The sequence below is a fragment of the Hakea prostrata genome, chromosome 4 (genome assembly GCF_041222555.1).
Source record: "Hakea prostrata isolate BN-2017 chromosome 4, UWA_Hpros_2, whole genome shotgun sequence".
Classification (NCBI taxonomy): Eukaryota; Viridiplantae; Streptophyta; class Magnoliopsida; order Proteales; family Proteaceae; genus Hakea; species Hakea prostrata.
The window spans coordinates 11,685,296-11,964,843 of record NC_142603.1 but is presented as its reverse complement, the minus strand read 5'-3'; the positions used below and the strand labels follow the sequence as shown (position 1 = coordinate 11,964,843).

Below are 279,548 nucleotides of genomic sequence, written 5' to 3'. Positions count from 1 at the left end.
ATTATTATCAAATTTTAATTTATTTTATTTATTTATTTTGGTATACTAAGCTTGTTTTCATTCTATAATTTAATTCTGTTCAAAATTATTTCTCATTTTTTACTAAAAATAGATTCGTATCTCCATTTCTGTAGGTGAATAAAGGATGAAATTTGATGCGAAAATGCCCTAAAAAAACAAATAATAAGGAGAAAAAAAGTATTTTTAATTACTTGTATTCCAAACGTGACCTTAATTTTCATCTTCCCTTTGAAAAATAGAAACCCAATAGTCCGCATAGCGGGTATTATGGTAATTTCAGATCAAATTGATAGTCAATAAGTCAATGTCATAATTCTCACAGTATAAATAATCTTCCTAAAACGTTTCCCTCCGTCGGTTTTGGGTTTCCGATTCGCTTCTTCTGTAGCCAGTGGCTTCTCTCTTTCTGTAGTTACTATCGTCTCTACTCACCGTCTCTACTTACCGTCTCTTTGAGCTCAAATGGGAGAAGAAGAAGAAGCTTATTTACGCCCCGAAATGGGTTCGGATACGAATAAGAGGAAGTTAGACGAAATCCAGGTCGCGAAGCAGAAAGCTCAGGAGATCTTGGCTCGACTGGTTAATGATGCCGGAGCCAAGAAGACTCGCTTCGACGAATCCTCAGATTCTTGTTCTGGTGACTTTCAATCCAACTCTACATTTCCGGGTAAAGCTTCCTTTTCTAGGGTTCTTTCCCCCTTCTTTTTGGTTCGCTTTATATATGTATACGTATTCCCCCCTGTTGAAATGTTTTGTTCAGTCTCTCAAACCTAGCCCTAACTGTTCATAGAAGGATATATAAGGAGGTTTATCCGCATGTTGTCCACCTACTTTGTCTGGGTTGATTACTCTGTTAACTTGTATTCACCTACAAAAGAAAGATGCATTCTCTGGTTGGATGCTTATTGTCGCGTTTACTTTCTTGAGTTGATGGGTACAGTCCATTAAAGTAGAAATTTTTGCTTCTATAGAAAAAAAGTTGCTTTGGGGCAAGATGAAATTGAAAAACAAAACATTACAAGCACACTGACGAGGTGGAGAAGATGGTTACTTGACTCCTAGAAATCCTCTCTCAGAATTTTTATTTTATTTTTCTAGATATTTTTTTGCAGAAAATAAATAATAAGAAAAAGTTTTGATGCACATGAACACACACATGCATTGAAATTAGAAACAAATGAACATAATCATTCAGTCAAACCAGAAAAAGTCAATCAATACAAAGCCACTCTGGAACAATTATATTTTTTCTCTGAAGCTGCTCACTGCCTATGTAAGTCGTTAATGAAAGAATATAGATCATCTATTTTTGCTCTGTTTCCTTCCATCTCAAATACTTCACGTAATGGACAGAAAGGGCAAAGAGAAAACAACATTCTGCATCCCTTGGGATTATTCTTCTTCCATCCTCACCCTATAAATGTAATTACATCTTGGTAAGTTGAGTGCAATGGTTGGCTCGTTGGATTTATTCCAGGTAAGACCTTTTCAAAGTTAAATCCTTATAATAGTTTTCCTCCACAATGAAAAGGCAAGTTTTTGATCAGGTCCTTGTTTCCCATATTCTTGTTAGAAAGCTGCAACCTTTTGAACTTGGATCAATGGATTCATATATAGAATGAACTAATTGTTGTGAAAGTGGTTTGATTCTCAATGCTTTATCACCATTAGGGATACTTGGATTATATCTGCGAAACTTGGAAAACAATTGATTCTCTTACTTGTCCATAGCCTTATTATTATTTTTCTTGGGGGTGGAAATTTAAGGTTCAATTATATGTGTGGGCTAATCCTGTTACCATGATGAAAGGAGTTTGGTTTGGTTGATATGGTCGTGGGTCCTCACCTTATAAACCACCTAATAGGAACAAGTTCTTTTAACGTTTATTTGGTGTCAGGTGAAGTCATAGTTGTACCAACTACTCGGCATAAAATGGGATCATTACTAGAGTGAAGCCACCCTGAAAGGTTACATTCTGTCAAGTAGAGCCATTGGAGCAAAGTGTAGTTACTTTGAAATGGTACCTGAGCTGAAGTGGGCTACCATAGATGTTGGTGTGTAAGCATGGGTATGGTACCACCACATACTAGTTATATGGGGTTGATCCCCTTTCTATTATCAAAGGATTTTGGTTTGGGTCGATGGGGTCTTGGGTTCCCTCACCTCAAAAGTTTCTTTATTGGAGCAAGGCATCTTAGGTTTTGTATCAACTCAATGATCCTGTATGGTCATATGGGGTTTCAATACCATTCTCTTGCATTTGAAAGAGTACGGATAATTTCTAATTTGATTGTATACCAGCTGATTTGTATTTTATCCCATTCTATAAGTTGAAAAACTTTGAAATGGTACCTGAGCTAAAGTGGGCTACCATAGATGTTGGTGTGTAAGCATGGGTATGGTACCACCACATACTAGTAATATGGGGTTGATCCCCTTTCTATTATCAAAGGAATTTGGTTTGGGTTGATGGGGTCTTGGGTTCCCTCACCTCAAAAGTTTCTTTATTGGAGCAAGGCATCTTAGGTTTTGTATCAACCCAATGATCCTGTATGGTCATATGGGGTTTCAATACCATTCTCTTGCATTTGAAAGAGTACGGATAATTTCTAATTTGATTGTATACTAGCTGATTTGTATTTTATCCCATTCAAATTCTTTTCCAACAACTCGAAGTCTTCTGACATGGTGACTAGGGCAGTGAATTACTACTGATACCATGTACCAACTTGAGTCCCCAAATGTGTGCTGATAAATTTGACTCACCATAGTGAACTAGGTAGAATAAAAGTCCAAACAAAATACATACTATTCTTAGATACTTTATAGCCTGTTTGACTGCTGCTAGCCATTTGAAGGCCTCCCATATTTGAGCTTAAGCTTACATGGTGTATCGTGACAATTTATGGTCGACAAGGATTTCATCGCTCTGGTAAACCATAGAAGCTGAAGTGATGTGATGTTAACATGTTTCATGAACTCCTCTCATCTTGATGTCTCCGTTTAATGTTTCAGTGGATAAAGAAAGCCATAGATAGGTCCGGACTTTGGGAAAGGCTTCTTTTAGGCTTTATAATTATATTTGAATCTTCAAATTATTAAAAAAAATGCAATTTAGTGTTTTTGGATTTGCCGCATTAGTTATCAGTAAAGTCAAACCCAATACTGTGTATCCCATACACTGTTAAGCGTTATCTGACATGGTTGGCAACTAAATCGACTAAACTAGTAATTGATGTAGACACATAATGTTGAATAATTATTTAAATTTTGTTTAAGCCTTTAAGTAGAAACTACAACGTACAATGAACAATGGGCATTACATTCACACCCAGCTCAAGTATAGCGGCCAATCAAGTTTTCTATATGCCAAAGTTAGGTTTACATAGGCTGGATCAAAATCTCAGAAAACTCAAGCTAAACAATGCAGGTTTGGAATCTTGTGTGCAATCTCATTTTGATTAGGTTGAGATTTTTGACATCTTGCTGAGATCTTAACAAGCTTTTGCACTATACACGTCAATCCATTGGTTGAAGCCTCACAATAATAGAACACTAAGATGGTGGTCCCTCCAACATAACAACCATGATAACTATAAACTTATCTCAACTAAATGGCATCAGCTACATGGACCCAAAAGAGTCTATGACAATAATAGATATAAAAGAGCTAAAATGAAGGAAAAGAAAGTTAAAAAAAAAAAAAAAAAAAGAAAAAGAAAAGAAAAGAAAAAGAGAAAATACGCATCCTGAGCACCCTTTGGGTATTTGACGTAACTTTACTTAGTTATAGTCGGATAGTTCTCAAAGTTCTTGTTCGATGTGCCCTTACTTACAAGAAGAACAAAGCAGCAGTCATATCCGCTTCCTAGGAACCCTCCCTAAATTGGTTATTTACATGGTCTCTGTTCTCCAAGTAACTCTTTTCCTTGCTTACCACAGTACCACTTAAATAATAGTCAAAGCCTGCCCCTACCTCTTTTAGCTTTGTCAACTGAAGGTTTGAATTTGGTCACTCTACCTTATTGGTCTGTCCATGGTTGTTGGACATGACCATTTCACCACCAGCAGTTCTCACAAAGATTGCCCTGAATTTGTTCAACTTCCCAACTCAGTTCCCTTACTCTATCCCTCTTGGTATTACCTCACATGTTCCTTAACATCCTCATCTCTGTTATAGCATGCATTTGTCACATGACACTTATGAGGCACTTCTTCACTTCATGGAACCTACATTAATTTTGTCTAAAACATCATTGTGGTTAAGTGATGCAACCAGGGTTGGCCCCTCCCCCCTAAAATTGGGCCCAAAACCAGGCCCAACAAAGCATTCAACACTGGTTGAATACCCCAGGGGCATGGTGGGAGATCTCAGCGAGATCTCATGAGATATCTCGTTTTTTCACATAGGCGAGACGAGATTGAGGTCGAGAGCAGAGAGTTGGGATATCTTGCTCGAGATCTCGCCATATCTTGCCCTGGATCTCGCTTGAACTCTCAATTTTTGCCTTTTTATGTGGATTTCGGCTGGATTTTCACTTGCAACTACTCTTAGCACATCTACAACATCGAAGGAAGATCAATCATTCTCTGCTTGTCTTATGAACTTATGCTTTAATGACTTATATATAAATTGGTCGTATAATTTTATTATTGGGATAATTACTGTTACCCCCCATTTAGTTTGATTTTATTACTAATAAAACCCTGTTCTTTGTGAAATTACTGTTGCCCCCCTTCCTTATAACGGTGTTAAGTAGCCGTTAAATTTGAATATGTAATGTCTAATTTGTCCTTCATTAAAATTAAGAAATCAAAAAACGATGCTACCCCATTTATAAAAACTAGATTAAATGTCAATTTTACCCTAAACTTCACTTATTTTGAATTAAAGAAATGGGCAAAATCCAAATCCAATTTGGTTTCTCACCTTCACTAAACTTCATTTATTTTAATGGGCAAACTCCAAATCCGGTTTGGTTTCCCGCCTTCACTAAGCTTCATTTATTTTGAATTATAAAGAAATGGGCAAAATCCAAATCCGATTTGGTTTCCCACCTTCACTAAACTTCATTTATTTTGAATTAAAGAAATGAGCAAAATCCAAATCCAATTTGGTTTCCCACCTTCACTAAACTTCATTTATTTTGAAAATATTTTAGGTGATATTCAGTTTCCAATTTGAGTTGAATTCGATTTTTCTTCTTTTTCGGTTTCTATTTGAGTTTTATTCAATCATTCTTTTTTTATTTGGTGTTTTTTTTTTTTTGGTAAATTTTCTCCACAGTTAATTAAGAGTACTACTATAACGTGACAAAAGGGTAAATAAGTAAAGAGATAAGTATAAGGGTATTTTGGGGGTTTTTGAGAAAATATAAAGGTGCCACGTCATCAGTATACTAACGGAACTTAACGGTAAGGGGGCATTAATAATTGTAGACGAAGTTAAAGGTTGGATTAGTAATTTTGAGAAGTACAGGGGATACAATAGTAATAAAATCAAAGTACAGGGGGACAATAGTAATTATCCCTTTATTATTCTATTCTTGAAAATTGAGATTGTGATACTTATATGGATGGAATTTGATAACATTTCGGTTACTTGATGCATTTGATACACTTGCTTTTCATTTATATGCCTTAAATGTTCTATATTACATGTTGTATAACATTGCATTCCCTAATCCTACAACATTTCGGTTTCACACTATGGGTAAACTTAGAAATCATAGATAGGGTTGTGTTTTTGACAAATCCAAGGCCATCAATGTGTTCCAAAGACCTTAAATAGGCTAAATACCTAGTTTCCAATAGGGACCCTAAAACCCACCGAGATGGACCACCAAGTTGATGCTAAAAAATTGTATATCTCGACCGAGATCTTGCCGAGATGGTCAAGATCTCGGTTTTTCAAGGTGGCGAGATCTCGCTCTCGAGCGAGATCTTCTGTCATTTTACAAATAGGTGTCGTGATAGAATCCCTTCGATCCAAGGGTCAGGGATCTATCTTTATTTTTCTATTTGAGTCAATAGTTTAAGAGTTATAGTCCATTTAAGTTATGCTGAGTTGATAGGATAAGGTTTCTTAATTTGGGAACCTTATCTTAAAGTATTGCTATTTTAAGTTAAGTCCTAATTTAGTAAGTAATTGGATCCCAATTTGGTAGGGATTCATTAGTTGAATTTAGGAGGTTTGTGGAGGCTATAAATAGTCTATTCTTTCATGTAATTTTGGCAAGCTTGAGTTTATGAATGAAATTATGAATTGAAGAAAGACTTGTGAGAAGTTGTGGGATCCCTGGGAGGGTGACCTGCGGCAGGCTTTGTTTTCTGCACTTTCAAGTTCTTCATCCTCTTTCCCAAGCATTCAAGTGATTGTTCGAGCAGGCTGCTCAGTTTCCAAGTAAGTTTTGCCCCTTCCCCATCAAAGCCCTGCAGTTTCAGCCCCTTTCCCTGTTACCTGAGAGCCTCCCCCTTCTTCTTCTTCGTATGTTTTGAGATCCGACCTCATCTAGGACTCCTTCATTCCCTGCCCAAAACCCTTCATTATACCTTTCTAGAGTCGCCCAAACCTATAGAGCCTAGTCCTAATCTTAAAATCCTCAAAGCAGTCCTATTCCTGGAATTTGAAAATTTCCTGCACTTCATCTTCTTCAAGAGGAATTGCAGAAATTCTGAAATTTCAAAAAAAGCCTAAACCTTCATAACTCAGGCTTACTTGCCATTAAACAGCCTCAAAAGTTAGGACTGTTGGGCGTGTAATGAGCTGTAATCCTCATTCTATCCAAGTTACAGGTCATTACCTGCCCCCTCTAGAACCTTTGACCTAAGAGTCCTGATTCCTTCAACTACTCCCTAAAATTTAGAAACTGTTGGAATTACTTGAAAACTAACATCAGTGTAAAGGGAACAGTTGGATGATATATGGGGCCTAATATGCTTAGTCCAAACCCTTTACAATGGATGTTACAGTGCTTGGTCGTAATATGGGCTGTTTCGCCAACTGGGCCAGCAGAGAATCTCTCAAACTGGTAAAGAAACGCTGGTGATGCTAAATTTGTGTATGGTTGAGCCAGAGTTTTCCATATTGTATTGCATAGCCTTTTAAAGAAATGCTTCCATTGAATCAGGCAAGCAGTTCCCTTTGACAGAAGTGTCTTCCTGTTTCACTAACTGGTGCTTGGTTGCCTTTTGGTTCTGTACTTCTGTGTGCTGCTTTTCACAACTTACAGCTATTGACATGCATCAGTATTATGGATGCTTGAGACCACATGCTTATGTAGTTCAAAGATGCTATGAAACAATTGTTGGTAATATTTTTGGATTACTGGTGTTATTCTACAATGTACTGCTATTTGTAATACCTTGAGTGATGAAAGAAAAGGTTTACACTTTTTAGTACCAAGTAATCTCTCTGTACCTCCTCTTTAAGAACACTGCCTTTAGCTTGGTAAAACCCAGCTCGCAGGAAGGCTGCATCACTAACATCAAATTCTTCTCCGAATCCTAATATTTTATAATTGCTTTCTTGTGGTAGTTTGATTGTGATCTTTTATATCCTTGTAATGACTTTTCTAACTGGTGTATCTATATTTCTCATACTATTTATTTTGGGTGTCATCCAGACCTTTCCCAAAAGCCTGCTGTTCAGCTTATGATGAACTCACAGTCAGGAGCCTTTCCATTTGCTGCACAATCAGGTTCATATTCTGCTAGCCAAGGCACCATTAAGAAAATAGAGATACCGAATGGCAAGGTATTAGCTGATTGCTTTGCTGTCTTTATTTTGTTGCCTTGTAATGAATGTTTTATGGGTGTTGTTTCTCCTAACCTTGGAGTTTCATTTGACAGGTTGGAGTTATCATTGGGAAAGGAGGGGAGACAATTAAGTATCTTCAGCTTCAGTCAGGAGCTAAGATCCAAATAACCAAGGACACAGAAGCTGATCCATATGCTCAGACGAGAGATGTAGAATTGTCTGGTACACCAGAACAAATTAGTAGGGCAGAACTACTTATAAAGGATGTACTTGCAGAGGTGCATATTGTCATCTCCTTCTTTGTTGATTATTTATATTATGAGTAATGACTATTGCCAAAGTGTTGCTAGCTAAATATAAATTTTAGTCTCTTTCCATTCCGTTTATGAGTAAAGTTCTGTTTAAAAAACATTCTTGCTTTTTTGGTGGGGCAGACAGATGCTGGGGGTTCTGGTCCATCCACAAATCGTGGACCATATCCTACACAACAAGGAGGCGAGCAATTTACGATGAAAGTTCCAAATGACAGGGTAATTCTGCCAGAATTGCCATCAATTCAATTGGAGGAAGTATCTTTGTAATTGCTCAATTGTGAAACGTGCATGCATTGTTGCTTTTCTTAGGTTGCTCTGATCATTGGTAAAGGTGGTGAAACCATAAAGAACATGCAAAGCAGGTCTGGGGCTCGTATTCAGGTTCGTAAATTTGCGATACGGGAAGAAATGGATATTGATTGTGTATACTTCTTTCCTGCATTTTGCATTTGTTTGTACTTGGAAAATTCTCTGGTGTGATCATGATAATTTGAAGCATACATGCAAGGTATCAATATTTTTTCTGGGCAAAAACATCGAACTTGCATTATAAGAAAAACCTTCAAACCCCAGAGCCACAGCATTGTTTGAGGCCTTAATACCACTGACCTATTGAGTAGTCAATGGATCAGGATGTAGAGGATGGATCAGCAGCCAAATAGCACAACGTGTTTCAGTTCTCTGTTGACTTTTTGGTTGCAGGTCAACAAAGTAGAATTAATGTGATGAATGGTGTCACTAGGGTTGGCCCCCCCAGTAATTGGGTCAAAAAACCAGACCCAAAAGGCCCAAACAAAATCTGTCCAAATATCCAGGGGTATTTTGATAATTTTCCTAGCCGTATTAGGGCTCAAGAGGGGTCTATTTGTAATTTTCCTGATCTAAGGGTGGGATCTATCTTTATTTCTCTATTTGGGTTTTGCTTTTCCGAAGTTATTAAAGAGTTCATGTCTGAGTAAGAAACCCAGTTAGAGTTCAATTTTCAAGTAGGAATCCTCCTGGTAATTAGGTTTTTTATTTCCAAAGTTATTTTTTTAAACTCTTATTTAAAGAGTTCTTTTCTAGTTTTTATTTAGGGATCAAGTTGGGAATCCTATCTTAAATAGGAACCCCTAGTTGAGTCTATTAGGAATTAGTTAGTAGAGTCCAAATGTTGGGAAAAGGCTTATTATTGTTGTTGTTGTTGTTGTAGTAGTAGTAGTAGTAGTTAGTAGAGTCCAAATAGGGTTATTTTCAAGTTGGAAGGCCTACAAATAGCCCCTCTTATTTTGAATGCTGTCTTGAGTTATTTGAAAAAAAAAAAGGAAAAAAGAAAAAGAAACAGAATCTGAAGGAACTGGAGTCGTGGGTTCCTAGGAGGAATTGCATGGCTGTGTCTGAATAATTCCTGCAAATCTTCATCTCCTTCATCACCCTCAAGCCTATGTCAGCAGCTATACTCAGCATCACAGCAGCCTAGGTATAAACCAGCCCTTCCCCTACCACCTAACCTTGCCCAACACTTCCCCAGCCCATTCCCTCCTCTTTCCCACTTTCTTTCCCCTTTATTCAACTTGCGCTAGCATAGGAAACCAAGAAGCCATTGCAGTTCTTTCTTGAATTGCAAAATTTTCTGCGATTCAATTCTTTCTTGGTTCTTGCGGTAGATCTGAAAAACAGAAAGAAAAGAAAGAAAAGAAAAGAGAAAGAAAGTGTAGTAATGTAGTACTGTATTTGAATGATCAAAACAGTAGCCAAATAGGACCTTTACAGGGAATCAATCTTCAGATTTGATAGACTTAAGATAGATAAAATTCAGATATAATGGAAGGCTGAAAACTGAAGTGGTAGAACAAGGATATTGGTTTAAGAACAAGGACTAACTAGGTCTTCATAACAGCAGTATGCTATAAAGAAGAATGGATGGAACAATATAAGAGAATTAAGAGAACAATAAGGACAACAAAGTAACACCCAGGCTTCACACCGCAAGGTGGATCGATTGGATCGAACACCAACCTACCTTGATCAAACACAAGGGTTCTCCAAAGAGGAGGAATGCTAGCAAACAATTTGATTTCAATTCATCAGTTGTGTTTTCACCACTTACATAAGTCTCTTTATATAGCATTCTAAAGAGACATAAACATTAATAGCAACATCCAACCACTAGCTAACACCACCTACCTATTAATGACTCAACTACTACCTAACTCTTGACAAAGGAGAACTCCTTTGACAATGAGTTCTCTTATTTTCAAACTAAAGCCCCTTTTATTGACTTTCTAAAAACTAGACTTAGGCTTAGGTCTAGACTATGAAGTTCAACATATGTGGGCTAACTTTAACCCACTAAAACAGCCCTACCCCATGAAAGTCATGGGCTGATTCAGGTGACAACTTTAGGCCTTTGATGGGCTTAACCCAATGGGCTTCTTCTTTCGTAAATATGTCTTCAATTCTGCATCATGTAGGCAAGAAGAAATAAAAAAGAAAGACAGAAAGAAGAAGAAAGAAAGATCAAGGAGGAGGTTCGAGAATGCATCATTTCCAAGACCCAACCGCAGGCTTTCCTACCCCCATTTCTCCTAATCGCAATTTTCCCTATCCCCTTTTCTTTACTTACAAGTTCCCGCACTTTCTTTTCTTTCCCACATCCATTACCCTAATGCTTCCCATCTATCTGATTCAATCCTTAGTGTCTCTAGATATTCCAAAATCATATCTACCGCAATCCACCATGCCACTTAGAGTTTGTTAAAACCCTGGCCTTCCCTAATTCTTTACTTACCCAAAACATTAACTCATCCCTTCTCCAGCTACCATATCAAAGTCCCCAGCCATCCCTCTCCTAATCCCAAGGTGTTGTTGGGAATCTTCAAACCCTAAATTCTCCCAAAATCTGTCCCATCCTTCTGATTGTTAAAACCCTAAACCTTCACAAACCCATCCCATAGGCGATCCTTTCCCAAATAAACCTTCACAAACCCATTCTATAGCCAATCCTTTCCCAAATCCCTTCCCCGTGGGCTACCCAAATTTGAAATGGATATCTTGGGGAGTGTTTACTTGTTAGCTGGTTCAGTTTGAGAGGATCCGGTAAACTGGCCCAGAATCCTGGGTTACATCAATGAATTGAGGTTATAAGACAAGGGGAAAGGAGAAATAGTCAGATACAACCAATGCTTCTTACTTGTGTCCTTGGTTTCTCAACATAGTTTACCTTGTAGAAATGGGGATCCCTCTATCCACCACCCAAAAAAGGGCGAAACTGGTGCCAAAGGCTTCTGCACTAGCAGAGCCCCCCGGGGGGGGGGGGCAATTTTCCTGCGCAATCTTTCCCCAGCATTTTTGGCTTGGAGGCTGTCTTGATGAATTGACGTTGAGGTTACCACTGTGGTCCACCTACTGTTGCGCTAAGGCCCCCCACCTCCCCCCCCTCCCCCAAAAAAAAAAAAAAATCTTAATCTAAACTTGCATCTTCAATAGAATTTGCATACAAAACAAATTCCAGCTTATAGCTTACTAATAAGAATATAAATAAGCTTCAATACTCAATAGTACTTATCGTTACCTAACGAATTGGCAAAAGATCAAATAAAAATGAGCAAATAGAAAATAAGATGGACCTCCACAGATTTCTTCTTTAAATGACTGATAATGGGTTTAAGCCTTGGCCATTAGGTGGATTAAAACCCCAAGGGCTTTGACTTGAGATGCTTGATGGCCTGGCTGGTATGATTCATCTACTATCTTTTATTGGGGCAAAGCAATGGGCTATATGAATGGTGTTCCTCTCAGAAATGCAAACATGTTGTAACCTGCAGGCATAGGCACCACAATTCTGCCTAGAAAGGGAATATTGAAAGGAAAGTATTCATGTTATAATTTATTAAAGCAATCTTTGGTTTTAGTGCATAAGGGAGATATTGCTCAATAAGTTTGTACATTTCTCAGTAAGTATAACCTGTGTAGGTAAACTTACATTCAGGATACTCATTTTATATTTTAGTGGGGCTAATCTTGGTGCAACGTAAAGTGGTGGTTCGCAACTTGTGGATTGTAGTTTCGATACTTGGAGACAGCCTCTCCTGCAAAGCTGCACTTTTGCCCATTTCCAGGCTGTGCGGTGGTGGGAGCCTTGTATGCACTGCAATGCCCTTTGTCTTATTTATTTATTTATTATTATTTTTTTAATTATATTTAAAGAAAGTTTGCAAGTGTATGGTTGCCATAATAGTAAAACCACCGGAAGACTTTATGGTGGGATGGAGTGTTAGACAACCCTGAAGTAACAGATTGATATATTTACTGACAGGGATTTCGATCATAAGTTGACTGATTGGTGAGACTATGGAGTACACGAATTTGAATGAATGGGCTCATTTTCCCTATATTTGGCCTAGGATTGGGTTTTATATCTCATGGCCATTGCTTAAGGTGTAATGGGCTTCTTTATGGGCCTAGAATCATGTTATAGAGGTTGCATATGATAATAGGTTTAACTTCTTAATTTATTTTAATGTTGTAGAATTTTAACTGGTCCAAAAGTTGGTTCAAATTAAGTTCTATTAGTTGGGTCGATTTTGGTGATGGTATAAGAGTCTTTTTAGATTGCAATGGGCCATTCCACACTCCCACGCAATTGTTTCTTATGTTTTGAATAGGCTTTGCTTTCCTTTTCGGATTAGGACTTTGTAATTGGATGATAAAACCAATTATTAATACCTCCATCTTGGATGAGTGAAATTCGACTGGTTTTTTCGAAATTGGCTTGAGCGAGGTTGCTGCTGTTTATCTTTCTCTGTGTGAGAGGGAGGTCTAGTGTTTAAAGTCTAGATTGAGGAATGTTGTTGGTTCAAATTCAAGTTGCTGGAGATACTTGGTGGTTAAGTATAAGTGAAGACCGGAGTTTGGTGTTTAAATCTAAATCGTTGCTTAACTGTGGATTCAGTTGGTTACTTGAATATTCTTCTTCCCTACCGTACCGTACAGATGTTACTGGTCCATTGAGGCTTTGGTTTCAGAGCATGGATGAGACAACATCACAGAAGGCTGAAGGGATGTTCAAGTAGTTCCTCACTTAGCATAAACTGTCATTGCAGAGTTGAAAACTGATTGAGCTGCAACTAAAGCCAAAATTAGAGGTTTGGCTACCAGGTACAAGTCCTTGAGGATCCTATTCTGACTAGGGGCAGCAACATCAATATTGATCAGGATTGGTATGAACTCCAAACCCAAATACAAATTCTTCACCTAAGTGGGAAAGGAGGTCACATGAATGATCACAATGGAGAGCACAGAGAGGCACTAGTGTCAATTACCTTGAAAGGGAGACTAGATATGATAATCCAATTATGATAAAGATGGTGACCATAGACATGACAGAAAATACTATGTTGAAATTAAGAAAAGGAATTCATTACTCTTGTTTGACATCTCCCCTAAATGCCTGATTTTTCCTGAATGGAAAGCCATTGAACTTGTCTTCTTGGAACTTGATGCACTCCATACCGTGGTACTAAATCACAGCAAAATTACACAAAATTTCAGTCACCTCGAGCCTCCCGAGGTGAGATATGGTCCAAAACGAAAATTGTGTGAAATTTTGAGGTCGTGATTGTAAGTTCTAATTTGTGGTTTCTAAATTGTGTTTGACTACTTCTCAATATTTGTTCCTGCATTTAATGGAAGTTCTAATTTCCTCTTGTATATCCATGTTTACATTTGTTAAAATATATGATCTAGTTTCGTCCGCATATATCAAGCATGAGGAAATGAAGAACACCACTTCATGTTAGGCTTTAGTTAAAAATAACATTGCCATTGTGTTTATTGGCCTCAAATTAGGTTGTACACTATAATTTGACCTGAAAAGCACCTAAAACTAATAACGTTGCCATTGTGTTTATTGGCTTCAGATTAGGTTGTACACTATAATTGGACCTGAGAACCACCTAAAACTCACCGAAATGGTCAACCGTAAGCCAAAATTTTGGTGAAATCTCGGTTGTCTCAACCTGGTTGAGATACCGAGATGACATGAGATTTTGGACTTTGCTTTGTACACAACGAAGGTTTATAGAAAGAAGCCTGTGGGAGTCTTGGGTGGAGCCCCTTTTTTGATCCCAGATGTTGGTATGTTAGATGAGCAAATTAGCTTTTTAGTAGGTCATAATATTTCATGTTGGATGTATTATATGCATGTATCATTTTCATCTCAAAGATTGTGCTGAAGTGCTATAACATAAATTAGTTGTGATAGGAACCTTGAATTGAGCCCTAAATGGATTCACTCAAAAACACATGCACACAACATTTAAATGGCATGAACAACATCTGAAAAGAAGTGTAAATTGCCAGTACCATAAACTCAATAATAGTACACCATCACAGATTTCTCCCAGATCTGAAAACACAACTCAACATGCCCCAACCAAGTCTTCCCCTCCTCTCATGCAAGCTTACCCTATATAAACACTAATTCAATCTTTCCCTTTTCACTCTGCTCCCTCTCCCCTAATATAGTCCAAAGCAAATCCTAGCAAACTAATAAACCCCCCCCCCCCCCATGTAGGACAAAATGATAGTGGTTGCTCCCAAATAGGATCTTGCCCCGTGGCCCTAGAGCTTATCCTATCCCTCACATGTTTGGATGGTCGTATTCCCCTACAACCTCTCTATTGCACCCTTACGGTGTACACCCCTTCACATTAGTGTTTGGGCAACTCTTCCCCCCTTTAGTTTCACCTTGTCCTCAAGGTGAAATTGGACATTTGTCCTCAAGGTGAGGTATGACCGGAAGCTTAATCTTCATATGCTTGTTGTATAGCCATGTCAATTTTGGTGTCCTCTAAAAGAAACTTCCTAGGAATCATCCCTTCCGCACACTTTTCCATGTAAACATAAACAAGAATATTAGTTGAAATTAGTGGCACCGCGGGTAGTTGAAGGCCCTCGAGTCAAGAATGCCTCTAGTTTGTTGGCACCCCATCCACTAGGAGGAAATTGCATCCCAACCCTTATTGCATGAGCTTATATGGGAAGAAACTGACCTTCAATAATTGCTATTGTCTCTAACGGAGCATGAAATCCCCTCACTTCAAGCCCTTTCAACCCACCCATGCGGTAACCCACACTATATTCAAGACTCCAACGAGTGAAAAAGACTGGGAGAGGAGGAATAATGTCATGCTCCTTATAATAGAACCCTAGCTTCCCTCTAGTTACAACAGGATTTTCTTCCAACAATTTGCCAAAAACACCATCCAAATTAATCAGTATGTTGTTCGCATACATCTTCTTGAGTGAAGGACCCGTTTTGATAGCAAAGCATCACTAAAAAGCCGTTTGCCCTACAAGACTTGCAAGTCAGTTTTGGTTGTACCTAGGCCCCTAATGAACAATATAGTTCTCATTGGAATGGAACCTCGTGAGATGGGCTTTGAATTTTTTGGCGCGGAGAGTCCCTTTGAGCTATCGGACCACCTCCAACGCTCATTGGGTCCTCTGTCATGAGTGTAAGCCCAGAAGAGAGGAAGATTTCAATGACTGAAGTCGCTAAAATTCCGGTGTTGAGAAGGCTTTCAAAAACTTCTTGGTGAATGGATTCCTTGGACATTCGTTGTAGCTATCTGATCCTTTGAAAGTTTCTTTGACTGCAAGCTAATTCTAGTTTACAAACCTGGTGGATTTACTTGTTGCGGTGGTTGTGCTAGCTCGAGATTCGGAGGTTGAAGATGACTGTCCATTCAACCTCAGCTCGATTGAATCATTGTAGAATTGGTTCCCTGGCTCGCATCGGTTCTTGAGTTAACCTTGCTCCAATTGCACTAGCCTGGCCCAAGTTTATAAGGCATTGGGTTGGGCTTCGAGTTAATGGGCCGGGGTGGGCCATTTTAATTCTATGGGATTTTTAATGGCCTAGTATTATGCTCCCTAGAATGGGCTGAATTCCTCCTTTAGCCCACTGGAGTCTGCGTAAATAACCAAACTGCTGCCCTACGGTCTTCATACGATTGAGCTCTAACCTTTCCTCTAGGTCTTCCTTCATTCCCAGCTCTTGCAGCCGCCGTGAGATTTCCACCCCTTTCCTTGTAGTTTGCGGTGGTGCCTTGTGAGTGCTCTCTATTGCGATGGACCCCATGCTCTCTTCTCTTCTTGGTTCAATGTGGGTTTAGCTTTATTTACTTTTGTGAACTCTAGGGATTTAGAAGCTGCCTCACTATTCTTCCCCTTTGATAGGTAAGCTCTCAATTCCTGCTTGAACTCTTGGTGGGCCTTTTCCTTTTTCACTATATGCCGTGCAAGGAACCCTATTTAGAGCCCATGGTTGACACCTGGCCTTGCAAACCCTTCATGATAGTTTCCGAGTTCCTACCATAGTCTTTGTTCGATGTTTTACCTTAACTTGAAGTCGGCACTCCTTTGATACCAGTTGATCGTACCTTTGAGTCGAGCCCTACATGAATTCACTCAGAACACACGTGCATGCAAAAAAAAAAGTAAAAATAAAAATAATAATAATAATCAAATGGCATAAACAAGAGGTGAAAAGAAAATGTAAATGGCCAATACTATAAACTCAAGAATAGAACTCTCCTAGATTTGAAAACACCACTTGACATGCCCCGGCAGAGGATCTTCCCTTCTCCATGAGAAAGCTTGCCCTATGCAATCACTAATTCTGTCCTTCTGAAATATAGTCCAATGCAAATCCTAACAAACTATTAAAGCCCCCTTTCCACATAGTACAACATGGGAGTGGCTGCTTCCAACGCCACCTGTCCTTATAGCTGATCCTGACCCCTCATGTTTGGATGGGCATAATCCCCTGTAACCCCTCTGTTCCACCCATATGGTGCACGCCCCTCACATTAGTGTCCTAATAAATTACTTGCTCAAATTCGAGATTCCAGTGAATGAGTGCTGGTTATAATTAGTATCATCAGTCATTGGTCTGGGTGGAAATATAAGAGTAATTGTGTCAAATTTTGGTTGTCTACCATTTTCTTTTTTGAGTTTCCAAGCCAGTGTTATTTTTCAGATACATTTGGAGGTAAACAAATGCAAACTATTGTTGGAGCTTGGATATTTAAGTTTGAGAGTTAAATTTTCTGCTGTCATTAATTTATACCTAATTGTTTGTCGTTTTCTATTATCCTCTCAAGGTACTTTCAGAATAGCATATCCAGACAGCAGTAAATTCATTCCATGAATTTTTGACTGTTTGTCCTTTGCCACACAGAATTTTTGAAAGTTACATCACTTAGTTTTACTGTATTTACCTTTCACGTTTTAATTACGATGAATAAGATGATATATGTTTGAGTTATGATGGGAGTCCCCAGTTCTTGATCCCATTGATGTGTTTTTCTTCTTAGTGATATTTGCATTATTTACTTGTGTTAATCTATGTTTGCCTTTATCCCCTCAGCCTCTGAAAATGCCTTTAGCCTTTTCATCTTTTCTTGCTACATTTTGTTCCCTATGATGAGCTTTACACATCAATCACCTGTTAGGTGCTATCGAGTATCAACATATTATATCAGTGTCCTAAGCTTTATTAATTTTTTTTCTTCCTGTTCTTTCATTTAGGTTATACCACTACATCTTCCTCCAGGAGATACTTCAACAGAAAGAAATGTATATATAAATGGAACTAATGAACAAATTGAGGCGGCCAAGGGATTGATCAATGAAGTAATTAATGGGGTGAGTAAAGATTTCTATTTGTAAAGTATAATGTTTACTGATAATCATGTTTGATGTTACTTGGTATTATTGTCACTTTTTTTTCTCTTCCCTTTCCTGATATTTCCCTGTTGATGTTGATTGGTTATCTGCAGTGTCTTCTTATAAATATTTCCATGTTTATACTCTTTCCTTTTCATCTTTAGATTGCTTAAGTTTGATTTATATTGAAGGAGTTATGTTCTGGATGTATCGTATTTGATACCTTACCCAAGAACAATAGACTATCAAACTTGGGTCAAAACGACAATTTTTATTTTGAGTGCTCTTTGTGTGAAATAAAAGCATGAATTGGTTTGCAATGTTAAAAATCGACAGCACAATGAGGTTCATAGGAGAAAACCTATTCCTGGGTCTCAAATTGTGGCTTTGAGTTTGCTCGGAGAAAGTATATGGTTGAAAACACAGGAAATCTTGGTTTGTGGCTGGTTGAAAATAGTGTCTGCTCTGAGTTTTTGATATTTGCATATGGTGTAAATTGGACCACATATTAAATTAATGTTCACCAGCCTTGTGCAGCAAAGCATGAGTTGAAGCTCCTTGTGGTCCTTGACAATCTTCAAGAAGGTAGCACTGTCACATGCTACCATATTATAGTCAGTTTTCTTGATGTCCACAACAGCATACAGTGTGGGATGGGAGTTGAAAGCAGAAGTCTGGGACTGGGCTAAAGCTTCAACTGTCGTAGGCCCAAAACCTCAAATGCATTCAGTATCCTTCCACCAGGAGAATTCAACTGCAGACTGTGTCCTAGGTAGACAGGATCCAATTAGAGGCTAATTAATAATTACATGGTATCTTGTATGAATGAGCCAAATTGGGTGGGTTGAAACAGGATTGGTGTCCACTAGAATATTTTAGGGTTTTGAATGTCTGGTTATGATCAGTAAGTGATAATGAATCAAACAGTGAAGGTTTGAGGACTCGTGGAAGTGATTTGAGTGTACAACAGAATTAGGACCTGTTTGATAATCCACTGAAAAACAGTTTCTGACGTTTCTTGCTTCGAGAAGCAGAAAAATTTGCCGAAAACCGTTTTGTTTCACATGATTTTTGCAACATAAATTAAAATTTATGAAAACTTTTACTTCAAGAAACACTTTTAATGCAACAACTTCTGTTGCGTCTGTTTGTCGAAGCAAAAATTGAGTGGGAGTTAGGTTTAAATTAAATACTTTTAACAGGGGTTATTTATGGAATTTGGCACTCTAAACATAATACCCTGCTAAAATCCTCTCAATACTCTGATAGAGCTCTACCATCCGTGGCAGGGCGAGGAGAGTTGGAGTTGGAGGAGCACGAGAGTTGGCCTATTTTGACGATTTTCCATGAATTAGGGTCTCTCAAGTATGTTTGTAAATCATATGTAGCTAATTTTTAAGGCATATTTGATGCTTTCCCTCATTTCACTGGGGAGCTGGTTGCAGCTTAGATTCAGAGACATCTGCAGCGTTGGTATCCAACCCAATTCCTTAGGACTCTGGCCTGAGAAGCCGTGCTTATATCTAAGAAATTCAAATTCTTCAAGTTCCAATCTCAGCCGGATTCGTACCCGAGAGTTTATTGTCATTGATTCCAAACTAGTACAAGTTGGTGCGGTACTTTCCAATGTCTGGTGGTATGAAACACAATAAATCGTTAGATAGGAGCAGAAACTTCATGAGACTCCTGATTCCGAATTTATGTTTTGGTAGCAGTTCCGTTGGTGATCTCTGGTGAAGTAAAAAGTTGAGCCAGGACTGTGAGGGAAAGGGTAGTAATAAGAGACAAGATGAGAGAGGTGGAAGGGAGGGAGTGATGTAGTAGAAGTAAGTAGTTGACGATGGATTACCATTAAAAAAAAAAGACGATGGATGGATGGATCTGGATTTTAGCGTTTAGGGAGTTGGGGTTTTTCAAAATGGACTTGAAGTTGTTCAGAACTACAAATGAAGCCATTGATATTCTTTTTCTCTACTTTCTCTTTTCACCTTACGTGTGGCCGTGTGGGCTGTTTCGTTGATGTCCTGAGATTTTATCAAATGCCTAAGTATTGTTTCTACTTTCAGAAGCAAGTTTTATCAAATGCCTAAAAAGGTGTTTATGCTTCATGAAACACCCACACACTAAGTGGGTTATCAAATGGATCCTCAGTGTTGGGATTTTGAGATTTTGAAAAGTGGAAGTGATTCTTAGGGGTTTGACTGGCTGAATTGGACCTGTTTGGGTTTGAGTGCAAAGGTGCAGTAATTTGGGTTCTATGGTGGGGTTCAAGGTTGATGGAATTAGGGTTTTGATGGAAGGAATGGTTAGCAAGTGGATTGACTGTAGGCTGTGATGTGGGGGGGGGGGGGGTTAAACTAGGGTTTTCATAAATGAAAATAGAAAGAGTGGGAATCATGGTTTGGGATTTAGAGGGTTTAGAAGTACAGTTTAGGGATGGGATTCAATACTGACTTGCAGGTTAGTCTGTTTAAGGCTAGATAACTGGTGAACACTGGATCGGATTGTTTGATCTGATAGTAGTTGTTCTTCAACAAGCCAATTAATAGGATACTTAACTATAGGATACTTAACTTAGAATCTCCCAGGCTTCACATAAACACTAAACCAAACTCTCATAAAAGAAGAAAGGCAGCAGCAGCTTCACAGCCAAAATATTAAAAAATAAAATAATAAAAAAGGTATGAGTTGTATCTTCAGCGTCCATGATGGAATACATTAATAAAGAAGCTTTTGCCTAAATCCTATTCCTAGTTACAATTTGAAAGCTATTCAGAAAGGACTTAAACTACTGCTCCCCTAGCCAAATTGTAGGCAAGGTATGAACTACTACCCTAGAATTAAAAAGAATCATTTAAAAACTGCTATATAGTTAATAACCTCCTTAACATAGAAACTACCATGTTCAAATAAGCATGAAATATACCGAAAGAATAAAAGGCTAGTATTGCATTTTCTTCTTGCAAATGTCACCTGTCGGTCTTTGGATCTGCATCAGCTTACCTAGCATTGCATCAGGAATTGTTGCATGTCGCAGAGGGATGCTGCATCTTACAGAATGCAGCAAAGTGCTGCTTTCTTACTGTAGAAACCTTCTAGTAGATTTACAGCAAGGGCGGAGATAGGATTCAATAAATAAATTTAAAAAAATATATATATATATATATATATATATATATTTGGGGTTTTGGGGGGGGGTGGGGGAATAATGAGTCCGGTTCACCTCCCCATCGGGGGGGCACTGAGGCTTTTTCACTATGCATATTGTGTGGGGCCCAGTGGGGTCCCGCTTAATTATTTTATCATATCTAGATGTGGGTCCACACATTAAAAATATAAGTAAATTATTGAGAATGACATTTTTACCCTTGCAAAATATAAGTACATTAAAGCATGAGGATCACTAATAGGAAAATTATCTTACAATACCAACATTACAGGAAAAAAAGGCATGATTTGAACTGTAAAAGGCTAGATGCAAACCAAACAAATCATGGTAGTTAGTTAACCAACAAATTACATATATTTCATTCACAATATGAAATCAAATAAAAACTATAACAAAAAAATCAAGAAAGAGAGTATATAAAATCAAATAAAAAGTATAACAAAAATATTGAGAAAGGGGGAGAGAGAAAAAAATCTAGAGAGATTTAGGAATAAACTTTTAATGTTTAGCTTTTTCAAGTTTTCCCTAAGCCACGTGTGGAGAAAGACCAGAGAAGAAAGAAGAAATAGGGAAGGAAGGTAGAGAATGAAATATAGATCTTTTTGGAATAAAAATAGGGAGAAATTTTAGGGATTCATGTTTGTTTCCAGTTAGGGTTTAAATTTTTCTTCCTTAAAAATCGGGTTTTAATTGTAACCCTTGGATAATTATTGAGAATGACATTTTTACTTTTTATCTTTAACTTAAAAATTATTTCTAATATTTGTAGGGGGTGGGTTGGGGGGGTTGGTGGGAGGGGCACTATGTAGCTCCGTCCCTGATCAACAATTAAGAACCTATATAAGGCTCTTAATTAGTTACTAGCCGGTAAACTTAGAATCAATTGTAGTAGCAAATCCTGGCTTTGCCTCTCGTAACATTTTACTCCAATTCAGATTTGGTTTGCATGGCCAACAATTTAGTTTGGTCTGATCTCCAGTTTTTCTTTCTATAATGGTATATCTATAGGTCACCTCTAACAATCCACTTTGTGTCTTTGGTTTGCCACAAGCATAATCAATGGAGTAGGTAAGAGTTCATTCTTTGTGAACAGTTTGCAACTTTGACTTGTGGGCGATGTTACAGAACTGAACAGGATGTTGGTTCCTTGGTAAATCTTGACAGTGGTAATCAAAGGGGTGTGAATATATAAGGACAAACAAATCAGGCGGCAATAATAATTTTAATATCCGACCCAATAAAACATGCATGACAATGACACACTACTCATTTGATATGGCTGATTTACAAGAAAAAAATATGGGCCTACATAACAGAAACTCATCAGAATAGCAATTTAATAGCATATACCCAGTGTTTTCATCAAGAGGCATCCTTTCCACTAAAAGAACACAGTATAATATGATGTAGCCCTAGATTGAATTGGATCAACTAGGGGGCATATATAGGACCTTGTTTGATCCAGGTCATACCAACTTTGTTTTGCATGTCAGTTTGGTTTAGCTCAAAGATTTGCCATCAAAGGTAAATGTCAACTCAAGTCTGCTTGTTATATAGTTTGTGGTCACTTGAGCATTTGCATTTATATTTTCCCAAGTCTAATGTAGCCTTAGATTGATAGTATCAACTAAAGTCCAATGTTGCCAGGAACTTTTAGAGAACCAACTTCAAGAATTGGTAACTAGGATTAGGGTTTGTGAAATCTGTAGCTCTGGGTTTATAGGGTCCAATTGTGGAATTTAGGGATATAGTTTGAATTGAATTTCCATTAGAGTATAACAGACTGTACTGTCCAAAAATAGGACATCACTGATTGTTAGGTTTAGGGCTTCCTAGATTTTAGGGTTTCAAAGGTGGGAAGTATGGGATCTGTTGAGGGGATGAGTGAGTCTAAGTTTGAACTAAAACAGATGGTGAGAATCAAAAGGAATAATGAGTTGCATGCTTTAGGGGTTTTGGATGGGCCGAGTAGGCTGCAAATAGGGTAGAGTGTTGGAACTTCTGTGGGGTGTTGAAATCAGTGATAATGGAAGAATACTGATGGGTGGGAAAGCTAGAATTGGAAGATTGAATGATTTATATGATAAGATCTTCTCTGTAGTTTCTATATGAACTCTGTAAACAAAAGAATGAAAAATAGAAAAGGACAGGGAGAATAAGATGATGGCAAGGAGGATATCTGGATATTGCTTGGGCTTCAGCGACTAGACTATGACTCATGTAGGATCATTCTTGGATACCGCACACAAAGACAACTGGATATCACTCACCAGCCAAGGTTCTCTTGATGGATAATATATAGCAGCAGCAAAAAGCTATGCAATCAGCAATTAATTATCAAAATCAATTCTTATTCTATTGTTCCATGTTGAATCATGATAGGACCGTGATATTATCCCTGCAACCTACGACAACCTCTTACTGCTTCCCTACTAATTCCAGCACTAATTCCCTCCTCACCAATGCAATCTCACTCACTCGATCCACTGAAATTGATAAACAGAAATGGAATATGTAACAAACAATCAAATGCATATTAATCCCCTTATCAATCTGTAAATTCCATTACAAATATCAAGACCCTTACACAACACTGCGACTGCTATACTGCTACCAAACCAGTGTACTCACATCTGTTTACTCTCCACAAGCAAGCTTGCCCCAAAAGTGAATTCATTCCCCTCCTTTCCCATACGTCGTACAAAGTAATATAGCCTCAGAAACCTAACAAACATACTTCCCACGTGCCCCTCCCACATGGTTATTTTGATAACCTTCGACTAGTCCACCCCAACGCACCCAACATGGTGTCCTATTACAATTACTCTCCTAAAGTTTCACCTTGCCCTCAAGGTGAACTCGTTCCTCCATTTGTGGCCACTGTTTCCACATTGCACCCGTCTCCTATAACTGCTGCCAAGTCATCATCCTCCTCATGTTACATTAGCACCTTAAGTTGCTTGTAGGGACACTGATGGGCCTTAGAATAGTGAAAGTGCATGCCCTTACAGAATAGGGTGCGTCACAGTGAAAGTGCATGCCCTTATAGAATAGGGTGCGTCACAGTGAAAGCACATGCCCTTATCCATCTTCTATTTTATTTCTTCCGGCATCAACCTTGGGGAGCGTTGATTATTTGCAATAGGAGTCGCCGCCTGAGAAGATGTTGGTGAGGACGTAGGGCTAATTGACACCGAACTCGATTGTGTTTTATTTGGCCCAGTTGACCCAACAAGGATAATTCCAGCTCCATTTAAGTTTCCTGTCGCTAGGCTGGATTTTGGCCCATTCACAGTTACTTTGTTGACATTCACGACCTGCTGGGCTAAAGCATAGCCCGTTGGATTTGGCTGCACCATACTGGGCCAGTGTAACCCTTTAAGGGCTCAGTTCCTTGCCTCTACGGACTGGACCAGTTCCATAGCTTGGGCCAAACTTTTGGGTTTGAATAGGCGCACGTTGGCCCGTATCTCATCCGCAAGACCTGAGAGGAAAGCTCCATGAAGCCAAGCTTCATCTAGACTGCTGGCTGCTGCAGTGAGGGGTTCAAATTGCTTCTGGAACTCACTGACTCTGCTGTTCTGAGGCTGATCAGAGCTTCTTGGGGGCTCTTCGATTGAGGCGAGCCAAACCTTTGCACTACAGCCTCCTTCAGATCCTCCCATGAATTCATTGAAACCTGAAATTCCTGAAATTGCAACCACCCCTGGGTAGCATCGAAGCACAGAGTTGAAGCCCTAAGAATTTAATCACTATTGAGTCCGTAGGGATGAAAATAACTTTTGGCCTCCGTGATCCAGCCCCACGGTCGTCACCCACAAATATTGGCGTCTCCAGTTGCTGAGGAACAAAATCTCTGTGATGGACGACTTCCTTAACATACACCGGATCGTTGCAGCTTCCCTTCTGCACGTTAACACCTATCGACGGCTGTGGGGTATTCGGCATTCTCTCCTTCATCACTTCTGGTGCCGGTGAATCGATCTCAAGACCCTTTCTACCATCAGGTAAGTCCTCAGTTCTGATCTGCTGATCTCTCTCCAACTGCTGGCCTAGGGATCCAATCTTAGAATCCGTTGCACCTACCTGAATCTAAAGTTCCATTGCCTTTTTGTCAAGTTCTTCCACTCTGGATTCCATCCTACTTCTAACCATTCCCTGGGATCAGATCTGCTTTGATACCAAGTCAATAGAACCCTGATATTATCCCCGCAACCTCCGACAACCTCATTATGCTTCCCTGCTAATTCCGGCACTACTTCCCTCCTCATGATGCAATCTCACTCACTTGATCCACTGAAATTGATAAACAGAAATGGAATAGGTAATGAACAATCAAATGCATACGAATTCCCTTATCAATCTGTAAGTTCCATTTCAAATATCAAGACCCTTACACAACACTATGACTGCTACTAAACCGGTGAACTCACCCCAATTCACTCATTGCAAGCAAGCTTGCCCCCCAAAACTGAATTAATTCACATACCCCCCCCCCTTCTTTTTTTTTCTCTCTTTCCCCTTCCGTCCTACAGAGAAATATAGCCCCAAAGACCTAACAAACTTACTTTCCACGTGTCTCTTCCACATGGGTTACTTTGATGTCCTACGACTACCCCACCCTTACACACCCAACTATTGTCCTATCAAAGCATTATGATTTTAGTTTTCCCCATTGGGGCTTTAAAGAAAGCTTACCAGCCTTAAAACCTGTTTCTTTAAAGCATAAATGATAAAACATCACACAGCCTCTTTGCCATTCACGTGGAGGCTGTGAAACCCCAGTTATAGCTTAGTAAAAGGCATAAAATGGCCTATATCTGTTACCTAATTGAGAGAATTCAAACTGAAATTTGAACCAATGTTTCTTCAAGTGAATGAGGGCCAGACATCCAAGATCTTTAGATGAATAGTAGTAAGACAAATAAGGGTTTCAAGGGTTTTCGACTAGGGCTGGTTAAGGCCTTTGTTAAGGTTAACAAAATTTAGATTCAGGTCTGAATTTCTGGATTAGGATCTCTGTTTCTGAATATTTCAAATAGTTGAATGCTGGATTGTTTCCTGTTTGATTGCTGTAGTCAGGGTCAGGCCTTAAGGCCGTTGGATTAGGGTTTGTTAGGGGTTTTTGAGCTCTCTGGTAGGCTTCAGGGGGTCTGATTTAGGGTTACTGACTTGGGGTTTTTTAAAGGGTCTAGGATGGAGGTTTGGTAGTTGTGGAGTTAGGGTTCTGGAAATCTAGGGTTTGTGTTTGTAATTTCAAAATTGGGGTTTTAGGGATAGGGTTTTGGGGATCTGGGACTAAGTTTTATAGTTTTAGAGTGAGAGTTCTAAGGATCTAGGGTAAGAGTTTGGGAATTTAGGGCCAGCACGAATTAGGGTTGGAAAAGGACTGCAATTGGGGTTGAGTTGTAGTGAAGGTAGAGGGATAATAAATCTGCAGTGGGATAGAATTATGATGGAGGGATTAGGTGATATGGATTTTAGGGGTTATGAAGAAGAAGAATAAGTGGTTGAATGGGTAGAGTTTTCAAAACAGAAAAATAAAAGAAAGGAAGGGGAATGGAATAATCTGCTGACTTATTCCTTGTAACACGATTCTGATAATGGATTGAAGTGGAGGCAGGCTGTAAGCAGTGCTGAAGGAGAATCCAGTCAAATGAAAAACCCTAGGTCGCTTAGTCAGTCACATGGAGGTCCCTTACCACTGATGAGAAGCTCTACTAACACCTTGCTCTTAGGCAGCAACACACTATTAATTTGTCATCTGAAATTTGAATTCGTATTAATCTGAAATCTGAATCTGTTGCATTCACAAGCCTTGTATTTATAGCCATCAAACTGACTTTCCCAGTTTTACTCAAAAGTAGAAACTAATTTGAATTTAAATAGGACTCTTATTACTAACCTACGAATGTAATAGGGACTGTTTACTCATGAGTATTGTGCCCCTGATAGGGATTATTTAATGAAGGTGTATTGGTGCCTGATAAATTAAGGTACATTACTCTTGATAGATGTGGATTTAAACAAAATAAAAACCTATTTTGGCCTAAACACTGGTCATTACAGGTTTAACCTGTGGAATCAAAGGCCCAGTGCTTACATGATCCAACTCCAGGTTTATTCCTAGGAAAACAAGCATAAACTATTGGTGGATCTGCAAGAAAATTTTAACTTAAAATGTGCCTCAGACACCCCCCCCCCCCCTGATTTTTTTTCTCTCCTCAGAAAAAAGAAAACAGAACAAGATGGGTAGTTTTTCTCCATCTTCCCTCTGCCCCAACTTCTGCCTTGCAACACCTTTTTTGAAGGACTATGAAATGGTCATTAACTTTCTTAGACCTTCAATTAAACGGGCCTATACCCGAAAGAGAAGGATGGGCCCCATGCCTGAGATGTGAAAGACACTTAGGAAGCAGTTAGGGAAAGTGGAAAGGAGGCAAACGGTTACAGAAGAGAATCCTGTAGAAGGGGAGGAACAGGGAGAGAGGAGGATAGTTCTGAAGTATTGAGTGAAGAGTTGGGCCGCCAGGTTCCTGTCAGAGAGGGAGGACTTGCACCTGCTGTTGTGAGTTCTAGACTTTCTTCTTTCTATTTCCTGTTTTTCTTAATTAACTCCTTTCTAGTCTGCAATATTTAACATCCAAGTCTGAGTAAAACACTGCCTTTCTGTATCAACCTTCCTTTCTCTGATTTGCATGTTTGTGTACCTGTGGACTCATGCATTTTTGTTACTTGGAGCCCATCTCCATATGAGACGGTTTTAACCTCTCTTTTGGTGACTCTATCTAACTTTAATTTTTGAGTGTGTCTACTGGAAAGTTGTTTGCTAGTGGTTAATAATAACCTCCTTTTATACTTGCTGCCTCTAAATCTAATTTGATGATGAAAAGAAAAGCAGAGGAAGAGTGCAATCATAAGACCTGGTCTTCGTCTTTATCTTCCATCCCATCTATAAATCTAATTGGAGAGGGAAGAATCAAAAGAGCTAGGAAAAATGTTTGGTCTTTCTAGGTGATGCAAGCTATTAATATACCGTGCTTATAGTTGGAACTGGTAGGTTACACAAGTTTTTTTTTTTGGCTAGTCTCCTGAAGGATCAAATGGTTTGTCTACTTGAGAAGAACCCTACTTCCCATTCGATGTTCTTATTGCTTGTCTCTATGGTTTGTCTATCAGTTTTAGAACATTGCTTGCGAATGTGCAATGCGTTTTAGATTTTCTTTTCTTTAATGTTCTTGATGCATGATTTGCTAGTTCAATTTCTAATTGTTTCTTTTTGGGCAGAGTCGTGTTAGAAGCGCATCACAGCCAGGATATCGACCTGCTGGAAATTGGGTTCCACCGGTGCCACCTCCAATGCAACAGCCTGGGTATGGGTATGCACAGCCTGGAACATACACTTCACCGCCTCCACCCTACTATGGCAGCTATCCTCCACCAGCTATGTGGGATCAGTCAAGCTCATCAGCTGTGCCACTTCAACCTCAGCAAGCCGCTGGGTACAATTACTATGGACAGCCCACCCAGACAGGATCTGCACCAGGTGATGCAAGTTATGGGTATGCTCAAAACCCTTCGACTGCCAGCCATGGCTATGATCAAGGTTATGCTCAGCAAACTCAAACTTATGGACATGATGGTACAACCCAAGCCCCTCAACAAGATCAGCAGAAACCTTACGTGGCTCCAGGATATGGGCCACCCCCTATACCGCCTCAATTGGATGGGACAACTTCGGCCCCACCTTATGGAACCCCGTCTTCAAACCCAACTCCGTCTGCTGCATATCCAGCCCCTTACAGTCAGCCACCGGCAGCCTCAGTTGCTGGATATGGGACTCATAGCTACCCTGGGCCCGCAACACATCAACCTGGGTATGATCAGAAAGGATTTACCCAATCTGTGTACGGACAGCAACCAGTCCCTACTGGGGTGCAGCAACCAGCTCCACTCCCGCAACCTGCTTATGGTCAAGCTCCACTCTCTACTTCACAACCTGTTTATGGTCAAGCTCCATATCCTCCACAGCCAGTCCCAGTCCAGTCCACTTATGGTCAGGGTACAAATACCCCTGCTTATGGGCAGTCACAGCCTCCACAGGGGATCCATGGTTATCCGCAGCCAGCAGCTTATGGAGTGGAAAGAAATGCAGAGGGAAGTGCTGCTGCTCCAAGTTATGGTTCTGCACCTGTGGCACAGGAACTCACTCGTCCTCAAAGCTGAAGATATGATGTGCCAGACTTGGTTGCTTTCCCTTTTAAGGCTGGTGCTTGAACTTCTAAAAGAGAATTTTTCCCAAATGCTTTTGTATCTTCAGGTAGAACTTGTTTTACTTAAAGCAATCAATGGATGAAAACTGATGTTCTAGAATAGGAAAGTCCTTAACAAATCCTGCTCCGGGTTACAGCTCTGCGCTATTGAGATAGGGTAGTGTTGGCATTAAGTTGGAGTGGGAGTAATTTAGTTGATCACAAAAGCAGGATGATATGGGTTGAGAAGATTATTGAAGTTAGTTTCTGGATAGGTATAGATTGTCAGTGCCTTAAATTTTCTAATGGTGGAATAGCTGGTTACTTGTGTTCTTAATTCTGTGAGCTATCATGCAATGGACGAAAATTTAGTTGTGTTTCCGTCTATTTTCAGGCATGGTTTACCTTGTTTACCAATGTTCATAGCCTATATTATAGATGTTTCTGTATGTGCTTATCCTGTGAAAGGGGAAGGGGTCTAATTGCTCATATCCTGCCAAGATTTTGGACTCTGTTTTGTAAGTTGTGATGCATGATTTGCGTCTTAGACCCTGTATGATGCCATGGGAATCTCCTTGACGAAAGGAAAGGACACTTGCAGAATATAATACAACAGAAAGCTAATAACAAGTTCTGAACAAACTGGTGATACATATTTTAGGGGGGGGGTGTTTATATAGATGATTTTGTGCTTTCGTGGGTATCAATGAGTAGAAATTTCTATTAAAATATAAGATAAAATTTGACTTGCAGAGTCAAGAGGGCAACCCAATTGGATCACTTGCATGTTAGATTCTGCTTCTCCCAATTATTTGACCTTGGAGAGAACTGTTTTATGCAAAAGGAGGCAGATGCAAGGGAAGCTTTTGGTGGTTCAGGCCTATGTGGGGGACGATTTCACATAGGGTTAACCAATTGAACATTAAAAAACACTTATATCGTTATTTTTTATATAGTAATTAGTTAGAGTAATCTATTAAGTTGGTATTAGCCTTATATGCACCTACCAAGCACATGGAAGGAAATAGACTAAGTTGGTGAGGCCTTATTTTACATCATGCACCCTTCTAGAGAGGAAGTGTTCTGATGATGTGTGCATGGAGGAAATAAATTATATTGGGGTTTGTATGATAATGTTTTTATTTCGATTCTCCATACGAAATAGTTTTAGTTGTTTCTATGCATTTTTACTCTTTTTAGCTGTTTTTGATGTTAAAATCATGTATCACCATACAAAAAAGGAAAATATTTCTATAATAAAAAAATGAATACTACCACGAAGGTTTTGGAAATTGCTTAGGTGTTGTCCAACCTACAGCAAACGGTCAAGATCATTCATCTCTGAAAAGTGTATTTTTACACTTTTGAAAAATAGACAGTCGAGATTTTTGTAGGTCTTTGATTTTTTAGTCAGAGACTAAATAAATATTATATTTTGATGTTAAAAAATAAGAATATTCTCCCACTTTTAAGAGGCATTGATCTATTTATTATTTTTTTTGAAGTGTGTTCAAATTTATACCAGAGTATAGGTTTATTTTAAAAAAAAAACCCAAGCAATATATTGGATTATATTATACATATTTAGGTTGTTTTTCCTCAAAAATACAAAAGAAGATAAAAAACTAAGAAATAAGAATATTACCAGACAAACTCCTGTGAGTCCATTGATTACTGGTCCGCTAGTGGTGGCCCAGTTGCTACCCACCGATCCAGCCACCGACACCATATGCTCCGTTCCTTCACATGTTCTGTTCCATTGTCAAATATATAATCAATCATTACATTTCTATCAAAAAAATAAAAAATAAATCAGTCATTGCATCATCTGATCCTTGTCAAATTTCAAAATACATCACCAAAATCGATTCAAAACACAGTAAATTTCATCGTCAACCCTCTAACACTGTAAATTAAGTAAGAGCAATTTAGCCTTTTTGCCTTTCCACCCTCAAAAGCCATAATCACAGCTATTGTGAGTTACAGCTGTGGCATATGATCTTATGGAGTGGAGCTGGTCTTAATTTTCTCCATTTGTCTCGCTTTTATTCGAAGATTAATTAACAGAAACACGGACTAAACAATGAATGATTTCCCTAATAATGATTGGATTGATCCCAGCAAAAGCGACAGAGCGCGGGAACTAGATGAAGGAGATAAAACGAAACCACACAAATCTATCCACTGATGCAGCAGAGCTCCATGTTCTGAGTCCAATCGTCCCATACCTAACTGATCACTACCCACCACACGCTTTTCACACAAAACCCTAGATGACGGAAAAAAGAAGTATTTTTACAACTTAAAAGATTGAATTGAAAAAGAAAAACACAACTCAGAGTTGAATTTGCAGAGACTGGTTTCTTATCCTGATTCCTGAATTTCGGATGATTTTGTTGGGGACCGGGGAGTTCAAATTTGTGATGCATGTGAAAACCCAGATAAAATTCAATTCAAGCGGTTGATGCAACAACCCACACCACCCAATTCTATCTCCCATAAATAAATGAAACCGAATAGATTAATTAAAGTTCCAAGATAGAGAGAGAAGACATAAATCCTTTTCTCTTTCTTTAATTTTTGGTGACCGTGATTAGTGGAAATTGAATTCATGATAGGCTATAGCATTACTTTTACGTCCATAATTCTTCTTCCTTACGTTTGGTACCAAGATATCATACACATTCCATAATTATGCGAAACCGCGTGAACTGTTGTGCTGGCCCTCCCTCGCTGTCCTGTGCTTCCTTCTCTCTCTTTTCATGCTTTCAATGAGTCAAAGTTGTGGACCCCTGCCCTAGTGCAGTTTACTTACTTAAGCACAAGTGTGCTGCTACTCGTTTCAAAGATTCATCAGAGTCTATGAGGAGTTCAGTAGATCACTAGAATCCTGGTCCTTTAGCTGAATCTGTCGAGGAGGAAAACCAGAACATTCTCATCTGGGTAAGTCAGAATCACTTGGTTTTCTTCTGTACAGGTTTTACTTACTTTAGCATTCCATTCGACTTTTCATGGCTTAGTAACAAGTTTGTTTACTTTTATTGAAATGGGTTTTCAACTTCTTCTCTTTCCGGTGAATGTAGTTGTTCCTGATTCTGATTTGTTAGGCTTTGATGGGTTTGCCGAGCTGTTTTTAACTTCTAGAGCTTTCGGCTTTGAAATTTGAAAAAAAAAAAACATTTTTGCAGATCTTCACTTATTAACTAGTGTGTTTGCTTTGATTGAAATGCGTTTTCGGCTTCTTCTCTTTCTGGTGAATGTAGCTTTTTGCTGACTTTGATTTGTAAGCTTCGATGGGTTCACTGAGCTGTTTTTAACTTCTTAGAGCTTTCGTCTTTGAAAGAGAAAATAATAAAAAAACTACATTGTTCAGACCTTCACTTTTTCATGTTATTCTACATTCTTTTGTGGAAAAGTGATTGTTTGAATTTTAAATCTGTAATGTACCTTCCTTTATGCAATGGCCATCTTATTTGGGGTTATTTATGCAGAAGTTTGAAACTTAGGATACATTTCTGGTGACAAAATGGGGAAAACACTCGTGCTACGCATGATTTTTGGGCTTCTGGCATGCTTTAGTATTTCTTTGGTGAAAGCAGAGGACGCTTACAGATTCTATACTTGGACTGTAACCTACGGAACTATTAATCCTCTTGGTGTTCCTCAACAGGTTGGTCTTTTGGTGACTGAGAATTATGTATTGTTTTTACACATTTAGGCAAAAGGCTTTCTTTCATTTCTGTTAGTTCAATTGAGCTCACATCAGCTTTAAGCTTTTCTCCATTCTGATATAGTTTTGGCTATTTGCTTTTAAAGGGTATTCTCATCAATGGCCAATTTCCTGGTCCTAGACTCGATGTTGTCACCAACGACAACATAATCCTCAACCTCATTAATAAGCTCGACCAACCTTTCCTATTAACCTGGTGAGTCTCACTCTCATTTCAGTAACTAGTTCTCTTTCCATATCATTTTCATTAGTGGGGAAATATATACTTCTGCAGTTGAAGGCATAATTGGCAATGAAGCATTTTCTGTGTTTCCCAATTTTGAATTCTTTATCTTTGAAGTTTAGACTTTCTGAGCTTCCTTCTTTTTTTGAGATTTAACTACTGATGAGATTTTGGTTGCTCTGAAATCATGGACTCTGATAACTAGGAACGGCATTAAGCAGAGGAAGAATTCATGGCAAGATGGAGTGCTTGGGACTAATTGTGCTATTCCTCCAAACTCAAACTTCACATACAAGTTCCAAACCAAGGATCAAATTGGTACCTACACATATTTCCCCTCAACTCTAATGCACAGAGCAGCTGGTGGGTTTGGAGGGCTGAATGTCTATGCAAGGTCTGTGATTCCAGTCCCATATCCTCGACCTGCCGAGGATTTCACTTTGCTTATTGGAGATTGGTACAAGAAAAGCCACACGGTGATTTAGCTTACCCTCTCCTTCTGCATTTTTAGCATAACCATTCTCATGATTGCCCATTTGAAATTAGTTAATTAATGGGTTATTGATAATGTCAGCCATCTGCCCGGCTGACATTCTTGTGTTGTAAAACTACTTCTCAGTGTTAAGTTCTTGCAAAGCACTGGATTTGTTTCTTCCTGCATTACTTGAACTTTCTCAAAATCTGAGAGGTTTGGTTAAGCAAAATTGCACTTGACTTTTGAGCCACACTGAAATCACGTTGTCCTATTTCAGCGGAATGTCAGAATGTCAAAATGTTCAGAATAGTTTCTAGGAGTCTGGCCTGGTTGCATCGACCAATCAAAATGATTTTGAGAAGTGTTTAGTTAACCTGCCTGTTTGGTTTCTATTGAAGTTGCTTCTGGTTTTTGCAGAACTTACAACAGTTACTGGATTCAGGGAGAACTCTTCCCTTTCCTGATGCCCTTCTTATGAATGGTCAAGCTCACTCTACTTTCACTGGTGATCAAGGTACATTACTTAATTGCTTATTACTTTGATTGACTATTGACTCTCCAGACTGATTTAGATGATGGTTAAATGTTGAATAATCCTTTATCCAGATATATCTGACCTAGGTATATTGATGCCATATTCAGGTAAAACATACATGTTCAGGATCTCCAATGTGGGCCATGCAACCTCCTTCAATTTCCGGATTCAGGGACACATGATGAAACTGGTTGAGGTCGAAGGATCTCACGTCATACAGGGCATGTATGATTCTCTTGATGTACATGTTGGCCAATCAATATCTGTCTTGGTCACCTTGAATCAGGCTCCTAAGGATTACTATATTGTTGCATCTACACGCTTCACAAAGCAAGTTCTCACAGCAACTTCAGTGTTACATTACTCAAACTCTCAATCCTCAGTTTCTGGCCCATTGCCTGCTGGCCCAACTTACGAAATATATTGGTCTATGAAGCAGGCCAGAACCTTCAGGTAATATTTTTTGAGCACTAGAACATTGAAGGTACTTCATTTGTTCATTTGGCAATATGTCTCAACATAATTCGTAAACATGCTTTTGGGGGTTAACAAAACTCAGAAATCAACATCAATGCCTTCAATTTTGAATCTAATGAATTCTCCTTCCATTTCTGTTTCCTTTTTGAAAAGATGGAATTTGACAGCAAATGCAGCTAGGCCAAATCCTCAAGGTTCATTTCATTATGGGAAAATTTCACCATCAAAGACGATTGTCTTGGCCAGCTCAGCAGCTCTGATAAACGGAAAACAGCGTTATGCTGTAAATAGGGTTTCTTTCATCTACCCTGACACTCCTCTTAAGCTTGCTGACTACTTCAACATCCCTGGTGTCTTCAGTTTGAACATTATCCAGGCAAATCCCACAGAGGGTCCTGCATTCTATGGCACCTCAGTCATGCCTCTTTCTCTCCATGATTTTGTTGAGGTTGTCTTCCAAAACAGTGAGAACACAATCCAGTCTTGGCATCTTGATGGTTATGACTTCTGGGTTGTCGGGTAAGCCTATATTTGTTTGGTCTTTTTTTGTTCAGAATTCTATCTGGTTACTATTTCTGAAATTCTGATAATGCAAATTGGAATTCAAACCAGTTACGGACAAGGACAATGGTCACAAGCCAGTAGGAAATCATACAATCTAGTTGATGCACTCACCAGACATACTGCTCAGGTACTGAAGCTGTATATGAAAATGCATTTGGTGTTTATGGTTTTCTTGTGATTGATTCCAACAGGCTATAGTCTTAGGGTTGGTTCTTAATATATGTACTTCCCCTGTAGGTTTATCCAAATTCTTGGACAGCTATATTGGTGTCACTGGACAACCAAGGTATGTGGAACTTGAGGTCTGCAATGTGGGAAAGGCAGTACTTGGGTCAGCAACTCTATCTCAGGGTTTGGACCGCAACTAGTAGCCTTGCTAATGAATACAACATCCCTTCAAATGCCATCCTTTGTGGGAAAGCTGCAGGAAAGCATACTTAGATTGTCTTAACTTTTAATGTTTTTGGTTCTTTCAGTCATAAAGGTATGACTGTAAGAAAGAGAGGGAAGAATGAAGAAGGAAATGTCTTGATTTAATTTATTTATGTTGCTGTATTGTTATAGTAAGAGCTGTAAAAATTTCTTCAGTTATTCACATTAACCTTGCTTTCTCTAAGTATTTTCCATTTCCTTCATGTGCCCATTAGTTAAAGAAGAAAGATTTATCAATGCAAAGTATATGTTTATATGCCTTTTGCCCCCTTGCTAACATCTATTGATCTGAAGCAGCTGGTTTAGATTATCTATAAAACATCTGCTTTGCTGTATGGTTCATTAAGCACAAATACTCTTCATTTAATTATTATCAGTTGTGCAAAGTGGATTCTCCCTCAGTTCTTAAAAGAGACTGTTTATTACTATCTGTGCCAAAAAAATTTGTAGCATGTTGGGGGATTGTTAATGACAATCCGTACCAGATATCAATATCTTCATCTACAAGGGCTTTCCAGGGTCAATGTAGGCAACATAGCAGGGCTTCCAAGCCATTCCCTGCTGTTTGTGCGGTTGATGTGTGCCTAAACAAAGAGGGGCGAAATGATCACTCCTGCTGTTGCCCCAAGTGTTCCTTGGTCTGCCCCAAGATCAGAAATTTTGGACTTGGGGGATGGGTCAAAGAAGTTCAGGTTAAGTCGGATTTTTATTTGCAGCAGCCCTGCTGCCCGCAGCTAACGATGGTGATTATTTCACCCATATAGAAACCAATCCAACAGTGCTGAATAAATTAATAATGATACACAAGTCCTTGATATTTTATAAATTTACAAAATAAAATCCCTGCTTTACCCGATCCTAAACCACCGAGATTTGTAAAATAAATTCACAAAACAAACCACCTGTTTTTAGTAAAAAAAGCTATGGAAGGAAAGAATCTGAAGAAACGTGACTTGCTACCAGTTGGGTGGATCTAGGTTTTTGGATCTAGATAGGCCGGAACTGAAGGAAAAATTGTGGGTTTTAAGGATCTCTCAAAGGGCGAAGAATATATCGTTCATGAACGAGGGTAGAGTCACTGTTGTGGTTAGTTTTGAAAATCCAAACATGATTTTATCCACTTTTGTAAAGTGAAAGATTAGGTAGCTAGTTTTGTAAAAGAAAACTTAAATGTATCCAATCTTGTAATTTTCCCAAGGAAGAAAGGCCTTAAATCTGAAGTTTTCTATTTTTTAGTTAAAACTTTGAAAAAATCAGAGGCTATAAAGGTTTTCTGTTCATATTACAAAGGAGGATAATCACTCACTTTAATCCCTTGTTTTCATTTTTCGATCAAGAACTTACAGTTGCCTTCCATAAATAGAATCGGGATTTAAAAATAAAAATTTAGATAAATAAAAGGTGTTTATTGTAATTTAATTCTTTATTATTTACACATATATCACCACATTTTAATTTGCAACCATTAAATATAGAGTTTTACACCTGGCATCATCTTAGCCACTGCAGGCAGCAGCAGGCAGCAAATAAAAATCCAGGTAATGCCTGGCCATAGTTGGATTTTTCAAGCCCTAAGTTGTTATAGGATTTAAGCCCAGCTAAAAACTTAAAAGCTAGCCCAGCCCAGCCCAGCCCATGAAATTTTGAATGGGTCTTACGTAACTACTAGTTTTGGTCTTAAAATTTTTTTTACCTTGTTTACAATTATTTTTTTTACTATTAAAAGAATTTTTATTGAAGTTTTTTTTTTGTCAAAAATTCAACATTTCATAAACTTGAAAGAAAATACTGACAAAAACACCAAACAAAAAAAGAAAAAAACCCAAATTAGGGGATGGATCAAGCCCAATAAAGACAAGCATACTGGATATGATATACATATCTACCACCATTGCCTAGGTAGACACACCAAAAAGGCGGACACCGGAGATTTTACGCAGACAAGGACACGCCACAAGGGCTTACATAGCACTCGCCTCAAGGGCGAAACACGCCACAAGGGTGTGTGACACATATTCACAGGTCACATCAAAAGATTGTGATTAAATAAAAATATTTTTTTCTCTTGTAAATCTAATCCGCAACCTTTTTATGTGATATACATGTTACACATGTGAAAAGTTTATTTTTCCTTAAAAATATCTAGTTACTAACTTACCAATAACCAATGAGACAGCTTGTATTCAGTTCTTAAGGGCAAAAGCTTTGACGATTAGCAAGCGTTGACTAACATTATTAGCTTACATGTCATATTCGATATTATACTAATGAAGTAGAGACGAGAGTACGAGGAACTAGACAATTTCACTATAAAATTTTTCAAAGTTGACTTATTGTTGACAAAAGATTTAGGTTTTTTGAATATCTGATACGATGTGATATTGGTCGATCTACCTAATGGAGTACAATCGATACGAGACATATTAATATATTTCTCTATTGATCAGTACGATACAATATTCGATTTCAATACAAGACGATACACTCTTAAAGCCACTTAACTTATGTGATATTCAATATTATAGACCTTGCATAGGATAATAAAACTTAGGGATAATTATGATGATGCCATGTACTTCATGAAATCATTAGTGTTTGATCTTATAATTTAAATGGTGTTAAGTGACACTTAGGTGTTAGTGTACAAAAACTATTTTCCTCTTCTTTACCCTACATTAAAATGAAACATGAAACATGTAAATTATCACTTTACCCTCATTATTGAGGGACTTTGCATAAAGACGAACAGATCAGTAGCATGGCTAAAATTATTATTTGCCCACCTGGTGGATCCTTTTTTTGTGGAGGTAGAGGCTGTTAGTGATGGTATCTCACTAGTAAGGCTCTTAGATCCATTTTGCTTGGGTCATACCGTCAGGCCGAGATTTCGTATCATTGGATCCAAAATCTCGACTGTAAGTCTGATCCGATAGATGGTTTGACGGTAAATGCGTAGGACCCAAGCAAAGTCCTTTTTTTTTTCAGGTACAAAGGAGCTCTATTAAGCCGGGGGATATGGATATTAATATGCCTTAACAAGAGTTGAACATACGACCTCTTCACTGAGAGGAGTTGGTTTCGTCACTATAACAGCTCCGTGTTGGCAGCAAAGTCCTCCTTAGATTGCTTAAATATTGTAGATTCCTTAGATTGCTTAAATATTGTATATGGAGGAATTGACAACGCAGATGCAGTGGAGGCAATTTTTAGTAGCAATCTAGGCAGGATTGGATAAAGCTTAAGTGATGAAGATTGCAATTAAGGAAATATGGAGCAACAATTTTAAACTGTTAACTTTCTTGCCTAAACCCACTAGACCTTGGCCAATTAGTAGTTGTGACTGAAGCAACAAAACAAAATTAAGTATTCTATGTTTAACTGCCCCATGCTCTAGGAAACTTAAGTTAGTCTAGCTAAGAAAATAGCTAATAGTTCTAATGTAGGTTGGAACCACAAACTCTATTATGTAACTGTTTCTAAGTAAGATTTTTATTTTCTTTCTCATCAAAAAAATTTGAACAAATTGCATTGGCACCTCAAAATGAAGGCTTTAAAGCACTGACACCCCACTTTTTATTTGTAATTAAAAAATACCACTTGACATCATTTAACGATCAAGCAGACTAGATGCAACACACCCTTGGATGCAGTGATCCCTTGGAAGGGAGAGAGATAGGTAACAAGAGGGGTGGCTGAAGAGGGTTATCTGGGTGATGGATTTGAGCTATAAGAAGTCAATTTTTTATTCAAACAGCACACAGAAAATCTCTAAACAAAAAAATTGAGAATTCTTAATGTCCAATTGACTCTCCTTGGGATACATTACAGCTTACAGGTACAGCTATGGATCTTCAATATAGTTTTCCAATGGTAATACAGCTATAGATCCTAGAAGCCACCAACTCTCTTCTCTCATGTGAAACCCCCAGGTGGGGCCATTAAATGTTCAATGGAGAAGTAAAGCAACTTGGTTGTTTACAATCAAAGCAAACTAACCATAGGTTAACTCCCTCACCCATGGATCACCATATCTAATGAGATTCCCTTTATTTATTTATTTATTATGTTTAAACACTTTTGACATAGTCAAACTGCATTGGTTGGCACACCCTGTTGCCCTTTAATTGAATTGGAGTCAACCATGTGATCCAGTGGCAAGCATCCCAGGTATTCTACTTGATCTAAGATTTGTGGTTGATTTCTTGAAACAAGTCAAGGGTTTAGGGTTTAGGGCCATGGTAAAATTCCTAGCTATTCATGTGGCATATGGTGTATTAACATCAAATGGATTTCTATATTTCAAATTCAATTTCAACCCTTAGATTCAATTTTAGACATGTGTTGCTCGTCTATAAAGAAATAGGTGGTCCATTTTTATGTCAGAAATCAACAGGATAAAAATCTTTCGTCAAGACATTATTTGTAATAGTAGAATTATATTCCGTATTTCTCCACTACTCCACACACACACTCTCCATCAAGACATTGTTTTCAATGTTGCCATTTCTTTAAAATTCATCACATGTAATTTTAGGCACACATCACTCTAGAGAACGGTTTTATCGGTCACCCTCCTGGAGGGCATTGTTGAGCTCCTGGAGGGTTTCTTGATTATCGTGACCAAGGCTCTAGTGCCTTTTTGTGGGTTATCTCAGTAAATTTTGAGTTAAAAAAAAATTATGGTAAACAAAGATCGAGAGATGTTTTTTTTGTTTTTGGATAGAAGAGAGATGATAGAGAAGAGTTCAACTTCAGTATTGCGCATTAAATGTACATCAGTGTGTTGCCAATGGTTAAGATCGAAATCTCGACCATCCGTCTCCTTTTCAACCATTTACGAGACCGACGGTCAAGATCAAAATCTCAATCGAGATTTTGATCTCGACCATTGGCAGCATCAATGCATTTAATGTGCGACATTCAAGTCTGCTCTCATACAGAGAGATGATAAATGAGTCAGCATTTGGCGTTTGTTGGACCCGAAAAGAGGAGATACCCGATCCATGGAAACCTCCCAATGTCTTCGCTATCACATGTGATATTCAATCCATCTTTGCTGTCGTTGAATCACCTAAAATCTACCCTTAAATTCTCTTCAGTTCCCATTGGTGAGTTGCTTTATTTTTCTAATGTTTCACCTGCAACTTGCAATCCTACTTTATTCTGATTATTATCATTATTAATGTTAATCGCATTTCTTAATTACATAGGTATTAATGGCCGATCCGTTCTCTGCTGCGCCCTTCTCGGCAATTCTCTTAGATAGCTCACCAGTCACAACTCTACCCAGTTCATCATTCCCTCACCGACAAATACACAAATCTTTAGTTTAACAGTTCACACACCCTTGAATAAAAAACAGAAAGAAATTTTAGACTTTTCTCGCTCTATGATCACCTGGGAACTTCCAGAAATTCAATTTTCTCAGTTATTTTGCATGGAGCGCGTAACATATCATAAGCATGGAGTGCGCCGCAAATGAGTTCTACTCTCTCTCTCTCTCTGCTCTTTCCTCTCTCCTCTCTGATTGAGTTTATTTAAGATTTCTAAACGCGTACAGTTCCAACCTCACCTTCTTCTCCTCTCTCACTTCATTCATCTGGGTACAGTTTTTGTATAAGTATCTGCCTCTGCTTTCCCGCCTTTCTTATTCTCTCTGTTTCCTTCTTAATTGTTCTTCTCCGTGTACTGAACTGAATCAAGCTCGGTGATCTTCCGAGGAAATTGAGACAAGCAATGGCGGCCCTGCATTTTATTCTGGGAGCCTTGGCTTGTTTCAGTGTTATGCTTGTAGGAGCTGAAGACCCTTACAGATTTTACACCTTTGTAGTTACCTATGGAACCATTGCTCCTCTTGGTGTCTCTCAACAGGTTAGTTGGTTAATACCCATGATTCCTACTCCATCAAATTCTCAACACCCATTTGATTTTTGAACCCAACAAGCTCTATCTGTCTGTAATGCTAACTAGAATTCCTTTTGAATTGTTGCAGGGGATCCTCATCAATGGCCAGTTTCCAGGTCCCCAGATTGACTCTGTTACTAATGATAATGTAATCATCAATGTTTTTAACAAACTCAACGAGCCTCTCCTCTTTACATGGTTGGACTCTTACCATCTTTCTGGGATATCTTGTTTCTGTTGCTCTCCCAATTTGTTTTGTACTCACTGAGAATGATGTCTTAATGTCAAACTAGGCATGGAATCAAGCAAAGGAAGAACTCATGGCAAGATGGAGTGCTTGGAACCAATTGCCCCATCTCGCCGAATTCGAACTTCACCTACCATCTCCAGATGAAAGATCAGATTGGAACCTTCTCGTATTACCCATCAACAGGCTTGCAAAAAGCAGCCGGTGGCTTTGGGGCACTAAATGTCTACAATAGGTCTGTCATAACAGTACCATACCCCTACCCTGATGGAGAGTATTCTGTGCTTATAGGTGACTGGTACACAAAAAGTCATAAGGTCAGTAATGCATATGAATCAAGCTTTGATTTCTAGTTCTTTTGAATTCAAATGGGCTTGGGTTGTTCAGATAGATTCAAATGAGTTGGATTTTTTTATGTTCTGCAGGAGCTGCAACAAACACTAGACTCAGGGAAGAAGACTCTTTCTTCACCTGATGGCATTCTTATAAATGGCAAGAAAGACTCTGCTACCTTCACTGGTGTTCAAGGTAAATAACAAAGTGTTTTCTGTTTTGTACATAAAAATATTTATGGGTTCACAATAAATTGATGTTTTATTGATCTTGTTCAGGAAAGACATACATGTTCAGGGTCTCAAATGTGGGTCTCTCAACCTCAATAAACTTCAGGATCCAGGGCCATAAAATGAAGTTAGTTGAATGTGAAGGATCTCATACTATGCAAGAACTATATGATTCTCTTGATGTGCATGTGGGTCAATCTGTGGGTGTCCTGGTAACCTTGAATCAAGCAGCGAAAGACTATTTCATCGTCGCTTCTTCACGATTCACGAAGCCTACTTATCTTACTACAACTGCAGTACTTCACTACTCTAACTCTCACACTAAAGCCACAGGACCCTTGCCTTGGGGTCCTACTTACCAAATTCACTGGTCTATGCAGCAAGCAAGGAGTATTAGGTATGTTATGTTGTTAGGACTATTGGAGAAGTACTCAGAATTGCTTCTGTATTGGTAAGGTGGTCTAATGACACTCTTTTTTCTCTTTTCTTCTTCACCTTTTAAAGGTGGAATTTGACAGCAAATGCAGCCAGGCCAAACCCTCAAGGGTCATACCATTATGGAACAATCAATGTAACAAGGACACTCATATTGGCCAACTCTGGTAGTGTGATGAATGGAAAGCTAAGATATGCTGTAAACAGGGTGTCCTATGTTAACCCAGATACTCCTCTGAAGCTTGCTGACTATTACAACATTCCGGGTGTCTTTGACTTGAATACCATCCAAGACAAGCCAACCTCCGGATCTCCATACTTCGGCGCCTCCGTCGTAGGCACAACACTCCATGATTTCGTGGAAATCGTCTTCCAAAACTATGAGAAGAGCATCCAATCTTGGCATCTTGATGGTTATGACTTCTGGACTGTTGGGTGAGTCTTTCTTGGTTTTCTCTTTACTTCTTGTTTTGCTGGTACATTTGGGATGTGGGTCTCACTGAGAACTGAGAAGGGAGAACATTAAAATCCAACCCTTCAGGAATTCTGAATTTGAAGTCCCAATCAAGTTAATGAGTTTTTCTCATCTCTTCAAAATCTTAAAATCTTTTCCTGAAATATACAGCTTTGGATCAAAGGAATGGACGCCGGCAATGAGGAAACGCTACAATCTGAATGATGCTACAACCAGAAACACTGTTCAGGTAGCTGAAGGGACTTCTTGCATTGATCTTGTGAAGTTATTCTTACTAGCTCTAATACTCCAGCCTTGCACAAAGTCTTTTTTTCACTGATCAGACATTTTCTTTACTACCCTGTAGGTGTATCCGAAATCTTGGAGTGCAATTCTGGTATCTTTGGACAACAAGGGTATGTGGCACTTAAGATCCCAGGTTTGGGCTAGACAGTATCTTGGGCAACAATTGTATGTCAGAGTCTGGAACAATCAGAAAAGCTATTACACAGAGTATGATATCCCTGAAAATGCAATCCTTTGCGGCAGAGCTGTTGGTCATAAAGTATAGAAAACCCATCATCATATGTAATTTGTGGGATTCTTTTCCTGTGACAGAAATTGAAATCTTTGTAGTAAACCAGTCACGAGGGTGTGACTGAAAATGAACATGGAAATGGAGAGTAGATCAGGAGAAAGCAGTCGAAAATGTCTTCAGTTGTCCATTGTGTTGAGATTTCTTCTTAGAATTAAATCACAATAAATATTTTTCATGATTGTTCTTCTGTAATCTACTTCTAGCCTGAAATGACTTGACTTCCTATTAGCACAGTCAGGTGTATTGAATGTCTCAGATCTTAATCATCAAGAAGAATGAAAGTTGCAACTCTGCAACCCAGAACAGAGGAGTGAAGACAATGTAAAAAATTCCCATGTTCTATGTTTTCTTCTGTTTGATTCTAGGCATAATAATAATTTTTCAAAGACTATATTTTCACCCATTTGTATTCCAATTTTTTCTTTTTTTGTTTGGGCAAAGAAAAAACTGAAGATTTTATTAATTACACCAAGAGATAAGTCTTCCATTTGATACACAGAACAGAAAGCAGATGAACCCCACTAGGATCAAAGCTTCCTTTAGGCCTGTAGCCTTCCATATGGTTGAAAGTGAAACTTCAGTGGAAGTGACTTGAAGCTCAAGTTAGGTTCATTTTTGGCCAATCATGTGGTGGTTCAACCTTTGAACATCACATCCTAATGTTCCTAATACCAAACATCACTTCTACTGTTTTCTAATCATTGAACCTAAAAAGAAAGCTCAGTTGCATTATTGAGATTTTTATAGCAAGAGCATTATTGAGCCAGACCAATATCTCTAAAGCACAAAGCCCATCACCCAACTAACATGCTTTTTCAAGCAAAAATATTTCAAAATAAAGGTGGTAGTGGATATGGTCATCTATAGTGATGGTAATGTTGTATCTTAATTCTATGTAGGATAAACTTTTTTGGCCAAAAGAAGAAACTGAAAAATTCATTAAACAAGGCATCTAGAAAGTTATTCTTGGAGAGAAAGACAGATTTATAGAAAAATTGGGTAGTTAACCCATCAGACCTTAGAGAACTTGTGTTTTAAACAACCTCAAACCGTACTTCATCTGGCTCTGATTATTAAATGTACATGGCCTTTTTGGGGCGATGGCCTTTTTGGGGCGAGGGCCAAATTTTGGGTTAGGGTTAAACTTTAGGGTTTTTTCCTTCTTTTAATTTACTGAAATTTCTAAGTTCCATGCTTTGTGCATGAACTATATAGATATTAAAGGTTTGGTTTTGATTCAATGATAGTCTCACTATTGTTGAATTATCTCTTCAATCGAACAAAAAAAAATCTTAACCATATAAAGTGACTAAAAAAGAGAACATACCAGCCCCATTTCTTAAAAAAATACACATTTTTTATATATTTTTCATGAACCCAAATAATGCATCATATTAAGTGGAGAAAAAATGTGTCATCTAAGAAAAAAAAGTTTCACCTTACATTTTTTTTTTGGGGTAAACACAGAATAAGGATCAGCCGATTCAAATTTCAAATAATCAAGATAAGGCTCAACGAGTTGTATGGATTAGCAAATTCAAAATTTCAAAAACAAAATTTAAAGTTAGAATTGTGAGAAATTTTAGGGAATAAAGACCTTGTATTAAAAGAGTAGCTAAATAAGAGGATTACAATCTATAGTATGGTTTTTCAACAACATCATTACTGACAATAGTATCCAAACCAGGAAGTATCCCTCCCGGGTCAAATTGTATCTCATCAGGAGCTTGGAGAAACCTTGCCAATAAGTTTGCTCTATGGTACAACTCACGGACATGGTGTAAAATGAGGCAATCCCTACACCTCCGTTGAAGTGTGCGAATGTTATCAACCAAATAATCAACATACCAGAAAACTCTATGGGAACCCAAGATCATAAGAGTGGCCTCATGAGAATCAGAGCGGATTTGAAGTCTTTGAGTACCACTCTGTAAAGCACGCTCTAAACCTGCCTTTATGCAATCAACTCCATAACCTAATATTCAGTCTTAATGGATAACATCGACAATAGCAAAGATGACAGCACCATTGTAATTCCGCCCCAAACAACCATAACCGCCCAATCCTTCTCTCACAGAGCTATCACAGTTCACGCATTACCAGCCAACGTCCAGCGGCAATTCAGTTTAAAATTTTAGGGATTTATTACATTCAGTTTCTAATTGGATTCTAATTCTAACCATTGACTAATTAATTGTTCAATCCTAGATATAAATTATAGGAAATTGCTTGAAGTGAGAATTGTAAAGGATGTGAATCCGTCAAACTCTATCTCATGTAACCGTATAGACTGGTTTTCTAAAAAGTTATACATTCTATAAAACACAATTTACACATTTTATAAAATAGCTCACAACTAACAAAATTCAGTTTTAACTCCACGTGTTAATTGGAACTCAAAGATATCTAACTTTCAAAAATAAAAAATAAAAAAAAAATGGAAGACACATCTTACCTTATAAAGTGACCAAAAGAAAGGCAACATGGACCCCACTTGTTAACAAGATGCACAGCTTTTTAGTAGGCCAAAAAAGTGATTCATTTATTGAAAATTCATGCAAAATTTCTTATTCTACAAGTTTATATGAAATAAAGTACCTAATTCCCGAAAAAGTTAAAAAGTATAAAACACTAAAGCAACTCACAAACAAATGAACTAATAATTAAAATAGTACAAAATAACCATCAAATGGTGTGGCTTTAACAAGCTCAAGTGCCAGAAAATATATTTAGGTATCAATATAGATGAATTTATTTTTTTGTTTTAAGAGATAGCATCATTTTGCGTGGCCACTAAGGATCTTTTATGTAAACAATAAAAAGGTCATAAAATGATCAATAAAAGATAAAAAGAATGTGATTTTGCTTTCAATTATTGTTTTCGATTGGTTTGAAATTTTCTTTATTTATGAGACCCTGAAAATTTTCTGAGTGCAAATTCAACACAGTGATGGGCTAGTCGAAGTAGGTCAAAATCATCATCGAGTCTGATTTTATTAAAAGCTTTATTAAATATAAAATTTTGAAATGAATATTTGTGTAACTGGGAAATGTTAGAAATTGTAAGACTCAATGAGTTTGGATCTTCCTCTTCCTCCCTCATAAAGTGGAAATTTTCTATGACACATTCAATTCAAAAAGTAAATCCAATTTGGAATGAGAAAAGTGAAACAAGAAAATATAGATTCCTATATTTTTGGAATTTTTCTATTCAACCAAGATCTATCTATTTACTGGGTAAACAAAGCTAATTTAGCCCCTTCCTTTCTCTGTTTGTATTTAGGTGATTTATAGGTATTGCTGAAAATGACGGCCGCAATTAAATTTTAATTTCATTCAGATTTAATCTTTAGTAGAAGTGAGAAATTTGGCAATATTTATTATACTTTTAATGGTAGTTAGAGATTTTAATCCATTTGGCAAATGATGAGAGTGAGAGGATAACTCAAGGAGATACTCATTTACGTAACAGAGGTTACCATATCTTCGTCTACCTCTTAATCATCATCGTTCTTTCTTTTCCCATGATCTCATTCTCTCTGTTCTGCGAGAATTAATGGGTTTTTTTTTTCTTTTCTTTTTCCTACAGAGAGATTTGGGTTAGTCACGCTGGTGTTTGGTTGCATTTGTAATGAATGTGGTGAGTGTAGAGGCATAGAAGCTTGCTTGGAATCGGCAGCCTGATCAGTGATGTGGGTAGTATTGAAAGGTTATTGATTGAAAATTTATCAGTCGAAGATGATTAGCGTCGAGAATGAAGAAAAAGGGGTTTCATCTACTTTAGAGTGGAAGTTCTCTCAGGTTTTTGGAGAAAGAGCGGCAGGGGAGGAAGTTCAGGAAGGTGGGTATAGGCATTTATCTTGTTCCTATGTGATTTGGCTTGTTGGTGCTGTATATTAGCTGAACTCTGATGTTCAAAAGATGGGTTTTCGCTGTTTGGAAATTTAAGTATTGCATCTTTTTTCATTTGGTTAATCTCTACTCTTGGGTTCTTTTGTTTTCCCTCTGTGCTTGAGTTATCTCTGGATTGGGAGTTTCATTTAGTTTCAAATTTCCGATATCCCTTCTCGTATTGGCCTTGCATGGCTTGCTAATTAGTAAATTTCTCATTCAATCGTTCCTTGTTTCTTTCACTAACAAATTTCAAACTGGTTTGTGATCATCTGGGATTGCTAGGTTTCGTTGCAATTGTTATTTTAAATTTCAGGCGAGCTTATTAGCAACTCTACTTTTATAATCCGTATCATTTGCTTGAATCTCTAGATGCTCCAGTCATTTCTGAATTTTAGCCATATGCATTAGCTCTGGAATACAAAAATCTGGGAAGCTGCTCTGATCATGGAAGCTACTTTGGATTTTCCTCTCTGTCTAAGCTTTGTTAAATTTTGACACTATGAAGGATAGGGTTAGCTAACTTTCAGCCTCAGCTGCTGTTAGGGGATCATGCCATGTGGAGAAGAGAGAGAGAGAGGGTTAGTGTGGTTAGGGATTATAAATGGGCGGAATTGAGAGGAGAGGGTATCAAATGTATATGAGTGGTTTTTGGTCAGCCGGCTGAGGGACAGCAATATGCTGTGGGGGTGACTGACACCATTAAAACCAGTTTATCTTTGTTAATAACTGGGTTTTTTGTATAATTTTGTACTGGATTAGCGGTTTCTTATCAACTACCAAGTGTAACAGAAATCCTATTCTGCCATCCTCTATTGGAGCTCATCTGTTTTTAGTTCACTGGCACACAATCAAAACATTTTTTTGGGGTGAGAAGTTTTCTTTTTGAAATGTCCAATTTCGGTGCATGGTACTTCTCGTCACCAGCTCTTTTTTACTAGTTTTTGTTACACCCGGTGACCATAAAATATGTGTATGGGAAGTGGAGGTTTCACTACAGCATAGTATTTTCTCTCCTGCTGAAAATAGGAAGTATTTTACATTCTATTTAGGTCGTCTATTAACTTACGGTAAAGTACAAAGTCACCAGGAACTGTTTACATAACATGTTGTGTTATTCAAATTTTCATCAACCGAATGACAGCCTACTTTGGTTTAAACTTCAAGTTAGGAAAATGTTAAATTCAGATTAGTTATGCCTCACTGCTTTCTTGTCTCTGGGGTTACTAATGCTGTATGAGACTTCAGGCCACATTGATCACTACAGTTATTTCTTTGACTTTCTATTCAATTTGCAGTTGACATTATCTCTGCCATTGAATTTGACAAAAGTGGTGAGCATCTTGCAACTGGTGACCGTGGAGGAAGGGTTGTGCTATTTGAAAGGATAGATGGGAAAGATGTAAGCATGTCCTTTTCTCTGACATTTTAATCCCCATTGTTACCGTAGTTAATGGAAAGGCTAATTGCTAAAAGTTTGCTATATGCAGCATAGCTTGCGAAAGGATCGGGAGAAAATAGATTACCCTGCTTCTACGCATCCTGAATTTCGCTACCAGACAGAATTCATGAGTCATGAAGCAGAGGTATTGCCATTGAAAGCGGTGAGAGCAACATTGTTGCATGTAGCCATGTACTGAAATAAAAATCACATTTTTGTAGTTTGACTACCTCAAGAGCTTGGAAATAGAGGAGAAAATTAATAAAGTTCGATGGTGTCACACAGCCAATGGTGCACTTTTCCTTCTATCAACCAATGATAAAACAGTAAAGTATTGGAAGGTGAGTGTGCTCTCCATATGTATATTCTCAAAGTAGTCAGTTGTAATGGGATTATGGAATTTCACTAAAGAGCATCTCTTTTTATTTTCTTTCTTTTGGGGTGAGGGCATTCTGGGGTATCTAAATTTGAATTATTATGTTTCTGTAAATAACACGTTTCAACTCTTAACTTGTATAAAATCCTGATATCATTGAAATTAACTCTTCAAGGCTAGACCTAGCTTCTTTTTTTTTCATCCCTGACAATCAGACAACAGTATCTAATAAGACCAGAAATATTTTATTACATACATGGATTTAGTAAGTTTGTCCTGAGTTACCATGTTGATCCTGGGGCTTGGTCTTCTACATGTAGTCGTCTATTGGATGTTTGGGTTTGAAATATCCTCATTTTGCTGCCTGATTTAGGCACATTTTAATGAACTAAGAATGGGACTGAAAGAAGAAAAAAATGTGCGCATGTGAATCTGGGTTAGTACAAATAGGTGGCAGGATGAGGGGAAGTTGACTGTGATGGCTTGGGTATGTGAAACAAAAAGCAATAACTGCACTGTTGATTACTCAAAGAAGACCAACAAGGCACGGGTTGTCATGGTAAGAAAATACCCATAACTGAAAAAGATACATAAGATGCTGCAATTGTGATAGTTGATGATGTTTTGGTGGTTTTTATTTGAAATAAATTTGTGTGCTTGGTCAGTTTGTTACTCTCACATAATGAATGACAGTTTTCTGGATAGCTATTTTAAGTATTAGAATCTATAGAATACCTCCCATACATAACTATGTGAATACTGTGGATATGTTACCTACCGCTGTGTGAATTGTTTGACAGGTCCAAGAAAAGAAAGTAAAGAAGATATGTGACATGAATTTAGATTCTTCAGCATCAGCAAGAAATGGAAAGCTTTCTGGCCCGATTGGAGCAGAAGCTGACTTTGTATTCCCTCCTGGAGGATTCCCGTCTCTTCATTTACCAGTGGTAGTTGTGTTCAACTCTGGCCTACTGATTTGGGAATTTCCCCCATTTCTATTGTTTTGACCAGATTACAAGTTTCATGTAAAGACTAAAATACTCCAACTTGAAAGAGGAACATGGTGGATAACACCACCCTACGAGTATAGCATCAATACAATCAAGAAATGGATTTAATTCAAAGTTACATAACTGATGTATCCTGAAAACAAATATAAGTCATTGCATACTTCAGTGGTTTGCTAGATTCTTGCAGACTTAGAGTTCATCAAAGACTTTTTTTATATAAGTTGTCAGATGAGATGAGAAACATACATTAGAGACAAACCATATTTTCTGGTAGTACTTATTTTTAATGATATTCCCATGACCTATTGGATTCTGTATTCTTCTACCTTTCAGAGTTTAGTCATCAGTGTCCTTCCTGGTAAACCTTTGCCTTTCTTTTTCTCTAAATTTGGTATGAACATTGAATTCTTTTTCTTCCAGAATGGAGCATAAATTTTGTTTCAGGTTCTGAATGATTTGCATCTATAAAGTTCCTTTCTTGCCCTTTTTTTTTTTTTTTGGGGGGGGGGGGGGGGGGGGGCTATAAGAAGTTAGAGAATTTTTTTCCTTTTATACAACATCCTCCTGATTTTGAGAGGAGAACCTAGAAGGAAAAAACAAATGGAACACAAAAATAGTTTCATAACTTTGTGTCTTCCCCTCCAAAACCAGAGAATAATAGTGCAAAGCCAAACATGGCCGTTTCAGGATGCCCTAGTACAGCACTCCCAACACCTCGTCACTTCCAGCAACAGGCTGAAAGAGCAGAGTACCCACAGTCCCACTCATAGATCATATAATTGGCCCTGAACGTAGAACATGGCCACTTATATGGATCACATCCCCCAAACAATTTGTAAATTGATCTGCTCCTTCAAAAGGGAAAAAAAAAGTTTATAAAAATGAAACATGTTAGCATTTCGAGGGCTGCAAACTGTGCAGTTCACTTCTCAGCGTCTAACCCTTGTCATGTAACTCTTTTGCCTATGACATTTGTAAATGAACTGATTCCTCTAAACCAGCACTTGATTCTTCATAGGGATCAAACACCAGAAAACTTGATAGGTGATGGAGAGACGAGTCTGCAGAAGTTAATGTGGTTCAGAGGTCATAAGTTAATCGGATAGTTTTTCTTTTTGTTATTCTGAATCATTTGTAATATCATCTATTGCATGATTATGCTCTCTATTGTGTCTACCTTGTTAATGTACTTGATTTTCACTAGAAAAATTGTTGGTACCTGAAGTCTGTCAAGTAGATCTAGATTTCTGCAAGATATATTCGCATTTTGGGCAATCTTTCCTTTAGCCTAAACATTTTGAATTTGTATGACTCAGTGTGAGAAGTAAATTTTCCATATGATGTATATTCCTGGACTATTGTAGGTTTTATATTTTGTCATTTGTCTAGGGCATCATAAACAGTTATAGTTCTTGTGGCTTCAACATGTTTTTTTGTGTTATTTCCCCATGAATTTATTTGAATCTTGAACTGTTTGTTGGTCTTCATTTCCTGCATCTGATCCATGTTCTGCCTTCGGTTGTTTAACTTAGTTTGAAGACTGAACTTCTGCAAAATGACCTGTCTATCACCTTGTTTTTCTTTCCTTTTTTTTCTTCGGGGGTGGTGGGAGGAATGAGAACATTAATTGTGCAGTTCCTTGGATATGCCCAATGATGTAAGAGGAGCTCAAAACTTGAATGGAATTTTGAATTGCTTTTCTCTATGCAGATTCATGGCCATAAGACAAACCTTGTTCCTAGATGTCGAAGAATATATGCTCATGCTCATGACTACCACATTAATTCCATTTCAAATAACAGGTGCGATTAAGACTCATGAAATATATGTTCCATGTAAAATTTCAGTGATGAATCCCCCTCCTTCCACTCTTTTTATCTTAGTGGTTTGACACAATATTGATGCCTTTTTTTTGGGGAAGAATATTAATAACTTTTTTAATATGCAAATCAATGGCTGAATGCTGTTGATATTAATGCCTTCTGTTGGAAACAATATTATTTGGTATTCTTTTATGCAAATCAGTGCCATCGTATAGATGTGCCTGGAATTTGTTATGGATTGGTGCTGTTGTATATATTTTAGTAGTAGGTTATTATATTCAGGTATTTATTGTTCTGGTTGAGGAACTATGCAGCCACCTGGGCCCACCCCTCCTCTTGACCCTCCCCTCACTCCCCTCTCCAGCCTTCCTCACCAGGCCAGTTCGCAGCTCTCCCTCCTCCCCTATGGCTCCACTTCTCCTCCCTCCTTCTATACCAACCCTTCTGGCCACCCCTCTCCCTCTATCCCGAGATCCTTCCCCCCCCCCCTCCTCTGTTCCTCTATCCCCCCTCCTCACACACCCAATTGAGGACCCCATCCCATGTCCTTGTTGGTCCCCGATCGTGAAGCTTGTAGAAGGAGCAATTGTGCCAATAACGGACAGGACCAAATCGGTGAAGACTTTATTGTAAATTTTACGTTGCAAAGAAACAAGACGAAGAAAAAGAAATCCAAAATAGTGCGGTCTAGCATGTCTAGTTTGTTTTCTGTTGTGCTCGTAGGTGGTTGCTAGGCTTGTTGCCCCTTTTGTTGTGTTTTGAAGAGCCTTGTGGCTCCATCTGCTTTGCCCTTTGTGCTATTGCCTCTTTCTCTTTGACTGCTCCATTTTGACCCAGTTGATTATAGGTAGTAGGAACCCGTTCAAATTTAGAAAGCGGTACTTCATCATTTGTAATCCTCAGAGGGGATTGTAATGCGATGGTTCACATCTGTTATCATGCTTAAGCATATTTGTTTTAGTTTGTGTATGCAGTTCCCTTTGCATTTTCTTAACTTGAAATAAACTATTTACAGTGATTGAGTCATTTATATCTGCAGATTATATGCGAACCTTTGGTTTGGTTATTCACTCGCCTTTTCTTTTTCCTTCTCTTGAAATATACTATTCTCAGTGATGGGGAGACATTTATATCAGCAGATGATTTGCGGATAAATTTGTGGAACCTAGAGATAACTAACCAAAGTTTCAATATCGTTGATGTGAAGCCTGCGAACATGGAGGATCTCACTGGTATGTGCTGCTTAATATTGCTCTAGTTTCACTATGATCTTGAGCTGCTATTTTCCCTTTCAGCTTGGACAGTTTGTGTGTATAGGGAAGTGGTCACTGCTTGGTCATTTAATCTTTGCACCAACAAGGGTCAATGAAAGCACATGTTGGGTTTTCAAAATGGATGGGATTTTTTATTCCAGAAGGGGGTGGTTGGTAATTTTGCACAATCCTCTGGGTTTAGAAGCCATGAATATGTATGAATAGAGCATTGGGCATGCTGCACCATTTCTGCAAGGTAGTGGCATGCATCAATAGGAGCATGATCGGCTGGACGGGGACCGGGGGGTGTCGGAGATGGACATATGGACATGCAAAATATAGTAAAATATTTCAAAATTATACAGACATTTAAATACACCTGAGCAACATTTGAGGAAATTAGGTTTTAAAAGTTAAATGTTTTGAAAACTATGTTTTGGCTTTAGGGTACCCATGCAAAAACATTTTTAAGGAGTTATCATATGATTAGGACCTGACCAAAATACTCCAAAGTTGCAAAAAGATTCCAATTCGAAAGAAGTAGTTCAACATCACTCTTTCACATTTATTATTTTAAACCTTTGTCTTGGATCATGGCCTTTCATATAACATTTTATGATGCAATTATGGTACAATCAAATTTAAGATCACACCAAAGGATAGTATTTGATATTTGGAAAATATGTGATGTAATATTTTTAAATGTTTGATTTAGATTGTGATTGTTCAATTAGATTTCTAAATCATGACACACACAATGTTATAACCAGATCCAAGACACTGCTATAAATGTGTAAAAGACAATGCTATGGGATATCACTCAACCATTATATTTTGGTAACTTTAGACATCAGATTTGCATTGTGACCATTCACTTTAGGATTTTAAAATCGGGACAAATACAGCAATAAAATTTGGTTACAGTGGAAAATGTTTCAAACATAATGATACAACTCAAGCATTATATTTTGATGTTTTTAGACCTTGAATTTGTGTGATGACTGTTTGTAGGATTTTAAATCATGAATAATACAATAGAAAAACTTTGATCCTTAAAATACAAATTTTTTATTTTATGATTGCCTGTTTTATTTCAAGTTGTAAAAATGATTTTGATAAGGGAAAAATATATCAAGCAAACCAGCTCGGTACAAACCAAACCAGCTCGGCGTAAACCGAACCAGTTCGGTACGAACCTGACCAGGTCAGACCAAGATGCCGACCAGGGTATAACCGACCTTAAGGAGGTTGGCAGAATGACTAAGATTCAAACTGTAAGGTCAGCAGAATAAGGAGTCATATTCCAAGAAGAATCGTATTCCAGTAGAATTCAACTATTCGTATTCGAGTGATACTTAATCACTAGGATTCGCATAACCGACTTACTAAGGTTGAGTTCCAGTAAAACTCTGACCTAAAAAAGCTATAAAAAGGTATGACATCACAAGAGAAAGGTACTCTGAATAGAACTATCACTATTCGAATTCTTATTGTTCATTACTTTCTTGTCTTCCTTAGTCGGATCCCTAACTAGATCGTCGGAGGTGAAAACTCGACCTCCACGGTTGAGCTCATTCTCGCATGTTCAACCGGCTAAAGGGACGAACAGGATTGTGCAGCAATAGATTTAAAATACTAATTGGACAACCACCATCCAAATCAAATATCTAATATTTCAAGCATAATGTTTGAATCCTATCATCCAATTAGAAATGTCCAAGCAGTGTTAAGTCTAGCTGACAACATCTGTACTCAGATCAACCTAACTCCTCCCAACTAAGGATAGTTAGCTACATGAATCCTGTTTTGCCATTCAACCTTATTTAAACCCATTATTGTGTTAATCAGAGTATCCATATCTTCTTTCATAACTCCTCTTCAGGTAGCTGAATGTACAAGAAACTGAACAAGTTAATATTTTGACCTTGTACAATTTGAATGATGATTTTATTTGATCTGCTCACTTATCTGCAATAAATTTTGAAATTGCTTTTGAAATTGTTTATAATATAAACTATATTATCTATTTGTTTGTAGAGGTTATAACATGTGCTGAGTTCCATCCTTCCCAATGCAATACATTAGCTTACAGCAGCTCAAAGGGCACAATACGGCTTCTTGACATGAGACAATCAGCTTTATGTGACACACATGCCAAACTGTAAGGCTATGTCAGAACATTAATTGTTCAGACCTAATTGTGGTATCTTTTTTTCAGTTAGCTGGTCTTGTAAGATGTTTACTTTGAAGGGAAGTTCATAATTCCTAATTACCTTTTCAGATTTGAGGAGCGGGACTCAACTGGTTCACCCTCCACTTTTATGGACATTGTTGCCTCAATATCAGACATTAAGTTTGGAAAAAATGGAAGACACTTATTGAGCCGTGATTACATGACCCTGAAGGTTTTACTCTCTCATTATATTTGTAATGGAAAATAATCTGAAGTTTTTCTTTTCTTTCTTTCTATATCTGAGAATTCTTTTGAAGAATGAATTACCATGTTCTGGTGTCCTAAGGTCCAAGGCTTATGATGTACTTTTGGGTGAGCATCAGAAAACTCTGTTTAGTGGTGTTAGACTATATTATTTTAGATTGGTCTAAAACAGGGGGAATGTGCTTGTTGTTGAGGGGTTGATTTAATCACTGTCAGCATGCTGACTCATTAGCACAATATCAGGTTTATACGAAACAAGTTAAAAGCTTAGCAGGGTTCGAAATTGCACACTGATTAAATAAGGTTAATTTGGACTGATCCCTGCCTAGGCAATTGTGACAGACAATTTGCAGTCCATGAGTCGTTGTACTCGGCCAACTTAGTGGGCCTAAAACAGGGGTACATGAATTGATTACAAAATATGCCATACTTTTTCCCCTCCTGCTTTTAAGCCTAGTTCAGCTGTAAGTCTGTTTGGTCAATTAATTATCTAATGTAACTTTTGGTCCAATTTTATTTATTTATTTTCTGATAAGTAAGCTTTTTATTAGTGAAGTAACCCCCCAAATAGACGGAGGAAGGGTGCTCCACACAAGGGAGGGCATTCCTTCCTGACCAGTATTCCATTGAGGTAAAAAACACCCAGTAACACCCTGTAAAGTACTTGTAAGTCAGCATCCTTTGGGGATTCAGGTCTAGAACTCTCCGGGCATCTCCTCAGGTTTTCCACATTAGCTGCCCATTATTCACTTCTACATCAGCATAATATCTGCTGATTGGTTCTGCTCACCACACGGGCCTGAATTCCATTTCATGTAGCTGAGTTGCCATATAATTTATTTCCCATTTTATTCCTTGCACTCTCGACAGGCCCTTTTAATGATAGGACTTGCAAGATTTGTAATGCTGACAACTGGACCCTACGAGTATCCTAATCGATAGGAGGAATAAATACAGCCATATTATATACTATTTCTCTGTGGCAGCTTATGTGTTTTCTTCTTTTTAAGTTATCAGATCTGGTGATTCAAGACCAGGTTGGATGGAGACTCTTGGGTTTAAGGTCCAAATACAAGGATCCTTGGTGTTTCAAGTCCAAGTCGGTTGAAGATATTGGTGTTTAAAGTTGAAGGTTCTTATTGTGGCTGATTCAGCCTTCACCTACAGCAATCAAAGTTCTCCATTGAACCATTTACAGCAGGTTAGTTGCACCTTCAGCTCTTCCCCTATCCCTTCTTTCCTTTTTCCTGAACCCTAATAGCCCCATCAAGTACCCAAATTCCCTGTTTCTCCCAATCCCTCCATCAGAATTGCACAAAACTTCCAACACACAACCCCAACCCCTCCCCCCGCCACTGACCTTTGATCCAACCCCCCGCCCTTCGGTCCATTCCCCTCAGCCTAAACCCTAAAACCTAAAACCTAAAACCAGAGAGTTCTTGAGACCCTAAAGTTTCAAGTACTAAATATTTCCAACCCCCCTCCCCCCGAAAACAAAAAGTCCACATTCTATTCTTGCTTTCCCATAAATAATGGAGTAAAAATCCATCTCTTTCAGGTTTATGCTAAACCGTAGCCTTTGTAGTTGACTTTTGGTCTTCTTACTTCTATGCGATAAGGACAGTAGTAATTGGCGAAAGAGCATCCATGGCAGTCTCAGTCGCAGGAGCAGCGAGAAGAGCATCACCTGGGGCTTGCTATTCTCAATCGCCCAATCCTACAAACTCCTATGACCGCATGTACACCTGCCTAGCTAGAGTCAACTGGAGTTATGGTGCCACTAATAGTAAATGTCACCTTCCACATCTCAAGAATTTCACCCCAGTTAGCCCCTCTCAACTTCTTAAATAACGGAAACCTGTTTTTATCTCCTCTTTGTGATCTTGTAGTAAATTCATTGGAATTCAAACTGGATTCCCCAAACCCTGAACCCCACCCCCTCCTGTCACAACCCCAATAGCTTCAACCAGGACCAAAACCACAGAACCCCATTGAGGTCATTCCATTGCATCCTGTATCCCTAATCAAAAATCTCAAAAAACTCCAATTTTCACCCTAATTTGAACTGATTCTGTTGCAGATCTTGGTTAGTAGCCCTCGCCTCTAGTGAGGTCAAATCACAATTGGATCCAGGTCCATTCGTTGTAGTTGGTCCTCCAACCTTATTTAGGATTTGATTATGCATGTTAAAATCATCATCTTTAACTTATGAAAATAAATTTTCTCATCGGCCTCTAAGATTGCACTCACTATATCCTGATGCATTCCCTCATGGTTTGAGACAAGCAGGTTTGTTTTCACTCACTGGGCTAAGCCTCATCGTCTTGTATATTCGTTCCACAGTCCCCCCCCCCCCTTCCTTTTCTTATCTTTCATTAGTCATTCCAGTTGTAATTTCCCATTTTTCCTTTCCCCATCTCTTCATTCCCCCCTTTGTAGTTAGACCTCAGTTTTCCTACTATTTTTTATTCTTATTTTGAGAAGTCATTTTCCTATTCTATTTTGGATCTTTGAGGCCAATCTTTGTAAGGGGGTAGACAAGGCTAAGTTTGTTGTTGCTGGGGGTAAAATGCATAATAAATGTCTAACAGAAATGGAATAACCCATCAGCTGGTATTCTTTAGCAGGAGAAAGATATAAATGACCAAGGAGTCTTTCATGTGGCAAGTTGGATGGTGACTGGTTAGTTTGCCTAAATGTGATTAGTTTTAGCCCAACAGAAAGAGGAAGATGAGATTTTTTTTTTTTTTATTATTTTTTATTTTTTTTTGTGTGGGGGGCGTGGGGGTGGGGGATGCAAAAGGGTTTCATTTTGGGGGTTTTTTCTCCTGTATTTTTGTGGAAGACTAGGATTTTCTATTATTAAAAATGAATTTTGATCCATGTTGAACATTTGCTAGGTTGGTAATGGTTTGGAATTACCTCATTTATCTAGTGAGTACAGTTTTCCAAATTAAGAGTACTCCAAAAAATAAGTAAAGGTTTTAGCTGGTAAATACTTGTAAAGAACCGGTAAATAACATATTGATGGCCTTGGTAACAAATATTATTCTTAATAGATGTGAATGTCATAATAGGATTGATGTAGGCAGCACATTTGGTTGGGGGAGGCTTTGTTGTGGTAAATTGTACAATCTAATGAAAATATTCTCTGTATTGTGATATGACTGAACTCCCTTAAGGGTTAGATGAGTGCACTTTAATTTCCTTCATATTTTGCACTATCATAGCTTTTGGTTGTCATGGCAGCTGTGGGATTTAAACATGGAATCTGGCCCTCTTGCAACCTTCAACGTCCATGAGTATCTAAGACCCAAGGTATGTCCTGTCTGCTTTTGGTATTTTGAACCTGATTGGACTTTGACTAATCATAGTTGAAAGGGCCCTCTTGTGCAGCTTTATGACCTATATGAAAATGACTCCATCTTTGATAAATTTGAGTGCTGTTTAAGCGGAGACGGGCTCCATGTTGCCACTGGTTCCTATAGGTTTGGTTTCTATCAGAATTCTATTTGGAATTGTAGTTTATCATCTGATTGTCAACTTTCATAAAGAAAATTATTCATCTCTGCAGCAACCTTTTCCGCATTTTTGGCTGTGGACCTGGCAGTAATGGGCCAACTACACTGGAAGCAAGCAAAAATCCCATGAGGTACTTGCAAAATCTTATGTAATAGTTCTGCTATTTGCTCAAAATGTGCTGCAAACCTCTTTCGGGCTCATCCTGTGAGGAAGATGCTGAAGTGATCAGCAGAAGCATTACTGCATTAGTTGAGCTCAACTCCTTTGCTGACTAATTCAACCTTCAAAACTGTATGCTTTTTAGCATTTCAAAAAGTAATTGACAATTGTTTTACAAGTGAACTTTGATGCGTATGAGCCTATAATTGGTTAGGCAAGTATTCATCTAGAAGTGCCCATTGGTCTGCTACCCATGGCCTTCTGCCCCCTAATATTTAGAAGCATGAGCATTCCTTTCTGCAATATAGTTACATGTCTGTTTTGATCTTATAGATGTCCGACTCAAACACCTTCAAAGCCCGCAAGATCATTTGCCAACCTAGCACGCTCTCGTAGACGAGGTTTGTATGTTTTTGCTTCCAGACAGTTTTTTCTTTGGATTCATGTCTCTTTAAATGGCATAAGCAACATGCACACGACATTGATTGGTGTTGTTCTGTGAACCCACTTCAACAGAATACTAAAAAGTAGTAAACAGTAGTTTCTCTGGATCTTTGTCAGATGTTCTCTAACTCTGGTTAGGAAGATATTTATCTGATGATTATTATCATTTTGTCCTTTGATGGATAAATACTATATTTTGGAATGCATCAAACAAAGCCTTGTGAAGAAACTTCTTCCCTAGGGAGATCCCATATAATCGAGAGCATAGTTTTTCCCTGTTGATATCTTATGTGTAACCATGTACCGAACTTCACTACATTATAGAACAAGGATCCAGTATCTGCTAGCAGTATGTATTTATATCAAGGGGATGGGTTATTGACGACGAGGAACTCACAACAAAGTAGTTCATCCCTAGGTGATTACATGTGCAGAATTTCATCAATTGCAAATGCGAGTTGCCTTTCAGTTATCAGACAGATATGCCAGTCTTTTAAGTGAAACATCTATTAGATATTCCCACATGGGATAAATTAGATGCCTATTTTCACTTCTTTTGTTGTATAAGTGGGTAACCACATATATGCTGTAATTCCCATCTGTCACATGGGGAACCTTCTAAAATTAAATGGATGGCTTTGTCCCCCCCCCAAAAAAAAAAAATAATAAATAAATATAAAAAATTTAAAATGGTGGCGCTATAAATTGTTTGGTGCTATTTTGGCTTGCTTGTTATATTGTTAGTTCTTAAATTTTACTGCACTGGTCATGTGAAATGTTGGAAAGAACAAGAACCAAAACTAGCCCTTGAATGTCTCTGAACAATGGCTGGAACCGAGGGTATTTTACTAATCCTTTTATGCCCCTTTTTTTCCTCCCTGAATTGTGTTCTATTTGTCAGTTCTAAATTGTATCTTCCTTATTCTTGACATACTCTATTTTCTTTCCGTCTGCTTATCTCCCGCAGGAGCTGAGAATCCTAATATGGATTCAAATGGACTAGCATACGAATTTTCAAGCAAGTTGCTCCACCTAGCGTGGCATCCAACATCGAATACTATTGCCTGTGCGGCTGCAAATAGCCTATATATGTATCATGCAGAAGATACTCCTCAAATTGAAGCTGCATCAAATCAGCAATGAAATGCCATGTTTGTTGTCAGCTGCACAAGGTCTATTAGCACATGCCAGCAGCAGTATTGTAGGAAACTGCCTGCATTGTTCAATTCTTTTGTAGAAAGGATGAAAATTCTTTTCCTCTCACTATCCCTCCCCACAGGGGGTGCGAAATTGGATGGTGCGAAAGAGAAAAAAGAGCACAAGCCATTGCTTCTTCCATGGAAAGACAGTGGGGGTAAAAAACCTTTTTCAGGCAACCACAACCTCAGATAACTTGAGATCTGTATTTATGCTACAGGACCAACACAATTGATTGTCAGTGAAAGCCTTGGAACATGAGTTCATCAATTCTTTGTAGCTTTAATCTCATACATTTCATATAGATTTATCATTTCATTTCCTTGAAGAGATTCAAAGCTGGTAGCGCCCCATCCTTTACTAGTTTATTTTAATTGAACCCGGCTTCTTTTCTTTGATGCCCAAAAGGTAAAATCTCAGTGACTCGTTCATGGGTTCACCAAAACAGTTCATGAGGTTAAAGAACAACAGTGATGGGGGAAATCTGCATTTATATAAATGGAAAAACAACAGTGAGGAGCATGGCCTCTCTGCCGAATCATTGATGGTACCAGATGACCACTCCATTCCACGAAAGATGGAAATGCTTGTCCTCTTGGGGCTTCTTTCTGATTGATGTTTGGCCTTTTTTTTCTCTGCTTCCTGCCAACTGGGTTTTCAGTAGATCATGCTAAATCGATTAAATTAGAGGGAAATAATTTTACATATAATCATATATAGATTTGAGGCATAAAGTGTGTAATCTATTTCTTATTTACGTGAAATTCGGAATGATTCTTTCTGCTCTTACAGTCAGCTTCTGTAAAACAAATACAAGCTAGCTAGGAATATGGGAGTGGTAAAGAAATTTTCCCATTTCTGGTATCTCCTCCATCAAGAACATGTATTACTCCACATATTTTTAGTAAGGCACACTTGTTTTAATTTATCTACAGAGTCTTATAGATGCCATAGTCCCTTTATCTTCTACTCAGGAGCATGATGACATAAAATGATTGTCTTCTGCTCTTTCCAATGTAGGAATCTTACGTTGATGTTCTCTCACTGGTTCAGCTGGTGCATGGGCCATGTTCCCAAGCAAAAAATTCTTACAAAAAACTAAAAGAAAAAAGATTTCATTCTAGGGTTTAGAGTTGCTAGTCTGATACCAAGTACCCCATGCAGCCCGAAAGCCCTTTGATCTAAAGCTGTGGTTTAGACCCTGACTTAATAATTCCCTTACAACCATGCCTCATCTGGGTGGTCGATGATATTCAGAAAAAGAGGATTTTTGTGACTTTCTGATATGATTTCCCACTTTCACCTTCAGCAGTGATGGACATGGAGCACTGCAAGCTAGTAGTTCTACAAGAATCCATTTGGGTTTCTTTTAGGTTAAAACAATTAAAGCGTATAGTTGGTTGTTTTAACTCTACAAGTTTCACTTGAATAACTAAAATGAACTTTGCCATTCAAACACTAATAGAAAGCTAACCAACAGATCTCATTGCAGTTTTTAGTGATAGTTTCAAAGATTGGGTGTAGCTAAAACAAACTTTTCAAGTTTCAATTGAATAGCTAAAATAATCTTTTCCAGCCAGTTGTGAGATAATCAATTGTCATGTAGAGGTTTTGTGAAGATCAACAAAAATATTTCTAACTATATATGGATAAATTGCCATGCATGTCATACTGTTGCTGCCGAAGGTGTCCAACTGGTTGGATCACCTGTTAGATCACTGGTTGAATGGAATGCTTGGATTGAATGCAGGCCAGTAGACTGAATTGGTTCTGGGTCTGGTAAGAAACCAAAGGGAAGTCAGAGCTGGCTGATCTTCTTGGTAAGCAAGCCACCTTTGATGCTTGAGTCAGATTGTGAATAACACCAGTGAACTAGGGTTTTTAGGAAACTAAGGAATGTTAAGACAAGTAGGGATTGAGAGTTAGAGGTGTGTTCTCGTCTGGTTTTCATTGATTGAGGGTATTTATACTCGCCACATTAAGGGTTTAGGGTTTAAGATGTCCTAGGTTAGCGTATAGATGAAGAAAAGGACATGATAGGGTTGCATTCAGGCACCAAACATGACCCAGGGTTCATTAGGTCAACCATTATAAAGGCAGCATAATTGATGCGCTGAACATACTCTTGGCAGGTTAGCACCAAATCAAATCAAACCTCTGCCTCATTGAATTCATACTCAAATCGGCTACCTGATCTGTGGTAGGCATATATTATCCTAACACTTACTATACAGTACAATGGATGATTCTTTAGCCTGTTTTGCTAGGGACCAAGAAGATGCCTTGGCAAGTTTTCCATCACTTGCATAAGTGTGCCTATTGTAAAAGAATGTTCAAAAGCCATATGGCTAATCACAGTAAAATTCTCGTATAAAGCTTTATGTCATAATTTTGTAGTCAAAATTTTTTTTCTTGCATTTCAATATGAGAGAGCTGCAAAGATGAGAGGGTGCAACTCATTCTAAATTGATAGTAGCAACATTCCCATTTTAAGGGTCATTTAAAAGGAAAAGGAGAAACAAAAAGGCAAAAAGTTAGCCCTAAAAAAAATTATTCAAGAAAACTTTGAACATCAGCCACATATTATAAAGTCCAGGAGAATCTCCCTGCCAATGGAAATAAATGATGCACAAGGTAGTGACATTATTGGTGTATGACCTTTCATTACCAGCCATACCTGAAGGGTCGATCATGCTAATATCTAGAGCAAGATCCACCTTGAAATAAGAGGAATAATTACTGAAAAATTAAATTAGATGTAATGCAAATGTTTTTTTTTTTTTGGGCTGGAGGAGACAACAAATGGACAGATTAGCACCTAAAATGAAATACTTTTCTTCTATCCCTTTTTAAGGAATCCTAGTTTAAAATGTCAAAAATTTCTCATAGCAGAAAACTAGATCGATATGGACAAGAATTGGGACTAACTAGGTCGATATGTTCTGGGGGAGACTAATAGTGAAGTCAACTGTTCATCTTGTTACATGTTCACCCTACAGTGAAATCAGAGAAAGAATGATGTAATCTAAATTTTAGTAAACAAACAGAGAAATAGAGAGATCCTCTAGATATTCGAACTTATGAAACCCAAAAATAATCTAAATAATAGCTTGTGTGTGTTTCAGAACTGAAAGGAATATATAAATCTGCAAGTTTCAATGAAAGTAGCAGGTAACATCAGATATAAACCCTATAAAATGAGGACATAAGGCTGCAAAGAAACCCTTCCTGACTAAAAATCGAATCAAGTTGATGTTTTTGGCAGAACTTTCTAAAGGCTGCTTTTATTACTTATTCACCATTTTATTCTTTGTAACATGATGAAGGAATCTCTGTGTAGTGTGTACTACTCCCCACCATTACTACCATTACTTCTTCTGTGTTTAACAAAACCCTAGAAGCTCCAGATGAACTAAAACACAAACCCACCATTATTACGTCTTCTTCTTCATATATATCTAATCAAAAGCTCAAATGAGTACAGAAGAACGTATTCCAAGCTTATGTTCCCAAAACCTGACGTAGCACTTGCCACCGAAAGGTATTTGAAAAAGGAAAAGAAAACAACTTTAAAGACTGTATAAGAGTTTCAAATTAGGACATGGGTTTTTTGTATTTAAATCAGTAAACACTCATCAAACCCTACTTTTCTTTTCTACTTCCTTTTCTTTTGATACACACTAACAAGCTAAGCACACATACACAAAGATACCAAGAGAACATTAAAGACCATAACCCCAAACAAGCTAAAAACAACACAATTTTTCTTTCCAAAAAGATAAAGAGAGTAACACAGTAGCAAGATTAGTTTGTTAAGGAAGAGATGAGATAATTAGATTCTTAAGGGAATGCACCGTTGGTGGTAGGTAGATCAGACCATGATGAGAATGAAGGAGTAGCCCAGTAACCCAATTCAGCACCAGCAACAGGATTTGGTTCCAATATTGCTGAAGAAGATGACGTGGAAGCCACATTGGTGAAACCCATCTGGGAATGATGATCACTGTAGTAATTTGCAGATGATCTTAGCCTCTGGTAGAGCTCCTGAACCCCAGAATTTTGAACCTCACCAACTAAGTAGCCCTGCTGCTGCTGCTGTTGTTGTTGCTGCTGCTGCTGCTGATGTTGATGCTGCTGCTGCTGCTGTTGGTGATGATGATGTTGCTGTGGTTGATGATACTGACTGTTTCTCCAGAAAGAGCTGCAGAGACCAATAGGAATCTGATTCAAAGGATCTAAGCTCAGGTTTCTCACATTCAATGCACCTGAGGGCACTGCTGTCTGATGATGATCGGACGTCATGTGTGCCCCCTCATCCTTGATGCTACTCATCAGACTAGGGTTCTGGGAGGCTTTCAGTAAGGCCATCAGTTGAGAATTCTGTGGAGAAGCCCATAGAATAGGGTTGGAGTGAGGCTCATGATCAAAACTACATCCAATATTCCCCTTGATTATATCTGAAGCTGTCTTCACTTTGACGCCGTTAGATTTTCCGGCCGTGCTGGACATGCTAGCGTTCTTGTTCTTCCGGCAGCCACCGCCGATCGGTACATTACGGAGTGCACCGCCTTTAGTCCAGTACCGGCGGCAAGTCTTGCAGAAGTGGCGAGGCTGGGTGAGGTTGTAGTTGTTGTAGTAACAGAATTTAGTATTGGAAGAATCACATCTTGGACACCTCAAGTTTTGGTGATCTGAAGATTGTGAGGTTGATAATGATGATGATGTAGCAGTAGTACAAGCAGTCCCAGTTGCTGCTGTAATTGTAGCAGTGACTGTTGTGTTTGCAGAAGAAGAAGGAAGAGGAGATGGAGAAGGTGTTGAACCTTCTAAAATTCCATTTATGGAGATATTCCTTTCTCTTACAAGTGTTGCACCTCCTAACAGCTCTTGAATCATCCTTCAATTCTCTTCTTTGAAAGATCTACAACAAAACAAAACATGAAAAGCAAAGATGGTGAGCATCCCTTTTTCTGTGGGAGGGGCTAAAAAAAGGTATCAAGAAATAAAGTTTTGATGTTTATGAAGTGGTGGAAAGAGAGAACTCACTCCTCCTTGCCTTTGTAAGTTCAGGTTGCTGTTTAGAACTTTGGATTTCTTGAGTGCAAACTGCAAAAGAATAGAAGAATTGGAGTTTTTCAGCTTTAATATAGATAAGATATATGGGATGATGAGAAGAAAGAAACCACTTAGCTGTCCCTAAAAGTAGTCTTGAAGTTTTTGGCTGTAAGTGGTTTTGGATGCAAGACTAAATTCCCTTTTTCCCAATCTACCCTTTTCTGATCATACATTTTTCTATTATGGAAAAACTCACTAGTTGGTAAGAGGAAGACCACATTATTATCCTCATGATTTCAAATGACAACAACCAGAGATATTAACGAATTAATCATTAAAACACTTTCCACCCCTTTTCTATTCTTGGGTCAAAAACTCTGGAACAAAACAAGAGTTTTCTTTTCAGTTGTTTTAACTGAAGGGCATTTCTTTTATTTCACCATAATTTTAGGACTTTGGCAGTGACTCCTTGGGCATTTCGACAAAGGGCGAAGGGCTTTCTTGTCTATACATTCATGCATGTATTTCTAATTTAAATACTTAATTTGTTGTTTTTATGAGATGGTAATCTAAGTGCTGCTGCATTTTTTTTCCAAAGATGATGTGGTTAAGAATTTGGTTTGGATTATGAGTTGGAAATAAATTTCGGGGATAGAGCTTCAGTATTGCATAGCACTGAACTATGTACAGTGAGGATGGAACGAGTGATCGGTTCTATCCTCACTGTACGCAACATTGAACTTGAACCCATGTAGGAGAGTCATTCCTTGAAACTTGAATGTGAAAGATTACATTCTTTCACGATCCATTTAAGAGAAATTCACCTTATCAATAGTGGCGAAATTTCACTAGGATTTTTTCTCTCTATTTTCTTTTTAACTTTTTTTCAAGAAAGATAATCATTTTTGTGTGTGAGATAGCAGTAATTAACCTTAAATGTTAAATTCCCTCTGCCCCTATTTCTTAGTGTTCAAACTTAATATAGTGTTCTTAAATATGATGATTTGCATTCAAAGGCAATGATTACGAATCGAAGGAGAAGAACTTACAAGATGTAACTACGTGTAAAAGAAGTGCCCGGAATCTAAGGCTTGAATTTAGCCCTTTCTTGTCAATCAACATATGTATCACTTCAAGTATACTCAATGGCAAATTTTGCAAAATGATTGTTCCCTACGTGTGATGCCATGGTGGTTTATGGTACACAAAATCACTTATGGTGTCCTTGAACCTCCAAGGTTACTTAATCACACGTGTAGTCTTGTTGTTTTTGTACTAGTGCCTTTATGATGATATTTTACACGTGTGGATATTCAACTTAGCTTGTTAAATAACTTTTCCAAATCTCATTTCAATTTTCAAAATTCTTAGCTTATATGGCACAACACACTGGCAAAATGGTGTGTAGGGTCACAAGGTGTTTTGGGTAAGAAGAATGGTTAAGTGATGGTCCCCAATGATCATCATCTATCACTTGATGCCCATATCAGAGCAAGAGAGAGATATGATAGGCAAAATGGCTATTCTATCCTTTTTCAAAAGAGGGTCCACTTGTTTGGCATCTTTTCGATACGTATGAATGGATTTCACTAGACTCGTGCCTTTGACATGGTGGTACATGTGAGATCGACTTCAACGCAGCACTGTGTTGCGAACGGTCGAGATTTCGATCTCGACTGTCAGTTTTTCAAAAGTGTGAAAACAAACTTTGTGGATTCGCTGCAATTACTCAGCACCCAAGTAATTTCTAGTACATGTAGTGTCCACCATTTGATAGATACCACCTAGATTCTATTCAATCTCAGCCACACAAAAGAATATATGATTTAGTTCGAATCAAAGAAAATTGATTTATTTCACATAAGTTGGTATATATAATCTATACATCCACTTTTATGCATCTGAGATTTAATGGAGTCCACGTGACATCCATCTATAAGGCGCCACAAACAATGTCCGGCATAGCAAGTACTACACATTCTTCCATTGGTCATCCCCTATGCATGTTAACAAGTGAGGAGAGGAGAGAAGAGGAGAGGATGATGGGCTTGGCTTTCTTCTGTTTGGTTTGGAAGATTGCTCAGGCTTTACTATAGAGAGAGAGAGAGAGAGAGGATGATGGGCTTGGCTTTGTTCTGTTTGGAGAGAGAGAGAGAGTAATGGGTGAAGGGGAAAAGAAAGAAAAAGAAGGGATGAGAAAAGGAGAACCATGTTTGATCAAAAACAGAGATGGAACCGTGGACAGGGTAGGCCGGGGTGGGGAGTGGATCTGCAAGAAAAATATAATTTAGAGTATGTGATGGATGGTTCGATCTAATTGCTTTCTTAGTTACGAGGTCCCTAGCAGCTACAGTAGAACTCTGACGAAACCTGAGACCTCGCGTGCCGTCCGGAATTGAGATATATGAACAGCAACAATAACAACTCAACGACCCCGACAAGATTTTTGTATGAATTGCAAATATGGCCGACTTTTTCCAGAATTGGGCGGGCACCAGATAACGACGGGAGAGTTTCTGGAGGTCTCTCTCTGCACGGCATGACCAGCAGCAGCAGCAGCAGCAGCAGCAGAAGAAGAAGTAGTCTCTGTACTGTACTCTCTTCAGCTTCAGCTTCATATCCCCACATTCACATGCATGATTCAAATGCATGCTTTGCTTGCTCAGGTGGAATGCATATGGTGGTTACGTTCAAGGTACCCGTCAGACCCAGAAACCCTACAATTTTTCTTCCTGTCCACTCTTTCTCCCACTCATTAAGCAACCACTGAATCTTGCATGATGAAGGAATCTTCTTATCTCTCACTTAGAGATCTTGTTTGGTTAGAGTCACAACTGATGTGGTGGTGCGTATGCTTGCTACCCCAGTGTTGATCGTTACCGCATGAATTTCGTTAAATCTCAGCTATTTGATCAAAACGGATTTTGCTTGGGAGCAGCACCTACGTGGCACTGCTCCCAGCAGCTAACGCTCAATATTGAAAGTTGAGTGGTAGATTAAATAATAACCATAGATTTAAGGTACATGCAGAAAATCGAATTTTAAGTGGGAGCAATGCCCCTTTTTTTGCTTCAATTCGAACCGTGATTGGTTCGTTTAGAATCATGCGAACCAAACTGGTTTGAAATCCTCTTTCATACCCTCTTCTTTGGATATCCTTTGGGGCAGGAAGGGCTCGTGTTCCTCGATCTAGATACAACTACATACATATCTTGCTTAGGGGAAGTATTTTCTTCACCAAAAGCGTCATTTTTAGAAAACATGGATATGATTGCTAATCTGAAACCAGATCTCTTGGCCTGCCACACAAATGATTGCTAATCTGAAACCAGAGCAATCAGATCAATGTTTTCTAAAAATGACGCTTTTGGTGAAGAAAATACTTCTCCTAAGCAAGATATGTATGTAGTTGTATCTGGATCGAGGAACACGAGCCCTTCCGGCGGCGAAGGATATCCAAAGAAGAGGGTATGAAAAAGGATTTCAAACCAACTTGGTTCGCATGATTCTAAACGAACCGATCGTGGTTCGAGTTGAAGCCAAAAAACCGGCATTGCTCCCACTTAAAATTCGATTTTCTGCATGTGTCTTAAATCTAGGGCTATTATATAATCTACCAATCAACTTTCAATCCTGAGCGTTAACTGCTGGGAGCAGTGCCACATAGGTACTGCTCCCAAGCAAAATTTGATCGAAACATGATGTGCACCTATAACCAAAAAAATATATTTTTTCTTCAAAACATACTGAGCCATGTTTTGAGCAGTTGAGATTTAATGAAATCTACGAGACAGTCATCCAAAATTATGCAACCACAAGCACGTCCATGTCAGTGGCAATACCTAGCAAAATCCCAAAAGAGGTGTCACGCACCCCTTGAGGCCCATGCCATGAGGATTTTGCTAGGCTAGTGCCACTAATGCAATGGTGTCTGTGGTATCCAACATTAGATGTCTTCACTAAATCTTAATCGCTCGAAACATTGTGTGTACATATAACCAACTTAAGTTTAGAAAAATTTTCTTAAAATTTTGGCATCTGCATTTGACCCATGGTTCAAAAGAACACATTTTTCTCCCCTGATAGAAACTGATCCAGACTCACCCATGCCATACACCATATGGTGGCAGCAGCGCCATTGGTCTAATGGTGAGGCATGGACCCACAAAGGAGACTACACGAGGGAGAGAGAGAGGGAGAACGGTCTAAATGAACCGAACCAGACCAGACCAGACCAGCAAACCACCAGGCCTTGGGTCAGTCGCTGTCAGCCGCTTTCTCTTTCACGCCTATCATGCTTAATTACTGCCTACCTTCTCACCTCATTCACAGTCAACAGTCAAGATTCGTTTCCCGCGGATTCGATTTCTTTCTTTTCTTTCTCTTTATTTCACTTTCTCTGTCTCTGTCTTTTAAAGTACACAGAGATGAGAATGAATGAATGAATGAATGAAAGAGAAACGGAAGAAACACTTAATCTCAGTTGATGATCCCATGCAACGAAATGCAAGATTATTTATAATATTACCCATAGCATTCATTCATATGTTGTACCTTGTACGTATGTATGCCTGTAAGTCTGTAACACATATATATATATATTCTGGTGCATTTACCATGCCCATGCTATGACACCTCCATGACATGACATGACATGACAATATGACATGACATGATATGATACGACAACCACATGTTTTGTTTGGTGTGGCATGGGATGTGATATCTAATACCCACATCTTACTTACTCTCCCCACATTCCCCATGGGTGGGTCCACCTCTCTCTCTGTCTCCTCTTTAACCAGCATTTCAGCTTTTATCGGGTTTCGCACCTTCCCCAGAATCTAGACTGGCTCTTTGGTTTATTGCTACCATCACCTTTAACCGCCCAAAATATTTTTAAGCCACCCATCAAACTACAAACCAACTCCACATTATTTGCTCTAGTCATCCTGCTCTCTTTCCACACCACACCACACCACAGTTACTCACACCAACGCACACTCATGGGCCATGTCTAAGGTGGTGGTGGTGCATGCTGAGTAGCTTCTTTTCTGGAGATTGGAACATTAATAAAGAGATGTACAGCTAGCTTAGAGGAACAAGAAGAATTTACCCATGCTTCTCTAATGGAGCCCACCTTCAAGACCCAAAGCTGAATAGGTTAATCCATTATGAGGACTCCCATGAAGGGTTATCTGACAAAAGCTAAAGGATATGGACAAGTTTCTGTTGGAGAAATACCATAGACCATGTTCTCTATGGCCCTTAAATTTCTATTTAGGTGCTATGTAATTAATGCGCAATACTTAGAGTATACTGTCGAAGTTGAGATCGAAATCTCGACAGTTCATTTTCAAAAGATGTATTTTCACACTTTTAAGAAACGGGCCATTCCCAGCACAGTGCTACGCAATTATTGCACAGCTCAGAAATCGAGCTTCCCTTAAAGTCATTCTTTGGGTAAGTTTGTATTGGAGAGTCCCCTAATTGTAATTGTCTGCTACAAAAAAGAACGTAAACTGTGTAGAGAGAGAAGACATATTATCAACACTAAGTACATCACTTTCCTTAAACCCTAAAAGCAAACTGGTGCAAATTTTCCTCATATCAAATTACAAAGCATTGATTTTATATTCCAAAGCATGCAATATGCAGTGTCTATAAGCAAAGCTAGCTTAAGAAGTACTTTTACAGTGTGTAAAAGATCACAATTGAAGAAGCCTAATGCCTATAGGGGTGTGATTCAAGTCTTTTTACAGGCCCCAGATGATCTGGAAAGTTCCTTCCAGCCTGGTAGTTGGTTTGCTCTGGGCCATGTATGTATTCTAGAAGGTTCTAGCCAGGCCACACCATTGATGAGCGTCTATCCAGCTTCTCTGGTTCAGGTGTCAATTTCAATTCTCAAATTACCCAAAATAACGTGACAAACTTTCACCTAAGCCAAAATCCTCAGATCTAGTACTTGCTTTACAATGGAACATTGAAATTTAAAGCAAATGTTTCAATCAAGTATACTAGTTAATCAATCAATTGAAGAAAAAATAAAATCAAAATAGAACTTAAAACTGATAAAACCCGGCAAGAAACTTAAATCAACCCATGATCAAAGAAAGCATTGATTTCATGGATTGAACCAGCAAACCCTCGTGGGGGATGAAAACAAGAAATGATAAAGGACAGAAGCATGGAACCTAGAAGGACTTTATAATTAAGTTTGTACTCAAAAGTTCATGTATGTCAATCTGCTTTCTTGTCCATATTATGTGACATAAGCTTTCTCCCACAGACAAGAACAGGAGGAGAAGAGATTGATGAGAAACAAAGGCATGCAACACGTGTCAGAACTCTACAGGGAAAGGACGAACTCCCTTCATGTAATATAAAATCTCATTTATGAAAGGTGGTAGCAGGTCACATTCCAAAGGGAATATTAAAAGGTGGACCCAATCAGTGTTGACAAGAAAACGACAAGATGACCAAACCCCATGAGGGACAAGGAAGGCTAGCTACACTTCTTCTCTTCTCCATTTGAATCCATAAAATCTGATTAACTTAAACTTTTGAACTTAGAATATTGAGACTTGTGGCACAAACTTGAGAGTCATGAAAGACCCACCATGCCCTCATCTAATCAATCAATTTAGCTTGGAATAATCATGCATAGATAACAAATTAGGTTAAAGTTATAGTGGGAGGAGAGAAAACAGGAGTGGCTAATTATGATCCACTGATAAACCTAGTTCTTGTGTTAAATCTTTAAGAGATTGAGATGAGGACCCATTCACCACAAACTTAGAAGCCTTTATAAAGATTGAGATGAAGAGGACCCATACCCACTGAGATGGTTTAGCAGGCCATCATTAGAGTGGAAAATAATTTGAGACAGATAGAGATAATAGAAATTGTTTTGTAGTACTGATAAAGAAAGAAAAGATGGGGATTTAGATAAGGGTAGCTGTGAGGGATTAGGTTTTGGTGGGATGTTGGTTGAGTGTTATTGTCCTAATTAAGTTGAATGATGTTGAATTATGATTTAGATATTTTTTTTTTTCTTTTTTTCTTGTTTTGGGTAGGAGAATTATGATTTAGATTGATAGACATATATGAAAGGATGGTTTTTTGTCGCTTTTATGTTTTTCTTTTTTTGACCCTTATTTGAAGACAAACATAGATGTCATTAGGGGTGAAGGATGACCCTTCTGTATGTGTCTGAGCATCAGAGCCACACACCCAAGAAGAGAAATGACAGCCCAGCACAATGGAAAAAGAATGGTGACTTGTCATTTTTTCCTTGCCTCACATACAAGCAAAGAAAAAATTCCCATCTCATCCTTGTAGTTGGATTCTCATTTGTGTGTTTCATCAAATTGTCTATGTTGTGATCATATCAGAATCCATAGAATCTGCTGATGATACAAATTCATGAAAATTTTCCATTAATCTTATGATGGCTTGAGTAGTTAATGTGCCGTGTGTACTTGTTTGAGAAGATCTAGAGGAACTGACTTTCTATTTTTTACTCGTCAAGTCAGCTTGAAGTGGTGGGAAAGTCTATGTAGAATAACGTCTTTCCGTCTGTCACCATCGTTTTATATCGTGCGAAGAATACTTAATATTCGATGGAGAGCGATAAATATCGATGCCTTTCAGACTTCTTTTGCCATCATTGATACTAAGTATCATCAAGAATTCGTCCCTACTCTAGTGTGAAGAGTCATGTACAGAAAAACCTTTCCCATCTATGTCTCTACTCTTCGAAGCATGAATAATGTTATCTCAATCCAAAGCTGTCATGACAACAAAGAGTGGAAGTGTTCAATTTCTTATTTTCATTCTCTGTGGAGTGGGGGACCCTGGATCACCACAAGCCCTTGCTGTCTCAAGTTGCATAATTATGTCAAGGACCGCTTGGTGGGCCTCTGAATGGTCATTTTCAGACTTTATATTCATCTGGCCATGGCCATGGCCCAGGCCCAGGCCCAGGCCCAGGCCCAGCAGATTGTCTAGGATATTCACTGGCCTCTTCGTCATCAACAGGCAACAAATCTCTTCTCTCCAGATATTCTTTCTTTTTTTGTTTCCTCCAGATTTGATTCCTTGTAGATATACAAAAACTAGACCATTTAGCACATCGGCACTTGTGAATTGCAATCTGGTAAGACTGGCCCAACCTTGGGCTTTTCATTAGTGGGCTGGGCTGAGTTAAAGTGAAGGTTAGACTTGGGTTTTTTTGGGCTAAAATAATAAGCCCAACAAAACCCAATTGCGTCCACATCCGTGTGGGGAATATGGGATCTTACTTCAGTCCTGCGCATTAACTGTCAAGAGAAACACTCTGATCAGTCGGATCAAAATCTCAACCGAGATTTCGGATATAACGGACCGAAATCTTGCTTGACCGTAATGCACGACTGAAGCAATTTCGGGGAATACGGATGCTGTGAAAACCAATGTTGCGAAAACAAAAACTGAGAAATTCAAAAAGGGAAAAACCCTACATGGCTAATGAGTATTCTCTACATTGGTATCGTGCATATTGCTCCAGTTAGTTATTAGAAATTTAGAATACTATACCAATCGGACAAGAGAGAGAGATGTATGGAAATGAATCGAACAGTTAGACTTGCATTAATCTGTACATTTCGTTATCTTACAAAATTATAATACAGAGGATTGATTAAAAATACTGAAGAACCATCTAGGATGTTTGGTGGCATGAACCACCCCTTTTTATTGTACACAATTCTTTTCTCACCTTTAGCATCCTTTAGGAGAGAAAAAAATAATAACTTTGAAAACTAAAGCATATGTCAATCTAAAGCTTCTAACTGCCGGCAAAAAAGGTAGCCCTCTTACCAGTGGAAAACTCATTTAACATTGCATGGATTAACGACTAAAGGAAGAAAGAAACGAACTCTGTGATCCCCTTCTTGAATTAGGAGATGATTGTGACTTGAGCTCAGGCAATCTGATCTTTTCGCCTTTTACTCTCTTCTGCATTAAGAATCAAATCCTTTAGTTGACAATCATTTCAAGCTTTGAATGCCTATGTAGTTATGTGTTAGGAAACAGTCAAGAAGCAGATAGATCAATATCTCCATCTCTCTATACCTTGAACTTCAAATTGTCCAATTCTGTCTCCAACATAGTAATTCGATCTTTCAGCTGAGATAGTGCCTCTTCTGCTGCAGGAAGACTTACATCAGATACGGGTCTTGTTATTCCAGCAGCCTGCAATTGCAATTTAAAAAGAAACCATCTTAAGTATTTGATGTTGTAATGTTGCATTGATGAGTAGAAGATAATCAAGCAGCATCAAGATTTGCTCTTACCTTTAAAATACTGGTGCACAAACCCACTAGCTTCTCTGCTAATTGGAGCCTATCTTCTTCATTTTCCTGCATTGTGTCTGAAACGTTAGTTCAGCTTTGAGTAACAGATTGTACCAACAATCCTCTTTAGTACTACCATCAATTAGTTGTTCAGGCCAACCATCACAAAGTTACTGTCTCTTCAGTGAATACTAACCTTTAGTTTGTCATTTAGTCGTTGCTCCTCATCAAAACCAGTAAGATGGCTCCTCCCATTAGAAGCACGGTAACGGGCAAAGTCTTCCTTAAGATGTGATACAATATTCTCTGTTCGCCTCAACTTAGCACTTAAATCATCATTTTGAGTTTTCAATAAATTATTATCTTCCTGCATTGGTGAATCAGTTTCACATTAATTTGGAAAAAAAAAAAGGCTTACAAGTCTCAAAGCATGATGACAAATGTCACAGGTCAAATTTGACGGTATTGTCAGTTAATATTCGTCATATTCAGCCGTGCATCCATCTGGTTTGCAACTCATAGCAATCTAACTAAAATATAAGAGAGAAGCCCATTGCATTCCAGGCCAGCCAACTCAGTCTCTGAATAGATTTTAACTCTTAAGTCAACTGGAGATAAAAAATAAAAATTCATGCCTTGATCTTGGCATGGTGATGAATACGTTGCTTAAGATTTTGCTGTCCAGAAAGCTTTTTCACTTCCTCTTCAAGGTCCATCACATTTTTTTTATGATTTGCATTCTCCACCTACATGGTTTTGTAAGAGCGAGATTAGAGGAAGACAAATCTCCAACAGTGCAAGGCAAACAATAGGGCAATAAGTTGACTATTGAACCTTCAACATTTCATTTTCAGTTGTTAAAAATTGATCCCGCTGTCGAAGCTTTTCCAATTCAATGCGAACAGACACCAAATCAGCTTGTTTTTTGTTTATTTCTTCCAGCCATCTACAAAGAAATGATGGAACAGATTGGACAAGTTTAAAACGAATGAAAAGGCTGAGACTGACGCAAAAGTTACCTACCCTTGTCTCTCTTCAACAAACTCATTAAGCTGATGCTTTAGTTTGAGCACATCTTGCTCCTGCAAGAAGAATGAGTTTTCAGAAGAAAAAAAAATAATGACAACCAGGAAACAACCTTCCTAGTTTCACTGTTGAAGGAAGAAATTCAACCTTTACTTGAGATTCTTTGCCATGAAGCTGAACCTTCTCCGTTATCTTCAACACTTGCTGATTATCCATTATTGACTACCATTAACAAAAAGAAATGTGGTAAGCATAAATTTGAACATTAGGCAGGATGCAATTTGGTACAGGCCTCCATCTTTAAGTTGGATTAGTCCAATGCAAAATGTAGGCAGGAATAAACTTAGCTTAATCGTTTCAATGCAGTTTTATCAGACACAGACCAAGCACCCTGCCTGATCAGTATCTCAGATTGGTCGTTGTCTTGTTGGAGTTGCACCCCCCCCCGGCGGGGGTGAAACCATGAAATAGCAAACTATGAACTAAAAACTTGCTCATATCTGAGGATTCAGTGTCTTACAGCATAGTTTGTCATATCCAGCTTTACTCCCAGTAGATCTCGTATCACATCATGGGTCATGCTCTCTGCAGCAGCTAGCCTTGCATTCAACATGAATATCTGGACAGAGAGGGCGAGGGAATCCAATGCGAAACATGAAGCAGATACAGGCAAGATCAAAGAACAAACTATATTTAGTGCCAAATATAGTGTGTACCTCCTTTTGTCGGCTTACAGCTAATGCCTCAAGCTCTCCAATCCGATGTCTTCCTGCCGTCAGCTCCTCATCCTTCTCAGAGTTTATTTGCTGGGCCAAGCCCAAACCAATGCATTTAAAAGGGGAGCCAGAACCCCTAGATTTTGCTGCAGGTTTATCTGGTTTGTTTGATGATGAGTTTGTAACATAAGATGATGCGTTTTCAGGCCTGACTTGTTCAACCATGGCTTCCAATGCTTTGAACTAGTTTCCAGGGTCAAAGTCAGTTAAGATGCAGAAATAGAAGGAAAAAAGTTAAGAAAAATGTGACCTATGATCTGATGAAATGTAAGACAACAAACAAAAGACATCCCAAACATGGAAAAGCTGCTAATTTATTGATCTGTGACCTACTTTTTGCTTGTATTCTTGTGCCTGTGCCTCTGCATGCAAATTTAGCTCAGATAGATGTGCTCTGCACTGAGTAATCTGTTGGAGAAGATAAAAATGTGTACTTCAATATATTAGAACGTGGAGGCAAATTACAGATGCAATAATTAAAGGAAAGAGCAATAGGACATTTCACAACCATTTAATGCTCATGCCGCTAGCATTGTCATAACAGAACAAGAAAGGGAAAGAGGAGTACATTGCATACAGAAATAAGAAGCCACTAAAAGAAATATGCACAAAAATATCAGACCTCTGCTTCCCTCTCAGCCATATCCTTCTCAAGAATCTGTATCTGCTTTTGGGCTTCTAGCAAGTCAGTCTCTTTCTCTTCCAGTTGCCTGTGGGAAAAGAATGGATGTTAGTAACTCAATGCAAATAAAAAGTAATACAGTTTATTTATAAAAGACAAGACAGACAACTGCAGATGGTCACCAGACCTTCGGAGGTCAGCATCACCCCTTTCAAGGCCTTGGGTTTCTGAATCCATGACAACATCAGAAGTATGCATTAAAAACATCTGATGCTTTACAGACTGAAGCTCCATTTCAAGCTCCTCTCTCTGCAAACGCTGTCTTTCAGCCTCCCCTTTGACAATTTCCACCTAGAAAAGCAGAAGTCCAAGGTATAAAAGAACAATGCATAAACACACACACACACACACACACACACACACAGATATATATATATATGTATGTATATCTGACTTGATTTTTAAAAAAAAGGTGGGGGGAGCTTCAAAGTTCACCTTGTTTTCCAATGCATTTACTGTACGTTCTAGTTCTTCTACAGACATCTCAAGGAGCTTAACTTCCTGCTCCTTATTTTCTGCATAAACCTTTCTTGACTCTGCCATCTGCAATTTGGAAGAATAATCAGGAATCAAAGAAAAGCAAAAATGACAGAGGTAAACAAAGCACTGGGATATAAATCAGCACAAACCTGTTGAGCTTCTATTGCAATAGCTTGATTTTCTTCAGCTAGGACCTCTGTATTTTCCAGATTTTCTTTCAATACAAGTAACTCATACTGGAGGTTATCCTTCTCATTCATAACCGTATTCAAATCATTCTTCAAGCTATCAATGAAATAGTTCATCTGGCAAAGGGCATTACTCAATCCAAGGATTTCCTCCTCAAACCTTTCATTCACCCTCCTTCTTTCCATTAATTCCTCTTCAATGGAAGTTTTTGCAGCTAAAATATCTTCCATGTTAACTCTCAGGTCATGGTATTGTTGTGAAAGCAGTTTTAGCGACTCTTGCTCCTCTGAAATACTCGATTCGAGAGCAGAAATAGAGTTTATTTTTTCTTGTAATTGAGCTTCAAGTAATTGGCCATTAGCTACCGCTTCATCAAGCTCATGTGATTTTACTGCAAGCTCATCCTCTAAGGAATCCAGGGCAACCATCATTTCCTCAACTTCATCTTTATGGTCCTTGGCTTTAGATGCTGACTCCTGCAACAAGCTCAGATCAAATGACAAACCTTTCACAACCTCATCTTTACGCAACAACTCAGCCTTGAGGGATGCATTTTCAGAAATCAGCTCTTCAGCTAAGTGCTCCAAGCACACAGATTCTGCTATAAATGTGGATGCGCATTCTTCATCTCCACAAATTTCCCGTAAAATATTATCCAACATTGCAATACCTTTTTCCTCTAATACCTGAAATACTCTCTCCCTTGACTTATCTAAAGCTTCAATTGAATCAATACAGATTTTAGCATTCAACTGTAGCAAAGACTGCAAGTCATCCCTGTTTTTTCCAACAGACATAAGTTCAGCTCTCAAAGAACAGTTTTCTTCTTTCAAGTCATTTGTTCTTCTAATCTGAGTCTCTAAATCCTGGCTTCCCAAATTAAGCTTCTCCGCTGTGATAGATTGCAAATGTTGGACCTCTGCCAGGTCTACATGTCTCGCTTCTAGATCAAGTTGAAGTCTGGAAATGGAAGTCTCTAGGGAGTGGATCTTCTCATGCAGACAACATTCTTCCTGATCTTTGAGGAACAAAGATGATTGAAATGCAGTTTCTTTCTCCTCTAGATCTTTGAGGACTCTGCAATGATCTGCCTTCCGCTTGATTACCTCCATTTCCAGCAACCCTTTTTCCTCTTCCATGGATCTCATTTTGCTAAGTTCTGCATCTTTCAAATCCAAGTCAGTTTGAAGTCTGGAAATCACTGCTTCGAGCAAGCATGCATCATTCTGCAACTTCTGGTTTGTTAGATCAAGGAGAGCAACACTATCAGAGGAAGATCTCACAGTCATTTCCTTCATTCCTAAATCATGAAGAAGTCTGTCTCTTTCAGCCTCGAGTTCTTGAACCCGTACTGCTAATCTTTCCTTCATTTCGCCGATTCCACCAAGTTCGTCTTTGAGTTTGTCATTTAAGCTTGTAGCTTCCTTCAATGATTGAATATCTAGCTCAAGAGACTTGTTGATTGTATCCATCTCTGTGATTTTTAAGCAACTTTGGCTCAACTTCATTGATAAGTCCAATCTATCAGAATTAGCTTCTTTAATTTCTTCCTTTGCAAGGCTAATCTCAACCTCCATTTCTGACAATACTTGCATTTCCATTTCTGCATCTACCATATAAAATATCATTTCTTTCTTTATATTCTCAAGTAGTGCAGTGAGTGCATATTTATCTCTATCAAGTTCAGCTTTCCTCATACCCATAAGCTTCAACTCTGATGCCAAGACTAGTGATTGAATGTCTTTGGCAGTTGAACCAAGCATAAAAAAGTCAACCTGAGAATTCATTTCATCCTCTTTATCTTTGATCACTTTCTCCTGATCTAAAATTGCTGTAAAAGCATTTGCATTGCTAAGGTCCAATTCTTTAATTAACTTGTTTAGTTCCGACCCTATTGAATTTGACCTAGCCAACATTGACTCTTCTTGGAGCTGTAAATCCAAGATCTTTTTCTCAAAAGAGTGCATCTTGGCACTTAGCTTTCCAGTTTCATCTTCTTTCCTTGTGATGCGATCAAAACTGTTTTTAATGTCAACCAGTAGTTTCCCCTTGAGGACTCTGCATATCTGAAGTTCTCTTTCTGATTTCAAATTGTGGTCCCTCAAATTAGCTATGACGAATGTTGACTCACACAGCCCATGATTAAGCAAACGGTTTTCGGCATTCAGTCCAGTCACTGTCTCCAGTAGAATCCCCATGTGACAAAGGTGTAGCACTGACACTGCACAATCTTTCACAATAATCTCAGACCAGACATCCTCCAACCATGACCTCATTAATTTTATCAAACATAGAAGCTGAGCCTTGAAATACTGAAAATCACAAAAAACTGACCCAAATTCTTCCCTGAAAGAACTCAAAATTTGTCTGATGATATCTTCCAGTGCCAAAACTTCACTCTTTGTTTCACTCAAACTTGAACTGAATTGCTTTTCTAGGTTATCATACTGCAAATCCTTCAAGTTATTAGAATGCTGCAAGTTCCAAACCTCAGTGGCTAGGAATTCCTTTTCATTAGCTAATACTTCTCTCTTTCTTTTGAGCCTTTCTATTTCAAGCTTTGTGTTGTCATTTGCCGCCACCAGTGCATTCACCATTACATCTGCTTCTCTCATTGTTTCTTGAGCTTCTTCAAACTTGGCAAGCAGACAAGAAGCCTCAGCTGTTTTTTGCTCTGCAACCACCATTGCATTGCAGAGTTCAAGCTCGAGCACCTGTAGAGAACCATTAGAAAAAGGTCAAGTGCAATTAAGGAGAAGTCCAGTGTAAATTTTCAGGTGACTTATCCTACTTGAGAGATCTATCTGTCTCACAGAAAATCAGCTTATCAAAGTTGCCCAATCATTATATTCTCTTGGAGAAGTAAGACATAATATCCAGGAGAAGTCCATGGATCAAGGCAACCATGGCATCAAGGGTCTTCCTAAGCTTCTTGGCAATGGGACAGACGTAAGACATCACCATGGCTTGCATTCTGCAGTTCTCTCTTTAACATAATCCTTGTATTTGGTACAAACATCATATTAACATTTTTACAATTCTACCTATATGTTAAAAAAAAATATTAATGAATCAGTCCAATGCAATATATCTTCATTAAAAGGAAACAAATAAACAAACTATGTTTGTCATACTATCATAGCAATATATATAGCATACGAATATGTTGATCTCCAAAAAGTTATGACTGGTCAACATTTTTTTTATTTTGCCATGATTTTTTTGTATTAGATAGAGCACAAAACAAGCTATCCAACAATCCAAGATTTCTTATTTCTGATTTATGTTGAATAAGTTGTGTTCTAGTCAAACCTTGTATGGTTTGTGCAAATGATGTTAATATCGCTCTAAACAAACAAATAAAAGTTTTAAGGAATAATTACTATTGTCCCCCTGTATTGTTGCTTAATTACTACTTTATCCCCTATACTTTCTGAGATTACTGATCCAACCTTACACTTTTCCAGTAATTACTGATGCCCCCTTACCATTAAGTTCCATTAGTTAAGTGATGATGTGGCATCTTTGATTTATCTAAAAATTCAAAAATAACCCTAAGATTTTACTTACTTACATTTTATATTAAATTATATTACTATTCTTAGTAATTAGGAAAAAAATTACCATAATTAAACAATCTTATTCTCTAATCAAAATAAAGAGAGCAAAGAAAGAAAAAAAGATCTCGTTTTCAAAATATAAGGAAATTAAAAAAAATGATAATTCCTTATATTTTACCTTATTTATTTACTTTTTAATTTGACATTATCAAATTTTAGAAAGTTCTTCCTTCCAATCGGTTTTTATTTATTTACTTTCTAATTTGACATTATCAAATTTAGGAAGTTCTTATTATTGATAGTTTTTTTTTTTTTTTTTTTTTTTGGTGTGTGTGTGAATCCAAAATGATAAGAATACAAGTGTAAAATTGGAACTTCATAGTTCATATTAGTTTTTTTTTCTTTTTCCTAAATGAGGAAAATAGGGTCCTTTTGGCTTCTTAATTCTAGAAGGGCAAAATAGATATTAAACATTCAACCATAATTGTCTCTTAACACCATTAGAACTAAGGGGACAACAGTAATTTCATAGAGAATAGGGTCCTTTTAGTAATTAAGTAATGGTACAGGGAGGCAAAAGTAATTATCAAAAGTTTTAAATATGAAAACAAATAATTTTTTTACCACTAGTGGCTTTTGAAATATTTTCCTTATATTATGGAATTCTTAGATTTGAGAAAACCCCACCATTAGAAAGTTGAAATTTCGCCTTCTTGTGCAAATCTAGTTTTTTAACTTGAATTAGGGAGTTGACATTTTCTTACTTATGGAATTTTGTTTTCAACTCTTTGTATTGAATTTGAATAAGGGTACTATTTGCTTATTCACAAGTAAATCTTAAGGGGGGGAAATTAATTAAATGATATTAGGCATAAACAAGGGCCAACATAGGTTTCAATAAAGCAACTAACTGCCCTGCCCTCAGAAAAATGTCTTGCAATAAAGCGACCAACTGCCCAGCCACCATGGAATGAGATCAAGTGGAATTTTGTGGTTGGCATATGATACTGGTAGCTACATGACCACACAATGTCCACCGTAGACAAACATGGACTTGACAATAGCTAGATACATCAACATAATGTGTGTGTGTGTGTGTACATACATACATACATACATACATATATATATATATATATATATATATATATATATATATATATATATATATATATATATATATATATATATTAGATACATCAACATAATGTGTGTGTGTATTTATATATATATATTAGATACATCAACATAATATGTATATATATACTAGATACATCAACATAATGTGTGTGTGTGTGTTTGTGTGTATATATATATATATATGGGAAAAGTATTATATGAAGGTCCACACCTGTTTTGTTCCATGCCAACAATTGCCAGCTTCTTGTGCAATTTCTTCAACTCTCTGCAATTTATTGTTCAATGCTCTGAGTTTGAAATCATATTCTTTTTCCATGTTACTTATCCCTGTTCGCAGTGCAAACACCTGAGCTTTAAGAGATTCAATGCTTTTTTGACCCTCTCTTTCAGACTTCCTAATCTCCTCCTTCTCATTAGTTAGTTTGGCCATCTGAGCCTGAACATCCTTTAAGCTGATCAGTGCAGACTCTAGTTCTTTTCGCAGAAGAACTATGGTCAACTCTCTGCCACAGACATCTACAGAAGTCCTTTCAGACATTGAATATTCCAGTTCACGTGAGCACCCATTGACATTGCTGCATAGTTTGAAAGAACTCCCTGGAATATCTTTTTCCACAGCATCAACTTGTGACCCTTGGATGCTGTTACTTTGAAGTGTTTCGGTTTCAGTCTGCAATGTCAACATAAAATGGTCTCAGTTAGATCAGAAAATTAAATGGATCAGGTGGCTTCAATGTCTATCAAAAGCAAAGAGTTATTAGCTTACCCATCCCTCATGACTTCCTTCTGCAGATTTATTTTCATTCTTTCCTGGAATATGTATTTTCTCAGGCCCTCTCAACTGCTCTGTGTATTCATCCATGCATGAATTGAGTGTCGAAATACCCATTTTGAACTCTTTTAGATCCTCCTTAATTTTCAAAATATCATCTTTCTCAAATTCTTCCATCTTCTGCACCAAACTACGAAAATGCTCCTTCTCCTCAAAAAGTTGGGTTCTGAGTGTATTACAGTTTTGCTTGGATGATTCTACCTCCATTCTCAGGTATTGAATCTGTTTTTCTGCTTCTGCAATCACAGCAGCCTGATCACCCAAACGAGAATCCTTCTCCAAATTCAAATCCATGGAATCAATAAGCTGGATATCTTTGCATTTCATTGCACTGAGGTAATCAGAGTTTATCTCAGAGAACCTCTTTACAATCACAAAAGCAACCATAGCACAAAGCTCAGCCTTTATAATCCGATCTCGTCCCAGCTTATTCCTTTTCTTTAGCTCCAGTAAAGCAGCATTTTTCTCATTCAGCTCTGACATCAGCAGGCCAATCTCGTTATCCTTGTCATTTCTTTCCTGCTGTTGTCCTTCAGTTATAGCCAATGCAGCCCCTCTGAGGGACCTCAGCTTCCATTCCACATCACTTTTAATATTGTTTGCTTCCTCCAGACACCTTTGAAGTTGTTCAATCAAAGAATCTTTCTCAGCAATGCTCCTTATCATCCACCCTACCTGCTCACCAGTCCAAGTTCTCTGAGGTAGAGAACTTGATATTAAGCCAAGCTGATCAGAGGCTTCATCAAGTGCCTCATGCCCATCACCAAGAGATTCTTCAATCTCACAGCCCAATCTTTCCCAGTCTTCACTTAATGCTTTTATTTCAATATCTTTCTGCTTAAGTACTTTGCCTAGCCTTTCATTTTCCTGGGTCATCAAATGTAGACTTTCCTGCAGCACCGTCAATTCAGTCTCCAAATGCATTAAACTTTGTTTGCTCTGCATCTCTTTGGCATTAGCATCCTCTACTTGCTGCTGAAGATTTGTAAGCTCTTCCTGCAGACAAACAATAACCTCAGCAGTTTCAGCTTCTACCTGGCGACGAACTTCATCCATTTCCTGTTCATTGGATGTCTGAAATGCCTGATCACTTTGGTACCACATATTTAATCTCTTGGCCTTTTCAAGAGAATCTTGCATCCTCTTAAAATTTTCCTGTAAGTGGGAACTCTCATTTTTGCGGTCCATAGTTGAATGATCTCTTGTTTCTTGACCACGAAATCGTTCGTTTAAAATGGTGATTTCCTGCTCTCGTTTACTTAGAAGCTCAAAATTGTTTCTGTCCCTAAGATCCTCCAATTCATTTATTGATAAAATATTCTGAGATTCAAGAGCTTCAATTAAATTCTTTGCATCTTCCAATTCAACCTTTGCATCTTCAAATTGTTTGCTGATCTGCAAACAGCTCTCTTTTGCCAACTCAAGATCTCTACCCAAGCACAAGGCCCTTTCCTCAACCTCACAACGAGATGATCTTTCTTCCTGGAGTATAATCTTTAGTATATCCAACTCGAGCTGCAAATTCATGGTTTCCTCTGTGTGCTTTAATAGTATTTCATGCTTCCATTTCTCTTTTTCAACTTCAAGCAAGTGACTCTGATTTGGTTGAGATTCCACGAAGGACTCCTGAAACATTGGTAACAAACTGTTTAACAACTTGTATGTTTCATGGAATATATCTAACACCACAAACACTCCAAGGTACTAGCAGGTCTATGCATTAACCTTCAACCAAACTAAAACATTGTAAAATTGGTACTTTTCAGTCAGAGAACTTGACACAGTCATCCTTCAGTGAAATTGAAATGGAAAGCATACATTACTATCACTCACCTTCTGCAGATTAACATTGGCATCTGTATCAGGGGGTGCAGGTTTGAGGGTCTTAAACTGAGAACGCAGATCATCTACCTCTCTGCGGAGAACAATGAGGAAAAAATAACGACACATAATTAAATACTGCTGCAAATTTTAATTTTCCTATGTGAAGTACACAGTTACACATATATCAGTTACATAAAAAGACATTTATGACCAAGTATGTTCTGCCAAACTAAAAGCACTGCAGTGACTCAAAAGGGAAATAATGCATGAAGCCGTACAAGGTCAAACTTTAGAAAATGAAACATTCATGTAAACCAGTTTTAAAAGACCAAAACCTAAAGATCAGAGGACCCAGATTAGAATTACCTCATGAGTTTTGAATTGATTTCCATGCAAGATTTTAGGTTTTTCCTGCAGTCTTCTAACTCCTTTTGAGTTGTTTCCAACTGTAACAAAGAAAAATAATTCAGGCTTCTAAGGCACTTATCAAAAAATAAGATGATAAATCACATTGCCAATATGTTGGAAATTTGCAACCTCCAAATGGAATGAGTCATCTTCTCTTCTAACAATTCCATCTTCCTGTGCCCACAGAACATTTGTCAAGACAAGGGATAAGAAAAGAGTGAGATGAGTAAAACTCAATGATCTGATGCAGCATAAGTATAGGAACATGAAACAACCAACCTGAATTAACATACTCGAATCTTGGTCTTGCCTCACAATTTTCCCGTCTAGGAACTGAATTGTCTGTAAAATAGAACCTCATTAACCATACATGTTACAAACTAAGTTACATAACTAAATAATCATAATTTTCTCTTATATAACAAAGACCTGATCCCTTAGCTCAGATATTTCTGCCAGAAGGAGTTCTCTCTCTCCTTCTTCATAGAAGTCCTGATACCTATAGGTAGAAAATGGAAAGAATATAAGCACAGTAATTCAGCCGTGCATTGTGGTGCTAATAACATTGAGTGGTATAACCTTCTAAGTTGATCTAAAAGCCTGATATTCTCCCTTGCGAAGCGAGTTACTTCTGGGTTCCTATCAATTGCAGCTTGAAGCAACTCAATCTCCTTTGCTAATGCTAGATTTTCTTCCAGTAGATATGTATCACAAGGCGTTAAACCTCCAATCAGTGATTCCATTCCGCGGATTTTATCCTCTCGGAATTTTAGCATCATTTTAGTGCGAAGGGTGTCATCTTCCCTTTGGCGAACCTGAGAATCAATGGTGATCCACAATAAGCCACAAATTACTGAGAGAATAAAGGCAATGAGGTCTAGTAACACTCTGAAAGAAGATTTACCAAACGGTTCAGCTGTTCAATTTCAGCTTCAAGTTGCTTAATTGAAGTGTCTGCCATCTTTTCTCTTCTTAAGGCACCAGCAAGAATTCTTTCCAAAGATTTCAACTGATGTATAAACAAACAACCACTAATGTTTAGAGCATCACAAAACTAAAATAATGCATGGAAATTTTGTGCCCTTAAACTGAGGGGTGCCAACCCCATTTAGTTGGGAAAAGGCTTTGTGCAGTTGTCGTAAGAAAACTAAGGGGTTCAGGAACATCTTAGTTATGTCAACTGAGATCTACAAGGCAAATCCTGGAAAACGAGACTCAAAGAGCATGCAGTTACAGAATATCTTATTGATAGAAGAATGAATAAACTTTGTGATGCACTATGCACCAAATAAAGTGGTAGAGGGTTTGAAATGGCTATAAACTAGATGTTAGAATGGGTTTCAAACAAGATGCAATACAAAAGGCACATAGTAGGTTGACCAACAGCTACTTTCATGTGATCTGCAGAAAAAACATACTCTAGTTGAAATCCTTACTGTAAGTTATAATGAAAGAAAGAAGAAGAAAAAGAAGAATGATAATCGATGTATATGTGTAACCTTGGGAGACACTAAGAGAATAAATCATAATACCTAATTGATTGCACAACACTAAACAATCCATTTTAACGCTAAGAATCTTCTACAAACTGCAAAAGTCTATCTAAACTGAATCCAGTAAAAGAATAACCACCTGTTTTGTGGACACTCTCACAGTACCCAACGGTGTAGATCCATGAAAATCTCCGGCTTTCTGATGAACTAATTCAGATATCCTTTCCACAGATGTGTTGTCATGTCCTTCCCCATCAGTATCCACAAGCATTGTTGAACCAAATGAAAGAACTCGAGAGACATTCTGACGCTTAAGAAGAAAAAGTTCATCCTGTTCCATAAATCTCTAATTAGATTCCAACTTGAAATGCCATAGGGGGTCTTTTCTACTGATGGAGATATGAAGCTAAAATACCATACAACCTTTAAAACCTGTATCTGGTGTTGCAATGCAAGCACATCTCCTGAAGAATCTTCATTCACAAAGGCCTTGAATTTAAATAAAAGGAAATATATCAGCGATGACTGGTTGTTTCCTAAAGAAATCTAACACGGTATGGAGTATCACTTAGAAGTAAATAGTGTATACGTTGTTTTGCATAAGTTTTGCCCGCTGAGCAAACTTTAAAGTGCTTAGTGTTTCAGCTGCACAACTACGAAACACAGGTCAAACAGAATTAGTGCAGAGCACAAATTGAAATGAGAACAATTCAACCTTAAGAGCTGACCCTACCACATAGAAGGGCTGACATTAGCAATGATCATTGTTTTGGAGTTTCCACCAAGCGAGTCCTAGAAACATTTGATATGAAACTTAACATCAAAACTAGGCAAGCTAACATGAGAGCTGAGACTTTTAAACTGTTAACCTCACCTGAAGAAGAAAGGTTAGTCTTGAATCTCTGTAGGGAATATGCCGTTGTTTCCCTTGTGCGACATCCACTAAAACCATTATCACATGACTGTTGCAAAAAGATCAAGTTAATGAATAAGGGTTCTACACAATCATCTCTGTTAATAATTCCATCCATATTGAAATATAATTGATGCAAGTCGATATCAAATAAAATACCCAAGTGCAGATAATGATCTATTGATACTTGCAGCTTCCTTTAATCGTTCACCTTCAGCACCGGATGTTTTCTGCCTGTTATTGATTGTGACATGTTAGTGGGATTATCATCCAAGATGCAAATCATTATGTATTTCAAAGTTATAGGAGCCCAAAGTTACCTCTCTGAACCAGCAAGATCTACAAGGTTTAGCCTTGCAAATCGTAGATTAGTTGTGGAGTCATTTTCCCACATACTTTCAATCACGCACGTAAAGACACAATGTGATCGGCTGCTTTCTCTGTTCATGTTTGTGGCTGCAACTCTCCTATTTGCAGCACCCTATTTAAGAAAGTCACCAATCTAATTAATGAGGCAAAGGGCAAGAGGGAAGAGAGGAAAAGGTCCTTAGCCCTCTGGGATGATAACAAGTTGAAATCAATAGAGACAAGGAGTAAAGTTAGTTACCAGGCTAAGAAGCTTAAGAATATCAGCCACAGTCTGGACTTCAACTTCAGTAAGATTTTCAACATACACACCCTTTTTAATATCCTCTCGCAACTACAAAATTTTAAAGGACTGAATTACTAAATAATGATCCAACTCCCTAAAGTGACAAAATTACGATGAAAGAATGAGTTGCCAACTTACAAGCAAATTTGTGGATGATGGATCAAGAAGATCTGTAATTTGTTCATTGTAAATCTCTAAGAATGAGCACTTACAATGGTACTTTAACTTTTCATCCCTTCGGCTTTCCTCTTCCTGCAATTAGGATAATCAGTTGAAAATTGCAACTGGTTACTTTCTACAAATATTCTAAAGATGTAGAAACATGAAGTGTATAGAAGGAGAAAGTTACAGCTCTTATTCGTGCAAACAAGAACTCAAATATGCGTGGTGTCATTCCACGGTTTTCACTTGGCTTGACTTCCAAATCATCAATCTCACCGAGCATGGTATATGTCTTCCCACTTCCCGTCTACATGAGCACAGCATTGGAAAGCAACTAAATCAATGCCTTATATCACCAAGTATTTTATAAAGAAATCTGTGAATGCAATTCTGATACTTCAAGATTTAGCTCGATTTGATAAAATTAAACAATTACTTTTTAGTATCAAAAAACAAGGCAAATATTCCAGAAAAGATAACAACTTTCTCAATATTAGAGAGCCAATAAGTCAGTAATGAGAACCCCCTGCATTAGTTCCAAAGTTGCAGCAAAACTTAAATCCCAGAAAGATTACAACTTTGTATTGCCTTCCTCTAGACAATTTTATAAACCATGCAAAATGGACACAGCTTCACCCCATCTACCATGAATCTCCTAGTTGAAGCATAGAATATGACATTATTATATTCAAGACATTGTCCATCTTCTGAAGCTGGAAAAATTGTAAGAAGATGGGAGTCCAACCATTTTATCTGGTTCTGTTGAATCAGCACAATAAGTTTGTAGAACACTGTAGAAAATTACCAATAAACTGACTGTCATTGGAGTGATTTTTATATCATCACCCATGAGTCATGGTTCTTTTCACTAAAAACAGAGAGAATAATTCAAAGAAAAAAGTATAGATATTGAAAATCTAATGCAGCCTTCAATTATACTTAACTGGTTATCCTAGTACTAGCCACAAAGATGCAAGAAAGGTTCTTATCCTTGTATAGCTGTATATTTTTTGTGTAGCATATCTTTACTTGTGCAGATTTACCTAGTATAGGTCCATCTTGTGTATTAATAGTCCCTTTTGAAATAAATTAATACAGAATTTTACCAGTTTTCAAGGAAAGTTGGAAACAAAGCCAATCTCCAGGATATCTGGGCATCCCCCTCATTCTACAGATATACAACAATAATAAGCCTTGTCCCAACTAAATGGGGTCGGCTACATGGATTCTTGCCCTCCAATCAGTTCTGTTAGAGGCCATGCTAGATACAAGGCCTAAGCTATACATATCATTTCTCACCACTTCTCCTAAGGTTATCTTAGGTCTACCCCTAGCTCTTCTAGTTCCTTCAATATGGATTATATCACTTCTCCGTACAGGAGCATTTATAGGTCTCCGTTGAATCACCAATAAATTTCCCCTATTCCTAGTGAAATTTTGCCAACACATTGCATTTTTTTACCTATCAATTTTACTAGACAGTATTTGGGCTTTCTGTTGTTCAAAAGTTAAGTATGAATGCTGACTCTAAGGTTTCTCAAACTAACAGATGTGACAGGGAGTTGCTTTGGGAAGAGTCTCGGCTTATTACTCAGACCACTCTGGACCAAAAAAGAGGATGATGCTATGTTCTTAGTCAGTTAGCCACTAATATCAGATACAAATCCTCTTGCAAATTTTCTCATGGTCAATGATGTGAAGCAAGGCTGCTGTTCGTATGGTTTCTCACTGCAAGAAGCACAATCTTTGATTCTTTGTGTTTGCCATATGAAAGATGGTTATATCATGATTATCATCTTTGAGTGCCACTGAGAAATTTTAACTCTGGATGGTATCATTAAAGTAAAAAACTTATCAGGCTTCAGATACACCATCTCCTGGGAACCACCTAGCTGTGAGGGAACTACTATTTCTACTTCTGATGGCATGTCACTGTGTCAGATGAGGTCAGGCAATTAATCCAGATTATAGTAACCTCTGCTATTGCTTCTACAGATAGCAGAATTGGTTTGTCTGTTAAGATTTCCTTTTTTACCCCTTTTACTTTCTTGTGAAGAGGAGCAATGTTGGTGCTTGTGTTAGGATTTCTGCTTCTGCTGGTATGTTGAATGATGTCAGGCAATTAGTCTAGAGCATAGTGATCTCTGCATTTTCTTCAATTGGCTTGTCTAGTATGGTTTTATTTTTTGTATCCCTTCTACTCCTTGCAGATTTTTGATTTAGGTGCTTCTAATCATAGAACTGGTGTAATTTTATTCCACTTCTGTCTTTAAAACATACACTAATGGTTGACAGCCTACCAACTGTGATTGGTTAAACATTATTGGTGCCAACAATTTGTCCCTAACTATTTTCTCTTCTCATCCCTTCAGTTGACAAGCACCTTCTAATTCCAAAGCTTAATACTATAGATCAGAACCTGCATACTGGGAAAGTAATGGTGAAGAGGCACAAGACTGACCACTTTTTTTCTTTGACTTCTAACCACAAAAAAGTATGTCTTCACATTCCTCTTCCAGTTAATTTAGATACTCTTTTCTTGCTTCAACGTCTTCGGTTTTCTCTTCTAATATTTATGAACTCTTACAGCATCACCAGTAGGCAAATTAGGCAATTTATACCCTAACAAATTGACCAATTTATTTTGCAATGGTCACTTACAAAATTGAATTTCTTCTTTGAGATCCATGAAAAAATTGTAACTATGAAAGCACCCATTTGCCATTTTCTTCTCTCTTTATTGATACTACTTGCTTTGATATTGTTTACATTTTTTTTTTTTTTGGGGGCGGGGGGGTCAGTTTGCTGATTTTGTCTCAAATGGTACATCAATTACTTATTATTATTTCTTGATAATGCTACCTGAGATAAATCTAGTTCATGAGTAAAGGGTCTATAGTATTTTTGCAATTCTGAACAAGGTTCAAATAAAAGGTGTTGTACTGGCTTTAGTGCTGAATACACTACTAGCTTTTTCAGTATTTGGGAAAGGGTAACTTACCTCATAAATCATCTCTTTGGGTTCCTAAGAAGGATCTCAAAGTCCAAGACCAACCGCATGTAAACAAAGGATCGACAAGAGCAAGGCCAAATGAAGTAAAGGGCTTTCCCCCAGAGGGAGCAGGAAATAGCGCAAGTGAAATAGAGATGGTTGAGGTCTTCTATACCATGCCGGCAAAGAATGTTAAAGGGGCTAGTGGGGATATGGCAATGAATGAGAAAAGATAGGGTGGAAAAGCAAAGGTTGACAGATCTCAAAAAACAATCATGGAATGGTAGGGGATATAACCTTTGAACCAAATCAAACAGGACCAAGGGACAGGTTGGCCGAGGGTGTGGGCTAGGTTCCAACCAAAGAAGGTGGAGAAGTTTTAGAGGAGAAAGGGATCCAAATTGTGTAGTCATAGGGGAGGGAATGTTAGGGGGGAGGGAGGACCAAACCTGTGTGAGACTCTTGTGTGAAAAGCAGGGGTAGATGAGGAGCAATTAGAAATGAAAGCAGAGAGGATGGTAGATGTAGGAATACGGGGTTCATAGACCATGCAGGGCCCAAAGTGGTTGTAAAGAATGTCCATCGAATCCCAAGAGTCAAGCCAAAAGGAGACAACAAAGCCATTGGAGACTAGTGTAAAGATAGTAGAGAGGGCCAAGGATCTCAACTGGAGAAGCTTCCTCCAAGCCTAAGAAGGGCTGAAGGGAAGAGAAACCGTCCGAATAGATCTAGATTTGAGAAGATGGGAGTAAACCCAAATGGAGCCGTGCCTAGAGGAAACTTTATAAATGAGTTCTAATGAACTAGTAGTGTTGTAGTCCTAAATACGCCAAATATCCATCCGTCTTTCAGATTTCTATCAATAGACAGCCTTCTGATTAAGGGGGGTGAAGGAAGTGGGAAGTTTCCAAAGCTTTCCAAGGGAAGCTACAAAACAAGGCCTCCATGGCTCTCGTGGTGGTTGGGGTCTGAGAAGATGCCACACCAATAGAGGAGGAGGATTAGAGGGCCAAGCGAATGAGGACAGCTCTGCCAACAAAGGAAAAGAGCTTTCCTTTCCAGAGTCAGAGTTTTTACAAATGTGACCCAACATCGAGGGTGTAGTGGTGGTTGATAAGCCTACCAAGGATGCAAGGGAGTAGTCCCAAGTAGGTAACAAGGAAGGAACCCAAAGGGAAACAAGTGAGATGGAGGAGGGAGGCTTGGTGGAATCCAAAAAACCAACCAAGAAAAGGGAAGATTTCTCTAGGTTGATATAATGACTAGAGATGGACTCAGAGAGAGAGAGGGACAACAGAATGGTCAAGATGGAGGAGTGGAGGCCTTAGAAAAGATCATGACATCATCTAAAAAGGCAAGATGGGTGAGGTTGAGGGCTCTGCATTTAGGAATAAGGGAGATGAGGAACTAGTCTATATTGGATTGGATGATCCAAGAGAGACTTCTAAGGCGACAAGGAAGAGGAAGGGGAGAGAGGTCACCCTTGGTGATGCCAATGCAGGATCAAAAGAACTCAAAAGGGGAAGCATTGGTAGTGATGGAGGAGGGGGTCGAATGCAATTAATAAGGAAAGAGGAGGGAACCCCATGATAAAAAAAAACATCACTGATGAAGTCTTGACAGAGGAATTAAAGGCCTTGTGGAGGATGACCTTTAGAAGGTCCACAGGAGAGTGCGAAGAGCGCTCAAATCCACAGAAGATCTCCTGTACAGAAGAATGCTATTGGCAATGCTTTTACCAAAGATGAAGATAGTTTGGTTCTCACGGAGGTGAATAAAGAGAACATCATTGATGAAGTCCCACCAGAGGTGAATAGATCTCACCAATTTCCTAGACTTGTGTGTAACTAGGAGGAATTTGTGAATCGTCATTGTGAATAGTACATGTTAAGAGTAGCCATGTATAGTACTATGTGGGACCCACGTGTTGAACAAAATGGTAAAAGCATGCTAACACAAGAATCTATGTGGTTTGACTATGCCTACATCTACGAGGCAATTTGGACTTTTCACTATGAGAAAATAAAGAGAATAATTGAACAAAGCACAACAATTTGGATTCATACCTAAACCCCATCCCTATATCCTGAACCGATTACCTCTTGTACACCCTCTCCCACTTGCACTCATACCTCTAAAGAGAATACACCACAAAACTTTCACCTTGATTCACCTTCAAACTTGGATTTTTGGATCGCAACTTCTCAAGTAAATGGTGTGACAACGTATCCTATTTATAGGGAACGAGGGAGGGGATGCCTTGTAACATCCGCCCTCTAATACATGGACTTTCTTCATTTGTAGGTGGGTTCATGAGTTGGTGTTGTGCACTTGATAAGGAGAGCCACCCTTTATTTCTTATTTTCTCATTTGTCAACATTCATCTCTTTCTCTCACTTTTCTCTTCACATCTCATTCTTCTCTTTCTCATTCTTTAATTTATTTTCTCTCTCTTCTAGTTTCTTCATCTCATTTATTCAATTTGCTACTTCCCAACTAATACTCACCATTTTTATTTTTATTTTTATAGGTAGAGTCTACAAGTGAGAATTGTAAGACTTCTATACATAAGAGAAGATATGTTAGGTGTGGACCCTCCATGTGAGGAGAACCAACCCAACATGTAGTAACTATTGCGCCACTAGACTTTTCCCAAATTTTAAGAGGATATTATGTCTCAAGCCTATGGTAGTGACTGTCATGCAGTAGCCCAAAAAGTCAGCTCACAGGCTCAAACTCAAAGTTGGAGGGGGGGGGAGAAATAACCAGCCATTAAAAAAATAATAATAATGAACATATGGCTAAAGTATCATAATCTTTATGGAATAAAGTGACCTAACTGTTTTGACATTCAGCACGTCAAAAGAATTGGATTCCTAACTAATGCTCGAGGGAAGTATACAGCTTCTTAAAGAAATACCTGGCCATAAGCAAACATACAGCTATTGTAACCCGAAAGACAATTCTCAACCATTGGCAGGCCCGCAACTCTAAATAGCATTTCCTGCATTAAGTCCAATTTTCAAGTGGATGTTGACAAAACTAAATTTCTGTTGGATCCTATAATTTCTTTTTCTTGGAAACTGGAGAGTGGGGGTGGGTGCTTAAGTTGTAAAAATACCTGACTGACTGATTCACAAGCTACGTGATCAAATTTGAATCGAATTTCTGGCTGTCCAATCCAAGTGATGCTCTGAGTGCTCTCTTGCTTCAAGCACCGGAGGCAACTATGTGAACTCAGCTCGGTATTATTGAGAGGGCGAATGCGTATTAAAACCTAGAAAAAATGCAAGAATAGTAAAAGTAGTATATGAGTGAAGCTTCAAGATGAATCAATCCATAGAGTATTAAACCCCAGAAATGTGCAGCAATAAATCAGTTTGAAGGAGGACCCTTGAACAACTTATCTAAATATATCTTACTTGTACATTGTGATCCATCCAGAATGATGGATCCTCTTTAAGCTCGAAGTGAGGTACTTCACGTGTATTAACAACTGTAGATGGAATAGAAGGGACTGGAAACCCTTTAGACAGTGCAGAGAAGTTCCCCGCACGAACTCCCATGGCCGCATGAGGGCGAGAACCACTTAAGGGAGCAAATGCTGGATGTGACGGTTTGCTGACACTCCTGGTTGGTGTGGTCTGGGTCGAATTGCACTCAGAATTTGTTGATGTAGTTCTCCCTGTAGTTCGAATTGAACGTGGGGTCATGTTAATGCCACCCACACGGTACGACGGTGGCACGTGATTCTGAGCATTGCCCACATCAATCCTCCCCTCCTCACGAGTTTCATGGTCAATCGAATTAGCATCGGTCTTCTGTGCCCAGCCAAACCTATACTTTGAGGAATGCCCTACCCCCTGTTTTTCTGGAGTTCGAAGAAGCGATGCTGAATCATATCCTTTCCCTTTGACCTTCGAAGGGGTTCTATCAAGCTTACTTACACTTGCTTCTTGTTCTGTTGCAGTTCTGGGTTTCTGAATAAGCTCCTGGATCGAATTTAGTGGAGCCCTTGTGGAATTGATGCCCGTACGATTCAAGGATGAATCTTCCGGGTTTACAGGCACATTTTCAATCTCCTCCGTGGCAAGATTCTTTCCCGAATTTTGGCGAAATAGTTTCAAATCCCTCATTATTCTGACAAACAATTTCAGAAACTAAACTATCATAGAGAAGAAGCAAAATGCAGGTGAAAGTACTGTACATGCTCAATACAAAAGAAAATTTCCTTTTTTTCCCCAATATGAGAACAAAAATAAAAATTAAAGAAGAACCTGAAAGAGGAAGCGAGGAACAATATCTGAAGGTTGCGAATTCCTGAAATCGCTCAGAAACCAGAATAAATTGACAGGTAAGTCTTGGTGAGGTAGCGCAGAAACCTTAAGATCCGGCTCCGGATGTCAAAGCTAGATCTGTGATGAAACGTGAGTTCTCTTTCACTTACCTCTTCGATGCCCTCACTCTCCAGCTTCAGTAACTCTCGTCTCGCCGAGCTGGTGATGAACCTTCCATCAGCTTTTCATTTCGAATTTGAAATTGGCCTTTTAGGATTTATCCCTGCGAAATGAATAAACGAACGGCCCAGAATTCGAAACCGTTTGAAAATCAAGGGCATCGAAGATCTCGCCGCGCATTTCTAATTGAATTCGAAGGGCATTCTTGGAATTTAAAAAAATGGGGATAGATACTAGTATTAGATACACACCTTTTTTTCAAATTTGGTCCCCCTTTGATGTGGTAAAAAATGCTGACTCAGCTTTCAATATACGAATTCAAAACTACTGCAAAAATGAAAGGAAAAAGTATTCTAATTGGTTGAGAGAGGATGAAAGACAATAACGAAGCTTCTCCAGGTCAGGAGGCATTGAAAACTTCAAAGGTTATTTCCTGCACATCAACCCTCATTGCTAAAGGTTCACCTATAGACTTCTTCAAACCATCAGGAATGAAGGCAAAAATCTAGCACATTTCAATAAATGTTAAATGTTAATATTGTTGCAGACTCGTTGGCTATTGAATAGCCATTCCTTGTCAAAGCTCCTAGCTTCAACAAATTTTCTTTGCATTTAAGGATGAGTAAGGACAATCTAATCATCTGTCAAACGGTTATATTGTTTCTTGACCCAGAAAACGGTTATATAGTTTGAAGCCTACGTTCGTATCTGGTTTCATTTTTGGTAAGCCGTTCGTCTCCAGTTCGAAATTTTGAATTTTCTCAAGATTGAGTATACTCATCATTAACTGATTATAAAAAAAAAAAGTTTATTACCTTTTTCATAGGACGACATTACCCCTACCGGAGAACATAAATTCACGAATTCTGTGAAGTTTCCAATCCCACGTTCTCCTTGCGAGTAAGGGCAGACAAGAAAAGTGAACTCAACAAGATTCCAACGGTTCACTTTTTTTTTTTTAATTCAAAATTCTAACGGTGCATTTGACAAAAGGACGATCATGTTGTACGTAGAGATAGAAAAACCAAGAAGGTCACAAGTTCTTTCATCCTTATACACTTTTCCCCATCCCCTTTTCGTCTTCACCATTGGCAACATTATTTATGTAATCGAGAATTTGTGGTATCTTCAGATCATCAAGCTCTTAGGTATTTGAATTCGCAGAATAAATTGAATCCAGAACATGTAAAGTGGATTTCATTCATTCATGGGTTTGCATTCTCATTGAAACAAGGGCGGACCCACTAAGGGGCGAGGGGGGCCATGGGCCCCTGGATTTAGAATTTTTTTTAATAATTCCATTAGTTTTTCACATTTTATATTAATTTTCTTTTATTTTTTCAGTTTTTTTTCTTTTCTCACATGTGAAATGTCACTATTTGGCCGAAGGCCCCCCTTAATATTGAAAACAATTTTTAAAGGTAAAATAATGGGTATAACTGTCATCCTAGTTAAAACTAACTCTTCAATCCCTATTTATTCTCTTTTCTTTCTATAAACGTGAGTTAAAAGAAAACTTTGAAAAAAATATTATTAGAAATTCAAAATGTCATTCTTAATTATAAACTAACTCCCCAATCCCTATTTATTCTCTTATATCTCTCATCTCTCCTCTCTCCTCTTTTCTTTCTATTTATTCTCTTCTGTTTCTTTATTTGTTCCTATTTATTCTTCTTCCCTTTCTGTAAGTGTGAGTTAAGGAAAATTTCCCCACAATTTAGTACTCTTTCTCTTTCTCAATTCATTTATTGTTTATATTTTTTTATTTTTTGTTGTTATTCTTTGTTTCTTTATTTTTCTTGCAATTTTTTATATTTGATTTTATATTGTGAATAAAATGTTTACAAGTAGTAATGTAACTAACTACCATTGGTTTGCATCTCTGACAAAAAAAATTTTGGTTTGCATCTGACTTTTTAGGGTTGGAAGTCATGTGTATTTTTTTGTTACTAATACTTTAATTTACCTATATATCTTGTTGAAAAAAAAAATATCATTATCAATAATTGACCTATTTTTGTCAAATATGTGTGGGCTCCCACGAATATATGTGGACATATTCTTTAATATAATAAAACAATTCATAGGTGGGATCCCCAATAGATCTTATAAGGGCCCACACAATATGTACGGCAAAAAAACATTTGTGTTTCCCCAATCTAGACTTCCATTCTTCGACCCCTACCCCAATATTCAATCTTGGGTCCCCCTGCATTGAAATACAAATTGGGAATTTCAACATTATGGCTTTAGTCGTTGAGCGGTACTACTGAACAACATGAAAACACAAGTTGTGGGGTTTGAGGAGATGAAAGATCAATATCAAACTAACACATATTTCAGCCAAGTCTTAGAGAACTTGAAGGAACTATCCCACAGCAGAAAATTCCCCTACATTAACCAGGATGGTTATCTTATGGTCCCCAATTTTTATGACTAGGATGATGACGGAAAAAAAAAAAAGTTGAGATATTTATATTAAAAAGAGTTTCCTCATTTAAGTTGGTTAAAACTCATGCTGCCTTTATTAAGTGGGGTAAATTATGTCCAACCCACGAGTTAACAGTCTCAGTTAGTGCGCAGTTAAGTTCTAAAATGAAATAATCAAAATACCCTTCCAATGATAAATTACTAAAGTAACCTTGTGTTTCATCTCATACCCAACCCTTAAGTGGATGAAGGGATCTCCTTTCGCCTATCTTTTTTCTATAATTTACTGAAAACCACCCACTACCATTGGAAATCACCACACCCTCTCCCCCGGCCGACCACCCCAGCCTTCCCTACCAGAAATCACCCACCTTCCACCCCACCCCCTCCTATCAGCTTCGGTGTTGGTGTTGGATCAGACTTCACAAGCCGAACTAAAGCACTGTTAGCAAGGCTTTCATCGGAGAAAAATAGAAACCACAATAATCTGTCCGAAACTGATGAATAACAAATGAAATCCACCATTTTGCTAAAGAGGATAGCAAAATTCACCTTCCCATAGGAAAGAGGGATTGATAGCCTTGAACCCAACTTTCCTATTCTATTGATTTTACAGACCATGTTAGTAAAGAAATAAACCCAATTTACGCATCAACGTACCCAATTTTGAAGGTGGGTTATTTCCGGCAGGGGGAATTGGGAGCGTTGCTGCTGGATCATAGGAAGGGGTGTGGTAGGTTTTGACGGTAGTAGGTGGTGTCTGATAAGGTGTTGGGAGAAGATGGGTGAAAGAAAAAATCATTTTACCCACCTAAGGGTTGGGAATGGGATGAGGTATAAGGTTAGTTTAGTAATTTAACATCAAAATGGTATTTTGATTGTTTTATTGTTGAACTTAACTGGACATTTACTGAGATTGTTAACTTGCAGGTTAGACATAAATTATACTCACGGTACAAAGTGTTAGCGAAATATCACTCTGTCGCTAGGGGGCGACACGACTCCCCCCAGCGACACGATATATAACAAATATTGTCAACTATATATAGCTGAAAAATCGGCAATATATCGTGAAAAGTCGGTTTTTCGGCAGTATATCACCAAATTCACCATATTTAACAAAATTTCATTCGGTTTTTTACTAATTTTTGCCTAAGTGACATAAGACCTTTACAGGCTGCAGGGGCGCTGCCGCCACACCCTCAGGGCGGCCTTCCAGGACCCCCGCCCGCTTGTCGGAGAGCGGGACCCCGTGTTTGTCAACAACAAAATGTAAAGCATGAGTCATACTCAACATATTTATATAATAAATTGTAAACTTTAATACTTCTCTTCACCAATTGTGTATTTGTATTCTCTTTACATATTTACATTAGTTTATATGAATTTTTCAAACTTCTAGCTTTGTCTGCATATGGCCTAGCATGTGCCAATTAGAAATTTTAGATTAAGTGATGTTTTAGGCAAAATAATGTTCTCATTGTGTTTATTGGCCTCAAATTAGCTATACAGCAAAATTCATGTCAAAACGACCCTAAATACCCTCCGAAACCAATGGTCTAATTTTCATCGACACCCCTCCCAAAAGTCGCCGACATGTCGACAAAATGTCGCAGTATCAGTGGTGTTGCCAGTCACCGACACGACAACACTATCCGACATTTCGGACCTTGGTTATACAACTTAAGAGAGGCAACACAAATTTTGATCCAACTTAAGTAGAGCAACTATAAAGCACTCTATTAAACAATTAAATGTTTTTGTTTATAACCCATAAATAGACTTGTATGTTCAAAATTTGGTATCAAACATAATAAAAAAATTTAAAGTAAGACAAAAAAAAACATAAACAGAATGATACGAAGAGACACAATATATCAAATACGTTATGTCGATTCAAATTGAAATTTGTGGTCACATTAATTGATTTTTGTAATTTGCACTAATTCGTGCCATTTACGGACGAGGTTTTGTAGATACTTAGGACACTTAATATACTTGTAATATATAGAGCATACATTCATGCATGGTGCCTAAATTTGGTGTTCTCGAGCTGGTAATAAAAATTGTAACATTTATCACCAAAATAAATAAATAAAGACTTCAATAGCTTGTTTTCTATTTATTGTGTCGAAAGAGAATTACCAGTAGAAAAGAGAAAATCTTTCTCAAGGCTAAAAGAGGAGTGAACATAGACTTAGATCAAACCACTATAAAGTCTCACTTAGGAGCAGTTGCTATTTATACGGCGACATATTTTAATTTTGTCCGATGTGGATGTGGGACTAAAGTATGCATGGTAACTTAAATTATCCTGTATACATGAGATAACACAGAGCTTTGGATTAAAATCTTTCCATCCACAAGAGTCTCCAAATACAAGAATTCTAATATATACCCAAAAAATATAAATAAATAAATAAATGAGGAAATAAAGGTTTAACCTTTGAATTTTAAAATTATATTATAATATTTTTAAAAGCAAAATCCAACATTGTTATTCCTTGGTTGCATTGGATTTTTTGTTGGGGTAATTGTATTACAAATTCTTCAAACATACAAAAGTGAAATTGCAATACAATTGAGAGATGAAGATCTTTAGCAAATTTGAAGAGCTTGAAGTAGCAACCGAACGAACCACTGATTGATGAGGTTGAGTCACACCTTGATGCTGTCTTTAAGGTAATTGATGCACCCTACTACCAAGGGTTCTTCGCACCACCACCTCCAAGATAAAGCAACCTCCAACTAGAAGATGAGGTAATTCTTCTAGTCCCTTAAAGGAGCCAAAAGCTAGAGCACAACACTTAGACAACTCAAGAAAGAAATGAACTTTGTAAAACAAATAATGTGAGTGAGGAGAGTCACAATAGCACACAATATGCAAGGAAAGGTTGAGTTTATATTGGCCCAAACCACACCTCCCCACAAGGGGAGAATCCAGGGGCGGAACCAGGATTCAATATGGGGGGGGGCCGAAGATTGGATGTCCAGATTGGGAAAGCACCAATGGTTTTTCGCTACACATATTATATGGGTCCTTAAGACCCACTGAGGGTCCCACGTATGAATTATTTTATTATATTAAGGAATAAACTCACATATATTTTGTGGGACCCATAGAAATAGGTAAATTATTATGATTTTTTTTCAACAAGATGTAGATAAATTAAACCTTCAACCCCCAAAAAAAAAAAAAAAAAACATGGCTTCAACCCTAAAAATGTCAGATGCAAACCAAAAAAATTTTTAGGGTAAGAAATGCAACCAATGGTACTTAGTTACTTTACTAACTATAGACATTTTATTTATAATATAAAATCAAATAGCAAAAATTGTAGACAAAATAAAGAAACAAAGAATATAAAATTAAATAAAAATATATATATATATATATATATAAAAAAGAAACAATAAATAAATTGAGAAATAAAAAGAGTACTTAATTGTGGGGAAGATTTTTTTCTCAAATTTTCTTTAACCCACGCTTATAAAAAGGGAAGAATAAATAGGAAGAAAGAAACATAAGAGAATAAATAGGAAAAAAAGAGGAGAGAGGAGAGAGGAGATATGAGAGAATATAAGAATTGAAGAGTTAGTTTCTAATTATAAATGATATTTGAATATCTAATAAGATTTTTTTTTTCAAAAATTTCCTTTAATCCACGTTTATAGAAAGAGATGAGAATAAATAGGAAGAAAAGATGTGAGAGATAAGTGGGGAGAATAATTAGGAATTGAGGAATTAGTTTTTAACTAGAGATGACTTTTATACCCATTATTTTACATTTAAAGTTATTCTCAATATTTTGGGGGGGGGCCAAATAGTGACATTTCACATGTAACAAGAGAAAAAAGTGGAAAAATGAAGAAGATTAATATAAAAAATCCAAAATTTAAGGAAATTAATCAAAATTTTGAAAAATCCGGGGGGGGGGCCATGGCCCCCTCCAGCCCCTTAGTAGGTCCGCCCCTGGGAGAATCAATTCTCCACTAATGGAGAATCAATGGTTTGTCCCTCCTCCACTAATGTGAATAAACCCCCTTGACCTAACCTCCCCACTACTTGGGGAAGTAACTCTCATATTCACTTATTTGGAATGAATAGGCTTTAACCCATTCAAAGACCTTAACCCCCACTCATGAAAATGGCCATGAATGGTCATGAAGTTGAAATGAGAAATAAAGGTCAAGAGTTAGAATTTGAGTAATTCCACCATTCAAGTTAGCCCACCTCATCACCATGATCAAGACCTTTAAGACCCATGACCAATGTCATGAAGAGCCTCATAACCAAAGTCATGAAGGGCCTCCTTTAACCAAGGTCATGAAGGGCCTCCTTTACTCATGGTGCCTCATTACCACCCTTACCTCATGGTGCCTCATTACCACCCTTACCTCAAGGGTCCCACACACAAACAAAACAATTAAATAAAAGAAATGCAAAAACTAATTTTGAAACTTAATATATAGATAATATAGATTTTAACAAAAAACCTAACATTTTTATTTGTTGCAGCCACTGCCGGGAGACCTAAATGGATAGTTGAAATTTGCCTCTGAATTTGCATATGTATTAGTTTAAGGGTGTCCATATCTGGAAAATATCTGTATCCGTTCGCAAAGCAACCAGATTCGGATTTGAATAATTGCTTATTGGATCAAATAATATCCGGAGAGAGTAAAATATTTAACATTTTTTCTATCAAATTCTGAAACCAGTAATCGGTAATCGAAAATTAGAAATCGAAAATAAAAAAATAGAAAAAATGACGATCACCAATCAATAATTGGATAGTTTATCGAATCGGGTTATTATCGAATATCCGATAGAGTTCCGGATTCGAATTTGGATGCCTTCTCTAAATTTCTGCGGGAATCAGATAGCGGTTTTGCTAATCGGATTTGGATACTAGTGTATCCGAGCCGAATCCAATCCATTTACAGGTCTAGCTGCTAGTTGCTGGCAATGATGTTGATCGTGCCATGTCATCAAAATATGATCAAACAGTTGAGAATCAAATAGTGTGGGTTCACTTGTAAAAATTATTTTATATTTTTATATTTTAAGAATTTAAAGTTTCTTAATAAACAAAATCAACCCCTTATTTATCCGACTCCCAAATCTCAAGTATCTCATTCTTCATTCCCTTCTTTCTCTCTAAAAGCATCTCACTTCTCCTCTCCTTCCCAAACATACTTGTCTTCCACATTGTCCACACTGGAGATGGGTTCGTGCTTCTCTTCAGATCCTACAGATTGTTCTTCCGAACGCTCCACCGCCTCTGTCATCTCTGTAAAATGGTTGTATCTGCGAGTGAGTTTGGACTTTGGAGGTTCCTCTCATAGTGTTAGCTAGGAAGCCGTTTGTCTATAATTCTGGAATCTGTTCTTTTCCTTTTCCAGTTGTAGTTAGTACTTGCTCTCCTTCCGCAGAATTTAGGGAAGGGGGAAGAAAATGAAAAGCATTTTTTCACTCTGTAGAATCTTAGATTTTTGCGACTTCAGAGGATCCTATATTTTTGTTAGCTTGGAAGCTGTTTATCTATAATACAATAAACTCCACATTTCTCTCTCAATTACGACAAAACAAAATATTTCGGAGTCGGGTAAATAAAGGGCTGATTTTGTAAATTAAAAAACTTTAAATCCTTAAAATGTAAAAATATATATATTTTTTTTGTTGGATAACAAAGACATTTTTTTTCTTTTTCTTGAGTGAGGACAAAGACACTTTATATATAGAGAAATTAGGGATAGAGATATTACATATGCCGCTGGTAAATATTAAACCCACAATTTCTCCACTGAGAGGTGAGGTTCTCAACTAAGGGTGTCAATCAGTACGGTTTCGGTAATTCGGTACGGTACCAACTTTGAATACTGAAAACCAGAACCGTACCATACTGAATATAAACGGTATAGTTTTGGTATTTAAAAAAACGGTTCGATATTAAATCGGTACAGAAAAACGGTTTAAATATTGTATCTAGTGCAATTTTGGTACGAATGAACTTATGCCATTGTTGTTATTATTTCATTAAGATTTTGATGAAATTGTGATCAATCAATCAATATAATTTGAAATTAATAGAGATAAAAGCAAGTACATTTAATTAATAAAGACAAAACAAGTATATCTAATAAGATGAGTGAATGATGAAACAAAAAACTGAAATAGGGAATTAGGAATAGGGTAAAGGTAAAGTGTTTTAATTGTAAAATTACAATTTATATCCCTTAATTTGGTACGGTACCAATTCGGTACGGTTTCGGTACATACCGACAGTATGAGTACCTAAAACCGGAACCGTACCGAAGAAATTCGGTTTCAATTTTGAACGGTAATGTACGATGCGGTTTTAGACGGCGCGGTTCGGTATAGTTTAACGGTTTCGATACGCAATTGACACCCTTATTCTCAACCACTCCACTATCCTTCCATTGATAAATAGAAAATAGTTTTTACAACTGAACCCATACTATTTGATTCTCAACCGTTTGATCATATTTTGATAACATGGCGTGATCAACATCATTGACAGTAGCCAACAACATCTGCTACAAATAAAAATCTGGTCGGCTTCCCCTTGATATCCTAATTTGATATTTCACAAATATGCTATGTAATTGCCAAAGGAACCTCACCATTGATGTGGTTCTTATTTTATTTGCCATTCTTAATCCATTCAAGTTAGTTTAATTACATTAATTGTTTATTCATTTTTTTTATATATATTATTTTTCCAGTGCCACCTTCTCCTCGATGTCCTGATTTCATGTTCAATTCACAGTATGCCATGTAATTGCTATCAAGGATCCTCTACTTTAGACACTAGTATGATTTTCATTCATTTATTTTTTAATATTTGAACAGTTCAAGTTAGTTTGATTAGTATAGTTCTTTTCCTTTTTGTTCATCTCTTACTTCTTGTGGAGAAAGACCATTTTTCACCATATGAAATATTTAGGGTTTATTTTATAGCTTAAATGCCCCCGAATGATTGTTGTTCAGACTTGAGTGGATCCTTCTAAATAACTTGTTTTGGACCCCCTAATTCTTTGGAGGCCTTGTGTTATTTTCTAGGGCATTTTTGAGTACACAAGGCATTTCGATTATATTTTTCCTTGAAGTAGGATTGTTTTCTAGTACATGTAATTAATTATAACCTCTTAAAACGGTTAGAAGGGTAAAAAGGAGTAGGTTGTAATATTATTTTTCTTCCTCAAATTCTATTCAATTGTGGACTTAGCATTTGGTGAACTACGCTAAATCTTGTCTGGTCTATTTTTTTAATTTTTTTTTGTTATACCAATAAAAAAGAATATATTTTTTATAAACATTTATTGCAATAAATATCGAAGGATGTGAAATTAAAAATAACTTTATGATATGACCTGAATGCAAGGAATGATGCATGCTTTTTTTTCCAAGGTTCTACCCAAAAAAATATATTTTATTTCCAATGGGGGGTAGTCGAAACATTCACGTGGAATATACCATGTGGGATCCATTTCAAGTGGATTCTATTTTGATGGGTCGTCACTTGTATTCATGTATATGAAGTGGGTGAAGACAAACAGAGCAAGATGTGGATGTCAAGTACATTAGCTTTCATATGTTGAAAATTTTAGTTGGCCCGTAACAAACTCTTGTTTAAAGGTGTGGAACTCTCTCCATTGCAGATTTTACACAATGCTCTAAGGAGTGTTGTAGATTTTCAGCAAGTTTTTAAAATTTCGACTACTATTGATAATCCCCTATTACAATTTGAGAGAATAAACCTAAAATGGACAGCGCCTCCTAGGGGAGTTTACAAGCTTAATACAGATGCTGCTACAAGAGGGAAGAAAGGAGGTTTGGGCTTTGTACTTCGCAGAGATACAGGGATACCCACTCTTGCTATTTCAATCCAATCGGATTTCGGGTATGCGTTTGAAGGAAAGGTGCTATGTATTCGAGAGGGGCTTCTTGCAGCTGCTGTTGAAGGAATTGACTATATTGCTGTGGAGAGTGATTGCCAGGAGGTTGTTCGTTAGTTGCACTATCCATTCCTTACCCTTGTTAGTTTGAAACCTATTGTGGAGGATTTTACTTATTTATCTTCTTACTTTTTGTCTTGTTCTTTCTCTTTTAGTCCAAGGGAGTGTAATCATGTAGCACAATACTCTTTGGCTAAGAAGGTTGCTGCCTCTACAGGGAGGATCAGTTGGCCTCTTTTTACTTCTTGGCTACTGAACATTTGTAATGCTGATGCCTTGTTTTCCTGTGCTATTGAATGAAATTACCTTTACCAAAAAAGAAAAAAGAAAATGAAGATCTTGTTTTTTTGAGTAAATTGAAGAGTTGAATTGCTTGTTTGAATATGGTAAACCCTATCATCATCCGTTGGCCATGCAAATGCACTACTTTCCATCTTAGCAAAAGATCTATTGTGCCTCTTAATCCCTAAAAAAAAATTCTCAATAATGTTTAGAGATTTTGGCGTATAGGTACCCCTTAGCGGACCAAACTAATGTTGAGTCCCTTAGTGCAATATATTACATGTAGGTTATAACCAAACTAACACCGTTAATCGCTATTAAATATATTCAAATTTCAAATATGAATGGACCAAAACGTCTTTCAAGTTATTGAGTCCCCTCATTTTTTTGGATGTATATATTTTTCACCATATAATTAACGCTTAATAAGGGTGTCAATTGCGTACTGAAACCGTTTAACCGTACCGAACTGCGCAATCTAAAACGCTTTAAAATTCGGTACGGTACATACTGAAACATAATTTTTTTGGTACGGTTCCGATTTTAGGTACTTATATCATTAGTATGTACCAAAGCCGTACCAAATTGGTACCATACCAAATTAAGGGAAATAAATGTAATTTTACAATTAAAACACTTTACCTTTATCCTATCCCTAATTCTTTGTTTCGCTTCATCATTTACTCATTTTCTTAGATTTACTTGCGTTGTCTTTGTTAATATCATATTATATTGCTTGTTTGATCGCAATTTCATTAGGATCTTAATGAACTAATGCCAAAAGTGGTATGGGTTCTTTCGTACCCAAATTGTACTGCATTAGATACCATGTTTAAATCATTTTCTTATACCGATTTGAATACCGAAACCGTACCAAACCATTTTACAAATATTGAAGCTGTACCGTACCATGTAAATTCAGTACGATCCAATTATGGTTTTCGGTATTCAAAGTTGGTACTGTACCAAAACCGTACTAAATTACCAAAACTATACCGGTCGCTTAATGACCAATTATCTATTTTTAAAACCATATATTAACACAATGTATTAAATAACTTTAGGGGCACTTTAGTCCCTTAATGTTTAAAATTTAAATATACTTAACAGCGACAAACGTGTTAGTCAGCTTGGGACCCATATGTGATATATTACATTAATGACATCAACCATCAACCATTAGTTTATGGTAAAGACCCATACATAAAAAAAACTCTAATATATAATTCAATATTTAAAATATCAAAAATAATTTTATAAAAATTCAATCCAACACCGACGAAAATAAAAGTTTCCTTTCATTCCTTTCATTTTCTTGACATTCAAACACGGCCTTAAAGTGGAGATTCTCTCCTCACTCCTCATCGTGGTTGTGTATAAGCAACTCTATTCCAAATTTTTTACTTTTAATTAATACATCGGTTGATGATTAATATTGCTGAGACACTGAATCGGATCGGGCGAAGCCAGTTGCTGATCGTGAAGGGAAGTTGGTTTTGGTTCCAAAGCTCGAATCTCGTTGGAACAGTTTATTTCCGAGCAGAATTTCAGAATTTGAGTACGACCTTAAGGTTACTTAAAGTGGTGACCATTTTTTTAGGGTTTCTTGCAACTCCCTTTTTGCTTCTTCTCCCAATTGATCTTCAGTATACACTTTCGATTTGTTTCGTTGTATGCTAATTAACTTGCAGATTCTTCAACAGATTCCCCCCCCCCCCCCCCCAGTTTAGTAGGTGAGCGGCATCATGAACTGTGAGGTCTGCCACCTGAAGGAACTGGTAAGTGGTGAGCTACTGCGATTTTTTGTTCCAGTAATTGGGAGTTCTTTTTTTTTCTTCTTTTTTTCCAGCACTGTTTGATGAATGGGATTCTAGTCAGAAGCCTGTGAAAAGTTGAGTTAATTAGTCTCTTCCCGGGGATTTCTCATTTAGTTGACTGAGTGTTATTTGATTGTAGGATGTGGAACACTTCCAGATACGGGAAGTTCTACGGTGTAAGATACGTTTACCATCTGTAGTATTCGCTGTTTGGTTGAGTGTGGAGATGATGAAATTTTAGCTTGATATGCAATGTCTCAAGTTTGTATTTTGATGTGTTAAATTACCAAAATTTGGTTTTCGGCCAAGAGTTTTTGTTCTTCTAAAATTATTCCTCTTTAATCTTTAAAGCATTGGTTTAGGCAGTAGATTGCTGCAAATTATCCTCTGTATGCATCGTGATAAAGATTATTTTTTAGTGCTCAATTTATCTGTGTTTTAAAATTTTTTACATGCTTGAATTTTGGAATGAGTTTTCTCATTCACTTAACCCTATTTAGTACTAAATCACTAGCACCCCCAAAGAGTAGGAAAAAGAAGAAGATCCGAAAAAGCCTTTAGATGTTTGGGATGCTGTACTGTTAGACACTGTAGTTCTGGTGAGGTTGGTTGAGTTACATACTTCGGCTAAAGAAAAATGATTATCTGGATAGTTCTAATATGAAGGCAAGTTTGCCTTTTTACTGTGCTTGTCAAATGGCAAGAATTAGAGGTCGCAATTAAGACTAGTCTTCTTCAACTGAATCTTCTCCCTCCTCCATCCCCTTGAAAAAATGATTCTTTTTCTTTTCCAAGGGAGTACCTTTACTATTCTCATACATCTATCCAGCTGGAGTGTTAATGCCAGATACTGTTGAAATCTTGATGTTAACTTTTCTATCCTTTTTAGCCAAAGCCCTACATGTGACAGTGATACATTACCAATATACTCACGTAGCCAATTTATATCTGGTCTCCTGTGTGGAAGTCCAGGATTTCTATATTTATATATAATGCTCCTCCAAAAGTTTCTTATAGAATTTTTTGAAGGGCTAAGTTCTACCATCAACTATGCTTGGATTTCCAATTTCTGGAAGTATGGTCTTCGAAAATGCTGATGGCAGTCTGATGACCGTATTTTTGATTTTCCAAATTGGCCACTAGAGAATCAGTTTGTGATGATTGCAAATCTACTTTCAGTTTATGTAACCACCAAGGTGCATTTTCAAAATGCATCATGGTTTTTTTATTGGTGGTTATATCATTGAATTATTTAACTATGACATCTCTACCAAAATTTATAATAAACTTGAATATCAGTTCTTGTTAGGAGGTGTTATCAAACATCATCTTAGTGACCGGGTAATGGTTATCAGGGATTTTATATGGATGGTTTGATTCTCTCTTTTCGAAAACTGATTCCTTCATAGATGACCTAACTGTATATCTTAGAATATAATCATAAGTAATCTAACCAAGGAAGAAGGAGAAGAGAAATGAGAAGAAAGAAAGAATAAGAATTAGAGGTGAAGGTTTGGGAGAAGAGGCACCCTGTGATTCTAGTGTATATCTAAAATTACAGGCTTTACTGGTTAGAACAGAATAATGTAAGTACAAGACAGAATTTCCCCTCACCAAATAGGAACATAAAGCACTTAAATCAAACTCAGTTAAACACCCTTTTAACAAAATCAGTAATATCCAAACTACCCTTATTGCAAGTATTTCAACGGTGTTGTATTTCTTAGGATGTCTCTGGTTGGAAGGAATAATCCTACCTCGATTTGATCTACTGTGGTTAGTTTTGATGGCAGGTTTATATGAAGTAACTATTTCCGAAATTGAATTAACGGGAAAATTAAAGTTTATTTTCGAAGTCTCGGGAAAGAAGAAGATGAAGGGATATAGGATTTATAATAATCAGAACAGGATGCAGTCTTGATTGAGTTCTCCTAGGGCTCTGAGGGTGATTCTAACTGAATATGGTAGCATTCTGATGGTTGGATTGTTCTGTGTAGGTTTTAGGTTTGTGGATGGGTTCCAAAGATGGACGAAAAGCTAGCGTTTATGGTTTAGAGGATTTGAAGAATAAGAATTGGGGTTGGGGATGGTTCAACTTTTTGTTGTTGAAGATCTTCTTGAATAGCAGCTTGATGGTTGAAGATGTTCTTTGGAGAAAGAGAAAAAGAAAAGAAAAGAAATCAGATTTGGGATATATATCCCAAATGCATTGCTCAATATCATGAAAACTCTTAAAGATAACTTAATGTCCTTTATTCAAATCATCTATAATTGATCAGGGGTGTATTGCAGATATAGAGAGAATGTCTAAAATTATTGATATGACTCATAAAAGGAGTCTTGTTCTCTCTAAAACACTAAATAAACTCAAAAGTCGTTACAGAATCTTATCTAACCATTAGGCATCCTATTCTAGCTCAAACACTCAATCTAACTACCAATCCTGTGAACTAAAACTGCCCTCACTCTTGAGCCTGATACATTAGGCTCATTACATCAATAAACCCAAAACTTAGAAGCTTAAGGTGCATGGAATCCAATCATGCCAAAACAGTCTCCTGAGTCCCAATTGACCCAATTGGATAATTTTATTTGCATCATTTATATTTTAATTTTTCTATTCCAACTTGCCCTGTTGATTGTATATTTGTATGTGCTATGATCATTGTTTTGTATCCAATTTAGTAGTGACTATAAAAGTGGATGCAGGTATACTACACACAATTGTATTTCATAGAGCTTTAGGTCTTGTACGACCCAGGGATATTGATTCTGAACTTTTTGACATCACTTATGTAAGTATTTGTTAAAAGTTTGAAGTGAAAAATATGTTTGCTTTTGAGCATTCCAACCATTTCTAGGATATGTTGATTTTTAGTTTTTTAGAGAAGTTTGTATTCTTTCTTTTTTTCCCCCCTTATAGAAGGGTTGGTCAATTTGTGTCCATGTAGGCATCTTTCTGTTGGGGCTTTTCATTAGAAAAATAAGAATTAGGTGTATGCTATCATCACCTCTAAAGTGGAAGATTATCAATTCCCTGAAGCAGGCATTTTGACTGCCATGATATGTCTGCATGGTTTCCACTGCAACATGTAACTCATAGAGCATTGCTTTGCATTTGCAGCTGAGACATTTTACCTTCTCACTGCGAGGAGGTTTGGCGTGCAATATTGAAAAAAAGAAAAGTAGGAAAAAGAAAAAAAGTATAGGAATTGAAAAAAATCCAAAACCTTCCATTTTATTTGGAAGAGTGATTCCAAAATTGACTCAATCAATATGGAAACTAACACAGCTAGAAAGAACCCAGAAGAAAGGGAAGACAAAAAAACCTCATCTTGCATGCACTAAGGGGGAGGTCTCTGGCTAACTAGGAAACTGGCTACATGACAATAATAAACACAAGATTCTATTAATAACCCAAATGTGCTTTGATCCCTGGGATTCTAATTTTAGAAACTTTTGGCCGTGAACCGTTGAAGTAATTAAAATTGTATGCAGATAAGATCTCTAAAATCTGGATATCCTTGGAGCTGAAATCTTAAAAGGAAAAATCCCAAATAACGCCACAAACTCAGGTTCCTTAATTAAACAAGAACTGAACCATATAGTCCAAAAATTAATAAAGAAACTCAACTAATATTGTCCAACCAAACAAATTTGGTTCATTAGAAGTTGTTGCTGCCATCAGCAAGTTAAAGTCAAAACAGAAACAAAGAGACATCATTTGCTATGGCATGTCAAATACATTTTGTTGTAGAGCTCCACCCAAAACATATAGATGCTCGCCATTGGAAGGACAGCAGGAAAACATTGAAATCACTTTTTTTTTTGAAGCTGCTAACTGATGTGATCTACAATATAAATTTATTTTGAATTTTCTTGTGTTGACCAGAAGCGTTCTTATTTGGTGTTTTACTAATCCTTCTTTTGTCCAGGTTCAATGTGGAGTTGCTGAACTTGAAAAGAAGATTGAGGAGAAAATAGACCAGTTCATTAGTTGGGTAGAAAAGCACCCAAATAAGAAAAGTCAGGTAGGTGGTTGGCTGTTGGCTTTTCAATTGTCTGCATGATTGTGTTTCTTAGAATTTGTATCTGGATTTATTAACTTTTTTGTTTTGTTTTGTTTTGGGTAACCTTTTGCTGCCTGCTGGTTGACTGTTCTATTTTTTCTTTCAATGATATCATGTCTGATGATATCCCTTTACCTTAACGTATATTAGGAAAGGAAGTTTGAACTGCTGCTGCTTTGGAAGTTAATCAATATTGAGCTGATTATGAAACTAGGATAATACTCATACATCTTTCTTATTTTTCATATTTTCCTCCTTGAACTTTAAGCATTTGTGTCCATTATAATGAAGAATGGCTGGTTGGTATGGGGTTGTGTTTCAATGCTGCGAGGGTTAAATAGATTTTGGGTTGCTTAATTGGTGTGGTGAATTCAAGGTTGAGTATGTTGGGGCCTTGATGAGTTTCTACAAGCTTAAGGTTTTGGTTCAGAAACTTGTTTACAGAAGCAGTACCAAACCTAAGTATAAAGTAACCAAAACAATAATGTCACTTGATAACCAACCTTAAGAACTCGAGAGTTCAAGTAATTTAACACTGCTCTGATATTTCTCTTTTCATATTTCCATTTGATGATGACACATTAGCGAGTTGTGGTTTCTCCGTGTAAAATCAGTCTTTGGCACTTTATTTCTTTGGTATTCCCATTTCTCATAAAATATATCTAACATGGATTAATGATGCAGATTTGCCTGTCTTTCTATGAGGTGAAAAATAAGCAGGCTATATGGTTCAGCAACAAAGTTGAACGCTTATATTGGGAACACTGGTATATCAATTTGAATGTAGCACAAGACCCAAAAGCACATTCCAGCAAATCTCATCATCCCAAAGTAGATCCAGGGGGTAAAATTTGTTTTCTTGATAAATAAATTTGTCATTTGGTATCTCTCAATGTAGACTTATTTTGAGACAGTTTATAATTGATTTTTCTGAATGAACACAGAAAGTACATCAGAGGAGCAAAGCATTCGCCGAGCTACCCTTGAAGCATCTCTGCGTGAAGTCATGTTTCAGATTATTAAATTTGTCAATGAAAAGAGGGATCACATCCCTCCTGTACCAAGTAATGAGGGAGTCTCATTTCCGTATGAAATCACAATTCCAAGGTTGGCTCATGTTCTTTTTCTTATTTTAGTTTGATTCTAGGTCTTTCTATCTTTCCTTGTTATTTATTTATGAATTTAATGTTTAATTGTATTTTCATTTTTTGAGCTTTTCTTGTCTTGTTGTTATTTGATTCTCCTTTATTTTACTTTTTTATTTCGTAGTAAATACAGCTTATAAAGGGCAGGCCTTGGTGCATCATCATCTTCTTCTTCTTTTTTGTTTTTATTTGTATTTTTTAGTTAGTTGTTTGTGAAGTTAAGGGGCAATGGTCGGTGGACCACAGTTGGTATTAAGACAGCCTCTCAACAAAAATTGCTGGTGTAAGGCTGCGTTAGAAAATTGCCCCCCTAGACTCTATTTGTGTAGAAGCCTTTAGCACCGGGTTCACCCTTTAATAGTTATTCGTAAAGTTTGATACTTGTGTTTTCTTGCCAAATTTCTTGTATGGTTTTGGCTTTTTTAGTAGACTGATTTAAGAAGAATTATCAGTTCCTGCATGTTGAATATTTATTCCCTTCTATTTTTTTGGGTGAAGACCCATTCTTGTTCTGTGATTAAATATATGACTACGTTGCCTGAAGCTCTAGATAGGAAATTGACTTTCACTATGCTGTTTTCAACAGTTCATCAGATTCTTCTTTTGGAATGGACATGTTCAAGAGAATGCTCCAAACTGGACACCCAACCATGCTCAGCTGAGTCTTAGATTGTACATACAATATGCATTATCACAGATTGGACTATTGTAAGTATTATGCAGGAGGTTACCAAGATGGGTGAGTGGTGGCTTTCTCAGAAAAAGAAGAAGAGTTTTGTATATACACTTTCTGTAAGGTGAAGAACATACTGTGTTTGCTGAAGGGTGGGTGGGGTCTTCACTGACTTTGTCAAGCAATTTATGCATTTTTAGATGAATTCTTGGTGCAAACTTTTCATTTCATATGTTGTTCCTGAAAGACGGCTAAAGCCTTTGTGAACTTGGTGGGGGGGGGGGGATGTTTTTGGGTCATGGATGGTTGGTAAAATGGATTTCTTCTTAGTTTTATAATATATTCAAAACTTGCTTTCCATAAATGGTAGCCACCCTACTTATTTTTTATGCTTGCTCAATCTGGTACCTGCTATCCTGAGAGATTTATCCTGTGCTGGTGAAAAGTTGAATATTAAGCAAAAAAGAGAAAATTAGGTATGTCAGCTGTACGGGCTTGATTGGTCTCTTGTCGGAGTGCTTATCTCATGCTTTTTCACCATACAATAAAGGTAAGATCTACATCTTACTATTGATAAGATAATTCAGAGATGCGATCGTTAGTGGGTTTTATATGAATTTCATTTCTATTGTGTGGTGGAGAAATATCAGAAAAATAGTATGTGCTCCTCCAACCGAGAGTGTTTGTGTTTAACTTAGCCTTTCCATTAACTCATCTATTTTTGTCATGTTATTCGATAAGGAGATACATAAGGAGATACAGTTGCAATTTAAACCTCCTCTCACGTTACAACTATTACAGTCACTCTAGTATGTATTGAAGCCGACTGCTTCCGGTGGTGCTGCATGCCACTTAAAAGGTTGCTATATTGTGATCAAAAGGTTAACCAAAAGCAAAACCATATATATAGGTTTTGTTGTTATGTGTAAAACCGAATATTAATCAAAGGCCATTGGTTTGATGAAGTTTAGAGTTTGATTGACCAAAATGCCCTTCATGGAGAAGGGGGTGGGGGGAGGGAGGGGCACACAAAACCAAACGTGAAAAGTGGGGAGGATGAAGTGATTTTTTTAAATTAATAAAAATATTTTAATAAAATATGTTTATTTTAGTATTAAAGGTATTTTGGTCAATAAAATTTTAGTTGGAATAGAAGAATAGTTTGCATTTATACGCAAGGGTATTAAATAATTTATTTATTTTTTTTGCAGCCGGCAAGTTTATATTGAAACTATATTATTAATATAGGTGCCATCAAGATTGGTGCAAATCCAAAACGTCACCGTGAGAGTTTGGGCTTTTTTTTTTTATTGGTTGTCAACCCCAGTTTTCAAGACTTTGCTCTGACTAATCTGGTGTTCGACCCGGGTAGCACACCTGACTTTTCGATATCGAAATCTTGCTTAAGCGGTTAAGCGGACCAAGCTGCTTACTACTTGGACCAACCCCGATTAAGAGTTTGGGCTTTTAACCGTTCATAAATCTTGTTTTCCTTGAACTGGTTCAAATGTATTTTGAGAATGCCACAAACATGCATGGTGAGTAAGACTGGGACCCACATATCCCGTAGGAGGAGAAAAAATATGATAAGAATGAAGGATTAAACTTACAACCTCTTCTTCACTGTAACTGGTTCAGAGTAGCGTGAAGATAGCTATCAGAATTCCCAATTGGGTAAGAGATCAAAGTTTTAACGGGCGAATAGGGGTATTTTCATCAGTAAAAGTAGCGGGTTACCTCTGTATCCAGAAGAATTTTGGAAGAGAAAGGAACAAATCCAATCTCGATCTCTCTCAAATAATCAAATAATAAAAAGAAGAAGCGATGAAATTGGTGCTAATAAATGCCAACTACCGCCGACTTTACCCCACTCTCTCTGCTGCGTCTCCGTGATCGGAAGTCGTCGTTGACGGACAGAGAATGGTCAATCCCTTCGCTTTTTGCTTCCTCTTGTTGTCTTTTCAATCTCTCGCTGTGGTAGCATTTAACGCTTCTCACTTCCTCTCTTCCTCTTCATCTCTCCCCCACGAACCTGCCTCGGAGGCTTCCCCTTCTTCTTATGATAATCATTTCTTAAAGGTACGTCAAATTTGTATGCTTTTCAAGTTCTCCTGTTACAGATCCATCATTGTTTGAGAAAACCCAATTTATTTTTACTGAAATTCTTAGCTTTGTCCATTTTGAATCCGAATCCTATTTGGGATCGTTGCCGCTCCCTGATGTTTGCTTTTGGTTTTATTCAGGATGTATTGAAGTCGATTTCGTTGAGGCAGAGATGGGATTTGGACGAAATTAGGGTTTCTAATTTGGATGTTGGGAAGGCAAAGATTGGAAGTGCTCAAAGAAATGAATTTTCACTGCGAGTAGGGAAGACTGACGTGGTGTTCAAATTAGCAGATGAGGTGCTTTCGTGGAGAAAACTTAAAAAAGGAGGTGATTTTAAATTCTTGGTCAATGAAGTTAGTTCGGAGACTGTGCTTAATGCATTAAAGTTGGAGGGACCTTTTGAACTAATTGTTGATGGGGCTGACGATCTTTCTCTGGTATTGCCGGTACGTTTCACCCTTTGTTGCAGTTTTGTTGATTTTGGATCTTCTGTATGTTCTTTGTGGTGTACTGTATTTTTTCTATTTATGCTTAGGGTTGTGGATTTGATGAAGAGAGTCCTTTTTCGTATATAATGGTATTCATTTGTTATTCACTGAGAAGAAAAATATTAACTATGGGATTGATTTCGCCCTGTTATCCAAAGATGTCTTACTCTTGTTCTTATGGTCATATGCAATTTGTTTCTTCCGTGTTTCTAATTCTAGGGAACGGATTCTATTTAAAATTATTTCATTAGCTTGGGAATGCTGTGATCCGAACTTTCTAATTTTTAGCTCATCTGTCAACGAATGTTCCCTTTAGTTGCAAAATTTATTGAATTTCTTGTGACGATGTTTCTATTGTGTTTTAAAGTTTTTACCAAACATGACCTGTTGAAAAATGTATAGGAAAATACAAGCACAATGCATTGAAGATCACATGAACGGTGAACCAATTACAATCATTTGAGAATCTGAGGAATTAGTGAATACCTACATGACAAATAAGGCTTTATGCAAATTCACTTTTTTTTTTATCCTCTCCTGTAGTACAGGTCTTCAGACTTGTAGTTGCTCAAATCCTTTATCTAGCGGAAATGACATTTTTAGAGACTTTAGATCCTGCACTCTGAAGGAATGTCTTCCCCATAAAGAGGAAGAAAAAGGCTCCCATATTTAGCCAGGTGGGGAAGGTCAAAGTAGGCAGCTTTTGGCCCTTACCCCTGTTTTTCGATAGCCTGTTTCGAAAACTTTTGATCCCTGACCAAAGTGTTCAGGAAGTGAGCACTTAATAGTGCACCAAACATGATCTTAAAACCCTCTCATGAAGGCCCCAGTTGATAACTTCTGGATCACGTAAGGCAATTGCTAGGTGAGACTACTCTGGGGAGTGCAGTGCTTCAGCCAGTGTAAGGGCTTTCAAGTAGTAATCAAGTTTGTGATGTCTGTGAGGTGCAAGAATGAAATAATGATGTTAAATTTAGTTTCTAATAAATCCCACTGGTATCTATCATTTTCCTAGACACAGGTTACTACTTCAATTGAATTTAGGTTTGAAGGGCCGGAGACTGAGGGTATCTATTGCTGCGTTATGCAAAGAGAATGAATAATCTGATCAACACTCCATACTCATAATAAACATGGAAAGCAGCGTAAGCCCATGAAACATGAATCATATACTTCGCGAAAGGCCTCAAAGGTTATTTAATTAATATATTGTTGTGTGGTTACACAATATGCTCTTCAAACTAAGAAGGTTGTTGACTGCGCTTTTGAAGGAGTATGCCTTCCCTGCCAAGTGGTACGGATTGCCAAGACCACAAAGCACAATTAAAATCTCATCAGAAGATTCCGATCCACTTGGAAAAGGTGGAAGCAAAAATGTTGTGGATGAATTATTGTTTGCTACGTAAGAAATCTGATACTATGTAAAAAGATGTGACCAGCTTTCCCTTTTTCTTTGAACTAGTCATAAGCATTCAGTATTATACGATTGGTCTTGGTACAAATGACTGGTTGAGGTTCATCCTTTAGCAGAAAAGACTAAAAGGGCATACCTATTGGCTATTGCATGAGTCACCCACAATTTCCACTTTGTGAAGAACCTTTTACAATCTTAATGCTGTCCAAAGACCCACCCTCTGTTTCAGTACTTAGTGTTTCTCCTACAACAACATTACCTAATCCTACTATCAAACCCGATGTTCTATCAAACCCTAAACCTAGTTTTAAGCTAAACCCTTTGTTAACATAGTTTATCTTACCAGTTCCTCCCCGAACCTGCTTACTGGCCTCTAGTTGGATACTTGCCAATCTTTTATGACTGCAGTCACAGTTACAGTTAGTTGTTAGAATAGTAGGGGATGCATGAACACAATTTAAGTAGATAACCCTCACAGAAAATCCCCCCTCCCCACCAAAAAAAAAGGAGGTAATATTGATGATCATCTACAGAAACTGGAATGTCAAATGGCTGAAGTATATATGATCCAAAACTAAGGTGTTGACACATTTTAAAAAGCACTATGGTTGGAGGAGAATTCCCTGCACACACACGCACACACACACACACACACACACACAAAAGAAAAGAAAATGAAAGAAGTAGAAGAAAGAAGAGATGGCAATAAAGGATATGAGTGGGGCTTCACCGCTAGCCTGCAGCAGTCTCACCACTCACCAGCCAAGGAATCACCTCCTTGGACTGCCACTACTGCAGCACAGGAGCTGCTGCCTCTGAAGTGAAAATTTTCTACATATTCTTTTGCCAAAACATGGTTAGTGTATCCTTGTCTCTTAATTAATCATAATCAATGGACGATACAAGAATAGCAATTCTCTCTTGCATGGTGGTATTTTGGCTGGCCAAGCAAATAAAAACAAATACAAATTCACAAATTGGAAATTGTAAGTAGATGAAAATAGAACCCTTTCCTACCCTAATTTACTAACTAAGCAGCTAATACATGGAAATATACACTAAATAAATGGAAACTCTAAAAGATCTTGGCAGCTTCTTTTCTTTCCATTCCATTCCATTTGTTCTCCTGGAAAGGCCTATGGAACCCACCATTCTTTTGAAATTTCTCCCTTAATTGTGCTGGTTGATGGCAATATGCGCAAAAGATAGATTCGAAGACATGGTTGTAGGACTAACCTATCAATAGGTATTTGTACCTGGTACTCTGGTAGTGACTGAAGTTTATATGCAGAAAAAGGTTTGGTTTGGGCTTATTTAGAAACCTGTTTTGGTTGCCATGGGCCTGCACCAGGAATATCCTCTGATGGAGAGAGGTGCTAGTTCATATTAGATTTGCCATTGTAGTTGTAGCCTCTGGAATAGGTTTTCTCAATCTTACATCTATCAATATAATGACTTCTATGCATTGAAAAGGAAGATTAAAAAAAAAAAAGGTTAATTATAACATTCACAAATGTTTGCTATGTGATCAGTAATACTTGATGTTGATGGGTCCATTTTACAGGAAATGCTATATCCATTTAATCGGTCAATCCTTAACCCATTACAGGTATAAAAGGATTAGTAAACATATGCAATCTCCAAAAAAATCCTAATTTATTCTGAACGTTCTATTTTTGGAATGGCTATTTGTGGGAAACCATGAATAGGATCAAACCTTATTCCTGTGTATCTTCCTGAGATTCCTCTTTCCTATTCTTAAGCCCCTGAGAAGGCTTAGTTGATCCAGGATTATGTTTCGTCTGTTTCCTTTCTGTTCGTTTTGAATAAAGTTAACCCTTCGATTTTGGTGTGTCCTTTTCTACTGATTCTTTTCCTATCGAGATGTATGGATTTGTAGATCTATCTGTCTATATACATCCTAGATTAACGAAAAGGTGCCAAAGCTTGTGGTCGATACACAGGTTTTAAAATCATGAGAAAGGATGTGCATGGTTAGGCCTGTATCCAGTTTAGCCTCATACAGAGCTGATTGGAAGGCAAGGATCTGTGTAGTCGAAACCATTTAGTTGAAATAAGGCTTCTTCTTCTTCTTATTGTTGTATTAGTCTCTCTGCAATATTGGTTCCGATGGCCTAGATACATGACACACTTATGCTTTGCTTTGCTTTGCTTTTTGTCATCATCTGCATTCTAGGTTTGGACTGCTACTGGTATCTGTTATTTGAGATAAAATGTTGTTTTGTTTTACATTTTAATTTCAAGGTGCATTGTTCATTTTTTCCGTGATTGTTTCTTTTTATTTTCTGTTATTTGGATATGATTCATTGAGGCACTAATCCCTAGTTTTGAATCTGTAGAATTTGATCTTGGTGGTGTTATTTTGTTTTATTCCTTCTTCCTATAAATACCTTTGCAGATCAACATTAAGCTGGGTGTTTGTGCCACAGTAATTTTTAACAGTCCTGATAGTTAGTTCCCCTCCCTGCAACTTGATTTGCAGATGAACACAACACATGGTGGTTTGAAACGAGTGCTAGTTGGTGAAGGTATTACAGTTGAGGTAGAAGGAGCTAAGGAAGTATCCTTCTTTCACTCGACTCGTCTTGGCTTGCCCCTCAATGGAAGTGCGGCAGGGGTGAATGAGCATAGAAACGAATTTTGGTCATTGAGTCACTCATTGTGCGTTTCATTTCCTCCTATACACATTTTGGGGTCTGCATCAGTAATTGCATACAGGACTCGCAACCCCAGTGCCTACATTGAAATAGCTTTCCCATCCCAGGACATGGTTGAGTTGTTACCAGACAAGTGTTACAGCAAATATTACTACAAGAAGCGAGCCTGCCCAATGGACACCATGAATCCAAGGTTAGCTGCGCTGGAAAAACTCATGAAGAGTATTTTAGGTGATGCAATAATTCAGAATGAGGTATCGAGTTCACTCAAAGCCAAACTTATAGCCTCAACATTAGTCAGTTTCCGATTGGAACTGGAAAGAGATACAAAGCAGAACGACACAGTGTTGGGTACCTTGGCAGAGTGGAGAACAAAGCCAAGTGTTGAACGGGCTTGGTTTGAGGTATTGGGAAGAGTGGAAGCAGAGACGTTGAAGCCGCTTATAGTTAAGAAAGTGAGGCCTTTCATTGCTACAGATTCTGCTGCTTGGAGTGATCTAATGTCAAATATTTCTTTTACAAAGTTCCCATCTGCCCTTGTCCCTCCAGAGGCTCTAACACTAGATGTGAAGTGGTAAGATGAAAATACTTGTTTTATCATACTAGAAACACTTAACAGCGAGATCAGGTCAAATACTTGATAATCTTTTGAGATCTAAAGCTACTTTTATTTGTCATTTGTAAAATAACATTGCATATAGGCAGCAGTTGTGCATGTAAATAAGAATCTTTAATTTGTTGATTATCTTCCTTTCCACCACAGTGCAGTAACACAGTGAGCTTGAGTTCAATTATTGGTGTTCAGAAACAAAAGAAAGGGGATACCCACTTCGGATCAAATTCTATCTGAAGTAAATATGATGTCAAATCTGTGAAAGTGGACAAGAATAAAATTCCAATCTCGTCCATTGTAGCATGCAAGTTTGTCGGTTTGCCTTTTATTTTATTCCTGCTACTGTCATATTTTTTGTTCTAGCTTATATTATCATATGCAGCGGATAACGCAGAGCCTAGCTGGATACTTTTGTTTGTCGGAGCTGTTGTGGATTCCATGCTCAATTATTAGAGAAGGGGAATAATGACACCTGGGAGGAGCATGGGAAGGGAAGTGTGGAATCAGATAAATCAAGAAGCAGGTGGCCATGGAGAAGAAGAAGAAGAGCAGCAGCTGCTCGAGTGAGGTATTGACAGCAAGCGAGTGAGTAGATAGATACACAGGTGAGCCAGAGCCGAATGTACGCTAACCATATTGCTGCTGAGACTTGAAACAACTTTGGAGCAAACAGTACAGCACCAGAAGCAGAATCGGTCATTTGAATGGTTATGCATAAGTTAGAAACATGCAGGAAACTACTGATGGTGGCCATAGATTTCATCGTGGCCTTCTCACAACTGTTGGAGCTGTTGGTATTTGGTCACGACGACGACCCACTACGGTTTCACCTTCTCCCTTGATCCACATTCCACACCAGACGCCCCGTGTGTCTTCGCTGTTTTCTTTGCCTCTCTGTCCTCTACTGCTTAGTTCCTCAATTTGCAGTTTTTTGGGCTGAAATTAAGCTCTCTTTTCATGGCGCTGCATAAGTCTTGGTTTGAAACAGTTTTTTTCATCCAAAAACTCATCTCAAGATGCCAATATGCGGTGACTTAGCCCGGGCTTGGCAGAGCATATGATTTCTCTTTTTCCCATTTATTCAGGAACATGGATGAGTGTTTTAGGTTTCATATTTCTCATGTCGGTGTCAGACCATGTGAGAAGAGAGCTTTCTATCTGTGCACGTTACTCACATTTCTGCATCTGGGTTAATATGATCTAGTAGTCAATCATCATAGTGAAAGACTTTTCAACTAGAACTTACTTTTACCAAATTTTATTCCTTATTGTTATATCAGCTACATGTTATTATCTTGTATATAGCCATAATGATCAGATCAATATTGGTCAAAATCTGTCAGCAAAATTCATATGGACTCAACAACAGCAAGCTCAAGTGGATTGCTTTAAGAGTTACATTTCAAATAAACTACCTCAATTTGTCTTTCACATCAAATCTGGAGATTTCTTCTTGTCATTCTCTATTTTGATATGATACATTTTGGGTGTATCATTTTTCCTTGGTCAAAAAACACGTTTTCGATGTCTTACTCAGCTTGTTTTTTCCCTTTCATATCATACGATGTTATTGATTTAACTTACCTATTTATCAATATATCACCAAATCTAAAAATCCAAACTGATTCCATGGTAGGCCCAACATATTCCGTTGAATCTTGGAAGGGCCGCGTATTCTCTGTACATGGTCGTGCCCTTTAAGTTCTTTCTTTACTAGTAGCTATATATGGCTAGGAAATTTTTTGATCTGATACGAAAGTCAGAAATCTTTAGTGGTCTTTCTTGAGGGCTTATTCTGGGGGAGAACAGAGAGTTGAAGATGATGAAACACTTTGTTCTAGTTCATGGTGCTGGTCATGGAGCATGGAGTTGGTACAAAGTGGTGCCTCTGCTAAAATCAGCTGGTCATCGAGTCACTGCATTGGATCTTGGTGGTTGTGGTGTCAATTCCAAGAGAATTGATGAGATGGGTTCGATTTCAGATTACTTGCAGCCATTAATGGAGTTCCTGAAATCTCTTCCTACAGATGAACGAATCATACTGGTGGGTCACAGCCTCGGAGGCTTCGCCATTTCTCTAGCAATGGAGCAATTCCCAGAAAAGATCTCTGTTGCAGTTTTCGTCACTGGACTCATGCCCACCTGCACATCACCTCCCATTCTTGTCTTACAAGAGGTAAACCTTCCAGTTCTGTTTTTGATCGAAAAAAGAAAACCCACTAATGGGTAATCAATTCCCGATTGATTAGAAAAAGAAATCTGATCTGACTACAGAAAAGATTAAATTTTTCTTTAACTCATATTTGTTTTCCTTTCAGAATTGTTGGTTTCTTCTTTCCTTCTGGTTTTTTCTGCACTTTATTCTCAGTGAAATTATTCTTTGCCGGCCGTGAAAAAGCTGCCGGTAAAGCAGTAGACGGCGACCGTTTCATTTTCTAACAATTATTCTCAGTTTTTTATTCTGGGAAATATTGACCTTGCATGAAGTGGTATCATTTTTTAATGTCTCATCAATAGAAAAGTCCAGCTTTTTTTAATGAACTTTATTTAAGGCAGATTACATATAAATCTCGTGTGTTTTTAATTAATTAAATCTACTATTCTTAAAAAAAAAAATTACAGATTTCCCTTAATGTTAAGAAATTAAAGTTATAAATGACTGAAGCCTTCTAATTGATTTTTTTTTCCAAAATGAGTAGATATAATTGATTATAAATACAAGAATTAATTTGTTTATTTATTATTTATCGATTTTTATTATTTTACTTTTTTTTTATTTGTTTTTAAAAACTGACGGTCCTTTCATTCAAGCGTTTCACACTTTGTGCGTTTTTATTTTTTAAATATTAGATTCATTGGGACTAAGTGACTAACCACTACACCGTCAGTATAGCTTTATATATATAATCTTAACATATGATTAAGGTGAGTCAAACAAAAATGCTCATATATTTATATATTCTATCCTTTTTAAGTAATTTTGGGTTTTTAGTTTTTAAAATTATTATTTCTTCCTTCGCATCTCACTTGAGAATTCTTTAGGGCCTGTTTGGTTGTATGAATCCAGATATTTAAAATCTTTGGATTCACAAATGATAGATTTATACCCGTTTGGTTATGTGAATCTCTAGATTCATGCTAAAAAGTAAATCTATAGATTTATGGGTATAAGATTTTACCCATATTATAAAAATATTAAATATTTGAATCATGACTCCTTAAATGTGTTTTTTATGATAAATCTATAGATTTCATTCCAAAGATTCATGCTAACCAAACAATTAATTCTATGAAGCATGACTCCATAGATTTGAAGTTTATAGATTTGAAATTTTTGAATTTTTAAAATCTCCAGACTCGAATAACCAAACATGCCAACAAACTAAAATACAAAAAATCAACATCTTGGGATTGGGTCAGTTCAGTTGATATTACGAACGCCTCATAATACAGTCAAGATTTTAGATCTCCTTTAAGTCAGAATAAAACTTAATTATATTTAAATAATTATATAAAGTTATCCTTCTCACGGTACAAAATTTGAGTGGAAAAATGTCTTTTGGATTTCTTTTCTGGAAATTAAGTGATGTTTATCTTCTGGATCATTGCAATCCATGCATTTTCATCTGGGATCCAGAAAGTGGATTTGTCTGTTGTTAGTCATGCTAAAGACTACCGTAATCATCACTTAATTCCCACCAACACCAAGTAAATATAATTAATCATTAATAAATTGATTGTTTGGACTATAATAATTTGAGTCAGATATGATTGTGAGTTTCTAGAAATCACATAGTAGGTATGAATCATCTATTTCCATTGGTTTTCTTATCTAAATCATTTGATTTGAAACATTTCAATCCTTTCTGATTATTTTTCTCCCAGTTCTTCAGGAGGACCGCACTGGAATCTGTAATGGATTGTGAGTTTACCTTTGATAGAGGACCAGAGAATCTTCCCACTTCAGTGTTCCTGGGCTCTCAATACCTTGCTTCCAACATGTATAGTTGCTGCTCAACTGAGGTATTTCAATTAACTAAAGCAAACCAAATCATATTTGGTTAACAAAATTAATCAAGTTACCAGGTTTTCTGTTTTGATGTGTTTGAGTTTCATTTGTCACAACAGGATCTAACCTTGGCCACAATGCTGGTTAGGCCAGCTAATTACTTTGTCGAAGATTTGTCCAAAGAAAGGTTGCTTTCCAAGGAGAAATTTGGGTCTGTAAATCGGTGCTTCATTATATGTGATCAAGATAAGGTGGTGAAGGAAGATTTTCAACGTTGGATGATAGAGGAAAATCCAACTGAAGAGGTCAAAGTGATTACAGGTGCTGATCATATGGTCATGCTCTCAAAGCCAAAAGAGCTTTGTTCGTTTCTCAAGGAGATAGCTAGTAAATATGATTGACAATATGTATGTCCATGAAATATTAGAATCTTATCGTTTATTTCATCTGATGTTAATTTATCCTTTTCATCCAATTACCAACATGAACTAGGCTATTCTAGGGAGAGGAGTGACTACATTGAGAGAAGGCATGCATGGTTGTGGAAAACAAAGGTCGAATTGATCTGAATACTTTATTTTTTCGAAGTTGACCTTCATGATCCATCACATATGCCAACACTTTTCACATTCAAGAACAGTATATAATCCACCTGGGATCTTAACAGAAACTTGCTTCTCCAACTGTATATAAACACATCATATAACTACAATACAAGATAGAAGAAGAGAGGCAACCCAGATAGAGATGGTGCATTTTGTTCTGGTACATGGTGTATGCCATGGAGCATGGTGTTGGTACAAGGTTAAGCCAGTGCTGGAGAGTGCAGGACATCGAGTGACCGCGTTCGACCTTGCTGCTTCCGGGACAGACATGACTAACATACAAAATGTCCATACCTTCTTTGATTACACACTGCCCTTGATAGAGTTCATGGACTCACTTCCTCCAGAAGAGAAGGTAACCCTAGTAGGACATAGCTTGGCTGGCCTTAATATGGCGCTTGTCATGGACAAGTTTCCTCAAAAGATATCCATGGCTGTGTTTCTCGCAGCTCACATGCCTGATTGTACACATTCTCCTTCCTATTCCATGGATGAGGTAGTTAAAATTTTCCCCTGGCCTTCCTACATTCCTCCTTTCTTTCTTTTAATTTCTTGTTTGTTCTTCTCTTTAAGTGGTTCTGTATAGTTCTTCCCTTTTGCTAAATATTCTGGTTGATCTGATCGACCACAGTTGATTAAGAGGACCCCAGCTGGATTTTGGTTAGATACTCAAGTCTCACCTGATCTGAACCCCATAAATCCTAAAAATGTGGTCGTCTTTGGCATCAAGTGCTTGGCCACCAATCACTATCAACTCTCCCCTTCAGAGGTAACTCATTTCTCTCTCTCAATGGAGTTCGGATCTTCTACTTTGAGGGTTCAAATCGTCTGCAGCCCCCAAGGGAGAGGTCACCCCTCCCAGCTACCAATGGACTCCTCTTGTCCCTAATGAATTTCAAACCATTTGATTATTCACAGTTTGGTTTGACAAATGAATCAAACTGGTTACACTGGTTTAAAAATATCATAATCCAATGATCGGAAATTCATAGAAAACATGCAGCATCCACCGGTAGCTGGCTCATGGATGGCTGCTCTCTTGGGTGGTGTAGACACTTTGAATCCCTATTCTGACATGTAAAGGTTTGTGCTTCCCTCATGCTATTTCATCATACATCACCATACATTAGAAATGAGCTGATTTTTATCAGAATTCATAGATGAGTTCTCTTCTAATGTGTGGTTGAGAACTTTAAGGAAGGCAAAAACTTCTATTCCTAACTCCTCTAACCCAGATGGTGAAATATTGTTGTTTTTTTTTTTAAAATTTTGTCTCATTTTCTAACCATTGGCAACTGAAAGGACTTGGCACTAGCGGAGCTGCTAACAAGGCCAGGATCCATGTTCTACGAAGACATATCAAAGTTGAAGCCATTCACTGAAGAGGGATATGGATCGGTTAGTCGAGTTTACATTGTTTGTAATAAGGATTTAACATTTAAGGAGGATTTCCAGCGTTGGATGATTGAGAATAATCCAGTTAAAGAGGTGATAGAGATTGAAGATGCTGATCATATGCCTATGTTCTCAACACCGAAGGAACTGTGTGACTGCCTCTTGGACATTGCCAACAAATATAATTGATTTGGTTTGTTTTAATGTTCTCAGAAATTTTGATACCGCAATAAATGTTAGTATAAAAGATCTTTTCTGGGAATTGAATCGATTAATTACTTTGTTTTTCTTCGGCTTGACTTTGATACCGCAGTATATGCATGTCTCCTGTTTTGTATATATATTCGTAATAGGAGGCCAAATAATATGCTAGCGTAAATAAAAGTAACAAACACAACTGTAATGGATCAAGCATTTTACAAACAAACCACAACAGACACACATGAATTTTAACATGGAAAAACTCGCAAGGGAGAAAATCATGGGATCATTATCGGAGTCCATCCAACTTACACTATCACCAAATGATAATAATAATGTGCATATAATCAATATTTTATCTCTAGATAACATTAGAGGAACACAAAGTCACAACCACATCATCAAAGAAATGAAAATCAGAGAGAATTGAGAGAAGTCACTAGAGAGGCTTTTGGTGAACTATGATAGAATAATATTATGACCTAGGATATGAAGAGTTAGGTGCCCCGACCATTCCCTTCAAATTTTAGCTCATTCCGACAATGTTTCACCATCAGATTTACCAGAGAAAACCAGAAAAGTCTCTTCTTCTTTCTCATGTTTCTGCTCTCTCTCTCTGTTTTGATGCTGTTCCATTCCAAAAAACCCTATTTTTCTTTTTGATTCTACTAAAAACATGCATGGGCTTCCACATTGTTAATGGGCCGGACCCAACAATTAAGAGAACAATGATGAGATTCAGAAAGGTTAATGATTGGAACTAAATTAAGATGAAGGGGTCACCCTCAACAATTGCATGAATTAGGTCTTCATAACCATGAACATCAAAACCAAAGTATAGACTATAGAGGTTGGCTCCATTTGAATGCATGTTTGCTTTGTCTATGGAATATGTTTGGCAAAAATCAATTCTTACCATGTGAAATGTTTCGAGGTCTACTTGTTGAAACTTGTTGAAGAATCTGCACAAACACTTGAACGGTTGTTTTAATCGTAATATTTCTTTAGAGCTAAAACGTATCAGAGGTATTTTTTAAGGTATTTAGACACCCCAAATTGTACAATACGGGTTCTAAATTGTGTCTTCACCCTAAGATCAATTAGCTCAAACCTTTAAAGTTGTACCCCAGAAATAAGGTATGATCAGGTTATGTTTGAGAGAGGGAGAGAGCCCCAAAAGTTAGAAATTCGGTGTGAAAAATGAACTGAAAAATAGGTTTATATAGAGCTCAAAAGCTGTGGATGAAAGGGTAAGGTCACCTCTCTTTGTGAGAGTATCTATTTATATCAACTCCCTAAAGAAAGGTACATACCTATCTAGTTGACCTCTTTAAAGGAAAGTGCCTCTCTAATGGTATCTCCACGTAAATGAAATAATCATCTCATCTCAACCCGATGCGGGACTAAATAAAACCATAGAATAAAAAACACGATTAAAACATATATTTATATAAAAATATAAAATAATAAACATAAAATTTTAAACATATTAACAACACTACTTGATAGCGTAAATGCATTCAGATGGTGGGTTTTCGATCTATGCCATCTTCAAGTTAGAATGGTTCTTGACTGGTTGTGGGCTTAACTATCATGTCTTTCTAGAATTAGGAATTTTTTTCCACCTGTAACTATTTGAGAGACCAGACATGCCTTTCTTGAACTATTTTTTTTCCCCACCTATAACTAGGATTTCTTCATGGTACGTAAAACATCAAATCTGCTGGACTGCAGATGACCACGTAAAATCTTGTATTATTTTTATGGATTTGCTCCATGACTTTTTAAGATTGTGATTCCTGAAAGTTCCTTCAATGAAGAAGGGACTCTAATCCCAAGCAAGCTAGATTCTAACCTAAACCTAATAGGACAAACAGTTACATGAGCATCTCTAGATTGGGGTCTGGTATTCAACCATCATGCGCGAACCAGGCTGTAGGTTTAATATCTTCGTCTAAATTATTTGTTGGTTGAATGGTGCAGGCACGATGGGTGCCATTCATTGCTCATAAGAAGCTTTCTTATTAAGAAGGTGATGAGAATCGCTTGTGTGGGAGTGGAAAGGGACTCCACAACGGAAGGACCTCGATCTTGGTTCTTTCTTTCTTTCAAATCTTATTGGGGTTAAAAGCAGTAATGCCCATCACGAAGGAAAGCGAATAGTAAATATATCAGGGCATATACTCATTCATCACGACCTATCGAAACCTAAAAGATGCCTCCTTTTATGGGAAGTTTGGATCTCAAGTTATAAATAAACACACACAAAGACACAGAAGAGGAGGAGGAGGAGGAGGCGGAGAGAGAGATGGGGCATTTTGTTCTAGTACATGGTGCATGTCATGGAGCTTGGTGTTGGTACAAAGTTAAGCCAGTGCTAGAGAAGGAAGGACATTGGGTGACGGCGGTTGATCTTGCGGCTTCAGGGATCAACATGGCTAAGATAGAAGAGGTTCATACCATGTCTGACTACACAGAACCATTGATGGAGCTGATGGAATCACTTCCTCCTGAAGAGAAGGTAATATTAGTAGGACACAGTTTGGGTGGCTTGAATGTGGCACTTGTTATGGACAAGTTTCCTGAGAAGATATCTGTAGCAGTCTTTCTCACAGCTCATATGCCTGATTGTGTACACCCTCCTTCGTTTGTTTTGGATGAGGTAATTACTTATGTCCCTCTTGCTGTATGTTTGATTTCTCTGGCTTTGCTTTCTTCATTAATTTTTTCAGTTCCTTCAGTTCTTTAGATAAGTACTGTGGGTCTTATACTGCCATGTCTAACACGGGCAGACCCAGTGAGTGCGAGTCCCACTACCTCATGTGAGTGTGAGAGTAATGAACTGAAGGACAAGTTAAGGAGGAAAGGATCTGAACTCATGCACCAGCACTGGGCGAACAAAAGAAATGGTGTTTTTGTTTGTGATAAAGAACTTTCAGCTTGTAGTTTAACCGCTTATATGACTCAATGAACTTAGATTTGATGAGTTCAAAATACTACAAATAGAGACAAGACATTTGAAAAGAAAGGAAATTTGTTTGTCTCTTCCCTACATTTAATGTACTATATTATCGCCTTTTAACAACTATTTTTCTCCTTTATTTTTCATTTTGTAGATGATTCCTTAATTCTTCCTTTGTAGGTTCGGTAGTATTTTTCTTTTCCTCTTCTTTACAGAAAAATGACAACATAAATTTCAAAAGAAATAGAAGAAGGACAAGAGAAGAGAAAAGCTATTGAGGGATGGAAGCTAGAACCTAAAAATATTTTGGTCTTACTGTCTTGGCATAAGAGACTATTATCTCCATATCAGAAGTACAATTACATTAGAAGAAGCAAATATGAATGAACACTCAATCTACTAATTTGTTTCTTCAAATTGATAACAGTTTTATAGGAGGCTCACACAAGAATTTTGGTTAGATTCTCAAATTTCATCTGATCAACACCCTCTGATGCCCAAAAATGTAATAGCACTTGGCCCCAAGTGCATGGCATCCAAATTATATCAACACTCCCCATCACAGGTATTTCTCTCTCTCATCACAAAACACACAAGCTTGTTTATGTGTTTAGCATTCCATATTACTACTTGTATGATTTCTCACTCTTTTGGTGACAACAAATGAAAGGATTTGGCACTAGCAAAGCTATTGACAAGGCATGGATCTTCGTTCGATGAAGATCAAGGAAAGGGAAAGCCATGCTCAGAAGAGAGATATGGCACAGTTAATCGAGTTTTCATTGTATGTGGCAAAGATTTAGCAATGACGGCAGATTTCCAACGTTGGATGATTGAAAACAACCCAGTTAAAGATGTGATGGAGATAGAGGATGCCGATCATATGGCTATGTTGTCGAAGCCCCAGGAAGTTTGTAACTGTCTCTTGGACATTGCCAACAAATATAATTAGTTTGGTTTCTTCTTCCTTTGTGAACATTGGTTACGGAATATCACTTGTAGCCATTCTTACAACCTCTTTGATAAAATCCTGAAGTTGTTAAACTTCTCTCCACGAGAACTTGACTTCGATACCAATTGTTATTCCTAGGTTGGTATTGAGAAGGGGGTGGGGGGTGGGGAATCAATGTCTTTAAACATTCTCTTTGATTTGAGTCATGTGACGCTTTTTTAATCTCAAAATAAGATTGATCAAAACCATCCTGTAGTTATCAACTACACACAAACACATCCACCACACACCACAATGTGGCTAGGTCTACCAGACAATATACCACTACTCTACAATCAAAACACTCCAATATGTGCAACAAAGAAAAATAAACCAAAGACACGTTGCACCAGAGTTTACGTGGTTCGGACAAGCTTTGTTTGTTCATGGAGTAATACCCTAACCAGGGTTTCGTAAATTACTCAATACATTCCTCGATATTTTGATTGCCACAACAGTCCAGGAATACCAATCGTTGCTTTAGTCTGAAATGCAATTCAAACACGAGCAACAAACCAACAAATATAATTGATTTGGTTTGTTTAATGTTCTCAGAAATTTTGATACCGCAATAAATGTTAGTGTAAAAGATCTTTCCGGGAATTGAATCGATTAATTACTTTGTTTTTCTTCGGCTTGACTTTGATACCGCAGTATATGTATGTCTCCTGTTTTTTACATCTAAATGTATATATATTTATAATGGGAGGCCAAATAATATGCTAGTGTAAATAAAAGTAACAAACACAACTGTAATGGATCAAGCATTCTACAAACAAACCACAACAGATACACATGAATTTTAACGTGGAAAAACTCGCAAGGGAAAAAATCATGGGACCATTATCGAAGTCCACCCAACTTCCATTATCACCAAATGATAATAATAATGGGCATATAATCAATATTTCATCTCTAGATAACATTAGAGGAACACAAAGTCACAACCACATCATCAAAGAAATGGAATTCAGAGAGAATTGAGAGAAGTCACTAGAGAGGCTTCTGGTGAACTATGGTAGAATAATATTCTAACCGTGGATATGAAGAGTTAGGTGCCACGACCATTCCCTTCAAATTTCAGCTCATTCCGGCAACGTTTCACCATCGGATTTACCAGAGAAAACTAGAAAAATCTGTTCTTCTTCCTCACGTTTCTACTCTCTCCTGTTTTTGGAGTTTTCCTGTTTTGTGCGGATGCTGTTTCATTCCAAAAAACCCTATTTTGCCTTTTGATTCTACTAAAAACATGGGTCTCCACATTGTTAATGGGCCGGACCCAATAATTCGAGAAGAGTGATGAGATTAAGGAAGATTAATGATTAGAATTAAATTAAGATGAAGGGGTCACCCTCAACAATTGCATGAATTAGGTCATCATAGCCATGAACATCAAAACCGAAGTATAGAGGCTGGCTCCATTTGAATGCATGTTTGCTTTGTCTATGGAATGTGTTTGGCGAAAATCAATTCTTAGCATGTGAAATGTTTCAAGGTCTACTTGTTGAGGATTATGCACAACCACTTGAACGGTTGTTATAATCACAATACTTCTTCAGAGCTGAAACGTACCAGATGTACTTTCTTTAAGGTATTCAGACACCCCAAAATTGTACAATACTGGTTCTAATTGTGTCTTCACCCCAAGATCAATCAGTCCAAACCTTTAAAGTTGCACCCCAGAAATGTTACTTAAGGTGTAATCAGGTTATGTTCACTGCTTAACAGAATAACAACAGGAGAGAGAGAGAGAGAGAGAGAGAGAGAGAGAGAGAGAGAGAGAGAGAGAGAGAGAGAGAGAGAGAGAGAGAGAGAGAGAGAGAGAGAGAGAGAGAGAGAGAGAGAGAGAGAGAGAGAGAGAGAGGAGGAGGAGGAGGAGGAGGAGGAGGAGGAGGAAATTCGGTGTGAAAAATGAACTCGAAAATAGGTTTATTTAGAGCCCCAAAAGCTGTGGATGAAAGGGTAAAGTCACTTTTCTTTGTGAGGGTACCTATATATTCAGCTCAACTCCCTATAGGAATGTAACTATCCAATTGACCTTCTTAAAGGAAAGTGTCTCTCTAATGGCATATCCATGTTTTCACCCAGCAGTGGGCTCTTCAGATTAGGGCCCATGACAAAATGGACTTTCTGGATTAGGTCTATGACCCAAGTCCCAAGTCATATAGAATTATTATTATTAATTAATACATATCTATATAACCATGGCTAGGTCACAATAAGGTTTAAGCTTGATTCGCCTAGCACAGGGTTCGATCATTAATCCAAATTAATATTACATAGGTCTTTATTATATATAAACGAGATAATCAGCTCCTCTCAACCTGATGCGGGACTAAATAAAAACCATAAGATAAAAGACACGATTAAAACATATATTTATATAAAAATATTAAATAATAAATAGAAAGTTTTAATCATATTTACAACACTACTTGATAGCCTAAGTGCATTCAGATGGTGGGTTTTCGATCTATGCCATCTTCAAGTTAGAATGGTTCTTGACTGGTTGTGGGCTCTTAACTATCTAGAGACCATTCATGTTTTTCTTGAACTAGGATTTTTTTTTTCTTAAGCTATTTTCCCCCCCACCTATAACTAGGATTTCTTAATGGTAAAATATCAAATCTGCTGGACTGTAGATGACCACGTAAAATCTTGTCTTATTTTTATGGTTTTGCTCCATGACTTTTTAAGATTGTGATTCCTGAAAGTTCCTTCAATGAAGAAAGGGACTCTAATCCCATGCTAGAATCTGACGTAAACCTAATAGGACAAACAGTTACATTTTTCTTTTCTTCCTTTTTTGGTATGAGGACAAACAGTTACATGAGCATCTCTAGATTGGGTATTCAACCACCATGCGCGTACCAGGCTGCAGGTTTAATATCTTCGTCTAAATTATTTGTTGAATGGTGCTGGCACGATGGGTGCCATTCATTGCTCATAAGAAGCTTTCTTATTAAAAGGTGATGAGAATCGCTTGTGTGGGAGTGGAAAGGGACTCCATCACTAAGGAAAGCGAATAATAAATAATATCAGGCCATATACTCTCATTCATCAAGACCTATCGAAACCTAAAAGATGCCTCCTGTTATGGGAAGTTTGGATCTCAAGTTATAAATACACACAAAGACACAGAAGAGGAGGAGGAGGAGAAGGGGGAGGGAGAGAGAGAGAGAGAGAGAGAGAGAGAGAGAGAGAGAGAGAGAGAGAGAGAGAGAGAGATGGGGCATTTTGTTTTAGTACATGGTGCATGTCACGGAGCTTGGTGTTGGTACAAAGTTAAGCCAGTGCTAGAGAAGGAAGGACATCGGGTGACGGCGGTTGATCTTGCGGCTTCAGGGATCAACATGGCTAAGATAGAAGAGCTTCATACCATGTCTGACTACACAGAACCATTGATGGAGCTGATGGAATCACTTCCTCCTGAAGAGAAGGTAATATTAGTAGGACACAGTTTGGGTGGCTTGAATGTGGCACTTGTTATGGACAAGTTTCCTCAGAAGATATCTGTAGCAGTCTTTCTCACAGCTCATATGCCTGATTGTGTACACCCTCCTTCGTTTGTTTTGGATGAGGTAATTACTTATGTCCCTCTTAACTGCTGTATGTTTGATTTCTCTGGCTTTGCTTTCTTCATTAATTTTTTCAGTTCCTTCAATTCTTTAGATAAGCAAACAAGACAACTCCTATTGTTCTTATTTTTGAGTCTATTTTGAATCGTTTTCGTGTTTGATACCTACAAGTGGGTTTTAGCAAGATCCCGATGTTTATTCATTCAATTATAAAATCCTCTAAAGACCAATTCACGGGATTTTTTTCTTCCTTCTTTCGATTTCAGATTTATTTCGATGAAATAATCAAGTAAAATTGTATTTGACAAGAACCCAAAATTGTTTTGAGTGCATTAGTCCCAAAAAATAATTCTAAGAGTAGCAAATTCATCTCTCTCTCTCTCTATCTATATATATATATATATATCTCTTTGCAAGAATGAGATGGGGCCGGACCATGATTCGGAAGGGGCATGATGGGGTAGGTAGTGGTGAGGAAGCACAATATTGTGAAAGGTATGATTTGGTGGTGACACCTGCATTGGAGGATATTTTCTTCACCTAGCTTGCTCATCAGGTTGTCCTCCCACACTCACATGAGTGTGAGGCACTGTTTGACATGGGTAGACTTTGTAAGTGTGGGTCTTATACTGACCTGTCTAACATGGACAGACCCAATAAGCGTAAGTCCCACTACCTCATGTGAGTGTGAGAGAGATAATCTGAAGGGCAAGTTAGATGGAGAGGATCTGGACTGCACCAGCATTGAGCGAACAAAATAAATGGTGTTTTTGTTTGTGATATGGAACTATCATTTTGTAGTTTAACCATATTAGCAGATGACTCAATGAGCTTAGATTTGATAAGTTCAACTACAAATGAAGACAAGATATTTGAAAATAAAGGAAAATTTTTGTCTCTTCCCTACATTTAATGTACTATATTATCACCTTTTAACAACTATTTTTCTCCTTTATTTTTCAATTTGTAGATGATTACTTAATTCTTCCTTTGTAGGTTCAGTAGTATTTTTGTTTTCCCCTTCTTTACAAAAAAATGACAATATACATTCCAAAAGATATAGAAGAAAGACAAGAGAGAAGGAATTGAGGGATGGAAGCAAGAACCTAAAATCTTTTTGATCTTACTGTCTCAGCATAAGAGACTATTTATCTCCATATCAGAAGTACAATGACAATAGAAGTTGAATGAAACTTAGAAGCAAACATGAATGAACACTCAATCTACTAATTTGTTTCTTCGAATTGATAACAGTTTTATAGGAGGCTCACACAAGAATTTTGGTTAGATTCTCAAATTTCATCTGATCAACACCCTCTGATGCCCAAAAATGTAATAGCATTTGGCCCCAAGTGCATGGCATCCAAATTATATCAACAGTCCCCATCACAGGTATCTCTGTCTCTCATCACAAAAACACACAAGCTTGGTTATGTGTTTAACATTCCATATTACTACTTGTATGATTTCTCACTCTTTTGGTGACAACAAATGAAAGGATTTGGCACTAGCAAAGCTATTGACAAGGCATGGATCTTCGTTCCATGAAGATCTAGGAAAGGGAAAGCCATGCTCAGAAGAGAGATATGGCACAGTTAATCGAGTTTTCATCATATGTGGCAAAGATTTAACAATGACGGCAGATTTCCAACATTGGATGATTGAAAACAACCTAGTTAAAGATGTGATGGAGATAGAGGATGCCGATCATATGGCTATGTTGTCGAAGCCCCAGGAAGTTTGTAACTGTCTCTTGGACATTGCCAACTCTCGAAGAAGCCCTAGCCTCCGCCTCTCTCTAACTGAAGCGAAACAGCCCTAGTGCCATTTCAAGAGGGGGAGAGTCTCTCTCTCCGCCTCTCTCCGTCCCGTTTTCGGTCTCAGCCTCTCTCTCCGCCTTACTCCTTCTCTCCCCACCTCTTTCCGCCTCATTTTCTTCTCTAACTGAGGCTCTCCACCTCTCTCTCCTTCTCTTTCTGCCTCTCTTCGCCTGAGGCTATCAGCCTCTCTCCGTCCATTTCCGCCTCTCTCCACCTCTGTTTTTCTCTCCTTTTCACTATCCGCGTTCCTCTGCATCATCCTCATCACTCTTCTTTTTTCTTTTTATTATTATTATTATTATTATTATTATTATTATTATTTTTTCTCTGTTTCACTGTTTGAAGCTTTCGGTTATAAAAAAAAATAAAAAAAATAATAAAAAAAGAGACGGTGGTTGATGCGAGCTTTGGTCGTGTATTCTACGGATTTGGTGTTTTTTATGCTAGATTTTGTTCGTCTTCTGCTGCTGGTGGTATCCATGTTTGTGGTTTCAAGATGGGAGTTTAGAAACAAGATCCGACACTTTTTGCTTCAACAACTGAGTTGGCGCCCTTGTGGTGTGTTCTGTCTTCGCCCATGAGGCGTGTTCTGTATCTGCCCTTGTGGCGTGCTCTGTTTTCGCTCTTGAGGCGAGTGGTATGTAAGCCCTTGTGGCGTGTTTATGTTTGAGTCAGTGTCCGCCTTTGTGGTGTGTCTCCGCAGGCGGTGGTGGTGGATATATATATCATATCCATTATGCTTTTCTGGTTGTGGTTATCACAACTAGTATTCTAAGGGTTTATTGGGCTCGACCCATCCCTTAGTTTTTGTCTTTTTTTTTCTTTTGTTTGGTGTTTTTGTCTGTATTTTCTTTCAACTTTATGAATGAAGTGTTGAACTTTTGACCAATAAAAAAAAGAACAATGGTTACGGAATATCACTTGTATCCATTCTTACAACCTCTTTGATACAATCTTGAAGTTGTTAAACTTCTCTCTATGAGAACTTCGCTTCGATACCAATTGTTATTCCTAGGTTGGTATTGAGAGGGTGGGGGGGGGGGGGTGAATCAATGTCTTTAATCATTCTCTTTGATGTGAGTCATGTGACGCTTTTTTAATCTCAAAATAAGATTGATCAAAACAATCCTGTAGTTATCAACTACACATAGACACATCCACTACTACAAACCACAATGTGGCTGGGTCTACCAGACAGTGTACCACCACTCTGCAATCTAAACACTCCAATATGTGCAACAAAGAAAAATAAACCAAAGACACGTTGCACCAGAGTTTACGTGGTTTGGACAAGCTTTGTATGTCCACGGAGTAATACTCTAACCAGGGTTTCGTAAGTTACTCAATACATTCCTCGATATTTTGATTGCTACAACAGTCCATGAATACCAATCATTGCTTTAGTCTGAAATACAATTCAAACAAGAGCAACAAACCCAACCCCTTAGATAAGCACCAACTTGCCAGGTTGCAATGTAAAACAATAATTCAAGTTCCCCAAATTACATCAATGACCACCACTAGACATAGCCTAGAAAAATAGTAAAATTAACTTATGAATATGGGTTACCTCAACTTGTGTAAGATGTATGGTAACAAGACTTTATTTATTTACTTTTTTAAAAACCTCCAATTATTCTTTCTCTTTTCAATTTTTCTCAATTTTCCTCCTTTTTTTTTTTTCTTTCTTTCTTTTCCAAACGCAGTCATGGTGCATCTTTTTTTGTCAGACACATGACAACAACAATCCTCTTTCTTTCTTGAATGAAGACAAGAACAACCAACAACAATCCTCTTTCTTTCATGAATGCAGGCAAGAACAACCACTTTTCCCTCTTTTCTTGTTCTCAAAAATTAGGCAGAAGCAATATCTTCTTTTGATTTTCTTCTTGAAGGTACACAACAACAATTCCCTTTTCTTTCTCTTTTTCAATCGTGGAACAATATCTTCCTTTTCCTTTTCTCTCTGGTTCAGCTGTAGGATGTTTTAAAGAAAAGCGATTTCAAAAAAACTTTATGTAACTTTTTCCATTTCTCTTTCTATTCTCTTCCTCTCTGTTTTTTAGCAATGGAACCCAACCATTGAACCCTTAATTTCTTTGAAGAAGAACAATTTCAGAAAAGCAGCATCATCTTCTTCCACTTTTTAAATTGCCAGCAGCAAGTCTGGTCCAACTTTTTCGCTCTGAAAGTAGTTTCTTGATTCGAGGCTGACGAAAGTCAAATAAACTAATGAAACTAGACACACAGCTTGACTGGTTTTCCTCATTGATCGGGCACGCCTCGTTGTACAGTCTTACATATTAAATGCATAGAATTGAAGCAAAATCACTTTTGTTTTTTATTAACTTACACTTTTAACTCAACATCTTTTTTATGTATGTGCTATACCATATCAAAGCTCATATCAAAGCTATCTTCATATACGTGCTCTACCCTATCAAAGCCTATAAGCAATAAACCATTGGTTGAACCGACTTTAATACTTGGCTGACCCAACTTGATATGAGCCCATCTATTGAACTGCTCAACCAACTCACTCATCTAACTAAAGTTGTCAACAATAACAACACCTTTATTTTCAGCCAATAGAATAACAATTTCGATTTGTGATTTCTTGGTATTCCTTCTAACACAAATTTGTAACGACCCTCTTGCCATTCAGTCACATACATTACGAAATAGGCTTCATATAAAAAAGAAGTGAAAATTTTATAGAAAAATGATATCTTCAAAAGTTGACATGCCATATCAATCCAGCATCTATTTCACTTTGTTTATGATGATTTGATATGAAAATAGGATTAAAAAATTAGCTAGCGTCCAACATTAGGTTTTGCACTGAATTCTTTTCAAACTGTTATTATAGATGTTCTATTACAAGAGAATATATATATAACGTACTACAGGTATTTATTTCTACGCTTTCCATAATTTTATTCATAACTATGATTTGATTATTATAGGAACAATATAAATCCTAATGGATCCAACATATTTATCAAAGGAAAAACCATTCTCTGAAGTGGGATATGACTCGATTTGTAAGAGTTTTTATCGTATGTAAAAAAGATAAAGCATTCTCAGAGGATTTCCAGCGATGGATGATTGAGAATTACCTGCCCAAAGAAGTGATGAAGATAGAAGATGCTGATGATTACATGCCAACGTTCTCCAAGCCCAATGAAGTCTGTCGCTGTCAATTGAACATCGCCAACAAGTACAGTCAGAGATGATTTGAAAAGTTTTTTCCATTCTCTCTCGTTTTCTTTCTGTCATGTGATTCATGCATGTGTTGTAATAAAGCTTGAGAAACTAATCTGGGTTCTATTTTTTGTGGGTATCAGAAAACCTGGTATAATGATTTTCTACTTTTGAATTAAAGCAACATCAGAAGGGGGTGATGCGATGAACCCAAAAAAAAGGGGTGATGTAAAGAAAAAATGTAATAGCGACCGGATAGAAGTAAGGTTTTTGCCTCCGTCTCTCCCTCTGTCGGGACTGTAAGAGGTTCAACCGTTGCGCCTCCGTCTCTCCCTCTGTCGGTGAAGTTGCTCGCCACCCACTTTGCTTGTGCCATCTGAGGCGGAGAGGCTCGCCTGGTAGCCTCTCCGCCTCCCCTGCTGTCCGCCTCCGCCTCATCTGCCTTCTGCCTCCCTGCTGTCTCTCCATCTCTCCATCTCTTCCCTCTCTCCTGCGTTTCTCTTCCCTCTGCCTCCCTGCTGTCCCTCCCTCTCTCCATCTCTCCATCTCTCCCGGTTCCCTTCTCTCTCCGTCGGCGACCGGTTACTGCTGGCCCACATCTCCGCCCCCTTGCTCCGTTCTGTCTCTCCTGTCTCCCCTGCTCCATTCCGCCTCCCTGTTCCACCCGCTCGACTCTTCCTCCATTTCCGCCTCCCTGCTCCCTTGTTCCATTCCGCCTCATTTTCCTCCCGCTCTGTTCGGTTCCGTTCTGGCCCATCTTCCTCCCGCTCGGCTCTTCTTTTCTTTCCCGTCTCCGTTTCCCTCTTCCCCATCTCTGCTTCAATAACCAGATCTAGGTTTCCTCTTAGATTTTTTTTCTTCTCTGGTTGCATTACTTTGTTTTTCTTTTGATGGCAGCGGTTCTTTGGTGCACACCGCAGAACACCTCCAAGACTAGGTACAAGTTTTTCTGCGTCGAGCTTGACAGGTACACCTATACGGCATCGCTGGATGGGAGGTCCGAATCTTATCCGCACTTTCGTTGTTACCATCGCTACAACTATAGGAATTTTGGGTCCGCCCTTGAGGCGTGTAATATATCCCCCTATGAGCGTGTTATGTCCGCCCTTGAGGCGTGTAATTTGTCCGCCCTTGAGGCGTGTAGTATGTCCCCCTTTGAGGGTGTTAGTGTGTTTTTGGTGTGCTTGTTATAAGGGTTTTGTGGATGTGATCCACTTTGGGCTTGACCCAACCCTTACCCTGGCTGACCCTGTCTATTGCATGTCCGACAGTTTGGTCATTTGCCGCTCCTTGGTTCGCTTTGAACCTTGTGTACTCATGCAGATGTGTTTGTATTTTTTTTAATTCTTTAAATAAAGTGCTGTTTACCAAAAAAAAAAAAAAAGTTTACCAAAAAAAAAAAAAAAACCAAGGGTGATGTCGGTGGTGACCAGTGAAAAATTTGGCTGCCAAAGAAAATGAAGTTGGTGACTTGGTGATGAAAATGACAACTCAATGGAGAGAAAAATGACAAGATTCAATGAGTTTCTCGTGACAAGTGAAAAGTATTGTCATTCAATGAGTTTCTCGTGACAAGTGAAAAGTACTTAAAATCTTATTTCACTTGGACGATCTATGATCTAACCTAATCGGATTGTTTTTCACCCTCGCTTAGCATATAAGATTCTCAGATCAGATTTCCAGTTAGATGAATGAGAATTATCCAACCCAGGAGGTGAAGAACATAGAAGATACTGATCATATGGCTATGATTTCAGAGTCTCATGAAGTGAGGTGTCATTGTCTATTAGCCATTGCCGATAAATACAGTAACACGACTTGGTTTAGACTAATCCGACCCAACCTTGCCTTTTGACAGATTCATCTTCTCTACAAAAGGTATTAGTCATTCATTAGTCCCTTAATAAAAGTCCACCACGTAAATATTGAAGGATTCAAAGATCAAGACTGTTCAAAAACAAGGTAACCATTGATCCATTGGATGGTTGATGCCCTTGTTTTTAAGTAGTATCTTTCACCGTTGAATCCATCAATATTCATGTGGCAGAGATGATAAGCGACTAATGAATGACTGATGCTCTAGTGACCCGAAACGATGTTGATCCCACTGACACCCCATTCACAACTCAATAAATAACTAACCAATGATAGATTCAGCCAAATTTTTTGATCGATTTTAGTGCAGAACCAAGAATATTAGCAAGGTATCAGTCACATTACATTTTTTTTGTTGGTAGATATAGCAATCACATTAGTAAAAGAAAAAAGATATCAGTCACATCGTAATTAATTCTCCAATTTATGTTTCTTTCGTGGCCAACCATCTAACAAATTTGAGAGGTGCTTCAAACACAGATTATACAAAGGAGAATGATCTATATATAGATCTCCACAGCTGTTAGAATTTGATAAATTAAGTTGCAGGAGTGAGGGATGGTGCACTTTGTTCTAGTACATGGAACATGCCATGGAGCATGGTGTTGGCTCAAGGTTAAGCCAATTAAGCCAATGCTGGAGAGTGCAGGGCATCGAGCTACAGCAATTGACCTTGCAGCTTCAGGGATCAACATGGCTAGGATTGAAGAGGTCCATACCATATTCGACTATACAAAGCCATTGATAGAGTTGTTGGCTTCATTTCCTCCTGGAGAGAAAGTGATCCTAGTAGGTCACAGTTATGGTGGGATAAATTTGGCTGTCGCCATGGACAAGTTCCCTCACAAGATATCTGCATCTGTCTTTCTCACAGCTTTCATGCCTGATACTGTGCATAATCCCTCCTATGTCTTGGACCAGGTACCTCATCTCCTCTCTCCCTCTTTCTTCCTAGTCTTTACCCATCTCTCTCTCTTCTTTCCTAGAAAGTAGGGTTGCACCAGGGCTCGGTTGGGGTGGACTTTTTCAAACGCCATCATCCCCTCCTTAAATGCTCATAGTTAAATCCATTCTTGCCGTAACTCGGATTCAGGACCTAAGATTCTTGTCCGTGACCTTGAAACCTTAGGCTAAATTGAGTCTGAACCTTTAAAGTTGGAAGACTTAAATTGAATTTATCCGCTAATATATAAGAACAATCTCTAATCTGCTGTTTTTTTTCATTTATCTGACAACAGCATAGTGAGAACTCACCACCAGGGAAGTGGTTGGATACTCACTTTTCATCTGATAAGGACTCTACGATGCCAAAAACTACACTTCTTCTTGGCCCCCAGTAATGGCTTTAAAGTTCTATCAACTCAGCTCTCCACAGGTAAAATCCACTCTTCTTTTATCTCTCTTTGGCTGGCCTTGATGGGTTTCAATATTTTTTTAGGGCGTTTGTTTATCTTCTCTGCACTGTGGTGCTCCATAGTGAATTTTCATTAGTAGTACTATAACATTCTCACATATTTGCTGTTATTGGCAAACCAATAGGATTTGGCATTAGCAGAGATGATGAAAAGGCCTGGGTCCTTCTTCACAGAAGATTTATCAAAGCAGAAACCATTCTCTGAAGTGGGATATGGGTCAGTTAATCGAGTTTATATTGTATGCAAAAAGGACATTGGAGTGTCACCAGATTTCCAGCGTTGGATGATTGAGAATAATCCACCCAAAGAGGTGATGGAGTTAGAAGATGCTGATCATATGCCGATGTTCTCTAAACCCATTGAGCTGTGTCGCTGTCTCTTGGACTTGCCACCAAATACACTTAGACGATTTGGTCTCAGCAAATACACTTTGATGCTGATCATATGCCTATGTTCTTCCTTTACATCTTTTATGCGTTGTAATTCAAGCCTGATACATAATCAATGTGGGTTTGATGAATAAAGATAATTGTAGAAATAAAATCCCATTTCAGGATTAGAAGAACCATATATATTTAAATGCCTATCAAAGAGAGAAAGAAAATCAAATACATTAAACGAAATGGAGAGGATTGCCATGCTTCACCCCAAATAATCGCATGAAATGAATCATGTTCCGAAGCAGTGAACATCTGTTATACCAAATTTTGGCTTAGACCACCGGACCAGAATGAACCATTTTATTTGGTGCGTCTAGTCTTGACCCGGTTCAAGGAATTAGTGATCGAGAAACCTGTTGGCATACACTTTCCGAGAAGTGATCACTCTTCCTTGAAAGTACAATAATGATATTGTCACTTGAAAATGTTGTTGGCATGAACGTTCAATAGATATCTGAAACGTTACTTTTCGGAAAAAATAGCGAGATGATGAGAGACAACATGTTTCTAACTACAAGTACATCAGAGCATTAAATTCGGCATTTAATGCTTTGTCCTTATAACTCAAGTACTTAATGCTTTTCATAGGGGCACTAATCCATCCAAATCTTCTTGAGGACTGCTTCTTTAGATTTGTCTAGAGTTTAAGAGGAAACACAGCACCTCTAAGGTCCACGTATGTCAAGATTACTGACAAATCTAGGGGAAGGTGTATTAAACCCTAAACTTCTTTAGCAAGATTCGGGCCTTGGCTTCTCCAACAAGATTGGTGTCATAGCCCATCTAAGCCCTCCATTTCAAATACACAGATCCGATGGTCAATGTTTGTTCCTTTCAGAACATGCAATTTGTCTATCAGGACAAAAATCAGAGGAAACAAAAGATAAACCAATATTAGTCTTGCATTAACTCTTTTGCAACTACTCAAGTCTTGCATTAACTCTCTTGCAACTACTCAAGAGACCTAGAAATCTTGGGGCATGAAGTACTCATCTCAAGAAGGATCTGAGTTACCTCATCTAAGGTGGCTTCCTATCCTTAGAGGCGGCCCATTCTTACAATTCTTTGTGTTTACAGATAACTGATTCGAGTCATCTTCAAACCAAACCAGGAGTTGACAGATTTTGGAGCAACAACATCTATTTCCAATATATAATTTTATATTGTTGCACTACATTTACTTCCCTGGATAGATCAAGTGAGGTCAAACACTCAACCTTGATCCTATTTTAGAGCTTCAAAGTTCTAACCCTGACCCACTTTCAAGGCCAAGATTTTGAGCTTGTTCTGTGTATATAAACACATCATAATCACACATGCAAACCTACACGGAACACAAAAATTCAAGTAGGAAATCACAGATAGAGAGGGAGCTGGAGATGGTGCATTTTGTTTTGGTACACAGTATATGCCATGGAGCATGGTGTTGGTACAAGGTTAAGTCACTGCTGGAGACTGCCGGGCACCAAGTGACGGCGATCGATCTCGCAGCTTCAGGTATCAACATGACTAAAATAGAAGAGGTCCGCACCACATCCGACTACACAAAGCCATTAATGGAGTTGATGAACTCAGTTCCTCCTGGAGAGAAGGTAACCCTAGTGGGACATGGACTGGGAGCTGTAAATTTGGCTCTTGTCATGGACAGTTTCCCTCAAAAGATATCTGCAGCTGTATTTCTTGCAGGTTTAATGCCTGATTCTAACCATTCCCCCTCCTATGTCTTGGGTCAGGTACTCTTAACTCCTCTTTAGTCCTCTCTGTGTTGATACAAAAGGTTTCAGGAAAATATGCAGGTGAAGATGGGAGTTTAAAACATATTAATTTTCATTCATTTTACATGCAAACAGTTTATGGAGAGGAACCCACCAGGCTCTTGGTTAGATAGCCAGATTTCATTTGATCGGGATCCTTTGAATCCAAAAATCACAGTGCTACTTGGCTCCAAAGTCTTGGTTTCAAAGTTCTATCAACTCACCTCTTCAGAGGTAACAAGTCTTCCCTGTTTCTCTCCCCAGAAATCATGCATATGCATGTAGTGCTACTTTATTTATCTCTAGTATTTTTTTTTTTAATAACCTTTATTGATGATTTTCTACAACTGAAAGGATTTGGCACTAGCAGAGAAGTTGATGAGGCCTGGATCATTGTTCATAGAAGATCTATCAAAGGGGAAGCCATTCTCTGAAGAAGGATATCGATCAGTTAATCAAGTTTATATTGTTTGCAGAAAGGATTTGGGAATTACTGAGGATTTTCAGCGTCTGATGATTGAGAATAATCCAGTTAAAGAGGTGATGGAAATAGAAGATGCTGATCATATGGCTATGCTGTCGAAACCCAATGAAGTGTGTAATTGCCTGTTGGACATAGCCAACAAATATAATTGATTGTCACCTTCTTCATTGTGAACACAGAACATTGATCTTTTCTTCCCCATTGGAGTTTCTCTTATTTTGGTTTTCTCTTTACAATGAAGGCATGCCTTCTTCTTCTTTTTTCGGTAAATGGCAACTGCATGCCTCAGTGGAAAATAAAAAGAGACTTCTTGGATTAAGTTAAGCTTTTCTTTTAGATTAAATTAGGTTTTGATCAGGTTGAGTTGCTCGAGTCACGTTAAACTTTTGAAGACTTATCAAGAATCATATAAATTAATACGACATTTGACCAGAGAGAGTCATAAATCATCCGAGTCAAATAATACTTCGTATTTTTATCAAATGTTGATAGACTTAACAAGTTTAATATTTTTCAAAATACTATAATAACACATTAATTATTTAGTGATTGAGTTGAACAAAATAATAAATTTATATTCTAAAACCAATTAAGAAAAATGCATATTAGATACACGACTTTAGTTATGCATATCTTTTCTTATCACTTCTCTTAATGATATTTTATGTTTGCCGGTAATTCTTTTAATTTCTTCAATATGGACTAAATCATTTTTTTTTAAACAAGTGCATTTAATGACCTTCGTTGAACATTACCATGTCACTTCAATTGATTTTTTTGTAACTTATCATTGATTGAAACACTATTACTGAATCAACTCTAATATGATCATTCTTTACCTTATTCTTTTTATTTTTATCATTCATCTATATTTCTTCTATCATACCAAGAAATATATTTCATTTCTAGAGATTGGATGGATACTTTTCTTTCAAATCTTTGTTGATGAATCATTTTCAGAGATGTTATTATTTCATGCATCTTCGTTCATGTACCTTGCTATAACTTCTCAACAGTCATTGAAGCATGCATCTCTTTTACCCAAGAAGTCACATGTTACCTCCGGAGGATCACACACTGGTTGGGCTTTTTAATATATCTAATTTATATTTAAATATATTATTTATCAATTCCCAATAAACAAATTTGAATAATTAAGGTGAATTATTGCCCTTTCCTCGATTGCTAATCACATGAATCAAGCCTCCATAACCATGATGTTTTTTTATTATCTGAGGGGCCAAACCGTTGGAGCTGCACCATCAACTAAAGTTAAACGGAAGCAACTTACAACATTTAAAATAAAAGAAATTAAAAAAAAATACAAAGTAAAGATTGATTTCACCATGGAACCCAGTTTGATTGTATTCATTTCTCTTATATTTTTTTTTGTAATAAAACATTTATTGAAGAGAAAGGTAAAATATCCTGATTACATAACTCAAGGAGACAAATGAAAGGAAATGGACCAATCCATCTTACTTGTCAAAGACAGAGCTTTCCTAGCGATATAATCACCTACACCATTAACCTTTCTAGGAGAATACAAAGTAAAGAACGATTTCATTTCAAAAAACTTCCTCTAATGAATTGACTACAAATGTAAGGACACCGTTTAGGAGATATAGATGAATAGATTATAATTCAAATATTGACCATCTTAAGTGGACAAATAAGAGTTTCAACCCAACTTAAGTAGGCAAAATGAATATTTTTTCTTTCTAAGGAGTGTGTAAGACTAAGCCATGTTACATTATAACTTAACATCCCTTATTTCACTACACAAGTTGCTAAATAGTATGTTGCTGCACTTGTTTTTCTACACCAGTGTGTTATCTTCCATTGAATCTCCACAAGATATGATTGTAGCCCCCACCACCACTGCCTTACGAAACACGAGAGTGTAGCCTTCCGAGTCAAAACAACTAGCGCCATGGAGTCGCACTCAACCCACAATTTAGAGATATCCAACTCCTTTGACCCATTTTAGACCATGGCTTCAAAATGTCTTGACCCTCAAGAACACCAGAAATACCTTAACCACAGTAGCAAATGAATCCCAAACAAATTACAGCCCACCCCAAAACCACACAACAAAAACAAAAAACAACAAAACACGCAAAGAACAACCCGCCCACCCCGCCAAAGGGCCCACCCGGCCCCCCCCACGCGCGCCACCACCACGCCAAAACGCCAACAAACCCCACCAACCCAACCCCAGAACCCCCCGGGGCGCCCAGCCAGGTGGGCCACCGGAAAATTTTAATTCAAAACACACACCCCTACCACAGTAGAAAATGAGTGCTTACCTTCAGCATATCTTCTTGAACACCTTACTGACTGGAAAGAATCTTCAGAATAGTAGATCTGAAGGTTATATCTTATTACTCATAGACATCAGAGGTTGCAAATACAACCAATAAAAGAGTGCCACATGGCTCACAAGAGAGCCCTAGGAATTTCCCTTTAACACTGACCATAGAAATTAAGAACACATACTTGCAGCCATTCAGTTCGATCCATTTGCAACTTGTATCTCCACCAGTTCGAGAATTTCACTAAAGAAGATTCAAGAACTCCACTAAAGAAGAATGAAACATCCACTATACACCAAATTTTGAAGCAAAGTCATCCAACACTCCTCAGCAAATGGGCATCGAAAAAACAGGTAATCCATATCTTCTACTGCTCCATTGCATAAATCACATCTTCATGAATCATGCATGCCATTGATATACCTGGCTTCGCCACGGCTTCATCAACCGAGCCCAGTTTTGGAGCTTTTCTCTTAATTTCATCCATGCCGTTTTCGTAGAGAAATCCCCACTCAGCATCAGACATTATTCAGACGCCAGTTACACACAACCTGCACATCACCAAAAGGTAATGGAAGCATATGATTCTGATCAAACACCAACTGTAAAAACTCAATTAAGGTGCACCTCCAGTAGCACCCACCTCCCCTTGTTGATGAAGTCTACCACCTTGAACTTCGATTTCTCAAAAAACACTCAATCCCAGTGGACAGCTTCATTTAGTAAATAAGGGATGGAACCATTAATTGCTGTCTATGTGCGTGGGATTATCTTTGTTATAAAATAACTTTTATGACATCTGAGATGAAAGAAACAACAGAAAACAGTTCAGCTAGTTCGAACTTATTAGCTTGTTTGTCAACTTCACCCACAAAGGATAAGCCACCGAAAGGGATAGACTCCAAAAGACTAGATGACTACAGGGAGGATGCAGAGTCTTATCAGGTGCAGTTCGGTCTGGGACCAAGTTGATTTGCATGCTGTTTTTTTTAACAGTGTCATCTAATGAATTGACCAAATGATCACACACTTTGCTAGATGCTTGTACCCATTTACCTATGGAATTGCTAATTCCAACTATAAATAAACAGATTATAACCTCACATCCACAGCTTAACAAAGAGAAACTGAGAGAGAGAGAGAGAGAGAGAGAGAGAGAGAGAGAGAGAGAGAGAGAGAGAGGAGAGATGGTGCATTTTGTTCTAATACATGGTCTATGCCATGGAGCATGGTGCTGGTACAAGGTTAAGCCAGTGCTGGAGAGTGCAGGACATCAAGTGACAGCAATCGACCATGCCGCATCAGGGATCAATATGACCAAAATAGAAGAAGTCCATACATTCTATGACTACACGCAGCCACTGATAGAATTAATGGATTCTCTTCCTCCAGGAGAGAAGGTAACCCTGGTAGGACACAGCTTGGGTGGCTTTAGTTTGGCTCTTCTCATGGATCGCTTTCCCCAAAAGATATCCGTGGCTGTTTTTCTCACAGCTTACATGCCAGATTGTTCACATTCCCCCTCTTATGTCAGGGATCAGGTAACCAACCCCCTCTCTCTTTTCTCTCTGTTTGTGATAATTCAAACCCTGAAATATGGGGAAACACTCTTGTAATCTGCTATTCTGTTTCATCCACATAACAACAGATGATACGGGGGCAACCAGCAGGCTTTTATTTAGATAACTACATTTCTTCTGATCTGGACCCTGTAAACCCAAAAACTGTGACATTATTTGGCTCCAAATACATGGCTTTGAAGCTCTTTCAACTCGGCTCTTCACAGGTAACTCAGTTTTGTCTTTCTGATGTCCACATGCCCACACAAAATTACGTCACGAGACTGAATGTTTTTTTCTTTTTCTTCTTCTTCTTTGTCCCCTCTCCTGTGTACGTGGTGTTACTTTACAACCAATAGGATTTAGCACTAGCAAAGTTGCTGATAAGGCCTGGATCCAGATTCGAAGAAGATATATCAAGGATGAAGGTATTATCTAAAGAGAGATATGGCTCAGTAAATCGAGTCTACATTGTGTGCAAGAAGGATTTGATAATTACAGAGGGTACCCAGCGTTGGATGACTGAGAATAATCCACCCAAAGAGGTGATGGAGATAGAGGATGCTGATCATATGGCTATACTGTCAAATCCCAGTGAAGTCAGCAACTGCCTCTTGAACATTGCCAACAAATATAATTGATTGTCACCTTCTTCGTAGTGAAGATGCATTCCCCTTCTTTCACTTTCATTGTCTTTAATTATATGTAATGTATCTTTCAATATATTATTTATCAATTTCCTGAAAAGGACAAACTTAAATAAGATGAATTGTTGGTAATCATATGAATCAAGCTTCTATAATCATAATGTTCTTTTTACCATCTGAGGGGCCAAACCATTGGAGCTGCAACATCAAGTAAAGTTCAATGGAAAGCAACTTCAAAACATATAAGAAAATAATAAAAATAAAACTCTTGAGATCGGTGTGGGATTTGCTTTTGATGACTTTTGTTCACTTTTACCTTTTGATTCTATGACTCCTACAAGCATATGAGTATGACAATAATAAGGATAACCAAATGACAAATGACGAAGAATTACGGGTTCTTGTAACAAAAGAAAAATAGCAATCCTCTAAATAAGAGGCAAAATGAAAGGTATCCCTAACGAAGCAGAAATGCAAACTGGGCGAGTGGTAGACTTGTAGTAGCAGCAATGCAATTCAATAGCAGATATTCTAGCCAGGAAGGCTGGTTGGTGGAGGGTAAAACTGTTTGGCCGTTATCCACTCCCTAGTTCAGTAATCGTAATCTTGGTGCCTCAGCCAACGAAGTTGCACAGTTGCAAACGCTTTTCATTGAAGCTATAGACATTTTTGAGCGAAGCTGCAGGCGCTTTCTGCGAACAACCTCAATAAATATATTTTCTACAAAAAAAAAAAAAGTGATGACGAAGAAATGACTCCAAGAAGAGTTAGATGACTACCTATTGATTGATTAAAGCCAAGTGACAGCTAAGATAGCTAAGTAGACGGTTGTAAAAGTCCTACCCAGCATGGGACCAAATTGACTTTCTTGATTCTTTATGTTTTCTTTTTTAGATTTTATTAATAAAGATTCCTTTCCATCCAAAACATGTCATCCAGCTTATTATTCTAACCATATGTAAGCAGATTATCATCTCATATCCAGAATTCAGAAAACACCCCCAATTAAGCACAAAGAGAAAGTTGGAGAGAGTGAGAGATGGTGCATTTTGTTCTAGTACATGGTTTATGCCATGGAGCATGGTGTTGGTATAAAATCAAGCCTGCATTAGAGAGTGCAGGACATCGAGTGACAGCAATCGACCTTGCGGCTTCAGGGATCAACACGACTAAAATAGAAGAAGTCCACACCATGGCTGAGTACACACAACCTTTGACGGAATTAATGGCTTCCCTTCCTCCAGGAGAGAAGGTAACCCTGGTAGGACACAGCTTGGGTGGCTACAATGTGGGTCTTGCCATGGATAGATTTCCTCACAAGATAGCAGTAGCTGTTTTCCTTACAGCTTACATGCCTGATTCTACACATCTCCCATCTTATGCCCAAGATAAGGTAGGTACCTCATGTTCTCTCTCTGTCTCTCTCTGGTTCTAATTTGCTAATTTGGTTCATCCATATGTCAACAGCATTTGGAGACACTCCCAGCAGACTTCTGGTTAGACAGTCACAATTCTTCTGATATGCACCCTGTGAGGCCAAAAACTTTAACTCTATTTGGCCCCAAATGCATGGCCTCTAGATTTTATCAACTTTGTCCTTCACAGGTAAATCATTCTCTCCGCCTCTAACTCCACACGCACAGGCCAGGTATACTAACTAAAAGTCCCCCCCCCCCCTCCTCTTTTGGTGTAACTCTACAATTGGAAGGACTTGGCACTGGCAGAGATAATGGTAAGGGTTGGATCCTTATACCGAGAAGATCTATCAAAAGAGAAACCACTATCCAAAGAGGGGTATGGATCAGTTAATCGAGTTTACATCATATGCAGTAAGGATTTAACAATCACAGCGGATTTCCAGCGTTGGATGATTGAGAATAATCCACCCAGAGAGGTGATGGAGATAGAAGATGCTGACCATATGCCTATGATGTCAAAGCCCCATGAACTGTGTTGCTGCCTCTTGGACATTGCCAACAAATATAATTGATAGTCTCATAAACCCTAGCTGGGTATGCACCATTTGACCTAAACTCTTTCTTTTAATATATTGGCTGCTTTTCTATTTTGGCAAAAAAAAAAAAGAAAAGTATGCACCATTTGTGGCACAGCCTTTTATCATTTATGTTTGTTATTTCTTCTGTTTTTTCTAATATCACATCTTTACCTCTCATATGTTTTCATTTAGTCAAGGTCTCAATAAAATTTCGAGAAATTTTGAAAATTTTAAGGGTTGTTGTGTGATACAAATTGTAATGTGTAACTTTTAAATTATGATTGAGATTTGATTAATTCTCTCTTGTAATTTAATGAAAGTTTAAATGTTTTCTTCTATATCTATGATTAGATTTGTGAAAATACATGATCTAGGTTTGTCCACAAACATTCGGACGTGCATGAATCAAGAAGATTTTACGTGCACACCCCTGAGTTGGGCAGGAAATAACTGACACTAGACACCCCTAGTGTTCCAAAAACTACAGGGGGTAGGGCTGCAACTGGGCCGGGCTTTTGCAATCCCAAGCCCAGCCCTATATGTTATAATCAGAGCCCATTTTCGCCCTAACCCTAGTTCAGGGCCAATGATTATTGTCCCTGACCCTAAGCCCTACAGGGCCAAGCCAAGCCCATTCCCGCCCTAATTAGCCCTAATTGGGCCGGGTCGGGATGGGTTGGCCCTAATTGGCCCTAATTGGCCCTGATTGGCCCTGGCCCTAATTGGCCCTGACCCTGACCCTGACCCTGACCCTGATTAGCCTTGTTTTTGGCCCTAATTGACCCTATCTTGGCCCTACCCTTAATTGGTCCTATCCTTGGACCTAAAATATCAAATGTAAATTCATAAAAAAATAAAAAATAAATAAAATAAAAGTATCATAAGTAAACTAAAAATAAGATAGAAATATAAAATTATTCAAGCTCATACAAAATGATAAAATAGTCAATAAGTTGATAGTGTTGCTATAAACATAAATAAATTTATACTCCATAATTATATATTGATCTCTGAAAGTCTCATTGCTTTGATGATGGAAATTGAAAACCTCTCCCATTTCTTTGGTGATAGAAATTGAAAACCCCTCCCATTGATATCCTTATTCAACAAAAAAAAAAAAAAAAAAAAAAACCATATTCAGAACTTTGTTAACGATAATTTATTATTGATATTTTTATCGTAGTTAAAGAAAATTATATTTTAATTACAAACATAGCTATCTGTCCTTAATAAAAACAAAATTTCCTGAAATATCACATTGGAGGCAAAAGAAGGATGTCAATATTCATGATGAGAAATTGGGGTGTAGATTTGTTAGATTTAATTCTCAATATACTAACTTTTATTATTTATAATATATTTTCTCACCTTAATCCAAAAAAAAAAAGATCAATGATTTTTTGAAACTAAAAATGACTTAGTTCGAAAAATAAAAATTATCTTAAAAATAATATAAAAGTGAACTCATAATCTAATATGATCAAAATGCCTAAAGGTCAAAGTCGAGACTTATAATTATATAAATGTTAATGTGAAGATTAGGTAAAAATCTAACATATGATCAATGTCAAATTAACATTAAGACTAGAGCCAAAATTCGGGTCAAAATCGGGCCAAAATCAGGTGAATGCTTACTACATTGGTAGTGAAGATCTATAAGTTATTTTTATTAATTTTTTACAAAACATGATCATGTTTTTAAAATTTGACACGTGTCAAATATTCACCCATGTGGATTATAATTAATTCATCTCCATATGGGTGGAGGATCCAGACTCAAATCAGGGTCAAAATCATGGGCCTAGATCAAGGTCAATATTATGGCCAATATTAGGGTCAGGATCAGGGTCAGGATCAGGGTAATTATGGCCAAAATTAGGGCCAGAATCAAGGCCAAAATCAATGCCAAAATCTAGGGCCAGGATCAGGGCCAAAATCAGGGCCAGAATCAGGGCCAAAATCAGGGGACGAGAATCAGGGATGGGCTAGGCGGGCCAGAGAGTAACCCTAGGCCCGCCCTTGTCCCTAGTTCAGGGCCTTAATATTTTGGCCCTAGCCCGCCCTTAGGGCCAAAATCTTTAGCCTAAGCCCTATTTGGGCTCAGGAGGGTCAGGGCCGCCAGGGCCAAACTCTTGCACCCCTAACAGGGGTCCACTCTGTTAATGACAGTAAGTGAAATTCAAACAAAATTTATAATATGACCAAATTACCCCTAATGTGTTGAGTGACTCCAATGCTCCCCCATACCCTATTATCAAATAACTACACAGATGGCTGAAGGGATTCCTCATTTGCCCAACAATCGTAATCCTAGTGCCTCGGCCAACGAAGTTGCATAGTTGCAAACGCCTCTCAGTGAAGTTATAGACATTTTTCAACGAAGCTGCAGACGCTTTTTGCGAACAACCTCAATAAATATATGTCTACCAAAAAAAAAAAAGGTGATGACAAAGAAATGACCCCAAGAAGACTTAGATGACACCTATTGATTAAAGCCTAGTGACAGCTAAGGATAGAAAGTAGACGGTTGTAATAGTCCTACCCAGCATGGGACTCAAATTGATTTTCTTGGTTCTTTATGTATTTTTTTTTTAGATTTTATTAATAAAGATTCCTTTCTATCCAAAACATATCATCCAGCTTATTATTCTAGCCATATGTAAGCAGATTATCATCTCATATCCAGAATTCAGAAAACACCCCCAATTAAGCACAAAGAGAAAGTTGGAGAGAGTGAGAGATGGTGCATTTTGTTCTAGTACATGGTTTATGCCATGGAGCATGGTGTTGGTATAAGATCAAGCCTGCATTAGAGAGTGCAGGACATCGAGTGACAGCAATCGACCTTGTGGCTTCAGGGATCAACATGACTAAAATAGAAGAAGTCCACACCATGGCTGAGTACACACAGCCTTTGACGGAATTAATGGCTTCCCTTCCTCCAGGAGAGAAGGTAACCCTGGTAGGACACAGCTTGGGTGGCTACAATCTGGGTCTTGCCATGGATAGATTTCCTCACAAGATAGCAGTAGCTGTTTTCCTTACAGCTTTCATGCCTGATTCTGCACATCCCCCATCTTATGCCCAAGATAAGGTAGGTACCTCATATTCTCTCTCTCTGTCTCTGTCTGGTTCTAATTTGCTAATTTGGTTCATCCATATGTCAACAGCATTTGGAGACAGTCCCAGCAGATTTCTGGTTAGACAGTCACAATTCTTCTGATATGCACCCTGTGAAGCCAAAAACTTTAACTCTATTTGGCCCCAAATGCATGGCCTCTAGATTTTATCAACTTTGTTCTTCACAGGTAAATCATTCTCTCCGCCTCTAACTCCACACGCACAGGCCAGGTATACTAACTAAAAGTCCCCCCCCCCCTCTTTTGGTGTTACTCTACAATTGGAAGGACTTGGCACTGGCAGAGATGATGATAAGGGTTGGATCCTTATACCGAGAAGATCTATCAAAAGAGAAACCACTATCCAAAGAGGGGTATGGATCAGTTAATCGAGTTTACATCATATGCAGTAAGGATTTAACAATCACAGCGAATTTCCAGCGTTGGCTGATTGAGAATAATCCACCCAGAGAGGTGATGGAGATAGAAGATGCTGACCATATGCCTATGATGTCAAAGCCCCATGAACTGTGTTGCTGCCTCTTGGACATTGCCAACAAATATGATTGATTCAGTCTCATAAACCCTAGTCCGGCATAGCCTGGTTATGCACCATTTGTGGCACAGCCTTTTTATCATTTTTGTTTGTTACTTCTTGCTGTTTTTTCTAATATGACATCTTTACCTCTCATATGCCTTATTCCAAAGAAAGGTAACTGAGCCTGGGTTTTCATTTTGTCAAGGTCTCAATAAAATATCGATATTTCACTGTGAAATTTTGAAAATTTTAATGGTTGTGTAATACAAATTGTAATGTGTAACTTTTAAATTATGATTGAGATTTGACTAATTCTCAGTGTTTGTCTTGTATTTTAATGAAAATTTCAATGTTTTCTTGTATATCTATAGTTAGATTTTTGAAAATACATGATCCAACTTTGTCCACATACATTTGGGCATGTATGAACCAAAAAGATTTTATGCACACAACCCCGAGTTGGGCACGAAATAACTGACCCCCTAGTGTGCCAAAAACTACAAGGGGGGTATTCCACTCTGCCAATGACCATTAGTGAAATTCAAACAAAATTTATAATATGACCAAATTACCCCTTATATGTTGAAGTGACTCATCCTATTCTCAAAGAACCACACAGGTGGGTGAAGTCACCCATCTTTTTCCTTCACGCCCCATTGCGAGAAACCACCCACCACCCAAAAAGAAAAAATGAAAAAAAAAAAATTTGAAATTAAATCTGTATTTCAATTCAAATAATTATGCGAGGGACCATCTTGATCACCTGATTAGCCCCTCAAACACCATCAACGATCTGCAACAATGTTAATTAAACCTTCAAGAAAGAGGTGTAAGGGGGAATTTAGACTTCTACCAGGACAGATAGAGGATTCGAACTTTTTGTCACGTATAATAGTTTGGCCTATTTCCATTCAATGATTGAATCTAACTATACTTCATCTTGTTTTGAATAAACAATTAAATAAAAGAAAAGGTTGTAGTAATTGTGTGGCCTAATACGTGACGTTATTTTATTTGCACATTTACATTGGACATTTCTACGATTATTTTGTTTAGATGTGGCATTTATTCTTTATGGCACTTTATGTAATTATTTAGTCCATTAGAATGTTTGGACTGATTTTATGGATAATCATTCAATCTGAACTACTTTGTAGTCTTCAACTTAACCACCCCCATCATAATGTAATACATACGTAAATATACATTACAAGTTAAAATTGCTCAGACTATGAGAGACTTGCAAACTCGTTTCTCTATGGTTAATACACTTTGAATTTTGTGGAATCCATCCATGTAAAGGTTACGCGTACATTGAATGTTGATCTTGTGACTAATGTTTTATGGCGTGTGAATTGATAATTACAAAAGTGTACACGTATTTAAGTATTGTCTTTTAAAAGAATTTATGATAAAGTGATTTTGCGAATTTATTTTTATTTATTAGTAAAAACTTATTTATTTTCTTCACTATTTTTACAAAACTAATAATTTTAGTTTCATAATTCTTTTAAGATATTTTAGTAATTATTAATATAAGCTTTAAAGACATTCTAAATATCGGCATTAGGTGACTAACATCTCACTTAGGATTGTAAAGATATAAATATCTCAAGGTCACACAAGTAAAGAATTTTTTCTTTTAGAAGCTCGAAATACCAAATGATGGTATTTGTCCAGCTAGGTGAGCATCCAGATTGCTTGTGTGATCATTGGCCTCTTCAATGACTTTATCTTGCGGTAGTCATCTTCAATCTTTGTCCTTTATATCGTTTTATTTCATTGGTGGAAGATCTTCTTCCTTCTTCTATATTAATTTTATAAAGTTAAAATACATCTTTATATGGTATGATTTTATCAAAATGCATTTTTTTTTTTTTTTTTTGAAGCTGAGGTTCATCCAAGCCAGTTTGCGTGCACCTTGATTACATCCTCGGGGGGAGACGCAGGATCGAATCCATGACCTCCACTGAAAAATATGAATTTCTACCACTCTATCAATCCTGCATTAGCAATAAAACCCAGAGGAAAGACTCCAGAACACTAGCTAATTTTCATTAAATAATTTTAATTCTATATGGTGTTGTAGCTAATTTTTCAATTAAAAACCCCGGAGGGAGACTCCATAAGACTAACTAATTTGATTAAATAATCTTGATTCTATATGGTGTTGTAGTTAAGTTTTCAATTAAAAAACCCCCGAGGGAAGACTCCAGAACACTAGCTGACTACTGGAAATTGCACGCAGGGTCTTATCAACGGGCAATTAACTATGGGACCTAGTCACTTTGTCTTGATCCTCTTTTTTTTCTTTTTCCTTTTTCTTCTTAGATTCTAATATACGTGGAAGCTAGCTGAGTTCGTTTTCTTAAACAAAGATCACACACTTGTCTAGATTGTTGGACCTATTTAACCCATGAAATTGCTTATTCTAATTATAAGTAAGCAGATTATAATCTCACATCCACAGCTCAACAAAGAGGAACTGAGAGAGAGAGAGAGATGGTGCATTTTGTTCTGATACATGGTCTATGCCATGGAGCATGGTGCTGGTACAAGCTGAAGCCATTGCTGGAGAGTGCAGGGCATCGAGTTTCAGCAATCGATCTTGCAGCTTCAGGGATCAACATGGCTAAAATTGAAGAAGTTCATACCTTCTCTGACTACACACAGCCATTGATAGAATTAATGGATTCTCTTCCTCCAGGAGAGAATGTAACCCTGGTAGGACACAGCATGGGTGGCTTCAGTTTGGCTCTTGCCATGGACCTCTTTCCTCAAAAGATAGCTGTGGCTGTTTTCCTCGCAGCTTCCATGCCTGATTCTTCACATTCCCCCTCTTATGTCAGGGATCAGGTACCCTTCTCTCTGATTTTTCTTATGTTTTCTCTCTGTTTGTGCTAATTCAAACCCTGTTTTTTCTGTCCAAAAAGGATCAAGAATAGTGCTTTGCTTGATCTTTTTCTGGGTTTTATCTGGGTTACTTAAGAGTTAGGAGATTTAAAAGTGAACTCAATAGCAAATATGGATAAACAATCTTGTAATCTGCCATTCTGTTTCATTCACATAAACAGCAGATGGCACAGAGGCAACCAGCAGGCAATTATTTAGATGGCAGCCGTTCTTCTGATCTGGGCCCTGTAAACCCAGAATCTGTGATGCTATTTAGCTCCAAAATGATGGCTCTGAAGCTCTATCAACTCTGCTCTTCAGAGGTAACTCATTTTCTCTTTCTGAGTTCTAATGTCCACATACAAGTATGTCGCAACTGATTTTTTTTATTTTTCCCCCTTTACCCAAAAGGATTTGGCACTAGCAGAGTTGCTGATAAGGCCTGGATCCAGATACCAAGAAGATCTGTCAACGATGAAGGCATTTTCTAAGGAGGGTTTTGGCTCAGTTAATCGAGTCTACATTGTATGCAAAAAGGATTTGATACTTACAGAGGATTCCCAACTTTGGATGATTGAGAATAATCCGCCCAAAGAGGTGATGGAGATAGAGGATGCTGATCATATGGCTATGCTGTCAAAGCCCCACGAACTGTGTCGATGCCTCTTGGAAGTTGCCAGCAAATATAATTGATCAGTGACCACTTTTGATCTCTATATAAAGACATTTTAAATAATATTTATTTGTTTGTTTTTCCATGAAAATACTTCAAAATTTTTTTTTTCTTTCTTGGGTTCGCTTGAAGCTAAGCAGTGATCTCACATGATCTCATGTTGAAGGCCTCATCACAGAAGTTGACACGACTCTTATTTGTTTATTGCCTTATTCAAACTGAATATAAAACCATCACAACCAACAAGTGCAGAGACAAAACGAGAGAGAGAGAGAGATGCATTTTGTTCTAGTACATGGTATTGGCCATGGTGCATGGTGTTGGTACAAGCTGAAACCACTGTTGGAGAGTGCAGGGCATCGAGTTACAGCAATCGATCTTGCAGCTTCAGGGATTAACATGGCCAAAATAGAAGAGGTCCATACCTTCTCTGAGTACACAAAGCCATTGATAGAGTTGATGGAGTCGGTTCCAGAAGGAGAGAAAGTAACCCTAGTGGGACATAGCTTGGGTGGCATCAATTTGGCTTTTGCAATGGATCGGTTTCCTCACAAGATATCTGCAGCTGTGTTTCTTACAGCTTTCATGCCTGATTCTGCAAATTCCCCCTCCTATGTCTTAGAACAGGTAACCTTACCATCTCCTTCTCGTTATCCGTATTTCTGTTAATCACACTTTTACCATCTTCATGTTTTCGATCACTTGACAACAATTTATGCAGTGGGCTCCAAGCTCTACAGCAGACGGTTGGTTAGATGCTCAGTTTTCGTTGGATCCACACCCTACAAATCCAAAAGCTATCATTCGATTTGGCCCCAGGATCTTAGCAGCCACCGTCTATCAACTCTCCTCTCCACAGGTAACTCTCCCCATCTCTTTCTGCAAACATACACACTCACAGATATGCGAGTAAAAGAGCTACTTACTGCAATCTTCCCTAAAAAGATTTTACATATCAGGAAGAGTGAATTGAAACTTAACAGGTGACTTGGTTTCATATTTGTATCCTTTTCTCTTTGTGGCTCCAAAATGAATTTACTTGTCTAATACTAATACCCCACCCCCACCCCACCCAAAAAAAAAAGGATTTGGCACTAGCAGAAATGCTGGTAAGGCCTGGATCTATTCTTCAAAGAAGATCTGTCAAAGGAGAAGCCATTCTCTGAAGAAGGATATGGATCAGTGAGTCGAGTTTACATTGTATGCAAAAAAGATTCAGGGATTGCAGAGGATTACCAGCGCTGGATGATTGAGAATAATCCAGTTAAAGAGGTGATGGAGATAGAGGATGCTGGTCATATGGCTATGCTGACAAAGCCCCATGAACTGTGTTGTTGCCTGTTAGACATTGCCAAGAAATACACATAGATGATCAACAGGCGTAAACAAGAAAAAGGAGATGATGGATACTGATACAATTGTCTACGCATTATAAAACTGTCTTCTGTGGTGTTGTTCTTAATCTTTAAATATTATTGATTTAACTCAGTTTCCTGTTATGATTTCTGAGTAACTCTTCTCTTTTTTGTTACTCTTTGGGGTGTGAAAAGAAAGAGAATAAATAATACTTCAATTCATTTTTCACCTACCGATTGAAGTCATTGAACTTTTCTGATTATATTTATTTGAATGCAACTGCCTTTCTGCCTATATTTTAACTAAACGTTTTCCATCCAGATACCATTGGCTCTATTAACTGATTAAACTCTCACTGTGAAATTAAGAAAAAGCTTAACGGTTGGGAGATGGAAAATGTTGTTAAATATACTAAGATATTCAAAACGAGAAACACCAAGAGGTAGATGAAAATTGACTGAGATACACAGCTCCCATCTTCGATGCTCAATTGCTCACTTTTGTTTATGTCCATTGAGATTTTTTTTTTATTTTTTTTTTTGGGTACTGATGCTTTTTTAATACTGGAAATGAAATGATGTCTGCAAGGGTTGAACCCAAGGCCTCTCCAATGAGTAGTATGGATCTTTACCATTCAACCAATTCTGCATTGACAGCCATGAGATATGGCATCCACATTACACCACCAACCACAAGAAACACCGACCCAGAATCATAAGAATGGTCACAAGATGACGGCAGAGAGAGAGGAAGACCAATTAGAGATTTATATGCCTTGACTTGGAGAGATGATATGATTAACCTGTTTGAATTAACCTGCTTGTTTCAACATCAAGCTTCTTGAATAGTTAAGTTTCCTCCTCACACTGAAGAATCTTCCAGTATATTCCTTATTACTTGGCAGCTTGTTTCTTGTTATCTTCAATTGCTCCAAAGCTTTTATCATCAAATAATGTGGACGGGTTGAAAAAGAATGAAATGGATCCGAGTTTGTCTGTACTGGCATTTTCATGCTCTCTTACCTATCATTTTCCCAGACCTGTTGAAAGTTATAATCTAGTTCTTAGTTATTCTGTAATCACATTTGGTCATATATAAACACTCATGGGAAAGGTCAAGGAGAAAAACGATGTCTAGTGTATATCACCTGAATAATGTCGATCTCGCAAATGATATAAGGAATCAGGGATGCGCTTCAGCCTCACCCACTGACTGTCCATTTTGCACTTGTATTTTCTGACTGCTTGCATCATCCTGCAAAGACGGTGAGGGCACTGTCCTAGTGTGAGCCAACACCAAAAGCACCATGAAGTGGGGAGACTGGAGAGTACTTTTTAAGATGGACAAAATTGGTTTACTCTTGCGAGAATCCATTTAACCATTTTGCATTCATGCTAACGCTGAATAGAATCTCCAGCAACGTAACGAATAGCTAATCCACAGCTTGCCAATAATCTTCACATTCCTCCCTGCATTATGCAGCTACCTGATGTTCAATTTTCTACTAGGTATCGGTTTAATATTCAGAAGCAAGAATGATCAAATATGTAGGGATTGGACCACCCTTGTCAAATAACAGATCCGTGCCGTCCCCATACCACTTGCAGAGTGACAAAGGCTGAGCCTAATTTTGGCCTGCACCAGATCCCAGATATAGCCCCAAGAATTACTCGCCAAATGAGGTTGTCTTGCATTATCCCAGTGCATCTGATAAGCAAGGAGAATAATGCTGAAAGAACATCAACAGATAAACTTCTTAAATAAACAGAACATGATGGCACACCTTTGTATGATTATTTGAATAGATTGATGGTGATTCAGAGAAATGGCAAAGCATAACTTACCAGATCACACATCTACAAGTTTTAAGCATGCTCTATATGTTTCTGATGGCAGAGCTCTTCGAATTTCATGAAACTGCAATAAAAACTTAGCAACTCAGTATATGTCACTGCTGAATTAATTTTGTCATTATTAGTAAACTAGAACAGGTAGAAAGTTGACTTGAGAGAAATTTAAGTACAAGATACATGATTCCTCACTGCTTTGAAAGTACTGTTAGCTACCAGCATACAATGCAAAATTATGAACAAGAGTATCCACTGGGAAAAGGAAGCCAAAGAGTATGAGAAGAAAGAGAAAGGACATGCAATGCAGTATGTTGAACTATTCACCCATAGTTAAAATGTCAAATCACTTGAAACAACAAACTTAAAGGCTCTACCATCACATAGAAAGTTGACTTGAGAGAAATTTAAGGACAAGATACATGATTCCTCACTGCTTTGAAAGTACTGTTAGCTACCAGCATACAATGCAAAATTATGAACAAGAATATCCACTGGGAAAAGGAAGCCAAAGAGTATGAGAAGAAAGAGAAAGGACATGCAATGCAGTATGTTGAACTATTCACCCATTGTTAAAATGTCAAATCACTTGAAACAACAAACTTAAAGGCTCTACCATCACATAAAAGTTTTAACCAATTTAAAACTGAAACACCACGAGATAGAAACATTGCTACAACCATAGACTACCAGGCTTTCTGGGCAGAGGCGTTGATTGCTTCTCTGGATGGATCGTTTTCCCCCCATTAAGGAAGCTAGGTTGCACAGGCCTAGAGGTTCAGAGGCCTATGAACTAAGACAACAGCAGTCCAGAGTAACAGATGATATCTTCAGTGAGTTATTGTAACAGATTTAGAATTTCTTAACTGCATCCTCCATTTTCAAATACAAGCATCAATATCCTCAGGGTTTACAACAACATATTTTCACTGTTAAGACTGAAAAAATTTAATGGCATAACAAAAAATATAAAATCAGGGATCATATGCAGAACTTTGAAAGCTTGACTAACAATAATATTATAAGGGATTGTAAAGAAGTTGAAAACCTTCTCAGAAGTGCTGTTGGATTATATGGAAATAAGTTCTTTTGATGAAGATTTGTTACAGATCTTTTTAAGGACAGAAGACACTCTTTGGCTTTTTTGAAAGGCTTTGACATCTCATCATACGGACAGCTGCCAGCAGCATCATGACTTCTCTCCCAGTCCCTATCAAGTGCCACAGGTGTTTCACCATGTAGGAGATCCACTTCTCCATTAGAATCTTGGCTGTCTGGAGTGATCTTCCTTCTCTTGCAAGATGGCTGGCTTACCTCACTCTCACACAGTGAAAATTTCACAAAAAGATGCCATGATTTAAAAATTATACGGAAGGACCTGAAAAAATGAAACTAAATTTAAGAACATGAAAGAGTGACTCACCTCAATAATCACAAATCGATAATCAGTCACGGATGTATATTTTCATTCATTTCAAGAAATCATGTTTTAGTCAAAAGCAATCAAAGGAAAAGCCAAGGCTCCAACTGTTATAATAGTTAAAAAGGAAAGGTATAAGACTGTAGCAGATGAGCAGCAGTCAGAGACACTTATATCAAAACTCGAAATTGCATTCTCCAATTTGGAGGTTTGAGAATAAGGGTACCTTAAAAGGTACTTCACACAATTAACTCCAGTATCCTTTGAAATAAGGTAATCAAGAAGCACTTGGTGATCATAGTGTAACTGCAAGAACACAATAGGCCAATTAGTTTCAATTAGTTTCCCAATAAAGAAAAATTTGGAAAGGAAAAAAAAAACTTCAACACAATCTAATCAATTAAAATAGGTGAGAATCTCCTAACTGCTGGGGAAAACCAGAAGTTCAGTACTCAATTAAACTACTCAACAGGCATGAGTGCAAGTGGACACATATAGAGATACATAGGGCAGTTAGTTATTGAATTCTATATACCCACCTCAACAAGGAATAGATGGAAAAGCCGTACAGGATTAAAAACGTCTGAAAGATGAAAGATGATATCTCCGCTCACTTCCTGAAAACCCTTGTATCTTTCACTGCAGTCCCTTCATATTTACAAACAGTACAATAAGAGAGATTCTTTCACCAAAACCATATAAGGACTGGAGTAATAAGAAAGTGAAATTTTTTTGCTTACAATTGCCCAGCAGGAAAGGGTAAAGTCAACAGTTGCAAGAGCATTTCAAATAATAAATCATCCTACAATATAACAGCAAGCAAAATTAACCTTTTCAGAATAATATGGGAGAGAATAATTTAAAAAGATATTGAAGAGAGAGAGAGAGAGAGAGAGAGAGAGAGAGAAGGATCAACCGGGAAAATGGGGAATCATCTAATCAATCAGTGGTAAAGTTTAATGTATTGCCATACACAAGAGAATAACCGCAAGATCATTTGGAATGTAGACCTCCTAGAGCAATTAATGGTTGGAACACGTTGACTGTGGACCGCATAGGCTTGAACAATCCAAAATGTGGTCCATTTATACCAACACTGGTCTGTGGAACTGACCCCTGAGTCCTGACTGGACACATTTTGTGGCATATGGCTAGTCCACTGACAATCTCTTAGTTCAAATTCACATCTCACTAGCCAATCTTCTTAGTTCATTTCACATCTCTTTCTCAAAATTATGCAGTTCTAACTCCTATTTCTAGCCTTATGTTGAGTCTCTGCTGGGAGTAGGTGGGAGCTTCTTGGTTATTACTTATTAAGGTGAAGCATTCACAAATGCAGGTTCCACTGTGAAAGATATGGTTCCATTAGATATAGTCTGGTGATCCCCTGTGAACTTTCTTTGGTTTCTCCTAAACTTTTGGAGACTAATTTTAGTCATTAGCTATAAAGATGCAGTCAAGACCATAGTTGATTAAAACATGTTTAAGATCCGAGTAAAATATTGGTACCAATTTTTCCCTTATCAAATGCCAACTCCTGAACTGCTGTGAGAGGCTTCACATATTAAACACGTTTAAAACACAACTATGTATTTTATTTTTTTTCTTTAAACTGAAAAAATGCAGCAAAATTTGAACTTGCAGTGAGCTTCCTTTCTCCAGATTGACTTTGAACAGGTGGAAACTGGCAGGTAGCTTTGAGTCTCCAGAGAGGTCAGCGGGAGGATCAAGATAGCCAGAAATGTTCTTAAGCCTGACCTTACAAAAGCAGAGAGATGAGCTAAGGCAAACACCAGATCAAGTGGGCTTCGAGGTAACTAGGATCAACGAAGTTCCCCTCCAGCCAATAAAAGAGTTGAAAGAGCTAGTGGTCTTCCATTCAGTAATTCTTCTTCTTTAGTAGATCTCTAAGGGAAATGGACAGGGTTATATGTGTCCAAAGAGTGAAGAGCATGAGCAGGGCTTTTTAAGAGAAAGACGAGACAATGGTGTTGCCTTGCTAATACATGAAGCTGTCTCTAACCTGTTAGCTGTAATCTGTTTGCCATTTTTATTTAATTTTAGTTTGAACTCACATGTTCGATTGTGAAATCCAATGTCAAGTTTATAAAATAAAGAAAAGGAAAGAATGTTCTAGTTTTCCCCTCCCACCTTCTTCTCTCCAACACGTATACTGCTGCTTTCTAGGTCCCAACCATCGATCGAGTTTTCGGTCTCGAGGCCAGAGGCAGGTTTGACCTGGCCAAAAACCGAAATTTCTGGTTTTGACAAAATTTCGGCCTTAACCTGGTACTTTTTTTTGAAAAGTCAACCTGATACTTTTTCTTTATCTTTTTTTATTTCGACCCTAAGTTTTGAGCCTTATATGACCTCAATTTCATCTAATTTCTTGCCTCCTACCTATTTGAAGCATATTAAACACAATGGAACATATTTTTCCAAAAAAAAAAAAAAAACCACTGAGAAATTATCATTGAAGTATACTAAAAAATGACTGGTTCCAACAAGGCAACAAGTACAAATTGTATTACATACAGGCATAGAATCATCAACATTCAACATACATGAATTGTTTGATAGAATATTTACATATACAAGAAGTCAACAAAATACAATGAATAACTAAATCAAGTGATGGTGTTTCACTTATATTGAGTTAAGCTCATATATCATGTATACATATGTATTTTTTTAAATAAATAACTTTTAAAATAAAAAAATAATAGCAATAATATTAAAAAAAAAATTAATACACAATCATAGATCATAATCCTAGACTAACCATACTAATTTCAAAGCAATGCAAGATCATTTAAGGCATGAATAAAACAAAAATTAAAAAACGGAAGTTTGGAACTGTTGAGTATGGCTCATGTTTCACATTTTGTTGTCAATGGAATTTCATTGTAGTTTGGGCTTGGGGCCATGAATAGCTATTGTGGCTTAAAAGGTGTTTGAAGGCAATAGAGGTGTGTGAAGGCAAAGGATTTGTAAATTAGGTGAAAATATGACAGAAATCAACAAAAACCAAGAAAAAACAAGTTGGAGTGTCAAAACAACCTAGCTAGGAAACGGGGAAATCGTTGAAACCTGTGAAATTTCAGTCGAAATATTGTACCAAAACGAAATTTTGAGAATTTCATTTCGATTTGAAAATATGTAGGCATTTCAACCAAAATTTTGCATGTTTTGGTCGAAATTTATTCCATGGGCCCAACATTTAAAAATATAAACATACACCTGTCAGTTTTTTTCTTTTTTACCTTTTCTTGAAATGTTTGACTTTTTTAACTATTCTGCTTTGATTTGTTAGTTATTTTAAACATGATGTCCCAAACAAACTCTTTGTCATTGCCATTTTAACTGTGGTCAAAACTGAAAAGTGCCCCAGCTAGACCAAGGATTTGGCTATGAATGGGTTTATGGGCTTCTGGTTACTTACTTAAATGTCATTACTCATCATAGTCCATTTGTAATTAATTAGAAAGCAAATTAGAGGTCAGCATTATAGTAACAAAAATTATGATTTAGCATTCCATGCTTTTGAAATGTTTCCAACACTTGAAAAAAACAAAAAATTTAACTTTCCAGTAGACAGGATGGACATACCTCATGTATAAATAGCTGAAGGAAGGACATGGCAAAGATGTTACAATTTTCCAAGTACGAAGGATAGCTTTTATATGCTTCCTGAGGCAGATGCACTCTAAACCATTTAGAAAGTTCTGAGATACCCTTCTTCCCACAGAAACTTTCAGGGTCAGGTTGTGACTCGCAGTTCACACGAAAATTTGAAGTCGAGCAAGCACATTCCTTATTGGTTTCTTGACCAATGGAAACCAAATGCAAAGAACATTTAAGGAAAAGAAAGATGGCCTGTCTCTGTAAGTGACAAGTGCTTGTTGTAAATATTTCTACATCGGGAACACTTGTCAGAAACGGAGATCCATCAACACAATTATCAGAAAGAGCGTCACGAGCAGAGATAGGAAGGAGTATGAGGTCTTCAAAGAATGAATGAAGCAATTCCAACCACAAAACAAGGGTGGGACATTCCCAAGTAATTTGAAAGCTAAGCCTGATCATTAACATCTGCATAATCACAACATAGTTGAATAGAACCACCCAGTGTAAGATAAGACCAGGGAACAGGATGTTAGAGCCTCAGAAACTTGAAAGATTTAAGCAAAAGACCTTAGTGATTACTCCCACAATTAGGAGAATTGAGAAACAAAGAAAGATGCAACATATACATATGGTCAACAAGGATGCGTTATCATGTACAGCAATGCACCAGAAGATAGAAACCTGAAAATAGTTGAGCACTCATACTAACTATGCAACCAATCCAGCCAGCAAAGCCCCAAAAACCAAAAAGGAGGGGACCTAGAGCATGAGTTTCCCACCATTGCAGGGTCTGGGAGAGTCATAGTGTACGCAGCCTATACCTGCTTTCACAGAGAGGCTGTGTTCATTATGACCTTCGACCCTGCAGTGGAGGGAGCCTGAAATCTTTATAAGTAAATATTCTGAAGGGTAAGCCATGGTGGTAAACATGGCAGACATGCAAAAGGTGTGTCGGAAAAGCACAAGAAATATCTCCTAAGTATGCATTATATATGCCAATTCTTTTGTTTAGAAGGGAAATATTAGATTTATATGTTACAATTTGAATAATGCAACTATGTCTTATTGAAGATCTATAAACAGAGTACTGAAAGTAAATGCATACCAACATCTTGTGTTTCATGTATTGATGAATGCGTAAGTTGTCAAAATCCCCTTGCTTGTAGAAACACCAATTTAAAAGCTTAGGGACAAGGTAGAAGATCTTAACAATAACAGCTCTGGATTCCACCAAATCATTTTGCTCAACCACAGAACAGAAAAGTTGAAGTAGCCCTCCAAAAAACAAAAACCTTGACTCCGGTGAACAAATGTTTTTGGGTAACACAGCTCCAGTAGAACTTATCTGTAATTCACTAGTCTGACCAACAGGAATCTCATTCAGCAATTCCCAACATACATTTGAGATCAAATTCATGTATACGGTTAAAAGATCACCATCATTGTATTGCTTCAAATATTTCACAATATTACGCAATACTCTAAAAAGACCAGTCATGGTATGCAAATTTGCATATACTAGTCTTGAACGCAAATTTGAAACAAGACTCAATGCATTACACTCTGAACCTGTGGCCCTAGATGTCGATGACACTGTCAAGGATGAAAAATTGTTGGAGACTGTCACTTCTAAACAGACGCATAACAAATAAAGAAATCCACTCCATTTGTTTCCCTGAAAACATAAAGGCGAATAAAAAGATGATATTGCCATCTGAAACAAACATTATAGGCAGGAATGATTAAAATATTCCCAGGCTAGTCATTGAAACATACAGCTTTAGCAATAAATTTCGAGATGACCACAAGAAGATTTTCTGCCAGATGTTTAACATATTGACTTCCGACTCCCAAAAAATTTGCCTAGCAAAGAGAAGATCAGATGTTAGATGCTACAGAATAGACAATATGGTAGAAGGTGCACTTCGCACAACAAAGCAGCACTAAAAGAATCAGAAACAAGCTGAGATATTACCCAAGATCAAAATATGGGCGTCTTACCTAACAGCAGTTGAATACCTTATTCCTAATAAATTTAATCATTACAAATAATACATTCTCAATGACTTCATCATTTTCTAAGAAAAATTATAGAAATGTCTTGAACTGTGAGTAGCATGGTGAGACAGATGGTCAGAAAGTTTGTGTATGGAGAACATACAGCGGGTAGAACATTCAAGTAAGAAGATATTTCAGTTAAGTATTCAAATATTTTGTTTACCCATAAATAAACGATTTTTAATACAAATACTTTTAAATAATATGGAAAATCAAAATAATACAGAATACATGAAATATTTCTCACTGAAAAAACAGAATACAGGGCTACATAAAATTATACCTTCAGAAAATGCACACCCAGAAGAAAATATTATAAGAATTTACTACGGATTCACACACATTTAAAAAGAAAAAAAGTTAAATAACTTGAAAATTGACAGCTCAATAGAACAACTCCACTAGTAAATCTACAGGAGGAAGCAGTTAGGCAGTAAGTCTGAAATAAATACCATTCTGAAAGCCATACAGATGATGAATTTATGAATATCATGACACTGTCAAATTAATCACCCTTTCTTAAGTGAAATTATTGTTTCTTTGATATGGATATGAAAAAGTGAGCCTTACACAAAGGAGCCAAATGTAGGGTACAGTCAAACCAACAGTTGGATATGAAATATACCCCTCAAGTTCTCAACCACATAGTTCACTAAGTATCAATTTTTTTGTTCTTGGCCTCTGAAACAAAAAAAAAATCTTTTTTTAAATAAAGGTAGAGGCCACTAGACGAAAGTTTACCAAAGGGAAAACAAATTACAAACTATGCAGTTTGAGCACCATCTGAATTGCCATATGGAAGATATTTAAGGATAAATAAAGAAACCATCAGCTGTCCCTCCATTTTCACTACATACATACATATCACTATGGTACAGAGTTTAGATGCACTAGACTACGTTATAATATATTGTTGGTAAGTGCCAAGTAATTAGTACAAGAAGATAACAAGAACATTCGATCAAGATAACCCCATAATAATTATGTACGACAAACCAATGAACTAAATGTTAAAGAGTTCCAGTACAAGAGAGAAGTAACCGTTTAAAACATTATACCACAAGAGATACAATTTCCACTAGGCAGCTATGTTCTCCAGGTGCTTCAAATTCAGGAAAGCATTTAACATCAAAAGCACGATTCGCCACAATTTCCTGTAAGAAATGTCACCCTATGATTCATTAGCACTCAACTTCTTCTATGTTTCATCAGGGAAAAATTCTAAAAATCACCAAAAGAAACAAATAACTAAATCTAGATATCATATGATTTAGGTTTCAACAGGATTAGTAGTATTAGAAATTACATTGTCGGAATTGGACTCCATTTCATCTTCCCAACGCTGAATTTCTCTAGAAATCTGAAAAGGAAACGCGGAAACATAAACATTAACTTAGGCTGATAGAGGAGCAGCTTGGAGGAAAAATAAATCCACTGAAGTCAGGGCTAGAGAAAAGAATGAAGAATGATCCAATAACCTTAGATATAGTAATAAGAAGCTCTTTCTCTTCATTCTTCGTTAACTCAACTGATTGCTTCTCCTGCAGCAGTGTTGCAAAGAGAAATCGATGATAAAGAAGAAACCAATAGACTTGATATTCAAGAAAGAAACGAGACGATAAAACTGACCGAGTACGGACGAAGAACTTTGATCAGCGAACAGAGTCGCGAGAGTTCAGGGCTGCAACTCATTTTCTTCGACCGATGTTTGCCGTGTATTTTGTTTCCTTTTCAAGAAATCTCAGGTTTGAGCTTCCTTGAAAAGGCGGCTCGACCAAACCAGACGGTCCGGTCCGACTTTTGACCGAGATTTAAAATCCAACGGAACGCTCTCTTTTTCAAAACTCTTAACAGTATAATGAAACATGAAACTTCGTTCTTGGCGGCAATCGTTCAGAAATGCTCTTCCACCACCTCAATAAGGATAGCCCGTCAACTACATGCTCAAATACTTATCATCTCTGCTACTTTCACGTCTCCATTTGCGTCGCCTTTCTTGTACAACAACCTTCTCTCCATTTATGCGAAATGTGGTTCTCTCCACGACTCCCAACGCGTGTTCGACAGAATGCCTCAAAGAAACATTGTATCTTTCAATGCCCTCATATCTGCCTACTCTCGACTACCCCACCATGCCCTTTCTGCCATTCGATTGCTCACTGTAATTAAAAATGAAGGCTTTATACCAAATAATTTGACCTTCTCGAGTCTAATCCAAGCATCTTCTTTACTGGAGGAGCATTTCCTGGGCTCAGCTCTCCACTCCCAAGTTGTGAGATACGGCTTCTTAAATGGTGTGTGTGTTCAGACCTCCCTACTAGGGATGTACTCAAATTGCGGTGATCTGGAGTCTGCAAACCAGGTCTTCAGGCATATCGTTGATAGAGATGCTATTGCTTGGAACTCTATAATTTTCAGTAATTTGAAGAACCAAAAAATCATGGAAGGAATTCAAGTTTTTGGAAGTATGGTCAAGGATGGTATGATTCCTACCGATTTTACGTATTCAATGGTTCTTAATGCTTGCAGCAGAATAAGAGATGGTGCAAGTGGAAAAGTCATCCACGCCCATGTAATTAAATCTGATTCACCAGCTGACGTGCCTTTGCAGAATGCCCTGCTTGACATGTATTCTAGTTGTGGAGAAACAGAGACTGCATGGTATGTCTTCAAAAACATTAAGAACCCAGACCTTGTTTCTTGGAACTCAATGATATCTGGGTATTCAGAAAGAGGAGTTGGAGATAAGGCCATGGACCTGTTCATCCAATTACTAAGAACATCTTTCAAAAAGCCAGACGAGTACACTTATGCAGCTGTCATCTCAGCATCTGGAATGCTACCATCTTCAGGTATTGGGAAGCCCCTCCATGCGCAAGTTGAGAAAACTGGATTTCAGCAAAGTGTTTTTGTAGGAAGTACACTAGTTTCCATGTATCTTAAAAATGGTGACACGGGTTCTGCTGAAAAGATTTTCAGTTTAGTTCCAGAGAAAGACAATATACTCTGGACAGAGATGATCACAGGTCATTCTAAACTGGGAGATGGTGAAACTGCACTCAAGTATTTCTACTACATGCAGCAGGAAGGCCATAAGGCTGATAGCTTTGCCCTAAGCAGTGCTTTGAGTTCATCTGCTGATCTTGCAACTCTTATACAAGGTGAAATGCTCCATGCTCTGGTGGTAAAAACGGGTTACCGTACAGATGTATTTGTATGTGGAAGCTTGATTGATATGTATGCAAAAAATGGCAACCTTCAAGCTGCTCAGTTAGTATTCTCCGGTAGCATTTACCCTGATTTAAAATGCTGGAATTCATTGCTTGGAGGATATAGCAACCATGGGAAAGCAGATGATGCTTTCAAGCTATTTGATGAGATGATGCAGCAAGGTCTAAAACCAGATGAAGTAACCTTTATTTCTCTGCTCTCCGCCTGCAGCCATCGTGGCTTAGTTTCAAAAGGGAAGTTCTTCTGGAACTATATGAAGGAAAACAACTTAGAACCAGGTCCTAAGCACTACTCGTGCATGGTAAGCTTATTAGGAAGAGCAGGGTTATTGCAGGAAGCGATGGATTTGATCTTAAAATTGCCTACTGGTTACAGTTATCCTGAGCTGTGGAGAATTTTGCTGAGTTCCAGTGTTATTTACAAAAACTTGGGAATTGGAATCAGTGCTGCAGAGGAAATACTGAGATTAGAACCAGAAGATAATGCAACACATATCTTGCTTTCAAATCTCTATGCTGCTGTGGGGAGATGGGATGCTGTTGCTGACATTAGGAAAAATATCAAGAGATTGATGTTGGAAAAGGATCCAGGGCTAAGCTGGATAGAGGTCAGAGACAGCACTCATGCTTTCTCTTCTAATGACCAAACCCACCCACGAGTAAATGAGGCCGAAGCCGAATTGTATAGACTCTATGGAAACATCACAGGATTGGAAACACATTGACTGTACACTGCATGAACAGCTAGGATAGAAGTCAGAGGGGCTTGCTTTTCTCCTCAGATACATGTTCTATTGAATTTTGGGAGTTCAGTTGTGACCAGAATTGTCCCATGATGGAAAGGCAAGTTCTGTGGAGACAGAAATACAGGATCTGTGTATGGTATATAGAAGAAACCAATAACAAGATAGGTAATGGTTATTAGGTACAGTAAGGCTAGTTATGATGACTTCCTACCAGTATCATGTGACGGAAACTTCATCGAATCAACTTGTAGACATGCATCTGATCATGAAATGTCTATGTAATTTTGCCCCCAAAAAAATCTATGTAACAAAGGAGTAGAGCCTTTAGGCTTCCCAAACCCACTCCAGGAGAAGTATAATACAGAAAGAGTTTACCGAGTATTATTGACATGAAAATAAATCTGCTGAACTATTGCTGAAGCTCAACCTCATAACTTCTGTATCTGTCTCCAATTCAAATTTATAAAGCAGTCCCTTTGACATAATTTCCTTTTGTGTTGATGTACCAAGGCAAAATATCAACATCTTTGGTGGGAGATGTCTACCATTTGTATGTGAAACATAGCCTCATGAACTGCAATCACCATCCAAAAAACCACATGCGTGTCTTTCTTTCTTACACAACATTTTAGTCTCTCTGTTGACTGACATGAACTTTCAACAGCCAAATATGAAATTTATTCAATATTTACTTTCTCTTTTGATTGTTATCGGAAGTTTCTCCTATAGTGTGGTTGACAAATCCCCACCCTGAGTTCGTAACAAATGGAAAAACTAGGTAGTGACATTCTCCGGATGTTCGAGCCATAAATGCAAATTTTGCCACATAAAGGAGCTTCTACACTGTATCATGCTGAAATACTAATACCAAAAAGTTTATCGGCCCAGAATTTCTTGTTTGGAATTAAAACAAAGATTCTGATTGAGACCAATAACAATAACATTCAGTGGGGGAGGGGAAGAAAAAGAGGACCAAGCCTCCGGTAAACATCACCATCAAGCATCTTTCGTAAAAACCCACTCGCACAGGATATATCAATCTTGGCGTCTTGAATGCCTCAGTGATGCTCTGAGCAGATCATGTAGCAGAGAAGCCTGCTCGTCATGATGCCACACCTGTAGTGCCAAGGCCCAAAATCACCAGATGGATTCCTTCCGCTCATATCTCTTAAAGCCATTCCACGGAAAGAACTAAGGTAAACAACAGAACAACAGAAGATGTTTGCACCAAAATTCACATTCGTAGCCGCCACGTGTAGAATCTTGAGGAAAGATCCTTGGCAATTATATAACTTCCCAAAGGGTATTACTTGATGAACGACCAACTTTCGATTGAATCGGAAGACCATTTTACTAATATTACTGATGGGGCGGTGCAGTTCAGTCATGAACTCCCTTCTGTTATGCCACCATGAAATGATGATGCCCCCAAATAACAAATGGAGAAAACACATATTGCTTTAAACAATCAGCAAAATCACAGAATCTGTTCAGCAGTCCAAAAGAATGGACTGGTCATTTTCAGATCGAAGTGATTGCAGACTCCTAAGCATCTGCATCACAGCAAAATCCTTCCACCACAATAGAAATAAAAGGCTCGTGACTCAAGAAACTGCCACGGCATTCTGTTCCACTGAAATTCTATAATTGTCGGATATGTTTGGAGGTGGCCAGTAGCGCAGCACATGTCTACCCAGAATGTTTTTGATAGGAAGAGGACCCCTGAAAATTAAAACGACAGTGCGAAGTCAGATCCTAAAGCAGACACACAATTGGAATGTCTTTTAGTCTAAAAAGACTACTCTTCAGCTGATTCATATCAACAAGCTTACCAATTATGTGAATCAAAGCTGTTGTTGCGGTTGTCACCCATCACAAACACATAACCTTTGGGAATGAGCTGCATAAACAGAAGACAGCCACTAGTTAGAAGAAAGATCAAAGTGAATGCCCAGAAGAGGAAACATCATTCATTCGTATAAGAAAGAAACAGTACCACTGGATCCATCTCATAAGCGAGCGGTTCTAATACAAAATCTTCGTCCTGGATGACACCATTGACCACCAATTTTCCATCACGGACCTGCCAGAGAAGGACGAGTGAGCATGCTACGCGATCATCATCAAGCATCAATTTGTGATCCGGAGTAGAAAAGAAGAAACCACCAAGTCAAAAATGCTGGTGGAGAAAGCTCACCTCAACTAAGTCTCCTTCTAAGGCTACAATTCTTTTGATGAACACATCGCCTGAACTGTAACCGATTTCCTGTCGAAAGGATCATTTAATATGTAATTTAGAATGGCTAATTCATACATATCAACAATCATAGTATTATCCAGTTAGTTCCTACAGTAAATCGTGACGATGTTCAAAAGTACCTGAAGGACAGGGGGAGCCTTGAAGATCACAATGTCTGCAATATCAGGTTTTCTGAAGACATACGAAACCTGCGATGTCAATAAAAGAAGGAAAACGATTAGCTTCATGAAAAAACTTACTAAAACTTTAGAAAGAGAGTCATAAATTGCAGGATTGAAACGCTTCATTACCTTCTCAGCTAAAATCCTGTCTCCGACATTGAGGGTTGGTAACATGGAGCGAGACGGAATTGATCTTGGTTCAGCTAAAGATGACCGAAAGAGAAATGAAACAGTCAAAGCTGTGAACATAGCCTTAGCATCCTCAGAACAAGAACTCATCAACCGAGAAACCCACGTGCCGCTTTCTACAGGATTTTTAATTATCTCTCTCGACATAGAGTTTATACTTATATTTCTCGAACATTGCTTAGAATCCACATTGTGATCATCGCAACAATGAGTTCCACCATTATCAATTTCATTGCTAGCAGAACCCTGAAAAAATTCATTGCAGGGTAACCATTTGGAACCCTGAAAAAAGGGGAAAAAATTATATCCACGCATAGACGAGGATGAAACACCAAATATTCCTGCATTGCAAGTCCCCGAAACGCAGGACGGCGACTTAATCATCGAAAGCAAGCAAAGAACCATAGAAGATCTGTAACTATCGTTTTGAGTTTCACCGGCAATCGAACTATACGAGAAAACCGAAGGCCTAGACCAACGTTTCGCCTTCGATCTCACGAAATCAGACTGGTATTTCCTCGAATCAGAAGGAACGGAATAAGCATCAGACTTCTGATTGGGAATGAATAGTGATCGTATACAGCAGTCGTGAAATAGCCGGCAATTTCCAGCCCTGTTTCCGGCCGATGAAAAGAGGTTTTGGGCGACGTAGCCGGAGTAACTAACAGTCATTCTGATCGCCATAATTGCAACCTTGAGCAATCTAAGAAGGATTAGGTAGAGGATAATTCTGCTGATCAAAGATCTAAACGATCGAAAGCCCGGAGCTAATGAAAAGCCATTACGACGGGAAAAATCGATGAATCGCAGACGAAATAATTGAATTGAACCATGGAAGCTCGCTAGTAAGAAGATCGGAAACGATCGCCCACAGTGAAAAACGATAATCTAAGAACTGAAATCAGAAAACCTAGAATTGGGAACGAAGAAGATTAAAAGAAAGCCTGGTTAGGGTTCCCAGATTCTCTCTGCGAGAGCCCCAGGGACAGAGCAGAAGGAACGAAAGCCCAAATCAGAAAGAAATGAAATGAAATGAAATGAAATGAAATCTTGAGGGTTATATTGGTTTTGTAGTAGACTGGCAGGTCTGATTTCCAATATACCATCGGTTCTACTATTATTTACAAAATAGCCATCAGTTTCCGTCCAAATTCTTCGGATATGTTGTAATGACCAAAATGCCTTGCAAAAGAAAAATATATTTTTTCTTTTCTTGTTTTTTTTTCCTTTTTCCATTGTTTATTTATTTTCTTAAAAGCCTAAAGTAACCAAAGTGTGTTTTTCTTTCAATTCATTAACAATTGACAAATTATAAAAACTGCAAATCCATAATATGGAGGAAGAAAAAGGGGGACACATACAAAAGTGATTAAAAAAATTTAAACATGATTGTTTTTTAGTTGAGGTTGAGATGGCTAAACAGCCATCAGGAGTCATCACTACTCTAAATTTGAATCATTGAGGCCTTGGTCGAACCTCGAGACCCTCAACAAGAAGAGAGCGAAAGGCATATATCAAAAAAATGAGACCTCATGTTGTATTTTTTTTCTTCTAAAGTTAAACATCTAATGTACGCCCTATTGTAGTTGCTAAGTCTTTTGGTATGTTTTGATGATGTTTTGACAATTCCACCAAATAATGGAGCTGGAGGTCTTATTTTGTATTGGAATCTAGAAATATGTACTGATGTATTGCAGATAAGTGATTTTTCATGTAGTATTTCATTTTCAATCAATGAAATGGATCAAAATGATGTCTACTCTTTGCATATACTCCTTTCTAGTAACCCATATGATTCTTAATCATGAGCAAATAATTAGTCACCTAAATATTGCCCTACACGCCTTTTGGCATGAACGGAAACACTAATGAAAATTATATTTATTATAAGTTGATTTAATAATATAAATATATAGCATTTTTCTTTTTATTTATCCAGCAAAATTTCTAAACTCTAGGTTTCTAATGGTATGTAGCGTCCTAGTTACAATATAATGTATGTCTAGAGACATAAACTACAAAAAAATGGGTTTTGAAACATTAAAAAATATGTTTTAAGATTTCTTTTATGGAATAAGTATTTTTGCGTCCTGAGAAGAAACATTTTTGAAGACGATATATTATTCATGCAAAAGGGTGATGTTGTCATTTCAGTCTTCAGACGCTGCCGCCTGCCGCCTGCCTTTGATTCCTTTTGATTGGAATGATTTGTTTGTTTGTTTGAGATTGACTTTGACCCACATGACCAGGTGGGGTTAACCCTAAATCCATGATGGATGAGGCTGGAAAGTTTTCCTCGTTCCAAGGATGTTTTTGTCAATAAATTTTGCCAACCTACACCATTATAAAAATGAGACAAATTTTAAGGTGTAAAGAATCTCCATGTCACTCAACCAATCACTGGCTTTGAAAATATATTATTTATAAGGAACGAAAGTAGCATATGGGCATCACGTATGCGAGTACATCATCAAGTGGATGAGATGGTCAAGATTTTCTAAGAGAAACGAAATAACGGTCAAAACGGATGGATAAATTTAACGGTTTAGATCAAATCCCATCAAGTATGAATAGAATTTAAAAATTGATTATTTTTCTTTGACTTAAATTATGGGTAAGGTCCGTAAGGACAGAGTATATTATGTACTTTATTGTAATTATCAAAGGAACTGGAAGAAGCGAAAAGGTAGGAGAGAGAGTGACATAACGGCATACGTCCATCAAAGGCTAGATGACGGATGTGCTCACTTCATCCCAATCATCTATCCTCTCATCGCAGGTATCTTATTTATTTGAAACTTTGAATCTTGGAAGGTGATGAAGGGGTTGATTGAATTAAATACTTAAAATTGATACTTTTTTGTTAAAAAAATGGATTACAATGTAATATAATGTAAAAACTGAAAGCGTGTGAAAATGAACCGTACCTTCATCTCCTCCACGTTCATTCATTTTATTTCCTCTTTACTGTTTGGTTGGTTGGTATGTTTTTGTGTCAATTTTCTATTTCCCTCTTCATGGAGCAATGAGGTTCTTCTCTCATGGGACTGTGGGCCTTGAAGTCAAAAGTCAAAGGCACGTTTTTAGTCAACGGCTATGTGTTTTTTTTTTTCAACCATGTGTTCCTTTTGTTTACACATGGAACTTTTTACCTCTCCATTTCTCGAAAGGGCACTAAGATGGATTCTTTTAACTTTTCATTCTCTACTTTTCTCTAGAGGGTGTTAAAGTGAGACTTAACTTCAATCCTATGCATTAATGATTTTTTCAAATTTTGAGTGTTGTTAGATCGAGATTTTAGACCATAAGGTGAACAAAGAGTGTCGGAGAAAAAAAAGTTTTTCAATTAGATATCAAATTTTGTGTTTGTTTTTGTTTACATCTAGGATGAGATATCGAGTAGTCCTTGATAATTTAAGGAAATTGTTTGCTTATGTGGCATAGTACTTTTCCTACCCTACCATGTCTTTTAAAAGTCGTATAATATTTTGTAGATTTTGTGGAGACAGGAACATAAAAAGAAACATTATTTTATTTATTCTAGCCCCACATTTTCAATTTTTCTTGTGTCTTTTCTATTTCCCACTTACCAGTTACCACCAGTAAGTACCACCTGTCGTATTTTTATCACCTCCAGTCCTGACACGCTCCTGTTTCATCTAGTTGACCGTTAAATAATGAACAAGTGTCTTATTCTAATCTTATGGTTGGAAATTTTCCAATCCTTAACCATTTCATCCCTAGAGAATCTTTTCTCCTCTCTCGATCTCTCTGCCTTCTCCCTCTTCAACTCCGGCAACCCACTTAATTGCCACTGGCATCTCATTGCACTTCTCCCTCTTCGACTCCGGCAGCACCAAGTTCACCTCACCACCAGGTCTGCAACAGAAAAGGAGAAGGAGAAACAAGTGGCCAAAATCTTCGTCTTCATCCAATATTTAACAAGGGAATCAAAAACAACGATGAAATGGTTAAGAATTGGAAAATTTTCAACCATAAGATTAGAATAAGACATGTGTTCATCATCTAACAGTCAACTTGATGAAATAGGAGCGTATCAGGATTGGAGGTGATAAAAATCCACCACCTACCTAAAAAGACCACACTTTTTTTGGGAGTAAAAAGTGATTTCATTTGGAGGGGCTCTAGCCAAACAACATCCCGACAACAAAGGTCAAGGATCCATATAGTGGAATTCGACCAAATCGTCCCACTTGCCAAGGATAATGCCTTCTAGGCTAAGAGTGTCCGCTACACTATTAGCAGCTCTAGAAATGGGGTCAATTACAAAAGACCACTGCAACTGCTATATAACAGGGCGGATGGTGGCAAAGGAAGAGAGACCCAGTGATAAGTATCGGTATCGGTTACGATTTCGATCTTGGTTTGCACCAGTCTGGATCATCCTATTCTGGTCGAGACTAGATGCTCATAGTAGATCGGTTTGGATTGGCCAGGTCCGAGATCACATGAATTGACCTATCAGAATTTCCTCCATCAACCCAAAATTCCCTTTTCGAAAGAATTCAAGAATCATTGATGAAATTAGCATTATTGACAGCCAGCAAATTTATTTGGAATTGGTACTGCTTAAAGACGCTTAGAAAGGCACAAGATTTTGTTCTCTCCCCATTTCGTGGTACATGACAGCATTACAATGTAGGAAGAGACAATGATGAAATTAGCAGTAAAGGAAACCAGAGGGTTTATCTTTACATTGCTAACGCTGAAAAACACTAGGAAAATCTCAAGATTTTGTTTTCTCAATAGTCTACTCAATTTCTAGGCTACAGATTTACATCAGCATGGTTCTCAACATCCCACTTCCAATCAGATATAAGGTTGGGAATACATGTGTTGATCCAAAGTGGCTGCAAACTTGATTTGAAAAGGAAAAAGAAAAAACTTTCCGGAGACAACACACAAGATTTTGAAGTGACAATCGCCTTGGAGTGATGAGATGCTTTTAAGATCAATAACAGCATCGACAATTGCCATAATATGTTCAATAATTTCTGGAGCATGGATGAGTTCTTCATCTGCCTCCATTTGTATAGCAGAGATTGATTCTTCAGCTATCTCTGGGTTTGATAACTCAATGATTTTTAGCTAGCGGCGCGCAGTTCGGGATTTGGGCCTTGTGGATCTCTGCTGATGGAGAGAAAGGATTTTCATATTAGCAGACATATAGGATCCTCTATCAGTGAGGGAAATTAAAGCATAGAGCAAAATTCCATGGATAGACTTTCTTTAGATGCAATTTGAAGCAACATAAGACAAATATGAAATTGTTTGAAAAAGAATGCTACTCACAGATGCGGCCCCAAAGCTTGCACCGGATCCAGTTGCAGGACCTGCTAGATGTAAAGAATAGCATTTAAGAAAGCAAAGATAGCATTTAAACAAGAACTGATAATGGAAGAAGAAAAGATAAAAGGAATACAAAGCACAAACCATGAATAATAAGATCATAATGTCGTGAATTTAGCTGGAAAATTGCATTATGTGGTCAAGAATTACAGACAACATGATCAATTAATCAATTCTCTCCTCCAGCAGCATTGGACAAAAGAGAAGAAGACTGGTACATAATGTAGACAAAAAGTACCCTACGTTTTCTCAGATAAAAAAATTTCAGTCGGGTGTTCCCTGTGAAGTAACTTGGTTCATTTGCATATAAACAAATAGTTGAGACCATGGAGCAACAATGCCACCAGTTTCTACAAAACACAAAATGAGCCTCTGAGTAACCTCTTTACACTGAAATTTGATAATAGATGGGCCCTCTGCATAAACCTAATTTAGATCATGTCAACAATTAGCTCAGAATCACTGAGCTATGAACCAGAATCTCCCAAAGCTTGGATGGTTTCAAGCAAAGCAGAATCTGGGGAATGTGTAAATGAAACAGGCTAAACCACAAATTTTTACTTTGTATAGCCTAGTATGGTTTCAGGGAATTTAAGTCTATAAACAACTCAATGGATAAGAGAGTCAAAGGAAAGATGACTCCCCACAAATGGTACACTTGAATCTAAAATGTATGTCCTACCCAAAAAAAAAAGAATCTAAAATGTATGGGGTACCTGAAGCAGCAGATGGCGTTGCAAAGGGGAAACTCGAACCAGGAGTGGCAAATGTAGAAGCACCAGTGCCAAAATATGGACTTGGTGTGGACCCAAACAATGATCCTGATGTAGACCCAAAAGCTGGTGTTTGGGGGGTGGCAGTGGAAGGTCCAAACAAGGATGATCCCGCCGCAGAAGCTATTGGAGTGGTGAACAGTGATGAAGATGTGGCAACTGATGGTGTAAGAGAGAAACCACCACCAGATGAAGCTGATGTGGTGGCAGCAGACAGCTGTGAGGCAGTTGATGCCCCAAGTGTTGCAGAACTAGCAAATAAACCAGCAACTTGAGTCGATGGCTGTGTAATAGCCGGTAAGTGCAATGTTGGGTGAACTCTCTTAGCAGCAGCTTCTTGTTTGGCTGTTTCTCGCCTGTCAGCCTCGAGAAATGGATCATTCCCATCACCACGGCGTCGCTGGTCAGCAAGGTAGGCCATTTTCATGGACTCGATGTATTGATGAAGGCTCTCCACCTACAAAATAATTAACACACATATTAGGAACAGTAACCAATTTGTTGGATAGCAAAACTTGTCAATAAACAAGAATACAACACACTAGAGAGCCACATCTTAATATCAGCCTATCAGATGGGAGTCATGGAGCAATGCGACAACAGCATTATTCCCCATGTGGGAAGCAAAGCAAACCACACATTTAATGTTGGACCCCAACTCTTCAGACTCATTCACTTACAAGCTCAGAACAATGAGAATTAAGGAAACAAAGAACAAAAATTTAGTGGGAGGGGGGAAATTAAAACTGATGGCAATCTTGATGAAGGAAAAGAAGCAACCGTTACAAACCTGAGCAAATTCATATGGTATACTTAGCAGAGACATGTATTATTCTACCCAACTTAGAAACCGAAATTCCAGATGACCAACTGGAACTCCACGCATCATGACTAATATAGATCCATAGTATCTCAACTAAGATTTTCAGCAGTAAATCAAAAAGATGATGCAACACATCAACCATGACTGAAACTCTGGTTTCTAGTCTCTTCTTGCATTTCCTTAGAATCACAAGGATTATGACAGACCCAACCAAGTGAATAAAATTCCAAATCTAAGAAGCAGAGGAAGTCTCATAATTTCACGACAACTAAATACAGTTCTTGATTATGTAACAGTAGCTGGGACAAAAACAAGTTTAAAATTAAGGCTGAATAGCAATTCTAGAATTAAAAATCAGGTGGAATACATAGAAACAAATGGTAGGAGAAACGGAATCTTATGTAAATTATAGAAATAAGAAGTTAAGAACATTATTGTGTAGTATCAAATGAAGTCTTCTTCTTCAACCTCCCGATGCTCACTGACCAAACCAAAAGGAGGTGGAGAATAACCAGTCTGGCTCAAGTGGAAATCTCACAATTTTAGCACCTAATTGGCCAGAAAACCTATCAGAAGATTTGACCCAAGGGACCATTGAAACCAGTCAATCGACAGCCAAATTTCCAGTTCCAAACTACAATTTAATTGCTGAACCCGAGGATGGTGGAAGTTGTAGAACCAGTATTGGTTCTAGTATGATTTCTCACAGCACAGTGGTCTACATCAGATAAAATATTAGAGATTAGGTTGTTCACTTGTTGGCAGCAATTCAGACCCTTGGTCTGAAACTTTTGGAAGAAAACCTCAGACAGAATTGAAACTTTTTCTTTGCTAGAATCGATAATAATGGAACCACCAAAATCGACATGATCAAGGAGGAGGAAAAGGGAAAAGGCTGTACTAGACACATACAAAAGAATGGACACTGGAGAACAAAAGAGACCCCATGCCAATAAACCTGAACCTAAAACTCAACAGCTGCAAAATTAGTTCCATAGGTCAAACCCTCAACAGCTTCAATAATTTCATAATAATATTGATGTGCATATGAAGCATATATAAAGAAATCAAAGAAACTCCTAATCTAAAAGTAGAAAAGGATAGATATCTAGGGCCCTTTGCAACAACACTCCGTGTCTGTGCTTTCTTGTTCCTAAGAACAAAAATGGAATGGATATTGTTAAACCTCTAATTAAACAGGTTTATACCCGTAAGAGAAGGACAGGCCCAAAGGCCTGAGATATGGGAAACACATAGGAAACAGTTTGGGAGAGTTGGGAAGGGGGCAAACAGTTACACAAGAGGATTCTGTTTAAGGGGTGGAAGGGGAGAGAAGGACAAATTGTGAAGTTGAGTGGAGTTGGGCCGCCAGGTTTCCTGTCAGAGAGGGAAGACTTGCCACCTGCAATTGTGAGTTCTATGACTTTCTTCGATCAATTTCCAGCATTCACAGTTAACTACAATCATTTACCCCAAAAAAAAAATTAACTACAATTGAAGTTTATAAATTTCCAAAATTTCCCTCCAATTCAAAGTTCGGCAGTGCCATTAACATTTGAACTTTGGGTTCCTATCAGATATGCTTTACTACCACTTTTCATTTTTTTCTGTTCCCAAAATGAATCCATTTGCTAGTAAAACACACACAAACACCAACTTCAATTAGGAACATCTCTGATCCAGAAACAGAAGGGAGAACTAGGTGAGGTGGGGAACTACCAGCATTACCACCAAGACCTCCAATGCAACTTAAAGTGATGACTGATGATCTAAATTAATGTGTCTATACATGTAAAATAAATTTAACAGGATATAACATTTTCTAATACAATAATGCTTATTATTGTTCGGAACAGCTATGATACGTGAAAGTGGTTTGAGGTAGCATGCCCAGTGATTGAAATCAAATTCAAGGAACTAAAACATTCAGGGGCAGGCACAAGATGACCTTAAGAGAGGGGAGATGAAAGACACGCATAGTTTAGGCAACTATACACAGCATTAGTTAACAATAATAATTGCATCAAGCAGTTAGATATGAACAGATGAGTATGTGATTAGATATAGTATAAACTCTATAATATAGTAGCAGTCATCTGATTACACTGATCCTAACAAGCTAAGCATCTTCTAAGAGGAGTATGTGATTAAGATCATAACCCCTAATGTTGCAAAACATATCCCAGATTTCTATGTATCGAGTTTATAGACAATCAAAAGGCTATCCTAACAATACAGTTGAATGACAATGATAAAGAGTGCTTTTGTTAAATATCAATAGATGTTGAGCCATAATATTTTTAATACATGAACAGATGAGTCAAACGACTTTCAGTACTTCACCCACCTGCAAGGTAACATAGAACTTCTGAGTAAAGGAGGTTACCTTGGCAGCCACATGAACGAAGAAATCATGCACATTGGACAAAACTTTAGGTAGAGACTGCAATAAAGATGAGTCTGTGCCTGAAGGATTCCCACCAGCATCCGAAAGAAGCAGCTGTTCTAACTCTTCAATCCACTGACGGCACTCACCAACATACTTCTCAAATCTGGCAACAGTATCCTGAAAAAATGCAGATGGCCTTCTTGGAAGCCCGCTGTAGAAATCTAGAATTGGTACAACAGAGGAAGACATCGGTTGACTGGCAGAATTTGGAGCTGCTGATGCTCCTGGAGCTTGAGCTGGGCCATTAGTAATTGAAGCAACCCCAACATTTGGGTGAAGGAACCTAGGCCTGAGCATCATAAATGAACGAACTGCAAACTCAGCATTTCTAATTGTGCCTTTTACAACAGCCATCAGCTCATGAAGAAGAGCTTTCTCCCGTTCCATTGCTGTGCTTATTCCCCCAAGTTCCTATAAGATAATTTTTCCATTCAGTATCTTTCAATAAGTAATAATTTGACATGTAAAAAGCCTGTCAACCTACCCCCTCACAACCACTGAATGAAATAGTACCAATCCAAAACCATACAAACAAAGTACTGCTCTCATTAGTCAAGAATTCAGACACAGCTAAGAACAATAAATCTAATTTGACCAGTCATAGTGTGAGGTGACCAGTTGAATGACAATTGATAATTAGTGCCATAGTGGTTTTAATCCAAAGCTGTGGATGGAGAACAAACCAGATCTCCTGATATCGGATTCTGATCTTATTCAGATTATCCAACTTGCTGTCCAAAAAACACCAACTGATGCAAATTAAACAACACTTGACCCTTCAGTCATCCTTTGAGCCAAAGAGAAAGCAACAAAAATAATTTTTTATTTAGTTAGTTATACCTGTAGCTGTCTCCAGGAAACATAGGGGAAAACAGAATGTTTGAGAATGGTAGGTCATCAAATTGGTGATTATTGTGCTTTTATTAAATAGGGTTACACTGCTATTGGCTGCATTTTATAACATATATGTGGGGGTTATGTCAGCCAAACAAAGCAGATACACTGAATAAACTAGTAACCCTGAAAGCAAATATTTATCTCATAAATTTCCTGGTGCATAGAGAAGTATTAATGCCTCCAACAAACAGAGAATTCAACCTATTTGTGCCAACTTTGTGGAATATACTCTTCTTTCCTGGATATTATCCAATTGCTAGGAGTTTGTTTGGAGGAAGTGGTCCAGATTCTGGTTTCCTTGATGTTATCCCAGCTTTGGTGAAACCACCAATACCTCAATAGTTCCTATTGTCTTTACAATATAGCACTATATTATTTCATAAGTGAAAGAAATTAATTTTAAAGGAACTCGTAAAACATTAATAAAATAACTGCAACTAATGCATTACATCAGTAATCCTGTAAAATCAGGTCACTTTACATGAATCATAAGCTACCAAATACTTGTAAACTAACCATTTATATGCATCTTTATATTCTAGTTCACAAGACACTAACCATGGAAACGAAAAATAAAAACCCACATGAGTTTATTTAGAGTTTCAAGACTTCACTGAAGCTCTGATTTCAGATTAGTCAACTAATCATTAAAAAAAGGGATGACAAGAATATAGCAGTACAGAGGAGAACAAATTGATAGGAATACTCACATTTTTCAGAGAATCATTCTAATCGAAGCCTTAACTACTTGGGCGATTTCTTCATTAAAACAAAACTGCTAAATTTCCTCTCTCCCTCGAGTCAGTATTCACTAAACTGAAACATGTCTTTTAACTCTTTAACTTCCACCAAACCAAAAAATCCTATCAAATACCCAAGTCTCCAACCAAACCAAATTGAAAGCCAACAAAGAAGAAAATAAACATAATGAATATCAATTGCCAAGGGAAGGGACAAACCACTAATATATGACTGGAATCAACCTCAAATCCGTCACTGGATATCGAAGAGTCATATAGGCGGTTACACTGATCTAGCCTCTGGCTTTCATCTCTGTACTCCAATATCTTCTCCCTGCAAATTCCATCAATTAAGGATAATTTCGAGCAAAATTGGCACATTCAAAGCAAATCCCTAGAACGAAACTAAGCTACTGCCTAATTGTAATCGTATCCAAATAATAAAAAATAAAAAAATCCGTAAAATAACCTCCAAACCTAAAACCAGAGGAAGTGAAGCGTACATACTCGATCTGAAGGAGAACTTTCTGAGAGTCGAGATGAAGATCGGCCCATTTCGTACCATAGGTTGCCGGAGCTTTATCATTGGTGAAGAGATAGAATTGCTGTTGTTGTACCTGTTGTTGCTGTTGCTGCTGTTGCTGTAGCTGCTGCTGCTGCTGCTGCTGTTGTTGAAGAAATGGGCTACCTAGTTGAAGCTGCTGCTGCTGCTGAGGTTGGGGTTGGAATAACGATTGAGAAGGTTGTTGCTGAGGTGGGGAGAAGAGGAACGAAGACATTTTCGCTAGTCTGCTTCCTCACTGATTTCTCTCCCAACTCTTTTCCGGCATCGCAGAACCAATCCAAGCTAGGAAAATAAACACATTCCTTCCAACCATTGGGCCTGGGGAAAACGGAAATTTTGAAAAGCCCTCCCTTGAACCCTAAAAATTAAATGGGTGGGAAAACACTTGCACGGATCAGTTTCGCACATAAAGAATCACTTTTACGGTCTCAAATCATAATGTTGATCCAATCCTACTCTGTGACAATGGTTTAGAAAATAAATAAAATTTTACGTCCCATTTTACTCCAACGCAAAAAATGTGCAGGACCGTGAGAGAAAGGGGAATGTCAATTTAACGATTGAGATCGAATTCTCAACCAAAATCTCAGATCTGACAGTTCAAATTTTCCTAAGACGGTCCTACACATAATGTGGATCTCTATAAGGGTATCAATTCGGTAAGATACCAAATTTCAAACCTTCATAATCATATTGTACCAAATTTATACAGTATAGTATAAAAATAGTATTTTAAAAAACGTTCTGATATAAAAATAGTACGGTATAATTTCAGTATAAAAAAAAAATCATTTTTCTTATATTCTTCACTTACAAGTTACAACATAAGAGTTTTATAGTATTGGCTTGTGAAATGTGACATTTTAGTTAATATTTTAACTAATTATAAAAATAAATTTTAAATATTTTAATTGTCCATAATTACGATATATGAAGAAAAAATAACAGTATACTTATATTCTTAATACATTATACTTTCAATTTAAGCTTTATTAATTTAAATTTTATTTATTTTTTCTTTTAACAGTTGGGCCCAACTCAGGTGTAATGTTAAGATGCATTGAACCTTAAATTGGGCCCCACCTAAGAATAATGTCAAGATGGACTAAGCCTTAAATTGGACCTAAACCAATCTAGATATAATGGTGTCAAATTCAATACGGTAATTCGGTATACGATACGGTTTTGAAATACGTATTGATCGACAGTATACTACCTAAAATCAAAACCGCACCATACCGAATTTCGAAAAACAGTTTTAGAACAGACTGTACTACATGTGATGACTATGCTGTTTAAAAGGCAAAATAAAACGGTATTGGTATACAATTAACACCCATAAGTCTCTATTAATCTATAAATTATATTTGGGTCTCCATCCTCTAAAATATATTCAAATTAAATTCATAATATAAAGTCTAAATTAAGTATTAAAATGACTCAAATGCCCTGAATTTAATCCTGCCATCAAAGTTGAACCCTAAATCTATTACAACTATTCCCAATTATATCTTTCTTTCAAAAAACAACAGGGGGATTTGTCCTTATCACCCCTCGGGCCCTTCTCATGGGTCGTCTATAAAATTTGGGGGTAAAAAAACTTAAATCACCACCTTATCCCCCACCACGGTTAAAGTCGCCAGATTAGTACGAGGGTTTAATTATAAATTTCAATAGTATTGATAAGTTTTTTTTTTGAGGTTTGTCCAAGCTCAGAGAGAGCTTTGTTGTCTACAAGGGTAACTATTTCCATATTTTCCGTTGAAGATATTATTGCATTTCTCTCTACCTTAACAGTACCCTTTAAGAGGGTATTTTATTTTTTGTACTGAAGCATATTTTTTAATAGATATATTAGGAAGTTGAGGATGGAGATATTACATATGTCGGCACGGGTTGAACCTATAACCTCTCTACTAAGAAGTCAAGTTCTTAACCATTCTACTACCCCTCTATTGGCCTTAGAACAATAGAATATTAGTTTAAGGTGAAATACAAACCCTAGTTTATGAGCTATGTTAAAATCCAATGGCTGATACTAGAGCTATATACTAAAATATATTTTTGAGCCCCAAAATAATTTCTCTCCCCTTTTCCTATCCATTCACCTTATCTTTTAAAATAACATTAATGATAATCAATACAGGGTTAGTTGAGTGGTAAGATCCATACTTTTCAATGGAGAAGTCGTCGAAAAAAAGAAAAAAAAATCATCAATGGTATAATTTATCTTATAAATAATATTTATTGTAGATGTTACTCAAAAAAGATAATACCAAAATATGTAATTTTCAACTACAATCCACATTCCCATATAATTTATTTAATATTTATAAATAATATTGATTGTGGATAATTATCTTCAAATACATAATATCAAAATATATAACTTTAAACAAAAAATTTCAACAAGAATCAAACTCAAGACCTCTTTACTAAGAAGTGTTAGTTTCACCACTAGAACAGCTGTGCGTTGACACATCTTCCATTAATTGAAACAAAAAAAACAACCTTTTATCTTACACGGCTATTTACCAAAAAAAAAAGAGTAAGATTTCCTATTGGGCTATTTACGAAAAAAACGTTTCCTATTGGGCCAAGTTTTACCATGTGGGCTTCAGCCTTTGGGCCCTACTGGGCTTTATTGTACTTTTTTTTTTTCATGCAGGGCTTTCTTGTACTTTTTATTGGATTCGAAGTTGGATTTAAAGTGTTTGGCTTTTTGCGGGAAAAGAATAATAAGTTTTGGTTTGGTCATTGGTGAGTGTCTCACGCTGACATTGTAGATGGGTCCACCATTTTATATACTCCCTTGATTAATACCCATTTCAATAACAGTAATGATTTGCACGAGATACTCGATTTATACTGTAGTCCCATCACACTAGATAATATCATTTATTTTGTTTATGGCAGACCAACGTTGCATAAGTGCGATTCTACAGTCGGGTTTGTGAATTGTGATTGATGATGTCGGGTTTCCGCTCCGGCTCAACATTGCATGCCGTAAATGGACCCCACCAGCTACTCAAAAACTTTACATGCTTGTTGCCAATAGGATTAATTGAGTGGTAAATATACATACTTCTCGGTAAAGAGGTATTGGGTTTGACTATTACGAACATCATTTCATTTTCATCATTAAAAAAACACAGAACTTAATAAAAAAAAACCGCTTGCGGTTATCCTAGTGTTGCAGTAAATTGTGCACAATGGTCCTTGGCTCAATGGACCTGATTCGACTAGATACCTATGAACCACTTGACAAGTGGGTGGCAAATTTCTGGAACTGACATTGGTTGAGAACCTCACTTTTCAAAGACACATCCATCAACTAGTGTATTTTTTGATCTGTGATAAACCTATTGAATTCTTCATACATATGTTAAATGCACTGTACATTTCAGGGAATCCTGATACCTTGAGAATATCTATCTAGAGAATGCTTCTCATTGACTTTCTAGAAGTTAAAAGAAGCCACATCACATCCTCTGTTAGCTTTACCAGCCAACCTCAGGTTAAGAGAGCACAGTGTGTTCTTTTGTGCCAACCTCACTGGAAAAAGAGAGTTAGCCCTCATTCATCCGACAATCTACACACATTAGACAATTACATAAATACCCCCAACTCCTAAGGGATCGGATAATGTTCATTAAACTCTTGAAACCTACCCAAAAAACATTTTGTTAAGATAATTATTCCTCTCAACAATAACTTGCGTTTTCTTTTGTCCGACTTAGGCTTTGGATGTAGCTTCTCGGCCACAAAGTCAACCGGCTCTCACCAATGCAAATCCTTGAACCAACTGCTGGTGAAAGAAGTGACTCGTGGTTCAACTAAAGGTAACAAATTTTGGAATAACACCTGGTAAAACACTTTTGACGGATAATCCGACCATAATGAAGGGAACAAAACGAACCAATGACTATGTGCATGCGTTTGGTAGAGTTTATATTATGTGAGATCAATTCTAATGCAAAACCATTTTTTATATTTTTATGCTAAAAAATCATTATTTACGTGAAAATAGATGTTTGATAAATCTGTTATGAAAATAGATTTAGAACACTATTAAAATAAGTTGATGTTTGATAAACTCATTATAAAGTTTCAGAATCAATTTTATACTTTTGTTTATGTTTTTATGTTATTTAGACCACTGTGTTTTCATTAATCCGTTTTTAAAACAAAAGAACCAACCATTTGAACAAATGCCTCCAAAAATATTTTATAAGAACATTGCCAAACGCGCTATGAGGCGCTCTATGTCCTATCAACTATCAATTTCAACTTTATACAGCGCGAATGGAAATGGTATTGATTTCATAACAATCCCAGTTCCCACACTTCATCATCACCATCCATAGGCGTGCAGCCGTGCACTGTCTCCTGTCTTTCTCTTCCTCTCTCCTCCCAGATTTATTTAAGTTTTACATTTAATTTTCCATTCTTAACAATATCTATTTTATTATGACAAATTTATCCCTTGGTCCCTCTCCCAATAAGCTCTTTTGGCCCTTACCTTACCAAAGTGCTCTTTGTCAATAAAGCAAGTTTGAAAATCTTGAACTCTGTAACTTTGGAATATTGAAATTCTCTACAGATCTCAAATCCATCATCATCTATGGCCTCCTCTACACAGGCAATGCATGAAACCTGGATCATCATCATCATTCATCTTTATTTTCTTTGAAATTTAATCAAAATTTATGTTGAACAAACCCAACATAGGAACAGTAGAATCTTCTCTGTAATTGTAAAATAAAGAGAAAACAGAGACCCCACTGTCAGTACAGCAGAGTCTCCCAGATATATCACCCCAAACAAGAGAAGAGGATCACAGAAACAGACAGAGTGTTTCTGCACTCTCTGACCGACCTGCAAGTGTGAGTTCGCACTAGTGAGCGAAGTAAGGAGGCGAAATGGACGAAAGACCAGAGACAGAGCTGGTATCAATACCGGCGACGCCTGATGCATTGACGCCGTCAGGGCAGAGGTCGCCGAGACCGGCGTCCAAGGAGGCGAAGTCATCTACATGGACGCCAACATCGTTGATATCACCAAGGTTTCTTAGCCCGATAGGAACACCGATGAAGCGAGTTCTGATCAACATGAAAGGGTATCTGGAGGAAGTGGGTCATCTCACCAAGCTCAATCCTCAGGACGCTTGGCTTCCAATCACTGAATCTCGCAATGGTAATGCCCATTATGCTGCTTTTCACAACCTCAACGCCGGAATCGGTTTCCAGGCCCTTGTATTGCCCGTTGCCTTCGCTTTCCTCGGCTGGTAATGTTTCCCACTTGCCATTTCTACTCATCTTTGTTACTTGTTATACTACTAGTACTGCTCTGTATATTTCATTACCTTTACAGTAATGGTGTCTTCAGTGTTTCAATCACAAATTAATGGGTGGGTAACTGGTGGGTTTTAAATTTTAATCAATCTGGGAAATCTCTGGAAATGGGTGATTGTGCCTTCTGCTAGGTTGCTTTAACTTTTAAAAGTTAGCTAGTCCTCTACCTTTAGACGAAACATAGCTAGGTGATAGACTCATAGGTCATAGAGAGGTTCACAGCATTAGAACAGAGCTATTTGTTTTCAGGCACAGTCATTTTATCAGTAACCTGATGTGCTTTACTTGAGTTACTAATCTTCACAGCATCAGAGCCAGAGACAGTCAAATTCATCTTGAGGGGGAGTGGGTCCTCTCTGGTTTCTCCTTCTTGATTTGCTCCCATTCTTTTACATTGTTGAGAATCCGGAGAACCTTTGCGATCCTTCTTGTCTACCCATTATTTGTAACGTCATGATGGAATGGCCCTACCTTCCTAGCCTGCTTGGGATTCACATCGAAAGGCGTTAATAGATGACCTATCAAAACGACGTCTTTTAGAAATTTTAATTTTGCTTTCGCTTTTTCTAAAGGTTAGGCTTTTTCTTTCCCATTTTCTCATGGGGTTATCCTCATGGGGGAAAGATCAGTGTTAGGTGCCGTACAGCAGTAGAGAGGCAATTAAAACAAATGCAGAAGGGAGGAAGTGACTTGTCGTTCAATCTTTTTGTTGATTGATTGATGATTGTTAAAAATCCTTGTTTTCCTTAGCCTGCTGTTCTTCATTCTCCATCTTTTTGCGTGCAAGGGAATAGGGATCCGAAGGATAGATTAAAACCACTCCAAAAAAAAAAAAAAAAATCAAATAAATGAGAATAAAAAAACAGAGAAAATTCAAATCTGAAGAAGATCAATGAAGTCGGAGAAAGACCCTGAAAACGACTTTCATCTGCTACAGAAGATGTATATAGTCTGCTGCTTCTCCACTTTCTTTTTCTGGAGTATTATGGGAAAAAACTCCAGTCTTTCTGTACGAGTTTGGTCTCTTCCTTGGACGAGATGAGCTTAGGACTAGTACTAATCAATAAAGATAATTTTCATTTTTCGTCCACCGGGAGAAAAAAACAGATGAAAAAAAAAAATCCTTCCTACTTTTGGTGTGTTTTCTTCGTCGGTAATGAAGTCCATTAAGGTAAAGGAGTTTCTGATCTTTGTGGCCCTTGTGGGTGGTCTGTATCGGCGAGAAAATTGAAAAATATTACCATGACTTTACTACTGACACCCACCCATTTCTGTTTATATATATTGCATGAACCTCGGTGTGAGCAAAAGGGGTTGAATACCATTAATAAGCTTGTGAGCTCTTTAATGAGCTTTAACCCCCCAACCCCCAAAAAAAAAAAAAAAAAAAAAGTGCAGGAGAGTAGATACCAATTAAGTGTCAAATTTGGTCTAAGCTTAAAACTTTTCAAAATACGCTCTATGATTAATAAGTCCCTCTCCCTTTTTATCCCAGTGGATCAGACAACACGCTACTTCTGAAATGATCTGTGGATTCAAAAACAATTCAGAGCAAATTATCAAAAAGAAGCTTTTCTTCTTGAAGAGAACAATTGCCAATTGCAGTTCAATACATCTGAGTTAAATTCAATAAAAGAAATTACATCTAAGTTAAGAAAACTAGAGGCTGGACTTTGGCTTAAAAGTAAGGTTACTCTATTCCCAGGTGGTGGTCGTGGGTTCAAGTCAGTATACAGCTTCAGTGAAGCAGGAGCAAGAATTCATATCTTTTGACCTACCCCAGACCCAACAGTGGTCACTCTCTCATACACTCCAATTTCTGCACTGCTAGGAAGAAGTTGGTCATACGTAAAGCTGAGAATAGGCAAATATCTTTTATTGCTTGAATCATAATTTATGTGCTAGAGAGATCCCATGAATTAGTTATTGAAGAAGGGAGGTTAAGTTGTTTATTAGAAAAAGAAACAAAACAGATAAGCACCAAGGGAATTATAAATAGGAAATAGGATGGAAATTCATTAAGATCCTCAATATAACTGCTTACACGAAGTTTGCAATTGAAAAAATTATAAATAATGTTGTTCTGGATTTCTTGCAGGAGTTGGGGAATAATCTCCCTAACCATAGCCTACTTTTGGCAACTTTACACGTTGTGGATTCTAGTCCAGCTGCATGAAGCAGTTCCAGGAAAGAGGTACAACAGATATGTGGAGCTTGCACAGGCAGCATTTGGTGAGAATATATTCTCTGGTTATTGAAAAGTCACTTAAATCTGTTCCTCCGAAGTCCTTTTTCAGTTCAATAAATTTTCAGATTCTAGAACTCTACTTTACATGCTAAAGCTAGGCAGATCCCCCAGATGAATAATCCATACGGTTTTCACTTAATTGGACCCTAGCTACCATTTTCTGATGGTAATTAACTTGCGAATCAACTATTCTGGGATGTCCTGGCATTTAAATAGAGTTCTAGTTTCCAGAGTGCCCTACCTGGGAAGGGCTTCCTGTGTTGCCCAGGTATCTACCATGTGGCAGCTCAGTTGGTGCCCGGAATTTTTGGATGGATAGACATACCAAGGGTCCTGCGACATATAAAAATGTTACTTCAGACAGAGATATCCTACTGATAGAATGGAGCTTTGGAAAATTTGGAACTGGGGGGAGACTGGAAGAGTGCACACAAGAGTGGTTGGGTATCAATTGGTGTGCATGGTCATTCATGGGGAGGGATTGGAAGGAGGGTACCTGATTGAATTAGACTTTGAAATTTCACACATGAATAATCCAAACTATGTCTCTCTGTCTAATGCTTGGACTGATCACATCACATATTCATGTGGCAGAATGACACTGGACAACCAAAGAACTCATTTCCAAAGTTCCTTTGTTCTGATAAACTATATTCTTTTTACTCATTTGAAATCTCTGAAATATTTTAATTTGGCAATGGATTCATATGTGCTAGGAAAAATCATGGCTTCCTTTGTAGTAATGCCTATGTATTCTTCCCTTAATAATTGTTGTGTGTGCTCCAGAGCCATTAGCAAAGAAACACAAAGGTTACTACACACAATTCACCATTATCATACCCGTCCCTCTCCCTTTTTTTCTAGTGTGCTACAGTTGATTGGTTTACCTGAAACAATTATGCATCATTTAACATTAGAATTTGACTAGGTTCCTAAACTGGAGGATCAAAACAAATATCAGCTAGGTAGTCAACAAATTTTCTTCTGTAATTATATGCTGTTACTTTCTTCTTAACTGGGAAGGGATAGTGTGAGCCAGAAGTAAACCATATGATATGGTGCCATTTTGTAACATCAGTAATGGTTGAGCCAATGTTTGCTTTCTTCTTCAGGTGAAAGGTTAGGTGTATGGCTTGCTCTCTTCCCGACGGTCTACCTTTCAGCAGGCACTGCAACAGCATTGATTCTCATTGGTGGGGAAACCATGAAGCTTTTCTTCCAGATAGTCTGTGGGCCTCTTTGTTCATCGAATCCTCTAACAACAGTGGAGTGGTATCTGGTCTTCACTTCTCTTTGCATCGTTCTATCTCAGCTTCCAAACCTCAACTCCATTGCAGGGCTGTCCCTCATAGGGGCAGTGACAGCCATCACTTATTCTACCATGGTGTGGGTCCTCTCAGTGAGTCAACCAAGGCCACCCACAATCTCATATCAACCCCTTTCATCCCCTGCCTCCTCTGCCTCAGCCTTTGCAGTCTTGAATGCATTAGGAATTATAGCATTTGCTTTCAGGGGTCACAATCTGGCAATGGAAATCCAGGTATGAGCCACATATCTCAAAATTATATTTTGATATTGTGATAATATTGTACTTTCTCCTAAGTAGTCAGGGGAAGTACCTGTGTACTGTGTTACTTAACTGCCCCTTCAAAATATCAAATTTTGATGCATTGAGAGTTTTGACTGGATTCTTTAGGCAACGATGCCATCAACCTTTAAGCACCCAGCTCATGTGCCTATGTGGAGAGGAGCCAAAGTTGCATATTTCTTCATTGCCATGTGCCTGTTCCCTATTGCAATAGGAGGCTTCTGGGCTTATGGGAATCTTGTAAGTGCTTTTGTTACAAACTTTATTCTCATATCAGGGATATTTGCATCTGACTGCACTGCTCCTGGCTATTCCATCCCAACTCTTGTTTCCTGTGGTTTTCGTTTACTTTGTAGTTAAGGATCATTCACAAGTCCTTCCATTTTTTATATGTATACATATACTATTCATTTACTTACAACTCACCAAGTTGCATACCAGCATGTTTTTGGAAGTGCACACTAGTGAGGGGTTTAATCATGCTATCAATCCCATAGATCCTTGACACCAAATAAGTTTGCCATATCCACCAAATGGCCCAAGGGAAGGATCTAGCCAAGCAATTAATCCAGCGATAAGGGTTGCAGTAAGTGTGTTCATGTGAGGCTCTTCTAGGACTAGTTGCTGGATTTATCACCAACTCTTCAATCTACTATGCATGCCAAAACTTATTCTTGATTTTTGTATGAAAAATTCTCAAAAGGAATGGGAGTGAATCAATTCCTTAGTCTTTACACTTCAAATTGCCTGAGTATAAAATTGTGGATACATTATCTATCTATATCTGTATGATAATTAAAAAAAAAAAAAAAAAAAAAGAAAAAAGAAAAAAAGAAAAGAAGAAGAGTAGTTAGTAGAGAAACTGGATTCTTCCATTTAAAGGATCTACTTTATGGAACAGATTCTTATGTCCTAGCAAACAATCAAACTTAAGTGAGTTACCATAACTGGTTGAATGAATTGATGTTTAACTAGACCTAGGAGCTTGAATTGATTAACAAAGCTACAAATTGCAAATTGTACATTTTAATTCATTAGACTGTGTCCCTGAGAATTTAATACCACTAAAAAATGTTTTTGAATCCCTATCAATATACCCTCTTATCCCGGGCTGCCTCACTCGCCACCATTGCTCTCGCTCGACCATATTCGGAAAAAGCTCCAACTCTGGAAAGGTAAGCTCCTCTCTTTTGCTAGTCAAGTGATGCTCATTCGCTTTGTTCTTCAATCCTCTTTTTTTACTGGTGTGGAATCTTCTCCATCCCTAAATCCACTATCCGGGCCATAGAATCCCTCTGTTGCGCTTTCCTTTGGAAAGGCTAGGAGTCCTCCCGTTTCCTCTATCCCATTAGCTGGTCCTTTGTTTGTCTTCCCAAATCTGAAGGAGGCTTAGGTATTTGCCTGCATTTTCGATATCAACCTAGCCTGCCTTCTGAAGCTCATTTGGAAGAGATTGGGCCTTGTGTTTGAGAGTCTTCTTGGGCTCCTCCATTTGTGACCAAGTTGACAAGCTAGTGTTTGGTGTGATTATTCACCACTTATGGTGGGAGCAAAATATTAGGCGGTGGTCCTCCAAATCTTGTTCCCTTGACATGATCTGGAAGACCATCTGTTTTGAGGTTTCATCTAGACTTCTCCATATTCCCCATCCCCCGGTGTCTGACTCCCCCAGGAATAGTCTAATTGTTAGTTCTTGGAGTCTCACCTCCTCCATTAGGCCTTCCTCTTGATAGGCTTGCCTTACCCCCCCCCCCCTCTTTCCCTTTGTATTTTTGGTGTTGTTGTATTTAATATATTTCTTTATTCATCCAAAAAAAAAAAAAAAAAAAGGAATATAAATATGAATAGTTGGACATTATACTAGTGCAAAATGTTTGTAATTTATCCATATGGGAAGTTGATTGGATCTCAATTTTCTGCTGCATTTCCTTGTAGATGCCTTCGGGAGGAATGCTGAATGCTTTGTATGGTTTCCACAGCCACGACATTTCACGAGGACTCCTTGCAACAACATTCCTCTTAGTCGTGTTCAATTGCCTAAGCAGCTTTCAGATATACTCAATGCCTGTATTTGACAGTTTTGAAGCAGGATACACCAGTCGTACAAATCGTCCTTGCTCAGTTTGGGTCAGATCTGGTTTTCGAGTTTTCTATGGGTTCGTATCCTTCTTCATTGGAGTAGCCCTCCCATTCCTCTCTAGCCTTGCTGGTCTCTTGGGAGGCCTTACTCTTCCTGTTACCTTTGCTTATCCTTGCTTCATGTGGGTCCTGATAAAGAAGCCTCAGAAGTTCAGTTTCAATTGGTATTTCAACTGGACTCTTGGATGGTTGGGGCTTGGTTTTAGTTTGGCTTTCTCCATTGGGGGTATCTGGAGTATGGTAAACAATGGACTGAAGCTTAAATTTTTTAAGCCCAGCTAAGGTTAGGAAAAGATATGGAAGGTCTTCTCATGTCCTACAAGATTTATTTGTGAAGATCACTTCCCCAGAGAACTACCAATTCAAACATAATTTTGTAAAATGTGGTACTTGTCTTATTGTCATTTTTTACTTCTAAAATTTGAGCCAGTCTCATGCTTCATGTGTGTAATACGAGGTTCTTATATAAGTTTAATGAATGTGATTCAAGCCTATTCAGCTTTCAGACTTATCAATGCCAGTCCTCCATTCCCTTCCCCCACCCTTTTTGTTAAGAAAAAAAAAAAAAAAAGTAAACGAAACCCTAGCCCTAGCCCCAACCCCAGCCAGGGACAAGATCAAACCATCTTTGGCCCTTTTCTCTACAGCACCAGATCCCCTATGATGTGTTCTTAGTGCCCCAAGTGGAAAGTGTCTTTTGATATCAATTTCCACTCCTGAATTCCTGATGCATTGATAAGTCAGTAGTGACAACAGGATAGTTTATGTCAGATTGTGAAGTGGCTATGGATCATTAACCAGAAGTCAAATAGCAATAGTTCTTTCTATTGGATGATAAAAGTTGGAGATGGGATAATGCAAATATAAAAGGACTAATTCAAGTAAGGGTTTTCTTTTTTGGGGGTAAACAATTCAAGTAAGGATTCCACCCACTATAAAAGTTTCTATAGCTAGATTGCTCTTTGGACTCTATACCCTATGCCTCTGTAGGCTTATAAAGTCCCTTTCCTCTCTCATTTTCCATAAAAATTTGCAGAATGTGTTCTGTTTCTCAAAAGATTTCTTTCTAGAGCTTAAAGAAATAGTGCAAGCAGAGAGAAAACAACATCATCACCACTTTCCTTGCTTCACCACCTCTGTTAAAAGTATGATCAACATCATTGCTTTCCTCTTCACCATCTGTGTTTAAAGTATAATTTTGGCCCACTGCCCACGTATTGCAAGATTCCCTTACAACCAAAAACAAAAGAGAACAATGTCATCTAGCGATATTGCGAACTGACGCTCATCTGTCTCTGTGTGTTCCCCAGGAAGGAAGAAGGGGGGCAGGCAAGAGAGGAAATAATGGGTGGACACAGGGGCTGCCAGCAGAGACCATTCAAGCTTTTTCCCTTTCTCTCTCTCTCATGGAATGAGTGTTTAAAGTTGAGAAACCTTATGGACGGAAAAGTTCAACTTTTCATCACCCACACACGCATACTCTGCAAAAAAAGATTCTGCTGTGAAAAATAAACCATCTTCTCTCCTGAAGGAATGTTTGTTGGGTTTGGTCTGTGACTCTTTGATAAGCCCAAAGCATAACATCTCTTACGTTTTTCTGATCAAAAATAAAAGAAGCACAGGTGGGTAGGGAAGCTGGAGAGAGACTCCAGTTACCAGCTTTCAGCAATCAGCACCACCTCCATGGCTGTCGGGTGGCAGTCTTGGTGATCTCCACGTCATTGAGCATTTTCACTTTATAGTTTATAGTAATCCACTTCCCAGCTCTGGCCGGTTCCTCCTAATTTCTCAATCAGAAGAAACAGAGAACAAAATCAGGTAATCAAAGCCTATTAGCCTATCATGCAATATTCTAATCTCAATCTTATAATATTAGCAATCATCTCTAATTAAAAAACCATAAGTCACTATCCAGATTGAGCATCAGTTCCTGCCTTGGGACTTAGGAGAGGCATTTGTCTATAAATTCACATCTTGAAGCAGTTCCAAAATGCAAACCCAGAGAAGCTAGAAACATTGTTGGAGGTGCTAATGGTTGGGATTGGGGACTGAACATGATCTCCTATTACACTCTTCTTGTCATGGCTACCTCTGTCAACATGGGTGGGATTGGGGAGTGAGCATGATCTCCTGTTACTCTCTTCTTGTCATGGCTAGCTCTATCAACATGGGTTTGTGTTGTATTCCATCTCTTGCACACTGGACGAGGGCATCACTAGGCCTTCAAGCTTTAGGTTGGTGTGCAACGGATGGAATACATCATCTATTCATGCATCACTGGGAGGGAAAAGGAATAGTTCTTTACCGTGGTTTCAGCTGAGCATGTTTTCTCATGTCTCCCAACAGGTAGGTAGCTTGATTACAGATTCTTGTCGTTTCAGATGAAATGGATGAAATGATCATCATTTTTGTGAACAGTAACAAAAAAAAAGGACTTTTTTCTTCTCACCTGTCTATTGAAACAGCTGGATTGCGACTGAGACGACTCAAGGAGAAAATAATGGGAGTCCAGGATTGTTGCATTACCTTAACCAAGTCCTTTTTAGCCTGAGCTACAACCGTTTTGGCTCCATTAAACATATACAGTAGAGGAAAATAAATTTCCATTTTCTTTATGTGATGAAACTGTAAGTTCAAATTCTAATGATTTGTGATGAACCAAATTACCTGCAATAAACTTGGAACTTTCTCAACAATAGCCAACTCTGCAACCAAAAATACCCAATTCAGATTTCCTGTCATTAGAAAAGTTACGACTACAAAGTAGATAATCAAATTAAGCCCATCTACTGTATGACTGGCTCCATTCCGTCATCCCAGAATCCTCTGTAGCGGCTAATTCCCATCAACCACAAGAAATCGAATTTTTATCCAGACCAAACCCTAATTTTTTCTTTTTCTTTAATCGGTCGTCTTGTTAAATTATCGGATCTTCAGTTCAATCTCTATCGACTCGAGCTCCGGCAGAACCCTAGATTTTGTCTTGAATTCTTGTGGCAGGTGCAGGGGAAAGAATTAAGAAGAGGACATTCATCACACTCTAAGGTAACCGAGTTTAAGGGCCTATTTGATTACATGAATCTAATGGATTCATGTTTTAAAAATTAACTATTTGGTAAGCCTTAAATCTATCAAAGTTCATACAGATACATACCGCGTGATTCCCTAAATTTCATTAATTTTATACTTATATAGAATTCATGGATTTCACTCAATACACAAGAATGACTTAGGGTCAGTTTGATTACATGAATCCAGAGATTTGATGAATGTGCAATTTATGCTTGTTTGATTGTGAAAATTCCTGGATTTAGGGCCTATTTGGTAACATGAATTCTGAAATTTCTGGATTCATGAATGTGAAATTTATATCCGTTTGGTTGTGAAAATCTCAAGATTCACGAAATCTAGAGATTCATCTTCTTACACTAAACAAATGAATATGTAGATTTATGGGTATGGGGTGAAATCTAGAGACTTCATCTTTACTATAAAAAAACTAAACGTTTGCACATTCACAAAATTCATAGATAAATCCATAGATTTTATTCCACATATTTGGTTAATCAAACAATTAATTTCATAAATTATGAGTTCATAGATTTGAAATCTTTAGATTTGAAATCTCCAAACTCATATAACCAAACATGCCCTTTAAGACACCAGAAGGTATGGACAGGGAACCCAGCCGGGCCAACAATTGGTTAGCTCTGTTCTATACCCCCTTAATCACCTTTTAGGTAAAAGTAAAATCCCTGAATTTCATGAATCCATGAATGTTTTAGCTAAACAAGTATAAATCTCCGATTTTATGAATCCAGGGATTTGAAATCTCTGGATTCAGATAACCAAACAAGCTCTAAAGGCATAAGCTTTCCTATGCCGCAAACTTAGGTGCTGCAGATGAAAATTTCCTAAATTGTAAGATTGGGCTCAAACGGGCTTTTAAATGCAAGCCCAGTCCAAGTCCAACAAGCCCATTTTACTTATGGAGATTAGCCCATCCACTGTCAGATGATGAAATTGCACTTCTGATTTTCTTAGAAGCAAGTTTGATTAGTGGATGAATATAAAATATCTAGATTGATCATTCAAAAAGAGGAAACACAGAACTGGAAAGGAGGCTTAGGTAAGGAGTAAGGGTGTCAATTTAGTACAGAATCAATATTTGGTACAATAACGATGTTGTACCAAATAAATCAATATTTCACATCATTATCATATCAAATACCAAGCAGTGGAAATATATTGTACCATATTTATTTAGTACAAAAATAATGCTGATATTTAATACAGTATCAGTGCAATGTGGTTCATTTTTATCATTTAGCTTTGTCATTTATTGAACAATATAACTATGTCGTATCAATAATGTACCATATTTATTAGGTAGGGTATGATATGGTATCTGTGGCACGATTTTGGTTTCAATAAATAGCACATGATATGAATTAACACCCACAAGTGATAGATAGCATTAGGGTTATGGTTAGATTAGGGTACTTTGAAAGCCTGGGCCAACCTGACCTTGTTGTAGCTTTTAACGTAGAGCAAAATCTATGCTAAAACTCTCATAAAAACTTAATCTCTCCAAGATTCCAAGTAGATCAGTTTCTGTGATTGTGATCAAGGATCAAAAGACACATAGTTAAATTTTTCTTAGCTTTTGATGTGTGAGTTCTGTTAGTGCAATATAAACTAATGTTAGGTTCTCTTATTGCAATAAATTACGTTAAGATCTTAAAGCAATTGACAATGTTTAAAGGGTGTTAAATTTGTTTGTAAAATGACTAAAATATGCCTTTCACCCACACTCAACCCTCCACACACCCCACACCCCCACACCCTCTCCTCCATTTTCCTCCCCACCTTCAACCTCAACCTCTCTTGGCTTCACCTACAAATTGGGGCATATTAGTTGTAAAAATCATACCATTGCAGGGTTGGTTGGTGAGACCAACACCTCTTAGTGAATAAGTAGTGGGTTCGATCTTGCCCGATGGTATATTATCTAATACTCCCATCCCTAATATATAAAAAATGGCCTCCCCCCCCCCCCCCACAAAAAAAAAAAAAAAAAAAAAAAAGAAGGGGAATCTTGAATTTTTATCATACTAGACGGTGTGGGTGAAGGGGTATTGTAGTCATTTCACAAACCAATACCAGCTCTTCCTGAAGATTTGCTGAAGGCTGCATCTATGTTTATTTTAGAAAAGCCAAGTGGTGGTAGAGAGGGGGGGGGTCCATTGGGTTAGTGCTACCCCGTGCCGTCCCCTACTTGTTACAACTTCCACCCTCTTACTATTCTCCATAAATTCATCCGCCATTCGAGTTGCTTTGGCAATAACCTCCTTAGGCAGTAGGCTAGCACCATTGAAAACTTTTTCATTGCGTGTCAACCACAAGTGCCATAGGATAAAGGTGGCTAAACACTCTAGTCTCTTTTCTTCCTCTCCTTTTCCCTTTAGCTGAGAAGCCCTTCCATTACAAAATCCATTCAACAAGTGTAATATTTGAGTTATTACCAAAGTTAACTGACAATGGGCTACCGAACCATGTGGCTTGAGCAAAAGGTGAATGAAGCAAGATATGATCCACATTCTCAATTGTTTCTCCACAGAGCGGGCTGCAAATTAAATCTATATTTATCTCTCTTTAAGAATTATTCACCACAAGCAATGCAATTAGCAACCGCCCTCCATAGAAAGGATCTAATTTTTGGCAAAGTGTGGCAATGCCATACCTTCTTTCAAACCTCTGAAGGAACCTCAGCTCAGGCGTCCCTTGTAGAAGACGATGATTGTTGCCATTGTATCTCATTCTTCTCATTCATGAAACTGAAAATAATCATATCTTATTTGCTCCCCAAACCATTTTATCATCCATGGGGAAGAGAGGTAAGTGGATTTTCAAGATTGCAACAGCTACTTGAGGTTCAAAAATGTGTTCAATCAGCTCCCTTCTCCATTTTCTCTATGTGAGGTGAATTAGTTGCTCCACCTTTTGAATGAGTAATCCCTCAGGGTTACTAGGTGTGATTACCTTTTTTCTATCAATTCCATGTATCCATCTTAATCCCCAAACATTGATTTGGTCCCCTCTTCCTATTCTCCATTGTAGACATTTTATGAGAACCTTTCTTCCTTCAAGTATGCTTCACCAGCCCCACGATAGATTGCTGCCTAACTGGGCTTCTAAAAAGGATGTGTGCCGGTAGTAGAAGAGGGAATGTGGATTTTGTAAGAGTCTCCATGCTGCCTTCGAGAGGAGTGCCTTGTCATGAAGAGAGGGGTCCCTTAATCCAACTCCACCTTTCTCCTTCGAATGAGTTAATTTTTCCCACGAAATCCAGTGAATAGTTCTCTTATCTTCCTTGTCTCCCCAGAAGAATGCACTTACCAGCTGCTTAGTTTTTTTGTGGTACGCTTGAGGTAACTTAAAATGTTGAGCAACATCGTTAGATGAATAAAGGGTTGAAGACTTCAATAGTATTTCCTTCTTTGCGTGAGATGGTAGTTTCTTTGCCCACCCTTTAATTTAGTTGCTCTTCGATCATTTAAATTATGAAAGATATCCACCTTCTTTCCTTCTAAAAGAGCAGGAAGGCCAAGGTACTTTGATGGGACATCACCATAGGGGAGTTTAAGTATTCGTAAGAACCACCGCTTCATTTTTGTAAGGGTAATTAGATTGAAACAAATCGAGGATTTCTTGGAATTTACGTCCTATTCCGAAGCCTTGCAATATCTGTCGAGAAGCATCTTGACATTATGTACTTCTTGCAATTTCACCTCTAAAAAAATTAAATAATCATCTGCATATAAGAGGTGTGAGAGAGATTCAATTATACTTCTTAACTTGATACCCTTTATCTGCCCCTCGCTTTCTCCTCTTTTTAGTAGGGCACTTAAAGCTTGAGCACAAATCATAATCAAGGCTGGTGACAGAGGATCCCCCTATCGAATACCTCTAGACGACTAAATTGAACATCATATAGAACCATTAACTAGGCAAGAGTAGTGAACATAAGTCACATATGCCATGATAATTTGAACCAATTTACTATCAAAACCAAGTCTCATTAGTAAGTTCTCTAGGAACTTCCACTCAATCCGTTCATAAGCCCTCTTCAAGTCCCTTTCAAAGCCATTGACTTCCTTTTGCTTTTTCCCCTTTTTTTTTGATATAATGGAAGGCCTCATGCGCTAGAAAAACATTATCAGAGATCAATACCTCTTTCCGGTACAAAGGCATATTGCTCTTCTTTATTGTAGGGAGGAGTTTCTTCATTCTTCTTGCCACTACTATAGATAAAATTTTGCTCACCATGCCACACACACCTATTGGTAGGAAATGATCCACCTCCTCTGTGTTCAGCTGTTTTGGAATAAGGCAACCAAGTTGTTGTTGATGTCAGGGGATATCGTACCTGTCAAAAAAACATTAGTCACAAAATCGCAAATATCATCTTTGGTTAGTTCCCAGAACCTCTGAAAAAACAAAGGGGAAAAACTATCCTTTCCAAGGCCTTCAATGGAGCCATTGCAAAAAGTGCTGATTTAATTTCCCCTTGACTGGGACAAGAAATTAGTTCAGCATTATTCCCATTAGAGATCAGAGGAGCGATAGTATTTCGAGTTTGAATAAGGGCCTCATCATTAACTCCTGTTGATGAGAAAATTTCCTATTTGCAAATCTATGATAAACCAAACCCTCATCCTACCACCATTCACTATTTTTATCTCTGATTTTTAAAATTCTATTGTAAAACCGCTTTATAGAATAAAAAAACAGTATTTTGATAACATTCTTGAAGCCATTTAACTCTGAATTTCTATTTCCAAAATTCCTCCTCACATAACAGTATTCCTCCAATTTCTTGATATGGTATCCTCGCCTTGAGGTTGGTGGCGTTGTATGACCCAAGCAGAGTGGAAAATTTATATGCTCTTGACCTCGGTTGGATTTTCTCTAGCGGCTTATTGAATCGTTTCCGTTGGCTTTTGTAAATTTCCTTTTCCAGTGTTCGCTTTTGTAAATTTCCTTTCGAATTCCTGGAAACAAATAAGGGTGGGGCATGGAGGAGGTGCCTAACTTGCCGTGCCAACAAAGATCTTTGTTTGATCTCTGTTGACTATAGGGAGTAGAGGCATTAGGGAAACATTCATTTTCCTCATATTTGTCCGCTTTGAACACTCTATTTTAATGTTTAATTCGGTGATCAGTGCAAAAAAGTTAGCTTATCAGATGACACTTGTGCAGAAGAAGAATTATTTCTTCTTGGCTTACTTCCAGATTCCCTCCTCGGGATGTTCATGGCCGTATTTATAATAATATATAAACACAACCCCCCTTGGTTTCTGTGCTTCTTGATAAGGATTTCTAATTAGTTAGTATCTTTAGTTTACCTTCCTTTCTCTCTCAGATTCCCACTCTGCTCACTCTGATCTTTATCCTACTATTTTATTCACTACATTCTTCATTCATGCTTTCCACAGGTCACAGGTGCAATTTTTTTAGATTTTCAATTTTGTCTTCCATAGCTGTAGCTAAAGACAAAGAATTCTGGAACGAGCTTCAGTTCTGAGCAATTAACGTGTATAACATGTTTTATCCAATTTATGATTGAGATATAAGATTTCAGTAAACAGTCCTAAGCATTCATTGCAGAAGATTCAAACTAAATCCAAGAATTCTAGATACTGGAGAGTGCACGAAGCTGGAATCCATATTCATCAGCTGAAACTTTCGCAAATCGCAACTGGGTTACAGAATCAGAGGAAGATGGGAGTTTAAAAAACTTGGATTTTGATCAGTTTGGAGAGGAAACAATGGAAAAGGGGTCAAGTCGGCCAAGTGGATAGATGTTATCTGATTCTTTGCTTCCTTATTGTGTTCTCGCATCACAAGGGGAAATTGGTGGAGAAATCAAGATTTGTTGTGTTTGACCCATATGTCCCATCCACCACCGACTCTTGTCTGATTCAGAATTCCATCAATAAAACCTTCTGGGTCACACCAGACATTAAACATAACAAGTCCTTACAAAGCTAATTGGCCCCCCAAAGTTGCAGTAGCCCCCACCTCTTCTCATTTTAAAGCTCAGGACTTGCAGACCAAACATGGAAGCCTGACTTAAAAGAAGCTACAAGATGATTCTCTTGCTTCTTTACACTCCCTCTATGGTGGGTTCTATCATTATTGCCATCATTCATTATCAATTTAAAATTCACCCTCTTGTACATAACCCAGCAGTCACCACTCACCACTCACCACTACCCAAGAGTCAAAACTCAAAAAGAGTTCCAACTACTGAGCTGGAAAGATCATGGGAACTACAAATTACAGCTCCGGCAGTGGCGGTGGTGATGCCGGAGTTGATGGCCTAGAAGATGGCCTACAACAGGTGTTTGCTAAAATGTCAGTCATTGTATACCCCATTTCAGTTCCCTTCTTGAGGCACTACTGATAAGACTCCTTGAGTTGTCAGTTCATGTCACCTACATTACTATTCAGCAACAAACAAACAGGAGTCATTCACTCCACCGCCCCATCTCCTTTTCCATATTTACATGTAGGAGAAACATCGCTTCAATCACACCAGAATCGATCAGAAAATCATTATTGTCTAGTTTAGGAAACTCTCTCCTGCTGCCTTCCCCAGTAGGCTAAAACCCATAGTCCCATACCCTACTCTTTGTCCTTCATTGGACTCTGAGCTTTGCAACACATAAGGTATCTGAATAGGAATACGAGTCAGTCATGCTCAAGTCCCACAATCACACATCCAACCCCACCCACCCACTTAAAGATGTCCGTAACTTCAGCTTCAGCAAATGTGATCACAGAAGCCAAAGCAACCCAAAAGCATAAACCCACCACACAAATTACCTCATGACACTAAAAGATGCTTGTGAGGTTAATCGTGCATTTCTTTTGAATTTGATTAACGGATGATGGGTGAGGCTGCTTCATTGTCATTTCAGAGATCATAAGAACAGGAAGAAGAAGTGGGTTTTTGCTCTTGTATCAATTAAAACCCAAACATTTACAGAATCCCCAGAAAATGACTAGAAACCATTAAACTTGATGATATAATTTTCGGTAAACCTACAATCCTAAGAACAAAAAGGGTCCAAAAACACAAGAGTAAAGAAATTCTAATACGTACACTCATATTCTTGATTTCCAACTTCTGACAACAAACCATGGAGACCTAAAGTAAAGGAAAAAGCTTTCACCTGAGACATTCACCGAACACTATTATTGCCGCTTGAAATTGGAATACCCCTAGCTACTCTATCCAACAACAGATATAGGGAAAAGCGAGATTATTTCAAACCGTGTCCAGGAGTGGAAATGGCAAGTTCTGGCCAAGAAAAGCAATCCCCATCAGCGAAGACTGGTTCTGGGTTTCCGAGCTGCCATGTACTTCCAACTTCTCCGATATCAGTGAAGGGCCAACCACCTCGGCCGCCATAACCAAGGTCATCAAACCCGGAAGCGAGGCCAAGGCCGAAGCCGCCCAGAGCCAGAAAGCCTGAGTTCTGAGTGTTGAGCAAGGAAGTGAAAGTTCCAGTTCCAGTTCCAGTTCCGGTGCCAGACCCAGAAATGTTTGCTGGTTCAAGATTGAGGTCACCACATACAGGGAAAGACATGTCGGGTTGATCAGCTAAGACAGAAACGGGAGTTGCAGAGTTGCGGTCTTGAGATGCAGAAGAAGAAGAAGTAGAGGAGGAAGACGACGAAGCGGAAGAAGTGCGAGAGCGCTTGGGGTTCTTGCGGGTACCACCACCGACAGGGATATTGCGGAGAGTGCCGCCCTGAGTCCAGTAACGGCGGCAGGCCTTGCAGAAGTGACGAGGCTGAGAGAGGTTGTAGTTGTTGTAGTAGCAGAACTTGGTGTTGGTAGAATCACAACGTGGGCAGTGGAGGTTTTCATGATCTGGTGGAGGTGGTGCTCCAATGGATTTCGCCACTCCTCGTTCGCTGCTCTCTGATGGCATGTTTTTCCTCTTCCTTCGATTCCTTCCAACTAGCAACCACTCTCCTTTCTTCTGAGTTCAAGGAAGATATAGGTGTAAAGGAAAGAGGTAGAGAGGGTTATGGTTTGTAAGCAACGAAGGGTTTATATGGAGAGAGAGTGAGAGAGAGAGAAGGAAAGAGAATCGTGTGATCAAATGGGAAGTGAGAAGTGAGAAGTGAGAAGGGAGAAGTGAGGAGTGGACGAAAATGACAACCCACTTTGACGGGTCTATCAGAGCTCTGAGCCCAAGCAAGACTCTAAAACTGAAGTACGAAGAAAGCTAAACAGCTACATAGCTATTATAGCCGTAGATTTTGCGCGTGGGAAATCCGCTTCAGCTCAACATTTGATGGTGCGCCACCAAGAGTCTCAATAATTCTCTTACTTCTCTTAAATTTCTCTTTTTGGTTTGCCAACCCCAGTTTATAAGTCTAGTGGTTCAAATCGCGTTGAACACTTGGCTGTGGTGGGTGAATCTCCCAGCAGAAATTTTTTGTATCCACAAAGATTAAAACCAGAACCTTGTTTAAGCGAATCAAGCTGCTTACCACTTGGACCAACCCCCGCTAGTTCTCTCAAATTTCTCTATTAATATTACTCAAATTTCTCTATTAATATTACTTTGAATTATTTTTTAATTAGATATATTTTTCAAAATTATAATTAAAGATTTAATTTTAAATTAATGTTTTATTTTTTCAGTGATTTATTTGACATACAAGTGCACTGGAATATACAACACATAGATGTACTTTTATAGTGTTTATAGTGATCGAGTCCAGATCTTTTATCTCTTAAGCAGAAATCTATCATTTCTTTACATCTCTTCACCATATATTAACTAAAGTCCTATTTCTACTCATTTTTATCAATACTCATACGTAGATTGCGCTACTAATGTATAGAGTCAAGTACTTTTAAGAAAAGCATCATCCGTTGTATAGTGCCATGGCAGAGCTACCTTGGAGCCACAATATATAACCCCCCCTAAAAAAAAAAAAATTGTCTAAAAACTTTTGCTTCATTTTACCCCTCTTATTTAAAATCTTTTTTTCTTTCTAAAATAATCGTCTTGAATCTCTTTTTATATGTGTGAAATATTAGTAATTGTTCTTTTGCTCCTCTACTTGAGAAAATTATTTTAACGATAAAAACAAGAGCAAATTGTACTGACATATCAAAATAGAGATCTTAAAAGCACTGACACTCAGCTTTATGTTTAAAAAGCATAGAAACCTCAAAATTAGATTTTTCATTGGATATATTTGTTTAATTTGTCACTTAAAACTTTTTTAACACGATTTATTATAGAAATATTTTTAAAAAATAGAGCAAATTGCATAGGCACCCCAAAATGGAGGCTTTAAAGCATTGACACCCCACATTTTGTTTAAAAAACACAGACACCCAATTCATTAAACATGGTAGTCCTTTCTGTTATTGAAACCATTAGTCCACTGTTTATTTTATTAAAATTCCAAAAATGCCCTTACCGCGAAAGAAAAATGGACCAAATTTAGCCCCCTCACCAACCGCGGGCCCTACCACCGATCGGCGGACCCCCCGGCGGACCTCCGCCTTCCGGCGTGGTAACTCGGAAATGTCCGGCGGTGGATCAGCCCAAGGTGAGTTTGCGCCAGATCAGTGTGGATTCAAAGAGAGAAAACAGCAAAGAGGAGAAGAAACCGGCGCCGAAAACGGGGACGGACCGGGGCAAAGTTGCCCCTTAGGGCAAAGTTCAATCTGGCGGCCCACCGAGTTTCAAACGGCGGCTCATGGAGTTTCGGATCCGGCGTGTACCCTCCGCCCTCGACGGTAACCCCGACGTGTGGTGTGTGTTTAAATATCCCGAACATTAGCACGGCGTGTTGAATTGGGCATGAAGGCCGAACCACCGACACCTCAACTCACCACGACACCAACCCGCGTGCCTCACCGTAAAAGTGCGCTCAAATACTTATGGATCAAACCACTACAGCTTTCTCAAGAAAAGAAGAAACCCGAAACGCCCCCAACCGAACATCATTCGGCAAAACATCAAACATGCTATGAATAACAGCAAGGGTCCGATCCTCTTGGCGAAAGCGAGAAAAGAAGTGCAGACGAGTGGAACCAAGCAGCTCAAAGGCGCGGATACGAAAACAAGCATTGCATGTTAAGCAACACAAGATAGCCATGAGATGGATCTCTAAGAGCTTCATTGAAGCTCTCTCAGATGGAATGTGCGTGGAAGTGGAGAACCGCCGAATCGCATTGAGGAAATCAACGCAGAGGAAAAACTAAGAACAAAGTAAAGCGAGAACAGAGAAACACCAGAGGGGGGAGTGAAGCTGGAGAAGGGCAAGAAAAGACTCAAAGAAGAGACTTTACAAGCTTACAGTGAAAATGGGAGGAATGAGTGGTTGTGGAAGCACAAAACTACTAAAAGAGAAAGGACATGAGAGAACCGTGAACTCTCCAAACCCGAGACAATAATGGTGTGGTGGCGCATGCGTGCGAGCCGGAGCTGAAGGTGGAGAGGTGAACCCGCAGAGTCGAGTGAGGAGAGAGAATAAATTTGGTCCATTTTCTTTTTCAGTTTTTGGTAAGGGCATTTTTAAAATTTAAGAAAAATAAACAATAGACTAATGGTTTCAATAACAGAATGGACTACCATGTTTAATGAATTGGGTGTATGTGTTTTTTAAACAAAAAGTGGGGTGTCAATGCTTTAAAGCCTCCATTTGAAGGTGTTAAGGTGCATATAAATTTCATGAAAACATTGGATATAACTGGAAGGTGTTAATGCAATTTACTCTAAAAACAATGAATAAAAAAAATTACTTGATATGAAAAATTATATTTAATATATTTTTATAAATATTAATTGCAAAAAATGGTAATGATTATTGAAAACCACTACACTCCGGATGTTAAATCTGGCACCGCCCTGGTCAGCTTGATTTGAAGTAGCCGAGTTAAAGCCAGCAGCTCAAGTTACATGGGTGATGGGTCCATGGCTAACCGTCAAAGTTCCTACTCGGCTACTCCCTAGTCCAAAGGTTGTTGGCCACTGGGACCAGGTGGTCAAGTGGGGTTTTTGTTTTTCACAGAGAGAGAGAGAGAGAAAGAAAGAAAGAAAGAAAGAGTGTAGCTACAGTAGAAGAGGAGAGGAAGAGATGAAGAGAAGGAGAGAGAGAGGAGAGAGGGGACATCATGATGAAGTGTCGGGCAGCGTGGGGAGAAATAATTGGGTGTGGACAACCGCATCAGATTCCCCCTTCTCTCTCTCTCTCCATAATCGTACGCTGTTTCTGCCGGATTTCTCGGTGCCCGCAATGTCTGCAACTCATCCATTGCTATTGCTTCGAAGAAATTTGGTTTGATTCGCTCTTTTTCTTCCTTGTCTCTCACGCACGCACAACCACAGAGCCTGACTCACTGTGAGACAGACACACTACTGTCACCCTAATTTACAAGCAAAGAACCACTGTGTGTGCTGTTGCCTGTTGGTTTATTCTCCTGCTACTGCTACGGTTGCTGCTGCTGCTGGTGGGTTCACCTTTGTTGTTCATCTTGAGTTCTGACTTCTAATTGGAGTAGTTCTCCGGAGGAGAAATTGAACCCCAAAACTGGGTTTCCCATTAATTTCCATGATTCTATTTTCTCATCTTTTAGTTTTAGTTCTAGTTCGTCTCTGTTCTCTTATTAGCAATTATTCCCACAATGAAATGACTGACCATTTCGCACTCAGATTGCTCTCTAGCCTCTCTCATCAATCTTCCTAGACCGCTCTGTAGGAAGAACCCTGTATAGTCTTCCTCTCATCTTCTTCGATGGTTCCTCTTCCTCTGGGAGAATCTTCACCTGTTTTCTCATCTGACAAGTTTGAAAAACTGGGCAATTTCTTGCTACATCTACATCTGACAAGTTTGAAACTTAGCTCAACCCAATATTCTCGCCCAGTTTCCACGTCTCCACAACCAACAAAGGCCACCACTACCTTCACAAATCACAATCACGCAAGAACAACACGTCTATAGTTTTCTAGAACCGAAGGTCTCAGTAAGAAAATTTTGAAATTATGAGAATAAGGCTAGAACAAAAAGAGGAACAATGCATATGTTCATATTTCACCCAAATCAAGGCAGAAACCCTTTTAACCTCGAGGTCATAATTCTAGTGAAAACTGAATTACTATTTTTCATATTCAAAGTTACAATGAAAACAATGATTGTTATTTGACTTATTCGTTTTTAGTTCCCCCTTCTAATAGAAAGATATGATGGTTGTTAGGTTGTTTCACTCCTTGTTTTGTCCATAATTGTGATTAGACGAAATTCCAAGTCCAATGATAGTTCTGTAGATACTTTATAAAGGATTTTAGACATTTCCCCACAACTTGTCTTTCTTTTCATGTACAATCAATCAGAAAATTCATATACAAAAGAATAAAACAAGATGCACAATGAAACGACCCAGAAATTTGTTGAGAGAAAGAAGTCAAGCAAAGTCACACCTACAGTCTACAGATCTAATCTTCAAATCTCAAATTTCCACTGCTACCCACAATCTAGAAATCTCTGCCTTTCAACCGTTCTTCTCTCCTTTCACATTAGCAGCATGAACCACAACCGCTTTGCTACATGATGAGTTGGTGATAAGAAAATTTTCAATTGAAGTTTCTAATTTTTGGCTGGGCATGTTTGGAACCTACCAGCAATACCCTATGCAGCAAAATGGAGGCTAATCCACTTGCACCCCTTGGCTCAATTAATTGACTAAAGGGGCACATTTACATAGCTTACAAAACAAAACTCTTGAAATTGAACCATGGAGGAAGATCACTATCGTTCATGAAGTGAGCATTGAGGTGGAAAGAACTACAAATGATAAGTATTGGAGCCCATCCTGGATTTTGTCTAAGGCAGTGGTTAGGTCACCTTGCAAATGATCAGAGATTGCATTGGCTTTTCCTTGGATGCTCTTTTGTTGAGAGCTCTCCTTGACATCTGCACTGACGCCCTTTACTGCTGCCAAATAGGCTTCGGTAACATCAGAGATCCCTGCATGATGGACCAAGATTACACTGCTTAATGAAACATCAAACAGAAATGGTAAAAGAAAAGGGAGACATGTTACTTTTCGATTTTAACTGTATGGAGTAAATCAGTTGCTATGTAACAAGAAATGGATATGCAAGTGTCCGTGTTATGTAGGGTCTGGTAAGTGGTTACCATCTCACTCGTACTATTTTGTCCAATACAAGTATATTACATGGGCTGAATCTTGCTTCCAAGAAATAAAATCACAAGAATACTATGAACCTCAAATGTGCACTATGGAGGATAGTGGCAAATTTTGTAATTCTCTACAACTTGGACACACTTTAATCCACAAAATGTTCAGTTAGCACTGAAACTTAATAATACAATGCATGAAAGCCTATTATACCATGGACTCACACAAATGCCGATTGATTGCTTGTCACTTAAAACTTAACAGGTCCACAAGTTCACAAACCATTGTGAATGTTAGCAACCCCGAAAAAGGGGAAAGTGTCATATTCCCAATGTCTCAAAATGAGAATCTTGCTTGGGAAAACCCACATCTTAAGAAGGTTATATTAGCATACTTATCACCCACAACTTCAAACTGTGTTTCCAGCATTGCCCTGTAAGTTAGATTCAGTAGAAAAGTGAAACAATTATGACAAGTGAGAACAACAATGTGTGATGATCGAACAGGGGTGTTCTAGAGAACCGAATGAACTTTTTCTCTTGGTTTCTGAAATGGAAAAACACCATGGGAGTGTTGAGAGCCTAAATAGGATTATGAGCAACTCCATCACATGAAATAACAAATGGAAGCAGTCGCAGAAAGTGACCTGGAAATGCAGATTAAGGACCTACTGCCTGAGTAAAACAACCATTGACATAGATAGACCTACCAGTGAGAGGTGACAAAAACAGGCTTACCTAATGCATGAGGCTCCTGCAATTGCAGGTTTTTGGTAGGGTTATGGTTTTCACAGCATACTACTGCTTCACGTAGAGGCTGTTGTCTGACTTAAACTTGCAACCACTTTGTCATGATGGAGCAACCTTATAGTTGCATTGGGGTCCACGCTCCAACTAGAGGTCACATGGCCACAATTGCCACAATATTTTGTCTACTACTAAAAGAGACAAAAAGGAAAGAAGCTACCCGTGCAGGGGGCAGGGAGGAGCAATATAACTTGCATTAGCATTAAGATACATATTTTTGTCATGGTAATACTAAGAGAACCTTAGAATCAAAGGAGAACAAACAAAGCCTTACAACAGAAGGCAGTCCCCTTGGCATCACATTTGTGGTTCCACCAGCCACCAGTGTTGCAAAGTTCTAGCCAACAACTTCCTATTACCAGCGACAAACCCACATCATTAAGGAAATGAAACAATCAAGGATCGGATGCTAAAGAACCTGTTATAAAACTCTCAGAAACTGTTTCTACATCTCTACTCATTGATTGTGCATGAAGTCTGATAATCTTTGCTCTTGAAAGAGAATATTCAGGCCAGTTGATTTTCAGCGTTTCTGGATCGGCATCCTCACTTTGCACTTTGTTTGTAGTGGCAATGACTGATTTTCCAAGCATCAGAAGTCGAGATACAGCTAAGCAGCATAGTTCTGAGAGTCTCTGTGTAACAATCATAACATTAAGTACCACAGACTACAAAGCAAGTATATATATATATATATATATACACACACAACAGGAACTCAACTACAAGCATTTTCTCAAGTATCTCCATACATGGACCCCCTCTGAGTGAAGGGTTTCTAGTCTGCCAGTAGTTTTTTGGATAATCTCATTTGCAGCAAGGCCTACTAGAGAATTTGCAAACCTGAAAAAGTCAGTGGTAAAGAGTATGAGCACCGATAACCTGAATTGTTCTGGAAATCTTAATTTATTTATTTATTCTGGAGGAAAATCTTAATTTGAAAAAATTTAGGTCTCATGTAATAAGTATAGTTGTCACAGTGCCAAGGCAACCAAGGCGTTTGAAGGCCTCCCGGAGCACTTAAGCTATAAGCAGCCACAAGGTGTTGGGAATTGAGTTACATAATTGCAAAATAGCATAATTATATACATAACAATAGAATTACGGCTCATATAGTCATGGCATGAATGGTTGTAGTCATAAATTGCATAATTTATAAGTTACAGTAATATATACACTACATAATTACACTAAGTGCACGATTTACATTAAATAACAGAATTAAAGCAACAGTGACTGGAAGAAGCCAACACCACTGGTCACAACTAGGAGAAGCATCTGTAATGCATAGTGCAATGATAACTATGGTTTAAAAAATCATCTGATTAATCATCTAGGCATGAAGCCTACTTCTTTCGGCCCAGACACATGAAACTGTGATACACATGGTAGAGCCACATGGAGCAACAAGGCGAGCAAATATATGGGTCCTGTGCCATAGATGAGAAACTTGCATCAATATCAAATACTAACCACCATAACTAAAGCCTTTGCCACTCAGATTAGCTTATTTATAGTTGAATTTACTTGTTCATGGGAACATGCTACCCAAGGAGAAGTTCCTGGATTGCCTAATTTGAAAAAAAATGACTATAGCTAGTCCACTATTTTGGCATTGCCATGAAAGGAACTACCTTCTCACTGGTCTACTATTTTCTTTTAAACCTCATGACCTATAGCAAGTCAAATAGATAATTCATTGTAGTCTCACAGAATGACTATCATCATTAGAGCAGATATGGATCTGAAAAAGAAGATCAAAGTGAAACCAAATTACTTAGGACCAGTTATTGTATTAACTGAACGGGAGCATAAAAATAATAATAATAAAAAAAACCCTTTGAACCATAGCCACACACACCAGAACGTGGATGGCTAGTAGCAGCGTTGTGGGCATCCAATGAACCAAAACACAGAATCATGATGATCCAGTAAAAGGAAGCATACAAATTAGAAGATATAAAGACATGGACAACAATTATAAACAGCGACAGTATGCAGGTTTTGTTACCCGGCAGCCATATTAGCAGCCTTGCTGACACTTGAATCACGTAAAATTTCCATCTCACCAGCAATTCCCTCTTCAGTTATCTCAATTTTCTTTCCTTTATCTGGATCAAGGCCCTCTCCATCAATTTCAGTACTCAAACTTAAAATTTGCTGAACTTGTCTAAGCTTCCCATCATAGAGGGACTTTTCTTCTGATGATAATTTTGCTTTTCTCCGGTTAAATAACAAAGCATAATGGTTGGACAATGCCTCCAGTTCCTGATATCCACCAAAAGTTTCAATTCCCATAGGATGTTATAAACCCATAATCACACATTGAATCATACTGGGAGGGGCATCCTCAAAAGCAAAAGAAATTTACCTCCAGCTGTTCTGGACCTCCATAAATATAAAAGCATCGGTCGAATGCTACTTCCTCAGAAAGTTGCTCATCATCAGTTGATTGCTCAGCTTTGTAGGAATCCTTATCAACTTCCAAACCGGTTTCAGTAATCAGTAGATCCATGGTCTCCTTACCCACACGTTCAAGCACTTCTATTCCTATAGATGTAAAAGCTTTTCCTGTCTGTAACAAATAATAAAAAATGGGCTAAAAATGTGCGAAACTCCTAAGAAGCAATATGGCAGCCAGAGTGCAAACCTCTATTAGAGACGGAGCTGATGTTACAGCAGACTGCTCAAGCCTAAAAAGCACACACATAATCAATTAGTAGAACCACCAGCAGAAAATGTTTTCCACAATTGAGGAAGACTTTACTGTTAAGAGTTCAGTACAATGCAAGATATGAAGTCCAAAAGCAGCCCTTACAAGAAGTTGGTTGCAAATAAATAAACACACTCAAGCTTCAAATGCATCAATTCACAGGAAAAACACATAAGAAACTATGTAAACTTGACTGTAAATGACTGCACGCAAAGAATGTACAAAAGTGAAACATATGAAACCTCGATCCATGCTTTGCATCTAACGAAGGCATAATACTCCCACCTCTTGAATTCCAGTTCCCAGAGACACTCTATGAGAGAAATATTTACGTTGTTGAAATATTTATGTAAAGTATTTTAATGAAATATTTTCAGCATATTAATATTTGCATTGTTGATAAATTCATTGCATTGACTTAGATATATAATGTTAAGGAGCATGGATGCAAAACTTGTTCTCTAAACCACACAAAGAGAGTATATAACACACAAAAAGGCTTAAAAGGAAACTAGCACAGCTTGTGCCCCTAGGCATATGAGTTTTAATTGTCTTTAAAGCCCAATTATAGCCCAAATAATAAATGTAATCTCAACCACAAAGTCTTCCAATTTTTTTTGTTCTATAGCACAACTTTTCTTATCAGTTATTAGAACAATGAAAAAGCCCCAGAGTCAAAACCCCCTTACTAAGTGACATAAGTTTAAGATTGCATACTTACTTTTGGACCAAGTCAGAACCCCCTTTCCAAGCACTGCCAAATGCTTGCCAAGCTCCTGAAGAAAGATTTTCCACAGATTTGTCGAAAGCTTTAAGACCCTGAAACCCAGAGGAATGGGAGAAAGATAAAATTCAGACTTAAACGATAAACAAATGCTAAAGTAATTGATGTGAAAAACAACAAGCAGACACAAAAAGCAGCAGAGGAGTAGGTGTGCTATGGCTTATATCTGCAATATGTAATCTATACAGTTTATTAAATTGTAAGTCCCTAGAGAGAGCAGTGATATGGTAACATATAAGAAATAAAGCAGCGACAAAAAAAAGCTGCATTAGGCTACATGATTACTTATGTGAAAGACAGTGACATATACAAGCAGTAGGATCATGTATCAAGAGCACAACAACAACCCAAACTTATCACAACTATATGGTGTTGGCTACATGTACATTTGCTCTCCAATCAACTCTATTTGAGGCCATACTTGATACAAGACCTAAATTACAATAGAAACTTAGAAGTTTTTTTACTTACATGGCCTAGAAAAGATTCCTCACTGGCATTCTCCAATTTATCCAGGGCAGACTTTGGCAGTTTGTCATTGTCTTCTTCATGTTCCCCTTCACTAGCTGATTCCTCTGATTCCCTTTCCTTTTCAGATTCTACGTCAGGTTCTATATTCTGAATATCTGAAACTACCTTTGCAGCATTCTTAGCAACTTCAGCAGCCTAAGTCCACAAAATTAGGTTGACATCACTTGAGTATACAAATATTTTGAATTTACCACCACATTTAATTGACTAAGAGATTGAAATTTATGATATACAGAAAATTCACAAGCGAAAATATCTTTTATTTTGCATTTTTAGAATATATTCAGATTTTATTGACAATTCTTCTGCTGATTTTGAAGCAGGCTTCTTTTTTCTTTTCTGTTTTGGAACTCTGCAAGTAAAATGTAATTGGGATGGATTTTTGTTTGGAACTACAAACACTGTGGAAACAAACAAACTTGCCAGGACCCATTTCACTCAATTGTCAACTAAATTATGTACCTCCTCTGAGTATTATTACTTTATATTAATGCGCATTGAGTTATGATTATCCCATAGGCTTGCGTAAACAACTGTTTGATATGAACTAGGATCGCAACACAAGCACAGAAAAGCCTTACCACCAAGAAGAGATCATCGATATGGAACCAAAGCCACATGAATTGGCTAACAATTATTTCAGGTTTCACAAATTCAGCGAGTCCACTCCTCAAATTACTCAATGTTGAAAAGCCCTCAATGGGCTCTCGCCTTGAAAATCAAAATCCACCAAGGATACATCACCATTAAAATCCTCAGATCTTCCCATCCAGAAAGGATTATGAAGTAGATTTTAAAAGATGTAATCCGTATAAAGAACAGGAGACGGGGAAAGAATCAAGCAACATTACTTCAGAATGAAACTTCCACACATATTTCTACATATAGAAGAGAGAAGTGTCAAAAATAAATTCAGCTCAAACAGAGTATAACAGCTTGGTAATAACTTAACAAAACAACAGATCCAGAATGCAAGTATTTCCCAGGGATATAAACAAAGCGCAAAAAAGATGGGGAAGTTTCGAATTAGCATTGTTTCAATGTTATCATCAATAACTGGAAATCATAGAAAAGTGATAATCGAACTCGTAAATGCAACTTGACTCATAAAGAGAAAGTCTAGAATGGAATACATTTCGAGATATCTCCTCGGCTGCAATTGCAGCTGCTTTCTGGAGATCTGACAAAACAGAAAATGGAGAAATTCCCCAACCTCCCCAACCCCCTTTAGCAGATTCTGGTGCCGGTCCTGTTTCTGAAGCTGAATCCGATTCTAATTCTTTCTGAATTGGTGACTGCTTGTTTTCCTCCATGAGACTTCCTCTCAGAACCGGCGTTTGTTCTTCGATCTCTGCAATTCTAATTTGAACTACTCATGGAGTCATGGTAATGGCAGTTTCAGATGTAAACATTTCGATTCTTTTGAGCTCCTCTGTTTCTTGCGGAGCAAGCCCTACAGTATTCTCCGATACGATATTAGTCGATAAGTATTCGGATTCAACCGATACCATATATGTCCATTTGTCTCTTTATTACATTATTACTACGACACCAATATAATATGAGACGATTATATCTCTCAATATCACCTAAACGACATAACATTCCATTACCAACCTTCACCAAATAAAAAAGAGCAAATTGCACTGGCACCCCAAAATGTAGATTTAAAAACACTGGCACCCCACTTTATGTTTGAAAAATATACAAGTCCTATTATGTTAGAATGGTTAGCTATGCAATTTTAAAGACTATTATACCCTTAGAAAATTTTCTATTTGACATTCAAGGACTTCAAAATTGGACTTTTTTATTTAACACTTCAAGATGAACCCTTTCAAGAAAGATTAAACGTGGCCGTAACTAGGTGCCCGTGGTGATAGAGGCAAAGCAGCCAACGGTGGTTCGCCGGCCCTTCTGCAGAGCGAGTCGACGATCTCGCCAAAGACCAAATCAACATTCTCCTGAAGCTCACCAACGATCTGATGCTACATGTCGGAGCCAGTCGACGATCTCGCCTTATCCTCCGTGAACAATCAGCAGCGGCATATCCACTTCCTCAAACCTCCCTTGCAGTTCACTCAAAACCTCAGAAGTTCCTTCGCCATCGCTGCTCGAGGTCTTCCGGGGTCACCTAGGAGATGCCATCGCTAATTTCCTCTTCCACTCCTCCTTAAAAGACAACTCCACGATAATTCCTTTGGTGGGCACAACCTGCTTGTCTTAATACTTCTTTAGAACAGTCGAGAAGCGGCAATCCTGCCATCATAGCGACATGAGAAGTCTGCAAATCACAATCAGGGGGAAGAAGTTAAATAACAGAGAAGTTGCAGATGGGTTGAAGATTTTAACCGGTAACTACAAAGGGTCTAAAATTAAAGGCGAGTGTTACAAAAATGAGTCATATTTCATGATAAAACCAAAAAGGTTCACAAATCAAGCAGCAGAAACTCCACATTTATAGTAAATGCTCAAAGAGTCCAGAATGAAGAAAAACATGAAGGTGGGAACGAAAATCGAACTTAGCTGCTTAATTCCAAAACCTAGTGCGACTATCAGACCGGAAGAAACAGTGCAGGCCTGAAGTACTGCGCGTCTGGAAGGACTTCCTGGAATTTCTCGTCTCTCCCCTCATCAGTTTTTCGCAATCGTTCCAACGATTTAGGTGGCCGGAAGCTCTGTTTACAAGCTACAGTTCTTCATGCGCTGCTTTTATGGTGGTAATACCATCGTTAAACATGCTAGCAGCGATGATTCTGTCGAATCTGTTCATGAAAAGATTCACAAGATCACCGGATTCGCAAGTAGTTGCAGTGGAAACAATCGCTTCTTCCGCCTACGGCGCCACTAAGGTTATGGATATATTTTTTTTTCCTTCAGATTTTAGTAAGGGTATTTTTGAAATTAAAAAAAAATTAACAGTGGGTTAACAGTTTTATTAACAGAATGGACTAGTATGTTTATTTAATTGGGGTGTTTGTGTTTTTTAAACATAAAGTGGGGTGTCAGTGTTTTAAAACCTCCATTTTGGGGTGCCAGTACAATTTGCTCAATAAAAAATCATTGAACTACTAATAGATGTGTGGATTAATCCCACTAATCCTCGCTTCGATCTCTTGCATCATTGTCAATGATCCAAAAGGTGTTCAACGATGGGAAGAAGGAAGATCTTGTGATCGAAGACCACGTATTGTCGATCCCAGTGTTACTCCCCCATACTGGGTCATGGACTCATGGTTACAAGACTCTGACAGGCATTTTCACAAACACTTGTCTGAGATATCTAGAGAAAAGCTTCCTGGTGAGTGACAGCCAAGATGGGAAGTCCATATGATCATGCATCCCACTAGTAATGCCACCGTGTCTCTTGTGTTCAGACTGAACCCTGCACTTGGAGATGGGTATTCGCTAATGACTGCATTATTTTCATCCTTCAAAAGGACGGATGACGCTTCGCTTCCCATCACTTTTCCATCTTCCTCGTCACCAACACTCATACATGGAAGGAACAACTATTTCTCCAGAATCTCCAGTCTCATGTGTAGGTGCTTAACACAGTTTCAGACTCTTATTTCCAGAGTGTTGCTATGCACGTCGTTCATGGAAGATGATAAGACGGCCATCCGGTCTGCAACACCTGGGGTGGAGTTTAAGCCCAAGACTATTTCATCCGTTATATTCGACCTTAATGAAATACGGCATGTTAAGAACACAGTTGCATGTGTAAGTTTTCTCACCCAGTATCACAGTTTCATACGGAATTTCGTTTAGAAGTCTTTAACTTTTAAAGCTTTTTATTTTTTATTTTTTATGACTGTGAATGATGTAATTATTGGGTTGATGTCCTTCACAATTCAACTATACATGCAAAGGTCAGAACCAGTTTCTGCTCGCAAGCGCGTGTCTGCTTTGGTGCTTATGAACATGAGAAGCACCAAAGCAAATAAAAAAAGTGGAAGCTATGTCAAAAGCTAATGAATGGGGCAACGGGTTCCGCCTTTTAAGCTTCTCAGTTCCTCAATTCAGAGATTCTGAAAACATGGGTCCCCTTGATTTCATCATCCAAGCAAAGAAACGGATAGATTAATTAGAAGAAGAATTCAGATGCCATCTCTTTCTCTCCTCAGCTAATGAATGTGCTGAACAATATAATCGACTCAAAGGTTTGGGAATGCAATTCCATTATTTGATAAATATATTGCCGTACTTTGGTTTGTCGATTCTGAGTTGCTCATCTCTTGCATGAAGGAGGCTTTCGCAAATATTTTGGAAGCAGCAAGTGAAAAGTGAGCAGCTACTAGAATCAAGTTGATGGAATTTGGAATTATTTACTATGAAGGGTCAATGTAGTTTCTGAAACTGTTGTTCTTAACGCATGAGTGGCAGCTTACTAGAATTTGTATCTTGTTGATGTGCTACTAGCACAAGTGATGGCAGTATCGTGTCCACCTAAGTGCCCGTCTATTCATCATCCTCACACCTTCACATATGGGCTTAGCTGTGTACCACAGGCAGATTTGTGTCAGATCCATTTCGAAAGAATACGCTTGAGTGGAGAAGATCTAAATTTGTGGCAGCCTAGGCAATAAGTCTAAAAAGTTCAGGGATTCGAACCTCCACACTTTTCCCGCTCCCCGCAGGCCCCCAATCATAGTGACTAGTTGGATAATGATTAAAAAAGAAAAAGAAAAAGAATCTATATATATATCTTGCTGAAGTAGTATATATATGGGATTGTGAAATATTATTTCTACAATTTGAAAACTAATCCTAAGGTACTTTCTTTTTTTAAGATATTCTAGATACATGAATTTTTCAAATACATGCATAGCTAGGTCTTCCGTCAAATCTCAGTCACTCAAAACATCATGTGTATAGACGAATCAAACCATGTTTTAAGTGGCTAGGATTTAATAGAACTCAAGTAGTATCCATCCAATGATAGGCACCACAGGCACCACCACATTAGCAGTAGTACGCCAGCAAAATTGTATTTTCTTGCATCTTATCACTTGCATTTGTGGGTTAATTGGAAACAGCCGTCAAAGAGCTATTTGGGGCCTTGGGCATTTTTTGTTGTTGTGTAGAAGTGATGAGAGGGAAGCATAGCATCTTTGTTTTCCAATTTCCTCTTTGAATAAGAAAACTCATTCTATCATTCTAATGGCTTAAGTGGGAGGCATTGGAGTAATTTTAATGCTTGGTTCTTGGCGTGTTGGTACCCATGGTGGGTTAGAAATGATCCAAAGAGGCAAGTCCACTGTCCACAGACGAGTTTATCCCTCTGGATTTAGCTCCTATGGTAAGGGATATTTAGCATTTGCATTTAATCATCTGTATGATACTTAAACATTATTTCCTTCAAGGATAATCTGAGACTAACTTAAGTTATTAACTGCATAGGCTTGAACCAGGATAGAATCGATAGAACCAAAAGCTGAGTGGAAGTAGAACAACATCTTTGCTTGATGATTCCTCCCCACACCTCCACATCCTGCTAACCTGTTACCATCGATTGATATCGATGAATTATCCACATTCACTTTGATCCAGGTGCCCAAGGAATTTTCCATTTAACTTCTCTCAAGGATTTAGCATTTTCAGGCTTCTTCTTAATAATTGAATTGCTGCTGACATATTCTAAAAAATTCTGAAGAGCTAAATGCACAATCTGTTGAGCTGATAAAGACTTGCCTCCATGAGATTTGTTATTGAAATTCTTCCAAATAATCCACAAAGTATTGGCAATAATACACAATTATCTTTGATGGTCTGTCAGCACCAATTTTCTTCTGCCTTAGGTCTTCCACATTATTCATTTATAATGTCTACACCAGACTTTCTAACATAATGATTAGAGCAAATTGCATTGGCACCCCAAAATGGAGGCTTTAAAGCACTAACACCCCACTTTATGTTTAAAAAACACACACACCCCAATTCATTAAACATGTTAGTCTATTCTATTAGTAAAAACATTAACCCATTATTTTTTTTTTTAATTCCAAAAATGTCTTTGTCAAAATATGAAGAAAAAATGGCCAAATCTATTCTCTCTCGTCACTTGGCTCTCTGCTGCTTCACCCTCTCCACCTTCAGCTCTGGCAGAACCAGCAATGCCACCACCACTACCATTACCGCCTCCGGACTATAAGACTTTAGAGCCTAAAGAGTTTCAAATACTAAAAACAATGGATTCATTACCCTAGTATGCACCAGTAACGGCCACATATCAAACGACTGGGAAATACTCTTCAACCTGGAAGCTCAATCAACCGGGAATGTTGAAACTTCACATTCTAAATTCAAAAGGAATTTCAAGTGAGATTTTTATCTCACTTGAATTTGGTTTGACCCAACAAGCTTGCAGTGCCACCGATTAAATCTCTCTCTCTCTCTCTCTCTCTCTCTCTCTCTCTCTCTCTCTCTCTCTCTCTCTCTCTCTCTCTCTCTCTCTCTCTCTCTCTCATTCCCTCTCTTGTCGCCGATGTCTTAGTGTCAAATGTTATGAGTCAAAGGTGATCAAGCTCGGTGGTGAAGATGGTGGAGGAGATAGGCAAGGTTGATGCGTAGTCTTCCGCAACAACATCAAGATGGTCCTGGCCTTCCATTCTTCGTTGGCCAATCTCAGTTCCGATTCTATTTTCTGCAACCCACCAAAGAATGGCTCGTGCAATATAATCCCAGGTGGTTGACCAATAATCATGATGTATCCGGCGTGAAGGCGGTGTTTCGGAGCAATGGAAGCCATGTATGCTTATATTGAATTACACATACACCTCGCTCCCGATCACCGCTTTCCGATTTTGTTCCTCCCTTGTTTTTTTTGCAAAGAATAAAAGAATGAAAAAATTAAGGAAGAAAAGAAGATCAAATGGAGTGACTCCATAAAGCCATTTCAGCATCAATTTTATCGTCTTCCCAATGGAACCCATGGAACCCACCACCTAGATGAGTAGGAGAGTGTAACGCCATATCTTGAAGTCCCATTCCAAACACCAAATTTGCTTCTTCTTCTTCTTCTTCTTCTTCTTCCGTGTCAATGAAAATTTTTGAAAACCTTGAGGTAGGAGTCGTAGCCACTGTATTGTTTAGTGAAGCGAAGGCAACATCATTCTCTTCTCTTCGATGTTCATTTCATTGCTATAGATTTCCTCAGTTTCTACAGGTCTAAACATTTCTGCAACTTTAGCAGCTGCTCTTTGTATATCCTTAGCATTAGCAGATTCTGGCAAGCGTAACTGCCACGCATAATCTGCAAAATGAAAACAAGCAGATCGACCCATGAGGCGGTAATGGTGGTGGAGGGTGTCAAAACCTAATATGAACCGTTAAAACCAGACCGAACCGGCCCGTTATAGCTCGGACCGGCCCGAACCGAAGCTTAATGGGCTGTGTTTGGGCTGAACAACTTCAGCCCGCAATGGTTTGGGCTGGGCCGGGCCAGCCCGTGTGTGGCTCGCTAGCCCGAACCGTTTGGCCCGAAACTAGCCCGAACCCAAACCAACTCGTAACCCGTTATAAATAAATGAAATGAAATAAATTAAATTTAAATGTAAAAGACAAGAAAACCCCCAAGTGTTCATTTGTTTTCCTTAATTGTTTTGCTTTGGAACATGCAAACAAGAAGCCAGTCAAAGCCTTTGCCATTTGAAAGATGGGTTTAGTGAATATTTAGCAATTGTATTATCATTTGAAAATCTTTAAATGCTTTATTTTGATCAATTTTTACAAGTATTAAGAAGAGGGAGTAGAATAAGCAGAGACAATCCACTAAAATTTATCAAGATGCCAACTTTCATTTGTATATATTAGTTCTATAATTTTTACTTCTTTGTAGAAAAAAGTTTTTGGTTTGAACACCGAACACAATAGACTTGGAGAGAAATTAATGTTTATATGTGTTTACATGCTCTTGATAAATTCCACACATCAACAAAGTACTCAAAATATACCGCTAGTAAGCCCGAACCCAAACCGTTAGTAAACCCAATTTTAAACCGTTAGCCCAAACCGTTAGTCAACCCGAACCCAAACCGCACTGGCCCAAAACCGTTATTTTCTTAATGGGCCGTGTTTGGGCTGAGTGTTTTTCAGCCCGAAACCGTTAGGCCCGGCTTGAAACCGGCCCAACCCAAACCATTGACACCCCTAGTGGTGGTGGCGTTCACTGGCGCTGCCGGAGCCGAAAGTAGGGAGGGTGAAGCAGTGGAGAGCCGAGTGAGGAGAGACAATAGATTTGGCCCTTTTTTCTCCCCAGATTTTGGTAAGAGTATTTTTGGAATTACAGAAAATAAATAATGGATGAAAGATTTTTCTAATAGAATGGACTAACATGTTTAATGAACTAGGGTATCTGTGTTTTTTAAACATAAAGTGGAGTGTCAGTGTTTTAAAGCCTCCATGTTGGGGTGCCAGTACAATTTGCTCTAATGATTAAATAGAATTCTCTATGAAAAACTGTGTTTCCAGGAAAACCACAAATTATGATTCATTTAGTTATCCGCCTTTTTAGGAAATATAGCTTTGTCTCTAATTATGTTTTATGTGACATTTGAATGAATTAGTTGCTTTCTCTTATCATAATAAAATCTTATCTTGTCCATGTTTGGTAAGGAAGTGGACCATCATTTCCTGATAAATGAGCAAACACGTCTATAAGTTAAATCTAAGGGTTGATGTTAGATTTGGAAGATAGAATTTTTTTTTTTAATTTTATTTTAACTGAATTTCAACCTTGAATCTGACCTACGAATAAAGAAATAAATGGTCCGTTTCCTTGTCCGAAATGTATATGATGAAATTCTATATCATGTTGGTGAAACTAAACCATTAACTTGGTGATATATTTAAGATTATTTTTTTTCTCATTTTTTCTTCTTCTTTCTGTGGATGTTTTGAAAACTACATTTCAACAATAAAGGTGACCACACAGTGAGACTACTTAGTTGGGATGTTTTGAAAACTACCTTTCAACAGTAAAGGTGACAACAGAGTGAGACTATTTAGTTGGGATGTTTTGAAAACTACAAAATATTTAATTTTCTTGAAACTATTGTCATCAGATATTTTTTTTTTGATTTGGTAACCATTATTGTCACCAGATTGAAGTCTAACAAGAGAGATGTCTTTCATCCTTTTTATGAGTAATTTTCTTAACTTTTACATATTGAAATATTGAATGTTTAATGGGCAATTTCAGAACTCAAAAGCAGTTTTAACATGAGATTACATTCTATTCTAAAAGCATTTAAATAAAATCAAAGTGAAAGATGGATGAAGAAGAATCCCTTCACCTATAGAAATTCGGTTACCTAATATTTCCTTTATTACATAATCAAAAATTCATTTTTATCAAAAGTCATTTTCATGAAATATTTTGGAAATTAGGAATAAATGAGAATCCTATAAATGAGAATCCAAAAAATTTCATTAGAGCACAAGAACAACTATCAAACTCCTAGCTCCCAGAATTTGCTCAATGGCTTCCAATCAGCTAAACCAAGTGCTAAAAGCAGAAGAGTTACTACCCCCTTTAAGCCCACTATCAGAGTCTGTCAACAATCCTAAGTTGTCCTTAACCATTACCATCGTTTTTGAATTCGAAAAACCCTTCACAAAATCTCAAACCATTGAACTGCTCAGAGATGTGTTGATTCCCGCTAGTCCTCGCTTTTCTTGCATCATTTTCACAGATCCAAAGGGTGTTCAACGATGGAAGAAGGTAGATCTCGTGATCGAAGACCACATTATTGTCCCCCCTACCATACCCCCTGCTGGGTCATCCTTAGAAGACTCTCAGAGGCATTTTCACGAATACTTGTCTGAGATATCTAGAGAAAAGCTTTCTGGTGAGAAACAACCACCATGGGAAGCCCATATGATCACGTATCCCACTAGTAATGCCACCGTGTCTCTTGTGTTTAGACTGAACCATGCACTTGGAGATGGGTATTCACTAATGACTGCATTATTTTCATCCGTCAAAAGGACGGATGACGCTTCGCTTCCCATCACTTTTCCATCTTCCTCGTCACCAACACTCATGCATAGAAGGAACAACTGTTTCTCCAGAATCTCCAGTCTCATGTGTAGGTGCCTTAACACAGTTTCAGACTCTATTTCTACATTGTTGCTAAGCACGTCGTTCATGGAAGATGATAAGACAGCCATCAGGTCTGCAACACCAGGAGTGGAGTCTGAGCCCACGACTGTTTCTTCTGTTATGTTCGACCTTGATGAAATACGGCAAATTAAGAACATGGTTGCATGTGTAAGTTTTCTCACCATTCTCACCAAGATCAACCATAAAAATCAAATTTTACGCTTTCTTCTCCAATGCAGTTTAGAATATCAATTAAACTTCTAATTTGTAGAACTTTTGTTTATAGACCGTGAATGATGTAATTCTTGGGTTGATATCCTTCACAATTCAACTGTACATACAAAGGTTGGAACCAGTTTCTGCTCGCAAGCGTGTGTCAGCTTTGGTGCTTATGAACATAAGAAACACCAAAGCATATCAAAAAGTGGAATCTATGTCAAAAACTAATGAATGGGGCAACCGGTTTGGATTTTTAAGCTTCTCAATTCCTCTATTCAGAGATTCTGAAAACATTGGTCCCCTTGATTTCATCATCCAAGCAAAGAAACAGATGGATCAGAAGAAGAATTCAGCTGCCGCCTCTTTCTCTGCTCAACTAATGAATGTCTTGAAGAATATCATCGGCTCAAAGGTTTGGGAATGCAATTCCATTATTTGATGTAATTAATTCAATATACTTGATTCATCACCCATTAATGGAATTGAAATAGAAATCGTACCATAAGAGTTGTATCCATTTTTCTCATAGGCAGTGGATGGATTGGTGCATTCGACTATCAAACATACGAGCCTTGGGGTTTCTAATATAATTGGTCCAATGCAAAAGGTGGCACTCGCAGATAATCCAGTTAATGGCTTCTACTTCATCATAAATGGTGTTCCACAGGTAAAGATAAGAAAAACCATAGTTCTCAAACAGATCCTTTCTTTTTTTTTTTATTATTCCCAGCCGAAGTAAACCAGAATATAAACAAGTTAATTTACTGATGACCTTATTTGTTGTGATTGAATTGCAGAGCCTTTTTTTCACAGTGATGAGTTACATGGGAAAACTAACAGTGGTAACAGCAGCAGAAAAATGGTTTATCGATTCTGAGTTGCTCAGCTCTTGCATGAAGGAGGCTTTTGCAAATATCTTGGAAGCAGCAAGTGAAAAGTGAGCTGCAGAAAAAATTGGAATTATTTACTATGATGGGTCAATATAGTTTTTAAATCTCTTGTTCTTAATGTATGTATGGCAAGGTAATAGATCTATATCCTATATGATGTGCTTCTCGGCTTCTAGCATAGAGGGAATCGATTTGTCCAAGTTTGAACTCAATTAGTAAGTCCCCAAGTATCCGCTGCATTTGTAATATTCTCGAATACTAAAGTTACTTATAAGATTTTTGCTTTTTGTCATGCCTGCTTTGTTTTCAAAAAATAACTCAAATTTTTTTTGTTATTATTAGTATATTTTGTTGTAGGTATTGCCAGATCACAGAGTAGATCCCTTTTTTGACGAGGAGTACAATCGTGCTTCTGACGCTATTTTATCACAAAAATAGGGGGTACAATTAGGGATATCTTGGTTTACCTCTAATTTCTTTTTGAAAACTTTTTTTCAATCAAAAAGCTTCGAAAGAATGTTGGGGAGATAATCCGGACTCCAAGATCACAAGTATCACCACACTTTATTTTTTTCCTTCAGACAAAATGAAAGTGCAATGTGGATGTGCTTATAGCAGCCTACAAGCCTCTTATGGGGAGCCAGAAAACTCAAGGAGGCTATGGGTTCGGATCTCCACCCTTACCACAAAATTCATATCACACGTACGCACATAAAAAATAATAAAAAGAAACACACAGAAATAATACACATAAACACAAACATAATAAAAAATTAAATCCACCATCTTTAATATGTGTTCAACATCTTGACACTGAGATTTGAGACCCCGAACACGAACAAGCCTATCTGCTGTTGCAACTCCCAAATCAGCTCGTCTCGTATTAACAGAATCAATAAGGGTCTCTCGTTAAAAACTCAACCTGTTTAACAGAATCATGCATTGATGTTTGTGAATTGAAAAAATACAACTCTGTCGAAAGAATGAAGAAAGACAGTTGGATCTATCGAATAACTAAGTAACTAACTACATTCATAAGTATGTACATACCTTCACCCTCTGTAGAAGGAGCTGCTTTTCACTTGGATCATTCCATTTCAACTGGTTGAACCATGTTTCTTCTACTACGATCAACCTTAGCATTGGTGCGCTCTCCCAACTTAGGGGTAGTCTTTTCAACTTGGGGCATTCATAAATGAGCAATTTTTCAGAGACTGGGAAAGAATAATTCCCAGACACCGGGACTGAGTTGCTGCTGCTCTCGTTAGCTCCAGTAGCAGTAGTAGCAGTAGTAGTAGCATCTGCAAATAATTCCTCTAAAGTTGAGCAGTAACTGATTTCTAAAACTTCAAGTTGTGAGAAGAAACCTTGATCAGCTGCTACCACACTCATCGGACAGATGTGCTTCAACCTGTCACAGCCAATAATTTTTAGTTTCTTAAGATTGGGTAGTACCTTCATCTCCCCAGTAGTTAAGCTCTTGTGTTCCTGCTCATTGTCATCAGTAGCACCATCCTCCTCCTCCTCCTCCTCCTGGCCACTAATTATTTCCTCTGCACTTGTGTTGCGAGCAATCTCCAAATCTTCTAGCCGCAGAAGACCTCGTGCAATATTCAATGGAAGGATGGGATTCAACACATGACACTGACGAACTCTTAGGACCCTCAGCTTCTCCAAGCTTCCCTTCAGGGAAGGCCGGCCATGGCCATGATAGATTTTCTTCAACTGTTTTAGACCACATAGCACCAATTCTTCCAAGCTTTCGAATGGGACGGCTCTTTCTACCTGGCCAACACTACTCAAAAAATACTCCACATCCGAGACATTAACAACCGAGAGAAAGCGCAACTTGTTTAAACTAGTTGATTTTCCTTCTCCTCCTCCTCCAGATTCTCCAATCAAATATCCTGGATAAATGCTCTTCCCCTCACCATGGCAATTTTCGATACCTAGCAGTTGTGTTTGTTCCAACAACTTGCCAACCCATTCGTTGAGAACCGGGAGTGCAATATTGTAACAAACCAGCCTACGGTTGGATTCACATTGAACTAAAATCACATCTGTTGCCCAAGATGTATTGGTTCTCTCACCCAACAGTATACAAAACTGTGACAAGTTTGATCTAAGTGCTACTCTAGAGTTTTTCACCAGAAGTTGTATGTTCGGTATCTCTATTTGAAGCACGCTCAAACGAGGCAAGGATGCCAACTCAGACAAACGAGCTGCCCTCGAATTTGGTCCATCTTCTGCTTCCCACCCCTTAAAGCTACCCAGCAAGTTGAGTTCTTCCAAGCGAGATAGGCTCGACACAACTCCTGAGGGAATAATCAATCTACGGTTTCTTGACAAATTCAACGACTTAAGATTTGTCATTCCTCCCCTGATCATCTCTTGGGGTAAACTCATCAGCCTACAGCCAGAAAGACTAAGGATTTCAAGATTCTTCATGTTCCCAAACCATGAAATATCTTCTACCGCATTATCATCCAGAAGTAACACTCGAAGCTCTTTGAACCATGAGAATGCTGACGATGGTATTGAACGAATCCAATTGAGGTTGAGATCTAGCACCTTTAGCGATGTCATACCCTCAAAACATCCACTAGGGATGTCCTGTAAGCCTGGATGTTCTTGTCTTCGTAAAGATAACGTCGTGAGTTGGGAGCAGTTCGTGATCTGTTCAGGAAATCTCATAATTCGATTTTCCATTAATGAGAGGCGCTTGCATTTACTTCTCGTTCTGTTCAAATCCGGCCACTGATCCAATCCTCTTCTAGCTTTTACAACAAAACCATTTTCTTCTTGAGACGCAATCCATATGGCCACATCTCGTACGATGTCATGCATCCTATAACCACCTCGCACTCTATCTTCATCATTTAACAACAAGCCTGACCTTTTAAGCATGTCAAGCACCATATGTAATCTATCCCTTGCTTCTATGAGGGTTTCAACATCTTCAATTACCTCTTCACCCCACATAAAAGGAAACAATTCATCCTCCCTAATGACATGATCTTCTGGAAATAAACAACATAACAAGAAACAAAGTTTTTCTTCCTTGCTTTTGAGATAATCATAGCTCAATTTTATGGAGCAGAATACTCTTTGTTCCATGCCTGGAATTGTTGAGGGTGAGACTCTCGACATCTTCAGTTGCGAAGCTATATTTTGCCATATCAGTAAGTCCTTATCTCGCAATGACCTACCAAGTATAACGAGTGCCACTGGCAAACCCCCACATCCTCTAACCACTTCCCCAGCCACAGCATGCAGTTCTGGAGAATCCACACGACCACCTGCACTCCTTCTGAATAATTGCCATGCATCTGCTTCGGGCAACACTTTCACTTCTACAGTGGATTGGGTCTGCATTTGATTGCAGACTTCTTGTCTCCTTGTTGTGATAATGATGCTACAGTTGCATTCCCTTCCATCGTTGATTTTGCCATCCAATTTGTCCCCATGAAAATAAGGGATTCCAACTTTGTTTAATTCCAGTGGTTCCCATAGATCGTCCAAGACTATGAGAATTCGTTTCTCAATCTCCAGTCTCTGAAACAAACAACTTGCTCTAAAAGATTCATTCCCCTCCTCAAGTGTGAGACCTAATTTCTTTGCAATTTCACCTTGAATCTCCGTCAAAATGCACCTCTGAGACACGGTGGCCATCACAACTCGATCAAAGACCCCGTTGTTTTTCAATTGCCTAGCGGTTTCTTGGACCAAGGTCGTTTTCCCGATCCCTCCCATTCCATAAACCCCGATTAAGTTAAGCTTCTTGTCCTCCAATGCCTCCACAATTTGCTTCATGGCTGATTTGGTGGGTCCATAAAGTTGAAAATCAAGGGTGTTCATGAATTCAATACCAAGAGGAGGTGGAGGAGGAATTGAAACGGCCTTAAATTGACCTTTACTTTGGAGATTTTTCACTTCATCGATCTTGATCTTTGATACTTTACCCACTCGAAAATGAACATTGCAAGTGAGGCATCCCATGTTTGCTTCAAGTTCTTCATACAACTCTGATACCTCACGTTGTGCGACATCAACTCTAGCTAACCAATTTTTCACCTCTTCTTTGATAACTCGACCTCTGGTTTGAGCAACTTCCACAGATTTCTGAACGTCTATTCTCATGGTTCCAAGTTCTTCCATTTCTTTTCTAAGTTCATCAACGTTTCTCTTGTAGTGAACAAGATAACCGAGATGATGCAGAAGTGGAGGAGCCAAAAGGTTGACCAGTCCAGTGACAGCTTGCATTTTTATGTTCGTGATTTTAGATATGCAATGATTATGAACTCTAAAATCTGGATCAAGCTGCTGCAACTTACACAGACCTACATGGACAAGTGAGAAAAGTGACAACAAAGAAATGCTTCCCAATAAAATAGAGTATAGAGTGCAACTCTCCGGCAGTAGTGATCTTAGTGTCATTAAGGGTAAGGGTTTAAGAACAAGGTTTGCTTGAAACTCTCCACCCAGAGTATCTCATTTAGCTTTGAATACCCAAACGGTTATTCAAGCAAAGCTACGCTCTACAAGCTATCTCATTTAGCTTTGAATGGATTTTTCCACAAGGGCCATTACACTAGTGGATCACTTCTAATCCGATAGCCTATATTAGAACATAAATTGGGTATAACGCTTATGAAAAAACCAGCGCATATAAGCAATGATCAATTAAGTAACATAATTATATGGCAATATCACCCTCCATCTTTCCTTTCTTGAAACAAAAAGTGAGTTGTCAATGTGGCATGTAAATTTAAAAAAAAGAGAAATTATGTCATGAACCTAGTTAATAGAAGATGCTTAACAATTTGTGATTATAATAAGACATGAAAACATAAACAACGGAAAAAAGAATTAAATATGGTGACTCAGAAAGCCTTGGAGATTAATATATGTTATACCTTCCCGATAGTAATTTTCAGATAGGGTAATTAATCAACATAAATGCCTTGCTATTTGTTGGTCTTTGTCTGAGGTAAACCTTCAAGAAAATATCATTGTCAAAATGAAATACCTAAATCTACATGGACAAATAATAAGCACAAAACTAAAGACAAACCTAATGCCAAAAACTTATAAAAAAAATAATTTAATTAGCCTCATCATATAAAGAAGTGAAAGTAAAGTTATAAATGAGTACAGAAGAGAATTACCTGCTGCCAATGGTGAACCTGTTTGAATTGATGGAGAGAAAGTAGAGGAATGATTTTTCCAAGGGAGAAACCAATTTAGTTGGAGATTTCATATAAACTCAAACATTTAGAGCAATGTACCTTTGAATGGAAAAAGCCAGTTTGCTAATGTCAACTTCCTCAAGGTCTAAGTGTCCATGGATGACTTAATGACTAAGTAATGCCTCATCAACTAGTTTGAAGGGGATTAGTAGAAAGTGTTTCTTTTGGTTATGCGATATGATGCTAGTTGATACATATTCATGCTGGATACAGTTGATACAATACCTATTGATATGTCTCTCTTTTATTCTTAAATGGCATAATTGGATTACACCAAAATGTATTGGCTAGTACGATGCAATACTCAATATGGCACATTAATTGCGCAACACTGAGCTATGTATGGTGAGGATGAAAACGAGTGGTCGAGGTTGAAATCTTGACCACTTAGTTCGATAATGGCCATACGCAGCTCAGTGTTTTGCATTAATTGCACAACACTGAAGCACCACCCCTCGATAAAAGTTGATGTGTCCCTTAAAGCCACATAACAAATATGATACTCAATACTAATACTTAAAATCTTGTCACCAAAGGTGGAGGAAAACCCTGCCCCCTCTCTCTTTTGTTTCAAGGTTCACTTCTTCTCGCTAATACAAAATGTTCAAATATCTGTTCATTTGGCATATCTTCTAGGGAATCTATGAGGCAGTTCTCCAAGTAATCCACAAGAATGGGCAATTTTCACCATTAAGGTATCATTGGATTTGTATACTAACGTTAGAATTTTGTGTTTGTATCTTTTCTTTCCTTTGAGGGGTGAAAAATCTAATGCAAATTTCAATTGTTAGAGGGATCTACTATCCTTACAAAAAAGGTAATTATGAACACACCCTTATTGTTAGAGGTTAAAGTTAAATGATGATATCAACACTAAACAAATATTTGAAACATCAATTTTACCTTTGCTCACTCAAATGTTTTTTGGATGCTAATTTTACCCTCATCCCTATGTTCTATTCTCTCTCTTTCTCTAGACTCTCTTCTCCAGCCTTCTCCTTGCTCAACTCTGGAAGCATTGGCCTCACCATATATAAATTACACTTAATATGGTTCATAAACTCTATATTGGAAACTTAGTCCTAGTAAGCATCATAATAATGACAAAAGTTTCATATCTGTGGCAAACAAGGAAGCTTGGTAACTTCTCAGTTTGCTGAGAGAAATTGAATAAGGTTGTGATCCAATAGTAGTTAGAACCATAATGTATGGCACCAGTAAGGGACCACTTCATCAAATTGGTGGTTTGACCTAAGAAATTAGGGATTGGACCACACCATATAAGTGTGACTTTGATGATCTTGACTGAATTATTGGAATCGACTTGGTAGGTGAGGTTTTGAAGGAGCTTGTACTTGAATCTAGGGCTTTTGTCATCTGTGAAGAAGCTGGTTCCGTTGTTGCAATAAGTGGTTACACATGCACCACGACATGATGTGTTGAGGCCAAACAGGATTCCAACAATTGACTCTTTACATGTGGACAGGGAACATTGGGAATACAGGGCAAGGTGATTGAATTATGAGCAAATTATATTTACAATCCTCTATGTTTGCAAACAATTATGCTTACACTTCCTTGAAATTCATTTTGTTACAAACATCCCCTTGTGCCTAATACTATTAGTTTAAAATATAAAAACACATATATACCCTTAGTGAATCTTAATGTAAGTTTAAAAAGATTAAAACATACACAAAAGGTTGATCAATTTTTGGGCAAATATATCGACTTTTCTTAGGAGACCTTTACAAACTACTTTGAAAAAGAAGTTTTTTGTGGGTAAGGACACAATTATATTAAGTTTAATAAAATAATAGAAAATTTATGTTTCATTTTTTTTTAATGATTTGCAATAAAAAAAAGGTAATATTGAGAATTTAAAAAATATAGTACATGTTGATTTATTACCAAGAAATATTACTGTAATAATAAAGATACGGTTGATATAGAATTCAAAATATAAGGGATGTAAACACAATAAAAACAAAGAATTATTATTATTATTAGAAGAAGAGAATCTGGATGTTAATACTATTGATAGCTGCGAGAAGCAAGATAGACAAGTGTAGGTGAAATTTCTGGTCTCCAATTCATCATCTCTTGTTGCCTCGGACTGCATGCCCCTATTTCAAATCTTTTAAAATTTATAGAAACGACCCACAAAGTTATCAAATTTACTGTGTTAGACCCAAAACCCTCGTCTGAATATTTTTAGTCAAGCCCATCGTCTGAGTTGCAGTGGAGTTGCAATGGTGCGGGTTTGCTAAAAAAGTGAAGATAATTTAGAGGAATCAGACCTGAACTGATTGTGAGGAACAAGTGAACAACTATAAGCTCTTCGATTTAATGATAACCCACTGATATTTTACCTGAAAATCGATTGTGAAAGAAGTTTAAGAAGTACTGTAGTTTTACTCATTAGAAGACCAGAGAAATGGTTGGAACTCAAGTCTAATTTTTTTCAGGGTTTATACCCCTTGGGCTTAGTTTTTTTTTTTTTTTGCGTTTCTCTGCAACTGGGGTTCAACTAAAAACGAGGGTAGGATTTGGAAACGAAGATGGAGTTTGGAGTTGGTTTTTTTTTTCTTTACCCAAACTATAATGACATTGCTGAACAGAAGAACCTAATTGAAGTTTTAGTTTTAGACTTGGGAAGGTTATGGTTTTTCTAAACTTAAAGATGCATCACTTCCTTTCTAGTTATCGAGTCAATCACTCTTCTCCTTCCATCGCTCAACCGGTTTATCCTTTCGGATTGCATGAAAAATCTTATGTTTTCAAACCTTAACATTAAATGTAATGCATTGAGAACCATTAAATTATATCCTAATAGGTGTCAACATATTGTGCTGTGCAGACAATATCTGATCAGGCGCAAACAAAAATCTAAGAACAAGATGCAAAGAAAAGGTACAAATTTAATATAAGGAAGCAAAGGCTTTCATACAGGTGAAAGATGTTCCCATGTAAAGAAAATGATCCATTTTGAAAATAAAAATCCCAAATCCTACACCTTGAAAGAAGGTTTTTTTTTAAGCATTTGTTAATTGTGCAGAAGCCAATACATACAAATGGTGATCAATTAAATAAAATCAATTTAAAAATCATGCCATGTACCTAGTTGATAGAAAATGCCTAAAAATTTATAATTGTAATGAAGCAAAAACATAAACAATGGAAGAAATAATTAAATATGGTTACTAACAAAGTCTTTGGAAAAGTAATTATGGAAGAAAAGAAGAAGCATTTAAGTATGGCAACTTCCATAGCCTTGGAGATCAATATACTATATCTTTCCAATAGTAATTTTGAAATAAGGTAACTAATCAAGAAAGGCCTTCCTAAAGACAAAAATGTCAAAAACCTTATCAAAATTTTTTAGTTTCATCATCCTAAGAAGTAAAAGAGAAGTGATAAATGAAAAGAAAAAAGAATTACCTGTTTGCCAATGATAAACTTGTTTGAGTTGGTGAAGGGAAATCAGAGCAATGGATGTTCGTAGGGAGAAACCAATTTTGTACGGGATATATAAACTTCAAGTGACATTTGATTCCTTTCTCATCAGGTTTTATAACCTTATGTGCTGACAATTTGGATATGCTTTGCATGGATTCTCATGGTTGGCTTTCAACCATGTCAAGCAATGCTTTACTCATTTTGTTTCAAAGGAATCAATTGGCTTGAATGTGCTTTGCTTGGATTTCATGGATTGCTTTTGTATGTCCAAAAGAGATGCCTTGTTCTTTGGTGAGGTGCATAAAGGATTGTTTAACGTTTCACTCCAACTTGGATAAGAAGGAAACTTTTTATGCTCCTGTTTGGTAACACACTAACACCAAAAACAATTTTTAAGTGTTTTTGGAAGCAAATACATTTTTATAGATGTTTATTAAGACCTAAATTTGGAAATAGATATACTATCTATCATCCTGCTCCTGCAATTCACCTCTAACTCAATCTCTAATCTTGCTCTCTCAACAAATGAAAGAGTTCTATAACGGTACATGAGGTCCTCGTCATACAACCATTTCCTTTTCTAATCAAATTATCACACGAGAAATTGCCCACACCGAGTTGCCAAAACAAGATGATCAAAATGTAAGAAATTTCACCAACTGAAAATTTTGAAAAATTACATTATTTATTTAATTTGATATAAAATCATGTTCATGCTGGAATTTTTGGACTTCTTAATGAGATTTCAATGAGATATTGAACCGTGCTCATGTTTCAGCTGTGAGAAACTTTTGGTTCTTAATCTACATGGTCCTGTTATAATTGATTACAAAATAAAAAACTGATTCTTTACTCCTCTCTGTACATTTCAATCTTTGTTGCTGTCTGGTTTCTTCAAACAGACAGGATATTCTGTACATAGTTTTGTTCATCTTAAAGATTAGTCGAAAACTTGAAGAGAGTAAAAGATACAGGATCAAAGGCATTTTGCAAAACAAAAACCCTTGGGTTGTTTTTTTTTTTTTTTGTAGAAAAAATCTTTAAGTTTGTAAATCCTAAGATGGTGAGTGGCATTTTGGTCAACCAATTTGATTTATCTGATTTCTTAGTAGTGGGTGTTTTTAAATTTTGTTTATCTAGAGTGTGATTTTTTCCACCGGCTTTCATTGTTAATCCTTCTATTTATAATGCGAGTTTGTTTTCTCCTTGTTTCTCTAAGTAATAAATTATAATGTTCAGATCCAAAATAAAATAAAATAAAATAAAATAATTTTCTTATATTTTCTACATTAATTAAAAACATGGACACTTAAAGTTCTAACATAATTACAAATAGGATTCATTTGGCTGATTCCTTTTTTTCTTTTTCATCAATCCAGCCACAAATGGTCCTTAGCTGCATGGGTTTTTAGTGTCTATTTGCTTCTTGATTCTTTTTGCGTAATTATCAATCCAATCACAAGTGTTGATAGCCCACGAGAAGACTTCCATTATTATGTTCATGATTTAGATATACAATGATTATGAACTTTGAAATCTGAATCAAAGTGTATACCAAACGTCATTTTGCAGGTCAGAATGGTGTTAGGGTAGAGAACTAGACTCAGGTTTTGCAAATGTATGCCAAACTGTTCAGGTGTGTCTGTAGATGATTTCAATCAGGCTTTGTAAGATTGACTTATGAAGCTTGTTATGAGATTCAATTCTCTTGTATGAAATAAGAAGTTATTAAAGACAATTTTCATCAATGTGTAAAAATAATCAATCAATTAAATAATATGTACAGATATATGTTTAGTGGGGTTTTTCGCAGACCAGATACACATATATACACATATATACAAATGAAAACACATACATAATCGGGAATCAATGCCACCATCTTTAACTTCCCATTGAGAGAGATCCTGAAGAAAATGGACATGAATCAGAAATCAGCTGTTGTACATTTAACGTACTAAAGTAAGTATTAACTAACCTCGCTGTTGCTGTTGCTGTTGCTGTTGCTGTTGCTGTTGCTGTTGCTGTTGTAACTCCTGAATCTGTTCTGTCTTGTACTAATGGAAAAACTGAACCTGTTGGATGGATCATGCATGGATGTTTGTGAATTAAACAAATGCAACAATTCTGTCGAAAGAATGAAGAACTAACTAACTACAAATTCATACCTTCCCCCCTTGTAGAAGGAGCTGCTTTTCAGTTGGATCATTCCATTCCACCTGGTTGAACCATGTTTCTTCTACTTTGATCAAGCTTAGCCTTGGTGAGCCCTCCAAACTTAGTGGTAGTCTTTTCAACTTGGGACATCCTTTAATGTGCAATGTTTCACAGACTGGGAAAGAATAATTCCCAAATGCTGGCAACCCTCTGCATATTGCTGAGAAGTTGGGCAAACCAACTAATTTTAGAACCCTTAACCGAGGAAACACCGGGACTGAGTTGTTTCTGCTCTCGTTTGCTCCAGTAGCATCTGCAAATAATTCCTCTAAAGCAGAGCAGCCACCGATACGTAAAACTTCAAGTTGTGAGAAGAAACCTTGAGCTGCTACCACACTCATCGAACAGATGTGCTTCAACCTGTGACAGCCAATAGTACTTAGGCTCTTAAGATTGGGTAATGGTAGTACCATCATATCCCGAGTAGTTAAGCTCTTGTGTTCCTGCTCATTGTCATCGGCACCACCATCCTTCTCCTCCTCTTCCTCCTGGCCACTAATTACTTCCTCCGCACTTGTGTTGCTAGAAATGTACAAATCTTCTAGCCGCAGGAGACCTCGTGCAACATTCAATGGAAGGATGGGATTCAACGCATAACACGAGTAAACTCTCAGGACCCTCAGGTTCTCCAAGCTTCCCTTCAAGGAAGGCCGGCCATGGCCATGACAGATTTTCCTCAATTGTTTTAGACCATGTAGCACCAATTCTTCCAACCTTTTGAATGGGGTGACTCTTTCTACCTGGTCAACACTACTCAAAAAATACTCCACATCCGAGACATCATTAACCCATAGAAGGCGCAAGTTGTTTAAACCAGTTGATTTTCCTTCCCCTCCTCTTGCAGATTCTCCAATCAAATATCCTGGATAAATGCTCTTCCCCGCACCACGACAATTTTTGATAGATAGCTGCTCTGTTTGTTCCAACAACTTGCCAACCAATTCGTTAAGAACTGGGAGTGCAATATTGTAACAAACCATACTACGATTGAATTTACGTCCATATAAAATCGCATCGGGTATCTCACCCAACCATATACAAAATCGTGACAAGTTTGATCCAAGTGTTGCTCCAGAATTGTTGATCAGAATTTGTATGTTCGGTACATGTATTTCAAGCACGCTCAAACAAGGCAAGGATGCCAACTCAGACAAACGAGCCAACTCCGTATTTGGTCCATCTTCTGCTTCCCACCCATTAAAGCTATCCAGCAAGTAGAGTTCTTCCAAGCGAGATAGCCTCGACACAACTCCTGAGGGAATAATCAATCGACGGTTTCCTGACAAATTCAATGACTTAAGATTTGTCATTCCTCCCCTGATCATCTCTTGGGGTAAGGTCCTTAGCTTGCAGCCAGAAAGACTAAGGATTTCAAGATTCTTCATGTTTCCAAATGACGAAATATTATTATCATCCAGAAGTAACACTCGAAGCTCTTTGAACCATGAGACTTCCAATGATGATGGTAGTGAAGGAATCCAATTGAAGTTGAGATCTAGCACCTTGAGCGACGTCATACCCTCAAAACATCCACTGGGGATGTCTTGTATGCATGGACTTTTTTGACCTTGTAAAGATAAGGTCGTGAGGTGGGGGCAGCTCGGCATCTGTTTAGGAAGTCTCGTGATTCTATTTTCCATTAGTGAGAGGCGCTTGCATTTACTTCTCGTTTTCTCCAAATCCGGCCACTGATCTAGTCCTCTTCTGGCTTTTACAACAAAACCATGTTCTTCTTGAGACGCAATCCATATGGCCACATCTCGTACGATGTCATGCATCCTAACGCCACTTTGCTTTCCATCTTCATCATTTAACAACAAGCATGACCGTTTAAGCATGTCAAGCACTATATGTAATCTATCCCTTGCTTCTGTGAGGGTTTCAGTATCCTCAAATACCTCTTCACCCCACACAAATGGAAACAATTCATCCTCCCCAATGACATGATCTTCCGGAAATAAACAACATAACAAGAAACAAAGTTTTGCTTCCTTGCTTCTGAGATAATCATAGCTCAATTTTATGGAGGAGAATACTGTTTGTTCCATGCCAGGAATTGTTGAGGGTGAGACTCTCGACAACTTCAGTTGCAAAGCTACATTCTGCCATATCGGCAAGTCCTTATCTCGCAATGACCTTCCAAGTGTAATGAGTGCCAATGGCAAACCTCCACATCCTCTAACCACTTCCCCAGCCACAACATACAGTTCTGGAGAATCCACACAACCACTTGCACTCCTTCTAAATAATTGCCATGCATCTGCTTCGGGCAACAATTCCACTTCCACAGTGGATTGGGTCCGCATTTGATTGCAGACTTCTTGGCTCCTTGTTGTGATAATGATGCTGCAGTTGCATTTCCTTCCATTGTTGCCTTTGCCATCCAATCTATCCCCATGAATATAAGGGATTCCAACTTTGTTTAATTCCAGTGGTTCCCAGAGATCGTCCAAGACTATGAGAATTCGTTTCTCCTTCTCCAGTCTCTGCAACAAATGGTTTGCTCTTGCAGATTCATTCACCTCCACAAGTGTGAGACCTAATTTCTCTGCAATTTCACGTTGAATCTCCGTCAAAATGCACTTTTGAGACACGGTGGCCACCACAACTTGATCAAAGACCCCTTTGTCTTTCAATTGCTTTGCAATTTCTTGGACCAAGGTCGTTTTCCCGACCCCTCCCATTCCATAAACCCCGATAAAGTTGAGCTTGTTGTTCGTCAATGCCTCCATGATTTGCTCCATGGCCGATTTGGTGGGTGCATAAAGTTGAAAAGCAAGGGTGTCCATGACTTCAATACAGGGAGGAGGAATTGAAACGGCATCAAATCCACGTTTATCTCGAAGATTCTTCACCATATCGATCTTGCTTTTTGATTCTTTACCCACTCGATAATGAACATTGCAAGCGAGGCATCCTTTGTTTGCTTCAAGTTCTTCATACAACTTTGATACCTCATGTCGTGCGACATCAACTCTAGCTAACCAAATTTTCACCTCTTCTTTGATAACTCGACCGCTGGTTTGATCAACTTCCACGGACTTTTGAACGTCTATTCTCACGCTTACAAGTTCTTCCATTTCTTTTCTAAGTTCGTCAAAGTTTCTCTTGTAGTGAAAAAGATAACCGAGATGAAGCAAAATTGAAGCCAAAAGCTTGACCAATCCAGTGGCAACTTCCATTATTAAGTTCATGATTTAGATATGCAATGCTTATGAACTCTGAAATCTAAATCAAGCTGCTGCAACTTACACAACCCTGCATGGACAAGATAAGTGAGAAAAGTTACAGCAACGAAGTGCTTGCCAATAAAAATAGAGTATAGAGTGCGACTCTCCGGTAAAGATTAAAATATACACAAAAAGTTTGATCAATTTTTGGGCGAGTCAGACTTTTCTTAGGAGACCTTTACAAACTGCTTAGAAAAAGAAGCTTAATTTTGGGGGTGAGGACACCAATTATAATAAGTTTAATAAAATAATAGAAATTTTATATTTCATTTTCTTTTTAATGATTTGCAATAATATTGAGAATTTAAAAAATATAATATCTGTTGATTTATCGATAACCAAGAAATATTATTGTAATAGTAAAGATGAATTCAAACTATAAGGGATGTAAACACAATAAAAACAAAGAATTATTATTATTATTATTATTAGAAGAAGAGAATCTGGATGTTAATACTATTGATAGCTGCGAAAAGCAAGATAGGCAAGTGTAGGTGAAATTTCTGGTGTCTCCAATTCATCATCTATTGCTTTCTCTTTCTACCCAATTGCAATTCTTACTCATCAGTGCAATTTATAGGATTCTGATCCAATCGATGGGTGGGAAGTAGAACCCTTAATATGTAGGTTATTATTTAGTCTGAAAATAATCCCTAGTTTAAAGAAATCTTATTAATTATACCATCTACCATGTCAGGATTGGTGCATAAAAGTATGTAGTGGTCGTGAGACCGGTGAGGTAAGAGGCCAAGGAGCGTGAGTCAAGAGAGGAGAAGAGAATAGAATGCAAGGAAGGATGAGAGTAAATTTGGTATTATAAAATAAGGGTAAAATTAGAATTTCTAATATTTGTTTAGTGATGACATCATCATTTAATTTTAATTTTTTTTAAGAGTAAGGATGTGTTCATAAATTCAAAGGGTAATTAGATGTAATTAATTGTAAATCTTGAAATCTATATATAAATTTATCTAACAAAAATAAATATAAACTAGCATGAATTATTGTAATGAAGCAGGAAACATAAACAATGGAAGAAAGAATTAAGTATGGTCACTAACAAAGTCTTTGGAAAAGAAATTATGGAAGAAAAGAAGAAGCATTTAAGTATGGCAACTCACATAGCCTTGAAGTTCAATATATTATGGGGAAAAAAATTCTCTGTTGTGCACAACAGTGCACCACGTGGCACACTGTGGTGGTGCACAGCTATGCATCGCAGAAAGATGTGATGTGCACAGCTGAGAATTTTTTCCATATATTATATCTAATTTTGAAATAAGGTAACTAATCAACAAAAATGCCTTCCTAAAGACGAAAATGTCAAAAACCTTATCAAAAATTTTTAGTTTCATCATCCTAAGAATTAAAAGAGAAGTGATAAATGAGAAGAAAAAAGAATTACCTATTTGCCAATGATGAACTTGTCTGAGTTGGTGAAGAGAAATCAGAGTAATGGATGTTCGTAGGGAGAAACCAATTTTGTACGGGATATATAAACTTCATGTGATATCTTTCTCATCAGGTTTTATAACCTTACATGCAAGACAATTTGAACATGCTTTGCTTGGATTTTCATGGATGGCTTTCACCCATGTCAAGCAATGCCTTACTCATTTTGTTTGAAAGGGATCAATTGGCTTCAATTTGCTTTGCTTGGATTTCATGGATTGCTTTTGTATGTGTGCGAAAAGAGATGCCTTGTCCTTTGGTGAGGTGTAGAAAGGATTGTTTAGCGTTTCACTCCAACTTGGATGAAAAGAAAACTTTATCCTCCTGTTTGATAACTCACTAACACCAAAAACATTTTTTAAGTGTTTTGGGAAGCAAATGCATTTTTATAAGCGTTTGATCAAACTTAGTTTTGGAAGCAGAGATACTATCGCTCATCCTGCTCTTACAATCTGCCTCTAACTCCATCTCTAATCTTGCTTCCTCAAGGAATGAAAAAATTCTATCACTGTGCATGAGGTCCTCTTCATACGACCGTTGCCCCAAGCTGAGAATTTGCTTTTTTTTTTCTCATTAGAATGTGAAAGTGTCTCAGTTGGAAGGTTACAAAATGTCTCAATTGGATGATTCAAATCCATTGGAATTGGTTCAATCAATTTCACTCTATCTAGAATATCAAATCAACGACCCAATTTCTAATCAGCCCATGCTTTTCACAATTTCCTTTTCTAATCAAATATATGGATACACAGTGCCAACAAGATGTCAAATTGCCAATCACCACTGAATTTGAAATCCTTTTAATTTGATACAAGATGATGTCAGCGGAATTTTGGACTTCTTGATGGTTCATGAGAAATTTCACCAACTGAAAATTTTGAAAAATTACATTACTTATTTAATTTGATATAAGATCATGTTCATGCTAACGCGTTAGTAATTAGGTTGGTTTGATTTCAGAGGATTCTTGGCGATGAGATTTGCAATGAGACTATCATCCAAACGCTAACAATGTATCCCAGTTGATGAGACTTCCCTTTAGGCCTTTTGAGGGTGATAATTAATGTAGGTATGCATCTTAATTTATTCCCATTTTTTGTTGAGCAGCAGTTTTCTAACTCATAATGTGTAAACCTAAAAGGTTTACATCAAGATGTGTCTGCCATCTTCAGCCACTAAAAATGCTGCGCATTTAACTGCGTATGGCCACAATCGAATACAAGGTCGAAATCTCGACCACTCATTTTGTATATTTTTCTTTTTTTTGGTTATAGGTAGGTATGGTTAAAAAAGTTCAAAAAAAAATTACAAAACGAGTGGTACCGTATCAAATTAAGAGATATAAATTGTAATTTTATAATTAAAACACTTAACATTTTCCTTATTTCAATTTTTCGTTTCATCATTCACTCCTCTTCTTAGATTTACTTGTTTTGTCTCTATTAATTAGATTTATTTGTTTTACCAATGTTAATTTCAAATTATATCGATTGGTTGATCACAATTTCATTAGGATCTTAATGAACTAATCATAAAAGTGGCATAAATTCATTCATACCAAAATTGTACCCAGCACTAAATACCGTATTTAAACCGTTTTCCCATACTTATTTATTACCAAAACAGTACTAACCGTTTTTGTAAATACCAAAACCGTACCGTACCGTTTAAATTCGGTACGGTACGGTTCTAGTTTTCAGTATTCAAAATTGGTACCATACCGAATTACCGAAATCGTACCGATTGACACCCTTACTCTTGTCTCCATTTCCACTGTTGGACTTGGTGTTATTCGAATTCTAATGGAAAGATCATGTTTTACAATTAAAGGTGACTTTAGAGAAAGAAATTCTAGTATGTTCATCTTTTCTTCTAACGAGATTTCTTGCTGAAAGTGTTTAAAATTCAGCAGCAACTTCAGTTGGGAATTGTAGCCCTAGAGAACATTCCATACATGTGTCTTGCACCAAATATTAATCATTGCTTTCTTTCGAAAGTTCCATTTGCTCATTCCACCCAGAAGAAAGAAATTTTAATAGATGGTGGCTAAAGTTCCCAAGGGACATAAATGCATGGTCGACATGGTGAACTTGTATAAAAAAATGTTCAGAATGGATATTCTTAAATGCTACGGAAGGTATTTTTGTAAAGACCTCTCATTTGCAATTCTTTTTTTTTTTTTTTTTTTTTGTTGAAATTACATGATGTTATCTGTGTTTTGTTTTATTAGTTTTTTAATTATATTTTTAAATCTTCTAATGTTTTTGCGGATTAGGGAATTCGTCGTCTCTCTTTATCTAGGTCTTTGTGGACCATTCCACCAGTGTTTATGATTGATGTGTCTGTATTATTCAGGTCTCTTAGCTTTAACTCTTTTTTATGATTAAGTTTTCAGTTTGTTGACTAAAAAAGAATGGATGTGTTTTTCATATATTATCTACGATGATGAGTAGACGGACCAAAAATGCAAATGTGTCAAATCTAATGAAACTCGCAACCAACAAATATCTCACGTCTGATCAATTAGCTTGATATTGTGGGATCCATAAATGTTAGCATGCATTTAGTTACAATATGTTAATCAATAAATTAAACAATATGTTGAATTGTAAGTCGAGTGAGTTTTTTTGCATGTCTCACACACACACATAAAAAATAAATAAATAAATAAAAAAAAGAAGAAACACACAGAGATAGAGATACACAAAAACACATACAGAATTGAAAATGAAAGGCACCATGCATCTTTAATATGTGCATGTTCAACATCTTTACATTGAGATTTGAGACCCCAAACACGAACAAGCCTGCCTGACAAGTAAGGTAAAATGGACATGAATCAGAAATCAGCTGTTGTACATTTATTGTACTAAAGTAAAGTAAAGTAAAGAAAAGAAATGCTCGAATGCAATTAATTAATTACTCGATCGATCGGACTTTTCCTCTCGATCGGTTCTGAATGAAAGTTAATTAATTAATGGCGGGTACGTATTAAGTAAGAGTATTATTGACTAACCTCTGTTTGTTAAATGCCGTTGGTTGTTGTTGCAACTAATTCCCGAATCAGCTCGTCTCGTTTTCCAAATTAAGGTCCCCATGAAAACTGAACCTGTTGGACGGACGGATCATGCATGAATGAACCATTTTTTGAATTGAAAAAATACAACTGTGTCGAAAGAATGAATTGAAGAAGAAGAAGTTAAGACAATTAATTGGATCTATATATACATATATATATATATATATATATTGAATAACTAACTGACTACAAATTAATTCATGATACCTTCCCCCTTTGTAGAAGGAGCTGCTTTTCACTTGGATCATTCCATTCCAACTGGTTGAACCATCTTTCTTCTACTAGCATCGACCTTAGCCTTGGTGAGCTCTCCAAACTTAGGGGTAGTCTTTTCAACTTGGGGCATTTGAGAATGACCAATCTTTCACAGACTGGGAAAGAATAATTCCCAAATGTTGATACCACCCCTTTGCATATCGCTGAGAAGTTGGGCAATCCGACTAATTTTAGTTCCCTTAACCGAGGAAACTCCAGGAGTACTGAGTTGTTGCTGCTCTCGCTTGCTCCATGTTCAGCATTACTACTAGTAGTAGCATCTGCAAATAATTCCTCTAATGCAGAGCAGTAACTGATATCTAAAACTTCAAGTTGTGAGAAGAAACCTTGATCAGCTGCTACCACACTCATCGGACAGATGTGCTTCAACCTGTCACATCGATCAATAAATAGTCTCTTAAGATTGGGTAATGGTACTAGTACCATCATCATCATCATCATCATCATCATCATCATCTCCCCATAGTAGTATTTAGGCTCTTCTTGTGTTCCTCCTGCTCATTGTCATCATTGGCAGCACCATCCTCCTCCTCCTCCTCCTGGCCACTAATTATTTCCTCCGCACTTCCGCACCATGTAATCGACATATATTCTAGCCGCAGGAGACCTCGTGCAATATTCAGCGGAAGGATGGGATTCAACGAATCACACGAGTCAATTCTTAGGACCCTCAGGTTCTCCAAGCATCCCTTCAGGGAAGCCCGGCCATGGCCATGGCCATGATAGATTTTCTTCAACTGTTTTAGATAAATATAGCCTCAATTCTTCCAACCTTTTGAATGGGACAACTTGCTCTACCCGATCAATACTACTACTACTACTACTCAAAAAATACTCCACATCCGAGACATCTTGAACGAAGAGAAAGCGCAAGTTGTTTAAACCAGTTGATTTTCCTCCTCCTCCTCCTCCTCCTCCAGATTCTCCAATGAAATATCCTGGATAAATGCTCTTTTCCGGGGCCGCACCACGGCAATTGTGGATACATAGCTGCTCTGTTCGTTCCAACAACTTGCCAACCCATTCGTTAGGAACCGGGAGTGCAATATCGTAACAGCCCATCCTACGGTTGAATTGACGGCGTTGTAAAAAGAAACGTGTCCATGAATCATCGGGTATCTCACCCAACCATATAGAAAATCGTGACAGGTTTGATACTAGTGGTAGTGCTCCAGAATTAATGTTGATTAGAAGTTGTATGTTCGGTACCTCTATTTCAAGCATGCTCAAACAACGCAAGGATGCCAACTCAGACAAACGAGCCGCCCCCCCCCCCGTATTAATTGGTCCATCTTCTTCTGCTTCCCACCCCTTAAAGCTATCCCACAAGTTGAGTTCTTCCAAGCGAGATAGCCTCGACAAAAATCCTGAGGGAATAATCAATTCAGAGTTTATTGACAAATTCAACGACTTAAGATTTGTCATTCCTCCCCAGCTGATCATCTCTTGGGGTAAAGTCATTAGGTTGCAGTCAGAAAGACTAAGGATTTCAAGATTCTTCATGTTCCCAAACGACGAAATATCTTCTACCGCATTATGATCCAGAAGTAACACTCGAAGCTCTTTGAACCATGAGAATGCTAATGATGGTATTGAAGGAATCCGATTGAAGCTGAGATCTAGCACCTTGAGCAACGTCATACCCTCAAAACATCCACTAGAGATGTCCTGTAAGCGTGGATCTTCTTGACCTCGTAAAGATAAGGTCGTGATCAGGTGGGGGCAGCTCGGCATATGTTCAGGAAGCCTTGTGATTCTATTTTCCATTAGTGAGAGGCGCTTGCATTTACTTCTCGTCGTTTTCTCCAAATATGGCCACCGATCCAGTCCTCTTCTAGCTTTTACAACAAAACCATGTTCTTCTTGAGACGCAATCCATATGGCCACATCTCGTACGATGTCATGCATCCTAACGCCACTTTGCTCTCCATCTTCAACATTTAACAACAAGCATGACCGTTTAAGCATGTCAAGCACTATATGTAATCTATCCCTTGCTTCTTTGAGGCTTTCAATATCTTCAAGTACCTCTTCACCCCACACAAAAGGAAACAATTCATCCTCCCTAATGACATGATCTTCCGGAAATAAACAACATAACAAGAAACAAAGTTTTTCTTCCTTGCTTCTGAGATAATCATAGCTCAATTTTATGGAGGAGAATACTCTTTCTTCCATGCCTGGAATTGTTGAGGGTGAGACTGTTGATATCTTCAGTTGGGAAGCTACATTCTGCCATATCTGCAAGTCCTTATCCCGCAATGACCTTCCAATCGTAACGAGTGCCACTGGCAAACCCCCACATCCTCTAACCACTTCCCCAGCCACAACATACAGTTCTGGAGAATCCACACGACCACCTGCACTCCTTCTGAATAATTGCCATGCATCTGCTTCGGGCAACACTTCCACTTGCACAGTGGATTGGGTCCGCATTTGATTGCAGACTTCTTGGCTCCTTGTTGTGATAATGATGCTACAGCTGCATTCCCTTCCGTTGTTGCCTTTGCCATCCAATCCGTCCCCATGGATATAAGGAATTCCAACTTTGGTTAATTCCAGTGGTTCCCATAGATCGTCCAAGACTATGAGAATTCGTTTCTTCTTCTTCAGTCTCTCTAACAATCTGCCTGCTCTTGCAGATTCGTTCTTCTCCTCAAGTGTGAAACCTAATTTCTCTTCAATTTCAAGTTGAATCTCCTTCAAAATGCACTTCTGAGACACGGTGGCCACCACAACTTGATCAAAGACACCTTTGTCTTTCAATTGCTTAGCGGTTTCTTGGACCAAGGTCGTTTTCCCAACCCCTCCCATTCCATAAACTCCAATTAAGTTAAGCTTCTTGTCCTCCAATGCCTCTACGATTTGCTTCATGGCAGATTTGGTGGGTGCATAAAGTTGAAAATCATGGGTGTCCACGAATTCAATACCAGGAGGAGGTGGAGGAGGAATTGAAATGACACCAAATTGACCTTCACTTCGGAGATTTTTCACTTCACCGATCTTGCTCTTTGATACTTTACCCACTCGATAATGAACATTGCAAGTGAGGCATCCTTTATTTGTTTCAAGTTCTTCATACAACCTTGATACCTCAAGTTCTGCAGCATTAACTTTGGCTAACCAATTTTTCACCTCTTCTTTGATAACTCGGCCTCTGGTTTGATCGACTTCCACAGACTGTTGAACATCTCTTCTCACGATTCCGAGTTCTTCCATTTCTTTTCTAAGTTGGTCAACATTTCTCTTGTAGTGAACAAGATAACCGAGATGAAGCAGAAATGGAGGACCCAAAAGCTTGACCAGTCCAGTGGCAACTTCCGTTATTATGTTCATGATTTTAGATATGCAAATGATTATGAACTCTGAAATCTTAATCAAGCCGCTGCAACTTACACAGACCTGCATGGACAAGATAAGTGAGAAAGTTACAGTCAAAGAAATGCTTGCCAATAAAAATAGTGTAGAGTGCGACTCTCCGGCCCATTAATGGATTTTTCCATAAGGCCCATTACACGGGAGGGTCACACCTAATCCGAAGACCTATATTAGAACATAAGTTGGGCATAATGCTTATGAAAAAATCGGCCAATAGAAGTAATGATCAATTAAATAACATAATCACCCTCCATCTTTTCTTTCTTGAAACAAAAAAGTGGGTTGTCAATGTGACATGTAAATTTAAAAAAGACAGAAATCATGTCATGAACCTTGTTAATAGAAAATTTCTAATAATTTTTTATTATAATGAGACATGAAAATATAAACAATGGAATTGAAAAAGAATTAAGTATGGTGACTCACAAAGCTCTGGAGATCAATATATGCTTTATCTTCCGGATAGTAGTTTTCAGATAGGTTAATTGGTCAATATAAATGCCTTGCTATGTGTTGGTTGCCAGAGTTAAACCTTCAAGAAAATATCATTGTTAAAATTAAATACCTAAATCTACATGGACAAATAATAAGCACAAAATTAAAGCCAAACCTAATTCCAAAAACTTACAAAAAAAATTAGGTTCATCATATAAAGAAGTGAAAGTAAAGTGATAAATGAGTACAAAAGAGAATTACCTGCTGCCGATGATGAACCTGTTTGAATTGATAGAGGGAAAGTAGAGGAATGATTTTCCCATGGGAGAAAACAATTTAGTTGGAGATTTCATATAAACTGAAACGTTTAGAGCAATGTAACTCTTAATGGAAAAAGTCAGATTGCTAATGTCAACCTCCTCAAGGTCTAAGTGTCCATGGATCATGGATGACTTTATGACCAAGTAATGCCTCATCAATTAGTTTAAAGGGGATTAGTAGAAAGTGTTTCTTTTGGGTATCCCATGATACGATATGAGGCTAGTTGATACGTATTCATATTGGATACAATCGACAAAACAGCTATTGATATGTCTCTCTTTTATTCTTAAAGGGCATGAATTGGATTACACCAAAATGTATAGGCCAGTACAATTCAACACTCGATATGGTGAATTGCTTTAGTGCTGTGCAAGTAATGCACAGAACTGAGCTGTGTATGGTGAGGATGAAAACGAGTGGTCGAGGTCGAAATCTTGACCACTTGATTCAATCTTGGCCATACTCTTGCGCAACACTGAAGCACCACCCCTCGATATGAGTTGAGGCAGCTCTTAAAATCACATAACAGATATGATACTTGATCAATACCGATACTTTAAATCTTGTCACCAAAGGTGGAGGAAAACCCTGCCCCCTCTCTTTTATTTCAAGTTTCACACCTTCTCACTAATACAAAATGTTCCAATATTTGTTCATTTGGCATATTTTCTAGGGAATCTATGAGATAGTACTCCAAGTAATCCACAAGAATGGCAATTTTGACCATTAATCATTGGATTTGTATACTAATGTTAGCATTTTGTGTTTGTCTCTTTTCTTTCCTTTGAGGGGTGAAAAATCTAGTGCAAATTTCATTTGGACCCTTGAGATTTGACCTGTCATTTTTTTTTTTTGTTAAAAAAAAAAAGAAAGAAAGAGATTTTGCATTTGCCTCCCTTGTGGTATCCCAATCCCGCCCACCCCCCCCCCCCCCCCCCCCAAAAAAAAAAAAAAAAAAAAAGCTAACAAGATACACTCATTTTTATGATCGAAATGCCCTAATGCCATTTCAATTTTGTTTCTTCAACTTACTCCTTGAATAGGGTTTGAAGTACCAACAATTTGGTAATTGAAGTAATTGAATTGTATATATCCCCCCCCCCCCCCCCCCCCACAAAAAAAAAAGAAGAAGGTAGGTATCACATGCCTATAGTTAAATTTTGGGTTAATTGAAAGGACATAAAGGCTTTTTTATCATAAAAGTAGCAATGTGCCCTTAGTTGATCTTTTTTGGGTATCATAGGGGAGGTAAATGCAAATGTCTTTTTTTCTTTTTCTTTTTTATAATTAAAAATGACTTCAATTAAATCCCAACATCCAAGTGAAATTATGGGGAACAAAATAAAAAAGAGAAAAGACAAAGATAAATAGAAGATCTAGACATTAACATAATCATACACTGAGATAAGAAAAAAATAAAAGGAACAATTACATATAGACCTCCTAGATTTGCAATCAATTACATCTATTATCCTTGAAAAAAGGAAATTATAAACACACCCTTATTGTTAAAGGTTAAAGTTAAATGATGATATCAACGCTAAACAAGTATTTGAAACATCAATTTTACCTTTCCTCACTCAAATGTTTTTTAAATGCCAATTTTAGCCTCATCCCCATGTTCTATTCTCTCTCTTTCTCTCGACTCTCTTCTCCGGCCTTCTCCTTACTCAACTCGGAAGCATTAGCCTCACCATAAATTACACTTAATATGCTTTATAAACTCTACAATTGGAAACCTGGTCTAAGTAAGCATCATAGTAATGACAAAAGTTTTGACTCTCACCGCACTCCAAACAAGGAAGCTTGGTAACATCTCAGGTCACAAAGAGCAATCAAATAAAGTTTTGATCCAATAGTAGTCGGAACCATAATGTATGGCACCTATAAGGGACCACTTCATCAAATTGGTGGTTTGACCTAAGAAATTAGGGATTGGACCACACCCTATAAGAGTGACATTGACGATCTTGACTGAGTTATTGGAATAGACTTAGCAGGTGAGGTTTTGAAGGAGCTTGTACTTGAATCTAGGGCTTTTTTCATTTGTGAAGAAGAGCTGTTGTTGCAATAAGTGGTTACATATGCACCACGACACAATGTGTTGAGGCCAAACAAGATTCAAACAATTGACTCCTTGTAGGTGGACGAGGAACACCGGGAATAGGGGCCGGGCAAGGTGATTGAATTATGAACAAATTATATTTACAACCCTTGTGTTTGCAATCAATTATGTTTTCACTTCCTTGGAATTCATTTTGGTACAAACATCCCCCTTTGCAAAATACTGCAAGTTTAAATATAAAAAGACATATATACCCTTAGTGAATCTTAATGTAAGTTTAGAAAGATTAAAATAAAATATAGGCAAAAGGGTCAATCAATTTTTGGGTGAATCCTAGACCTTTTACAAACTGCTTAGAAAAAGAAGTTTTTTGGGGGGCAAGGACACAATTATAATAGATTTAATAAAATATTTAAATTTTACGTTTCATTTTCTTTTTAATGGTTGGCAATAAAAAAAAAAAAAAAGGGTACTATTGAAAATTTAAAAAATATAATACATGTTGATTTATATCACTAAGAAATATTATTATAACACTAAAGATACAGTTGATATATAATTCAAAATATAAGGATGTAAACATAATAAAATCAAAGAATTATTATTATTAGAAGAAGAAGAGAACTGGATGTCAATACTGTTGATAGCTGCAAAAAGCGAGATAGGCAAGAGTAGGTGAAATTTCTGGTGTCTTGCATGCCCCCTACTTCAATTCCTTCTAATTAACTAGTTAGTGCGCGCTTTCTCTTTCAACCCCATTGCAATTCTTACTAATCAGTGCAATTTAAAAATTAGGAATCTGATCCAATCGAATAAGTTATTATTTAGTCCGAAAATACTCCTTAGTTTAAAGAAATCTTGTTATACCATCTACCACCTCAAGATTGGTGCAGAAAGGTATGTAGTCATGGTGATGTAAGAGACCAAGGAACGTGAGTCAAGAGAGGAGAGAGAATAGAATGCATGTTAGGATGAGAGTAAATTTGGTATTGTAAAAAAATACTTGACTAAGGGTAAAATTAGAATTTCTAATATAAATAAATAAATAAATAAAACCAAAAATCAATTTAAAAATCATGACATGCATGGATGCACGTAGTTGATTGAAAATGCCTAATAATTTATGATTGTAACGAAGCAGGAAACATAAACAATAGAAGAAAGAATTAAGTATGGTCACTAACAAAGTCTTTGGAAAAGTAATTATGGAAGAAAATAAGAAGCAATTAAGTATGGCGACTCACAAAGCCTTGGAGATCAATATATCATCATATCTTTCCAATAGTAATTTTGAAATAAGGTAACTAATCAACAGATATGCCTTCCTAAAGACAAAAATGTCAAAAACCTTATCAATTTTTTTTAGTTTGATCATCCTAAGAAGTAAAAGAGAAGTGATAATTAATGAGAAGAAAAAAGAATTACCTGTTTGCCAATGATGAACTTGTTTGAGTTGGTGAAGGGAAATCAAAGCAATGGATGTTCGTATAGGGAGAAGCCATAATTTTGCTTAGACGGGATATATAAACTTCAAGTGACATGTGATTCCTTTCTCATCAAGTTTTATAACCTTATGTGTTGACAATTTGAGCATGGTTTGCTTGGATTCTCATGGATGGCTTTCAACCATGTCAAGCAAGCAATGCTTTGCTCATTTTGTTTCAAAGGAATCAATTGGCTTGAATGTGCTTTGCTTGGATTTCATGGATTGCTTTTGTATGTCCAAAAGAGATGCCTTGTCCTTTGGTGAGGTGTAGAAATGATTGTTTAGCATTTCACTCCAACTTGGATAAAAAGGAAATTTTATTGTCCTGTTTGGTAACTTTCTAACACCAAAAACAATTTTTAAGCAAATACATTTTTATAGATGGTTGATAGCAAAAATACTACCTCTCATCCTACTCCTACTATTCAGCCTCTAACTCCATCTCTGATCTTGCTCTCGCAACGAATGAGAAAGAGTTCTATCACAGTACATGAGATCCTCTTCATACGCGCGACCATTGCCCCAAGCTGTGGATTTAAAAAAATGATCTTCCAAGTTCCAAACACTAACAATGTATTCCAGTTGATGAGACTTCTTCCCTTCAGGCCTTTTGAGGGTTACAATGTATGCATGCAGCTTAATTTATTCTCATATTTTTCTTTAGCAGCAGTTTTCTAACTCATAATGTGTAACCCTACACTTGCACATCAAAAGTGGTTAACATTTTGACCTTGACCACTCATTCTATCGTCACCGTACGTAGTTCAGTGTTGAGCATTAATTGCGCAGTAGTGATCGAAGCTCTATCAAGCTTGAAAGACAACCAACATGATGCTATGACTATACATTTCTTCTCTTCTAGTATTAGAAACCGCAAGCCTAAAAAGGTCATGGATTCGAATCTTCGCCCATATTATACATGTTGTTATTTGTGTTCTGTTTTATTGAATAGAAGTGTTCTTCATACAATTGTCTACAATGATGAACAACAGTTCAATCAAAATGCAAATGCTTCAAATCTGATGGAACTTGCAGCCAACAAATATCTCACGTCTGATCAATTAGCTTGATACTGTGGGGTTCATAAATGTTTTTGAGCAAAGATTAATAATTTTGGCTTAAATTTTTATTTGCAAGAAATTCATGCATTAAAGTTTCATACCAAACAACAAAATATGATGTCAAAAAAATGCATGATGGGTGATTAAATGTAAAAAAAAAAATTATGCGACTTGTAAATGGACCTCAACCTTTTGATGTGAAGTTGGGACACATCACACATCGACAAGGAAATGATGATCCATTTCTTTGTCAAAAATGGACAAGATATTAATCTACAACTGTACTGTCTCATTGGTTTTTGTGCATGGAGATCATGAGTTACATTCGTGAGCTGAGAATTCAACTGTTGAATCTATCTTTTGTCATAGCGTCTTCTGAAAATAACCACGTACGTAAATACTGAATAGAAAGAGATTCAAACCCTTGACCCCATACCATGAGATATTGGTTTTTAACAACTGAACGAACCCCTTCGAAAAATTTCTTTCACTTCCTATTTGAGGAGAGAATCTCTTCATATCATCATAGTTTTATGAATTAATAATGTGTACCAATTCTCTACTCAAATGATCTTAACACTTGGTAGGACATAAAAAAATCTTGTCCTCCAATGTTTGAAGTTTTGCTCTTGTGAGACATAAAACAGAAGCGCGAATAAGTTTGCTTTTGGCTACCCATGCTCACATTAAATACAAAGAATCGAGAATCAAAAGTCGAAATTCTTAGGATTTCTAATTTACTTGTGTATCTGATAAGTAAATTAAAATTACATTCTTATTTGAAATGTGAAAATTATTATATGTGAGAAGAATAATACATTAACGACCAAACATCTAAATTATTCTTTACAGAGAAATATGTTTCACTTGACATCAAAATATTTGCATTTCCATTGCAACCAAACAAAAATATGGACACTTAATATGCGTTCAACATCTTTACATTGACTTGAGACCCTGAACACGAACAAGCCTGCCTGCCTACCTGACAAGTAAAATGGACATGAATCAGAAATCAGCTGTTGTACAAGTACAACATGCTAAAGTAAAGTAAAGTAAAGTAAAGAAATGCTCCAATTAATTACTCGATCGGTTCTGAATGAAAGTTTATGGGTACGTATTAAGTATTAACTAACCTGCTCTCTGTTGCTGTTGCAACTTGCAACTCCCGAATCTGTTCCGTCTCGTATTAAAATGGCATATAACGACCTTCCCTTACAAACTCAACCTGTTGGACGGATCATGCATGGATGTTTGTGAATTGAAAAAATCCAACTCTATCAAAAGAATGAAGAAAGAGTACAATTGGATCTATCTATCGAATAACTAATTATACGTAACTAACTACATTCATAAGTACGTACGTACGTACCTTCACCCTTTGTAGAAAGAGCAGCTTTTCAGTTGGATCATTCCATTCCAACTGGTTGAACCATGTTTCTTCTACTTTGATCAAGCTTAGCCTTGGTGAGGTCTCCAAACATAGGGGTAGTCTTTTCAACTTGGAACATCCGTAAATGCATAGAGCCCTTAACCGAGGAAACACCAGGTTTGAGTCGTTGCTGCTCTCGTTTGCTCCAGTAGCAGTAGTAGTAGTAGTAGTAGTAGTAGCAGCATCTGCAAATAATTCCTCTAAAGCAGCGCAGTCCCAGATTGAAAAATATTCAAGTCGCGAGAAGAAACTTTGATGAGCTGCTACCACACTCATCGGACAGATGTGCTTCAACCCCCGACAGTCAGTAATTAGTAGACTCTTAAGATTGGGTAATGGTAGTGCCATCATCTCCCTAGTAGTTAAGCTCTTGTGTTCCTCCTGCTCATTGTCATCGGCAACACCATCCTCCTCCTCCTCCTCCTCCTCTTGGCCACTAATTATTTCCTCCACACTTGTGTTGTGAAAAATCTTCAAATGTTCTAGCCGCAGGAGACCTCGTGCAATATTCAATGGAAGGATGGGATTCAATGCATGACACCTGAAAACTGTCAGGACCCTCAGGTTCTCCAAGCTTCCCTTCAGGGAAGGCCGACCATGGCCATGATAGATTTTCCTCAACTGTTTAAGATTATATAGTACCAATTTTTCCAACCTTGTGAATGGGACAACTTTTTCTACCCGATCAACACTAGTACTCAAAAAATACTCTACATCCGAGACATTGAAAACGTCGAGATAACGCAAGTTGTTTAAACCATTTGATTTTCCTTCTCCTCCTCCTCCTCCTCCTCCTCTGGATTCTCCAATCAAATATCCTGGATAAATGCTCTTCCCCACACCACGACAATTTTTGATACGTAGCTGCTCTGCTCGTTCCAACAACTTGCCAACCCATTCGTTAAGAACCGGGAGTGCAATATTGTAACAAACTATCCTACGGTTGGATTCACGTTCCCTTGAAATGAAATCTGTCCAAGATACACCGCGTCTCTCACCCAACAATATACCAAACTGTGACAAGTTTGATCCAAGTGCTCCAAAATTCATCACAAGTTGTATGTTCGGTACCTCTATTTTAAGCATGCTCAAACAAGGCAAGGATGCCAACTCAGACAAACGAGCCGCCCCAGTATTTGGTCCATCATCTGCTTCCCATCGATTAAAGCTGAACAACAAGTTGAGTTCTTCCAAGCGAGATAGCCTCGACACAACTCCTGAGGGAATAATCAAATCAGAGTTTCTTGACAAATTCAGTGACTTAAGATTTGTCATTCCCCCCCTGATCATCTCTTGGGGTAAAGTCAGTAGCTTGCAGTCAGAAAGACTAAGGATTTCAAGATTCTTCATGTCCCCAAACAACGAAATATCTTCTACCCCATTACGATCTAGTAGTAACACACGAAGCTCTTTTAACCATGAGAATGCTGATGATGGTGTTGAAGAAATCTGATTGAAGTTGAGATCTAGCACCTTGAGCGACGTCATAACCTCAAAACATCCATTGGGGATGTCTTGTATGCCTGGATATTCTTGACCACGTAAAGATAAGGTCGTGAGCTGGGGGCAGCCCGTGATCTGTTCGGGAAGTCTTGTGATTCTATTTTCCATCAGTGAGAGTCGCTTGCATTTACTTCTTGTTTTCTTCAAATTCGGCCATTGATCCAGTCCTCTTCTAGCTTTTACAACAAAACCATGTTCTTCCTGAGACGCAATCCATATGGCCACATCTCGTACGATGTCATGCATCCTAACGCCACTTCGGACTCCGTCTTCAGCATTTAACAACAAGCATGACCGTTTAAGCATGTCAAGCACTATATGTAATCTATCCATTGCTTCTGTGAGGGTTTCAGTATCTTCAAATACCTCTTCACCCCACACAAAAGGAAACAATTCATCCTCCCTAATGACATGATCTTCCGGAAATAAACAACATAACAAGAAACAAAGTTTTTCTTCCCTGCTTCTGAGATAATCATAGCTCAATTTTATGGAGGAAAATACTCTTTCTTCCATGCCTGGAATTTTTGAGGGTGAGACTGTTGATATCTTCAGTTGGGAAGCTACATTCTGCCATATCTGCAAGTCCTTATCCCGCAATGACCTTCCAATAGTAACGAGTGCCACTGGCAAACCCCCACATCCTCTAACCACTTCCCCAGCCACAACATACAGTTCTGGAGAATCCACACGACCACCTGCACTCCTTCTGAATAATTGCCATGCATCTGCTTCGGGCAACACTTCCACTTGCACAGTGGATTGGGTCCGCATTTGATTGCAGACTTCTTGGCTCCTTGTTGTGATAATGATGCTGCAGCTGCATTCCCTTCCATTGTTGCCTTTGCCATCCAATCTGTCCCCATGAATATAAGGGATTCCAACTTTGTTTAATTCCAATGGTTCCCATAGATCGTCCAAGACTATGAGAATTCGTTTCTCCTGCTCCAGTCTTTGCAACAAACGGCTTGCTCTTGCAGATTCATTCCCCTCCATAAGTGTGAGACCTAATTTCTCTGCAATTTCACGTTGAATCTCCGTCAAAATGCACTTCTGAGACACGGTGGCCACCACAACTCGATCAAAGAACCCTTTGCTTTTCAATTGCTTAGCGGTTTCTTGGACCAAGGTCGTTTTCCCGACCCCTCCCATTCCATAAACTCCGATCAAGTTAAGCTTCTTGTCCTCCAATGCCTCCATGATTTGCCCCATGGCCGATTTGGTGGGTGCATAAAGTTGAAAATCAAGGGTGTCCATGAATTCAATACCAGAAGGAGGTGGAGGAGGAATTGAAACGACATCAAATCCATGTTTATCTCGAAGATTCTTCACTTTATCAATCTTGCTTTTCGATTCTTTACCCACTCGATAATGAACATTGCAAGCGAGGCATCCTTTGTTTGCTTCAAGTTCTTCATACAACCTTGATACCTCAAGTTCTGCGGCATCAACTCTAGCTAACCAATTTTTCACCTCTTCTTTGATAACTCGACCTCTGGTTTGATCGACTTCCACAGACTTTTGAACGTCTATTCTCACGCTTCCAAGTTCTTCCATTTCTTTTCTAAGTTCCTCAATGTTTCTCTTGTAGCGAACAAGATAGCCGAGATGAAGCAAAAATGGAGGAGCCAAAAGCTTGACCAGTCCAGTGGCAACTTCCGTTATTATGTTCATGATTTAGGTATGCAATGATTATGAACTCTGAAATCTGAATCAAGCTGCTACACAGACCTGCATGGACAAGATAAGTGAGAAAAGTTACAGCAACGAATTGCTTGCCAATAAAAATAGAATTTAGAGTGCGACACTCCGGCAGTAGTGATCTTAGTGTCAATAAGTGTAAGGGTTTAAGAACAAGGTTTGCTTGAAACATTCCACCGAGAGTATCTAGTTTAGTTTTGAATACCCAAACGGTTACTTCAAGCTAGTATCTATTGACAAAACTAGGCTCTACAATTAATGGATTTTTTCATAAGGCCCATTACACTAGTGGGTCACACCTAATCTGATTGCCTATATTAGTTGGGTATAACACTTATGAAATAACCAAAAAAAAAGAAGGAAAAAAAAAACACTTATGAAATAACCGGTGCATATAAACAATTATCAATTAAGTAACATAATTATGAGGCAATATCACCTCATTTTTTCTCTTGAAACAAAAAAAGTGAGTTGTCAATGTGACATGTAAATTTAAAAAAGACAGAAATCATGTCATGTACCTTGTTAATAGTAAATGCTTAACAATTTTTTATTATAAAGAGACATGAAAACATAAACAATGGAAAAAAGAATTAAGTATGGTGACTCATAAAACTCCGGGGATCAATATATGCTATACCTTCCCGATAGTAATTTTCAGATTGGGTAATTGGTCAACATAAATACCTTAATATGTGTTGGTCATTGCCAAAGGTAAACCTTCAAGAAAAGATCATTGTTAAAATGAACTACCTAAATCTACATGGACAAATAATAAGCATAAAACTACCGACAAACCTAATGCCAAAAACTTATAAAAAAATTTAGCTTCACCATATCATGAAGAAGTGAAAGTAAAATGATAAATGAGTACATAAGAGAATTACCTTCTGCCGATGGTGAACCTGTTCGAATTGATGGAGGGAAAGTAAAAGAATGATATATCCAAGGGAGAGACCAATTTAGTTGGAGATTTCATATAAACTCAAACGTTTAGAACAATGTACCTGTGAATGGAAAAAGCCAGATTGCTAATGTCAACCTCTTCAAGGTCTAAGTGTTCATGGATGACTTTATGACCAAGTAATGCTTCATCAATTAGTTTAAAGGGGATTAGTAGAAAATGTTTCTTTTGGGTATCCCATGATACGATATGATGCTAGTTGATATGTATTCATATTGGATACAGTCAATATAATACCTATTGATATGTCTCTCTTTTATTCTTAAAGGGCATGAATTGGATTACACCAAAATGTATTGGTACAATGCAATACTCGATATGACGAATTGCTTCAGTGCTACACAATTAACGTGCAACATTGAGTTGTGTATGGTGAGGATGAAAACAAGTGGTCAAGCTCGAAATGTTGACCACTCAGCTTGATCATGGCCATACACAGCTCATTGTTTTGCATTAATTGCGCAACATTGAAGCACCACCCCTCGTTATGAGTTGATGTGTCTCTTAAAATCACATAACATATATGATACTTTAATTCTTGTCACCAAAGGTGGAGGAATGCCCTGCCCCGCTCTCTTTTATTTCAAGGTTCACTCCTTCTCAGAAATACAAAATGTTCAAATATGGGGTTTGAAATACCAAACCTTGAATAGGGGTTTGAAATACCAACAATTTGGTAATTGAATCGTAGATATCCCCCCCCCCCCCAACACACACACACAAAAGAATATGTAGTTGTCCCATACGTATATTTAAATTTAGGGTAAATTGAAGAAAGGAAATTGAAAAGACATAGGGGCTTTTTTATCATAAAAATAGCAATGTGCCCTCCGTTGATTTTTTTGGGTATCATAGGGGAGGTAAATGCAGAATGCTTTTTTTTTTTTGTTTTTGCTTATTTACTTATTAAAAACGACTTCAATTAAATCCCAAAGGATCCAAGTGAAATTACCAAAAACAAAAAATTTCAAAAGAGAAAAGACAAAGATAGATAGCATATCTAATTTTTTTTATTTCATTGACATGCGAAATCTCAATGACCTTTACAGACGTTAACATAATCCTACACTTTGAGTGAACAAAGGGATCTTACCAAAAAAGAGGCGGGGGGAGCTTAAAGGGATTTTGTCATCGGTGAAGAAGACAGTTTCGTTCTTGCAATAAGTGCTTACATATGCACCAGTCCAAACAAGATTCGAGCAATTGACTGTTTGCATGTGGACGGGGAACACTGGGAATAGGGGGCAAGATGATTGAATTATGAGCAAATTATATTTACAACTCCTGTGTACCTGGTTCAACCTTGGTTCGACCCTCGACTCCGGTTGGGACGAAATGAATCGACTCGCTTCCGAGCGAGCCGGGTCCAGGAGATAGCTTGCTAAGAAAGAAAACTAACTCAATCACAAGCACGCCCTAATCCGATACGATCGGAATAGGCTCATCAACCTAAAGACAGCTAGCAGTATTTGGCGGCTGTCACTCATCGCTATTATATGGATAACTACCATATAACGATCGTATTAGCAAAAGAGTCATCTACTAGTCCAACCTAGTAGAGATCTATCACTCAACGGATCTATCTGTTAAGATCCAACGACTATCCGAAGAAGGCTCAAATACATCCAACGAAGGAGATTTGAAGGTACACTCTATATAAGACATCACCTACCCACAAGGTAGGGAACGGACGAACACACTCACAGATACATACAATCTGAATCGTATTCTCGTTATTCATTCATTAGCTCTGTGACCCAACAGAGCCATTTGTGATTAAGTTCATCAACTGACTTAGCCTTCGGAGGTGGACTCCCGATCCAGCGGTCGGGCCACATCTGACGTTCGTTTTTGCAGGTCATTCTCAGGAGATCTAAGGGTTGAGCAGATTTTGGACACATCAATTTAAAATATAAAAAGACAGATATACCCTTAGTGATTCTAATGTAAGTTAAAAAAGATTAAAATATACACAAAGGGTTGTCAATCAATTTTTGGTTGAATCGACTTTTCTTAGGAGACCTTTTACAAACTGCGTAGCAAAAGAAGTTTTTTTGGGTAAGGAGTAAGAACACAATTATAATTAATTTAATAAAATAATAGAAAATTTATGTTTCATTTCCTTTTTAATGGTTTGCAATAATAAAAAAAGGGTAATATTGAGAGTTTTAAAAATATAATACATGTTGATTTATCACTAACAAATATTATTGTAACAGTAAATATACTGTTGATATATAATTCAAAATATACAGGATGTAAACATAATAAAAACAAAGAATAATTATTCCTAGAAGAAGAAGAGAATCTGGATGTTAATACTATTGATACCTGCAAAAGGCAAGATAGACAAGTGTAGGTGATATTTCTAGTGTCTCCAATTCATTATCTCATGTTGCCTCAGACTGCATGCCCTTGCTTCAATTCCTTCTAATTAACTATTGCTTTCTCTTTCACCCCATTGCAATTCTTACTAATCCGGAGTCAAGAGAGGAGAGAGAATAGAATAGAATGCACAGAAGGATGAGAGTAAATTTGATATTGTAAAAAGAATACTTGGCCAACGCAGAACTACTCTAGTGGTGAAACCAACGCCTCTTAGTGAAGAGGTCGTGGATTCGGCTCTTGCTGTGATGCATATTAATATTCCCATCCACCAGCTTAATAAGCCCCTTTGTACCCAAAAAAAAAAACAAAGAATATTTGAATAAGGGTAAAATTAGAATTTGAAACATGTTTGAAGTTCCCATGTAAAGAAAATGACCTATTTTAAAAATAAAAATCCTGAATCCTACACCTTGAAAGAAGTTCTTTTTTGAAGCATTTGTTAATTGTGTAGAAGCCAATGCATACAAATGGTGATCAACTAAATAACATACTTAAGGGAAATATAAATTTATTAAAAATAAAAAAATATATAAAAAAGTAAAAAGACCAAAAGTCAATTTAAAAATCATGCCATGCACTTCGTTGATAGAAAATGCCTAACAATTTATAATTGTAATAAATCAGGAAACATTAACAATGGAAGAAAGAAGTAAGTATGGTTACTAACAAAGTCTTTAGAAAAGTAATTATGGTAGAAAAGAAGAAGCTTTTAAGTATGGTGACTCACATAGCCTTGGAGATCAATATATTATATCTTTCCAATAGTAATTTTGAAATAAGGTAACTAATCAACCGAAACGCCTTCCTAAAGATAAAAATGTCAAAAACTTATCAAAGTTTTTTAGTTTCATCATCCTAAGAAGTAAAAGAGAAGTGATAAAATGAGAAAGAAAAAAAAGAATTACCTATTTGCCAATGATGAACTTGTTCGAGTTGGTGGAGGGAAATCAGAGCAATGCATATTCATAGGGAGAAACCAATTTTGTACAGGATATATAAAATTCAAGTGACATGTGATATCTTTCTCATCGGGTTTTATAACCTTATATGCGGACAATTTGAACATGCTTTGCTTGGATTCTCATGGATGGCTTTCAACTATGTCAAGCAATGCCTTACTCATTTTGTTTCAAAGGAATCAATTGGCTTGAATGTACTTTGCTTGGATTTCATGGATTGCTTTTGTATGTGTCCAAAAGAGATGCCTTGTACTTTGGTGAAGTGTAGAAATGACTGCTTAACATTTGAATCCGGATCTTCTCCCCGTCGGGGGAGCACAGACCATGGCTTCTTGACCACAAACATCGGGGCCCCCGGGTAAAAAAAAAACTTTTTTTTATTTTTTCCAAAAAGTGTTTTTCACCGTGGGCCCCACTGATGTTTGTGGTCAGGAAGCGTGGGGGGAGCACTTTGTGCTCCCCGTACGGGTCGCTGATCCAGACTCTTAATGTTTCATTCCAACTTGGATAAAAATGAAACTTTATCCTCTTATTTAAGACATGATAATTAAGATATTCTATACATATCTTTGTTAGGGTTAAAGTATCATCTAAATATTGCTAGTGGAAAGTAGTATTATTTCTTTTAAATCTAGATCCTCTAATCACATAGAGAGGAAAATTTTCTAGCTCACATGATTGAATTTGAATACGTATCAAATCTCAAAAAGAGAGTTTTACTTTAATATTGGATTTATCTTAAGAATCCAACTACATAGGTTGAAAATTTTCTTCCTCATGTAAGTAAATAGAGATCCTCTCCAACTTAGCATATCTTTCTATTCACACAAGTGTAGGACCTGTATGACATGAATAAATCTTGTGAGTGTGACACTAACAATACATCCCACTTGATGAGACTCTTTTGAGAGTGATAATGTATGTATGCAGCTTAATTTATTCCCATTTTTAGTTGAGCAGCAGTTTTCTAATTCATAATGTCTGTGCCATCTTCTGACACTTAGTATTTCTTCAAATTATGCTAATCCTAGAAACATTCAATGCTGTGCATTTATCTGTGTATGGCCACAATTGAATAAATATTCAAGGTTGAAATCTCAACCACTCATTTTGGATATTTTTCTTTGTTTGGTTACAATTAGGTATGGTTGAAAAAGTTATTTAAAAAAAAAAAAAAAAATCGATCCGAGTGATCGAGGTTCAACCTCGACCACTCGTTCCATCCTCACCATACACAGTTCAGTGATGCGCACTAATTAAACAGCACTAAAGCTCTATCAGGCTTGAAAGACAACCAGCCTATATGTTTGTACGTGATGCCTGACTTTTGGGATAGGTTCTTCGATCAAATGAAAACCTTGTATCTCAATTTGATGAAATATGTTACACAGATAAAAAAATTGAGATGAACATTGAAAAACAAAGTGTCAAGTTCATGTTAATTTTTATCGAGAGAAAGGGTTAATCTGTAATGACTGACATTTTCTCTAGGTTCGACTCTTCAATGGTATATACAATACTCTCCACCTGCAAATATAAGGCTGCCAAATTTGTTTAAAAAAATAATTCAATAGTTTGACATTATTATGGTACATCGGGTAGACCAGATCACCCTCTTGTGCTCTCCATGGTTTTTGACCATAAAAATGAAAGATTATAGGAGACACAACATGGGCCCTTTAAATTTATTTTTTTTATAATTTCTTCTTCAAAATTTATCCAGTTCATTTTCCTGTCAGAAATGGAACATCCATTTTCTTGTAAATGTATGACATGTGTCCCAATACCACATCAAATGGTTGAAATCCATTTATAAATCACATCAAAGAGTTATAATTAAATTTTATTAATTAAATTTTTTAAAAAAATTATATGACTTGTAAGTGGACATCAACTTTTTGATGTGATATTGAGACATATGTCACACATTTACAAGGAAATTGACAGGATATTCGTTATTTTTTCTTATGGGAACTCCTTTATTTTTGTAGCAAAGAAATCTCAGAGCTCTCCATTAGGGGGTTGATCCAGACTTGAAGATCACTAGTATCACCATGCTTGTTTTCTTTCTTTCTTTTCTTTTCTTTTCTTTTCTTTTTAACAAAGTGAAAGTGCCATGTGTGCTTCTAGCTGTGGTGGCAGCATCCTCTTCCTGTTAGAAACTAATTTTGCTTGGGTGCTGAGCAATAATGTGCAACATTTACAGCAAATGGTTAAAATCGAGATCTAGACCATCAATTTTCAAGAGGTGACCACTCAAGAAAATCTTGGACTTTCTCAGTGACAAACAACTCGTCTGGGTTAAGACGTAGATCTCGAGGCTTCATTTCGTTACCAAGAACTGATATGATATGACCTCATAAATACGAATTTAAGGAAAGACCATGACCTAACCCACTTTTGAAAAACAGATGGTTTTGATTGAGATCTCGACGTTTGCAGCATAGTGTTGCTCATTAATTGTGCATCATTGAAGTCGAACTCGTTAGAAACAGTAAGCCATGACTTTAGCCCTGAAAAGTCATGGAATCGAATCTCTACCGAACATTTCTCTTCTCCTTGAGACCTGTGGGCCTCAATTGCCATGACTGGTTAAATGACGACCAAAACGAAGCGAAAGACTGTGAAAGTCCAGTTGTTGACCTTCGAAGCCGATTTAGGGATTCAAAATTGGATTTTTTCCATTTCCTTTTTTTTCTGTTTGTTAAATAAGAGGTTCTGCAGTCGAAGTCGAGAATGGCTACAACTGCAGCTTGTAAGCGGGCTTTGCTTTCCAATTTTACAAGAGGATTCAAAGCGTTTAGTCGAAGCCCCATCTGCATTGAAGGCCCTAAAACTTGTTCATCTTCAAGTTCGCAATTTAACAGATTTTATTCTAACCAGATATCGCAGCAGCTTGTTAAATCAAATGGTTCTCGAGCCTTTCTGGTAGATACCCTCGCGCTGGTAATCAAATCTCTCCTCCACCATATCCCTTAAAGATATTTGAACAACGGACGATCTGATGCGATTGAAACGTTTCATTGCTCTCCATGTCCTTCGATTTTTGATTGTTTAAATGCTATTTAAGCATGGTGTCTTGTTTTCAGGTTAGGAGACTGGAAGCACAAGGAGTGCCCACAAAACAAGCTGAGGCGATAACAGCTGCCATTATTGAAGTTTTAAATGACAGCTTGGAAAATGTTGCCCAATCTTTTGTCTCCAAAGCTGAGATGGAGAAAGTAAGGGTTTCGTGGCTTTCTTGATATTCATTTTTATTCTTTGCTATGAATGTAAAGGCATAAACCACATAAGGTCTGACCTCCAATATTATTATTTATGTAGACAGTGCTGCTTCAAGAATCAAATTTGTCCGAATTTAAATCCCAAGTTCATAGTTCCCAGGTATCCACTTCATCTGTAATCATCTCAAATTCTAGAGTTATCCACATGGAATAACTTTCAATTATCTCTGCTTTTCTGCATTTGAATCGGAATGTTTTTTCTTTAGCATGCAGTTTGTCTATAATTCACAGTTAAAGCTATCCCTTTCTTTAATTGCCAATTAGTGTAGTTCTGTTAATAAAGAAATCTAAACAAAAACTCTTATTGGTGGGTACTAGTTCCTCTTTTCATGTGCGCATAAGGCTCATGCAAAATCATCAAACATAATGAAATTTATATGCAATATGATCCATGATGTGCACTGCTACTAAATAATGTAATATTCTTATGTCTGTACTTGGAGACCATCACTCAATGGTTTCCATATTGCAGATTGATTACTTCACATATAAATGTCACAATAGATTGAACGGCCATCTGTTTGATCTGCTAAGTTTTCAGTTTTGTTTGTATCTAAGAACAATTCACCATAGTTTGTACTCTTTCAATGAGACTGCGAAAAATTCGATCCTACAGTCATTTTTGTTCACAATCCTACTATAGGGAACTGCTTGTCAAGGATGAGTTAGTTTTGGTTTCCAAACTTCTGTTTGTAAGCACCTGTTAATATAAAAGGATGGTGAACCTTCATTTGAGGACACCAAAGTTGTGCTCTGGCTACCATCAACCAGCCCAGTTTTGTTATACTAAAAGATTTGCACTTGAGTTCATAATTCTTTAGGTAGAAAACTCTGTACCATGCTAGCAATGAAGTAGCAGTTTCAACTGTTACATATAAGGAAGTCAGGGCTTGCAACCTATCAAATTTTGTACTCTGATTATCAATTATCCTCCTAGGTATGTCCATTCACATTTCATTTTCACTCCTCTTGTCCAACTTGTCACATTGCTGAAATTTGTGCGATCTGCCTAAGAAAATGCTACCAAGTACTATAATAATGATGGTTTTATCTGCCTACCTAAGTAATGGTGGGTTTATTAGTGTCGAAGCTGTAGTGAATCCGGGCAGTGAATTTCCAATTATAGATGGATTACGTCAATGGTCAAATGTGAATCCATATTTGTTTGTGTTAATCATGGGTGAGTCTACAAATCCCTTTGGGTGTATGCTTTCTTGTTGACGATAATGTTTAGGTGGATAAAACAAAAGCTGGGGGCAAGTTGGAATTAGTTGAGAACAACTATGGATCAAAAGGTTTTCACGATAAATGAAGAAAAACTGAGTACATGTTGTGTATCAATAAGACTGAAATTGAGGTGGTGAAAATTGATGATTAGGAGTTACAGCAAAGTGAAAGGTTTAGATATATAGGTTCAATCATAAATAAAGGATAAAAAGAGGATGATGTTGTACGAAGAATTAAGTAGGATGGACGAAGTGAAGGGATTCATCGAGAGAGTTGCGTGTTCACGATGTTCCTTTAAAATCAATGGAAATTTTATTGTATAGTTGTGGTTGTGAAGTAGCAAAAATAGATGACATGTATTCAATCAATGTAGTTGAAATGAGGATGTTGAGATGGATTAGTGTAATTCTAGAAACAATAGAATGAGAAACATATTAGAGCTAATTTGGAGTAGATCAGATACATAAGTTGGGAAAAAGTTGTTTTGAGGTGGCATGGACCTGTGCAAAAGTGGTCTTTGAATATGCTCCATTATGAAGGGGTGATTGATTCCGATTGAAGAAGCTAAAGAAACACCATTTGGCCAAACACGGCTCTAGTAGTGGTTAGGAAAGACAAACATATCTTAGGATTAGCAATACATATGGCTTTTAACAGAGCTGATTGGAGAAAAAGGATCCATGTAGCCAACCTCATTTAGTTTGGTATTAGGCTGAGTTAGGTTTTGTCAAGAAAGGGGGAAATGACAGAAATCAGTGTTGACAATAGCCACTTGTATGAGTTTGGAAATTTGAGAATGTAATGATTAGTGCATGAAAGATTATGCGAGGTAGATAAATCGGAACATTGCATCCTAAGGTGGTTGAAGAATCTTAAACACGCACTCTGCAGTTATGTAATTTATATTAAAGGCACAATGTTTGCATTTTGAACTTGGCAAAGAACATGGTGATGATAATTCATATATTCTTCAAGTGTGTTGAGTGGAAACTTTATTTGGAAGAACAGGGAGGATGAAAGAGAATGTGAAAGAGAATATTGATCAGTAGATTTATTTTATTTGTGTAACATTCACCTCTTCAAAATTTAGATATTGAATTAGCAAGTGCTCTATTGTTTTATGTATTTGAATCAAGACTGTGTTTGATCAATTCTGTAATTGCCTCCTGCAAAGGTAGAAGCTCTTGTATGATGTTGGAAGAATACTGTTCCATGATCAAAGGGTCTGAGCAACAGTCATGTTCCCTTATTTTATCATGGCATGAATGAGAGGGTATGTGGTGTAAATTTGTTTCATTGTCTTGGTGGGAAGGGCTTTAGTTACAAATCTTATTTGGTGCCAATGGAATTCATTTTGGGTTTCTTACTTGCTGTCCCTCTTGCTACCTTAACTTCACAATATAACTTAATTTTGTGTGACTCCTTAAGATTACTTCTTATATATTAGAGGGTGATATATAAAATGATGGTTCAATTTTTTAAACCTCACCAGCCTGGTCTCCAGGAAATGCCATCAAAACGATGGACAGCTTTGTCCCAAAATGAATTTAAGATGCAATATCCTTGCTTCTGAGTTTGGAACATAGAGAAAGTGCATTAATATCACAGAAAACATCTGTTTCATAAAATAACAAAGCATTGCATGAAACTCGCTTCAAAAGCTATAGAAATATAGAAATAGAAAGAAAAGAGGAAATTACCTAATTCCAATATGAAGAAATTAACAAATGACTTTAGGGCCTGTTTGGTTACATGAGTCTGGAGATTTCAAATTTATGGAGTCATAATTTATAAAATTAAATGTTTGGTTGTGGAATGAAATTTGTGGATTCATCCTAAAAAACTATTTGATCAACGTGATTTTTGTGAATGTGCAAATGTATAGTTTTTTTGAAATCTCTGGATTTCATCACCCCTTACCCATAAATCTACAGATTCACGTTTTTAGTGTAAAAAGGTGAATCTCTAGATTTCATAAATCTAGAGATTTTTACAACCAAACAGGTATAATTCTCAGATTCATGAATCCAGAGATTTTTTGAAATCTCTGGATTCATGTAACCAAACAGGCCCTTACATTTGTTTGATGATATAATTGCAGCCCAGAGGTTAGCACCCCTATCATTTTGCTGGCTCCTTCTCACTTAACAATTTTCATTGCCCAATAAGTTTTGTTTCATTTAGATTATTTTAAAAATTAATAATAATAAAATAAATTGAGAAGAAATTCAAAAAGAATGTTATAATAGAAGTTGGGTTTCATGGATTTTCCTCTCCTTGACAAAAGTGGAGCCTAGATGATTTCTCTTAACACCAGAAGGATAGATTAGATCATGTGATGATCCCAACTGATCTTTTAGGAGTGGCAATTATGTTAAGGGTCTAAGCAGAATCCATTTTGACCTGGGGGCTGCAGTTTCTTTTTCTTTTTCTCTTTTTGGTCAAGGAGCTGCAGTTTGCAATATGGAGACATTCTCTCTGTGAGAGGAGGGGGGGGGGCCTATGTACATATCTAACCCTCCTTGGACCAAGCTCATCTCAAACAAAGGGTGTACTCTCTTTATATTCTCCATTCTTTTAATGTCAATGTGAGACAGTGTCTTCGATTCTCTTTCTTACAAATTCTAAATATTCTGAAGCATATTGCCTATCTGGTTATGCCTACAAGAGACCTTCAAAACAATGACGATTGTTTTTGTCCAATTCTGGACAATGTTGGTCATTTAATTTTTCATTTTCTGAAGGTTAATTTGTGTTCAAATGCAGGAACACCATTTCTCTTTATTGCAACGGGAGACGGAAAAACTCCGAACTGACATAGAGAAAATGCGAAGTGAACTGAGGTCTTGTTTGGTAGAATTTTTCTTCAAAGTGGGATCTGAGTGATGGTGCACTTGACATTCTTTGTTTATACATCTTACCAAATAAATGACATTCTTTGCTTATACATGTCCATTTTTTTTTTCATTCAGGCATGAGATTGATAAGGTAACTGCTGGGCAGCGTTTGGATTTGAATCTTGAAAGAGGGTGAGGAAATTATGAGTTGAAACGATCTTCTTTTGTGGGAATTGCCTGATGAAATTTGTTTTCTGTTTTCTTAATGAGATGTGCTCTTCATAAATTTGTCTTTTTATGGGAATTCATGGTTGAAAATTCACCACCAAAATGCAGCCGTATACGTGATGAACTGGCCAATCAAAATGCAGAAACCTCAAATCTAACTAATAAGCTTGACAAGGTGAGAGTTCTAATCTTTTTGATCAATGAAGATATATAATTTACATAGAGCTTTAATTCTTTTTCTTTTTATTAAAACCTTAATTCTTATTTTAACTTTTATTCACAGGAAATTCATTCATTAAGGGCCCAGCTTGAAGCAGCAAAATATGAGGTCATAAAGTACTGCATTGGTACTCTTGTCTCCATTTCCGCTGTTGGGCTTGCTGTTCTTCGAATTCTAATGTGAAGATCTTGTTTGCAATTAAAAATGACTTTACAGAAAGAAATTCTAGTATGTTCATCTATTCTTCCAACTTAATTTCAGGCTGAAATTTTTTAAATTCAGCAGCAACTTCTATTGGAAATTGTAGTCCGAGAGAACATTCCATATATGTATCTGTACTAAATATTAATTTTTGCGTTCTCTCTGGGAAGTTCCATTTGCTCTTTTTTGATCATTCCACCTAGAAGAATGAAATTTTAATAGATACTACGGCTATGTTATTCATGTTTTCCATATCAATTTGTGGGTATCATGATGGTTCTTTCTAGTTTCAAATGTCTACCGTTCTAAAAAAATTTCATATATCTAAACCTAAAGCCACACTTAAGGACAAACAGACAAAGAAGGTAAAAGACACGTCAGAGGGCAATGGAAAGACCCCAGGATATCAAGGATAGAGGAAGATGCTAGAGAACAAAGCTAAGAGTTGCAGACATTTTGTCTTCTGGTCTCTGCTTCATTATCTCTTTTTCTTGTTAAAGTAATTTCTATCACTCCTTTATATTTAGACTTAATTTACTAACACTTCTTACTCAAATTTTCACATATGTTCCACCCAAAAAACCAAACTCTCACCTCTCACGGCTGTTGCATCCCCTGCCTCAAGCAGTTTTTTACTTTTTTTGGTGAAAAAACTGCATTTTCTTTACATCATATTTTGTTGTTTGGTACAAAACTTTAATGAATGAATTTCCTGCAAATAAAATTTTAAGCCAAGATTATTAATCTTTGCTCAAAAACATTTATACCCACCCTATCAAGCTTATTGATCAAACGTGAGATATCTGTTGGTTGTGAGTTCCATCAGATTTGAGGTATTTGCATTTTGGTTGGTCAGTTCATCATCATAGGCAATTGTATGAACACATTCATTCAATAAAACAGAACACAAATAACATCATGCAATTTCTACCCAAGAAAGATAAATAGAATTGCAGATGAGAGGTATTTAAAACATCCAAAGCAAAATCCTTCCGTAGCAAGTTAAGAATATCCATTTCTGAACATTTTTATACAGAAGTTAACCATGTCGAGTGATGAAAGCCAACAAAATACCGTTTAACCAATATTTGCGGCTGTTGTTTCTCTTTCTATAAGATGCCAAAACAGCCGTGAGAGGTGAGAGTTTGGCTTTTTGGGTGGAACATATGTGAAAATTTGAGTAAGAAGTGTTAGT

The 279,548-nt window shown here is 37.7% G+C and overlaps 30 protein-coding genes, 2 long non-coding RNA genes and 4 pseudogenes across 44 annotated transcripts; 23 read left to right on the top strand and 13 right to left on the bottom strand.

The window, feature by feature from the left end:
* Window positions 1-363: 363 nt before the first annotated feature.
* On the top strand, window positions 364-29,786 carry LOC149017922 (uncharacterized). The gene is made up of 7 exons (XM_089152249.1): window positions 364-688; window positions 7,648-7,778; window positions 7,874-8,059; window positions 8,216-8,311; window positions 8,405-8,476; window positions 17,672-17,788; window positions 28,266-29,786. Exons 1-7 carry the CDS (start codon window positions 484-486, stop codon window positions 29,202-29,204), a joined length of 1,746 nt encoding a protein of 581 aa, XP_089008375.1. The 5' UTR covers window positions 364-483; the 3' UTR covers window positions 29,205-29,786.
* A 2,278-nt stretch (window positions 29,787-32,064) lies between these two features.
* Window positions 32,065-35,992, top strand: LOC149017921 (L-ascorbate oxidase homolog). The gene is made up of 9 exons (XM_089152248.1): window positions 32,065-32,173; window positions 32,722-32,900; window positions 33,047-33,156; window positions 33,389-33,659; window positions 34,076-34,172; window positions 34,301-34,646; window positions 34,824-35,189; window positions 35,283-35,361; window positions 35,472-35,992. Exons 2-9 carry the CDS (start codon window positions 32,757-32,759, stop codon window positions 35,673-35,675), a joined length of 1,617 nt encoding a protein of 538 aa, XP_089008374.1. The 5' UTR covers window positions 32,065-32,173; window positions 32,722-32,756; the 3' UTR covers window positions 35,676-35,992.
* A 5,019-nt stretch (window positions 35,993-41,011) lies between these two features.
* LOC149017920 (L-ascorbate oxidase homolog) lies at window positions 41,012-44,298 on the top strand. The gene is made up of 8 exons (XM_089152247.1): window positions 41,012-41,537; window positions 41,659-41,768; window positions 41,864-42,134; window positions 42,243-42,345; window positions 42,429-42,777; window positions 42,885-43,250; window positions 43,441-43,519; window positions 43,637-44,298. The coding sequence occupies exons 1-8, from the start codon at window positions 41,403-41,405 to the stop codon at window positions 43,838-43,840; spliced, it is 1,617 nt and encodes a 538-aa protein (XP_089008373.1). The 5' UTR covers window positions 41,012-41,402; the 3' UTR covers window positions 43,841-44,298.
* A 2,682-nt stretch (window positions 44,299-46,980) lies between these two features.
* Window positions 46,981-61,794, top strand: LOC149017919 (serine/threonine protein phosphatase 2A 55 kDa regulatory subunit B beta isoform-like). Of its 3 annotated transcripts, none has more exons than XM_089152244.1 (15): window positions 46,981-47,104; window positions 47,457-47,708; window positions 49,057-49,160; window positions 49,249-49,344; window positions 49,421-49,540; window positions 50,376-50,522; window positions 52,296-52,387; window positions 53,522-53,640; window positions 55,699-55,822; window positions 55,943-56,066; window positions 59,348-59,416; window positions 59,495-59,586; window positions 59,673-59,750; window positions 60,113-60,180; window positions 61,191-61,794. In XM_089152244.1, exons 2-15 carry the CDS (start codon window positions 47,606-47,608, stop codon window positions 61,364-61,366), a joined length of 1,512 nt encoding a protein of 503 aa, XP_089008370.1. In that variant the 5' UTR covers window positions 46,981-47,104; window positions 47,457-47,605; the 3' UTR covers window positions 61,367-61,794. The 3 variants fall into 3 exon arrangements, with proteins under 3 accessions (XP_089008370.1, XP_089008371.1, XP_089008369.1); XM_089152245.1 differs by lacking the exon at window positions 46,981-47,104 and adding an exon at window positions 47,134-47,341 and having other exon boundaries at window positions 50,376-50,519; XM_089152243.1 differs by lacking the exon at window positions 46,981-47,104 and adding an exon at window positions 47,135-47,341.
* A 2,942-nt stretch (window positions 61,795-64,736) lies between these two features.
* Window positions 64,737-66,601, bottom strand: LOC149017918 (uncharacterized). 2 transcript variants are annotated; one of them, XM_089154249.1, is made up of 2 exons: window positions 66,477-66,601; window positions 64,737-66,341 (listed from the first exon to the last, which is right to left on the bottom strand). In XM_089154249.1, the coding sequence occupies exon 2, from the start codon at window positions 66,314-66,316 to the stop codon at window positions 65,261-65,263; it is 1,056 nt and encodes a 351-aa protein (XP_089010375.1). In that variant the 5' UTR covers window positions 66,317-66,341; window positions 66,477-66,601; the 3' UTR covers window positions 64,737-65,260. The 2 variants fall into 2 exon arrangements, with proteins under 2 accessions (XP_089010375.1, XP_089010374.1); XM_089154248.1 differs by having other exon boundaries at window positions 64,740-66,341; window positions 66,467-66,601.
* An 8,072-nt stretch (window positions 66,602-74,673) lies between these two features.
* On the bottom strand, window positions 74,674-97,521 carry POK2 (phragmoplast orienting kinesin 2). 2 transcript variants are annotated; one of them, XM_089152242.1, is made up of 39 exons: window positions 97,387-97,521; window positions 97,217-97,259; window positions 96,362-97,079; window positions 96,061-96,216; window positions 95,860-95,943; window positions 90,135-90,254; window positions 89,924-90,037; window positions 89,741-89,833; window positions 89,454-89,614; window positions 89,293-89,367; window positions 89,095-89,182; window positions 88,954-89,012; window positions 88,810-88,873; window positions 88,644-88,709; window positions 88,360-88,551; window positions 87,632-87,736; window positions 87,307-87,542; window positions 87,157-87,226; window positions 87,007-87,069; window positions 86,857-86,901; window positions 86,686-86,765; window positions 86,329-86,410; window positions 84,430-86,121; window positions 83,875-84,333; window positions 78,924-81,677; window positions 78,730-78,837; window positions 78,422-78,585; window positions 78,235-78,322; window positions 77,946-78,020; window positions 77,553-77,795; window positions 77,357-77,455; window positions 76,984-77,058; window positions 76,834-76,892; window positions 76,645-76,756; window positions 76,446-76,556; window positions 76,007-76,177; window positions 75,811-75,876; window positions 75,590-75,709; window positions 74,674-75,472 (listed from the first exon to the last, which is right to left on the bottom strand). In XM_089152242.1, exons 3-39 carry the CDS (start codon window positions 97,073-97,075, stop codon window positions 75,365-75,367), a joined length of 9,171 nt encoding a protein of 3,056 aa, XP_089008368.1. In that variant the 5' UTR covers window positions 97,076-97,079; window positions 97,217-97,259; window positions 97,387-97,521; the 3' UTR covers window positions 74,674-75,364. The 2 variants fall into 2 exon arrangements, with proteins under 2 accessions (XP_089008368.1, XP_089008367.1); XM_089152241.1 differs by having other exon boundaries at window positions 97,217-97,521.
* A 12,280-nt stretch (window positions 97,522-109,801) lies between these two features.
* On the top strand, window positions 109,802-116,057 carry LOC149017916 (meiotically up-regulated protein). Its single transcript, XM_089152240.1, has 7 exons — window positions 109,802-109,869; window positions 110,048-110,084; window positions 112,618-112,703; window positions 113,844-113,939; window positions 114,663-114,822; window positions 114,923-115,085; window positions 115,710-116,057. The coding sequence occupies exons 1-7, from the start codon at window positions 109,837-109,839 to the stop codon at window positions 115,783-115,785; spliced, it is 651 nt and encodes a 216-aa protein (XP_089008366.1). The 5' UTR covers window positions 109,802-109,836; the 3' UTR covers window positions 115,786-116,057.
* Window positions 116,058-117,446: 1,389 nt separating this feature from the next.
* Window positions 117,447-123,271, top strand: LOC149017915 (signal peptidase I). The gene is made up of 3 exons (XM_089152238.1): window positions 117,447-117,875; window positions 118,040-118,348; window positions 122,308-123,271. The coding sequence occupies exons 1-3, from the start codon at window positions 117,717-117,719 to the stop codon at window positions 123,058-123,060; spliced, it is 1,221 nt and encodes a 406-aa protein (XP_089008364.1). The 5' UTR covers window positions 117,447-117,716; the 3' UTR covers window positions 123,061-123,271.
* Window positions 123,272-124,667: 1,396 nt separating this feature from the next.
* Window positions 124,668-127,736, top strand: LOC149017914 (methyl jasmonate esterase 1-like). Its single transcript, XM_089152239.1, has 3 exons — window positions 124,668-125,271; window positions 126,981-127,118; window positions 127,224-127,736. Exons 1-3 carry the CDS (start codon window positions 124,915-124,917, stop codon window positions 127,503-127,505), a joined length of 777 nt encoding a protein of 258 aa, XP_089008365.1. The 5' UTR covers window positions 124,668-124,914; the 3' UTR covers window positions 127,506-127,736.
* Window positions 127,737-127,836: 100 nt separating this feature from the next.
* LOC149017913 (salicylic acid-binding protein 2-like) lies at window positions 127,837-129,293 on the top strand. The gene is made up of 3 exons (XM_089154247.1): window positions 127,837-128,205; window positions 128,341-128,478; window positions 129,012-129,293. The coding sequence occupies exons 1-3, from the start codon at window positions 127,852-127,854 to the stop codon at window positions 129,291-129,293; spliced, it is 774 nt and encodes a 257-aa protein (XP_089010373.1). The 5' UTR covers window positions 127,837-127,851.
* A 2,074-nt stretch (window positions 129,294-131,367) lies between these two features.
* On the top strand, window positions 131,368-133,368 carry LOC149017912 (methylesterase 3-like). Its single transcript, XM_089152237.1, has 3 exons — window positions 131,368-131,967; window positions 132,695-132,832; window positions 132,938-133,368. The coding sequence occupies exons 1-3, from the start codon at window positions 131,614-131,616 to the stop codon at window positions 133,217-133,219; spliced, it is 774 nt and encodes a 257-aa protein (XP_089008363.1). The 5' UTR covers window positions 131,368-131,613; the 3' UTR covers window positions 133,220-133,368.
* A 3,080-nt stretch (window positions 133,369-136,448) lies between these two features.
* Window positions 136,449-139,195, top strand: LOC149017911 (methylesterase 3-like). Its single transcript, XM_089152236.1, has 3 exons — window positions 136,449-136,839; window positions 138,091-138,228; window positions 138,335-139,195. Exons 1-3 carry the CDS (start codon window positions 136,486-136,488, stop codon window positions 138,656-138,658), a joined length of 816 nt encoding a protein of 271 aa, XP_089008362.1. The 5' UTR covers window positions 136,449-136,485; the 3' UTR covers window positions 138,659-139,195.
* A 5,098-nt stretch (window positions 139,196-144,293) lies between these two features.
* On the top strand, window positions 144,294-145,673 carry LOC149017910 (salicylic acid-binding protein 2-like; annotated as a pseudogene).
* Window positions 145,674-146,949: 1,276 nt separating this feature from the next.
* Window positions 146,950-147,980, top strand: LOC149017909 (salicylic acid-binding protein 2-like). The gene is made up of 3 exons (XM_089154246.1): window positions 146,950-147,323; window positions 147,441-147,578; window positions 147,699-147,980. The coding sequence occupies exons 1-3, from the start codon at window positions 146,970-146,972 to the stop codon at window positions 147,978-147,980; spliced, it is 774 nt and encodes a 257-aa protein (XP_089010372.1). The 5' UTR covers window positions 146,950-146,969.
* Window positions 147,981-150,358: 2,378 nt separating this feature from the next.
* LOC149017908 (salicylic acid-binding protein 2-like) lies at window positions 150,359-152,447 on the top strand. 2 transcript variants are annotated; one of them, XM_089154245.1, is made up of 4 exons: window positions 150,359-150,496; window positions 151,536-151,684; window positions 151,792-151,929; window positions 152,062-152,447. In XM_089154245.1, exons 1-4 carry the CDS (start codon window positions 150,478-150,480, stop codon window positions 152,341-152,343), a joined length of 588 nt encoding a protein of 195 aa, XP_089010371.1. In that variant the 5' UTR covers window positions 150,359-150,477; the 3' UTR covers window positions 152,344-152,447. The 2 variants fall into 2 exon arrangements, with proteins under 2 accessions (XP_089010371.1, XP_089010369.1); XM_089154243.1 differs by lacking the exon at window positions 150,359-150,496 and having other exon boundaries at window positions 151,331-151,684.
* An 877-nt stretch (window positions 152,448-153,324) lies between these two features.
* On the top strand, window positions 153,325-154,603 carry LOC149017907 (methylesterase 3-like). The gene is made up of 3 exons (XM_089154242.1): window positions 153,325-153,742; window positions 153,817-153,954; window positions 154,058-154,603. The coding sequence occupies exons 1-3, from the start codon at window positions 153,389-153,391 to the stop codon at window positions 154,337-154,339; spliced, it is 774 nt and encodes a 257-aa protein (XP_089010368.1). The 5' UTR covers window positions 153,325-153,388; the 3' UTR covers window positions 154,340-154,603.
* Window positions 154,604-156,877: 2,274 nt separating this feature from the next.
* On the top strand, window positions 156,878-158,294 carry LOC149017906 (methylesterase 3-like). The gene is made up of 3 exons (XM_089152235.1): window positions 156,878-157,439; window positions 157,516-157,653; window positions 157,753-158,294. Exons 1-3 carry the CDS (start codon window positions 157,086-157,088, stop codon window positions 158,032-158,034), a joined length of 774 nt encoding a protein of 257 aa, XP_089008361.1. The 5' UTR covers window positions 156,878-157,085; the 3' UTR covers window positions 158,035-158,294.
* A 2,165-nt stretch (window positions 158,295-160,459) lies between these two features.
* Window positions 160,460-161,680, top strand: LOC149017905 (salicylic acid-binding protein 2-like). 2 transcript variants are annotated; one of them, XM_089152233.1, is made up of 3 exons: window positions 160,460-160,858; window positions 161,080-161,217; window positions 161,306-161,680. In XM_089152233.1, the coding sequence occupies exons 1-3, from the start codon at window positions 160,505-160,507 to the stop codon at window positions 161,585-161,587; spliced, it is 774 nt and encodes a 257-aa protein (XP_089008359.1). In that variant the 5' UTR covers window positions 160,460-160,504; the 3' UTR covers window positions 161,588-161,680. The 2 variants fall into 2 exon arrangements, with proteins under 2 accessions (XP_089008359.1, XP_089008358.1); XM_089152232.1 differs by having other exon boundaries at window positions 161,077-161,217.
* A 163-nt stretch (window positions 161,681-161,843) lies between these two features.
* Window positions 161,844-163,057, top strand: LOC149017904 (salicylic acid-binding protein 2-like; annotated as a pseudogene). The gene is made up of 3 exons (XR_016172872.1): window positions 161,844-162,194; window positions 162,289-162,426; window positions 162,653-163,057. The product of XR_016172872.1 is annotated as a salicylic acid-binding protein 2-like (transcript).
* Window positions 163,058-163,687: 630 nt separating this feature from the next.
* On the bottom strand, window positions 163,688-173,678 carry LOC149017903 (golgin). 3 transcript variants are annotated; one of them, XM_089152229.1, is made up of 14 exons: window positions 173,505-173,678; window positions 173,354-173,416; window positions 173,182-173,235; window positions 172,934-173,029; window positions 171,594-171,680; window positions 170,923-171,492; window positions 169,800-170,282; window positions 166,931-166,992; window positions 166,730-166,838; window positions 166,417-166,496; window positions 165,819-166,148; window positions 164,768-164,840; window positions 164,071-164,652; window positions 163,688-163,962 (listed from the first exon to the last, which is right to left on the bottom strand). In XM_089152229.1, exons 1-12 carry the CDS (start codon window positions 173,565-173,567, stop codon window positions 164,789-164,791), a joined length of 2,049 nt encoding a protein of 682 aa, XP_089008355.1. In that variant the 5' UTR covers window positions 173,568-173,678; the 3' UTR covers window positions 163,688-163,962; window positions 164,071-164,652; window positions 164,768-164,788. The 3 variants fall into 3 exon arrangements, with proteins under 3 accessions (XP_089008355.1, XP_089008354.1, XP_089008356.1); XM_089152228.1 differs by lacking the exons at window positions 163,688-163,962; window positions 164,071-164,652; window positions 164,768-164,840 and having other exon boundaries at window positions 165,216-166,148; XM_089152230.1 differs by lacking the exons at window positions 163,688-163,962; window positions 164,071-164,652; window positions 164,768-164,840; window positions 165,819-166,148 and adding an exon at window positions 166,167-166,297.
* Window positions 173,679-173,701: 23 nt separating this feature from the next.
* On the top strand, window positions 173,702-175,893 carry LOC149017902 (Pentatricopeptide repeat (PPR) superfamily protein). Its single transcript, XM_089152227.1, has one exon. It carries the CDS (start codon window positions 173,734-173,736, stop codon window positions 175,828-175,830), a length of 2,097 nt encoding a protein of 698 aa, XP_089008353.1. The 5' UTR covers window positions 173,702-173,733; the 3' UTR covers window positions 175,831-175,893.
* A 441-nt stretch (window positions 175,894-176,334) lies between these two features.
* LOC149017901 (thylakoidal processing peptidase 1, chloroplastic-like) lies at window positions 176,335-179,468 on the bottom strand. Its single transcript, XM_089152231.1, has 6 exons — window positions 178,402-179,468; window positions 178,231-178,299; window positions 178,049-178,117; window positions 177,848-177,934; window positions 177,684-177,751; window positions 176,335-177,573 (listed from the first exon to the last, which is right to left on the bottom strand). The coding sequence occupies exons 1-6, from the start codon at window positions 179,143-179,145 to the stop codon at window positions 177,456-177,458; spliced, it is 1,155 nt and encodes a 384-aa protein (XP_089008357.1). The 5' UTR covers window positions 179,146-179,468; the 3' UTR covers window positions 176,335-177,455.
* A 3,555-nt stretch (window positions 179,469-183,023) lies between these two features.
* Window positions 183,024-190,517, bottom strand: LOC149017900 (hydroxyproline-rich glycoprotein family protein). Of its 2 annotated transcripts, none has more exons than XM_089152225.1 (6): window positions 190,021-190,517; window positions 189,733-189,847; window positions 187,814-188,287; window positions 184,548-185,061; window positions 183,775-183,815; window positions 183,024-183,612 (listed from the first exon to the last, which is right to left on the bottom strand). In XM_089152225.1, exons 1-6 carry the CDS (start codon window positions 190,290-190,292, stop codon window positions 183,571-183,573), a joined length of 1,458 nt encoding a protein of 485 aa, XP_089008351.1. In that variant the 5' UTR covers window positions 190,293-190,517; the 3' UTR covers window positions 183,024-183,570. The 2 variants fall into 2 exon arrangements, with proteins under 2 accessions (XP_089008351.1, XP_089008352.1); XM_089152226.1 differs by having other exon boundaries at window positions 183,024-183,609.
* A 4,094-nt stretch (window positions 190,518-194,611) lies between these two features.
* On the top strand, window positions 194,612-201,933 carry LOC149017899 (Transmembrane amino acid transporter family protein). The gene is made up of 5 exons (XM_089152224.1): window positions 194,612-195,365; window positions 197,531-197,664; window positions 198,793-199,220; window positions 199,377-199,508; window positions 201,204-201,933. The coding sequence occupies exons 1-5, from the start codon at window positions 195,001-195,003 to the stop codon at window positions 201,687-201,689; spliced, it is 1,545 nt and encodes a 514-aa protein (XP_089008350.1). The 5' UTR covers window positions 194,612-195,000; the 3' UTR covers window positions 201,690-201,933.
* A 1,258-nt stretch (window positions 201,934-203,191) lies between these two features.
* Window positions 203,192-204,007, top strand: LOC149017898 (uncharacterized). The gene is made up of 2 exons (XR_016172871.1): window positions 203,192-203,753; window positions 203,873-204,007. It is a non-coding gene; the product is annotated as an uncharacterized LOC149017898 (long non-coding RNA).
* A 6,672-nt stretch (window positions 204,008-210,679) lies between these two features.
* On the bottom strand, window positions 210,680-212,715 carry LOC149017897 (dof zinc finger protein DOF3.4 pseudogene; annotated as a pseudogene).
* A 3,689-nt stretch (window positions 212,716-216,404) lies between these two features.
* LOC149017896 (uncharacterized) lies at window positions 216,405-223,947 on the bottom strand. Of its 2 annotated transcripts, none has more exons than XM_089152222.1 (9): window positions 223,621-223,947; window positions 222,428-222,622; window positions 221,894-221,991; window positions 221,110-221,152; window positions 220,831-221,034; window positions 220,471-220,727; window positions 219,212-219,302; window positions 218,878-219,094; window positions 216,405-217,478 (listed from the first exon to the last, which is right to left on the bottom strand). In XM_089152222.1, exons 1-9 carry the CDS (start codon window positions 223,798-223,800, stop codon window positions 217,267-217,269), a joined length of 1,497 nt encoding a protein of 498 aa, XP_089008348.1. In that variant the 5' UTR covers window positions 223,801-223,947; the 3' UTR covers window positions 216,405-217,266. The 2 variants fall into 2 exon arrangements, 1 of the variants encoding a protein (XP_089008348.1); XR_016172870.1 differs by having other exon boundaries at window positions 217,425-217,478; window positions 218,734-219,094.
* A 1,618-nt stretch (window positions 223,948-225,565) lies between these two features.
* Window positions 225,566-226,462, top strand: LOC149017895 (wax ester synthase/diacylglycerol acyltransferase 2-like; annotated as a pseudogene).
* A 5,482-nt stretch (window positions 226,463-231,944) lies between these two features.
* On the top strand, window positions 231,945-233,933 carry LOC149017894 (wax ester synthase/diacylglycerol acyltransferase 4-like). The gene is made up of 4 exons (XM_089154298.1): window positions 231,945-232,760; window positions 232,879-233,223; window positions 233,341-233,478; window positions 233,609-233,933. The coding sequence occupies exons 1-4, from the start codon at window positions 231,969-231,971 to the stop codon at window positions 233,750-233,752; spliced, it is 1,419 nt and encodes a 472-aa protein (XP_089010424.1). The 5' UTR covers window positions 231,945-231,968; the 3' UTR covers window positions 233,753-233,933.
* A 322-nt stretch (window positions 233,934-234,255) lies between these two features.
* On the bottom strand, window positions 234,256-242,472 carry LOC149017893 (disease resistance protein At4g27190-like). Of its 2 annotated transcripts, XM_089152220.1 has the most exons (4): window positions 242,392-242,472; window positions 238,618-238,697; window positions 234,752-238,041; window positions 234,256-234,623 (listed from the first exon to the last, which is right to left on the bottom strand). In XM_089152220.1, exons 3-4 carry the CDS (start codon window positions 237,962-237,964, stop codon window positions 234,594-234,596), a joined length of 3,243 nt encoding a protein of 1,080 aa, XP_089008346.1. In that variant the 5' UTR covers window positions 237,965-238,041; window positions 238,618-238,697; window positions 242,392-242,472; the 3' UTR covers window positions 234,256-234,593. The 2 variants fall into 2 exon arrangements, with proteins under 2 accessions (XP_089008346.1, XP_089008347.1); XM_089152221.1 differs by lacking the exon at window positions 242,392-242,472 and having other exon boundaries at window positions 238,618-239,691.
* A 1,930-nt stretch (window positions 242,473-244,402) lies between these two features.
* On the bottom strand, window positions 244,403-246,047 carry LOC149017892 (disease resistance protein At4g27190-like). Its single transcript, XM_089154413.1, has 2 exons — window positions 244,578-246,047; window positions 244,403-244,484 (listed from the first exon to the last, which is right to left on the bottom strand). Exons 1-2 carry the CDS (start codon window positions 246,009-246,011, stop codon window positions 244,467-244,469), a joined length of 1,452 nt encoding a protein of 483 aa, XP_089010539.1. The 5' UTR covers window positions 246,012-246,047; the 3' UTR covers window positions 244,403-244,466.
* LOC149017891 (disease resistance protein At4g27190-like) lies at window positions 246,037-249,411 on the bottom strand. Its single transcript, XM_089153830.1, has 3 exons — window positions 249,262-249,411; window positions 246,194-247,884; window positions 246,037-246,128 (listed from the first exon to the last, which is right to left on the bottom strand). The coding sequence occupies exons 2-3, from the start codon at window positions 247,818-247,820 to the stop codon at window positions 246,037-246,039; spliced, it is 1,719 nt and encodes a 572-aa protein (XP_089009956.1). The 5' UTR covers window positions 247,821-247,884; window positions 249,262-249,411.
* A 3,174-nt stretch (window positions 249,412-252,585) lies between these two features.
* On the bottom strand, window positions 252,586-260,329 carry LOC149017890 (disease resistance protein At4g27190-like). The gene is made up of 4 exons (XM_089153829.1): window positions 260,107-260,329; window positions 256,468-256,573; window positions 253,332-256,065; window positions 252,586-253,079 (listed from the first exon to the last, which is right to left on the bottom strand). The coding sequence occupies exons 3-4, from the start codon at window positions 255,997-255,999 to the stop codon at window positions 252,586-252,588; spliced, it is 3,162 nt and encodes a 1,053-aa protein (XP_089009955.1). The 5' UTR covers window positions 256,000-256,065; window positions 256,468-256,573; window positions 260,107-260,329.
* Window positions 260,330-262,328: 1,999 nt separating this feature from the next.
* On the bottom strand, window positions 262,329-265,901 carry LOC149017889 (disease resistance protein At4g27190-like). Its single transcript, XM_089153828.1, has 2 exons — window positions 262,782-265,901; window positions 262,329-262,394 (listed from the first exon to the last, which is right to left on the bottom strand). The coding sequence occupies exons 1-2, from the start codon at window positions 265,899-265,901 to the stop codon at window positions 262,329-262,331; spliced, it is 3,186 nt and encodes a 1,061-aa protein (XP_089009954.1).
* Window positions 265,902-265,921: 20 nt separating this feature from the next.
* Window positions 265,922-270,375, bottom strand: LOC149017888 (uncharacterized). Its single transcript, XR_016173166.1, has 3 exons — window positions 270,303-270,375; window positions 266,933-267,052; window positions 265,922-266,075 (listed from the first exon to the last, which is right to left on the bottom strand). It is a non-coding gene; the product is annotated as an uncharacterized LOC149017888 (long non-coding RNA).
* Window positions 270,376-272,938: 2,563 nt separating this feature from the next.
* On the top strand, window positions 272,939-278,637 carry LOC149017887 (protein FMP32, mitochondrial-like). The gene is made up of 7 exons (XM_089152219.1): window positions 272,939-273,302; window positions 273,446-273,577; window positions 273,681-273,740; window positions 277,634-277,710; window positions 277,840-277,896; window positions 278,041-278,107; window positions 278,216-278,637. The coding sequence occupies exons 1-7, from the start codon at window positions 273,093-273,095 to the stop codon at window positions 278,333-278,335; spliced, it is 723 nt and encodes a 240-aa protein (XP_089008345.1). The 5' UTR covers window positions 272,939-273,092; the 3' UTR covers window positions 278,336-278,637.
* Window positions 278,638-279,548: the final 911 nt, after the last annotated feature.

Coding starts and splice junctions, on each gene's coding strand:
- LOC149017922 (XM_089152249.1), top strand. CDS start 484: ATGGGAGAAGAAGAAGAAGCTTATTTACGCCCCGAAATGGGTTCGGAT. Junction 8,312..8,404: donor TGAAAGTTCCAAATGACAGG/GTAATTCTGCCA, acceptor TGCTTTTCTTAG/GTTGCTCTGATCATTGGTAA. Junction 17,789..28,265: donor TCAATGAAGTAATTAATGGG/GTGAGTAAAGAT, acceptor CTTTTTGGGCAG/AGTCGTGTTAGAAGCGCATC.
- LOC149017921 (XM_089152248.1), top strand. CDS start 32,757: ATGGGGAAAACACTCGTGCTACGCATGATTTTTGGGCTTCTGGCATGC. Junction 35,190..35,282: donor TATGACTTCTGGGTTGTCGG/GTAAGCCTATAT, acceptor AATTCAAACCAG/TTACGGACAAGGACAATGGT. Junction 35,362..35,471: donor TCACCAGACATACTGCTCAG/GTACTGAAGCTG, acceptor CTTCCCCTGTAG/GTTTATCCAAATTCTTGGAC.
- LOC149017920 (XM_089152247.1), top strand. CDS start 41,403: ATGGCGGCCCTGCATTTTATTCTGGGAGCCTTGGCTTGTTTCAGTGTT. Junction 41,769..41,863: donor GAGCCTCTCCTCTTTACATG/GTTGGACTCTTA, acceptor ATGTCAAACTAG/GCATGGAATCAAGCAAAGGA. Junction 43,251..43,440: donor TATGACTTCTGGACTGTTGG/GTGAGTCTTTCT, acceptor TGAAATATACAG/CTTTGGATCAAAGGAATGGA.
- LOC149017919 (XM_089152244.1), top strand. CDS start 47,606: ATGATTAGCGTCGAGAATGAAGAAAAAGGGGTTTCATCTACTTTAGAG. Junction 56,067..59,347: donor GTGATTACATGACCCTGAAG/GTTTTACTCTCT, acceptor TTGTCATGGCAG/CTGTGGGATTTAAACATGGA. Junction 59,417..59,494: donor ATGAGTATCTAAGACCCAAG/GTATGTCCTGTC, acceptor CCTCTTGTGCAG/CTTTATGACCTATATGAAAA.
- LOC149017918 (XM_089154249.1), bottom strand. CDS start 66,316: ATGATTCAAGAGCTGTTAGGAGGTGCAACACTTGTAAGAGAAAGGAAT.
- POK2 (XM_089152241.1), bottom strand. CDS start 97,075: ATGAGGGATTTGAAACTATTTCGCCAAAATTCGGGAAAGAATCTTGCC. Junction 95,944..96,060: donor CTTGTGAATCAGTCAGTCAG/GTATTTTTACAA, acceptor GACTTAATGCAG/GAAATGCTATTTAGAGTTGC. Junction 76,557..76,644: donor CTGAAAATGAAATGTTGAAG/GTTCAATAGTCA, acceptor AAAACCATGTAG/GTGGAGAATGCAAATCATAA.
- LOC149017916 (XM_089152240.1), top strand. CDS start 109,837: ATGAACTGTGAGGTCTGCCACCTGAAGGAACTG. Junction 113,940..114,662: donor ACCCAAATAAGAAAAGTCAG/GTAGGTGGTTGG, acceptor TTAATGATGCAG/ATTTGCCTGTCTTTCTATGA. Junction 114,823..114,922: donor TCCCAAAGTAGATCCAGGGG/GTAAAATTTGTT, acceptor GAATGAACACAG/AAAGTACATCAGAGGAGCAA.
- LOC149017915 (XM_089152238.1), top strand. CDS start 117,717: ATGGTCAATCCCTTCGCTTTTTGCTTCCTCTTGTTGTCTTTTCAATCT. Junction 117,876..118,039: donor ATGATAATCATTTCTTAAAG/GTACGTCAAATT, acceptor GGTTTTATTCAG/GATGTATTGAAGTCGATTTC. Junction 118,349..122,307: donor ATCTTTCTCTGGTATTGCCG/GTACGTTTCACC, acceptor CTTGATTTGCAG/ATGAACACAACACATGGTGG.
- LOC149017914 (XM_089152239.1), top strand. CDS start 124,915: ATGATGAAACACTTTGTTCTAGTTCATGGTGCTGGTCATGGAGCATGG. Junction 125,272..126,980: donor CCATTCTTGTCTTACAAGAG/GTAAACCTTCCA, acceptor TTTTTCTCCCAG/TTCTTCAGGAGGACCGCACT. Junction 127,119..127,223: donor ATAGTTGCTGCTCAACTGAG/GTATTTCAATTA, acceptor TTGTCACAACAG/GATCTAACCTTGGCCACAAT.
- LOC149017913 (XM_089154247.1), top strand. CDS start 127,852: ATGGTGCATTTTGTTCTGGTACATGGTGTATGCCATGGAGCATGGTGT. Junction 128,206..128,340: donor CTTCCTATTCCATGGATGAG/GTAGTTAAAATT, acceptor GATCGACCACAG/TTGATTAAGAGGACCCCAGC. Junction 128,479..129,011: donor ATCAACTCTCCCCTTCAGAG/GTAACTCATTTC, acceptor GGCAACTGAAAG/GACTTGGCACTAGCGGAGCT.
- LOC149017912 (XM_089152237.1), top strand. CDS start 131,614: ATGGGGCATTTTGTTCTAGTACATGGTGCATGTCATGGAGCTTGGTGT. Junction 131,968..132,694: donor CTTCGTTTGTTTTGGATGAG/GTAATTACTTAT, acceptor AATTGATAACAG/TTTTATAGGAGGCTCACACA. Junction 132,833..132,937: donor ATCAACACTCCCCATCACAG/GTATTTCTCTCT, acceptor AACAAATGAAAG/GATTTGGCACTAGCAAAGCT.
- LOC149017911 (XM_089152236.1), top strand. CDS start 136,486: ATGGGGCATTTTGTTTTAGTACATGGTGCATGTCACGGAGCTTGGTGT. Junction 136,840..138,090: donor CTTCGTTTGTTTTGGATGAG/GTAATTACTTAT, acceptor AATTGATAACAG/TTTTATAGGAGGCTCACACA. Junction 138,229..138,334: donor ATCAACAGTCCCCATCACAG/GTATCTCTGTCT, acceptor AACAAATGAAAG/GATTTGGCACTAGCAAAGCT.
- LOC149017909 (XM_089154246.1), top strand. CDS start 146,970: ATGGTGCATTTTGTTTTGGTACACAGTATATGCCATGGAGCATGGTGT. Junction 147,324..147,440: donor CCTCCTATGTCTTGGGTCAG/GTACTCTTAACT, acceptor ACATGCAAACAG/TTTATGGAGAGGAACCCACC. Junction 147,579..147,698: donor ATCAACTCACCTCTTCAGAG/GTAACAAGTCTT, acceptor TACAACTGAAAG/GATTTGGCACTAGCAGAGAA.
- LOC149017908 (XM_089154243.1), top strand. CDS start 151,331: ATGGTGCATTTTGTTCTAATACATGGTCTATGCCATGGAGCATGGTGC. Junction 151,685..151,791: donor CCTCTTATGTCAGGGATCAG/GTAACCAACCCC, acceptor ACATAACAACAG/ATGATACGGGGGCAACCAGC. Junction 151,930..152,061: donor TTCAACTCGGCTCTTCACAG/GTAACTCAGTTT, acceptor TACAACCAATAG/GATTTAGCACTAGCAAAGTT.
- LOC149017907 (XM_089154242.1), top strand. CDS start 153,389: ATGGTGCATTTTGTTCTAGTACATGGTTTATGCCATGGAGCATGGTGT. Junction 153,743..153,816: donor CATCTTATGCCCAAGATAAG/GTAGGTACCTCA, acceptor ATATGTCAACAG/CATTTGGAGACACTCCCAGC. Junction 153,955..154,057: donor ATCAACTTTGTCCTTCACAG/GTAAATCATTCT, acceptor TACAATTGGAAG/GACTTGGCACTGGCAGAGAT.
- LOC149017906 (XM_089152235.1), top strand. CDS start 157,086: ATGGTGCATTTTGTTCTAGTACATGGTTTATGCCATGGAGCATGGTGT. Junction 157,440..157,515: donor CATCTTATGCCCAAGATAAG/GTAGGTACCTCA, acceptor ATATGTCAACAG/CATTTGGAGACAGTCCCAGC. Junction 157,654..157,752: donor ATCAACTTTGTTCTTCACAG/GTAAATCATTCT, acceptor TACAATTGGAAG/GACTTGGCACTGGCAGAGAT.
- LOC149017905 (XM_089152232.1), top strand. CDS start 160,505: ATGGTGCATTTTGTTCTGATACATGGTCTATGCCATGGAGCATGGTGC. Junction 160,859..161,076: donor CCTCTTATGTCAGGGATCAG/GTACCCTTCTCT, acceptor TCACATAAACAG/CAGATGGCACAGAGGCAACC. Junction 161,218..161,305: donor ATCAACTCTGCTCTTCAGAG/GTAACTCATTTT, acceptor TTTACCCAAAAG/GATTTGGCACTAGCAGAGTT.
- LOC149017903 (XM_089152228.1), bottom strand. CDS start 173,567: ATGAGTTGCAGCCCTGAACTCTCGCGACTCTGTTCGCTGATCAAAGTT. Junction 171,681..172,933: donor TGGAAATTGTATCTCTTGTG/GTATAATGTTTT, acceptor TCTCTTTGCTAG/GCAAATTTTTTGGGAGTCGG. Junction 166,149..166,416: donor TGTGTGAAGTACCTTTTAAG/GTACCCTTATTC, acceptor TCATTTTTTCAG/GTCCTTCCGTATAATTTTTA.
- LOC149017902 (XM_089152227.1), top strand. CDS start 173,734: ATGAAACATGAAACTTCGTTCTTGGCGGCAATCGTTCAGAAATGCTCT.
- LOC149017901 (XM_089152231.1), bottom strand. CDS start 179,145: ATGGCGATCAGAATGACTGTTAGTTACTCCGGCTACGTCGCCCAAAAC. Junction 178,118..178,230: donor AGGCTCCCCCTGTCCTTCAG/GTACTTTTGAAC, acceptor TCCTTTCGACAG/GAAATCGGTTACAGTTCAGG. Junction 177,752..177,847: donor CTTATGAGATGGATCCAGTG/GTACTGTTTCTT, acceptor CTGTTTATGCAG/CTCATTCCCAAAGGTTATGT.
- LOC149017900 (XM_089152225.1), bottom strand. CDS start 190,292: ATGTCTTCGTTCCTCTTCTCCCCACCTCAGCAACAACCTTCTCAATCG. Junction 189,848..190,020: donor AAAGTTCTCCTTCAGATCGA/GTATGTACGCTT, acceptor TGGAATTTGCAG/GGAGAAGATATTGGAGTACA. Junction 185,062..187,813: donor TCGTTCATGTGGCTGCCAAG/GTAACCTCCTTT, acceptor ATTATTTTGTAG/GTGGAGAGCCTTCATCAATA.
- LOC149017899 (XM_089152224.1), top strand. CDS start 195,001: ATGGACGAAAGACCAGAGACAGAGCTGGTATCAATACCGGCGACGCCT. Junction 197,665..198,792: donor GCTTGCACAGGCAGCATTTG/GTGAGAATATAT, acceptor TTTCTTCTTCAG/GTGAAAGGTTAGGTGTATGG. Junction 199,509..201,203: donor TCTGGGCTTATGGGAATCTT/GTAAGTGCTTTT, acceptor ATTTCCTTGTAG/ATGCCTTCGGGAGGAATGCT.
- LOC149017896 (XM_089152222.1), bottom strand. CDS start 223,800: ATGGAGGAAAACAAGCAGTCACCAATTCAGAAAGAATTAGAATCGGAT. Junction 220,728..220,830: donor GAGGTCCAGAACAGCTGGAG/GTAAATTTCTTT, acceptor GGTGGATATCAG/GAACTGGAGGCATTGTCCAA. Junction 219,095..219,211: donor TTCACTCAGAGGGGGTCCAT/GTATGGAGATAC, acceptor ATTGTTACACAG/AGACTCTCAGAACTATGCTG.
- LOC149017894 (XM_089154298.1), top strand. CDS start 231,969: ATGGCTTCCAATCAGCTAAACCAAGTGCTAAAAGCAGAAGAGTTACTA. Junction 232,761..232,878: donor TTAAGAACATGGTTGCATGT/GTAAGTTTTCTC, acceptor TTTTGTTTATAG/ACCGTGAATGATGTAATTCT. Junction 233,479..233,608: donor TCATAAATGGTGTTCCACAG/GTAAAGATAAGA, acceptor ATTGAATTGCAG/AGCCTTTTTTTCACAGTGAT.
- LOC149017893 (XM_089152220.1), bottom strand. CDS start 237,964: ATGCAAGCTGTCACTGGACTGGTCAACCTTTTGGCTCCTCCACTTCTG. Junction 234,624..234,751: donor TCCTTCTACAGAGGGTGAAG/GTATGTACATAC, acceptor TCTGTTAAACAG/GTTGAGTTTTTAACGAGAGA.
- LOC149017892 (XM_089154413.1), bottom strand. CDS start 246,011: ATGAAGAATCTTGAAATCCTTAGTCTTTCTGGCTGCAAGCTAAGGACC.
- LOC149017891 (XM_089153830.1), bottom strand. CDS start 247,820: ATGAACTTAATAATGGAAGTTGCCACTGGATTGGTCAAGCTTTTGGCT. Junction 246,129..246,193: donor CACGACCTTATCTTTACAAG/GTCAAAAAAGTC, acceptor ACGTCGCTCAAG/GTGCTAGATCTCAACTTCAA.
- LOC149017890 (XM_089153829.1), bottom strand. CDS start 255,999: ATGAACATAATAACGGAAGTTGCCACTGGACTGGTCAAGCTTTTGGGT. Junction 253,080..253,331: donor GATGCTTGGAGAACCTGAGG/GTCCTAAGAATT, acceptor TGATGGTACTAG/TACCATTACCCAATCTTAAG.
- LOC149017889 (XM_089153828.1), bottom strand. CDS start 265,901: ATGGAAGAACTTGGAAGCGTGAGAATAGACGTTCAAAAGTCTGTGGAA. Junction 262,395..262,781: donor TCTTTCTACAAAGGGTGAAG/GTACGTACGTAC, acceptor TTTACTTGTCAG/GTAGGCAGGCAGGCTTGTTC.
- LOC149017887 (XM_089152219.1), top strand. CDS start 273,093: ATGGCTACAACTGCAGCTTGTAAGCGGGCTTTGCTTTCCAATTTTACA. Junction 273,578..273,680: donor CCAAAGCTGAGATGGAGAAA/GTAAGGGTTTCG, acceptor TTATTTATGTAG/ACAGTGCTGCTTCAAGAATC. Junction 277,711..277,839: donor AAAATGCGAAGTGAACTGAG/GTCTTGTTTGGT, acceptor TTTTTCATTCAG/GCATGAGATTGATAAGGTAA.